The 288,358-nt window shown below is 40.7% G+C and overlaps 3 protein-coding genes across 12 annotated transcripts; 1 reads left to right on the forward strand and 2 right to left on the reverse strand.

The window, feature by feature from the left end:
• Window positions 1-19,773: 19,773 nt before the first annotated feature.
• MBD5 (methyl-CpG binding domain protein 5) lies at window positions 19,774-117,435 on the reverse strand. 5 transcript variants are annotated; one of them, XM_060279649.2, is made up of 13 exons: window positions 116,871-117,401; window positions 82,990-83,088; window positions 58,017-58,191; window positions 55,664-56,339; window positions 53,873-53,975; window positions 49,964-50,144; window positions 47,118-49,259; window positions 35,095-36,126; window positions 33,193-33,401; window positions 29,052-30,260; window positions 25,359-25,432; window positions 21,471-21,546; window positions 19,774-20,387 (listed from the first exon to the last, which is right to left on the reverse strand). In XM_060279649.2, exons 4-13 carry the CDS (start codon window positions 55,774-55,776, stop codon window positions 20,316-20,318), a joined length of 5,211 nt encoding a protein of 1,736 aa, XP_060135632.1. In that variant the 5' UTR covers window positions 55,777-56,339; window positions 58,017-58,191; window positions 82,990-83,088; window positions 116,871-117,401; the 3' UTR covers window positions 19,774-20,315. The 5 variants fall into 5 exon arrangements, with proteins under 5 accessions (XP_060135632.1, XP_060135629.1, XP_060135645.1 ...); XM_060279646.2 differs by having other exon boundaries at window positions 58,017-58,171; window positions 116,871-117,387; XM_060279662.2 differs by lacking the exon at window positions 58,017-58,191 and having other exon boundaries at window positions 35,800-36,126; window positions 116,871-117,435.
• Window positions 117,436-117,627: 192 nt separating this feature from the next.
• ORC4 (origin recognition complex subunit 4) lies at window positions 117,628-135,923 on the forward strand. Of its 6 annotated transcripts, none has more exons than XM_088661669.1 (14): window positions 117,628-117,744; window positions 121,305-121,376; window positions 123,121-123,197; window positions 124,168-124,258; window positions 125,573-125,648; window positions 126,573-126,658; window positions 127,691-127,739; window positions 128,585-128,736; window positions 129,406-129,579; window positions 130,642-130,728; window positions 132,298-132,406; window positions 134,379-134,474; window positions 134,563-134,630; window positions 135,590-135,923. In XM_088661669.1, exons 2-14 carry the CDS (start codon window positions 121,317-121,319, stop codon window positions 135,770-135,772), a joined length of 1,308 nt encoding a protein of 435 aa, XP_088517795.1. In that variant the 5' UTR covers window positions 117,628-117,744; window positions 121,305-121,316; the 3' UTR covers window positions 135,773-135,923. The 6 variants fall into 6 exon arrangements, with proteins under 6 accessions (XP_088517795.1, XP_088517809.1, XP_088517800.1 ...); XM_088661674.1 differs by lacking the exon at window positions 117,628-117,744 and adding an exon at window positions 117,777-117,961; XM_035131130.3 differs by lacking the exon at window positions 117,628-117,744 and adding an exon at window positions 117,777-117,916.
• A 3,694-nt stretch (window positions 135,924-139,617) lies between these two features.
• ACVR2A (activin A receptor type 2A) lies at window positions 139,618-194,424 on the reverse strand. The gene is made up of 11 exons (XM_035131116.3): window positions 192,316-194,424; window positions 165,163-165,370; window positions 162,287-162,396; window positions 161,025-161,179; window positions 152,257-152,400; window positions 150,678-150,821; window positions 149,558-149,703; window positions 146,337-146,451; window positions 145,590-145,728; window positions 144,472-144,602; window positions 139,618-143,406 (listed from the first exon to the last, which is right to left on the reverse strand). Exons 1-11 carry the CDS (start codon window positions 192,368-192,370, stop codon window positions 143,212-143,214), a joined length of 1,542 nt encoding a protein of 513 aa, XP_034987007.1. The 5' UTR covers window positions 192,371-194,424; the 3' UTR covers window positions 139,618-143,211.
• Window positions 194,425-288,358: the final 93,934 nt, after the last annotated feature.

The following is a 288,358-nucleotide window of genomic DNA, read 5'->3' on the forward strand; positions in this document are numbered from 1 at the left end:
GTCATAGTGTTTGTAGTATGTTGATTCTGTTGAACACTGGACTATCAGAATGTCAGCTGGTGCACTTGTTCAGGGCAAAGATGAAAAGTTTGTTCAACTTGGGTCCCATGGAATTTAGTGTGAAAAGCTGCTTGTGAAATTGTCAAGTCCCAGTGATTTCAATGGGAACCAAGTTCAAGTAACTTATTCTGGATCCAACCCAATGCAACTTTGGAATTATGGAACTGGTTTTTAATGGTTTTATATATGGAACATTTTTATTCATACTAGACCTTTAAGATGAGATACATAGAATTATTTTCATACTATATTCCATATATTTTCCTCTGATCTGTTCTTTCTTTGGTATATATTTTGGTCTGCTGATTAATAGATCTTGATTAATAAAAATGTTTAGAATATCATTTCACCCTGCTCCCCACTCCTACTGCAACCTGTTTTCAAAATGGTAACACACAACATACCGTATTTTTCCGTGTACAAGACTAGGTTTTTTTCTAAAAAATAATGTCAAAAATTAGGGGGTGTCTTATACACAGGGTCATCTTCCCCCATTTTCTTAAATCTGAGTCTCCCAAAATAAGGGGGTGTCTTATACATGGGGGCGGTTATAGATGGAAAAAAACACAGTACATTGTAATGAAATCTCTGCTTTAGAGGCTGGGGTACCGGAATGGTATCTGCATAATGATTCATTTGTTCAAAAGCCATAGAGGGAGAATTGTATTTGCAGAAAAAAATGTTTTTGTTCTGAATTATTATAAAACCAATGTGATCTAAAACCTAAACGTTGAGAAACTTTAGCACTTATGGGCCCATTTCTTAAAACACATTCTTACTATGCTTCAAGCCAGTTTCTGAAAACATAGGTGCATACCATCTTGTCAGCAAAATATGCCCTATTACTTTAGGAAAAAATACATTACAAGCATCTCCACTGCATGACATGTAATGGTACACAGGGCTCCGGTTTTGAACTCTTGTGCATCTGTAAGTCATCTAAAGCCACAAATCTTCCATGACACAGCACGTCTCTTCACAAAATGACCTGGGGAGAGCAAAGCATGTCTACTGTACATTTGCTCAGGAGGAGGAGAGATGGAAATCCACAGCAAAATATGTCTAAAACTAGGAGCTGCTGTTCCTACAATCTGATTACACTGGTACAATGACAAGCCTCAAACAAATATTCACTAGAAAAGTTGTCTGGGGGCAGGGGGAGAGAACGGCTTGTTGAAACTCCACTCAAACATAGATACATATGCCAGCTAGACTTAAATTAATCGAGCCAATTGATTTCAAAAATCATTCACCAAGTTGCAGTCATCAATGCAGCTCATGGATTATCCAGGAATCTCATCATAATGACCCAGCAAAGAACAGCCTAGATCTGTTCACAACTCTCTAAGCATCAGATGGGTGAACATGAACATATGTATAAGCTTTCTAACCTTACACCTATACTTTGGTAGAAGGAACATTACAATCCCAGTTCCTTCTCTCAGTGATTGCAATTAATCAATCAATTATGCATGAAACAACAACAACAACAATCTAACAACCTACCTCCTATTTGGGGTTTGTTCTAGGTAGCACAGGGATGGAAAACATGTGGCTCTCCAGATGTTGTCTGACTCAAACTCCCATCAGCCCCATCCAGCATGGCCAATGGTCTGGGATGATGGGAGTTGGAGTCCTAGTATCATCTGGAGGGCCATAGGTTCTCCATCCCTGTTTATGTTATAGAACATTATGGAGCTGTGATATATAGCACTTTTGGAACCTTGCGACAGGAAATTATTTCTTGTCCATTATCTCACAGGTCTCAGAAAGCTATGCACACCTTCTTCTGTGCTGCTGCATGTCTATGAAAGGGATAAAATTGCAGTCTACATCTTTATAAAATGTTTGTCACTAAATGGAAATCTTTTGGTTGGATTGTTGTGAGACAAAAGAAAATAATCCTATGCAAAATTCTTGCGGGGAAGGGGGAGCTCAGGATAAATATTTTTCAGAGTTATGTCCACATATTAGACTTTAAACAAAACTTTTATCTGCCATTTATGTTAATTCCTTTAGTTAATGGAACTTGGCTCAATCATGTATTTTATCATATATTTTTCAAGGACTGCTGACCACTGCCCCACGTGGTGAGCTGCATAAATGCAGCCGCTCAGGGAAGAACCATCCAGATCTAGCCTGGCTTCATCCACCCAGGCTCTCTATTGGCTTCCCCTTGGCTGTATGAAGTACTGTATATAAGGACTTCCTTTTCCAGCTGCACATTACTTTAGCAACAAGATCTACCTGAGCTGTAGCACGTACTGAATTTCTTGCATTGCATCTCTGTCTTGGCTTTTTTCCTGACTCTACATATTTGTTGCCCTTGTTTTCTGTTTCCTGAAACTCTCCAGACTGATGCCAATGGCCCAGCCCTGTGTGATACATGTAAATATACAAAATTCCTTTATTACGTTCGCTTATCTTTAGAACCAAAATCACCTTACAGTGAATGGAGAAGAGAGACATTGCCATTTTACAGAGTATGTTGAAACAGAGAGTAAGGAGTGTTTTTGGCTGCAGTCACATGGAGGAAACATAGGAGCTAGTGTGTCCACCAGCATGAACAGTGGAACACTATTTTTAAAATCTTCTGTCCGCATGCAAATAAGTGTTGGGAAGGTGTGGCCCTATCAGCTCAATACCATATAAAAAAACAAAGCTCACAGTAAAAAGAATCATGGCTTCTCTTGCTATCGCAGAAACAACCATTTGGATAATTCCCACCCAACCCTACCAGCTCTTTCAAAGGTCCAAGATAAGTGTCTATCACTGAAATGTGTCAAACTCAAGTCAATGTCTTGATTCAACATATTATCTACCAAGCAACATTTAGTTTGGTTTTTCAGAAAGAGGCTTGCTTTACTCTGCCCTTCTTCCTTCTCTTAAACTGCCTTGGATGTTTATCCGAAACATAAACAAAGTTCCAGTATTGAGATAAAAATGGTATTTGTGACCCATCCTTTCTCAGAGTGATGAACCCATTTAACCCTCACACAACCCAGTGAAGTTGATTAAGCTGAGTTTTAGTGACCGGCCGAAGGTCATGCAGAGAGATTTGTGACCTGGAGTGGGAATTTCTCTTACATCACAAATACTCTAGCTGCTAAACGTACTGACTTTAAAACACCAAAATGAACCCAGTTAATTCTGTGGGATTTTTTTTAAAAAAGAGAAAAGATGAGTTCAGGTTGAAATCTTCTGCATCCATATGTAAGGGGCAGCAAGTCCCATTAAGACATACCGGGATTGACTTCTGAGTAAGCATGCATGCATGCATGAGATTGTGTTGTACATAAAAAGGTTCCATAACTTAATCACAAACACATGCAACACCCTTAAGGAAAAAACCCTGAACCCCAATCACACAACCCAGTACTCAGTTGAAAGAAAGTATTATAACAGGATGTGGTGATAGCAGGAACTAGGCTGGTGGCAGGAAATCAAAATATTCTTAGAAGGCCACACCTCACTGCTAGGGGACCGTTCTTGAATGACTACAAAATGCAACTAATAAATGTACCTCTCTTTTAAAAAGCTGATTAGATTTAATATCTCTCTCACACACATGCCAAAGACTGAGGTGAATACTAATGATTAAGAAAGCAGTCAATTACTGCAGTTTTGCATGCAATCATTTGGCAAACTGGTCATCCGTTAACTTCTCACCAAGTAGCAAAGGCAATTTTACATAATTCCTGTTTCTCTGTATTTCTGATCTGAGGTGATATCCAATAATGTTGCTTGCTTGTGCAGGGAAAATCAGCTTGTACTGTACGATAGGACTTCCTTTTCTTCCCTTGCACCCCACCCAATTTGCCCCAGATGATTCCCCAAACTTCCAGAGTAGATTCTGGGGATGCACTGAGGTTGCAGGGTGCCATAACCCATGACAATGCACTGTATGGTATGTAAGGGACGAAATCAACTGAAGGGAAAGAAAACCAGAGAGAGAGAGAGGAGGAAGTCAAGTAGGGGAAAATGAGGTGAAGGGAAAAAAACAAAGAATAGGAAGAAAAATGCAATGATTTGAGATACAAGCCTAGGTTGACAACCGGTATGAAAGAATATTTTATTTGATAAATGTTACAATTGGATACCTGTGGCACTTTTTTCATTTATTTGCATGAAATAACTTTTTCTTCTTTTTTATGTGATTTGGTACTGTATATAGTTGTAAAATCAATAAAAAGTATATTTTAAAAGACAATGCACTGTATGATGGAAGACCGAGGAGGATAAGGCTTCAGCTCTATCCATTGGGGGGCAGGAACCGACGGGATCTTCTTCAGGACCTGCATGGCATGAGCACACTGTCCTGCTGCCTTCTTCTGATTCAGAGAAGTCTCTCACAATACTTGTGTTCCCAACCCCACAGACTGCAAAATAAGACAAGAGCCCTTTAACAGTCAACCAGCTCCTCTAGGAAGGTGGGGTTCACCACTACAGGGCCAGTTAACTGATATACAAGGCTTCTCATGGATCTAGGTATATATAGCTGTCTCAGCAAGATCCTGGGAGCTCTCCAATGTCCTGTTGGTGCTCTGGATTCTTAACTTGACCCCTTGATGGCTGGCACACAGCCAAGCTTCTCACATGAGCCTCAAGCTCTCACAGAGGAGGACATGGAGAGGGGAGGGGAATGAGAAGCCTTGCTCCACAGGTGGAGACCACAAGTGGACTCTCTCATGCAATAACTTTATCAAACCGACAAAGCACACACAACTTGACTTACAGCAGCCACCTCTCTCCCTTCTTGCCATCATCCTCTAACAAGGACAGATTCTTTTCCTTTGCTAACTCCCCACCCCCATTATCTGAGTACCAACCTAGGCTGATCGGGGTTAATAATTTCCAGGGTTGCCTAGTTAATGGAAAAGCCTTCTATTGAAAGTTGATTTCTTGACATTAAAGTTTTATAATGCAAAGCGGCATAATGGAATAGCCAAAAGGGATCTTGTTGCAGGCATCTGCCAGTGCTCAGGCACCATATAGCATTGCCAATACAGAAAGTTTGAAGCTTCTGAAAGTTATATAGGCTGTCAAAGTAAGGTACTTGGAAGCCCTTGGCACAGATGTGCATGTGAAGTGCCTTATTGGAATTACTTCTAGGGATGACGTGGGACCAACTCACATAACTATCATCTCATGATAGCTGCAACTATAATGATGTGTGCGCCTGGCTGAGTAAAATGGGCATCACAAATCAGTTCTGTGAAAGTTCCTTGTCAATGGTGGCTAGTGGGGGAGGCAATATGTTGACAGACAATCACTCCAAGCAAGAGTGTGTTAACTGGCCCAGAGGGGGGAAAGCAACAACTTAGGAACTTCTGATAAATCCAGAAAAAAAACATGTTACCCATTTTAAATCACTGGATTTCTCTATCCTTATTGCATGCATATCTATTTCCAGGTGTTATGTTTTTGCTTTTTCATATATGTTATTAGACAATATATTGATGTATTGTATAATCCCCTGCATTTTTATTACCTTGTGGTGTGTGTGTGTGTGTGTGTGTGTGTGTGTGACTTGGGGACCTTTGGGTGACAAGTGACTACTAAGTGAATACATAAAATAAAAATAAGGTGGCACTGGACTTCAGTTCCCATCAGCCCCAGCCAATGCTAAGGGATGATGTGAGTTGTAGTCCAACAACATGAGAAGGGCACCACCTTGTCTACCCCTCAGTGTTCCTACTAGAGCAGCAGGCTAGTAATAGGCAGAAAGTAGATGGGAATTTGCTTGTCAATTTCTGTGTGATCTGCAGTAGATCAACAAGGGTTTCTGACTCCCACATTTTTTTAAAAAGAAAAAGGCTCCTCCCTTCTCTTTTCTTAATTAGGCTGCTAGGATTCCAGAATTGTAGCCATGAATGCAGGTAATCCCAGTGGTGAAGTTAATAGCTCTGCACCCCTCAACAAGTATTTTGGCTCTGACTCTGGTTAGCACGAGTTGGGGTTCTAGTCCAAAACCAGATCTCACAAACTTGAAGGCTATCCACACCTGTTTAAAAAACAACACATTTCCAATTGCTTTCCCTTGACCAGCCCTTTAGCAAGCCAGTTTCCTGAGACGCCTAATAATTACTTGAGGGGAGAGCAGCTTGCAAAATATCCATTACTCCAGCTGTCCTGTGACTGATATATACACAAGCCAAGCTGCTGTTAATACACAAACATTTTAGTGCAGACACACAGGGAGTAAAGCATAAGAAGTAACATCTCTGATTAGCTGGAACCTATTTTTCCTGATGGCAATGACTCTTTACGTTTCAAACAAAGAGGCTTATAACATGAACTGGAATGGAACATGGGACATGAAAAGTTGTATTCCCACAAAATCATTCCATTCCAATATCTCTGTTTTGCTTAATAATGTCCTGCTGGGCATATTCCATAATTAATTGAAATCTACTTAATTAAAAACAGTCTGTAGGGGAGGAATGTGGCACGGCTATATTTGCACTGAAGTCAGGTAACAGTTGTTATCTGTTTTACAACCCTCAAGGTATTTGGATGCTATGCAAATAAATACTGCAAGATATAGGATTCCTCATGCTCTTGGTACAATCTTTATAGATAAAATGCTGGACTACATAAATAATATTCTTTGCTGACTTCTTTGATTATGCTTTCGATCCTCCCACTTAAAACTGGTGTCTTATTATGGCTGTGCAACTATGTAAAAGCAAAAAAAAACCATTAACAGTAGCAAGACCGTCTCTTGCTAATGGTGGGAAAAGACAATGGAGACAATAAAATAGATAAATAAAATCTGAGAGCTGAATCTGAAAAGCAATCAAAGCTGTAATCCTGCTAACCTGTGAGCAATCCCCTTTAAAAACATTTGCGCTGTAACAAACAAAAATCGACTCACCCAAAAAAATCTAGTGCGTATCTGTATCCAGGGCTTTTTTCAGCCAGAACTTGCTGGAGCTCAGTTCCGGCACCTCTCAAGTGGGTGCCATTGCCATTCTAATAGAACGAGGGAGGTGTTCATGGTGAGTTCTGGCACCTCTTTTTTGAGAAAAGTAACACTGTCTGTATCTGTACCTATATTATTATTTTTACATTTAACAATGGCTGTTTTTGAGATTCCTGATTTCTTTGTTGCAAGCCACTTTGAGCACAATATTTTTTTGTGTGGGAAAGTAGCATACAAATAAAATTATGAATGAATGTGTATCTATCTCAGAAGGGGTGGTGGTTGGAAAATCCAGAGTTTGGATGCTGGTTGTGACTTACAACAGTAATTCAACAGTAATTTGGGTTTTAATATAAACCAGTGGGTTTCTATAAAAAACAGCTTCCCATAACCAGTGAGAATGCTCAATCCTTGTTTGGCTTCTTTCTCTGTTTGGCTTCCTCCCCTTTCCTCTGTGATTTTTTTGTTGGCACGGGAACAATCCCAGGTACACTAAGCCCTTCAATTTCCTCTACTGATACCTACCGGTAAGGGCAGATTTGTCTTTCATCCAGAGGCATACCCAGGGTCCCTTGCACCCTTGCCAAGGAGCTGTATCAGTGCCCCCCCCCAAAAAAAATCACTTTACCATTTTACACATACTATTTTACACAACCAAGTACTCAAAGTGTACCGAGCGAGGGCAAGACGAGGAGGGTGGGGAAAAAATGCACTCCTTTGTGCTGCAGTGCCACACACATATACATCATATACTCCATAGTCTGATAGGTGATATTTGTGCCCCACTCTGGGCCTGCGCCTCTGGCAGGGGCTGGTTTCACCAATCCCTAGGTCGCTTCTGCTTTCATCTCCAGGGACACTGAAAAAATAGCTACTCAGTGTGAATTACCCTGCAATCTTTGGGTGAAGGGCAGTACAGTCATACCTCGGTTTAAGTACACCTTGGTTTGAGTATTTTCAGTTTAAGTACTCTGCGGACCCATCTGGAACGGATTAATTCACTTTCCATTACTTTCAATGAGAAAGTTCGCTTCAGGTTAAGTACGGACTTCCGGAACCAATTACACCCATACCTCAGGTTAAGTACGCTTCAGGTTGAGTGCTCCGCAGACCCGTCTGGAACAGATTAATCCACTTTCCATTACTTTCAATGGGAAAGTTCACTTCAGGTTAAGTACGCTTGTTTGAGTACCGGGACTCCATGGACCGTCTGGAACGGATTAATCCACTTTCCATTACTTTCAATGGGAAAGTACACTTCAGGTTAAGTACAGACTTCTGGAACCAATTGTGTTTGTAAACTGAGGTACCACTGTATACAAATTTAACAAATAAAAAGGAGGAGATTGGCCCTTTCTGACCTTTAATTATGTGTATCTGTCCTCTTGCTCAAGCCATTCCATTCTATGTCCTTACCTTCTACCTGATTCTCAGGGTTCTCTCCACTCTGCCCCCCCCCCCATGCCTGCATGACAAGTCCTATTTGGGCTTTTCATTTCTCTCATGTGATAACAATGATATAAAGCAGTGCTTACAAGCCCTGCCCTCACTGGTGCATCAATGATGCCTATTTTATTAGTCCTTCTTGAGCTTGTAGGGCATTCTTCTGAACTGAGTCTCTTTTACTTGTGTGCCCAATGATTTAGAACCCTGGTAAACTCAACAAGGGCTGTAAAGAAGGGGAAATGATGCACTGGAAGGGGTGGGGCTTGCCAGTGCAACCCTGTTCTCCCATACACAATTGAAAAATGAATGCCCAAAGTAGGGCTTCAGTTGTCTCAACATTACGTGCCACTGAGTTATTATGGGTCATTTGGAGTTCTGCCCCTCCTGCTGCTTAGGGAACTAGAGGCTACCTCATGGCTTCTCCAAGTCTGCCAACACTCATTCATTGTGTCAGTGGTGTGGTTTTGGTTACATAAACATGAAAATACCCAAATAAATATTAGTATACAGATTTAAACTCGTAAGCATTGTATTTCAGACATATTCCCCCTCCCAAATGTTGGTATACTGTTATTCACAGTGATTTTAACTTACCTATTCTGTATTTTTTTTTTTAAAAAAAGATATGTTTTCATACTCAGCTAAACAGAGACAATGCATTACTACAAGCCTGGGCCCATCTAGGTTAAAACCCTGCTTCACCAGACTCACTGCATAGCCATCAACATCTTCCAAAGATTTTGTTTGTTTTGTTTTTGTTTTGCTAAGAGTGAAAAAGAAAGTTTGTCAAGCAATTTCATACAGTGATATACAAATTGTGAAGCAATTTCATACAGCACTATACAAATGATATATAATGACTATATTCAGACAAAGTGTCTTTTAATTTATTCCCCATTACAGCATAATATCCCCCTATTGTTTACTCTGTTTATATGAAATAATACCCAACAGAGACACACACCAGAGATTATCACTTTTTATAGCCGAATTGTATTAACTATCTCCAAGGAGTTTTTCCTAAGGACATACAAGAGCTTAGGGAGAACTTTAATTTTAATTATGTTTACTTTGTGCTTGGAGAGTCGGGCTGGAGGGCTTCTCCCTTGGCAAGTTCTAGCACAATTTGCCAATTCATTGTTCTGTTAGTAAAAGCAATAAATATTAATGAGGAGGACAAACAACATGGGATGTAAACTATGTTAACATTGAAAATATACTTTAGAATCCTCATCCGTTTATAGACAATTTGCACAGCTATCTTGATAGAACGGGAGATGGATGGAAATGATCCATATTGCCAGTGCATTTTGCCTGGGGGGGGGGGGGAAGCCAAGATGTTCAAATTATGGACTGCTATCCGACTATCTCTTAGTTGATTAATTGGGCGAGATTTAGTTGATACTCCAGTTATACTAAATTATATCTACATATGGGTAAAAACAATAGTTCAAAATCAAGAGGCATGCCTTTCCTTTGTTTTTCAGATGATGTATCCATGCATCATAGCAGCCATCATATTCGAAGAGGCATCTCCCACATTCTGTCATGGAGGAAATGCCTCTTAAGACTATGCTTGCCATCCATAAATATAAATTTCTGAATGAATACACACAAACCATGAGTAATCAGGTCGCCATCTTTTTCTTTTTAAACTAGTCAATAAAAATAAAATAAACTTTTGAGCTATACTGAATGACATATCCATGCCACTGGGAGGCTGCCCACCGAAAGACATCATATCACCATATCCACTCCAACACGAAATTCTGGTGAAAGTCAGTTTCAAATTGTGCTGTCCCCATGTCTGTCTACATTTGTCCATGAATGCTTATGAAGATCTGTGCTTTGGATTCATAATTTTTTTGGGCACCGTAGCACTGCTGGCAGGCACTGGATCTGCTATTCTTACTGTGCTGTCCAAACAGCTTTGCTTCATACTTAGTTGTAGCATTGTCACAATGGACCTTTGCTCCTGCAATTGAAAGGGCAGTCCTTGGCTCATGGTTCAAAGGGTAGAAACAAGGATTTCCCTTTTTTTAAGTCCCAGCATTACAGCAGTTAAGAACACCTGAAGACAAGCAAAGCAACACTGCTACAGTAAGGAAAAGAGAAGGCAGGAACTCCTTCCCTTTGACTGAGGGGAAATGTAAAGCAAGCTTGGAGCAGGAGCAAAACACTGAAAGAAAAATAAAGTTAGAATATATGAAATAGTGCTTCATCTAGTCCAGGCATAGGCAACCTTGGCTCTCCAGATGTTTTGGAACTACAACTCCCATGATCCCTAGCTAACAGGGCCATTGTTCAGGGATCATGGGAGTTGTAGTTCCAAAACATCTGGAGAGCCAAGGTTGCCTATGCCTGATCTAGTCTTCTGTTGTTGATTGCCAGATCTTCCATATTCTGAAGAAAATGTGTTGCTTCCTGGGACCTGCAGAAGGCAGTATCTGAATTTGGACCTGCTGCATGCAAGCATCCTTTGGAAGAAAGGGTGGGATAAAAAAAGAAAACATACATACATACAGCTATAGTCCCTAAGAAAGGGAGGTGAGTTTAAGAAGCCAAATCTAAAAGATGCAACAATTTCTCAAGCTGTTTCCCCCCACCCCTGTGTGCACCTCAGAGCAAATGTAAAGAGCAAAGGAAGCAGGCGTAGCAGCCTCATCTTTACGTGCTGGCGGCAGGCCACCATTTGTCTCTCCCAATCTGGCTCTCCTATTCTTTTCCTTTTCCTTGTTTCTCTCTCCCTTTAGCAATGCTTTCTCTTAACAGGCAAGGGAAGCAGTAAAAGCTAAAGAAAGTGGCGGACCCCTGGAAAATGCTCCAAATTGATAGTATTGGTAGGGTTGCAATGCTAGCATTATATGCAGGGTTGCCATGGTGACTGTGCTTGTGGAACTCGAAGAGGCACTCTTTTATTTGTACTTTCAAAAAAACAAGCATCACCAAGTGCAAATTCTGCCACCTCAAATCTCCCCGAAAAGACAACTTCTTTCTCCTGGCTTCATGACTGGGCTTGCCTTTGGGGCTCCGCATTGCAACAAATATACCACCATGGAACTTGCAGTATCTGGGCTGCATTTTCCTAATTTGTGAGGAGCTCCTATCAAATCACAGTCTAAGAAGCTGCACACTCTAGCAATACAGGCACAATCTTTGGTGTTTATCAATTCATGGGGAATAAAGAAAAAAGCATTTGAAGCAATACTACTGCAATACTGAAAATATTACCGTATCTTCTACCTTCTCACGCTATGGAACGGCATACAACTTGCATATTGGGAAGGAGGAGAAAAAAAATGACCTTGCATGTAGAAGGCCAATTGCAAGACAAAATTAACTACTTTCTCTTTTATTAAGTAAAATTTCCTTTTTGAGTTAAATGCTGGATGTGGTCCCAGAGATTTCTGAGCCTAACCTGGAGCTGAATTGATTGGCTCATGATTTGGCACAAGCGTCATCTTACACCAAGTTACACCAGGCCAGTTAAAAGCACTATCACAACTTTCAAGAATAAATGAAATTATGAAATGGCAGCAACGGCTCCTTTGTCATCTAGGCCATTTCTTACAGCTTCAGATTGCAATTTCTAGCCATAAAAATAGCTGTCTTCTCATTGCCACACCCTTGTTCCTCTTTCAACTTGCCTTCTCATCTCCAGTGCCCTTTCAACAGCACAGCCTTGCCTTGTTATTCAATTGGGTAATTTCCTGTGACCTTGGATATTTATACTTGCAGTCACACAGTGTAAGCTCTAATAGTATCTGTTATACCGGCTTTGATATTGCTTAATGGCCATTGCTACCTGCAGAAAATACACACATAAAAATGGTTGGTAACTTAACATTCAAATTTCATGAAGGCCTCCATCTCCACTTGTGGCATTTTCTCAAAGCAATGCAAAATAAAAAATAAAAATAAAATAAAATATTGCAAAGACACAAACACACAGTTCATCACATTACAAGATAAATTAAAAGTAACAACATGAGATTTTTAAGTAGGACACACTTTTTGATGAAGATCATTAAGTTCTTGTACTTCCACTAAATGCTTTCTGGGGCAATCATCCCCAGCAATGTTTGTTGAATTGTTTTTATGAAAACTTGCTTAAAGAATCAGAGCCTAGGCTCCCACAACTGTCACTTCCCCAAACAATTGTGTGGAGATACATTTGGACAGCAAAACATCTCATGGATGTGCTTAGATATCCACTGAAGAGTTTTGCATGCAAGTTTCATTGAATTTTGCAAAAAATTAAAAAACTGTTATAGATGTTCCTTTTCTGAAAAAAAAAGTTGTATCATATAACCTCCATATTGATTTGAGCCGAATCAGGCTGATTTACAAAGTTCTTTTAATTGGTGCACACTGCTAGTAAACAGCTTACAGAGAGCAGCAGATAAAAGAACTGCTCCTGAAAATGGAATAAATGGACAGCAACATGTAATAAAAATTCACCAGAAATTCTGGTGATAGTGCTATTCTGTAAACTATTGTCCAAGAGCTAGTGGAGACATTGTGTGACTTTATGTGAATGACCGTGTATTGCTTTATGCAACCTAAAACACAACTCTGGATATCAGTTCTCTTTTTTCATACAGGGATTTTGTGCCAAAAGAGAAAAAGCCCTTCTCGATGGATCCAATCATAATATCTCTGAATGTTTGTTGGCCACAAATACATAAAGTATAGCTTAGTAGTGATTTCCAGTTGTTAATGGCCTTGAATAGATTCCATTCATATGCTTCCTTCGAAAATCTCTAATTTTGCCTAAACAATGCTCTTGCAAGGTTTAAATCCCCCAAACCTATTTTTATTCTGAAGGCAGCTTACATGATAAAAGGATAACAATTCAAAAATTTGTTTTTACTTCCTTCATACTACTTCCATATCTAGAGGTCCTCCCATTTAGATACAGAATTTTTTTTTTTAAAAAAAACATTATATCACTATTATCCTCCACCATCTCTCTCCATTAGTCAACAGTCTGCATCGGTGTCTCTGAGCCTTGTCATCTTATCTCAATATATCAATACTATGAAGTCTAACTGCAACATATCCTTAACTACCTGGAAAATTCCTATTAACGCACTCTGTCCTTCAAATATGTTAGTGAGCTGTTTTATTTATATTTAATGTGTCATAAAATGCATCTTCCGGCATACTCTCTCACATTCCATTTGAGTATCTGAAAGATAACACTGTGTGTTTCACTGACGGCAGACTGAATGTCCTCATTAGTCGTTTAATGTATTTTATTTCTAAAAAGTTTCTTCGCAAACTAACAGAGCACAAAGTAGTAAAAGACCCATTGAAATAAATGGGAGAGTTAAGCTCATGTTGAAATGTCTCCCGCTGAAACCAATGAGACTTCAAAATGATTACCTTTGGCTAGATCAGGAGTACCCAGTAACTGTAAAGAGGATTCCTTCCATAGATGCTCTAGGTGCATCTTTATAAGAAGCCATAGGCTCAGAGCTATAACACTCTCTCTACACTGTTCCTGTAATTGCTTTGTTCTCTAAAACTTATTTATTACTATCTTGAGATGTAATTTATTAATATATAAAATAAAACCTTGCTAATATTAAGGTACTAAAACTGAATGTACCATCAGAATAGCAACACAACCTGTAACCCACATGCACATTGACCAAGCACATAGTACATTGTATTTTGGCACTTACTAAAAGGCCCAGCTGCTGTTAAAAAGTATGCCACTGGGAGCTAGGCTGACGGGATACCATAAGACTCAGCTACGGCATTCCAGAGGGTCTGTGCTGAGTGCCTCTGATCAAAGTTGTCCCATGGAGTGGGTCTCAGGCCAAGTCAATCAATGCAATTGTTAAGGGGTCAATCACCCTGCATTCCCTATTATTTTGGTCATTAGGAATGGAACAGGAGTTCCAGCAACAATAAGGGTCCATGTAGCTTATAATCCTGATGCTGGAGGTTGGAACCCTTGCAATTAAGAACAAAGAGGCACGTCAAGTAGGCAATTAACCAACTAAGAAACTCTCTAGTCAAACAGAATTTTTGTTTATATAACCCTCAGATAACTTACCTGCAGTTATTTAGACACCATCCAGTAATGCCATGAAGCATCACGACAAGATTGAGTTGGAAGAGAATGAAGACATTTATCTTCTGCATTGCCAATTCACTCTGGTTCTGGAATCCCAGAACACCTGGATAAAAAGGAATCTTATGTACATACACGAGTAGTTCAAAAAGATCTGCAACTCCTTGTTGGGATATGAAATTCATTCCAGGAGACATTCAGCCCAATTCAAATCTATTGAGCTCTATGCTGAGTTCATTTGTTAGTACGGCTTTCTTCATTTACTTCATTATTGGGAAAGCACTGAATGTGAATTTCAAACAGTGAGATGTTCTCAACCTTAAAGTGAATGAGGAAGATTATGTCCATTTGTAGAGAGTGGAGGGATGAATTAGAACCAAAATATCTGGATAACGTGTATTGAAATATAATAGCACAGCTTAATTTTTTTCAGTCCTGTGGTGTCTATAATTGAGTGATATGAACTTGAGAATGAATCTTTGGCAAACTTGCACATTGCAGATTTCCTTTTATCCATTTTGTATTTATGACCTCTTCCTTTATTGCTTTCTTATCTAATAAGTTACACCATAAAGTCAAAACACAGCAGATTACTCTGTGGCTTATAAGAAAATTCACCTGATCCCCCCCCCCAATTAATTGACAGGAAAGGGGTAGCTAGATCTTACTTTCTTGTATTTTTCATTTGTACAATTGGAAAGCAAATCCATTTTAATTAGAGACATCAAAAGATTCATATGCTTTCCATGGATGTTTTAATGAGAAATAAATAACTTAGTGTTTTAGTTTTGCATTTAGAAGTCATCCTTTTTCTCAGTGAGTAATGACAATCTTTGTAGCCTGGCTGGTGCCAGTGTCTTGGGTAAGGATATATCCAGTATTATGGAGGCAACGGACATTGGGATAGGAGTTTCTGCTTATCCAAACTTTTTGATACATTATCAGGATTGGCAAAAATCTTTAAGGCTAGGTAGAATGGGGTTAGTCAACCATTTCAAAACTCAGATATATTAAACTAGCACAATTCTTTCCAATTCTAGAATGTGTCTCCCTGCCCCTACACAGCATCAAAATACTAGAATGAGGGGTCACTGAACAAAATGGATTAAGGACAAGCAAAATCTAAGTATTTCTTCAAGTAACACATAATTTGTTGCCAGAAGATGTGGTGCTGGCTTATATGCCTTTTTAAAAAGAGTATTAGACCAATTCATGGAGGATTTATTTTTCAATGGCTATAATTCTCCCCACCCCACCCCTAAAAAAAGCTTAAAAATGGAACATCAGAAGGTGAAACATGCTAGACCAGGGACAAACAGGACTTTCCATCAAGTCCTATGAGCTTCCTGTGAGGTCACTGTTGGTGCTAAATTAAATGGACCTTTTATCCAATCAAGTAAAATGTAACTACCACGCTTGCTGCACAGCTTCATTGATTGAGTATTAGCTGTCAAAGTAACAGGTTTTAAATATTGCCTAAAATGTGTAGGATGCAATGGATTGCAGATACAAAATAATGCACTTTGGGTTTTTTTATCAGTTTCAGGACAACTGTGATCTTCACAAATATACACCCAGTCGCGGGGGAATTAATTGAGAATTCTATGTTTTAACTACAGATGACCAGTGCAGAATATACAGCCATCATGCAATCTTATTTCTAAATGGACCTGCTGGGTACACTATTTCATGAGTCTTTATTAACATCTGGACACAACAGGAGAACTGAGTGCTGTGTCCCAGATTTTCTATCATAAGCAAATTATCTGAGGATTATATATTTAACTCTGTGTTAATTTTATGTGTGTTTTTTTAAAATAGTACAACATACACCCCATTTTAAGTCAGGGACATGTACCCCCCTCCCAGCCTGGTGTTGTGCAAACATGACCCCCTTCCGGAAGAGAACATAACAGTGAGGCTTTTTGTGTGATTTAATCATAATATTGACAATTTTATCAAATTTTTACAAAACTGATATTGTTTCTTTTTTAAAAAATCTAACTCTTAGTAAGACTAGAATGGGGTTCTTTTAAAATAGAAAAGCATTCTTATGCTACTGCTCTTCTGGAATATTCATATTAAAAACCCTATGTACCAAAATACAAACTGTAGCTAATAAAAGGTAATTCAGTCCACCATGATACTATATACCATTAATATTCAGGGAATCCACAGTAATATTGCGTAATTAGCAAGTTGTATGCACAATGGCATTGGTAAATTTAAATATAAAACTATAACTCAAAACCCCAAACTTAGGCTGTGGCCATAACTGATATGGGACATGTATTAACTTTCCCCTTTAGATATTATTTTCATAACTACTGTCAGCAATCACTTTCAGCCTAAATGATTGGTTTTAGGAACTAAACCCTTTTCATAAATATAAATAATTATATGGTGTTCATAAAGCTCCATGATAGAAAGAAGAATAATTCCTTTGATTTTTATATAATTTTATCACAACCCACCAAGAATAAATAAATAAATAGACACATGAGGATAGTTACCACTTTATATCCTCAAAACACCACACAAACATCCACTAATCGATCTAATGAGAGGCTAATTAATCTTATGGGGCCCAAGTTTAGTTTCCCACTTGTGATTTCTGTCACTGGGCCAAGTTGCAGAATTCAATTATTCCACTTTCCAAAATGAGGGTTATTTTCTCACTCTCTAAATATAGGAGGATCTCATCATAAGTTAGAAAGTTGGCAAAAAGAATTAAATGTTAAAATCTTTTGTTAGAAAAATATAGATTTGTTAAACAAAAAAATAAGCGTAGAAAGAAGGGTTGGGCCTCAATAAAAAAAGTAATTTATGCTTCAATGCAAAGAGAAAGAAATGGCTCTATGGGCAAAATTCAAGTACGAGTGACCAGCGTTTTAATTGTAAAGTAGGTGCAACATTTTTTTAAAATGTTACAACACTGCATGACCTGTAATGCTCACAATATTTACATTAACTGCTTACATAAAACCATAAAAACTCTGAAGAGGAAGAAAAATAATCTATATGGACTGAAACAAACTATTCCTAGCACCCACATCAATGCCAATATTAACCAATGAAATCAAGTGCACAAAAATACTTTACATAGTCTACTAATGTAAAGTATACATTGGTGAGAAAAGTACAAACCTAATTAGTTAAAAATGTCAAAATTCAGTTTTAGGGACAAAAAAAACTTGGGGGGGGGGAGAACTAAATATAAACATACATCCACACTCACCCAAACACACACATACACACACGCACGCACATGAGTATTCATGAATAGAAACATCTGTTTAGACGAGAGCAGAAAGCAGGCTGGTACGAAAAAATGGACATTAACTCTTTAAACATAACAAACACATCAACTCGTAACAAAAAAAATAAAAGAGTGCTAACTAAACTACACAAAAGATCACTTCACATGAGTTTTCATGTAGGATTATGGCAGGCTGCCCTGCCATTACACAAAAGACAAAATGAACCTACCCAGCAGAAGGAAGGGTTTCTGTCTCCAGGCCACTGTAGCTTAGAGTAGCTAATTGCATTCCATCGGGCTGGGGTGTAAAAAAAAGAGAGAAGGGCTGTGTCCACCTGCGATAAGAGCAAGCCTTCTAGCCCAGGGGTAGTGCTGTGTGCGTTGGCACAGGAGAGCTGACCATGGGACTGTTGCTCTCTCAGATCCCTCTGGAGCTAATGGTGCTCCTATCACATAGGAAAATGGAGCATGGCCCCGGAGAAGGTGACGTGGGCAGGGAATGAATACTCCTTGTGTAAGCACTAGATTTTGGTTACCGCTATCCTGGTGCTGTTACCAGCCATGGATGGTGCCGATTACCAGCAGTCTTTGCTAGGAGAGGTAACTAGGCCGTTATAAGGAACCAAGTTCCAGAATACAACACAATGGTGGCTCCCAGATGAAGAGGTAGAAGGTGGTCCTAAGGACTCCATCTTGGGCCCAGGCATGGCAAACAGAGAATACGTTTGGGGCCGCCTGGGGAAAAGGGGAGGGCCACTGCTGCCACATGGGGCACCAACACTGAAAGTGACACTGCGTTATGCTTTCTTTTAAAGATACTGGTATTTTGAGAATGCCTCACAGCTTTAGGTTTGTGTATGTGTAGTGTATGATCAGCTTTCTAACACACGTTTCACATTTCTTTCAAACTTAACATAACATAAATAATCTGGTTAATAGATTCAACCTGCACATTTCTGCCACATTTATATGTATAGATATATATATATAAATATATATATATAAATTCATATAAATTTATATATATATATATAAAAGAATCTGTTAATGGTATAAATAATTCTTATTAAATAAAATAAATCTGATATGTTACATAATACTGACAAAATCATTGGCTGGGATCCAAAGAGCTACCTTTGAGGTACATCCAAAGATTTGGCTGTGCCTAGTTGGATTCTTTTTGACACAAATATCCTTTTAACAAGAGACCCCATGCTGTATCATAAACTGTTTTTGTAAGTCCACTCAGGTTCTGAAGTGGTTTGTTACCCATATGGTTGGGAAGGAGATTTTCTGTTCAAGAAACACAGGCCCGTTGGGTGCACAGAACTAGTTGTGCAGTTCTTTGGATCCTGGCCAGTGCTGCTAGTAGTTTTGTAAGCCACCTTTCAGCTCTAGAATATTAATACTGGTCAGTGGGCATCCGTATCAGCAGCAGGGTGATTCAGTGACCACTTGTGCTCCATAAAAACACCCAGGCACAACTGGCCACGGAAAGTTCTTCTTTAATTTTAGGAACACTTTTTTTTCTGAACTGTAAGGTCTGGCATTTATCAAAATTAGCAATGAGCATGGTTCTTAAAACTGGGCTATTGCTCCCATACATTAAAATCAATCATGTCCCCTGTTTCAAAATATTGGGCTAGCCAATTTAGGCTATGAGGGGGTTCAAAAGGAATGGTGGTATAAGATGAACTTGATTTTAAAAACCGGTGGCTATGAAACTCTGTTAAAGCAATAGCAGACTAAAAATATTCTATCTAAATATTCTTAATAAAAAACCTACAGCATTCTACTTTAAAACTCAGGCAAATAATAATAAAAATGCAACCAGCAGTTGCAGTGTTTGACTTCTTAATTTGACCTGCAATCCCACATCCCTTTAGGAATCTGCAAAGTTGCACTCTCCTACAGAGACCTTAAATGGAGTACAGCACACTTCCAGGCAAGGTTCATTCCAAACAGACACTATAAATGAACACTCAGTGGCGAGAAGTGTTATGTCATAATTAAGGTATTACATAATCATGCCTTTTCAACTGCTGTTAAATACAAAAACAGCATCTTTTACATTATTATATAAAAGCATTTAGGCTGTATTTTTATTTATCACTTTACACTGGTAGTCTCTTGTATGTGTACTCAATAGAAACCAAAGAATTTTGTACACTATTTTTTTGTACAATAAAAGATAAAGTGTGCATTAGGTACGCTTGTACATGACAATATTGTACATTATTTACATTTGAGATATCGTCATGAAATTCTGTTTTATCTATATACACAATGAAAATTTTGCAGAAACATTTGGACTATTTCTTATAATCACAATTTAAGTATTATAGAAAAAGGGTTCTATACACACACTGTAATCTTTTGAAGATCTGGATTAACTTGTCCTTCTTTACCAATAAGAATACTGTACCACTGTTTTGTTTAGCACCCTGTGGTGATGAACTCTATCCATCCTGATATTATATATATATGTGCATGTTTTTTTTTTTAAATAAGTACTGGACCAGTAACAAAGACATTCAATGTTATCTAGAGATCTTCCTCCTCTTGGGTTTTGGAGGCTTCAGCTGTCTGTCTCCCTGTGGAATTTGGTGCACCTGAAAAAAGCACAAAGGTAACAATAACAATGAAAATGTTGGAAGCCAGTTAATAATAACGAAATACTTGTTATTTATAGAATATTTTTTTCATTGTGTTCAAAGCAGCCCATATACGTCATCTCCGTAATCCTTATAAACAACTATGTAAGGCTTTATTGTTGGGTTAGATCCTATAAACGACCTGCGTTCATGAAATGGGGCTTTCTGGCCTCCCCTTGCCAAGAATAGTGTTTCAGATTTTGGTAGTAGGGGGACTAAAGCTACAGATAGGAGGTCAGGAGAAATCAGCACCCACCCCAAGTTGGGAAACAGAAGCATTTTCATGCTTGTGCAGAGCACCATTAGACCCAAGTAATTATTCCCATAGTAGAGGTGGGGATACAGAATGACAGTGAGCTGCCTACAGTGATGCAGCTAGGTAACGTTAAGAGTCTGCCCTGAATGGTATTACCACCACGCTCCTTTCGACTGTAAATGTGTATCCCTTCCCAACTGTAGGAGTGATGAAGTCAAACAATTTGTATGCAAGCCAAGAGGAAGCGTGCTAGGCTGAGGCCCATTGATAATTTATTATGTATATTGCAAGTTGCAATTCTTTATTTACTTACCTAAGATTAAGCCTTATTGAACTCAAAGGAACTTCCTTCTTGATAGACATGCACTCAATTGCACTATAAGGGACCTTCAGCACGAGGCCTGTGGTTCCAGACTTAAGAGATGTCATTAAAAGGTCCCATTTTATTTATTTGCTTGCTTTCTTAACATTCATATATCCCACCTTTCTTCCATTTTGGAACTCAAGGTGGTGTATGTTAGGTTCCCATGAGGTTTCCCATCCAGGCACTGGGACAGATGCAAACCTGCTTGGCTTTAGAAAACTTCAACAAGTCTCATGTCTTCATATCATATGCTAGGAATAATCTATGGTAGCTTCTATTTCTCCGGGCTTGCTGAAATTATAATGGCTCTCTAATTGTAGGATTTAGCTTCAGTTGCAGAAACAGAACCATCATTTTGATAGAATCATCCCCGACCCCTGGCCGCTTTAAATAAGTTATATATTCTGCAGTTGATACTCACATTCCCAGACATTTTGTCAAGTTCACTCATGGCCTCATGTATAGCAGCTTCTAAATGATTATTTAGCTTCCCACTTCTAGGATAAAAAGAAAGGGGGGGAATTACAGCAGTGCCCATGACTTTTTGTAGTAGAATATGCCATTTAAAAACATGTAATTTAAATACATACACTGCAAACTGAAATAACATTCTACTCAGATTTTCAGCCATGGGAGACCACCCTTTACATACAATATAGCAGTTTAGATTAAATGCAACCTATGCCTCAAAAAGCATAAAAAAGCAAACTGTAACTTTAAAAAATTGCATACACTAAACACATAGGCATAAAATCAATCTTTTTTCTACATGAATTGCAAATTAACTTTATGAGGCAATCAGTATTTTAGTTTGCTTCTTTTAAAGGTGTTTCTTTTAAAATGACAAACCACACAACAAAGAACACGTTGCTCAAAAGCAGAGCATGGCATTATCACATTTTTACTAAAATGCTAAAGTGGATGTTTGAAGAAAGCATTGGTTGTTGTGGTGGTGGTGGTGGGGAGAGAGATAGACACACACACAAAGCAGCAGGTATCAAGAGGATAATGTATCTTTCTTCTTAACTTAGCTATGTGCAATCGGTATGCGTGCCAAAAAAAATTGCCTCTCACAAAGGCATGATTCAACTATTTAGGCTGCTTTAAAGAATCACTAGGCTGCTACAGAATTTAACAATGACTTGCTTTACCTGAGTCCCAAACTGAACAACACTGCATTTATTCCATAGCTGGAGAGTTCAATATGAAGAAAGCTTCTACAGAGTGTCTTCTACCTTCAGTCTAATTACAGAATATTCCATATGATCTATGGCTTTTATGGATCTTAGGGTTCCATATATGCTTATGTACTTTAGGGCGATTTGCACAATATTAATTTCTTATGTGCATATAGCATCCATAGGGGAAACTCCATTTACACTGTCTCAGGTGTGACAAAAACATACAAGTTCATTTTGCAGCCTGCACAAGCAGCAGATTCCCTTGGCTGTAAGCAACAGAGATTAAACAGACACATTATGGCATATGCAGAGTCTATTCAATTTTCTACATATATGTTGTATCCAGGAAGCAAATCAATCTTGTCTGTCTTGGCCCTTGGTTACTTAAAGAAACAGATAACACCATACAGTAATTAAGCTAACCAATGATTCCGGATGTTTTTCAGAATTTTTCAAATTGCTTAACATGCAACTTTGCATACTATACAAATGCCTTGTTTTAGTTTCATAGCTGTTGTGCTATATGTGTAATTTTCTTCAGCATTCACCCATCAACTGCACCGTGACCACATGGTGGCCAGAAGAAAACTGGCCTGCAAACATTTAATCTTGTCTTTTATCCAAAGTGATCTGCACACAAAAAGGATTGAAATGCTAAGGACTCTTCAGAGAAACCGGAGGAAGTGATAATATGATTAGATATTATAGGTGCTATGATCCATGGGGTCACGAAGAGTCGGACACGACTAAACGACTAAACAACAACAACATTATAGGTGCAGAATACACCTCTTTCTAGAATGGTCAAATTGAAGACTTACATGTTTGCATGAAATGACTGCATGTCTTTGTGGCAGAGAAAGTTTCAGACTCACTCAAACACAATTGGATTATGTGAATAAAATAAAATAGCAAGGAATATGGGATGTTCCCCTGCCCCCACTTGTTTTAGGTTAGATGTGTTTGGCTGGCTGTGGACATGTAACCATGGTCTGCCTTTGCCCAGGAAATACATTGGTCCCTTTGGGCCATAATGCCTTTGTGGGTGCACTGTCCAGGGAGAATCTTAAATAGAATCTCCTGAGCAGTTACAGGTGCCCCTACCAATCTTCTTTGTCTGCACCTCCAATTGATGATTCTAGAGAAAACTGCAATGAGATCAAAACTAAAAGCAAGGCATTGTTCATCTCTCCCTACAAGGAAAATATCTCACATCATGAGATAAGGTGCAGGCAAGAAGTGTGTGTGGCTGTATTTCTGTATGGCAGCACAGCCGCCAGAATAATAATGGCAGCTAAGTGGGAAACAAAAAAGGTCCCAACAAGAGTGGATATGCAAATTAAATGAGTATTTGTTAATGGCAAAGTTAACAGCAGTAATAAGAAATCAATCAAATCAAAAATTGAGGGACGAATGGAAATGCTATGAGGAATATATGGAGAAACATTGCTTGAAGAAAGAAGTGCTAACATGCTTAGATTAAGAGATATGAAGGGATATAAGATATATATTAGATGAAGAGTCAAAGGAATTAATAGGAAGGTACAGAGTAACAGAATGCACAATATTGATATAATATTTTATGATGGAAGTCGGAATAGTGACAGAGGAAAGTCAGAGGGGTGAAGGGTGGTGGGTTATGGTGATTGGATAAAAGGGAGAAATGTATAATATGAATGATAATATGTTATGAGAGAATGTATTGTTTGTGAAATAATTAATAAATTGTTTAATTTTTTTTTAAAAGAAGAAGAAGTAGTGTGTGTGGCTGGCGTAAAAGCATGGCCCAGTCAAAAAGCTCCTTCTGATATAGTTCAACAGCCCCTTCTGTTACCAGAATGCACAGTAAGCTTCCCTCTCCCTCCTGTGTGGGAGAGAACTATTTTCCTGTGGTGCAAGCCCTACCTGGCAATGGTTGCCTGTGAATGTGGGGAAGCGATTGCCTTGAATTTAATAGATATAAGAAAAGATTAGATGAAACAAAATTCAAATAGTGAATTTTATTTATAAAAGGCTTCCTAAGGTACCCTGGAGTTAACAAATATAAATCATTTTACTATAACGTTACAGTAACAGGCAAACAGTAATACTGACAGAAGTTAGAAGTGGTAGCAGTTATTCGGTTTTTTGTATTAGTGCAGATATAGTACTTTCCTTTGTGTCCTATACAATGTATGCAGAACTGATGCTAAAAGAGCCAAAACTAAAATTTGCTTCACTTCAAATATTATCCTTATACAAACAACATATTTGTGTGGCCTAAATTTTATTTTGGTGTACCTCTTGTCTAATTACTGCATGTGTTCAAATAAATGTCTCGGCTCTCTTCCCCCACCGCCTGCCTAGCTGCTTGTGTGGTGCTACATTTGAAAGGGGGTGTTTGTGCTTAGCTAAACTAAAAAGGGTGTTAATTGCTTCTCCTCTGACTGATGTGCCCTCTCTGCAGGCTGCTCACTTAATTGCTCACCTGCTCATTGCTTTTTAATCTGTTAAGGTGTATCGTTCCCCCCCCCCCACAAGATGCATAGTGGCTTTAAAGCTGTGGTCTATTTTTCAGTGTGGTAATTACTAACGGGATACACTAATCAGCTTGTTAGCTCATCAGGGAGCATGTTAATTTCATGATCTCTGGCAAGCTCTATGGATGGGCTTGGCTAATTGCCATTTTTGGGATTAGGAAGGAACTTCCCCAGCTCAGATTGGCTAGTGACTGAGTTGGGGGGTGGGGGAAGAGAAGATAAGGAAGATGGGCAAAGAGGCGATGACTTGTCTTCTTCCAAGCCCAACTGACTCCTAATTGGGGTGTGTGCATGCATATGGAAGCTGTAAGCACACCACAAACTACAATGCTTTTTTCAAATTAACTTCAGTCTTTGTAAAGAGAATCATTTAGCTCTAAGATAAAGTGAATCCATCCTATTAGTGCAAGAATTTCTGTTTGCGCAATAAGACTTGCCCTTTTCCGTCTCCCCACGTGTGACCTACACCCCCCTCCAAATCTGCTCTGGAGGTTGGGGAAAAACCTCTAGGACAGGATTAGTGGGTGCACTAGGTGGGAGAACATTTCATTCGGCACTGACTTAGTGCTATGCTGAAATCCACTCTTCATGTATATATAAAATACTTACTTTCTATTCCTCTTTCTGACATGGTTGTAGGCTTCTAGACCTTCTGTTAGTGTCTTCAACTTATCAGGCTCCACCTGAGTAAAGACATGAACACCAAGTCAGTCATTTTCAGGGTTTTCAGAGTTTTCTTACAACTTTGTATCATGGTTCTTAACTATATTTACCACTTGCTGGTCATTTGTGTGAGAGCAGGTGAAGATAACTATTCTTCACTCAGGCATCCAGTTATTAAATAATGATTTGCAGATAGACACACAGCCTTACAGTCTATGATCATATAGGTTTCCATCTCCATAACATTCACCTGCTTTTTAAACTCAGTTATTCAAGGCAACAACAGAGATACATTATACAAACAAAAATAATAAGCTTCAACTCTGACTAAAGTCCATGTGGCATGGATAGCAAGGAAGGCCTCATTCAGTAGAACATGAGACTCTTAATCTCAGGGTTGTGGGTTCGAGCCCCATGCTGGGCAAAAGGATTCCTGAATTGCATGGGACTGGACTAGATGACCCTTGTGATACCTTCCGACTCTACAATTCTATATAATACAATTCTATAGTTCTTCTGGGCTTCTTGAAGGAGAACAATACAGTCACAGTAAAAGTGTCCTTTACCAATGTTGCCCTATAGAATGCAAACCAAGTGGCACATATGCAAAAAACATTACTCACAGGTAATAAGTCACATATAAAACCCCTTGCATATCTATATTTACATATTAAGAATCTGTTCCGTATGTGGATGATTTCGCAATTTTTAAGTGCCAAATCTACACATGAACGTTTAAAAATTCATATTAGTAACAACATTTCTTTCATCTGGGTCCCGCACTACATAAGAGCCAAGGGCTAGCTCAAACACAAGAGAACATCTTGGCTTACAGCTCTTGTGATATATGTTACATTAGGGTAGTGGTGGCAGCAGGAATAGTAGCAACTGCCTAATTTTGTGCTGGTTTTTGGCAAAAAGTCCCAAAGTCACACAGGAAAATTATAAAAGGGCATTTTTCAAAGCAGGATGGAAGGAAAAGATTAACCATGGCACTTATTGCAACATCATCAAAGAGTTTAGGGTTAGCGCAACTGAAGTCCCAACTGCCTTGACTCAGTTTTAATGTTACTTTAACTTTAGTGGAAACAATCAAGGTTTGCACCGTATCTGCTAAAGTCCTGGATAAGATTTAGCTGTCTACACAATTTAAATAGCAAGTGAATGAGGTGGTTTGTAAAACAATTATGCTTAATCTTAGTATCATTGATTATTAAAGCAACACATTTTGTTTTGGTACCAATATTCCACTATACAATTTAGTCCACTGTAATTAACAACAAAAACTACAAATTGGGCAACACTAAAGAGAGTTCAGCTGTTGTGAAATAAGGAATAAAAATTATAGATTTCAGCACCAGATGGCTCAAGTCAATTCCGTTTCTAATTGAACTTTGTAAAAGCATGATTTCTTTGTTTTGTGCAGCCGTATGTACAAATGACATTACAATTATTATGTGTGGATAACTTTGTTTTTCAGATGGTATTAGAGAACTTCACAGTTCATTTCACCAACCCAATCAATGAAATTAACATTTAAAATCTGAAATAAATTCTATTATTTTATCTTCATTGTTGCATCTTTTGTGTTTTTTCTTTTAAACAAAACACATACACACACTTAAATAGACAATTATCTTTTTGTATCAATAATAGCTAATTTATACATTGTATGAATGCTTAAAGTCAACTGAACCATTACAACAACAAAACTCCTGCTATGAGCTTCATTGAGCATTAGGACTGAAACCTAAAGTCTTTATCCTGAACGTTTGCACTATAGAAGCACTTGGAGTGGCCGATTAACTTTACATCAGTATGTATCACAGCATTTGTGATATGGCAGTGGTAGAGCATTTGGTATTCCATATCCTTTTAAACTGATCTGAGGACTCCAAAAGGGTAAATATAGGCATTTGCTGATCAACACCATAATGCTGTCACTCTAGCAGTGCCCCCACTGTATGGAATCTATAACTGTGGATCCCATACTGATGTTAGTATTGCCTATCTGAAGTTAATCAGAGCAGATATAATATCAGCTATATTAAAGCTCAGCATAGAACGATCATACTGAAGAGATTATCTGAAGATATGAATCTGGGGTACTAATTCATTTTGCATTAAAGTAAAGTAAAGCAAAGCAAGTAAATCTTGAATTATGACAATTTTTGAATCCCTGAAAAAAGGTTCTTCAGAGCATAGTACTTATATCTAATCTCATATAGAGTTAAATAGTCCTTTGATGAGAAGTACAGGGATAGCAGCTTCTTGACTCAAGATCTAAAAGTTTCCAAAGATGCTCATAGCTGGCATAGAATCCCGTTTTCTTGCTCTGGAAATTAACTTACGACAGCCAATTTATAATTCACAAGTGATGTCATCATTTAATACAGGTCATCATGATGAACATACATGCAGCGAACTGTTCTAGAGTTCCTGGCCAATATTAAAATTATTTTATTTATTAATCTGAATTTGTATACTGCTTCATTGTAAATAAAAACTCAAGCAGTTTACAAAGAATATAAAATGTACGCTACAATTGTCAATGAAAGTCAAAGTTATCAATGGTGTTTTGTTTTTTTTAAGAAATTTCCTTAGCACTATCTCTAATAACATTTAGTTTTATTTCCCTTTACTAAAAATATGTTTATTGCATATTTCTATTGGAAAGACCTCCGGGATCTGAACTGATATGATTCTCCTCCAAAAAATTATTTGAAAAACAATAAATGCACAGAATGTCCTAAAATTACAATGAACTTCCTGGAATTACCTCTTGGTATAAAGGTATGCAGCCAGGAGCAGCGAGGAATGGAACGGCTTATATTCAGGCATTTTTGCTTAACCCCCCCCCCCTGCAGACCAGCAACAATAATAAAGTTGATAGTAACTACCTTTAAATCAAAAGGTAAAGGGACCCCTGTCTGTTAAGTCCAGTTGCGGACAACTCTGGGGTTATGGATCTCGCTTTACTGGCCGAGGGAGCCGGCGTTTGTCCGCAGACAGCTTCCGGGTGCTGTGGCCATCATGACAAAGCCGCTTCTGGCGAACCAGAGCAGCGCACGGAAACACCATTTAACTTCCCCCTGGAGCAGTACCTATTTATCTACTTGCAATTTGATGTGCTTTCGAACTGCTAGGTGGGCAAGAGCAGGGACCGAGCAATGGGAGCTCACCCCGTCACGGAGATTCGAACCGCTGACCTTCTGGTCGGTAAACCCTAGGCCCTATGGTTTAGACCACAGCGCCACCTGCGTCCCTACCTTTAAATTACCATGCATTATAATAAATGTGAATTGTCTACAATTTTTTACTACTTTGGGGGATTAAATAAATCTATTATAAATTCATATTTAAAAGGCATTGACAGTGTAAATTGTCAAAATACATTTTGTGTATTTTTTAAAAGTAAACTGGTCATTTCCCTAAGCTATCTGTAAGGTTCACAAGTAGGAGAGAAAAGCAACCCTGCGCCTTTACAATTGTAATCATAAAATAAGAATGAAAACTCTATCAGCACATTAAAAGGTATAAGCAATAATATATTTCCAAAAAGCAACAGAGACATTAAAATATTGTGTAAGAGACACATTTGTTACTAATAAGGTAAAATATATGCATGTATAAATATACCTTCCCATCCTCAGTGCTTTGTTGACATGAGTTGTGAATATCATCTTCTCTTACTAGTTTACCAGGCCATGAAGTCAGTCCTTTTATTTGGCCCCAGACCAAGTCCCCAACGTTAAACGTCCTTGGCCTGTAATGTAGCAACTCATTTGAAGAAGGGGATTCAGGATTCCTTAGGTCATCTTCACTACTAATGCTTTTAGCATCTGAAGGACTAGGCACACACCCATTAATGCTTTTGGCATTAAAGTCCCCATTATAATGGATGTAGTCTTTAACTAGAGAATTTTCAAAGCTATTGGAGGAACTTGGAGACTGCTCCTCCACTGCCAGGTCTTGTTTAGAAGCATTCAGCAACTCTCCAAAACCTCTGCTTTGTTGAGGCCTGTTTCCATTCATGTGTGCACATCGTTCCACAGTGTTCTCTAGTCTTTCTTTAAAACTCATCATAGTTCTTTTGTAATTGCTATACCTGAAGTTCTCCTCCATCATCTTATCACTTTGACAATTTCGCTGGGGTAACAGTATTGGATGCTGCTTGCCTTGAACTAATGGCAGTGTGGAGACATTATTAGGTCTTTCGTGGCAAGGGCTGCTGTGGATATGGGATGGATGGTCTAAAAATTCCTCACACTTCCATCTGTTCATTTCCCCTCCAGGGCTTTGCTCCCCTTCCCATTGTTTTTTGGGTGTGTTGCAACCTGTTGTTTTATAGTATTCCAAGCCCTCCCCCTCACTGGAATTTTTAAGATGTTCTGAATTCTTCAATATTCGTGCCCCCCTTGTGTTCCTTGCCCTACCTTCATGATCAGAAATGCCAACGTTTCTTCCGTGGATTACTGCACTGACCGCACTAGAAAGATTTAATGGGTCACCAATTGAGGCTGTGAAGGCACTCATGGCACTCAGAGCTGGAATGGGGCTCATTTGTGTCGTACTGTTCACTGCGGTGGTGATAACTACTTGCATCCCCTTGCTTGCAGCATCTACCACTGCTTTGTAGATAGCATCGACTGAACCATCTCCCGGGGTTGGTAGGCTGAGGCTGTCTTTTGCCTGGTGCCCTACAGACGGCTCTGTCCTTTGCTGCAAGTTGCACACTGTATCTTGAAATGGAGGAAGAGGGGTGTTGGAACTCTCGGGAACTGGTGGCATCCCCATTTGACTGATCATTCTTTTGTTCAGAAAAGCTGCCTCCTCTTGCATTCTCACCTTTAAAAATCAGAAGGAGGGAAAATAAGATCAGGTTTCTAAAAGCAATTTCAGGTCACTATGGTTTCATTCAAGACGAAAACTAAAAGCATGCGTGAAGAACTACTATATGTATCATACATATTGATGCAGATTCATTTTTCATGGTGTTAGACACACAGGGACAAAAATAAAATATAGTCTATACCTTTCCCTAATCAAGGTACTGCCCAGTCTCCAAATCCTGCAGCAAACCACAAACAGGAGCAGGTGTACCACAATATGTTACTGGGGAGCAAATAGTGCTAAACTGCTAGCCTTAAAAAGTTCTGTATTTTTATACCCTTGTTAGCAGATTACAACTACATGCCTCGGTAAGGCCTCCAATCCTACAGGCTCAACCTCAGTTTTTTCTATTCTTGATTCCTTACTTTGACTTGAATTACCCTGAAACACATTGCATATGAGGAAGTCACCCTTGCAGTCCCTGGGAAATGCTACAGCATGTACACTCCTTGGAATTCTGCTTGAACCTACCCATACTTTCAGATCTTCTTCAGAGGCCCTCTGCTGTCTGCGGTCCCTACTGGTTACCTGGGATAGGGCCTTTTTGGCAGCAGTGCCATAAGGAACTCTCTTCTTGGGAAACTCTCCTCCTTTCTCTTGGCACTTTTTCCAGAGAGCCTTTAGAACATGCTGAGCTTGAGGCAATGCTCTGCTTGTGTTCTGCTGTGCACGTCTGGCTTTATACTTTACAAGTAAGTTATTATTTTATGTTTCTGTTTTGCTCATGTAACTTCTGTTTTATTCCATGTTTTAATATGCTTTTGGATTTGTGAGTTTCCTTGGAGTTTATTTACTTATTTTTACTTTAAAAAGTGGGAGGACAATGATTATACTACTTCTGCTATTGTTGCTCCCCCCTGGGAGGGTGGGGAGTTGGCTTCTGCTATTTAAATTCAGTTTAAGTCTATAGGATCTAAAGTGCAAAATCTGCCCTCAAGATTGCAGCCTCAGTGAATACCTTGATGATGTTTTCCTGGTTCCCATGCATGGAGTTTATTGCATTTTCCACCAAATTGATCAATTTTCTCTTTATCTAACCATCCCTGCAAACGTTTCCTTTGAAGATCCTTTTATCATACACGTGCGAAGTTCACAATCTACTATCCAGTTGAACTCAAGCCCGTATAATCTATATGTATTATTGTAGGTATCACTCTCATGCTACCAAACATTTGTTTGGATATGTATTCATTTACATTATCTACCAAATGTCTTTCAGAATAAGCCATCCCAAGGCAGCGTAAAATAAAAAAATTAAAATAACGCAATAGAATATGAATAGCTAAACGGCAGCAAAAATTCAAACTGATAAAAGCCAGCAACAGACCAATCCAAAGATTAGAAAATCAAAGAGTCTTTAGGGCTTGTTTATAATTCTGAAGTGAGGGAGCCAAACAAAGTTAGCAGGAGAGGAAGTTCCAGACTAGCAAAAGGCTTTATCAGATTTCATCAACTCATTACAGTAAAGTAAAAGCATGTGCCGTGCAAATCAGTAAAGGGCAAAGCCTGGTGAGAGGGGGCATTTCCTGAGAGTAGCTAGAGAGGCCTGTAGAACCTGGTGTTTGGAGCCCTTTAAAATAAACTGTAAGGAGTTACAACCAGCACTTTGAATTGAGCTTGGAAGCAAAGGGACAACCAATGCAGCTGATGCAGGACAGCTATTACGTGCACAAAGCATGAGACTCCACAAGTGCCCTTCTGTACCTACTGAAGATTCCAAACTTTGTTCAACAGCAGTCTTATTTACAAAGCATTGCAGTAGGCTGGAAATAACCAGTCCATGCATGACTGTGGCCAGGATTACTTTCACCAGATAGGGTTGTAACTGTTGATCTAGCTGAAGTTGGTTGATACTGACACTACCTAAACCTGAGGAAGACCCAGGCAAACTTGGCTCTTCGAGGGAAGGGCATCCCCATCCAGGACCAGTTGCAATATTTTATCCAGTACAAGTGTCTTCTTAATTAATCATACCCCTATCTTGTGTGAATAAAATTTCTCCTTTTTTGCCTTCACTAAGCCTAAAAAATCTACATCATCTGTAGGCTGTACTATGATATTTTCACAATCTGCATCTAAGCTTCCCCCCGCCCCAGTATTATCTATCAAAGCCTGTATAGAAAAGCAGGCTAGCAATATTTGTCATGGCTACATTAAACAGTTACCAACATTAAATATATGCATGATTCATGTCTAACAAAGCAAAAAAACAAAACAAAACAAACAACAACAACAGAAAGTCACATAGCACAATGTGAAGAAGATAAAAAGCACCCTGAAGGCCATGATTTTTGCAAACACAGGGAAATATTTAGTTGTCTAGAATAACAAAATGATGTATTTTGCTATTATACTCAAAGAATAAAAGCTTTTCTTCTCTACCCTCTGCATTAATTTTCATCCAGCTTTTGAGTTTGGAAGTACTATAATGATGTTACTGCACAAGGTAGCTCTCTTTGATGATCTAGTAGCTGCTGATATTTTCTGTCATTTTCAAAGCTTAGCTAAACATATGCACGCAGATAGCCATGACAGGGAAAATATTTAAAAATGCATTTACAGGGATTTGTTTCAGAATACTTAAGACAATGCAAGTCTTCTAAACTTAAACACTGATAAATAAATATAACACCAGGTCCAAGAATTGCAGAGAAATACTTTTCCATTGCCATCCTGAAGAGCAGCACTAGAGTTTTCCCTTGTAACTTATGAGAAGTGAACAGTTCGCAATGTAACATAATCGTCGGATGTTAAAGTACTGAGATAATAAAATGGGATGATTTAACTTCATACAGACATTGCTTAAAATCCCCAATAAACTATTGAAGGAGTATAGGAATTTGTATTATTTTTCATGGAAAACTTGAAAGAACAAACCAACTTCTACCTGGAAATTCTGGAACAGACAAGCCATAGGGTTTGAGTTGTTAGGTGGCCCAGGAATGGGGGGCTGTCCTTGAAAGCCTTGGAGATTCTGATAGCCTTGAAGAAGCTGCTGTTGCTGATTGGATGGAAACATTTGATTGTTGTTGAACAGTGACTGTAGATGCGTCAGTTGATGATTATTAAGGGTAGTATTTATTGATGACATGTCACCTGCAATTCCAAACATATAGATATTTAAGTCAACAATTTTCTGAAGGTGTAACACATGGGTCATATTTTACCACTTAGTGACAAGATGTGGAATAAACCCCCTCCCCCATAACTCTTCAGTGAATCAATATTTCAGGGAACTAATATGCAAGGTATGGATTTCTTTCGCAGAAAGCAGTCTTGCTTACAGTGAAGTCTAACTCTGGATTTGCCTTGCATATACTAAATGCAACTTTCCTGGCGTTTCTTGAATAGCAACATATTCTACAGCTTATTAAACAATCATTTAAGTACTCTCGTTAACTTTTTAAAAAAATCCTATTTAAATGTTTAACATTCCTTGTTAACCAATAACGGCACAAATTATAGAGACTGTTTACATTTAAGTGACTTATTTTTTACAAGACCTTTGCAAATGAATGAAACTTTTACACTTCCTTTTTTAAAGCAGTAACCAGCTAAGGAAAACTAGAAGCTACAATCTCATAATACTTAGTTGAGGCAAGCAAGGTTAATTTTTATGAATGGGATCCAAAGGGCCCCCATACACACATACATTTGCATGAGGCTTGCTCCATTTACTTCTCTGACCACACTACTTTATACTGTGTCAAAAGCTACAATACAACAGAAATAGAGGACTACGTGGAGGTGAGAAAACCTGCTAGGTGTGTGGAAGCTCTGCGTGCAATCCTTTGCACACCAGCCTACTTTACAGGCACCTGTGAAATGCTACAGCATACACTTAGAAGACACAAGCAATTTGGCACAAAATGCACAAGTATTATGAATAAGCAACAAATCTGGCACAGAATTCATTTTTTATTGCAAGTTCTTAGTAAGTTAGGCCTGTGTTTATCAGAAAAATGCTTGTGCATAATACTTCTATGTTTTATTAGCAGCAATTCACTGAGCGCACGCACACACAAACACAACCAGGGAGGGATATTCATAAAGGAAGAACAAGAATTTGGCAGACTCTCAGGCCCAATTCACACATTTCTATCACTGTTGTACAGTCATGTTCCAATGAAGGGCTTCCCAATAAATGTGAAAATCTAGGATATTATTCTCTTAGATTTAAACATGTGAACTGGAATTAAGCTTTCCATTGATGTTTGTCAAGTTGTTTAGAAACCATTGGTTTCCTACCAAAAAATGAGCATCCAAGAAGCATGGGAACTTAAGTGTAGAGTGCTAGAAGGGCAGCCTATTGCCTTGAACTTGTGGAAGACTGTACTCTGAGTGCTTTATATATACTGTGTCGTCATAATCTAGGGATTGGACACATTGATATTTTTTTTTAATTCAGATGGACTTGGAAGCTTATCTATTGCACAGCTACTCATACTAACCCTGTGATGCCTTGAATATATACATATCTATATCTATATATTTTAAAATGTTGCATCCCAAAGACGCATCTACGAAATTTGAAAAAAGTAAAAGCCATTCCAATTGGTTGGTTGAATTTTGATGGCATCATATTATCTAAATAATAGGGTTTTAAAAATGCTGTTTGAAAATGTCTGTCAATTATATTTGCAGTCTTTCACTGGAATGGTTAAGCAAGTTAACATAGCATAAACGTTTTAGGGGGAAAGTGCAATGAAATGGAGTTTTGAAAAAAGAAGTTCCCACCCACCACCATTTTTTTTTCCTTTTTTAAAATCTGTGAAAATATTTAACTTACCAAGTAGACCTGTCCCCAGTAGAGGGTTAAGTAGCTGTGGCACCACAGAGTTACTGTTGAGTTTAGCTGAACCAGATGTACTCCCAGCATTATTAGATATGCTCAGCAATGTTTCTGCCATTGACACCACTGCTGTCCCACCAAGTGTTGAGACAGACAGTGCTGCCACTGCTGATGATGTAGTGGCTGTGGTAGTGGTAGCCTGGGAGGAGGTTGCTATGGAAACCTCTGGATGATTAGCAGGGTTGCCCGATGTAGAGTTCAGAACACCACCCAGCAGCTGGGGATTCAAGGGCATTAATCCTGAGGCCCCAGTGACAGCTGGAAGGAGCAGGGGGTTTGAAGTAGTGTCTGTGCCTGAAAAGCTTGGGAAAGGGTTTCCCAGGGAACTGGTTAACAGGGTATCAGCTCTGTTGGTATCTGACTGACTGCTAAGCAAGTGATCTGGTGGTGGGGCTGTCATCTGTGCTACTGAAGGTACAGGGTTGTGTTGCTGTTGCTGTAACAGATCTGAGATGGACAGATTGAAAGGTGCTAAGGGGAACATGGCAGCTGTTTGGGCTTGGTTCTGTAGAAGAGCTGCTAGCAGCTGGAAATGAACAGGTTGCAGCACCTGCCCATCCATATCACCAGAGAGCAAAGCTAAAGCAGCATTTACATTTGGGTTGAGAATACCTAAAGGATTGAGGGTGACCTCAGACTTGCCTTCTCCTGCTGAAGGCTGCAGTATATTTAATAGATTCTGGTTTAGGAGGTGCTGCTGATTCACTGGCAAAGAGATAGGAAGTGAACTAAAGAGGTTTGGATTCAAAGAGTGCGGAAGGTTGTTGTTTGAAGTGCTGTTCTGTGGAAAATGCAGAGCATGTTCATGACCAACAAAAGGAAAGTCATTCCCAAGGGGGAGCTGGCTATGTAGTGGGTTTCCGGCTGCAGTTGTGACGATGACACCATCTTGAAGAACGGATGTGGTCTTGGTGATGGCAGGTTGACTGGTGCCAGCTATAGCTGTCGATGATGGTGGTCCTGTCCTTCCTGCAAATGAGAAAGAAAGGAAAAAGTAATGCACATTGAAAGATAAATGCTATAATGAATCATAAATATCAGCTGGAGTTTGCAACACTCAGACAAGGAAGAGTTATCAACATATCTCCTGCCTTATTTACAGTGACTCACAAAACGGATAATTAAAAAACCACCAAAAGTACTAAATCGTGTTACAAGTATTCAAAGCAGTATTAAACTACCTGAAAACAACAAATTTGTGGAAACAGAAAGTTGGCTTTTCTTCAGATTTTATTTGTTACATTGAATGAATGCTGCACAATGCAATTTAATACTTACATTATTGTCAACCGCTTTCCGAACACTTTAGGTAGTATGTCAACTGAATACATAAATAAAAACAAGTGCTTCCATATTTTTCTAAAAGTCACGAGTGGGATGCACTGAAGAACATATTCTGCAACTTCAAGTCTACTACTGAGATAGCCTTGGGCCATCTCCTAGCATAAACAAGACTACCGCAGGGCTACTCTCTGTCCTTCAAAAGAGAACCACTGCATAGGGCAGGCATCCCAAACTGCGGCCCTCCAGATGTTTTGGCCTACAACTCCCATGTTCCCTAGCTAAGAGGACCAGTGGTCAGGAATGATGGGAATTGTAGTCCAAAACATCTGGAGGGCCGAAGTTTGGGGATGCCTGGCATAGGGCATCCTGGACCATTTTGTAGGAAGCTCATATTCAAGCCACCTGGGTTATTTAAATACAAAATTAGAACTTGTAATTAATTATTTCAAACGCTATAATGGTAAATATATGAGAAAGATTATATAAGAAACATTTTGCATTAAAGCATTACTTAAAAACTCAGCCTCAACAAGCCCATTTATTTATTTGTGGTTTTTGTGGGGTTTTTAATTGTCGTTTTTGTTCTTGGGCAAATATCAAGTACAGTGTCAGAGTATGAGGTAGGCTTAAATTCTAATAATAAGATTGTAGAAAGTTAAGGAAGACAGATTAGCAATCAGAACAAAATCCATTCTCAAGACTGCCACCATGTGGCTTTACATATCAAAAACATAATGGGAAATATACAGATAAAATACGCATGTATGCAAAAGCACGGCTCTTGAGAATGTGAGAAGAAAAAGACTAGGCAGACTAGAAGCTAAATCTAAAGCTTACTGACGGAGCATTCTGAAAGTCCCACTATTTACATGTTGTAAGTTCTGCACAGTACAGAAAATATTATAAACCTTTGTCACATTTATATCCTATCCTTCCTCCAATAAGATCAAGGCAGGGTAAATGGGCTTTTACCCGTTTTAATTCCACAGAAACTGAGGGTGGCGAGACTGAGAAGTAATCACTTGGTCAAGACTGTCAAGTAAGCCTCACAACTACCACATTTAAACTCAGATGTAAAGCTCTTCACACTTTAAGCAAAAATTGCAAAAACGCCTTAGGTCTTATTTACAGAATGCTGTTGGCAGACACATATGCGTTATATAGGCACTGCTGTCGTTTCCGTGTGAAACAGAATTTTTCATACTTTGTTTTTCAATATTTTTTGTATTTTGATTAATGAAGCCAGGATTCTGAAAATAAAAGTTCTTCTAGTGCTCTCAATCCAATAAAACAATGCAAAAGGCATGTGAAATATTATGTTATTATTGGACTCCTCCTGCAAAGCACATTTGTGGGCCTGCCTTGGAAGAGAATCTGGAAAGGGTTGGGCAGCTTCATCTCAGAAAGCAAGCAAACATGCACATACATCCATAGGATCTATAATACTTTTACGCATACCATGGTGGTAAAGCAGAAAATGTTTTGCCATCATGGAAGTTTTGTCTAAGCTCCATGGTGATTTAAGCACTGCAGTTAAGGCACCACCATTCATTAAGGCAGCCAGAGGAGGCTTGACCAAGTCAGTCAACAGTCAATGCCTCCATAGAGGAAGGTGTAGTCTCATCCAGTCTTAAGGTGGCTCTGGCTGAAGAAACCCTCTCTGGATTTCACGACACATTTTAGACCAAGCAGTCTAAAATGTTCAATCTCTGGGAAAAGTAGTTTTGGTGGTGACTCATTTTCCTAGGTTCTTGGATGAAATAGATTATTCATACCCATTTAAATCTGCCCCAGGCTCCGTTCTGACACAGACATGGTGTTAGGCACCCTGGTAGGCAGGAGAAATACATATTGTTGGATTTCTGAATGTGTTTCAATCACATCAGTCATGGTATCCTTTTTGGTCATCCCTAAACCTGATAATGGAATTATGGTTCCTAACCTATGGTAACCAACCCATCCTAACCCAGCTAACCCATTATGCTTGCACAACAGGACTTCACCCTGCGCCCAGTCCAAATCTTTTCCATAGGACTGGGGAAACCCCTAGAAAAGATGTGCGAGGGAAGCTGCGCTATTGTGGAAGCAGAAATCCTTCCACTGAAGGAACATTAAGGCATAGATGTTACTTTGGAGCAGTTGTTCTATTTTCACAGCCAAAAAACCATTTAGTGATTAGCATTCTATTTTGGCAACTAGGAACTCTTCTTCCCAGTGAAACCAGGGAACTAAAGCTCCTTGAGAGGGCCCAGGGATTTCTGATACAATATTTAAGAAATCCTTAAAAAACCCAAGTCCACAAGAGACTTTGGGATAGACAGGCCTAAAGGTATAAAAGTTTGAGTTTAATCCATATTTGTAGTGCAGTATTGATAGGAACCAAGTCTCCTGAGCAGAATATCTGACAACGGCTCTGACAAGATATACCAGAATTGCAAAAACAATTGCCTTTTGATGAAAGGGAACAGGAAACATTTTTTCCCCTAGGGAACAAAATAGTGTATTCTGTTTCACTTAAGAAGTTTCTGCTTGACTGCAATCAGGAGAGTCACTGACTGAACATGATACCAATGTGTAACCAAAAGTTAACTAAATACTAGTTTAATTATATCATTACCCTTGTAAGAAAAGCCAGTATCCTGCACGTGGATGTGCTAGATAACAAAACAAGGTCTCAGAGTATGTTCATGCATATTCAAGAGGTGATGGACTCCCACAATATGCTATGAAACCTTTCTTAAAAAATTGATGGAGTACAGGGGTTGTGCATCCATGCTATTCACAAGTGTGCTGGCAGTAGAGAGCAATGCATGCAAAACCCTCAGCTTGGGAGATATGCTGGAAAAAGAAAATGGAAAAAGGAAGTTGCCTGGTACTTGCTACCCCTCATTCCAGGGCCTAAAACAAAGGAATAATTAGGGTTGCAAGACCTTGAAACGGAATCCCCACCCCATCTAAATCCATTATATGGTGAGGTATAATACTCCTTAACAGCTTCAATTTAGTTACAGGTAGGTAGCCGTGTTGGTCTGCTGTAGTCGAAACAAACAAAAATCCTTCCAGTAGCACCTTAGAGACCAACTAAGTTTGTCATTGGTATGAGTTTTCGTGTGCATGCATGTATCTGAAGAAGTGTGCATGCAATACGAAAGCTCATACCAATGACAAAGTTAGTTGGTCTCTAAGGTGCTACTGGAAGGATTTTTTATTATTATTTAGCTTCAATTTAGTTACCTGGTCCCAGGCTGTAACTAAAGAGCTGGCCCATCATTAGAATGCAAACACAAAATGGGCTGGGTGGTTTCTTGTGATACTTGCATGAGTCAACTCTGCCAAGAGATCTTGGAGCGCTTCACTAGAGTGGGAGTTTGGTGGGATGGGATCAGAACAATACTCTGAGTTCTGTGTTGTTGTTGTTAAGCTTCAGTAGAGCAAAAATATTTCTCTGTCTTCTCTGGGGCAGGAAACAGCTTTATGAGGAAGCCTTTCTGTATTGAGGAAGTTATCAAGTTGATCACTTGGCCCAAAGGGAATGACTTCTAAATATCCTACTGACTACTGCTCCTCTTCCCTTAGTGAAACTCCAATGCTAGGGGATTCCCCTCGCACACAAAAAAAAATGCAGGAACTCATGGGGGGAGGAGATATATTCCTCCAGGAAGAGCTATATATTTAAGATATGTTTGGCTGTGCAGGTTATTGCAAATTAGAGCCGTGCACCAGATTCAATTCTGAACTGATCCGCACCCTGATCCAGATTGGGTCGAGGAAGTCTCCATCACCACAGAGTGGGTTGTGTCTTCCTGATTTGTACTGATCTGTAGTGCTTTTACTCTGCCAAACCTTTATTAGGAATTGCAAATATAGGCCATCATAAAACATCTATATATAAAAATTTAAAATATATACAAAAACAGCCATGTAAAATATGTAATAATGAGGATTTTCATTGGAGTTTCTTCCCGCTAAATAGTACCATTTGTTATTTGTAGTGCAAAACAGTCCCCCAGAAATCCAGACAGACCGTCTCTAAACTGTTGCAATGATGACATCACCATATAACAAAAACGCCAGGATAGGGAGAGGGGATCTGTAATCTTACCCCACCCAGCACTCCCCAATCAAAATTCTTGGGAGGAGGCAGAGTGAAGTCCTTAGAATGCATAACTATTTTGTAAGCTCTGTCTTTTGAGTTTTGTTTCCTTCACAGCACCCTATTCAGACGTATATTTTTCCTATCCTTTCCCAATTAATCCTAGTCCCATCCTTTTAAAAAAAAGAAAGTCTGTTTCCTCGTGTCTTAGTATTCCTGCCCCTCCACCCAAAACTGGTTCTAGCTCTTACATAAGTTTTATTTATAGAATGCTAGGTTTTCTGTATCTGTCTTTATCAATACATTGCAGTGTGTGTGTGTGTGTGTGTGTGTGTGTGTGTGTTGTGAGTACATTGTACACTCCAGTACACTGCGCACTGCCTGTGTACAAGCAAGACACACACAGTGCAATATTATATACATCAGCTCAGTAAAATCTTTTTTAAAAAAACTTTCTTGAAAAAGCTAACTTAAAACGTGCCTAGCATAAAAACCCTTTTGAGCTGTTTGCCAGAAATTTGGCAGGGTTAAGCCCCCTTGTAGTGGCTAGCATGTCTGAATATTTTATGTCTTTATGTGAAACTAGCAAACAAACAATAAAGTTATGGCCATTTTGGCTTCCAGTTCAAGTATATGGTATTTCTGAAGATTTGTTTCCTCCCCATCGACTTCAGAGCTTATTGGGTCCGAATCTGGTCCGCTCTGGATTTACAAGAAGAAATTTTATTATTATTAAAGATTGTGAAATATTTGAAAAACACATGTATGCAAATACGCTCATTAGCAGGTTTAACGTAAAACAAGCAGTTAAATATATTATTAAGAAAAACTAAAGAATAACTTAAAGATGGAGTAATGTGGAAAATGCAGTATGAAAATTAAAAAGGAACCACAAAAGGGGGGGCGGAAGTCAAATGTATGTGTATTAGAAATGCATGTGATTTGTGTTTTTGTAATTTGTATGTCCGTAAATTTTTTAAAGACCGAAAAAAGGTGTATATATATATATAAAATACAAATCAGCTGCACAATTTGGATAGAGCGGTCCATGCATTGTGAATAACTGTTTGAAAATAAAAGATGGGTGAAATATTTGGCAAAAGGTTGTTTTTGACAGGCAATGTGAAGAGCAATATGGGCAATATGGAATAAATTCATAATAAAAACCTCATTGATGAAACTCAAGCTCCTTTCATATACAAATATTCTATATTCATATATATAACTATGTGCTTGATTTCTCAAGTTTTCCTATTTTTAAAAAAGTTGAGAAGCTACGAGTCATTATAAATGCTACATAAAGTTCTGAGGTATTTAATTTTATTTAAACATATTAAAGAGCAAGATAAAAATAAGTAGCCTAGTTGTACTGAAATAAATATTTATGAGTTATTGCCAATTAAATACCCATCATATTTCTGTATGCCACAATAAATTAAAAAGTGAATGCTGATGCAGGAATATAGGACTGGGTTCTTTGCAAAACTTCACGTCATTACAATATAAAAGCTAAAATTACATTTTAAAAGCAATTCTACAAAGTTGAAAATGTTTACCTTCTGGTCTGTAAATACTGGCCAAGAGCAATTTCTAACAACACATCAGAATCCTGCAATCATGTCTGTTTTGATTTATTTCACTGTGCTGTGTTGAGTGTTTTTTTGGGGGGGGACGACAAAGTTGTTGAGCTTCGCCCCCTTTTTCCGGCAAAATCGCCCCCCAAAAATAAACATTTCTGATATGGGCTGCCATACATCCAGAGGTTTTCACAGACATTTGGGTTGCTTTTCAAAAATACTGCATGGACGTCATTTTCGATGGATGAATCCCAGCAATGTCCGGGAAATTCCAGGCGTATAGCCCTAGTAAATCTATCTTCTCATGGTATGCTGTCTCAACACGGATGAGGTGCTAGGACATCTGCTTTACATGCAGAAGGTCCCAGGTTCATTTCCCAGCATGTGCACATAGGGCTGGGAATGTCCCCTGTCTGAAACTCTGGAGAACTGCTGCCATTCAGTGTAGACAATTCTATGCTAGATGGACCTGGAAAGATCCAGTTCTGTGGAAGGCAGACTCTGTGTTCCTAACCACATAATCTCTCTCTCACACACACACTATAAAAGACCTTTCTTTTTGAGTCAGCATAGCTTAGATTACTATAAATCCATGTAGTTAACATTTAAAAACATGTTTTATGCCACTGTTAAGTTTTCAAGTGTCACCTTCACACAAGGTACTGTGTGACGCTACAGTCTCCTCTCCGCTACCGGTCAGCACCCTGTCCTTACCTTTCAGCAAAGTTATCCCGCTCAAAATGCATCAAGATGCTGCTGCTTTTTGCTTTTAAATTCTTAGTAAAGTAAAGGTAAAGGGATCCCTGACGATTAGGTCCAGTCGTGACTGACTCTGGGGTTGGGGCGCTCATCTCGCGTTATTGGCCGAGGGAGTGGGCGTACAGCTTCCAGGTCATGTGGCCAGCATGGCTAAGTCGCTTCTGGCAAACCAGAGCAGCACACGGAAACACCGTTTACCTTCCCGCTATAGCGGTACCTATTTATCTACTTGGACCTTGACATGCTTTCGAACTGCTAGGTTGGCAGGAGCAGGGACTGAGCAACGGGAGCTCACCCTGTTGCGGGGATTCGAACTGCCGACCTTCTGATTGGCAAGCCTTGGCTCTGTGGTTTAACCCACAGCGCCACCTGCGCTGTGTAATTGTAAGTACCAATTGTATAATTGTAATTGTACCAATTGTACAATTGTGTAATTGTAAGTACCAACTTACAATTGGGACCCAGGTGGCGCTGTGGGTTAAACCACAGGGTCTAGGGCTTGCTGATCAGAAGGTCGGCGGTTCGAATCCCGCTCCGGCGGGAAGGTAAACGGCGTTTTCGTGCGCTGCTCTGGTTCGCCAGAAGCAGCTTTGTCATGCTGGCCACATGACCCGGAAGCTGTCTGCGGACAAACGCCAGCTCCCCCGGCCTATAGAGCGAGATGAGCGCCGCAACCCCAGAGTCGGACACGACTGGACCTGATGGTCAGGGGGCCCTTTACCCTTTACTTAAGTACCAACTTACAATTCATCATTATGAGGGCTTTTGATTACTAAGTTTAAATTTTATTTTATTTTTGGGCTTTTCTCAACTGCCATATGACAAATTGCCACCTTATTTCTGTGTCACCTGTCAAGAGTCAGATATGATGGTTCCCTGGCATCACCAGAATTCACCAATAGTTTTTGCTAACTCTCCATCCAGAAATCCTCAAAACATTTGCCTACAGAGCATAGTCAAGAAGTAGTGCAGGGATGATCTTCTCACACCCGACTCTCCTTTTTGTTTTAGGTTTAGTTTCCTCTTGCCACCAACCTTTTATGGCTTAAATGCTTGCATTTCCTAGTCAAGAAAAAGGAAGCAGCTCAACACTGCTTTATTTACCCAATATGACAACTAGGTAGCTTTCTTTATTTTATTTTTAAAGATTATGGATGTACCTCTGTAATACTACTTCAAGGGCAACTATGGGCTGTTTCTCAATCTTTCTGCAATGGGCTCTCAGTGTGCAATGTAGAAAGAGTGCAAGCATTTTAACTCTTCTCGTATGCTTACAATGTAAGATGTGGTGCTACAGCTATGCCCATCCGTACATTTGCAAAATTTCCTCTTCAAGGAGGCTGGCTTCTTCATTACATACCTTTAGGCGGCAGGCAAAAATGTTCCTTGTCAATCTGATATCCTTTGTGGGAGACGAGTTTATAGGTTTGTGGGCTTTTTGTTCTTGTTATTATGTATTTTGTGTTTTTATCTTGCATTTTTATATTGTGAAGCGCCTCGAGATCTACAGACGAAGGGCAGTATGCAAACTGAATTAATAGTAATTAACAAATTGTGCTCATATATTCCTTATCGGATGTTACACTGGTGAGGATGCAGAATCATTCAGGCATCACCCACGAGCAAGATAGAACCTGTTGGGCAATTGTAAGGCAATCAGGTGATAGTTTAACTTTTCTATCTAATGATGCGAACCTGTTTATGTCAGTAGCATCACAATTATAGACAGTTCTTCCCATCTGCATTTCACTGCAAGAGTGTTTCACTCTGCTTTCTTCCAGTGCCAGACAGATATGACTGCTGCATCTTGTGCACTTATGTCATCTTTCACTTCTGTTGGTATTCTAGGTTTTCGTAGGATACCAATTTGTATCTCTGCTGATGGCTCTTTTGATCCAGTGGAAACTTCAGTTAGCAAAATGGGGTGAGGCAATTTCACTGCCCCACTTTCCTCCATAAATCTGCTCAGGTGGGATGGGGGCATTGTGTGGTAGGTAGCTTGGGGGACTGCAGGAGTAAGGGGCAATTCACAAAATTCACCTCCTCCTTTCAGCTTAATGAAGCCTGCTGGATCAAAGAGCCTTCCATCAGTGGAGAGCATCACTGGATTTTTAAAAATAGCTGTAGTTAGGCAATTTATACAAACTGCATAGCCAACAATAAGGAGCCTCTAGAAGTAATAACCCAGTGCTCAGAATCTGGCACAGAAGAGAACACATCTGTCCACTTTAGGTGATGATGATTTGAAGGTCTTTGACACAGAGCTGATTCATAAATACCTCTGGCAGAATGCTGTCTTCAGTTCTCCTTTATAGATCAGTTGTATTCATAATATAAACAATAGGGTTTTAGAAGTCAGAAGCCCCGCCTCCCCATGAAATTAGCTTCATCTCATAATCTCATAATCATAATCATAAAGGTATTGCAGAAGTGAATGAACATCATTTAGTACCACACTTTATTTTAGGTGATTCTAGTTCTTAGATGTGTGTATATAAGGTTTCTTCAGACTACAGTTTCTGGATTCTTCAGCAAAACCCTTCCAGACTCTGAAATTCATATGGCTGATATCAAAGCTTTAGTAGTTTTTCATAATCATGGAATCTTGTGAGTCAATCGTAACAAGCCTATGGGTAACATGCCACTAGAAACTAGTGCTTGCAGAGATTACATAATTTAGGGTCCAATGCAACCCCCTCCTGATCTACAATCTAGCCAGCAAAATGTTATCAAACTGCACTTCAATGCTTCAGTATTAAACACAACTACTATTTATATAACTTGGTTTTAGCTTTCCGGATTTGTCTCCCTAAGCAAGCATATGACAGGCCAAAAGCAAACAAAATGTGTGTAGAATATATTAGAAAAAAACTTCCATTTCCTGGCCTGAGCTACTTTATTTTTCAACTACAGATCTGAAAGGGGAAAAAATATAGATAAGTATCCTTCCAAAGATTAGTTTAGACACACTTGTCAGAAGCATCTTGCTCAAAAATCCTATTATGAAATAAAAAAATAGTATGCAAAGAGGCTAACAAAAAGTGTGCTTATTTGTAGATAAGACACTGTGATGCAACCTGCTGGCTTCTCCAAAAAGAGAAAATACAGAATTTCTCATTATAGGTTGTTATAAATGTGATTTCTAGAGCTTTGTTTGGGCATTAGTAAAGTTTCCAGAATTTTTAAAGCCATAGATAAAAAAAGATTGATTTACACACACTCCCCAAATAAATACTGTATATTCCTGCGTATAAGACTACTTTTTAACCCAGGAAAATCTTCTCAAAAGTCGGGGGTCGTCTTATACGCTGGGTCATCTTTCTTATACGGCGATTATTCAAATAGGTCTATCAAACCTAAACTTTAATAACATTTTAAATTCATCAAATTCATTGGTCTGAACCAGTTCTACCAGTGCAGACGTTCTAATAGATCTGGATACCGGTGCCTATTCCAAATTATCTCCATAATTCTTTTTTTTTTAGGGATACAGATCTCTTCCCCTCTCTGATCCTTCTCCCCTTCCTCAGGCTACTAAAACTGCTATGGGTTGGATCAGGCAAATTCTATTCAAATGATGTAGGAGGCCTCTGAGCATGTTCAGTCTATCAGGCCTCGTCTCATCCCTCCTCTCCTCCTAACCAATATTTTTCTGCATACCTGGTTCCAAACTCATGGTTTGGAACCATGGACTCATGGTTCAGCTCTTCCAAATCATGAGCTACAAACCTTACATTGTGGCTTATGGTTTGCCTCCTCTGTGGGAGCCCAGCTATTTTGCTTTGGCTTGGAGTTATATGCAAAGTTGGCCATTGTGTTTAGCCAATTATCTTAACATACTTCACCCTTCTGAACCATCTATCTATCACTATAAAATACTTAACTATACAAGAAAAACCAGCCATATCTTGCAATGTCCACTTTTAAAAGGAAACAGTATCTATAACATAGCTGTCAAGTTTCCCCTTTTCTTGCGAGGAAGCCTATTCAGCATAAGGGAATTTCCCTTTTAAAAAAGGGAGAACTTGACAGCTATGATCTATAACCAAGCTATAAGATGCTGTTCTTGCTTTCATTGGGGAAAAGCTTGGTAGAAGCATGAATAAATGAATAAATAAATAAATTGCATCTCAAAATAGAAACTTTCCATTTCTTTCTCTTGAAGGTGCTCAATGAAATATATATGTAAGAAGACACAGAAAAGATCATTCAAAAGTTTTAGATACCAGCTTTTAAAGGAAACATACCTGTTTCAGGACTTGTTCGACTGCAACTGCTCACAATGTTGTTTGGTATCACTTGATTGGAGGGTGCTCGGATTCGTGGCTGAGCTGGGTTCAGATGTAGTGAGTTTCCTAAAGCCATTCCAGGTTGACTGAGCACCCCACAATTTCCACTAGCTTGCATCTGATTGATTAAGCCTGCAAGATGGTTGTTTGGGCCAGGACTATTACCATGGCCAAAGTTAGTGTTTGAATTCTGGCAGTGCATACTTTCTCCTCTTAAAGGTAAATCTTGTGCCAGTGAATTATGAATAGTGCCAGAGTTCATATTAGTGTCTGTAAAATGCAGCTGGTTAGCAGAGCAAGGCAAAACAGTATTTGAGCTCCCACAACCAGAAGTACTATTGCTGCTCATATGAGAACTTTGACAGCTCATGGATTGAAGTAACTGGGACATAGACGTAATGGGAAATGAACCTTGATTCTGTTTTCTTATCAAGTCAGGCCCAGATTTAGGAACTCCAGAACTATCCAACTGAGACTGCCTAAGCAAACTCAACACTGTAGTGTTTGGTGGTTTTCTTTTCCTCAAAGGGTCTTTTTGTTGAGACATAAGCTTATCTCGTAGTGCTGCTCGACCACTTTGCCCTTCACTTGATGGTAGAAGCATGTTAGCAGTAGGAGGAAACATGGTGTTTAAAGTGCTATGTCCATCATTGTTGCCACCACTGGCAACAGTTCCAGAATTGCTACTGCTGTTGCTATTGTTACCAGCAAGTTTATTTTGATTTGCTAGCTGTGCTTTGGCTGCTGCTGAGAGTAAACTACTAGCTGGAAAGGAGGCAGCATTGTGCTGGTTCAAGATCTGATTTAAAGGCATTCCCAGCAAGCCAGGCTGACTTTTCATGGGCCCACTTCCAGCAGATGCAGATGGAAAAACTGCATTGTTTGGAGGATTCAATACATTACTCATTCCAGCAATCAATGGGTTAGGGATATCCTTATACTGATGGAGTCCATCAGTCTTTGTAGAAGGACTTGATGGCATGGATGGCCTAGGAGACCCTATTGTTGACCTTGGTGATCGAGGAGGAACTTTAATATTACTACAAGATGACTGTGGTCCTACTGGAGGCATCATGAAATTTCCATGATCAGATGATGTGGAAGATGAGCGTGATCTTTGGGGCGAAGCCTCAATCCTTCCAATTCCAGATCCCATCATATGAACCGGTGATGTTACTGGGGAGGGTGAGAGGGAGGTTGAAGCAGCATGCTGAACTCTTTGCACATGACTCCCATGGTTTGTGTGACCAGGCTTTACAGTTGGCAAAGGGAGATTACTTGGCAGAGGGACGACGGCTGGAGGCATGCTTACATTCATCACAGGTACCTGAGAGTGAACATTTGAGTGATAAGTACTTGGATTAATGAGAACAGGATTCTGATTTACCGGTTTGCTAGGAATGGGGTCAAGAATGCCAAGCGGATCCTTCTCTGAAGTTAATGGCTTTTTCTGAAGAGCACAGGAAGGTGGTGGTGGTGGAGGAGGTGGAGGGCCTTGAGGTGGTTTGTGATGAAACATTGCTCGTGGCATTTCCATACTAGCTGAAAAATTACACATGGGTTTTTTCATTACTGGACTTTTTGTGGTCAGGGTTGGGGAAAGAGGTATATTAGTCCTTCCAGCCATAGCACAAGATGACTGCACAGGAGAACCATGTAGCATTACTGAAGGTGGGGACAGAGGAGTTCTGTTCATGTGAACAGGACTAGAGTTGGGTGCTCCATGAAAACTGGAATTATTCCTTGTGAAAATATCTGGACTTCCAAGAGGGTCTGTCCTAGGAGAGATGGAACCATCTCCATATATTTGTGATCCTGATGAAGCTGGACTAGGCATTCCTCCATGGCCGCCACGATATGGAGATTTCTGTCCATGTTCATTACTGCCCAATCTCTGCCTGGGATAGACAGAATGAAGTTCTTGTTGTTGGTTTGCAGTTATCTCTTGCACATATAGCCTTCCCATGGCATTTGAGGACCCCATCATCAACTTGAAAGGAGTTTTACATTCTGGCATCACAGAATTGGTAATTCCTTCATGTGATTTATTCCTTATTGATCTTGGAGTTGCTGCTCGTGAAGGTACTATTGGAGTTGCACCTAAATAAAAAAACATGAGAGTTACTGTTGTGAAATGAAATGAAATATAACAAAAGAGAATAATTTTTCGCCTCTGGACAGAACTGCATCCAAGTACATTAAACACAAAATTTTGTAATGTGCCATGGTCTTGCACCAGGGATTCTGGTAGGAAACCCATGCCATTTATTCCTATTGCCAGTCTTCACTAACCTAGTGCTTTCCAGATGTTTTGGACTACAACTCTCATCAGTCCCAGCCAGCACTGTTTCTGTTCAATAATAATTTAGGGCAATGTACTTGTATCAAAATGTGACCTGCCGTGCCCTATCCAGGCCAGCAGCTGTATAACCATAACCCCCTGGTGCAACTATCAGTTTCCTGAGTTTACTTGGGGCTGCTTAAGACCTATCTGCCCCAAGAGAAGGCAAAAGTGCCCAGGGCAAGGACTTAATTTCATCAGCTCCTAATTTGACCCAAGAATATTTTGCAGCATTTACTTATTCTACTGATTTAGGATTAGTGGAGTAAAGTGGAATCACTCTGTAAGGTGCAAAAAGGATGTATGGTCCTCTAAAATAACCTCATAATATTTGATAGCTTAACATATCTATTATTATTTTTTGAATAAACAACTTTTGAAGATTAATTCCCCCTATTACATTACTTACTTCTGAACATTAACATTGAATTTCTTCCTCCCACTTGTGAAAAGCCAAACTTACTTGTTCCACCACCAGGACTAGTTAGAACCAATGAAGGATGAGGTGCTTCCATGCTCTTATGAAGTGTGGCCACTGCAATAATTTTCCTTTTATGGATGCATAGCTTAGTGACATCTTCATCTGCTTTAACATCTTCAGCTGTTCTTTGTGTCACAGCAACTCCAGGATCAAAATTAAATACCTTAAAAATAATGCCAAAAACACTATATTATGATTTTTTGGGTTAAGAGACTTAGCACCCCACCAAAAGCAAGCACCTCTCATTTTCTTCAAAATCTGATTATATAATGGGCATGTTAGAGGAATCAAAATTCACAAGATACAGTGGAGGATGATGACTGGAGAACAAACAGTTCTGCTCAAAGTTGTGGTAGGTAAAGGTAAAGGGACCCCTGACCATTAGGTCCAGTCGTGACCGACTCTGGGGTTGCGCGCTCATCTCGCATTATTGGCCGAGGGAGCCGGCGTACAGCTTCCAGGTCATGTGGCCAGCATGACAAAGCCGCTTCTGGCGAACCAGAGCAGCACACAGAAACGCCGTTTACCTTCCCGCTATTTTCCCGCTATTACCTTCCTACCTATTTATCTACTTGCACTTTGACGTGCTTTCGAACTGCTAGGTTGGCAGGAGCTAGGACTGAGCAACGGGAGCTCACCCTGTCGCAGGGATTCAAACCGCTGACCTTCTGATCGGCAAGCTCTAGGCTCTGTGGTTTAACCCACAGCGCCACCTGCGTCCCTCAAAGTTGTGGTACCTTGCTTTAAAAAAATCCCACTATTCCACCCCACTGAGATGTGAATTTGGATTACTCCAAGCAGACATATCTCACAACACCATACTTCTAGCTGTGTGGTATCATTGGTTATAGTATACAATCATACGAGCTGCAAAATTATATACGGGTGTGTGTGTGTCCTGCCCTCTTCCCTGATGCTCATTTCATAATAAGGGCCTACCAGCATCCTGAAAAGCTGTCTTTTGCTTTTATTCCCTTTGCTAGTTTTCTCTTGGTTAGCCCCTCTGCTGACACTAGTTGCCAAGTGTGCATGGTATCTGAAGAAGTGTGCATGCACACGAAAGCTCATACCAAAATAAAAACTTAGTTGGTCTTTAAGGTGCTACTGAAGGAATTTTTTTATTTTACTTCGATCCAGACCAACACGGCTACCTACCTGTAACTAGTTGCCAAGCTTTCAGTATGGCAGCCTCCAAAGCATCCAATATCCTTCTATCTTTAGTTGTGCAACCGGCAATACTTGTCCAATAAGGTGTTTATACTGCAGACCCAAATCATCTCATGCAAACTCTAATTTGATAACATTTCCCTGAGCACCTCCTCCCAAAACGTGTACAGCTTTGTATAGGTCCAGCACATTTGAAGGCCGGGACACCTAGCGACATACAGCCCCACCATCAGGTTCGGGGGGGGGCACTTTTTTAAAAAAACCAAACACATATTTTTTATTAAAGATTTCTTGGTTTACAAAAGTATGTGCAATGTCTCTTTTTTCAAGTTAGATTTTCTACAGATCAGTTTCATTTGTTGAGACATTAGTATTACATTAGGAAGAAAAGGTGAAAGAGGTGGAGGGGGCCATGGTGAGTGGGGGTGGGGTCAGGTGGCAATGTTTCTATTTTACTTAATGTATGTGTGGGGTTTTGTGTCAGCATTGCTTGTGCAGGTTCCCTTTGCTATTCGCTCGTCTTCCTTTGGTGGTGAGAGAGGTTGGGTTTGGCTTAAGGTATGGTTGTTTGTTTGTGATTGGCTGTGGTGAACTTTGTTTCATGTGTGAGTGGGGTGGGTGGGTGTTTTTGAATCAGGTTAGCCATATTGATTCGTATGCTGTTGGCGGATTCTTGTTGTCTTGTTAGGCTGTGTATGTGATAAAGGGGAGCCATACGGGGGTGAAGGCGTATTCTTCCATGGGGGGGGGGCAGCAGTTATGTGGGCCAAGTGGAGTGGAGCTAGACACCATTTTTATAGCATTTTCAATGCCATTTCCTTTATTCAAGATGATATGGGTTTAAAGGAAAACTTGTTCCACATGGCTGTCAAGTCAGCTTTGTCGGATATTTGACAGTCACAGATTCCTACAATTTGGGTGACCAGACCAATTATACAATTTGGGAGACCAGACCATGTTCCATTCATTCAAGAGGGCAACCGGATTACTGCAATGCGCTCTATGTGGGGCTTCACTCATGCTTGGTCTGGAAGCTGCTGTCAGGGTAGAATGCTGCAGTGTAGAATTGCTAACAGGAGTAAGGCCTTGTCAGCCCAAGTTCAAGATCTTACTGTTAGCATATAAAGCCCTTAACAACTTGGGACCAGTTTACCTACGAGATTACTGCACCCCCCCACACACACTCCTGACCGCTTCAATTGGCACTACTACAGGTGCCACATAATACACATTCCACATTTGTAAGAACTCAACCGTTTAGTGGCAGCACCTGCTCTTTGGAACTCCCTGCCCATTGAGATGAAGCAGGCGCCTTTCACTGTATTCTTTTGTGGTGCCTGATAAAAACATGTTTTTTTAGGCAAGCCTACCCAGATGCTTAGAAAGTTGATGTAATTTTAATCTTTTAGTCTCTTAACTTTTGTATGCTTTAAAGTATGGTTGTGATTCTTTCTTGATTTTCTTGTTTTATCTTTTTGTAGATAGCTTTATCTTATTTTGTGAATACGTAAGTTCCCTTAGGGCACCTTGCTTATTCTGCCTTGCTTTACATTCTACCTTGGGTCAATGCACACTCTTCCTTATCTACTATATCTGGCAAACTGAATTTCTAGGAGAGTTCACACAAACTGCTACTAGGGACGAAACATAGGAAAGAGCATCATTGCAAGAAAAAGAAAGCAATGGACACATTGTGGTTTCAAGGCCACTACAATTTTGCTGTCCACTACTCTACTGTATAGTATTGATTTGATATATAGCACATTGTTTTTAAATGTAACTGGTTATTTATTTTAATGGTTTGATTATTTCTGAATTTGTCATTATGTTAATTAGATGCTGCAAAGCACTCTGTGATCTGGTCGATGAAGATCACAGAATGATGAAGACAAACAAACAAGCAAAAAACAGAATCCCTGTGTACTGTAGACCACTGGCAGTAATAAGAACACAAATGTTGCAATGTGGAGTTAGCATGGACTGGTTGGGATGCAGAGGAATAGTGGGAGTCAGCTGGGGAACCAGAGCCCAGGGCATGGTGATGAGTAGTCAGAAGGAGAAGATTGGGAAGAGGAGGTGCCAGAAGTGGAGGCAGTAACAGGGCTTAGTGAGCTGGGAGAGTCTGTGGCAGAGAGAAGTCCAGAATCAGATGCAGAAGCTGAAGCAGGGGAAAAGCATGGGAGGAGGGAAGCAAAGAGGCAAAGGTAAGTCAGGCTGGAGGAAAGTCACAGGTGTCTCCCCTTCCTGCTGCGACAAGCTCCCCTCACCCCATGCCTCCCTGAACCAGAAGAGGCATGAAAAGTGCAGAAGAGACATTGGCTGCACACAGACACAGTCTCCGATTGGAAAGACTTGGAAAAAAACCCCTGAAGAGGCAGGGACTTAAGATGGCGGTGGGGAGGTAAGGACTTTCAGTTTCGGCAACTGATCCATGGGGCGAGACCTACTTTTATGTTGTGAACCACTCTGAGATCTATGGATGAAGGGTTTTATACAAATAAATTTACTTACTTACTTAGCCTACTAAATAAATAAATAATACACTGAGCATTCACCTTTAAACAACTGTTTAGATTAATTATGTGAACCATGCCAGTAAGTAATGCATCTTGTTTTTAAAACTGTTTTGTTTCTAATTAATGACTTTTAAAATGTTATAACAATATATTTAGTTCAACATATATTCATTTTTCCTTCAGTATGTCCACAGTTATCTGATTTTACCTTGGGAAGGATGAGAGGACATTCTAAACCACACTTGCATGTTCCATCAGTCAGCAGATACGTTTTAACCTGCTCCAAACAGGACAATAAAGACCCACTAGGACTGAAAGAATAAGAAAAATGTAAAATGTGCACATTAATGAATATTGCTAGAAAATACTTCACATACAATTGATGTATCAGTTTAGAACGCACGCACGCGTGCACACACAAACATAGAGTACAGCTTCACTGTTCTGCAAAAGTTTCCACAGAAAAGTTAATGTAATTTCTGTTCAGAACAATACATCAAACTTACTTTTCTCTAACCTACATTTTAACAAGAATTCAAGGCTAGGCATTTCAAAGTTGCTCCATTGTTCTCTTGGATGTTGCAGGGTACCAGCTTGTCTATTAATGTATAATGCACAGGATAACATATAATGCACAGAAGGATTGAGGAACTAGTACACACAGAGGATTAGCTTCACATTTCATACTGTTTAAAAGAGCCTACAATCTCAAGAAGTTCCTATTTCAAGTAGTAAAAGGTTTTCCTTCAAATAAATAAATAAATAAATAAATAAATAAATAAATAAATAAATAAATAAATAAATAAATAAAGTGTAAGCTTAGACAGGCTTTTTAAAGACAAGTTTATTCCAAATTAATAGCAGGACCCAAGTCCTACTGTGCAACAAACATTTCATAAATATAGGTCTGCCTAAAAAAACAGTCACAAAACCAGCCTGGGGAACTGATGTTTATCTGAAATGAGAGAGTTCTTTAGGGATATAAGAATATGTCTTTAAAGTGTTTCTGGGCAATGAGGTTGCTCCTCTGAGTAAATGTGTTGGTTAGATTGCATATAGGTAAAGGTAAAGGTACCGACTCTGGGGTTGCGGCGCTCATCTCGCTTTATTGGCTGAGGGAGCCGGCGTACAGCTTCCAGGTCATGTGGCCAGCATGACAAAGCCGCTTCTGGCGAACCAGAGCAGCGCACGGAAACGCTGCTTACCTTCCCGCCAGAGTGGTACCTATTTATCTACTCGCACTTTGGCGTGCTTTCGAACTGCTAGGTTGGCAGGAGCTGGGACTGAACAGGAGCTCACCGGCCTTCTGATCGGCAAGCCCTAGGCTCTGTGGTTTAACCCACAGCGCCACCCGCATCCCTTCATATTATCATCACTTCATATAGATTGCATATAGCTGATGGTAATTCAAGCTCTTACACAAGGAGCCGCCTCTAGAAAAAGTCAACCTTGGATAAATGCAAAGTAGGTAGAAATAGATAGATAGATAGATAAATTCCAAGGAAGAATTTGCTTAACTGGGAATGGAATGGGCTTTCACATTCTGCAATATCCTTCTGAGCTACAATTTTTTGGCCTGTATTAGCATCTAATCTTATGTTCCCCAGGAGCGTAGATAAGAGGCCACAGGATACAGTGGAAGTGCTTCTCAGCCCGTGGGGGAAGGGGTAGCGTGTGTGTGTGTGTGTGTGTGTTTTTAAGTTTAGAAAAGAGGCAAGTAAGAGGAGTTGTGCTAGAGATGTAAAAAATTATGGTGTGGAGAAAGTGAATAGAGAAAGGTTTTTCTTCCTCTTGCATAGCACAATAACTTGGAGACATCCAATGAAGGGGATGTTGGAAGATTCAGGGTGGTTTAAAAAGTTCTTCTATCCAGGGTTTGATGTCTGGTGAGGTAATGCATTCCAGAGTTGGAGAAAGAGAACTTTGGCTATTTAGTCACTTTTCATGGAAATACTTAAACAGAATAACCTCCTATTCCAACATGCATGTGAAGGCTTACCTAATATACAGAACTCCATTTTGATCTACCCGCCGTTGCCAACCGACTGGGACTTGTACTGCAGGCAGCCCTCCATCTTTGTCCCCACCGTCACACTCCTTGCCTCCATTCATTTTTTTTGATACTGCTTATGCCTCCTCAGAGATATCAACAATAAGATGATATCCTTAGTCTATATGTCTTCATGGCCTTCAGAAGGCAGCTGCACAGCACAGCGATTCCCAGTTTGTACAAAATGCATTGGGAAGCTCTGGCTCAGTCGATAAAATCTGCCATTTTTGTTGTTGACAAGTCAGTTGCCCATTCTGATCAATATTAAGTATGAAATGTTTTATTCCTTATGTAGTCATAAGGATATCCTAAATGGGTAAAAATGAATGTTTCCAACTTGGGAAAATCATAATCCATTAATGCTCTGTTACTGGCCAAGAAGAGAAAAACATTTACTTCTAGTTCAATAGCATGACTCCAAGCTTGATGACTCCCAAAGGTAATTTGTATTTTGAGAGAATAAGTCCCATTTTTGAAGATTTGTCACGGCCAAGGACTCCAGGTATTAAATCCTTTTTATATGCCACATTCTTTTTGTTTCCTTGTCTTCTTCCATTCATTGTCCAAGGAACTCCTGGACGCTTCTTGTGATTCTCTCATGATGATACAGCTCCAATATGAATACCTGATGGGGGAGGGAACACAAGCAGCTAAGTAATATTACCATTAAAATGAAAGTAATGTCTGTTATCTATTTGCTCTGACTGGTGCACTGCAGAAGACAACAGTGCAACTCTTAAATAAATTTTAGTAAAAACTTTCAGGAAGGTTGGACAGGGTCCAAAGCCTGCACAAAGTATTTGTGTCACACCCCCCCCCCACCTAGCACCTCCTCACGAACCAGAGTTGAGTTTCAAAAGCAGTTTGTGGTATCACATAATTCTAGTATTTAAAGGTAAGAAGTCAAACATGTATTCAAGCATGCCTACAGAAGCTGTTTGAATCTTGGCGAGAGAGAGAGAGAAAGAGAGATTAAAATTGAAACATGTGAGAATGCTTAAGAATTCAAGAGAAAAGACAGGAATAAAGATTATATTAGGCAGCTTGGATGAATATTGGCCTCTTCTTTTACACTTTCAAAGGGAATTCCTACATTTATTCATTGCTTTGCATAAAAGTATTTATGCAACTGCAACTTGGTGCGTTAACACATTGTAATCCTAATCTAATTAATTCTGCAACAATTTATTCCATTACAATCTTAAAATAGAAACACTAGTCTACAGAAACTTTGAGCATTAATTGAATTTCTGATTACGTACGTGAAAAACATCACACTTCTCCCTGTGCTGAAGCAACCAACAGGCCTTAAAGGACAGATAGCACAACTTGCGCACAGGCCTAAGTCTTTGCCAGAAATCAAATATAGTCAGCAAATAAGCAATTAGTTTTTAAGATATAAACACATGCACTGGATCATTTCAAGAGATCTAGTTTCTACAACAGATGCAGGTAAAACACATTAACCACAGCATGTAATTGATTTCAGGTTATGAGTGCTGATTATATTTTACCTTTTAAACCAGGGGTCAGCAACCTTTTTCAGCCATGGGCTGGTCCACCGTCCCTCAGACCATGTGGTGGGCCAGAATTTTTTTTTTTTGGAGGGGGGGAATGAACAAATTTCTATGCCCCACAAATAACCCAGAGATGCATTTTAAATAATGGTACACATTCTACTCATGTAAAAACACGCTGATTCCCGGACCGTCCAAGGGCCGGATTGAGAAGGCGATTGAGCTGCATCTGGCCCACGGGCCTTAGGTTGCCTACCCCTGCTTTAAACCTTGCTTTTTACCTCGCCCTACACAGGACTGGTACACTGAAGTACTAAGGAAGAAGGTGAAAAGTCCTGCAGTCCTGGAGGGAATGTGAGGAGGTGTCAAGGTCCTGAACCAGGAACCCTCAGTTGCAGAAGACTCCCAAAAAGCAGCTCTAGTCTCAGCAGTTCCACATACTCCCCGAACCCCAAGGAGAAACTTCTGCCATGGGGCTGAATGGACTGCAGACTCATTGGAGGATCAGGAAAGCCCCAACAAGCTCTCTTCAAAGTAGTGTGAAATCCCATTGCTTATATTAGAGGGGGGGGGGGAAGGTCACCAGCTGCAGGAAAAGGGAGTAATTCTTTAACTGGCTACATACAGGAATCAGAGACAGGGTTTCCACCGTGACTACCTAGTGCAATTACTCCAAGATGCACTGAAACAACTTGTATTTTGGGCCTCAGCTGTAGGACCACTGACCATAGTCCAGCCCCAGCCCCATGGTCTTTGTACAAAGGCCTGGCTGTTCCTTGCCTTACCTTCCTATCTTTTCCACAACTCTGGGCCTACCGATTTCCATCTTGCTTGGGCCATCACCATCCCTTGGGGTGGACATCACCATGGATCAGGATATAAGGACTTTGTAGCCAGGCAACTACCACTTCATTGTCAGCAACCAGGGGAATGAGAAGGGCTGAAAAGAGTCACAGGGACCTAATGAGAAGTGGGGAATTAAGGCTGGATAGGTCATCACAAAGGAATGTAAGCAGTTGAGATTCATTTATTATTATATGTAAGCTGTCTAGAAAACCTCTCTGGGTTGAAAGGTAGGGCAGAAATTGAAATAAAACAAAAGGACATGTTTAAGCATAAGTAGTGTGTCCTTCAACTATCTTCTAGAGCACACTCAAGATGTGTGCACAAGATGTTTTATTTATTTATTTTACAGACCAATGTCTGCTATGTGTGCTACATTTCACTTGGAAACAGAGTGCTGCCATATATATATATATATATATATATATATATATATATATAGAGAGAGAGAGAGAGAGAGAGAGAGAGAGAGAGAGAGAGAGAGAGAGAGAGAGAGAGAGAGAGAGAGAGAGGTGGCTTCCATCCTGTCAAGGTGGCTGAGAAAAGGGGGAACACTACACACAGAGACACACAGCATAGATACACAAACTACTACAGATTAGTCTCTGAATTGATGACAGCAAGGCACCAGGCACCAAACATCTCCCATTGTTTCAGGCCCAATTCACCAAGCCTAAGACAAAACAGGTGATGCTGCAGCACCTTAAACTGTATAGCTACAAACTCTTTCCCCACATCCCCAGGAGCGGAGAAGGCTCCTGGACTTGATACTGACTTTTTTTACTATCAAGTTTTACCAACTGGATGAATGGTGTGAGCCTGTTTCCTGAAGCACCGTTTGGGGCTCGAGACTTCTCTGTGGGAAAGGGGCTATATAGCTTAATGATAGAGCTCGTGCTTTGGATACACAAAATTCCAGGAAGAGCTGGGGAAAACTTCTGCCTGAAAATCTGGAGAGCTCCTGCCAGTCAATGTAGCCGGATAGACAAGAGTCAGATCACGGGTCCAAGGTAGCTCTTTATGTTCCCATCTTGGCTGTGAGTCCTGGCAGACCTGCTCCTGACCCTGCCCTGCAGGCCTTTCCCCACCTGGCCTGGTGGGGCCCTGACACTACAGCCACAAAAGCTGAGGCTGCTTCATGGACTCTTGGGGTGGGGGGTTGTTTTGTGGGGGTTGCTGCTGCTGTTGATATTGGTTCCTTTGTATCTATTTTAGATCTTGTGATTTATGTGGAAAATGTTCCGTTTGGTTGTCTATTTTTTAATGTTTTGTTGATGACTACGTTTCTTATGTTGTAGTTATATATATTTTTCATGTTGTAAGCTGCCTTGAGCATCGTTTGAAGTGTGGAAAGGCAGCATACGAATAAAATGATGTGCGTCCATATGTTGTCAGTGACGCTGGACAGCTATCTCTAAAGGCCAGAGTATATACAGTAATACACCACAGGAACTGGAAGAAAGGTGTCAATGGAATTGTATGTGCCAGGAATGTGCGAGGCTACATATGGCTGAAAGAGGCAATGCAAAGGACCTGTGCAAGCATTTCTAGCGTCTGTTTACTGATATTGCAGTAAGAAGCTTTGTTTCCAGATTAGTACTTTTTTAAAATTAAAAAAGCCCAATTTTATTTTAAATGCCAATGTTTAGATAAAATTTAAATAAAATAAATTACCAGGAGTTTCCGTCACATGTAGGTACTCCCTCCATATACCTAACTGCTTCTTGTGACAGGCATTTCACAGGAATTTAATAGTATTGAATAGAAATAAAGTTCAACCATCTTCTTACTATCTGTGACTTGTCAAATATGATAAACAGCAGAAGTAATTTGCATAATTGTCTGTGGAGATTTTACAAAGATTTTTTTTTTAGCTAGCACTGTTAGTAGGCACAAAGTGCTTGCTTCAGCTAAGAATGTCACTTTCAGACCAAGTCTACTTTCTGTCAAGCCTTTTAACCTTGAAAAGTGTTTGAAGTTGGACTGCAGACAGTAGTGTCAGGGTTTTAGCAATGTAAAAATAGGAGCATGTGTGTGCTTTTAAGCTTAAGCCACTTAGCATTAAAATTTCAATTTCTTTTCCTCCCTCCTCCAGGAATAAATGCTGCACAGAACATACAAGGGCCCAGAAGACAAACATCTTGAATAGTGCTAGCAACCGTAAAGGTAGTAAAAGAAAGTATTCATACTGCTCACAGAACATTTCAAAATAATAGCTTTCTATTCATGTATGACAATAATACACTTACACACAATGGGGAGGGGAATCCATTTAAACAAGTGTTGAAGACGGACAGCTTATTACTTTAATGCAACATAATTGGGCAGTATGAATTTGGCAATCTATACAAACAGAAATTATGAAAGCCTTTATATTGGATCTTTCCCCCCTTACCTATACAGTGGTACCTTGGAAGTCGAACGGAATCTGTTCGGGAAGTCCATTCGACTTCCGAAACGTTCAGAAACTAAGGCACGGCTTCCGATTGGTTACAGGAAGCCCCTGCAGCCAATCGGATGCTGCGGAAGCCCTGTTGGGATGTTCGGGTTCCAAAGAACGTTCACAAACCGGAACACTTACTTCTGGGTTTGCGGCGTTCAGGAGCCAAAATGTTTGAGTTGCAAGGTGTTCGGGATCCAGGGTATGACTGTACTATCTTCAGTGTACATAAGACTGAAATGATCAGTTGCCTGGGTCTTACCCTCTTCTGTTAGTTGGATCACTAACACCAGGTAGGTGTGGCTATTATTTATTTCCCACTAATCATTTGAGAAAGGTAGCCTAGGAAATGTAACTAATTACTGTACTGGTGCTCCCCTCTGACAACAACCAATAAGTTACTGGTTGTTTCTGACCCAATATTCTTGAAATTGTGTTTTATTAAACTAAACAGGTAATGAGAGACTTAAAGTGAGGTAATTGTGGTATTAGGCAAATGTAAGAGATGATCTTGTAGTCATTGATACGTGTTTGTTTTTTAGAACTTGGTTTGATTAGAGTCAGATGATTTCTTGCTTTCCAGAAACAAGCAGCTCGTTCTGGAGATTCAAATAATATTAAATGGCAGCAATGTCCTGGATATATGGTTTCTGTCTTCACTGTCTGGGAAAGATTTATAGAATTAAACTACATTCCGTAAAGACTCACTTTGAAAAGAAAATATTCTACATCTGACCGGGGGTTAGCAAAAAAAAAAAGCCCTATTTGTTTGTGTATGTGTGCATGTTTGCAAGTAAACACATTTGAATCCATACAAACATAGTGAGACAGAATGCCTACTGCAAAACAGTGCAAATAAGAAGCAGGAAATTACACATTCAGCATCTAAAAAGAAAGAACCCCTTAATGTATGTAATAAATATAGATTGAACAGTCACAGGGTTAAATGCTTCTCCTGCTTATTTTAGTTAGTTAAATTGACTCAGCAGAAAAGCAGAGACTGAAGAAATGAAACTGTAGTACAGATGACTATTCAGGTCATGTTTTGATTATGAATATACATTGAATTCATCTGCAATTTTAAAAGGAACAACACAGAAACCAAACTAATAATTCAAATGCATGGGTTAAGCATGCAAAATTTACTTGAAGACGTGCACAGCTTTTTTGTGGCATAGTTTTTAAAAGAACATATTTCTAGTAAATTCAGTTGCCAACAGTGAGTATAATCACATGTAAATTAGATGTGACTAAGTCTGTAATAGTAAATACATGTATTAAATAGCAAAGTCCAAGTAAGTATAGGATCAGGATACATATTACACTGAAGTAAGTGGAAGGGAAAGCAGTTCTTAAATTTCTAGAAAAAGAAATCCAAGGATTCAGATCTGTTAGGAATTAACAGCCTCTTAACTGGAAACTTCGTAATTTTGATGATACTGGGTCATTTTTCATATGTTCCAGGGTTGAACATAGAATCGAATACAGAGCTCTAATACAGGCATCCCCAAACTTCGGCCCTCCAGATGTTTTGGACTACAATTCCCATCATCTCTGACCACTGGTCCTCTTAGCTAGGGATCATGGGAGATGTAGGCCAAAACATCTGGAGGGCCGCAGTTTGGGGATGCCTGCTCTAATCCAATATTAAACCCTGAAAGCAAGAATTTGTCTGTGGTGTTTCATCTCTTTGGCTTCTGTAAGGGTGTTGCTGCGGCTACTCTTGAGTAAAGATGCCCAAGTGTGCTCTGTCTTTAAGAGTTTTATTGTGCATAGTATTTACAGTGCAAAGATAGCAGAAAACATGACCTCTCAGTCACTTGCTGAATCCGGGAGTGGATGTTTCCGGCTACGGGACCAGCATAAGAATTTGGGCACCCCGAAAGGCCTCCTCCCGACCTTATGTTTGGTGGTGCGCCTCAATTTGGGCGCCAGAAAGGGCTGCCTGCTCCCCTCCACCTCTTGGTCCTGGCGGCGCAGGGGCACTCCAACATCGCTGGGCCCTGACACCTCCGTCCCGCTCACTTCCTGATTCCCCTCACCTGACCCACTGCTGCTGCTCTCTTTAAGCAGAGGCTTGACAGGCATATGTCAAGAATGCTTTGATGGTGTTTCCTGCTCGGCAGGGTGTTGGACTGGATGGCCCTTGTGGTCTCTTCCAACTCTACGATTCTATGCTCTCACTGGGTGAAGTGCTGGTCAGCAAGAGGGGAGGAGGCTCCCTGTAGGAAGGCCCCCTGACAGCTTCAAAAGGGACTTACTTGTAACTAACTTTACTTAATACAAATATTTTATTGTGTTTATATACTAATATTAGTTCTATTAGTTCCAGTCTTATATTCAGGATGATGTAGCCAAAACTGAAACTCACCCATAAGAGAGGTACAAGCAGATTCACAGTAACCTTGAAGTTCAAAGCTTTGAGGTATGCACAAGTACTAAAAAACTACCAAAAAACACCAAAGAGGAGGACCCCCCTCCCCCCAAAATCAGGCTCATAATAATTCAATAGCACTGAATATTGAGAGACTGAAGGAGTGGGTGGAAGGAAAAAACTGATAACTGAGTGGAAGGAGTGGTTGGAATAGTCACACAAAGTGTAGAAAGGAACATTGCCTAGATAGGCCACTTCCTGGTTCAAATTGAGAAGTGATTTTTAGCTATACCTAAGTCACAGTACTGAGAGCAGCTCATATAAACCAATAGAGTAATCCAAGATGCTAATGTAGGTAAAGGACCCCTGGACGGTTAAGTCCAGCCAAAGACAACTATGGGGTACGGCGCTCATCTCGCTTCAGGCCAAGGGAGCTGGTGTTTACCACAGACAGCTTTCCGGGTCACATGGCCAGCATGACTAAACTGCATCTGGCACAATGGGACACTGTGACAGAAACCAGAGCGTGTGGAAATGCCATTTACCTTCCCACCACAACGGTACCTATTTATCTACTTGCACGGCTGTGCTTCCAAACTGCTAGGTTGGCAGAAGCTGGGACAGAGCAACAGGAGTTCATCCCGTCACACGGATTTGGTAGATGGGACTGAGCACCAGGGGTCCGCTCATGCTCACCACGCACTGAATAAGTACTGTGTTTTCCCTAAAATCATCTTATATTTCTTTTCCTCGGGGGGTGTCTTATTTTTATTAAGCAATCTACGGTACATTTGGACCTCTCCGAGCCCCCTCCATCTTTTTGCGAGGCAAGGCCGGGCCAGGCGAAGGCGAGGCTGCTGCTTGCCCCTGGAAGCCACGGAGGAGACCGGGCGGGGACAGCCGGAGCCCAGCCAGCCAGGCAGCAGCAGCGGGAGGACGAGGACGGCACTGCTGCTGGGTCCCATTGGCTCAGGGCGCTCGGTGCTCTCCTTCTGCGCAGCGCTGCTGCACGCTTTGTTGGCGCTGCTGCAGCAGCAACCAGTTCCAGGCACCTGCCTCCTCCTGCCACGGCCGGCGTTGCTGCTGCTGGGTCCTGCTGGCTCGGGGCGCTCCTATCACTATGTCTTATTTTGGGGGTATGGCTTATATTGCGCAAATGCTTAAAAATCCTGCTACGGCTTATTTTATGACGGCTTATTTTAGGGGAAACATGGTAGTAGCAAGGAGAACAGTTACTGCTCTTTATAAATCATTAGTGTAAAACACTTCAAAGTCAAAACCCTAACAAATATTCCAAAGCAATTGTAATTCATTGTCCCCATATGCAGGTTGGGAAGGGTTGTGACTGAAAAGAGTGAGTTATGACAACTCTGCATTGTAGCACACACTAAATATTTCAGGTCAGGTTCTTGGTGTTTTACAACAAACCTGCTGGGTTGTCCAGAGTTATTATATCCCTTTTGCTGAATTTCAGGTTGCACCAAAGCTGAGAGAGTAGTATACAACAAGCCTACAGTGTAGTTCTCTGTTACACACTATTGTAGGTTGGTGGGCTATGTTTTCAGCTGTCTTACAATGTAGTCACGGCAGTGTTATATTTCAGACAAGAGGTGTGGCTGTTCCCAGACAGATCAAGCACTCACTTTTATCTGGAAGCTTCATGCACCACTGACATGCATGCAGAATGGTCACATTTTTAAATGTTCAAAGCCAACAACTACTTGAAGTAAGGCCCAAAACAGAACAGGAAGTCCTATATTTGATGCCAGCATTTATTCTTCAACTCTCTCAGCCCACGGTTCAGATAACACAAACATAACACAAACAAACGGCAACATTTTGTTGCACAGCTCTGCTTGTCTATATACTATATACTGTACTAGTACTGATTTGAGTCTTCTGGCACTTTAGCCAAAACCATACCAATCATACACAAGAGAGAGAGAGAGAGAGAGAGAGAGAGAGAGAGAGAGAGAGAGAGAGAGAGAGAGAGAGAGAGCTTGGGATAATCCTGAGGGCACACTAGTACAAAAGATCTGCAGAAAAGAAGTTAAAGAAACAACCCCATAATTTCTGTAGGACTATAAAAGCAAAGCAGGCTCTGGCCTCTGCCATTGGCTAGGGAACCAAGCTTCCTTGAGATGTTGGATCCTCTCCCATAGAAGTCGGTGTTCCCAGGGATGGAAAAGAGATAAAATATTTAAATAGCTGGAATAGGGCACAACTGTCTCTCCGCCCCCCAAAAGAAAGCCCCTACCTCACGCATGCAAAATTCAGCGGACATGGCATACTGTCTGGTAGTGAACAACAGGTATGGCCTCACAGGGGCCATGTAGTCATGCATGTGCTGAAAGCACACAAATGGGGAGTTACCTGAATTTACCAAAAGCACTGAGCTACGTATTTTATAAGTACCTTAATATGAGGCAAGAACTTGAGATCAAATTTTCAAAAAATTTTTTTGATTTCAATTGTGACAGCTTTTCATTAAACCAGACACATGGACTCTCCCCTCCTCAACCCCATACCCTAGAAACAAACATGACTCCTCTTTACTTACATGTTTCTTAAACATCACCAGGCAACTGGATATACAGTCGCTGAATCTGATCAGCTACACTTAACACCAGCATCTTTTTTACATTCCTCATATATGCACTATAAAGAACATTTTTTTAAAAAAAAAATGTAGCCATGCAAGAAGAGTGAAAGGAATTAAATAGTATAAAATTACTTTAAATTGTCTTGCCTTGCAACTGGAGCACTAATAGTGCAGAGAAATAATAAGTCATTCAGATCAAGCCTCTGTGCAAGAAAATGTCAAAAATATAGTGGGATAGCAAATTAAGCCTGCAAATTATGCTTTTGTGCTGAAGCTATTTTTAGACAGAATGTTTTCCTGAAGTGCTGTTCTTAAAGTTGTTTACTGAAACATTCAGCAAAATAATCAACTATTTCATGAAAAGTCTGCAATGAAAGAGCACTTCTTGCATAATTGGCAATATATTAACACTAAATTAACTGTTTAGAACTTGGTTGATCCTCTACTATTGTGAGTTCATGGCATCTAACAACCTACCGTATCATTAAAATGTTTACCAGAGGATTTCAGTGGGACTTTCTTCGCACAGGCCACATTCGCACAGCCATGCCCTTCAATTGTCTCCCCTATAACACCACAGCATACCTCATGCCCTGTGCTTTCTACTACAATGTATTCTGCCTGAGACTGAACTCCCACCCAGCCCCAATGATTATGGATTAGTCTGAAACAGTTAAGTGAAGCCCAAATCTTTTACAGATGCAATACGTAAGCAACGTGAATCCATTTGATTTTATGTTTAATTACTGAGGTGGGAAAGATACGAGTTGAAAGCAAATGATCCAAAGCAAGAATAGTGACTGTCATTCGAGTAAATCAGAATCATGTGCAGCTATATACTACAAAAAAAGAAGCACCTTGATAATTATGAATCTAGACAATTGCTGGAGAAAGGACGGGGAAAGGACGGGGAACCATTCTTAGCCAGAGGGTTGCATTCTGTCAATATTCTAGGGTGCCACATGTCAGTGGTGGGTGTGGGCAAAAGCAGGTGAGGCAATGAATGCATAGAAACCATATGGTCTTATCTATGGCACAACAAATATGTAGCAATAAGGAAGGCTGATACCCTTCAAGACAGATTTTTTCACATCCTAGGTGATCAGGTGTGAAATAAACTACCAGATTATACAACTTAATTATACGAGATCCATGAGAGTGCACTGTAACCATGGTCAAGCTCACTTGGATAATGGGGGGAAAAGTGATCAAAAGACGTGGAAAAATTTGGTAAAACTTGGTTTTCACTATGTTCATTGCTCAGTCTTAAAAAAAAAAGCCAATTGCTGTGTGCTGTTCCATGCTCCCCTGCCACTAACTGCTGAAAATGTTGGGGTCATTTTTACCTCAGCGGCATGGAATGGGGAACTGAAAGTACTAGAGCGCTAGGGTCTCAAGGGCCCTCAAAATGATTTATTATTTTCCATGTCCATAGATGCATATATTTTATTTCCATTCGTTGTCAGAGAAGATTATATTTTGCTTGTTTATTTGTATTTTTGATTTTATGTTAGCAAAGAGTAACAAAACAAAAAATACTCCAATGACCTGGTCTATGAACATAATTTATTTTTATGAAAAAGGAGTTCAAACTTGCTGTTGCATTCCCTCCCCCCACTTCTGTATAACACTGCCCTTAGGACATAAAGAACTCCATACAAGAGAATAATACATAACATTAACACGTTTGGATTACCACCAACTTGGTTCATTACTCAAACTTAGATAAGGAAAAACACCTTCCTATTTTCTGAGAAATTATTTCATCCTTAGTGCTTTTTAACTGCACAAAAGAACTTCTTGTGACAACAGCCATTAAATCACTTTTAAAAATATCACATTACATATCACACTGCAGTATTTTTATCGAGTGATTAAATGCTGGGTTCATCAGGCACTTGGGGAGCATTTTTTCCAACAAACTGTTCTCTAGCTACTGTCCTTTTCAATACTAAAAATGACATAGCTGACAAGGAATAGATGCTTTCATTATCCATGATAATGGTATTATCGGTGGCTCACCAAATTGAGTTTAAAATTGTTTTATGCAAGGATTATGAGGAAATGCAAAGGTATCTTATATTCACTGATTTCTTTGTTACTGAGCAGCTCAGCGTTGCCGCGTTTTGAAGTATACCCTTTAACCACAGTATTACCAATGTGGTGTCTGCAGGCGCAATTGCACCAAAAATGACCTCTGGTGGCCATGAGACCTCTGGCTTTGCCTCTACCCTTACCCACTTTGGAAGTGGGGAGGGAAGCAAATGTAGCAAAAAAAGGGAAGGGTATCACTATTTCCTACTTTCTTATGAAGTTTTCCAGGCTGACTCTTAGCAGGAAGAGCCTAGCAGGAAGGGGGCTAAGCACCCTGAAAATATGTTCAAAAAGATAAGACAGGGGGGGAAAGCACACATACACTAAGTAGAATAGAAGCATTGCCACCCAACCCAACCCCATTCACCAATCCCTCCTCCACCTCTTTCCCCTTTTCCTTGAGCACTGTCTCAATAAATGAAACTGATCTGCAGAAAATGTAACTTGAAAATAGAGACATTGGACATACTTTTGTAAACCAAGAAATCTTTAATAAAAATGTATTTTTAAAAAAAGAAAGAAAAAAGCAAGCACAAATTCAAGAAAAAAGCAAGCACAAATTCTTCGTGCTTTGCAAAAAAAGTGCTGCGTGCGTGCTTTCCTCTCTGTGGTGGTCTCTGTCCCTCTCTGGGGTGGGACTATATTTCCTGAGATAGTGTGAGAGAGACTGACTGACCGACCAACCAACCAGGTCTGCTATGACAGCCATTTTGTGATGGCACCCTCTGATTCCAAATGTGCCCTTGGGTTGAAAGAGGTTGGCAACCCCCCTGCTTAGGTTCTTCACAAGAAGCTTCTCCCTAGATGTGACTGTGCAAAGCAAGGGCTTATGCAAGCAATGCAAAAGAAGCAAGTGGTTGTGTACACTTACTTTAAAACTGGAGTTGTTGCTTACCCTCACATCCTATATAGAGGATGCATGCAAATACTTCATTCCATATCTGATTTCCTTCTACACAAAAGCACCACAAGCTATCTTTAGGAATCTTTGGGAAAAGCAAACTTAAGGAACAGTAAAGACAGAGGTATAACTTAGTTGAATTTTATGAATTAAAGCAATGGTTTAAGAAGAACTAACAACCAACAGCAACAATTCTTCCAACACCCCAGGGCACCATGCGTTCACTTCCCCCAATGTTAGTTATCCTCATGGCAACTCTGTGAGGTAGGTTAGGCTGAGGGATGTTGACTGGCTCAAAGCTATCCTGGGAGATTATAGCAAAGTGTATAGTTTGAGTCTGCCCAGTACTTAACCATCATATAACACTGGCTCTCAAATGAGCAAGCCTTAAAATTAATGGATAGCACATATTTCATGGGATGCCAAGATTGGAGACCTACCCTCCTTACCATTCTGAACCATTTGTGAGTTAGTGAGACAGTAGCTGATATAGGTGCCCTTTTCCTTCATTGATGGGGGTGGCTCATTGGCGTAATGACTGCATCATTCTTTGGTTCAGTCTTTGTCTGCTTTTTAATGTAGCAACCATTTGTTATGCCACACATCTTGCAGCAGCCATTTTGTAACTAGCACTTCTCTTAAATTCTACATATGCCCACAGGCCCAAGGAGTTTGGTGACGTCTGAGGTAGTACATCATAGGCCACACGAAAACTGTGCAAGCTACGCATGGTGCCACACACTAACCCCCAGAAAAGAAATAGGGAACATTAGAGAAGATATATATATTGTTCTGTTGTTGTTGTTTTAATTCCTTGACCCTGCATTAGCAGCAATGACTCTGCTTTATTTTCACTCACTAAATTTGGAAGAAGATTCATCTCAATAAAGAAGCCTAAAGAGAAGATTAATCTCAACAGAGAAGCCTAATCTCACTAACATGCCTATGCAAAACCTGATCCTTTCAAACAAAGTCTGCTGTAGTTGTTTTTATCCAAAGATCTAACTCTACACTAAGGTTGCAATCCTAACTTACCTGGGAGTAAGCTCCACTGAGTGTTTCAGTAAGCCCCATGCTGTTTCAGTATAAACATGCACATAGGATTGCAGTAAGAAAATTCACAGCCAAATATTATGGCAAATCAAATTATGTTAGTTACAGAATTCTGTAAGATGTATACACATTCCCTTAATTGTGTGGCTTTGAACAATATTTAGCTTCTAACAAAGAATATGCAACTCATCTGTTGTTTCGTGTTAAGCAATGAACTTTGATCATAGTGGTAGATTAAATACATTACACATTTTACTAATAATTATGGAAACCAGCATGTGCAGGCTGTGTATTTTGCAAATGAATTTGGCATGCTTTATTTTGAACTCAGTAATTTGGCATTTGCATATGTTTAACTGGCCTTGAGATGTCAGTCAAATAGCAAGAATTAGGGTTTAGACCAGGAGCAAGCAAAGTTGTACTGTCCAGATTTTATTCAGCTCCATCCAACATGACCAATAGTCAAGGATGATGGTAGCTGGAGTCAAACACCCTTCTGGTTTAGACACAGTGAGGGAAAGTAGCTGGGGGCAATGAAGGAGGGATAGATACAGGCACAGCCTCAAAGCCCTTGAGGCTGCCTCTTTGTTCCTAAAACACATCCCTGCAAAAATGGAAGTTAGGATTCACAGAATTACACACAAAAGTTTGGGCTTCACCAAACTCGAAGACAAAGAAAGCCAAGGGTTTAAAATAATAAATCCAAAGGATGTTTCCAAACTACATAAGAACTATACCCACACAACACAGGTATGCCAATGAAGAATCACACAAGAGTGTCCAACTTGAGGCCTATTGCTCTAATCCAACAATGAATGCAGAAGCAGCCTTCACATATATAGCCAACATAAATCTATGGCTCAAATCCTATTCACATTTGCCTGAGAGTAAGTCCCAATGAACTCAATGGGGCTTACCTCTGAGTATAGGCTTTCACTGCACATCACATTTCCATCAACTTTCTCGCACATGCCCTCAGGTCTTGCTGAATTAACTAGATGCATCTTTTGTATGTACTGTATACAGGTGCCTATCTTCCTTCAGAGGGACCCAGGTGGCGCTGTGGTTAAACCACTGAGCCTAGGGCTTGCTGATCAGAAGGTCGGCAGTTCGAATCCCTGTGACGGGGTGAGCTCCCGTTGCTTGGTCCCAGCTCCTGCCAACCTAGCAGTTCGAAAGCACGTCAAAATTCAAGTAGATAAATAGGAACCGCTACAGCGGGAAGGTAAACGGTGTTTCCATGTGCTGCTCTGGTTTGCCAGAAGCTGCTTTGTCATGCTGGCCACATGACCTGGAAGCTATACGCCGGCTCCCTCGGCCAATAATGCGAGATGAGCGCGTAACCCCAGAGTCGGTCACGACTGGACCTAATGGTCAGGGGTCCCTTGACCTTTACCTTATCTTCCTTCAGAACCACTAATATTTGTCTGTATAAAATATATGTAAGATTATGAAAGTTTTGGTCAAGCGCATTCAATCAAATGAAAACAAAATAGTATTTTTCAGTGAAATTCAGAATTTTTTAACTCTGAAAACTGTCAGTCAAGAGTTCGGAAATGGCTGTCAAACACAAAGTAGGAAGTTCAACGTTTTTGTCTATATAAACTCAGAATTCTGTTTGATAATAGTACACCATCAGAAAATGCTGTGTAAATATACTCCTGATAGATCACTTGAGTGTTCAGTACATAACTATGCTATAGGTCAGGCATCCCCAAACTTCGTCCCCTCCAGATGTTTTGGACTACAATTCCCATCTTCCCCGACCACTGGTCCTTTTAGCTAGGGATCATGGGAGTTGTAGGCCAAAACATCTGGAGGGCCACAGTTTGGGGATGCCTGATATAGGTGAACACCCTATGTATAAGTCCATCTATACACCCACCATGTGTCTGAATAATTAACAAGAAAGCAACTGGTCATAGCACAGCATAGTCATGAAATTCTATGCTATATAACAAACTGCTATTGAAATAGAAAAAAATGATTTTCTTTATATATAGTTTGAATAAAAGCAATGATTACTCATATTCTTGGACATGCTGTTTTAGTTATGCTGCATTTATTAGTGCTGCAGAACTAATTTACTAGTAACAAAATAATTTCTATGGATTGAAAGGAAAACATCAGCAATGCAGCAGATTCCCACCTAGGTTTTCAAAAACTAGGTCATATAGGCAAAAATGAAAATAGGAGGTAGAAATAGGTCCTAATAAATCTATTCTGCAGCACAATATTTACTTAATCTTGATGTGCATATAGAGCAGGGATTTTACAGCGTGGAGTAATATAAATTCAAATTGTACCTTGCTATAATCTAACATTTAATACATAGAAATGGAAGTGTATGATGGATTTAATTTTCGAAAGTGAACCTTTCACCAAAAACATTACTCTGGGCTTCATAGTCATTGCACAACATGCTAGCTAAATGTTGGATCCTAAGAACTGCGGACAGCGCTCTGCATTTGCAGTAGGGCTTGCCAACCTCCTCCTTCCTGCAGTGGCCCCCACAAAAAACCTTGCTGAGACTCAGGGAACCCCTTCAAAATGTGATGTGATGTGGTGCAAGTACATGCAGTGTGCATGGGAGACTTGGTGGCAATGAAAGAGCCATCCACGAGTTCAAATGCTTTCCAACATGCAAGAAACAATTTGGACTGAAGCTATCTAGTTTAGAGACATGCTGTTTGATTTTTGCATAATCTAATACACAGTCCACCCGTGAGAGAGGTGTTATCAGATATACAGGCACAATAGCCCTCACACATTCTCCTCCTTTTAGAAATTGAATGTGTGTACTTCTTCACACGCAAGTGATGGTGGCTACAAATTTACTATACACATGGGCCAAGACATAGTGGAGTTAGTGACATTACTTACGTTACACAAAAGCAATGAACACATCTTAGCATCATAAATTGAAGAGATAATCTGTACTTGCTTGAATAGCTTTAATACGTGAGATCAGGAATGGAAAAACCTTTCAAAACTAGAGTTCCTATACTCTAGTTGCAAAGGGATAGAAAGTTACACCTGTCCAATTCCCTTTACTAACATAGGAGTCTTAAAGTTGAAAGACCACCCATGAACAAAAACTGTAGCCATTGCTGTCACTGGTCCTACCCTTCACCTAAACAGAGTCTCATTAATTTGTCTTAAAAGATGTGGCAAAATGAAAGGCAAATGCTGGAAGTATTTTCACAGCACTTCTACAATCCACTGTACAAATACAATTCAAATGAGAACCAATTGGACAGGTCAACGATTCAAATTGGCTGTACAATGAATTTGAAGCTAGATGCTTGATGAAGATCTCTGGATGGGTAGAATATATATTTCTATAGCCCTCAGCACAGGAAAGCAACATTATCTGCATTACCATGAAGGTACCGCCTGTTTTCTCAGAACAAAACCTCAAGTACTGATATGTAGATTATTGATACAGAGAGAAAATAAACATGACCCCTGAGTGGGTAGCTGAATCCCAGTACCATCTGGCTATTGATTCTCTGAGTACTATAAGACAAGTCTTGTTATTATCAGGCTTCTGGAACCACATTATTCCTATTGACATCATACATGATACCTGAGAGTATGGATAAAAACATTTATAGTTGCTACAAGAACAAAAAATGGATAAACTATTCTCAGTTGCAAATCGGTTCAATAATTCTTGATGAAGATATGTGCCCAGTCCCACTTAAATGCCATGACAAATGAAAATTACTCCTATAGCTAATGCTTCTGTGAGCTTAAGAAAACACAATATCAGAAAGCAGTATTTTTAAAATGCATTAAACTGAAATTAAGTTATTCAAAGAGTGAAGTGTACAAAGGAATTACTAGCACACTGCTTTAAAATTTAGCAGAGGCAGTCTACAGGCAACATTATTGCCTTTTGCTTTGATATAATAAAAAAGCAGGGTGGAAGGAAATGTTGTTTTTAAAATGTGCATGTATAAACAATCAGCGGACTTCAATTTAGTCAATAAAGTGAATGCCATTAAAACATCTTATAAGGAAGTGACAGGCTTTAATAATGCATTTTATGACGGAAAGCAGACATTTGTTTTCTAAATGAATCCTTCAATTGACAAGGAAGGTATATTTTATTTTTCTAAAAATGGCATACTTGCAATTCTTACTCAGTTTAAAAACAGAATTAAAATAATCTAATGACAAGCAAGTCAATACAACAGCACAAAATAGTAGAAAATTATTCATATATGCCACCTATGCTGAAAAAAGAGAAAGCACTTGTAAACTCCCTATGACTTCGCACTCACCCCTACGAACTGTTGGTTGCCATGGCAAGCATTTGTCTGTATATTGCATATTAACACTATAACACCATCCCCATTTCTCTCAAAGAATTAGTAACTGATGTTTGGACTCTCTACTTAAGAAAATTAAAGGTTTTTAAATTATGAGTCTCACAGAAGTATATTGCAACTGAAAAGGATTTCTTGTATGATTTAGGACATAAAGCAAACATGAAAGCTACCATTTATTTTTAGCTCCTTTTTTGCATGCATCTCTCTAGCCATATATTTCTACACCCAAAGTGAAGTAGTGCTAGTGAATTCAATATACAGTGTGTGTGTGTGTGTGTGTGTGTGTGTGTGTGTGTGTGTGTAGCAACAGCAATGTTACCTGCTGTTGTGAATCACAAACTGTTATTCTGATAGATAGTAGTTTTATTTCTTAGGTGATTTTTTTCTTAATGGTGACTAAGGGAGGTTCCATTTTTTTTTGTTGGCATACATCTGCCTTGAGAGACAATGGAGAGCACCTCCAGGAGTGAAGTCAAACCGCTTTGTTAGTAGCAACAAAGTGACCTCCCTGGGTGCAAGCCTGGGCAGTGTGTATGGAGGTCCTGGGCTGTCCAGAATGCAAGACCTACACATAATGAATGTGTAGTAAAACAAGCATCATTTAGTTAAAAGGCAAAAACATATCCAGAAAAAACACCAAGCAAGTGTTTAGGTTTCCCTACAATGACAAACTATGGAATCCTCTAAAGCAGGCATGGCCAAACTTGGCCCTACAGCTGTTTTGAGACTACAACTCCCATCATCCCTAACAGGACCAGTGGTCAGGGATGATGGGAATTGTAGTCCCAAGACAGCTGGAGGGCCAAGTTTGGCCATGCCTGCTCTAAAGCTTATGCCATCATTAAATTTAGTCTTCAAGGTGGCACAAAACACATTGTTTTTACTAAAATAGACTAACACGGCTGTCCTTATGGAAGTCTACACAAAATATGGATAGCTAATTTAGCAGAAATAATGGTTTGCATTTACTCCAGTTTTAATCCCACAGGGCTGATCTCTGTGTTTCATTTAATGCTGTTTGTATTGAATTTATTTTATATTTTGATAGTATGCCACTTTGAGTCTTGGGAAGGTGATATAATAAATAGAATGTAAAGGAAAGACCCAGCTTTTGCAGACCAATCTGAGTCATAATCATTGAATGTTAAATATATTCTCCCTTTTGTCAAATGGAATATTACAAGATTGCTTTGTAAATCAGATTCAAACTAAGAATTCTTTCAAGACTACACAAGGGCGGTGACCCACTTCTTAAAATATTACAGTATTTTAAAGCTTCTGGATTCAAGATAGAACTTTTAAACAAGGTCACACATACTATGTGTAAAAAATATCACTTGCATCTTAGGATGGTGCTAGTTTCTAAATACTAGCACAGGCATACTGGAAACAATATACAGTATATGCATAAGCCAAAAAAAAGCAGTAGGACAAGAAGCTATGCCAGCTTAACCATTGCAAATTAGAGAATGAAAGCATGTAAGGCAACTGGCCTTCAGAAAGAAATTGAAATGCTCTAAGAAACAATGATGCCAGAAACATACTATCTGAGGAAGTACACTAAAACACTGAGGACTCAGCTCCCAAGTGAAAGCTCCCAGAGTACACAATTGTTAACATTATTTGAACGATATCCAATGCTATTCATGCTCAGAGGATACCTATTCAAATAATTAAATCTAAGTCCGATTATTTCAAAGGGTCTATTACAAATATGACTTCACTGGGTCATCACATGTTGTAGTCACAGGCGTGATCTGTGCCTGCAGAAATGTATTCTCTTATAGAGAAGATGCTTCCTTCCTTCCCCTTCAAGTGCATTGCAGTGTGCTGTGACTGTGAATGCAAGGCTTAAGTACTCCTTGTATCCTTCCTTATTCAACCTACCTGCTACCTTGACACAAGTTAGGGTAACATGCATCCCACTCCCAAATCTACCTGCACACTCACCGCTGCACCCACACTGGGATGAATCACATTCTTAATATTCTGTGAAGACATGATGTTTAAGTGTAGTGGAAGAAAACCCTCTAAAGTCTTTATTTCATAAAGTAGTAAGATGAGGGACAAGAGTGAGTTTGTATTTGCTGGGATCTAAAGTATCCAGTCAATGAAAAGTGGAAAAGCAATTGCCAACATTAAATAAAGCCACTTCTCTAACCACCATAGTGGTTCTGATTCTGCATACCTTATTTTCATTCCTCTCATCTATCTTAAACCACTGAGCCTAGGGCTTGCCGATCAGAAGGTTGGCAGTTCGAATCCCCACGACGGGGTGAGCTCCCGTTGCTCGGTCCCAGCTCCTGCCAACCAAGCAATTTGAAAGCACGTCAAAGTGCAAGTAGATAAATAGGTATCGCTACAGTGGGAAGGTAAATGGCATTTCCGTGTGCTGCTCTGGTTCGCCAGAAGCGGCTTTGTCATGCTGGCGATATGACCTGGAAGCTGTACGCCGGCTCCCTCGGCCAATAATGCGAGATGAGCGCCGCAACCCCAGAGTCGGTCATGACTGGACCTAATGGTCAGGGGTCCCTTTACTAGTGTGGTATAGTGGTTAAGAGCGGTAGACTCGTAATCTGGGGAACCAGGTTCGCTTTCCCACTCCTCCACATGCAGCTGCTGGGTGACCTTGGGCTGGTCACACTTCTTTGAAGTCTCTCAGTCCCACTCACGTCACAGAGTGTTTGTTGTGGGGGAGGAAGGGAAAGAAGAATGTTAGCCGCTTTGAGACTCCTTCGGGTAGTGATAAAGCGGGATATCAAATCCAAACTCTTCTTCTTCTTCTCTACCTTTAAGGAAAGCTTAGAGTTGACTACTTCCTACAAAACGTGCCACTGCAATGCATGAACTCCACCCCATTCCCAAAATTTAAAAGATGGAGCTTGAAGTAGCCAAAAAAATTGCACTGAAATCACAGCACAGCATACATTTTAATCAGGAGGTAGATACAACAGGATGAGAAGTTATGCAAATTTCTCCTTAATCCCATCAAGAACATTTTGGTAATACAATTTACCTAGCTATAAAGAAGAAAAGGGCATGGAATTGATCCAGTCTACAGTCACAATTCACTGTGTTTCAACATATCCCCTATGGTCCCGAAACAGAGGTACTAGCTGCTGAAACTATGCTGCCATGCCAGACCTCAGGATTTTCCATACTCTTTCCTCTCTCTTCTCAACCTGTCTATTATTGGTTGAAATGCATGAAGATATATTATGTTTCTAAAACTGACGAGTTTTGACATCAAAATCAATACACTGAATACTTGAGTTTTTAGAACAAATTATTATGAGTGCATTATAAGTGCAAACGGGCAGAACATTATCAAAATTAGCACTTTCAAATTAGCTTGGCTACTCTGGGTCAGTATTTGTTAAGTTTTCATAATAAAAGTCTCAGCTGATACAATAAGTGCCCTCCAGGAAGATAGTACCAATATCCAATTCATAGATTTTGTAAGAGCATAGCTCTTCTAACACTCCTACTTAGCAGGTTGAAGGAGCAATCCAATAAACTTGTAAGTCTTGTCCAAAATTAAAAATATATATCTCTCTCCATAAACTTAGCTGTTGATATTCTGTGTTTAGCTACAGGAATGTTTACACGGCTTGGGCAAGTATAATATTATCTAATTTAATTTATTCAGCCAATGTAGCTGCCAAACTATGTGACTGTATACAGTAGCAAATAACAATACTAAGGATGTTGATCTGAGGTTGTGAAAATTTAGGTTACACAAACCGCTCTGATCAACTGCTTAAAAGAAGCAGCATAAACTGTTGAGTCATACAGTGAAACATTATATACCATGACTTTTGGTCATGGGATGGATGTGTTTAGTCACATTTGCTATAAAGTTTATTGCACGTTCCTTTTACAAAGTATATTTTAAATACAATGACAATCTGACTGCTTTCTAAGTAATCTGGACTTGTATTACCAAACTCCTGTTCAAATGCTAACAACCAATGAGCTTTAGATCAAATTTGTGGCTAGATCAGAAATGAGCACTTACATTTTAGAATACTTGATTAGAATCTACAAATAACTGAAGAGAGCAGACCTTTCATCATAAACAGCACAAAATCAGATTTCTCTGTAATTCAGTCTACCCCTCGTATAGATGTTTTTATTACTGGATCCTCTCTCTCTACCGCCTGAAATTTTCCACCAAAATCTCCTGGGAAGCCTGCTCCACAGTTTGAAAATCACTGAAATATTTGTCTGCTTGCACAATCTTGTTAGAGAGAATTTCATTCCCATATGATGAAATCAAGATATGCAAGTGCCTTTCTACTTGATAGTAAAATGCTCAAGGAAGCCAACAGAATAGAGTAAAAAATAAATAAATCTGAAAATGAAAACACAAAACACTGTTGCAAATTTCAGAAAAGCACAAAAAGTATGGAAGGATCAAGTATGTGTGTTTTTAAGAGTCACACTTAGACCATAAATGTATTCAAAAGGTGGCAGAAGGTTAACAAAGAGGAAGCAGATTGGAGCTCTTGGGGCAGAGAATTCTACATCTTGGGTGCGACAACCAGGGAGACCATTTCCCTTATTTCCATCATGTGTACTTCTAAAAGTGGTAGGATTCACAGAAGGGGGGCTCCCCTCCTGTCTGCAGTTGATACACAGATTTTCCCTTTGGTTATCCCTTTTCCAGGCCATTATGCAAAAATACAAGGTAAGTGCCCCCCCCCGCAAGCCACTATACATGTCACTTTGTGGTATTTCCGAACCAAAATCAATCACATTTCCCTTCGCAAGAAGAGCATTCCAAGACTTAGTTCATGTCATAATACAGCAGCTTGGATAGTATTATATAAACCAGGCATAGGCAAACACCGGCCCTCCAGATGTTTGGGACTACAATTCCCATCATCCCTAGCTAACAGGACCAGTGGTCAGGAATGATGGGAATTGTAGTCCCAAATATCTGGAGGGCCAGAGTTTGCCTGTGCCTGATATAAATAGTCCTATGATTTTGTGATTTAGGGTTCTCAAACAACTGCTCACACATCTCAATAGAGTAGCTAACATTTGTTGCCACTATGCTTGCCAGGCCTTTGATTAGCTAACTATACCTCTAGAGCAGGCATCCCCAAACTGCGGCCCTCCAGATGTTTTGGCCTACAACTCCCATGATCCCTAGCTAACAGGACCAATGGCCGGGGAAGATGGGAATTGTAGTCCAAAACATCTGGAGGGCCGAAGTTTGGGGATGCCTGCTCTAGAGCTTCATGTTCTGCTCAACCTCTTATAACATCTAAATCGTGTTTAAAGTATCATGATAGGAAAGTAAACCTACAGCACTTTTATTCTTCTAAAACACTTCATCAGCAAATATTCAAAGTGCCTGTATGACTGGGTATCACTGACAAAAGCAAGTTATTTCTTCTCAGACGAAATTTCAGCGCTTTTAGATGGTACTTCTGAAGGGCACACTTTGTGCCGAAACATTGGCCTTGATGCTCATTGAGATGAGTATCTGGACAAGCACTGGCATTGCAGGGTGTTGGTCATCAAATTCTAAACTTGTGCCAATCTTCACCTGGTGACCTTGTGAAAAGATCAATCAGAGAACCTGTGGAATTCTACAGGGAAGATTCCAACCAAAGAAAAAGTCACTTCTGTGACCTTTCTGATGGAAATTGCTCCAGAGCAGTCTCTTAAATCTGTGCTGTCCTGATTGGCTTTTGCCAGCCAGATGGGCATAAATCTAGCTCTAAAGTGTTTCCCTTTTATTCCTGTGCTCTGACCAATGGACGTTTCTCCTTTGGGCCTAACTAAAACAGATGGAAGTAAGTAGAACAAGAATGAGTCTTGAATAACTGACTCAGATTCTGCCTATGAAATGACAACCTGAACAACACTTTTTTAAAAAAGAATCATTTGTATTCCTGTACTGTGGAATTCATTTACGTACAATTTGGTGATGGCCACCAGCTTAATTGGATTTAAGAATGTATTAGATAAATTCATCAATGATTACTGGCCATGATGGTGATATATAGGTGGCACATTTTTGAATACTAGTTGCTGGGAAACAACATGCCCCTCATGTCCTGCTTTGAGGCTTCCCACAGACATCTTATTAGACATTTTGGGAAACAGAAGGCTGGACTAGATAGACATTGGAGTCTCATTCAGCAAGTCTTATGCCTTTAAATTGAATATACTTCTATTCTCCTTTTAAGGCCTTGAATTCTTCAGTTGTAAACTTTATTATTTGAATATCTCATCCCCTATATTCCAGTGTACTTTGCTTAACATATCAATAGATATGGGAAAATTTCTCCCTTTGGACAAGAGAGTTCTGTTCAAGGTATTTCATTCTTCAACAAATGTTTATTACAGTTAGCTACTGGCTAGTCAGCACTTTTGAAAAAATTCAACTGGTCACTTATAAAACTACAAAAGCTGCATTAATATTTTTTATTTTCTTTTTAAATCATAAAGGACTCAATCTTTATGAAGTCTGAAACTGAAAATTAAGCAATATTCTTGGTGCAATGAAATTAGACTGTGAATGATATTTATTTCCAAGTGAATGAGAATAGCCCATTAGGACTTAACTTTGCTGCCAAACTACTTATTGATTTCTTTTGCTTACTGAAGTAATACTGGGCAAAACAAAGACCCTTGACATCAGTAACTTTTTAAAAACACATATTATTCAAACACTATCCACCAAAAATGAAAGTTCAAACTCAGAATAATAGATCAAATATACTTCAACACAAGACTTACATGGTTTCAAAGGTTATTAACAAGAGAGATTTGTTCCCCAAAATGATAAAGTGTTCCCTAAAGAGGTCGTCAATAACTTGATGCACATCAAGGTTTTGTACATTTGTTCTGCTAAAATGCTGTTTAAGTTGTGGGCCTGCTTAAAATATACACTTCAGAGAGGATGGCAGTGCCAAGGAAGTTTGTACAATTATTTCAGTTTAGGGAAAAAAAGAACAACTCAACATGAAGATGAAGAAAGCAATAGGATAGTAGCAGCTGGACAAAGGAATAGTGAAATGAAATGAATGAAATCACATTTTTGTGCATTCGATAAATGACATCTATGTTCAAAGATATTTTGTTCAACAAGAATTCGAGTTATAGAGGTGTGTGAGAGCATGTAATTGTGTAGGAAATTGGTGTATCCCAAAAAATGGTTTCAGCACAAGTAAAAAAATATGTACAGACATTTTGTGGAGTTCTATGTTATCTTGAATGACTGAAAAAAATGTATGTACCTTTGGACTCCAGGCATAAAAATCATTTATTTTACAAACAAACTGGCTCCCCACTTATTCCTTACATCTTTACTTAATAGCAACCTGCCAAATTACTACTTCTCTCGCCCAGTTTGATCTTAAATAATTTCTTCATTTCATGCAGCATCATGGGATTGAGAACCAAAACTCCTCCTTTCTTCCACTGAAAAATTATCTCTGAAAAAATTGCCAGAATATTCTGTTAAGCTGAACCATTACCATCTTTATTCTCTTCCATTTCTAAATATTATATTGATTGAGACAAAATTGGGGTAGAGATGGGGAGTTGATGAAAAACTTTGTCTCTCCTCACAATTGTTTTCTTCACTCCTCTCGCCCCTTTCAATAATGGGCTAAAAACGCCAGGATGCAGCTCCATTCTCATATGTATTTGCCATTTTTGTCATTTAAAAATGTATTTATTTACTTATAAAATTTATATTCTGACTATCATCATAAGTGACGCCAGGGTGAGTTATAATGCTTAAAACAAAATAGAATAAAGAATTAAGCAAAATATACAATTAATAATACCCCCAAACTGACTGGTCCCCATACTGTACAGAGTAGGCCTATTTCCTAAAATATTCAAAAGGCCCGGAGGAAGAAGGTGGCTTACAGCTGGTGTTGAAATGTCAGTTGCATTAGGGGAGAAGGTATTCCACAGGCAGGGCACCATTGCTGAGATGGCTCTCTGGTGAACCACAGACCCGCTAAATGAATTACGCAATAGAATGACAAGAATGGCATCCCCAGCCAACCTCAAGCACAGACAAGACAATACAGGGAGAGCTGTTCCTTCAGATAACTAGGCCCTAAGTCATTCAGGGCTTTATATATCAAAACTAAAAACCTGAATTGGTCTCAGAACCACATGGGTAGGCAGCACAAATCTTTTAAGTACCAATGCTATACTCTTTGAGTCATCAAACCCATCAAAACTCAGGCAGCTCTGCACTAGTGTCAATCTCCAAACGGTCTTTAGGAGCAGCCCCATGCAGAGTGCATCCCTAGTTAAAGTTTTGAGAAGAAAACATGCTTTATACAATACTGCTTCCTACAACTCAAATCCAAAACGTTGGATTTCTGGTCTAGCTTGCTCTCAAATATGTTTGTTCAATAGATGATTGTACAGAAAGAATACACTGAGCTACAAATACTGATTTAAATCATGAGTTACATATTTCCCCAAGATGCTGGCACATATAGCCTGCCGACACACAATTTAAGAGAGAGTTTAATCCCATCTTCATTCCACTCATAACCTGCAAGTGGAACAGAAGTAGCTTCCTTCAAGCCCTGAACTTGGCATCATAATGTTATCCATTAATACCAGCAATTAAATCTTCTTAATGAAGTCAAGGACAGTAGATAGGAAATCATGGAAAGAGTGGAAGGGAAGTGAAAGTTAAGATATATAAGATTTAAATAATTTGGAGGAATATAGATCTGTTGTTATTATTATTATCATTTGTTCATGTCTTATATCTATACTATTTCTTTCTTATTACTTTACGTATGATTGTAACATAGTATGTGTTGACGATGAGATATAATAGAAAAGCAACTAATTTTTGAAAAATGAAATGTATTTGTACACACTGTCTCTACCAACAGAATGGCTTTCCACACACTGTGCAAACCAGAACATCTATACAATAAGGCAATCAAGACAACATTTATGTGAACATTAAGGAAGTACCACTGTAAAGTAAGGTAGGTAGACAGATAACTGACACTTACTTCAGGAGGTGTATGCTCTTTTCGCTCCACTTACAATATTAGCAAGAGATCAAAGTACTCTGAATACTTCAATTTAATGTTAACTTTTCCTTACCTTTACTGTATAAAATCCCAGATTTCAAAAGCCTTTTCTATAAAGAGGATCATCTTCAGCAATTATTAAATATATCCAAAATACGTTATTCATGATAACCTGAAAGAAAAACATTTCCAAATGAAGCTGGTTACAGCATATTACATCCTAGACGAACATTTATGAGCATTATTTCTTTTCAATTAATGCTAAGTTATTGTCCTACTATCTCTGTTTAAAGCAGGAACTGTTTGAAACCTTTTCAAACACCTTTGCCCATCTAAGGAAGACTTTTAATCCACTTTCCATTACTTTCAATGGGAAAGTTCGCTTCAGGTTAAGTACGCTTTAGTTTAAGTACAGACTTCTAGAACCAATTGTGTACTTAAACCGAGGACCCACTGTAATTTGCATTTAGTTCTTTCCCATGCATACTGCTTTCCATTGTTTCTTGCTGATTTTTCAGTCTGATTGGTTCGGCTTAAATGCATTTAAGTCGGGAGTGAGGAACCTGCAACCCTTGGCCCAATTTCATGTGGACAGTACAGAAGGGGAAATTGAGAGGTGAGGGAAGAAAGTGAGGGAAGAGATAGACCTACCCCAAAAGATTGCCAACCTCTATTTTAAGTTATATGGGTCATTCTCTATGGACATATTTTGTTCCCAAATGGGTCATACATCAATTTGTAGAGTATATCCATTTTCTCTTTCAAGTCATTTGTAAAGATATTGGCCAGCACAAGCCATGACTCTTTCAGAATGCCGCCGATAGGTATCGCAGGTGAAGAGTATAACAGAAGTCAAAGTACTTTTTATATTGCAACACAGAATCTCTTCCTATTACTAAGATGTGTTACAATATCTTACAAAAAAGGTTATTTTTACCTTAAATAACAGGAGTAATTATTATGTTATGCAAAAGAGTGAATAGTACTGCGACTAGAAAAATTTGTTACAGTAGTATAACACTTCACACTCTTTAAGATGAAACTGCTTCATGAAGGGGAAAGCTACAAATGCCTCAAGGAACAACCGTCTAGAGATTATTGCATTTAACACATTTGTGTCGTCTCACAAAACTGCCAGCTTCTTGGAAGAGATAGAATTCTGAATTAATGAGCTATAGACTAACAAGCCTACTCTTAACATTTTAACTTTTAAAGGTGACTGAATTATACCCATACTTTCTTTAAGTATAGGTGAATGGTGATTTCAAAGGAAAAACTAAAAATATTTATCATGTTAATTTGCAATATTTGTTTACATGTATGTAGGGAACAGGTCGTGTGAACATTATCTTGCAAAAGGTATTTCTTAAGTGCATGCTGCCATTTTGGAAGAGGAGTGTTTCACTGAACTGCCAGCAATTGGACAAACCATAATTGATATATTGTTAACAGCCATTATCTACATTATATCAGGATGACTTCCCAGAATACGGTAGACTTTATGTTTACAACTGTTGAGAAGTTCAATTTATTGAGCTGAGGTAATGATTCCCTTTAAGTGTTGACATACTACATTCAGATTTATTCTTTTAAGAGCAATATACATTTTGTAAGAATTACACTTCTACAACAGAATAATTTTTCTTACTATCTAGCTCCAATCCAATGAACTATGGAGAGATCTCTCATGAGAGTTAACTGCTTAATGAAGAGCTAGTCAACCAATTTTCATCTGTTCAAATACCTACTTCAGTATCTCATATGAAGAGAGGAATATTCCCTTGAGCAAAACATTTCAAATAATTAAAAAGCATATAGAATGCAAGTGGTGAAGTTACCTCCACTTCTACCTGATAATGGAAATACTGGATGAAAACACACATTCATCCATTTGAACAGAAAGAAAGAAAGAAAGAAAGAAAGAAAGAAAGAAAGAAAGAAAGAAAGAAAGAAAGAAAGAGAATATGAGATACAAGTCTATTCAATTACTTAAAATAATTTAAAATCTTATGGGGAGATGTAGACTAACTGTTTATGGCAAATATTTTGAGACATATTTTTATATTATAATAATAATTATTACTGATAAACACTAATCAGCACAATAATACCATAGAAGTATACAATAATGAAAACAAAAGTAAAAACAGATAAAACAGTCGTGAAAAAAACCATCAAATGCTGCCTGTGAGTTAATTAATTCTTCTGGAAATTTTATTTTTGGCACCCTACAAAATGAATACAGTGGCCTGGTACATGGTAAACCAAACTATGTCTTACTGGGACCATGCAAATGTGCAGACTTCTAGAGAGGAGGAGCTCATAACCATTTTGCTTCATGGTTAGCAAGAAGCTATCATAAGCCCAGGTTCAAATGACACGCTAAAAGCTAAACTTTGGTTTACGTCAGCATGGAAATAAAAAAGAATGGGGAGGAGCAAATTCTGACTTTCTATGGTGTTCCAGACAAATGTAAGAACCTGCCTAATTTCAATGGCCAGTGTGTTCCACTGGGCAGATGCATGGAAGGACCTAGTCTGAGCCTCTCTGGAATAAACCTCCAACACATGCAGCACCACAAGGAGGACACCACAGATGACTGCTATCAATGGGCAGATATGCAGGGAGTAAGGATCCCTGATCAATCCATGTCCAAGTGATTTAAGGCTTTATGTACCAATAAGAATCCTGCCAACCTAGCAGTTCGAAAGCACACAGTGCAAGTAGATAAATAGGTACCGCTCCAGCGGGAAGGTAAACGGTGTTGCCATGCGCTGCTCTGGTTCGCCAGAAGCGGCTTTGTAATGCTGGCCATATAACCTGGAAGCTGTACACCGGCTCCCTCGGCCAATAACACGAGATGAGCGCCGCAACCCCAGAGTCGTCCACGGCTGGACCTAACGGTCAAGGGTCCCTTTACCTTTACCAATAAGAAAACCTTAAATCTGGCCCAGTAGCCTACTAGCAACCAGTATTATTATCTATGCACTAGTGTTTTGTGCAGATGGATGGCAATTGTGGACATTCTGCACTAGCTGCCACTTCCAAACCAAATATAAAGGGCGGCCCCACATAAGAGTACATTGGGATATTCCAATTGTGAGGTTACCACTGTCAAGGAATGGCCAAAAGTGGCTGAAAATGCTCCTAGTCACCAAGGATCAAGGAGTCCTCCCAGACTATGCATCTGTTCCTTTAGAATCACAGTGCAGCTCCATCCAAAATAGGCAACTGGCCTGTATCCTGGACAGTCACAAGGCCTCTGTCTTACCTGGATTCAGTTTCACTTTATTCATCTTTATCCATCCTACCAGTATCCAGACAAATTAATATTTTAATGATTTGAATAATAACTTGTTTTTACCTCATCTAACAGCAAACTCAGCTGACAAATAAAGACAGAATTGTAACAAAAACAAGTCACTGAAAAGGAGCAGGGAGCTTTCATTATATGTAGGGGAACACTAAGGTTTGCAGCAGTCCAAAAAAATAAAAATAAAATAAAGTCTCTGACAGAAGTCCACAATATTTAGGGGGGAAATTAAGGGCGCAAAAACCCCTCATTGTTGATGAGCATTTTCAGGGGATAAAAAAATGGGACATTGGGGTTGGGGGAAGAGAAGAGAGAGAATGCAGTATCGTGAAGATGAAGCATTCTACACTGCAATTGCAACCCTTATAGTGAAATCAATATGTTATAAACTAACTGAGAAGGGTTACTTTCTTCCTCAAAGAATTATGATGTGGGCTGATTTTTTTCCCTAAGCTCTCCCACATACAGAACTTGATACCTGGCGCAAAATCTCAATTTACTGCAGTTATCAATCCTTTTGCCAATTATTCTCAAGGGTTCAGTGCTGGAACTGTCATACCTTGCTCTCCTTTGATGGATTTCTGTATTTTAGAATTTCTGTTTTTTTGGAAGCCGCCCAGAGTGGCTGGGGGAACCCGGCCAGATGGGCGGGGTATAAATAATAAATTATTATTATTATTATTCATGGCCTTGAGTTACCTTCCCACCAACACTGGCTGCTTGCAACAACATTTCAAGGAAGAAGAAGAAAAGAGTCCTGAATATAAACTTGCCTATTTTTATTCTACAATTATGCGACTAAATCTAATGGGCAATATCCAACCAAAACATACTCATAGGAGACATGCTGAAGTTAGTGATATTCACTGATTTTCCATAGGTCCTCTCTGCATATGACTAACCCTAGGTATCACCCAGTGAATCTTAGATTCCAAGCAATATCATGGGTATAAGAAGAGGAGATAGTTACAATGACATTTTCACAACATGTGTAAATCATTCAAGAATGAGGCCATAACACAGCAGCAGATACACTTATCCAACCAACAGACCCACTAACTTGCATATCAAAGCATGAATATACACAGCTTCTTGCAAAGCTGCTGAACGCCATATTGTGGTAACACAATGAGAAAATTGCATGTTCTTGTCTTTGAAGAGCAACTGTAAATGCAGCCTTTGGCAAGTTGGTAGACCACATGACAAGAACTATGTTGTACTAGCCTACAATTAGTGGATTTGGAGGCCCATTGCCTCGGGACTACATGTCATGATAACTTGAGGGCCCCAACGAGGAAGGATTAAATAAAAGGTTTCAGTAAGTTTAAGGCATACCCAGTCTCCATGCCTGAAACCAGCCAGAGATCCCCTTCACCTGTCACTTACATCCTCCAGACAGGATCCTGTTGGTGATAAAATATTGGTCCTCTGGGCATGGATAATGACTAGTTTGGGGACATGCTATAAGTAAAACATTAAATCAATTTAATCCTCAGCCGCACAGAGTGTATCACTGATTTGCCTTGTGGGCCTCTTGAGAGAAAAGGGAAATTCTTCCCACAAGGCAAATTAGTCAGCTCTTATGCCTGCATTTATATACCCTTTTTCTTTTGTGAACCATATTGGATACACAAGATGGACAACTGACAGGCCATGAGGCCCATGAATTACAACTGCATGTTCTGTTGTGTGTTTCCACAAGGGATTGAAAACTCACTCTCCTTTCAGTACCACAACTTGAAAAACAAAATGCTACTATATCTGTCCACATATATAATTTTTCAAAATATTAAGATTCACTTACAAGCTAAATAGAAGTTGTTCGGCAGTGATATGAATAGAACATACCAGGATTGTTTAAGTGTAAAAGAAATCCCACTCAGTGCCTAGTTCTATTGTTGCTATCAGTTGCCAATTGTGGTGGGAAGATTCAAGAGCAATCAAAGAAACATTTAAACATTTCATTTATGCTGATGAGGAAATAAGTGTTAGTTTGTCTCAAATTAGAGCTAATATAAATGAGATTACCCAGCAAAAGTAAGCTCACACTTCTCATTGTGTTTCTATACATACTTAAGGTGTATATGTATGAGGCTAGTTGATAATTACATTATGGGAATGATTCATTTTCTTATGTAGCTGCATTGTTTTATACTTTCTGGATGTCCCATGATCATATTATAAAGTAGTTGTGTTCTATGTTATAAATCAATCACTGCTAGGAGTTGTTTCTTATTGTTTTCCATGTATTTTTTATCAATTAAAAAATGTAACAACTCGTCCACCATCAAGGAGTATGAAAGCCTGAGAAATTCAAGATAAGACAGGAACAACACACAGTTAAGTAACTATGGAATTCAATACCACAAGATGTAGTAATGGCCATCAACTTGGATGGATTTAAAAGGGAATTGGAAAAATTAATGGAGGACACGGCTACCAATGGCTACTAGTCATTTACTACCTCCATTATAGGAGGCAGTATGCTTCTGAGTACCATTCGTTGGGGAACACAGGCAGGGAGAGTGCTATTGCACTCATGTCCTGCTTTGGGCTTCCCATTAGCATCTGGATGCCACTCTAAGAACAGGATGCTGGACTAGATAAATCTCTGGCCTGATCCAGCAGGAGTCTTCATTCAGAGTTTCCCCCATCTTTTCTTTCTCCCACTAGACAAGTTTCACATGCCTGCTAGTCACCCAGCCAGAGATTTCAATACTTCATGGCTCAGTCAGTGCAAAGCTGAGTTGTTTTACAGGCTGAACTTACAGTTGTTATGTAATACAATACATACCAAATGAAAGGGCAAATGATTCTAATCTAAAAATACTAATTTGGTGGCAACAGAAGGATTGCAAACTCACTGACCTTTGGAAGATGGCAGATGTATATCCACTGCATAAGCCATTGCTGCAGTTTATATATCTAAGCTGGTTCTGGACTTTCTACCTATCCATGAAGCAGATGGTAAAATAAAGCAGAGAAGCCTCTTGCTGGGTCTCATCCTGAGGATTCAGTTTTCGGGTGGAATATAGTTTAGGGCCAGGGCACTTGCTTTGTGTGTAGAACCTTCCAAGTTCAATGCCCAGCACTTTATAAAAGGTGATGGGAAAGACTGCTGAAAGACCAGCTGCCAGTCAGAGTGGGCAATGTAGTATATGTCAGCTTCTAATGCCATTTACTGCCATTTACTACACATAATACTACCAGGGTTTTTCTGTCACTACCTACAACCACAAATCTTGGTTCTAGAACTGCAACTGGATTAGCCTATAACAGCCAAAGAAGAAACTCCTGAAAGAAAGAGAAAAAAAGTAGGATGTAGTTTGTTTTGAGAGCGTATGGGATGAATAGCCCCATGGGCAACGAAATACAAAGATTTGTAGATTGATTGTGAAACATAAAATCAGCAAGCTCATATTTGCTTCTACAACACTTTGATGTCAAGATAGATGGGTGGAATATGAATAGCCAGACCCTCTGATCCTATTTGCAAAGCTTTAACACTTAAGTCAAAAGAGTTAAACCTATTCTGATTTTTTTCTAGTCTAAGAGAAGTCCACAAGATTTTAAAGAGGAACTTCTATGTACGGTAGGTTTTTAGGGAATAGCAAGAATAAGCATAAGTGCAAAAGCAAGGACAACAGTACAAAGACATTACTGTGACAGCACATAAATCTACCAATTCTTATCATTCTACATCATGAGCCAAATTGTTCACATATAATTTGTATATGCCATCATTTAGCTACAACTTATATGAATTATTGGATGTCAGGGTGTGCTTTGGTCGATATTTAATCGTTCTTTAGCAATGACATTGTACAATTTACGGCACCAGGCTAGATGTGGCAGCTCCTAAAGGCCAATTCACAGATTACAGTCTTAATGAGGAACACATGTAAGCCATCCCCCTCTGCTTGCATTAACATCCAGAAGAATGGAGAAATTTCTCTTCCCAGTGACAAATATGTACAGTAGTCACTGGAGAAGCAGCCTTCCCCGTTACTTTATCTCTTTGCATTATCTTGCTAGGTAGACATGGCAAGCAGTTTCCCAGGTGCTAAAGCCACCGCTCGTGTATAAAAAATCAGGGTGGATAAAAATCAATATTTTTTTATTTTAAAAATAAAAAACCAGATTTTTTTATTTAAATCGATTTTTTTTAAAAAATGGATTCTTAAAATAAAATGCTTTTGGAGGAAAAATCTTTCTAAAGATAGTTTTCTATTTAAGTTACACTATAGTCCAAAGGCTATTCATCAGAAAATAAGGATTTGTTTTAAGTTTTTCAAGTGTGCTAAAACTCAGTCTAATTTTTTTAAAAAAACCATTTAACCACATCAGTTAACAAACATGGATACATATGCTATAATGTTATTGTTTTAGTTAAATAAATTGTTTAAATTGTTATTAAAGAAATTATTATTTTTCTCCTTCCAATAAAGTACAGCAGAAAAGTTGTCCAAATATTAATAGTTAACTTATTAAATCTCACAACAATTTCATAATTATCTGTCTATGTATTTCTAATAGTATAACCAAATCAGTAATTTTTGATATACAGTAACTGTAAAAACTACTCTGAAAATTTATTATTCCAAAAATGAAACCTTCATCTGGTTGTAAATATGCAAGAATGAGTCTTTCTGTAATCAAGTCTTACTGACTAGTAATTTAAATTGTGATTTAAATCAATTTGATATAAATCAAATCCACCCTGTAAAAAATAAAAATAATGGAGTTAATGGAGATTTAATTACAGTATTAGACATTTTGATACTATGAAGTCTGAATATATGATGACCACTTCACAAATCACATAGTGACGAACCAAGTCATCAAGTATACATACAGCTGATTGGGAGCTACAGCCAACCAGGGGTTCCTAGTGGATGGTACCAAAATGATACAAGGATTTGCATGCACATGCTTGCCACTTTTACACTTTCAAGATGTAAGCATGCCTTAACACAGATACATGTAAGAAATACAATACATGAAATGGCCAAGATTTTCATTACATTCAATAGGTCAGATCTGAGGACTAACAGCCAGCAATGCGTAGCATGTACAGTGGTACCTCTACTTACGAATTTAATGCGTTCCGAACGCACATTCGTAAGTCGAAAAAAATTGTAAGTCGAATCCCATAGGACTGCATTGGGAGAAAAAAATTGTAAGTAGAAGCAACCCTATCAAAAAATTCGTGAGTAGAAAAAAATCCTATCTAAACCGCATCCAAGATGGCGGATGGAGCTCCATTCGTAAGTAGAAACATTCGTAAATAGAGGTACCACTGTACTTTGGATAATCTACAAAGACTCCCAGCCACCAAATCCCAAAGTCTGGCTCTATTGGACTCTACCATGCTGAAGTTTAAGGTGGTATACTTCTGTGTCATTACATGAATAATGATCTTATTTGCAAAAATGAGGGTATGCCTCATTGCTTTTACAAATATCGGAAACAAGCCACAGCAAAAAGACAAAGATGGTGAGATACATCACAATACACGAGACTCTCTTCTCCCTCCTATCTTTCTCATTTTCATCTGCTTAAAAGAATTCATCAAGCCGCCAAAAGTGAAACCATTTTTGGCATTTCTAATTCCACACATTTCTGGGCTATTCATGGCTTAATAACTATAGATGAATGGATTGTGTTCTGTTTTCATTAGAAAAATGTAAATTTCTGCTCAAATGGCTAATTAACTGCCTGCGTTTGTTCAAAAACTTCTGTATGGCTCTGAATGAGTATAAGGATTATATTGCTTTCTCAATATTGGTTGCCTACCATGTAATGGCAACCCTAAAATTACAAACTAACTTATAATGTTTCAATTATTCTTATCTTGACTAGAGAAAGAGTCACCTTAGGCCACAGGTATGAAATTATCAGACACAAATGTTACCATGTTCTAGAGCAGCTCAAGACATTCTTTCTGCTATAAAAAGCAACTTTCCTCCAAAATCCTAAAAGGGTCTAGTATATATTGTAGCCAATACGGTTGAGGCGAAGCACCACAGTGTACAGTAATTAAATTTAATACTACTAAATAAAAGAGAATGAAACAGTGACTCATTATATTATCACTGGGTTTTTTTTAATGATAAATACTTAAGAACTGTGAATTGTGTCAATAGGACCAGCTCCAAATTGTTATGAGTGTCCTGTTTTCACATGCAATAATTTACACAGACACTAAATCTGCACCAGTTCAAATTATCTTTCCTGGCTTTATAAATCAAGGTTTATGAAGCCAGGAATAAGTATCGGGTTTGCATTAGCTTCCCTTGTCTCCCCATATCACACACTGGCTTTGACAATCCATTCCTGGCTACTTTAAGCCAGAGGCCCCAGTTACATCTAAACTGGGAAATTCTTGTCCAATCTAAATTGACTGAGATAATAAGCCAGAATCACGAAGTTGGGAAAAAGTATCCAAATTCTGCCAATTTCTCTCACACATGTAAAAAACAACAACATGGTATTTTGTCCCTTTTGTGGGTGGGGGCAGCAGCAAAGGAACTTCTTCTGTAGAGCAGAACTGGTCAGTGTTTTGCTTCCTTCCTGTTCTCCTCTGGTGGTAGCAGTAAAAACATTTATGCCTACGCATCGTTGCAGGGGATATGGGACCATGTTGGTGCTCCTGAAAGATTCCTGTGAGTGGGTAAGTTATTGTTATCAAACAGTCTCCTAAGCTAGCAAACTGACCTGGCCACCGATTCCATTTGCCAGGTAGTGCAATGCTTCTCCCAACTGGCTGTTTTGGCATGCCTGGATTTTAAAAGGCCGCCTGCATTGTTGTGTCACACCCCACTTGCTGACTATTAGATGCGCAGACTCTTTTGAATATCATAGCAAGAACCTGCTGGATCATGCCAATAGCCTATCTGGTCCAGCATCCTGATGTCATTATGCGACAAAGCTCTTTGAACTGCACATGAGGCTCTACAAAGGCAGACCCAGCATAATTTTGGTGCCTCTGGTTAGTGATGAGCCCTGGAAATTGCTCAAGACTGCTGTCCTGCAAATGTCTCTGAACTGAAATATTAGTAATAGATTTTGTAAGGCAGACTGATTGATATGCTGCCAAAATAAACATAAAGTAGAAGTAGTCTGCAGAAACACTGAAAATAATAAAAATTATAGCCTATTATGGCACATATAATTCTTTAATTGGACAATACCATATTTACTTTAATGTAATGCACACCTTATTTGGCCAAATTACGTTGTGAAAATTAGGGTGCACATTATATTTGATGGCACATTAGATTTGTGTAAATATGGTATGCTATGCTGATTCCAGCTTTTGCTGTATCCACATAATGCCCTATGCTGACCAAACCATGACATCATACTGTAGGTAGGGGTGCATGGAAGGTAGGCTTTTTTCAAAACCTAATCTCATTACAAGGAGAAGGGGACGACAGAGGATGAGATGGTTGGAAAGTGTTCTCGAAGCTACAAATATGAGCCTACCAAACTGTGGGAGGCAGTGGAAGACAGGCATGCCTGGCGTGCTCTGGTCCATGGGGTCACAAAGAGTCGGACACGACTAAATGACTAAACAACAACAATCTCATCAGCAACCCTCAAGACATCATATCACTAATAAGGCTTGATGCAAGAATGAGGGCGCATTCTACCCCTACACCATACAGAAACATATAGAAACAACAACTTGATCTATGTGCTTGTCGGCAGCTCCTAACTCAAGCCAAAGTACTCACAGTAGTATGCCATCATTTGCTAAAAGAAAACATGGAATGTTGATTTTTGATGCATTTTTGCAGAAGGGGGCAGCAATGCTACCATACCTGTTTGGTGCACATGCCTCAAGACTTGTGAGTGTGTGTGGGAAAATCAAATAATTCTAGACAATGCAGCACTGAACAGGTTGACATACCTGACATGAAGAATAAAATAGGCTATGTTCCAAATGAAGGAAAAAAATATATGCAAGCAGAAAGAACCAAATATGCAGCTGGAATTTTGTTTGCTGCCTTACTTTACAGTGGAGCCTCGGGTTACGTTGCCTCCGGCTTACACCACCCTCGGCTTGCGACCGGCGCAATCCCGGAAGTACCAGAATGGGTTACTTCCGGGTTCGTGCCATTCGCGCACATGCAGAAGCGCTAAATCGCGTCTGTGCATGCACAGAAGTGGTAATCACGTCATGTGCGTGTGCAGACGCGACACTTTAGGCTGCATTGTTTTCGGGTTGTGGCGGGGCCTCCAGAACGGATCCCCGCCATAACCCGAGGTTCCATTGTACTTGCTTTCACCATTTCTCTTGCAAAAAAGCCAAATTGCAATTTTCAACTGGATTGTGGTTTGCCTCTTCAATTGAAGTAACTAGTATGGCAAAAGCAACCAGTTAGAATCCAGCTATGCCAGCAGTTCTTTTTCTTGGATTTCAGCCTTTATGTTGGATTCAGAATTCAACAAAGACAACAAGCATAAAAAACAGTATGTGGCTAGTCAGTGCTGTTTTGAGGTTAACAATCTTGAATAATAAAGTCCTCAGAAACAACCATAGACACATGCAACAGGTTTAACTTTGCACTTTCTGTTTTTAACAGGAGTCAGTATAATTTCAGATCTACATAGAAAGAAAATTTTGCTTCCAACTGCCTCTTCTCCAAAAACATCAATCTAAAGAATAAAAACACACATTTTGCCCTTGAAACGACAGATCAGTTTTGAATATAAAGGCTCTGAACATCTAGGGAAAGTTTCAACATTTCCCCCCAGAAACTAATTGTGAATGTCAATGTGCTTGGCCTAAAGAATGGGGAGGGGGGAAAGTGGATTGTCTTGGGGAAAACCAGTTGCAAATCTGTCCCTATTCTAAGTTGGGAGTAACAAAGCTGATTTTGGGGATAGCAAGGAGGACTGTAATGCAGTGAGAGTACAGCAAAGTGCTAGAATAAGTTAGAGTAAGGCTATCAAAAGTCTTATGCAAAATGGAGATAGTGATAATAAAAGGAAGAAATCTAATTTATATATAACACTACCAATGTGCAATACACTTTACAGAGCAGCATATGCAAATGACACAGGTTCCGGCTTCAAAGGGCTTATAAACTAAAATTACAATAGTGTCCGGAGGATAACAGAGGAAGAGATGGCATGTGATGAATGTGCACAAGTGCCGCCGTGTTTCATTTGGCTTTGTTTTAGCTGGAGGATGAGGACTAAGTGATTAAGCCAAAGAATTAATGGAGAAGATACATTTGAAGAATTTGAAGGTAGAAAAGGCAGCATTACCACATAGGTGTTCTAGGAAAGAGTTTCATGAATAAAAGGGCAAATGGGTGGAGAAGTTATTTCAGAGAGCAGATCGTGGTAGGGCAACTGAACATGGAAGAGCTGGAGGAGTGATGATGATTGGCAACAATATATCCAGGTAAATCTCCTAATAGATTCCACGCTACCTAATGTCACTAGCAACCGAGCTATCTGAAATTGATCTTTCTGAGGTTACTGATGAAGAACTGAAAAACCTACACCATAGAAACTAATTTGATATAAAATAGTATAAATTTAATAGGAAGATGCTGCATCACTTTTATACCAGAAAGCAGGTTATCTGGTGCCCTGTGACACCCCAGCTACAATAGGGAGGACACCCCTCTCTTCCCCCAACTTGGAATGCAGTGAGGAATTCAGGCATCTTTTGTTATGCACCATATTCAAATATCATTACTCACTAGACCCCAAGGGAGTTTTTACTGGCAGGACACAGAATGAAAAAGGCACAATAGATTTCTACCCTAACGGGGATCCACCTGACTCTCTGTTTGTACAGTCAATGTTCAATGTACAGTCAATGACTGTACTCAATCTGTCACATCCCCCACTAGGCAGAATGTTATTTTGGCAGCCAGAACCTAGTTGCTGGAAGAAGGGATTATCCTGCTAGGCAGGGGCTTCAACCAAGTGGTGCACAAATTCAGCCACCAGGGTGAAAGTTCTTTCCCTTTCTGATAAGCATGACCTCACCCCCAAACACTGAGCTTTCTCCTTTCATCCTATCACCAAGTGGTTCTTAGCATATGACTCTGGCATTTCTCAATGGCTGTGTACTCCTACTGCTGGTCAATAAGAATAATGCTCATGGCAGTTAGCATGTGGTGTGTACTGTCTACTGCCAAGTAGTATTGGTGAGGGGTGAGAAGCATGGCAACTCATGACTGATGCAACAGTGATGCTACGTTTATCAAAGGTGAGAAACAGAGAGGAATCAGCTGTGATGGCTAATACTTGACTTTTACATATTTTTTAGAACTGGAGAGAGAGAAATAAGGTGGGACAAGTGGAAGGCAATCAGTTTGCTTATTTATTTATTTAGGGTGTTTATGCATCACTTTTCATAAACAATCTGTTTCCAAAAAGATCCAAACAAAAATAAGCAATATAATATAAATGTAAAAAGCACAAACTAAAACTTAAAGGACAACATTAAAAACTCCATAGCTTAGTTCTGACAAAAGTTCTATTGTATCAGAGACAAGAAGAGGAAATATATAGGTGCATTAAAATATTATACTTTAGGACCAATGTGTTTTGGAAAAAAAAGTGTTCAACACTCTATAAACTCTTTTGCAAAGTGATTTTTCTTTTCTTCATAACATCTATCAGTTAAATGTAGCTTAATAGCACTCCGCTCTTTCCAAAAGGTTGCTTCCAGAGGATGCTTTGAGAACAGTTACACAGGTCATATTTGTCATCTGGTAAAACAGGTGCAGCAGTATGGGACAGAACATTAAGAGAAGGGGGGAAATTATTTGAAACTTACTACTCCCACTCCTACTGAGCGCCAGAAAAATATGAAAAATTTCAAGGTGTTAAAATTATTTATTGTGAGTCTGTGGCACAAATATTATATATTGGGAACAACCAGTAAGCAAGGGTTTTTAACTCCCAATTATTTATGATTAGCAAATAAAATTGCAAACAGCTTCAGCTTCCCCCACCTATATGTTATTACCATCATTTTTACATTTATTTATCACCCATCCAACAAACCTCTCTAGGCAGTTTACACAGATAATACAAAATACAATTTACAATAAAAAACAACTTTAAAGCCAAAAAAAATATCACTAAACCGAAACCTAACAAAATGCCAATTAAAACCAGCATAACGCACAGCATAAAAGGAAGCGTAAAAGTCAGGCTTTGGGAAGGGGGGGGGGGCGTAATGAAAAATTTGAAGCACCCAATAGGCAAGTATTATGTGACATAAGAGTATTAATTGGTTACTTCTTTAAAAAAAACAATTTTAGAACAAAACAAAGATAAGCAATAAAGTAGACAAATTTAAATAAAAGAGAAACAATAATTTGAATCAATTTGCTCACATGCACTCTAGATTTTTTTAATGAAAGTACATGATATTTGATATAAATATTGAAATATGCTTATCGCAGTTGTGGATAGCAGAGGAACCTGTGCTCCTTCGGATGCTGCAGAACTACAGCTTCTTTCATTCCTGGCCAGTAGCCATCCTGGCTCAGCTGATGTGAACTGGAGGAGCATCAGGAAGCCCATAGCTCAGTCACCCCACGTAGAGCTTTTATGCTATGTAAAATAATACACACTAACATTTCTTAACTATAAATTCTATAAAGTGCATTGTGCTACATTTGATTATATGCTTTGCCCTTTGTTTATAACTTGTCCCAACGGGCATTCGAGAAGCTGATTCTACACAAAACCCACAAATTCTACTTTTACGTAGACAACATAAATTTCGAGTTTGTTTTTCTGTATTTGGTGGGCGATATCCAGCTTTTTTGTTTCTTGAAATGCAACAAACAAACAAACAGGAGCTTCTGTTCACAGAATGAGGATTGTGACCATGGATAGGGGTTATGAATAGAAACTTTGTCCATGCAGCAAAAATATTATACCCCACCCCAACTCTTCATAAGGTGCAATACCCATAAATACCACATGAGCTGCATATTATCCTTTGATCTTGCTAGCTTCCAGAGAAATATGCTCCAGGAATGGGCAGACTTCAGTCTTGTGGAATCTACTTTGCTATTTGCTAGAGCAGGGGTTCCCAAACTGTGCTTCATGCTGCTGGTCCACGACATGTCCTGTGGTGAATGGTGGGAACAGCAGTGGCTCTGTTGCTGTATGTTGCCACATGCAGGTTGCACTGTATGTTGTTGTGACTTTCCAGCCTCCTTCCCCCACCACTGGCAGAGCAATCCGCATTGACTTGTCACATGCACACTCTTCCTTCTAAATTTACTCCAGTTTGGAGGTGCAGAAGACTACTGGGTGTGAAAAGACCGTATGAGGAGTGGAAGGGGTAGCAATTTACCCATCCCTCAAACCTAGGTGCAGTAGCTGCTGAAGGTGGATAGTCTGACATCCATTGTGGTGGCCCTTCCTGTTTTGTGTGTGCACACCAAGGAACTGGAAGTCATGAAGTTGGACAGACAAACTTGGGCTCTTCAAACAGTGTTCTTTGTTTGCTACCACAACTGCTGTTGTTCCCCATTTCCTTTCCCCCTCCCACTGTTTTGTGCCCCCCCTTAATGCACCATGGCACCACACACACCTTTGAAGTGAATACCTCATGCCTTTTGAACTGCCTTTTAAGATGTGCGGAATTATCTGCATTGTGAGACACCTGGTAAGGAGAGGTAAAACCAAGAGATTTTAAGGCTGCAAACTATGGTGCCTACTTGTAAGAGCCAAAGAACACAGTTCAGCTTCCTATTGTGCAAAGGTGCACAGGATCAAGCTTATAAGGCTGCGGTTACCTATTGTGTGCCATTAGCCCAAAACCAGGCTTATCAAAAGACTACTTTCGAGTTCCCATAGATCAGGAATTCTAACAGCCTTATTTATTGGACGAAAGACTGTTTGTTATTAATAATGCTAAGCAAATGGGAGTCAGAAAGTATTGCTGGTCTATTACAATTTTTCCAACTATCTACCCTCTATCAACCCTGCTATTTTTTTACATTATTAGCCCAAGTAGCTCTCAAAAGCAGCTTACAATATAATACAAAAATAAGAATATACCATATATTCCGGTGTATAGGACGACTGGGCGTATAAGACGACCCCCGACTTTTTGAGAATATTTTCCTGGGTTGAAAAGTAGTCTTATAAGTAATGTTCCTAATATAATTAAAACAATGTATACAGCCATCTTTGGTATGCCCAAAGGGACTTTACGGTCAGAATAAGAACCAAGACAAATAACGTCCCACACCCTCTGACAGTCTTTGGTGATCAGCATAGCCTGGAGAGGGGATCTTAAATACAGTTTGTAAATTTAACATCAACTTTAGGATTTCATCCTTCGCCTAGGGGCATTTGTAGAAGCAGATTCATCAGCAAGGTAATGCTTCAGTCAGTACTTTGATGTATATTCATGTGCTCTTAGTCTAAACTTCTAAAAGTTTTCGTCACTTTAGACTTCTATTAAGTACATCAAGTTAGGCTAGGTATTTATTTACAGTGCAGTCCCACTGAGTTCAGTGGGGCTTGTTCCTAGGCAGGTGTGCACAGGATTGCAGCCTTAGGTGTTAAATTTGTATCATGTCTTTCCAAAAAAGGGTGTTCAAGGGAGTTAACAGAAATAAATGAAAAGCAAGCGGCTTGATTATTTATCATTAATATTAGCAACAGGAAATAAGCAGTGAATATTAGCGATAGCTATGTGATAAAAAATTACACTGTGCCAGAAACAGTATACCACAGTAGCAAGCACTGATGCATTGTTCATGTTTGAAGTCAAACAAAGTGATAATCCATTGTGAGCTTTGAAGGGTATACTGTATTCAGATGACTCAGCTCCCCCCACACTCCAGTCACAACACTTGGGTGAGGGATATGACTCAGTGGCTAACATGTGATAATTTGTGAGAATGAGGCACCTTACTTTCTAGGATAGTAGAACTCTATAGGATTCCCACCATATACAACGGCTGCAAATGCTACTGCACAGTATAAAAACATATGTTGTCTGAATGCATCCATAGTCTTAATAGAATATAAAACCACGTTCATGTGCTTATTTTAAGATTAATTAGTTTATTATCTCACAGAGATTTTACTTTCTTGGGCTCCTTGATCACTGCAGATGGTGACAGCAGTCACGAAATTAAAAGATGCCTGCTTCTTGGGAGAAAAGCAATGACAAACCTAGGCAGCATCTTAAAAAGCAGAGACATCACCTTGCCTACAAAGGTCCATATAGTTAAAGCTATGGTTTTCCCAGTAGTGATGTATGGAAGTGAGAGCTGGACCATAAAGAAGGCTGGTCGCCAAAGAATTGATGCTTTTGAATTATGGTGCTGGAGGAGACTCTTGAGAGTCCCATGGACTGCTAGAAGATCAAACCTATCCATTCTTAAGGAAATCAGCCCTGAGTGCTCACTGGAAGGACAGATCGTGAAGCTGAGGCTCCAATACTTTGGCCACCTCATGAGAAGAGAAGAATCCTTGGAAAAGACCCTGATGTTGGGAAAGATTGAGGGCACTAGGAGAAGGGGACGACAGAGGACGAGATGGTTGGACAGTGTTCTCGAAGCTACAAACATGAGTTTGACCAAACTGCGGGAGGCAGTGCAAGATAAGAGTGCCTGGCGTGCTATGGTCCATGGGGTCACGAAGAGTCGGACATGACTAAACGACTAAACAACAACAATCTCACAGAACTGAACCTTAATTAGTTTATTGTCTTACAGAACTGACAATGTCTAACTTCACATTATCTGAAAACACAAGTCATCTTCCAGTACGTTTACGAGCACAATTCAAAGTGTTGGTGTTGACCAGGCATCCCCAAACTTCGGCCCTCCAGATGTTTTGGAATACATTTCCCATCTTCCCTGACCACTGGTCCTGTTAGCTAAGGATCGTTGGAGTTGTAGGCCAAAACATCTGGAGGGCCGCAGTTTGGGGATGCCTGGTGTTGACCTTTAAAGCCCTAAACGGCCTCAGTCCAGTATACCTGAAGGAACGTCTCCACCCCGATCTTTCTGCCCAGACACTGAGGTCCAGCGCCAAGGGCCTTCTGGTGATTCCCTCGCTGCGAGAAGCCAAGTTACAGGGAACCAGGCAGAGGGCCTTCTTGGAAATGGCACCCGTCCTGTGGAACGTCCTCTCACCAGATGTCAAAGAGAAAAACAACTACCAGATTTTTAGAAGACATCTGAAGGCAGCCCTGTTTAGAGAAGCTTTTAATGTGTAAGAGACTATTGTATTTTAATATTTTGTTGGAAGCCGCCCAGAGTGGCTGGGGAAACCCAGCCAGATGGACGGGGTATAAATAAAAAAATATTTTTATTATTATTTCTAGAGAACAGTAAGACTAGGCTGTATTTTCACTATATGTGTATGTTATGATATGCAAAACGGGATCTTTAAGTGGGCTATGGCTAATGTTTGCCAAAGAGAACACACTGGAGACCACAATGAATTGACGTAGCATCCTGTGTGCATGGTAGGAAAGCAGGCTTATGCCTGTCTGACTACTACATCTCATTAATAGTAAAGGTACTGAGGTGCATATATATACATTCTAAACTATACAAGTCCGGTTTGCACAATCTTCCCTAACCTGTCTCACTTAAGAGGTATCAAGCCAACACATCCCACAATGCTTAGGGGACATTTCCAGGTGGCTGATCCATGCCAATATATATATAAAAAAAACCAAACCAGTGCAGTTAGCTGGGTGGGGAGGAAGGACAATACATTTGTCTCACTCAAAAGTAAGCCTATCTAGACAGGTAGATGTTTTAATCTCTTTTAACCTTTGCTGCTGCTCTTAATTATATTAAAAAATAATTACTTGTTTTCAACTGTTTTAATTGATAATTTTAATATTTACAATGAATACTGTAAATAGAAGTTTTGTTACAAACAGGTGGGATACATTTTTTTTTAATAAAGTAAGCCCCATTGAATTAAATTGACCTTTCTCATAGAGAATAGAGGATACAGTCTTAATTCTTATATAGAGAATGTCTTGGTCCAAAATAAAAGAAACCTCTAATAATCAGAATTTTAATTTCAGTGCAAATAACTGCCAAGGAGTTTTAACTGTAGTTAAGAGCATGCTAAAAAATAAAGCTAATTGTTTCATAAATTTGTGGAAGAAGTTATTCTTATAGCTTTTGTAGAAAGGTTCTACCATTATCATTTTTATAATTACTGGCATGAATATTTTTTTCCTATTTCATAAGCTAAATACTGCAGCTCTAATTGAGGTCTGAATGTTATAAACAGTTAGATGTTTGGCTTTGTCCTGCATTCTAATATAGAGCAGAACAGACATGGGAAGTATAAACAGAACTTTTAACTAGATTATAATTTCTAATATGGCCAAGAAATCCTTCAACAATAACGCTTCTAGCACAAAATCTGGAAGGGAATACTTTGAAATAGAGCATACTAATATAAATGACTAACCTTTGCTAAAATAAGTTTTTGATCCAATTCCATGTTTCTGAAGGACAGGTTTTAAAACAAAGGTTATTTTCAATGAATGTGGAAAAGTGGTGGCTTGAACAGAAAACTCTGAAAGCAAATATAAAACTTTTCTTAAAAAAAACAAATGAACAAACACTGGATGGTAATCAGAGAAACTTGTGAGCATCTGATGGAGTTTCTGCCCATGAATGGACGCAATAAATCCTTCTGGCTTTAAGCCACTTTCTCACATTGAACATCCCTCTAGAGGCACAGGGCAAATCCAGCTTTTTGGCAGCAAGCCGGGTCTTTATTTAGCCCACACTTCACATCCTATATGACATCAGGTGTGTAGTAAGGGTTGCAAAAACAGCCTTGCAGGTCAAATTAGGATCACAGCTCTAGATGGTTGTTCAGGAGCCAATTTGGGCTCTGCGAGAGGCTGTGGTTCAAATGTGGGCCTGAAAATTCAAAGTGTATACAGGAACACCACATGCAGCCCCAGGGACCTTCTGTTAGAACAAATACATTTAAAATGTGTTTCTAACTAGTACCCAGTACTAAATTAAATATCTGAATATTTCTACACACAAGAGCCAGCACATGTTAAATGCACAACTGCAGCCAGTAGTGCAAACAACTTGTAAAATACACTGCTCAGGGGATTTTTATTTATTTTTAGTGCACAAGTTTCATGAATAAAGCAGCTTTCAATAGGAAGCAACCACTTGTTGTCCAACAACATGCAGATCACTTGACTGTGTATGTTAAAAATATGCTTATACTGTAATATGCACTTGCATGTCTTTAAGAGTTACAAATCACCTTAAAGTGTTGCTATTCCTTTCATGCTCAATTAAAAAATGTAATTCACAACTTCATGGTAAATATTTAACACTAAAATCTGGCAACTGTATAGTATATTGCATGGGTTCCATTTGTGTTTCACTGTCACAATACTTCTGGAATCAATGAACACATGTGAACTGTCTCTAAATGTTCAGGAGGAAGGAGTTAGGACACAAACGTACTGAGCAGCACAATCCTATGTATGTCAACACAGAAGTACCGTACGTCCCATTGAGCTCAAGTGTGAATAGAATTGCTATGGAGACAGTCATCAAGCCAGTAATATGTATCAGGTCCCTTTTGTTTGTGTGCCACTTAAGGCTACATACATTCCACTTACAATTCAACAATACCTTTTTACCAAACTGAAAAACTTATGAGTGAGAAAAATTCCTATTTGTTGACATTTTGATACTTTATGAATTCATCAGAAAAGATTGTGTATGCAGCGCTACTGTTTATTAGATAAGCAGTTTAAATTTAAGCAGAAATTCATAAAACATTGGCCAAGAAAAGTCAGTTAAGTATGAACACTTAATCCACAAAATCTTACTAACCCAGCTCTCCCTGGATAGAAAGGCTCCTTCTTCCATGGAAAGCTAACTGAGCTGCTCCCAAAACGTAAGGTCCACTTTAGAGATTGAGAGGACATAGTCTCAGACTATCTGTTAGAATGGCAATATTCCTCTCCGTCACTCCAAAAGAGAAAAATAGCAGACATTGGTGAAGGAGAAGACAGGATATAGTCTTCTGACTTACAGCTCTAGTTTCTAATCAGGGAGTCATGTTACCAGGTCTCTATTTTTTACTTCCAATCCAAATGTTGTTGAAAGGCATGTACAAAGAACTTAGAAGTTGGTGTCAACTGAGCAGAAAAGAAAGCTTCATAGCTTTTCCCATTCATTATAAAATCTCTAACCACTTGCCTTCCAATTCCCCCCCCCCAAATATGCTATTTTCATACAAATAACTCACAGCATCATGGGGAGGGGGCGACAGCAAAACTTTAAAGTCTGTCCTTTGCACAACATCCCCCTACACCCATTCGTCTAAAATTTGGCAGGCTACATTCATTCAGCAAGGGATACTGTGCTTGCCTGCTAATGTCATCCAATTCTGTCAAAAAGTAAAAATGCCACAGCAATTTGCTCATTTCTCCATCTAAATTATAAGGAGGCTTGGATTTTCTGAACCAAGGCTGATTTGGACGCAAGGTGAAGTGGGTCATCCCCCCAAATAGTCTGTCAAATCAATCTACTTTCTGAAGCAGGGTCCAAATTAAATATTGCCATCAGTGTAATAATAATAATAATAATTTTATTATTTATACCCCACCCATCTGGCTGGGTTTCCCCAGCCACTCTGGGCAGCTCCCAGTGGTAACCAGTTGGGGGCCTTCTCTCCCTCAACTGTCACCTAGTAGTGGCCATTCCAAGAAGCTGCCTTAGTAGGAGAGATGAGAAGGAGGGCTCATTCCACTGGGCATCTCCTGTCCTTGAAATGTTTCCAGCTGGTCATTATAAGAACTGCTATTTACCTTTTAACAACTGGCGCCTGAATTTGCCTTTGCCCACTCTATTCCGTGTTCCATTCTCCTTGTGTTTTTAGATTATAAGCCTGTGGGCAGGAACCGTTTTGTTTTAATTGACTGTATGTAAGCTGCTCTGGGAGTCTTTTTAGCTAAAGATACATACAACCAATGCTTGCAATACAGAAGTATTGGATATCACTGGCAACAATGAAGTTACTCCCATAATATTTGTGTGCAAAAGTTACGTTTTAATTTAAATGTAAGTTCAAGTAAGGCTGCCATATGTCCAGATTTTCCCGGTGCTTTGTCCTGGATCTTAGGCACAATTTTGGGGTCCTCCTAAAAAAAAAGCCAACAACATTTGGTGTGTTCTGGTTTTTACTTTTTGAAATATGGCAACCCTAGTTCAAGCATACACACTCAATCTAGTGTACGTCCATTGATTTCAATGGGTCTATTCTGACTGAATTAGTCAGAAGCAACCTCTTTCCCACTCTATTTTCCTTGTCCCTGTTACTAGTCCATTATTATTTGATAAAGATGTGTGACAAAATTAATGCACCTAAATTCTACCAATGCATCCATTTTATCCAGCAAGAGCATTTGCACAGATTGTTGACAGCTGCTCTGCTTTTGCCACCTGGGATTGTTTTTCACTTCTTAAGAATACAAGGGAAACTCTCAATCTGAAGTTGCAATTTTACTCCAAGCCAAAAGTAGCTTTATTCAGATAGCTGCATCAGTAAAAATGTAAGTGGTTTTAAAATGCAGTTTGAGGAGGTATTTGATACGGTAGTTTCCAAAAATCTCAGACATATTAATTACAATTCGTATCAATGGGATGGTGATTTAAAACTTCAGAACTTCCAAGCTTGTTATACATTAGAAAAGTCAGAATACATTTACTTAACTTATTTAAGTTTGGGCAACATCCAATAGAGCTACCCAGTGAGCTTCCATTATTGGAATGATATGTGCTCGTTGGAAGAGGTTCTTCTGCAAGAGGAGTATTATTTTGTTCACAAAGCAATGGGGTTGGATACCATACATTATCCCGCATATAAAACTTCCCTCTTCCCCCCTGATTATTCATTATCACAGGGTCAGACTGAACAGACGGAGAGCAGGAGTAATGAAGAGTTCTCACAAGGGAGGGATAAAGAATGTGGGGTTCCATAAGCATCTGTATTCAGACTTGTGCTTGTTAACTTGTTCATAAAATTATCTGGAGTTAGGGATGAGCAGTGAGTTTTTCTGATAACATGATCTATACTGGTACGGTAGTTAAAGCAAAAATCTCCACAAGAATCTCTCCAAGATGGGTGAATGGGCAGTAAAATGACAAATATAACCCCAAACGTATATGCTGAGCTTAAAGTGGCAAATAAAAAGAGATCTTAGGATTGTGATGCACAGCTAAATTAAAACGTCAACCTAGTGTGAAAACAGAAAAATTCATATTAGAGATCATTAAGAAAGGTATCAAAAATAAATCTACCTATATCATGTATTTCTGATAATAGCATCTCAAACAGGATACTGTAGACTTGGTCAATATGCAGGAAAAGGAAACAAAAATATTCAAGGAGCTGTGGACACTCTCCTATGAGGAAAGGTTACAACACTAGAGGCTTTTTAGTTTTGAAAAAAGTGAACGGGGTGGGGGGAAAACCTGTTAGTGGTGTATAAAATACTGCATGGTATGTAGAAAGTTGATTGTTTCTCTCTTTTCATAATATTAGAACCCAAGTCATACAACAAATGGAGGGATATTCAAGAAAGACAAAAGGAAGTACAGTATAACTTCAGACAGTGCATAGTTAACTACAATGGAATTTACTACCGGTAGCACAAGATGCAGTAATGGGCAATGTGGACGAGCAAAGCCAAGAGTGATGAGTTTTCAGGAGTGCTACAAACAATCTATTTAAAAGCCCATTGGAGGTCCAAGGGGAGCTGAAACCTATCTACATAGACACTTGCAGGTGTGCTTGGAAGATGAGCTTGGCATCTTTCAAGCACACTTGCAGATGCCTATGTGTTTGTGCATGTAGCTTTGTCATGCATCATGTCTTTTTTGCTGTTTTGAAGGTTTCCATGTTACAGCTACGCACTGAAAGAACACAGAGGCTTTAAAATTTTAACAAAATACCATAAAATAATGTACTGTAGTTATTTATCTGCTAGCGTTGACACAGCTAAAATAACCCAAGGTACTGTGACACTTACATGACCATATTCTATAGCAATCAAAGAGCTCTTCAGGCAAGCAGACACAAAATATTCTGATTTGAATGCTGGGAAAATGTGATATCACTGCAGCATTCCTGCAACAAAAGTGCTACACTGAAGGAATCCTTATTAATTCATTGCACATAATCCATATATACTGCACATTTATGATTTGCAAAATAATACTGAGGAAATGTTAAAAGATTTTAGGCTTTAGGCTGGGTGTGTCTGCATTCTAGGGGCACTAACCACCTGGGAGGATCTCAATGGAACTCAACAGAGCTCTACTTTGCCCTTTCAGCCATGCCTCTGCCAGGCGTGGGGAAACGCTCAGTCTGCATCCACCTCTCATGTGCCCACCTAACCAGCCCTCTTTAACCAATATAGCACCAAGCAGAACGGGAGGACTGAAGAGGAAATCCAATTGAAATAACGTATATTCCGGCATATAAGACAACTGGGCGTATAAGACGACCCCCCCCCAACTTTTCCAGTTAAAATATAGAGTTTGGGATATACTTGGCGTATAAGAAATACAACCCGGCGTATAAGACGACCCCTGACTTTAGAGAAGATTTTCCTGGGTTAAAAAGTAGTCTTATATGCAGGAATATACAGTACATGTGTACTTGCCTGTGCACAGGTGGTTAGAGAAGCTAAATGACAATCTACTGAGCTCTAACAAGATCCTCAATACACCAGGTGATGTGTTCCCTGAAACAGGGAATTGGTAGCAATAGCTGGCTACCTTAGTTCAGGCATAGGCAACCTTGACTCTCCAGATGTTTTGGAACTACAACGCCCATGATCCCTAGGTAACAGGGCCAGTGGTCATGGATGATGGGAGTTGTAGTCCCAAAACGTCTGGCGGGCAGAGTTTGCCTATGCTTGATTTAAAGTGTATATTTTAATAGGACTTTCTGAATCCTATTATAATGAATCCTATTCAGAAAGTCCTACTAAAATACACAATAAAGTTCATACAAATTTAAAGCATTACTTTACCAACCATCACCAGGACTAACATTGAAGCAATTCCCAAGCAAATTAATGCCGCAATCTTGTATTTGTCTATAGAGGGTCAGGAAGCGAAGCAGCCAACAAACATTCATTAACAACTGTTGAATTTAAAAGTGACAATAGTTTATACGTTGCAAGTTCTAATATTTCAAATGAGTACTTATTTGGAGATATATCTGGTGAAATGAATCAAAACACACAACTATTTGGAAGCTTGTGGTGTTATTTTTAAGTTGTAAACTTTTGTATGTAACATGCATGCCATAGTCTCTCACTTAACAAAATAAACTGATGCCATGCTTCTTCAAATAAATCCCATTTTCAGTTGATAAACTGTAAATGAGCAAAGGGTTTGGTGGCAGATTAAGTAAACAACAGAAATTTGACATGTTTTTAAAAAGTGGCTCATATTTCAGGCTGTGGCTGCCAAGGAAAGATCCTGGGATTGTGGAAGATAGCTCTCTGCAGGGAAAAATAATTAACCCACAGTAATGTGGAAATGAAAATCACAGATTATGTGCAAGGAATTATTAGGAAAGAGATAGGCTATAATACAGCAAGTACATAATGCCATATTTATTTATGATGTTGCTATGCACTTTGCAATACTGCACATAGTTTTGGTTGCCCCATTCTAAAAAGAATGTGGCAGAACCGAAAAAGAAACAGCATTGTAAAATGAAGGACTTGATGAGCCTACAAGAAAAGGCAAAAATATGTGAGGCTTTTTAGCTTACAAAATGACATTTCAGAGGTTTCATCACACATTGATTTTGTGACCGAAGTTTCAGAAAATTTAACTGCATGAAGCATGGCTAGAGGAAGCAACTTTGCCTTTCCCCCCGAATAATACTACTACAACATTTATCAAATTAAATATATTGGTAGTGAGTTGAGGAAGAACTGAAAGAAGTACTTATTTGCAAAGCACAAAATTATTGTGCGGAATTCACTATCAGAAAAAGGATGGCACTTTTTCCAATAGCTCTTTAAAAAGAGTAAGAATCTCTTGTGAATGATTTGGGGAGGGAGTGCTTTATTTGGGAGAGGACATGCTTGGGGGACATGCTACAAAGCACTCCTTAAAGGATCAGAGTGCATTCCTTCTAGATCCTTTTAGTGGTAAAAGATCACTTCAGTTTTTCGAGCTAGTCTCTTGCTTGTTTCATAAACTTTACTATGTTACCACGGATATCCTTCTGTAAACCCAAGAACAGGGTACATTCACATTCCTTGGCCCCCACCAGTTATTAGTATCCTGAAGGCTGATATTTTTCTGCAAGGATAAGGTAAGTTTACCTTTCCCCTCCTTAGGCTTCACAGGTGTCCAGATTTGGATGTCCTGGTTTTTATCTTGGATTATAGGATTAGACAAATACATGGAAGACAACCATTATAATATGCGAGTATAACCTGTGTATTGTGGAACCAGGATACTCCATTCCACCCAATTGATTCTTTCAAAAGGTTGGAACAATCAATATTCTAAGCCCACTAACTGTGCTCAGTCCTTACTTTATTTTTAGGGTTTTTCTCCTTTTTCTTCTTCTTTTTAATCCTACGAACTTTGGGGGTTTCCCAGACCTATTGACATTTTCCTCTTTTTTTGGGTCTGGGTACATAAGGATCCAGACTCGGACTCAGAGAATGAGTTTCTTTATAGTGTGCTTAGACCTGATATAATGGTATGCCCATTATAGAATTATGGGAGTTTTATATTGATTATTGTCCAGAGTCTTTACTTGTCCTTCATCATCTCTCAGACTGGTTGCAAATTCTAGACTTCATCTAATATGTTCCATAAATGGCCCAAAACTGCAATACCTCAAGGACCGCCTCTCTCCATATGAACCAACCTGGACTAAGGGATCGTCACCTGAGGACCTTATTTGTGTGACCCCTCCATCAGAGGTCCGGAGGATGGCTACACAAGAACAGCATTTTCTGCGGTGGCTCCTTTGTGGAATGCGTTTCTTAGGGAGGGTCGCCTGGCACCTTCATTACATATATTTAGGCACCAGGTGAAAATGTTCTCTATAACCAGCCCTTTGGTTGATTAAACATTCTATGGTCATTTAAATATGTTTGTGGAAGGTGGGGTTATTGGTTTGTTTTTCTTTTTGTTTGTTTTCCATTTCATATTTTTACGCTGTAAACCACCCTATAATCTTCAGATGGAGGGTGGTATACAAACTAACTAACTAATTCCATTAGTAATGACTATTTTCCATCTGTTTTCTATTCTCACTTTCAAGAGATTTTAAGACTGGGGTGGGGGTGGGGCGAGTACTAGAAAAATTTAAAAGAAAATGGGGTTCCTAGCCTTTTTCAATATCTTGGGGAGCACTAAGAAATTTCTATGATTTTTCCCCCTGTTAGAATATGTGAAATACTTTCAAAGATGTTTATGAGTAGCCTTCTCTAACCTGGCGTTCTTTGCATCCTTTTGTTCTACAACTCCCATGATGAGAATGGTGGGAATGATTGGTTGGGAAAGGCTGATCTACATAATTAGATAATGATAATGATAATGATAATTCTGGCGTGCTTTGGTCCATGGGGTCACAAAGAGTCGGACACGACTAAACGACAACAATTCTAAGACCCGCAAAAAGAAGTGGACTACAAATAAGAATATTCCTAATTTTGTACAAAACCAAGGTTATTAATTTCATATAAATGCTAAATAGTGTGATTTTCTATTCTACCTGAATTATAAATGATACATTTCCCATTGGTAAAGCAGTAAAGTTTAGGTTTGATGACAACCTATGTATATATTTCTACCTGGCTTTAAAATTTTAATAATTGTGTCCTTCTCTTCTCATGTTATATCTATATTTCTCTTATTGACATCAAAATGTTTCCATTATTTTGCTACCACTTAGCAATTATTTCCACTCTTTCTTCTCACTCTTCTAGCATTTTTTGCCCCACAAAGCCAAATTACGGTACATTCTCCATTCTGCTGACTTCCAGCTTTCTACCACCACATCTGTATATCCTAAAATCTACCTTGCTCATTTGGTGTATTTAAATAACATTCTTCATTTCATTTTGTACTATTATCTTTTCCTTAGCTTTAGCAAGCCAGGATTCAGAAAAAATAAATGTTTTAGTGAAACAGAACAAGGAAGATGTTGTGGCACTTGCTGCACTAGAATTCTAGAGAACCAGAGTTGCAAGGCCAGAAAAAGCCACTGCTACTACCTCCAACTTTTTGTCCATGGCCTTGTATAGGATCTTAGAATGGGGGGAAGGCATACAAAAGGTCTGAGGTTGCAGAGTCTAGCCCAGATATCTTGTGAAGAACCTTGCAAGTTGATGGTTCTCTGAGAAGGCAAAGAGATCCATACTTAGTATCCCTAATTACTGAATGATGCAATAATAGATTGCAGCAGAGCCTGACTACTCTGCTGGATACAGGTTGCTTTCAGGGATAGTAGTCACCTGATCTGTGCCCATCAATGGGCTCTCTGAAGAATAGCCATAGCACCACTGAAGACTTCTGAAAACATCTGTGAAAATCATACTCTGAACCTCATCACAATCTCTAGCTTGGTATTAAAAACAGATAAAACAGAAGAAAACACACATATAATTTTGCACCTGGAATGTCACTATAGTGCCCAAAGTTCAGTGTGCTCTAGGAAACATATCCACATATACAATCTACCTTTGTGTAGCAACTAGAAAAGGTTCAGCGCGCAGCCTTTCAGAAGAAAAGAATGTTAGAAGCCATGTGTCAAATTTAATGCCATTATGCATTGAAGACTGATATATCCGAAGGAGCTCTTTAGAAAATTGATCGGGAACCCTAAAGGCAACTGATCAGAGTGTCTAGATCTTCTGAGACTACTTAAGTAGGGGTGAGGATTAATAGCCTGAAAACACATGAGCTACTAAGGTTGCTAACAATTTTATGATTTTACATAGGCAAAGTGGAAGTATCTTCTGGAGCATGGTAGTATCAAAATAATAAACTACAGCTATACAAGGTTGATTCAAGTTAGGAAATCCCTGGTCCTGAACACTACAAGGGGTACTTGACAGTGAATAAGAATAAAATCAAAATATGTGATTGAGGAGACAGTACTGCTTGGATTTTGCTTCCTAGCTAAGGCAGGACAGAATGAGGATAGGAAGCCCTCTTCTCAGGTTTAACTTTCTGGTTCCTAGTTTCCATCCAGAAAAAGCTTAGGTGTACCTAAATGCTTCAGCATTTATTCCAATAGCTAGAGAATGCCCATTCAGCACTATATAAAAATTGCATTTAAAGAATAGATGTTATTTAACAAAGTTTTGAAAAGTAAGCCATGAATGATAAGAAACTACTTGATGTAATGACTGATGGACACTGTCAGCTGATGCAGACAGAACTATTTCTATGTAATAAAAAAAGGGGGGGGGGAGAGCAGTGGTCATGCTCAAGGAGTACAACTACACAAAGGAAACTGACGAGGCTTAATGCTAATAATTGCTCCTAATCAGACTGCAGCCTTGGTGAAGGATTCCTGAAAGTTTATAACAAAAAGATCAACTGGAGATCAAGTGAATGTATCAACAATATGGCTATACATGAAACTTCACATCATCAATAGTGGTAGTAGAAATGTTGGTGTTGTTCAAGCGATCCTATCAAACGTCTTGGGGGAATAACCATAGTTCAGAGGTAGAGCATCTAATTTGCATGCTCACAGTCCAAAGTTTAAACCCCAGCATCTCCAGATAGAGCTGTCTGAAACCCTGGACAGCTGCTGCAGTCAATGTGGGCAATACCAAGCTAGATGGGGCAATGGTCCGCCTCTGTAGAAGCCAGCTTCCTGTGTTCTTTAACAATACCAGATAAGCAGGGTATGTATAAATAAATAAATAAATAAATAAAAAACCCCACACACTGTTTCCTAAAGGCTACTAGCAAGATTTCATAGTATGACTGACAAAATAATGTTCAGAATATCATACTGTGTAATCTAGGGCAGTGTTTCCCAACCAGTGTGCCTCCAGATGTTTTGGGACTACAACTCCCATCATCCCTAGCTAGCAAGACCAGTGGTCAGGAATGATGGGAGTTGTAGTCCCAAAACATCTGGAGGCACACTGGTTGGGAAACACTGATCTAGGGGAACAACTAAGCAGCCAAAAAAAACCTAATAAGTTTTAGAAACTCCAAGCACTCACAGGAGCTTGAACTCTAAAGTGGCACTGGAGAATTTAGCTACACAATGCCTATCAGGACTGTCCTCTCCTCACTGGATTGGCCCAGAAAAAAGACTTTTTTCCACAAGGAAAATAGTTTTGGCCCACTCTCAATGTTTGCTGCAGTTGCACACAGAAACAACAGGTGGAATGAACTACCAGCAAAACCAGTGCAAATACCAATGTTTAAAGAACAAGGCTGAGCTGGTTCATAGCTTCATAACTGACATTTAAAAGCTGAAACATTATTTTTACAACACATAACCTAGAATGCGTGTATAATCCGAACAGCAAGTTCCTATCCATGTTTACTGAAACTTACTAATGTAAATGGATCTTACTTCTGAGTAAATATATATAGGATTCAACTGATCAAGTATTTTGGACGAGTTGGGAGAGATGCTTTGATTCAACTGGCCCTAGGTTTTTACCACAGCTTTCCCAGCTGTAAGAAATCTTAGTATAGATGCATTTTAAGAATTACAGATACTATTTTCAAAATATGTTTCCTACGAAGTCCTATTCATGACAAATTACTGTGTTGTATGATTTAAGGACTATCACCAGTGATATCCAATAAGCATTTCAAAGGCTATATGAAGATGTGTGGTGAGGAGTTGCTTAAGAAATTTTAATGATAAAACCAGGCAGATTTTACTGTGCCACTTTAGAGTGTTACCAAGTTCTCTCTGTTCATGCCCCCCATATGTTTTCTTCAATAGGTCTTGAACAAGCTAATTCCTTCCCCAAACAGATGTATAATACACAAATGTATAATAGCTTATTTTGTTTCCTAGCTCTACCTGAATATGCCAGGGATCGAACCTATAAACATTTTCATGCAATGAATGTGCTGTGTAACTCAGTTATGGTCCCTATATATACTCACTTTCTTGCCTCTACACATACTCCAGTTCTAAGACTCAGAGTCAAGGATCTGCCTACAAAAAATATTCTTCTCTATATATTTTACTATCTCAAAGAAACATATAACTAAGTAAAATTATTACTGGTTGTTTTTGGCAGGTTTTGTGATTGGGTTTAATTTGGGGATTATTTTATATCTGAAATAAAAATAATGAATAGTAAGTTTTGAAATTAGTAATGGTCAGGTTTTGCAAAGGCCTAGGCATATGTTGAAGTCTACTATTTAGTTTTCCTAACAGAGCAATTAATGTTAAATATGTATAATTGTTTGTAAAAGTCTATGAAAGTGATTCTATGAGTGTTTATTTCAGAGTAGGTTTTGCAACATTCAATGAGGCCAATTCTCATGTACGCATACACAGAATTGGAGAATCAGGTTCTGATCATAAATCTATTCACTTTGAATGAAGTCTAATGAAAAAAAAAGTTCCTGTGAATTCAAAGTACTGGTATGCTTAGGACTGAAAGTGTTAAGATCAGTTCATTGAAGGGATTCAGATTACTGCACTAAAAACATACCTTATTAAAGAATAAATAATCAAAGCTGTATCGTATTATTTATCAACACTTACAATTATTCCATCAGTAAAGAATTGAAAATAATTCCATATTTATGTTAATAATGTTCCACAGTCCAATTTGGATACCAACAAACCTTAAGTCAGAGCAGTACCTGAAGTTAAAGTGAACCAAACTCAGGTTTTTCTATGGGTGTGATGTACCATAACAGAAAAAACAGAACAATTAAAACCCATAGGCTGTCCCAGAACAAACTTTTAAGTGCCCAGCTTTTAATAAGATTAAAATTGTGTTTAAAAAACCAGTATCTATATAAATGGATCACTACTTCACATGTATCCATATAAAATACTTTCCCCCGCTCTTCAACAGAAAAGTTATCTTGCTTAGCACTCTGAATACTGAAGGCAAGCTGTCCTTCAGACGTACAGCTGAAGCTTTTCCGCTGACTTTTCCACATTTGTTTTTCACCAAACACCTGACCTGATCAAAATTACAAGTTTTATGTTGCCATCAAGATTAGAAAAGGTACTTTTTGCCAACAAATCATGTTATCAGAGAAAGTATTCAGAAGGCCAGAATCACTTGCTGACTTCAAATAGTAGGGAAGCATCACATACCAAGCTGCATGTTACTTTGGTCAGATTCCCTGGGCCTATTGAAATGCATAGGCCATCTGTGCACATTTCACAGTTCAAACACACATTGCAGCTTTAGTAAATACCCTTCTTTAAACTATTTCAGAATAAAAACACAAAGACAATAACTCCACAACAGAGCTGCCAAAGCTGTACCAAATATGACTTGCAATAATTACCATATTTTTCCAAGCTTCTATTCCACTTTTGCAAAGTGTGGAATTTAAACAGGGCAAATTGCACCCTTACAGCAAAGTATTACTCCAAATCAACGGGATATATAGGATTGGCTTTCATTTTTATGATCAGGTAAACACATGTCTCTTTAAATTGGAAAGTTTGATTCTTAAGTACTTAATAAAAACAAATGAGAGGTCTCACCAGAAACAGGTGACACTGTAAATGGTATTAAAAATATCTACTTCATATAATGTTATTCAAACCTGCATCATTTAATGGCTCACAAACATGCTAAATAGATGGGTTAGTTATTATTATGAGCAAGCATAAAAACCTTTGCAAAGCCAGGGTCTCAAAAGTGACATAACCTAAACAAATTAATTATACACAATCAGGTGCTTCTATTTCATACTGCCAATCTTAAATACAAAATATTCAAATACCATGTAGACGCTTCAGGGAAAAGCCTTTTCCAAGTCACCCTTTCAGTCAACATCTGTCTCTCTACATAGTAGAAAGTTCCCAAGACTACTACCAACAGTAAGTAGTTAAATATCTATATATCTACATTTAGATATAGATACATATAGATATCCCCACATATACTATATAAGAACAGCAGATTGGAAGACTTTTTATATATGCCCAGAAGCAAAGCATCAACGTGGAACAAAAAAACCAAAGCAATAAAACAAAAATCAATGACACTTGATTACATAGGAAGGAATAAATAAACACTAGACAAGAGCATGGAATGTGGCATTTTCCTTTACCCAACGAGTGAGCAAATTATAATATACAAATATCCTCTACTGGCCAAGATCAGAACACAATGCTAATACCTTTCACTCTGCATCTCTCTCTCTCTAAAAAAACCACCCAAGCAAACCCTCAAACCCAAATATAACCACCACTTTACCAACCAGGAAACAAACCGCTTCTTATAGTCAAAAGTAAAAAGAGAGAGAGAGAAACAAACCCCCCTCCCACCAGCAATCCAGATCTGCTTGCCTCAGAGTGAAATTGTGGAGCAGGGGAAGGCATTGCTCGCCTTACCTCCTTCTCCCATACCCAGATAGGCTTACCTTAGCTGCCCCCCACTTTTATTTCCTTTCCTGGAGCAGTGGAGAGAGAGACACACACAAAGGGTAATAAAGGGGGAGGAGGGGAGAGCAGGGGGATGGGTGGGGGGAGAGAGAGAGCTGGCTTCTGTTGCTGCTCCTGATGTGTGTGTGGTGAGGTGTCTCCAGCCAGGGCCAAAAAGCAGCAGCAGCAGCAGCAGCAATACGGTAGTAGTAAGAGGAGGAGAGGGGGGACTGTGTTGCTAAGAGGCTTTAGCTCTCTTCTCTCTCTCTCCTCTGACGGCCGAAGCGGGGGAAGAAACTCTCCTTCTCTCACTGTCTCTCTCTGGGATCCTCTAGCTAGGCTGCGGGTGGGGGAGAAACTCAAATCTCCTCAGGCCGAGCCCTCCCCGCAAACCAATTCAAGGTGGAATTAGTGCTCTGTCCCTTTAACAATATAAATAAAAGGTTCCCCAATCTCCCCCCCTTCCCTCTCTTCTTCATCATCAGCTGCTGCTGCTGCTGAGGCTCTGGTTCTGCTGAGAGAAAGATGGGAGGCTGTCACTGCGCATGCGCCCCAAGGGAGCTTGCTGGGTTGAAGGAGGGGGGAGGGAAAAAAGGTTGCCTCCCACAATGCCGCGCGCCGCAAGCGAACCCGGAAAAGGATTCCGCGAAGGTGGGAGGAGTGGGGGGAGGAGAAAAGGGGAGGTAAAAAAAGAAAAAGAGGGGAAACCGGAAATTGCGGGAGGGGAAATCAAGAGGGCAAAAGCGGAAGTAAGCCAATGGGCGGAGGCGGAGAGGAGTAGAGTCTGAGGAAGAGACACAGGAAACCCGTTGACTCGGAGCCGCTGCGCGTGTAAATAGATCGGCGCCCTCGCGCAGGGGTCACGTGATAGAGGTGCGCTCTCTCTCGCTCGCGCGGAGGTTGCCGGGAGGGCATTCATCAGAGCTTGGCGGCGGGCGCTCGGAGTAGCGGGCGGGAGCCGAGAGCGAGAGTGACGGGAGGGGGAGAAAGGGAGTTGCCCGTGAGCGTTGCTCGCTTGCTCGGGAGTTGCCCGTGAGCGTTGCAGGTAACGGTTGGTCCAGGACGTGGTTTTGAGGAGGCTGGGGGGAAGGTGTGCGCGCGGGAACTGCGTGGAGGAGGGCGGGGCTCTGTTTAAAATTCCTCACCTTGGCTTCGGTTTTTTGGTGGTGGTGGTTTTTTAAAACCGGACGGTGGTTCTGAAGCGGTTCAACGGCTCTTGCACCTGCCCTCTCGCCCTATAAGTAGAGAAGGCGTGTTGGGCTGCTCTTTTCCTCAAGGCGAAATAGTGGTGGGGTGGGGATGGGGGCTCTGAGCGGTTTTCTCGTCCCCACCTTTTTTTTTTAAAGGAATAAGGATCTGTAGGTGGGTTGTGAGAACGGAACACGGCCATGGTGTCATTAAGCCCAAGGCAGGATATTAGCAGGGGCGGTTGTTAAATATGCACAACGGCGGGAAGGCTGGACTCCCTGGTGGGATTCTGCAGGGCAGGCTAGTAACCCACTTGGTTATGATCTACTCTTGACTTTGACGACATCATGGCCATGGTGGGATTTGAGTTTAAGCCCTGTCAAAGTTACAGCAGCCATATAGCTTCTTCTCCCTGCCTCCAAACGGATAGAGAAACTGTTAAGTATTGAGGACCAATATAGGAATTAGAGGCTGGCTGAGTGTTGACGTACGTAAAGTGTATCTAGGTGGCATAAATTGCACATGCATCATTTCTGAAGTGTATTGACTTTGCTATATTTGACAGCACATCCTTCCGTTTTAGCCCTTGGTGCTACTTGACACGTGTTCTGTAAATTGCTCCTGCCAGGCTTCCAGTTGAAAATTATAGTGTGTAAGCCCGCTCAGGGTAGGGACCTGGTTTGCTGTTCTTTGTAAAGTACAGTATCCTGTCTGTTTGGTTAGAGCAATTGCATCCCCACTTCAACCAAAAGTGGTTCCCAGAGTGGCTTGCATACAATGAATTAAAACAAGACGGTCCCTGCCTAGAGGCTTACAGTCAAACAACAAATCAGCACACAAGGGACAGAGATGGAAAAGAGAAAGCAAACTCAGGCACCAATTTAAACAGTAGTTCCTATAGTGACTAGCTAGTATTGAAAGAGATTGCTTGGCATCAGAGATGTCTGATGGGGTTGGTCTTTCAGCAGAGCTGATGGGATGAGCCCTACTTCCATCTCTCCTTCTGAAATAGCCCGATGGAATCTCTGCTGCCAGGTGACAGTTGATGGCACTGTATAAATATAATACTGTGGTGATAAAATTATAAAGTTATAAACAAAGATCAGGATTGGAGGACTGTGATATATATAGCCAGCTGGTATGAGATGAGTAAACTGAAGTGGATTGGGTTTGAAATGGAGGTTAAAATTTGGTTGGAGACTGTCTTTGGTCTTTTATTGTATTCAGTTAAGTAAGGTACTGAAATTTGCATACTTCCCTTCCCAAAATAAGCTTTCAGTCACCACACATTAGAACCCTTGGAACTGGGAGATGATCCCATATGACTTGCCCTAGCTATGACTATATTCAACCATGGTATACTATTATGTGAACAAGATAGCTAATTATGTTATTCCATGTTTTCCACACCAACAAAATGTGGTTAGCAATAATTGTGGTTAGTTTTAAACAAACTAACTTTAAACTGTGGTTTTTGCAACTGTCCTTTTAAAACCACTGCTCTGAGCAAGATGACAAACTATGCTGAATTAGAAGTGACTACACAGGAGGAAAGGTTTGAGCCAAAGGCTAGGCATGGCTTGTCATTTATGCTAAACTGTGATTTGATGTAATGTTTGAACATAGCTACTGTGCCCATCTCAAGTTTATTTTTGCATAAGGTACTGTTCAAGCATGATGATCCTAGGCCAACATATGTAAGTAGGAAACTGGGGCTTTGCACCCTGAAGTCATATGCACCTGACATAAGCCCATCTCAGTGTTGTAGAGCCAGTGTGGTGTAGTGGTTAAGAGCAGTAGACTCCTAATCTGGGGAACCGGGTTCGCATCTCTGCTCCACATGCAGCTGCTGGGTGACCTTGGGCTAGTCACACTTCTCTGAAGTCTCTCAGCCCCTCCTACCTCACAGGGTGTCTGTTGTGGGGGAGGAAGGGAAAGGAGAATGTTAGCCGCTTTGAGACTCCTTTGCGTAGTGATAAAGCGGGATATCAAATCCAAACTCCTCCTCCTCCTCCTCCTCCTCTTCTTCTTCTTCTTCTTCTTCTTCTTCTTCTTCTTCTTCTTCTTCTGAGCCCAAAACTTATGAAAAGTTTTTATTCATGATGCACTTAATTATAGGCAAAATAGATACAAAGGCTTAGCTTTGGGTTGGCCCAGATCATACATATCCAGGAATCAAGACCCCTTTGAGATGCTTTAGTGTTGTGCCTAGCCCAACATTCTATATTTGCTTGAAATGTGTAGTGTGAATGTTGGGGTATATTGATTGGAGTCCATGTCTTGTTTCAGGGTGAGGATCTCACACTCCCTTATGCACCTGTATTTTCCAGAGAAATAATATAATTAGTGTCTGAGCATTACACTTCAGATCACTTTCACACAGATCATGGTTTGGGCAGATGCTGACATGTGTACTCTCTCTTGGTCTCTGAATGGTGACATGCAGTCAGTCAGGTGTTGTGAAGTGAGGCACTGGGTAAAGCTATGGTAAGGCTACAGAGCTGCTGCCCTGTTTTATTCCCAAAGTGTCTCTGAGCCCTGCTATGATGGGGCCCAGAGATATTCTGAGGAAATGAAGATGGCAGTAGCTGTTGTGAATGTTTTGCCCTGCACTTCTCTTCTCAGTGGTGGACTGAGTTCCACCACCTGCCCCTATTGCTGCTTGTCCAGCCTGGTAAGTTAATTCTGTCAGTGGGGAAAGCAGCACTGAACAGCATTGGACCACTGCAGAGATGATGGTGGAGCTTAACCTGGCACTGAGAAGAAAAGCACTGGGCAAAGCATCTACAGTCATACCTGTTACTTACGGGTTTGGCGTGTCTGTAACCTGCACACATGCGCAGAAGCGTCACATTGCGTCACGCGTGTGCAGATGCGGCGCTTCAGGATGCGGCCTTTTCATGTGAACGGGCCTCTGGAACGGATCCCGTTCGCAACAAGAGGTACCACTGTACACTGTCTTCATTTTTCAGGGATCACTGAGCATCTTACTCAGTGCCCCTTCCAACTTGGCACCAGCCCTGCCTACAAGAAAATGAAGTTTAAAACTAAACACAATTTTAAGACTTCTTGCAAAGAATAATTTTCCAGTGTCATGCATATGATTTGTAGTGGCTCATCGATTATTTCGGGATCACAGTTATGCACATTTCAGGCTTCTGTTGAATAAAGAACCATAAAATGATGCAATACCAGTCTTATGTGTAAGGAAGTTCTGCTGTAACATAAAATGTTTCTCTTTTAAGGCTTGAGTTACAATGAGCAAACGTAAGCTAAAGGAGGAGGATAGCTTCACAAATGGGGAATGCATATCAAAGGTTAGTATAATTGCTTGAATAGGAAAGATGAAGTTATAAATTGGGGGGGGGGTTGCTGACAAGTATGCATGTCCTACTTGCACATGAGATGTTTATTCTTTTGCGACTCATATGCACAAATTATGCATTTGTGGAGAGAGATGTGGATTCAGTCAGTCTCTCTTGTTAAGTGTGTATAAATCTCTCTCACACACACTCATTTGATAAATTCTACCAAAACCAATTCTGCTTACCACCTGATTGGATTTGCAAATGCAGCACCAATGTGATCGCTTACAGCTGCACATACAAACCCATTCATGTGTAAACCAGCAAGAACACCCTCAATTCCTGTCTGTGTGCTTAGCCCTTAATGCAGTAAATGAATCCATGTGTAGAAGCCCACTTCCACAATTGCATACCTATTACTAGATAATTTCTGGAGTGTATATGTGTCACGACTAACGTCACGGCTACTGCTTGTTATTGTTTAGCTGGGGTGGGGTCATAACTCAGTACCGTAGGTAGATCACATGATTTGCTCTGTTCACCAAACTTTAGCTCCGAATTTAGTCTCCAGCATCATCAGACAGGACTGGGAAAGATCCTTGTCTGAAATCCCAAAGAGACACTGCCAGTAAGAAAATAGATTGCTGAGATAGATGACCAATGGTCTGACTTGGTGTATGGCACTTGCAGTGTTCCTATGTAACTGCATCTCTACTATAAAGAATCCTGGATATTTGTACTATAGCAGGGTGGGGAACATTTTTCAGTCCGAGGGCGAAAGTGGACAGAAGAACAATGGAATGCAATAACTATCAAACTGGTGCTAACACTCCATTTTTGTGTAATGTGATGTAGAGGTTCATGGCGGAGCAACTGCAGGTGTTTCTAGATGAACTGATTATCTAGATCCAGTGCAATCTGGAATCAGACCTGAGTTTGGGACTGAATCAGCCTTGGTTCCACCAATGGATGGTGCTTTATGAACCATCCCGGACCCTGTAATCATTGAGGCCCTTCTTCAGTCTTCCCCTTCCACTGAAGATCTGGAGAGTTCAAGTCCATTTTTACTTAAGGGCCATGTCCAAAAGTAGCATTGGGAGACTGTTATTTGGGGCCATGGAAGTTACATTATAGGGTCCCCTCGGGTAATATTTTGTTCCCAGTACTATTTAATATCTATATGAAGCTGTTAAGAATGGTCAATAGGAGTCTGGGGGCATGGTCATTAGGAGTCTGGGGGGCAAGGTGTCATCAGTATGCTGATTATATCCATCTCTGTTACATCTGAACTGAGATGTTGTTAAAGACCTGGACAGTGCCTAGAAGCAGTTAGGCCAGTAAGCAGAGTCTGAATCCTGAATCCTGAAGATTGAGGTTTTGTGGGTGGGTGGTTCCTGGATATGGGAGATAGGCCGGTTGCCTGCCCTGTTTGAACCTGTACTTTATCAATTTTCAAGCAAGTACCATACATGATAAGTTGCTGACACCTGATTAAAACTATTTTATTCCATAAGGCATTTTCACCATGAATGCTTCTTTGATGTTTTAATCTATGATGTTTAATTTATGTTTTATATTCTCTGTTTGCATTTTGTAAGCTGTTTTGGGACCCAGAAGGAGAATGGCAAGATATAAATTGTGAAAATCAATCAATAACAAATTTGTAGCTTACTAACTTCCACAGGATAAGAGAAAATTGTTAAATGACAGCTGGTTGTGCTGTGCATATTTGATGTCTCTATAACTCAATATGCAGGTACAAAGAATATTGCGTGAAAGGTTCTGTCACCAGAGTCAAAATGGGAAGTTGTTTGGAATTGAGCTCCAATACAAGTAAGGAAACAGTGTATTTATGTTTGTTTCAGATAACCCCTTTACTGATCTTGTGGACTTTAAACTGCAAATTTTGTAGATATCAATATTTCAAATATTTGTTCCACAAATACTGGGTTCTTACCCATCCTCAAAGGGACTCTAAAAAGACTAAAACATATTCATAGGGAGGGAGGAAATGTTCCCAGTGGTTCTTATGGCATACCTCAAATGAAAGCTCTCTTTTCATTGGATCGTCACAGTAGTTATCACAGTGCCATTGCCCTCCCAACCTTAATGGATCATTTCACCGAAAGTGGTAGAAAAGCAACAGCCATACTTGTCCTGGAATCGTTTTCAGTAACATGGTCTCAAGTCAGCACTATAGCAGCTATTACATTAAGGAGGATGAGGGGTTCTAATCCTAACACATAATCACTTGACCTTACACGGGGCTCCATAAGAAGTGTGTAAGGTAGGTATCCATCAGTAAGTAATGTGTTGGTGAAGAGAAGACAGTGGAAACTCCTCCATCATTTTTTTTTAAAAAAACTTAATAGTTAATAACTATTAAAATATGAAATCAAGCATAAAGCTAGTCAAAATTACCCTACTAATTAAAATAAGTTTGTACTCAATCTTTTGAACTAGCTTAGAGATATATTTACAGAGACTATAAATCTAGGGTTAGAATTTGTCAGTAGAGATTACCGTAGTTTTAAAAATTAACTGTCCTTTTTTTCCTTCCAAGAAAAAAGCTAGCTTCTTGAGAATCAGAAAAGCATTTAAATAACAATTGCACAGACAAATGTGTTCAGTTCTGTTTCTTGGTGTGTTGTCATAATGTGTTTTCTAGATGGGTAAAGGGAGGTGGGCTGAGACTTTTTAAAAATAATGTGATTTTGTTTCTCTGAGATGAAATTTGATATCTGAAATTATTCCAGGTCTAAAGTTATTTGTCTTCCTCATTCTCTCTCCTTGTCTTACTCAGACAATTACTTGAGCTTCTGAAACGTACTGCTATCAATGGCGAAAGCAACTCTGTACTCATTATTGGACCTCGGGGATCAGGGAAGACTCTGGTAATATTTAATTCCATTTAGTTTTTATATATTGAGTCCCATGTGGAAAGTTGTAATTTAATGTACTGCATGAAAATTATCAGTGAAATTCATTTTCTTTTATATCAAATGCTGGCTTTGTGGTGAGAGGGAAGAAATTTGTTTCATAATGATGTTAAAGCGAATTCACCAGCCCATGCATTTTGGTACATAGAATGTGACTCTCAGAGCTTTTAACCTTGCTTCTTTGGAACATTTGAGATGCTTTAGCTTCTTAATGTGTTATTTTATTCGAGTTTCTACCTTTTATTCTACATCTTTTATTCTATATTGATCTTTTTAGGTCTCTTGACTAGAAAAATCTTTTCTAAACTTCATAAATAAAACTGTTTTCTAACTAAGCTTTACTTTCCAGTTTTGATAGGATTATGTCCTATGGTGCCCATCCAGTAAGGGGAGGCTCTGTGAACAAGTATGTTCTCCCCCATCCTTTCCACTGTTCTGAAGGATCCCCGTATCCTCTCGGGATTTGAGGAAGATGCAGGGGGATCAGGATACCATTGGATGCAAATTTCACTCTTTGGCATGCTTCCTGACTAATACCATCTAGGGAATTGATACTTTGAATCCCTTGCTTTTATTTATTATATTTATTTATATCCAATTTTAATGATACAAATCCTTATATGTAAAACCAAAAATAAAATCAAAACATATTTGTCAGGATCTTTCCCACAAGGCGCTTACTGGGAAGGCACAGACCACCTAGAATAGGAGCAAATCTCTACTATTTTTCCTTTGTCATGCCATTGTTTTTTTCATTTGTTGCAATTACGAAATAACTTTTAAAAGCTGCAACAAATGTTACATTCCACTTGGTGCATTTAAAAGATTGTGATTTTAACATGTTCTTTATTGGAAACCAGAAGTAGTCTTAAATCTAAATGAACAATTATTTGTTCAGGTTCAAATGAAACTTTCTATGCACAGAAAGGACTTAAATCCGTTGGAAATGCCACAGATAGAAGCAGGAAGATATTTCTGGCAGTTGCTTTCTACAGATTGCCGTTCTGTCCCAGAGGTTACCCCAGCCCACCAGTGCAGAATGTTAGCATCACGGGGGACAGTGGAATAATAAGTAGATCTTCTCAGCTCTCCCAACCACCACTCCCAAATCCTGTGCTGGAATCCAGTCCCTTCTATAAACAGATGTTCAATTTTTTCTGTTACAATAGTATAAATCATGCCCATAAAAACTTGTTTCAGTTTTAAATCCTGATACTATGTAGTAAGCATATGGCATAAGAAATTATGTTTTGTTTTATTTCTTCCTAGTTAACATGTCATGTCTTAAAGAAGCTCATGGAAGTAAAGGAAGTAAGAGAAAACATCTTACAAGTTCATTTAAATGGTATGTAATTTGGTCACGTCAGCTGAATTTCCTTGAAGATAGTGCTAATTGAGCCTTGTAATTCTGTACTGATCTATTTCAATTAACAATTTCAAGGAATTGTACTTATTGTAGCCATAGTATGTACTGGCAGCAGAGATAGAATTGTACATAAAAGCTCTATAAAAAGCTGTGTTAACATAAACATGTTAGCATCATGTGAGCAGACATCCACATGTGCAATGGAATTTCTATTATCCATCCTGCACCCCTGTTGCAAGTCTGCTGCAGATGATCCCCTAACTACCCAGGGTAGATTGCCAGGAGCAGGCTACAGAGGGAGGAGAGAAAAGGAAAGTCATGGTGCATAAGTGGAAGTTCATCCTGTTCACACATGGAAGTTGGATACCACCATATATTATCAGTTTTAACAATGGGTTGCTTTAAAGGGTTGAGAATATGCCATGTGATCAAGACTCAACAACTTACTGTTTAGCAAAAACCATAGTTTGTTGTCAACCTGAACAGGCAAACAGGTTTGCACTTTCCTTCCAAGAATTGCAAACCCTGCCGTAGTCTGTAGGTCTTGTTCAAGGGGCATTTACAAACCACGGCTATGGGTTTTTTTTCTAGACAGGATCTGAATGTGTGAGGTGAAGGAGTTGGAGAAGGGAGTATGCAAGCTCAAGGCTCACTCATATAATACCAAACAAGGCTTTGTTGCACTTGAACTGCCTAGCTTTCATCTTCCTGAAACTAAGGATCCAATGCAACTTTGAGAGAAATGAGCATGTGATCCTTGGATACTTAATGACATTTCTAAAATTTGCTTTGGCTGCTACTATTTTTTGAAATATAAAATGCATTCTTTTTTCTGTCTTTCTGGTGGGGTTTATAGAATTTCCAAATCTAGAATATTATTGTGTATTTGCGATTGTCTTCTAGGGTTATTACAGACCAATGATAAAATTGCTCTTAAGGAGATTACAAGACAGCTAAATCTAGAAAATGTGGTTGGAGATAAAGTTTTTGTAAGTAAAACATTTAGCTGTGCTTAAATATATATAGTCCACATTGTTGTACTCTTTCACGTGTAACTATATCCATATGCTGCAAAATCATAAAACCATGTAAGGGGCATTGCAAACGCAGCTTTCCCTTTGAGATTTCTTAGACTGCAACACAACCAACTGGGTTATTATTATTTAATTGTTTATTTAATTGTTTATTGCTATGCTCCCACTTACCTGAAGGCATAAAAAATGCCATCATTCCTATGTTGTCCCTTCCCTTTAGTGATATTTTTTTTCCTGTCCTTGCTTGAAGCAGGTCTTTATATAGCTTGTGCTCTTCTGGCTTTATTTTACTACTTTTTGTGTGCATATGTGTTTCCCAGTAGTTTTTACTGTGGTTTGTTCCTTAGGTGTTCATTTTAGGTTAGGTTTTTACTCCGATTTCCATTTGTTTCTTCTATTGCCTTTTCTATGATGTTTTAACACCTGCTTCTTTACTGCTAATTGGTTTCATATTCAATTACTTCTTCTGGTTAATCTTCCTCTGTTTTAACCATTTTATTATTTATATATATATATATATATATATATATATATATATATATATATGCCGCCCAGCTGACTGAGTTGCCCCACTTTGGATGATTCCCAACAAAATAATAAAAGCACTATAAAACAGCCATTAAAAACTTCCCCGTAGAGGGGTGCCTTCATATGTCTTCTAAAAGTCATATAGTTATTTATCTGTTTATCCCCTGCAACTGATTATTCCACTCTGATTACACTTTTTGCAATAGCATACAGTTCTACAAAATACAATGGATGGGATTCCGGGGGTGTTGTTTTGGGGGTTCCCACCACCACCAAAGAAAAACCAATTTCACTTGGTGCAATGGTGGCTGGAGGAGAGGGGGAAAGCCCTGCTGCACAAATGGGAATGTTTGTGCATGGGTTCTGCTGATAGGCACTCGTTTGGTGAATCCTGCTACATGTTTTTATTTTAAAGCTTAATATCTACCAGATAATCATTCAGATGTTGTTATCTTTTAGGGTAGTTTTGCAGAAAACCTCACATTTCTTCTTGAAGCATTAAAGAGAGGTAAACATATTTTCTTGGTGATTAATAACACATTATTGGGGCTTAATGACAAACACTATGACCAACTCCATCCAGATTACTAACTGGTATCCATTAGCATTTCTACAATCCCTGTTTTAAATCAGCTACACTGGTTGGTTGCACTGGTTGCCAGTTTGTTTGCAGGCACAGTTCAAGCTGCACACTTTGGTACCTAAAGCGCTAAGCAGCTTAGGCCCCAAATATCTGACAGCCTGGCTCCTTCTCTACTGTCTCCTTCTCCTCTCAGACAATTGGGATCAGCAGAGGAGCCCCTCTTGGTATTTCTGTGTCCCTCAGAGGTTTGCAATTGACCACTAGGGAGTAGGTATTCTCTGTGGTAGCCGCTAAATTATGGAATTCTCTCCCCATTGAGGTGCATCTATCATCCTTGTGGTACATTTTTTTACCGTAATGCTGAAGACGTGCCTCTTTACCCTGATCTTTGTAACTTTGTAACTTTATTCTCTTTGTAACTTTATTCTCTGTTTTTGTTTTGTTTTTAATATTGTAGTTCCGTTGTTGCATATTAGTATCATTCTATTTTAAATTGTATCATTGTTTTGTTATAACCCTCCCTGGGACATTATGGTGAAGGGTGGGTAAGAAAATCTGTAACTTAAATACTGCAGTAAAGGAACTCAAGTGAAATGTTAGGTGGCTTTGCCTTCTTACAATGAACTGGAAGTTCTTGCTAAATTGCAAGTTATGTTACAGTTCTTTCAGTTGTTTGCAAAGAGATACCTGTTGAGCTAGTGGAAGTCTTTGTGCAGAACCACTTAGTTGAATTGGGCCCCTAATAGTTACCCGTTTGTTTTATGTATTAGGTGACCGTGCTCACAGTTGCCCGGTGCTGTTCATCCTAGATGAGTTTGATCTGTTTGTTCATCATAAGAACCAGACGTTGCTGTATAACCTCTTTGATGTGTCCCAGTCAGCACAGACACCTATAGCTGTTGTTGGTCTGACTTGTAGACTGGTAAAATAAATTTAGTTTTCTCTTAATATATGTCGCCACCAGTGCATGTAAATTCAGATGATGACTAGTAAAGATGCTTCTCTTTAATTGGCTAGAGACCCTGTGCAGGGAAAAGTAAGAGACTTTTAGGGATTGTGAATCATTTTCATTACTAAATAAAGAATGCTACTTTAACCACACTTAGTAGAACTTCCTGTGTGTGCTACTGGAGTTGAAATAGCTTAGTCAAGTAATACTGCTAATAGTATTCATGTTGGCTGAAAAGATTCTGTTCCTCTTCTAATGAGGGTTGATTGAGAAATCGTAACGTGAAATACCTGTTCAAATAATCATTTTTAATAGATAATACAATTCAGATAAAGATAATTTAAATAAGTTGCCAACACTAGTATGCCCAATAAACTGAAAACTAATCTAGATATTTGATAGTAACTGAGATCTCTAAAATTTTCTGTTGCAAGCATTTAACCTATGTATACAGAATTTCAAATAAACTGTTTTATAACGTATGTATTGAAGTTGTCATTCTGCAGAGCTGGCAAATGCTCAAGCATAATTCCGAGGTCAGTTTGCATCCTTAAAAAGTTTTTTTAAAAAAGTTAACTAGCAATTGATATTTTTTTCTCGTAGATTTCTTAGGTTTCTGTCCTGTTTGCAATTTTTCACTAGGACATTCTAGAACTCATGGAGAAGAGAGTGAAGTCAAGATTTTCACACCGGCAAATATACTTAATGAATTCATTTGATTTTAAAAAATATCTGAATATTTGTAAAGAACAGTTATCCCTGCCTGCAGAATTTCCAGAAAAGTCCTTTATTCAGAAATGGAATAAGAATGTACAGGTAATTGAAATGATAATAAGCAATCAATTGAAATTTCTTGCTGAAGTCCTTCAAACTAACTGCTGGGTAACAGTGCTTATACAACTTGAAAAGGAATGCATTGGAATGTACTTATTCTAGTAGAAATTAGGATCCAAGTTATGTTCTGTTAGTGTACAGATTTCCACTTGTGAAATGGAAATTTTCCCTCCTCTCCCTTGCAAACGCCCCTTTGGTGCCCTCAAAATCAGCTCTGGATAGTTTGTGGACCCCTGGAGCAGATTTTGGAGTTGCATGGGAGGAGAGGAAAGGGAAGTCTTGTTGTGTGAGGAGAGTTCTGTGTATAAGCTATCATTTTTAATTTTATATCAAGTATTACTTGAAGGTACTTTATTGCTTCCCTACCTTCTGTTTTCAAAACCAGCCACCAAGTATATCTAGCACTGGTATCTGCCTCTGTAATTAAAAATTTGTTTGAAAATTGCAATGCTAGATTGTAGAGTAAAGGTCTCAAACACTATTACAAAGAGCAACTATGGTAAAATTATTGCATTTATCACTTTTTTAATACAAGACCCCTTTCAAACAGGTACATAAAAATTCCCCACCCACCCCAGAAAAGTGAGATAAATTAGTACATAATGACATCATCCTATAAACTTAATTTTACTAAAGTTTCAACTGGGCAGAAGAAAACAGTTTTTATTAGTATTTTAGTACTTGCTTTGAAAGGTGATTGAGAGCAAAGTTTTCATCCAACTTTTCCAATCAAATCCAAATAACTGGTCATTGGCCATGACAAATCTGAATCAAAAATAAATACAAGCAAAAGGGATGCCACAGCACAAATAATAGTCTCTATTTAGATCTCTGCGTCTCCCTTACAGTTCAATGCCATATGGTCCAGCATATTCTTTCTGATCTTTTTGTTAAAGCCAACCACATGGTTTGCTTTTGATAAATTATAACAGATTATATTTTTGTGATCAACTGTGTTATCCTACCAACTGTATAAAAATGTTTTAGTTGTATTAAGACGAGTAGATTGCTTAAAAATTATTGATTTTGAAAATAATGTTTTAGTCTCTCTTAGAAGACCAAAAGGTACAAGATGTACTGCAGAATCAATTCCATTGTAGTAAAGATCTGCGGTCTCTCTTCATGTTGTTGGTAAGATCTTGGCACGTTTATTTCTGCCTCACATTTTACTGCTATTCATGGAAATAAACTGATACTTCTAGTTACAAATGGAGTTAATACAACTACTACCGTGTATATAAAAGAAAACTAATATGTAAAGGAAAATGTTCTGATACAGCATGCTGGCTTAGCCCTTTTCTAGTGATAAATGCTTTTCTGAGGATGGGATCCAGAGTTCACTCTTGCCACCAGCAGTATTCCCTGAGCAGAGTTTCACTCAGGAGATGCACTTAAGGGCAGGTGGTGATTACCCCTCCTGTAATCATAGCAACCCTTCCCCGTGGAGCAGTGTGGAAAGTCTGTGCCTTTTAAGTTCTAATAAAATTCTGCAAGTCCAAGGCTTCCTGTTGACTATCATGACATTTATTATGTTTGGTGTGTCTTACTGTCTTAAGAGCCCCCTCCAGACCACTGGAAGGACCCATATACAGTTAGGAATGTTAAATATTTCCCCTTTATTCTGTTTTATATATTCTGATTGCAGGATTTGGGTTCAGAAACTATGTAGAGAAACAAGTTTATTAAGGTTCTATCTCTGGCCTGGTTTGAATATAACATTCCAGGCTCTATAAACCATTTCTTAGGAAGCCAGGGACCCATGTCATGCACCCATGCTTGTCCTTTCCCCCTCTTCTTTGCCTGCGTACTAGCTTTAGTGAGGATATATTGGTTCTTCTAAACAAGAAATATTTGTTAAGTCTGAAAGAGGAAATTCTGCTTGAAAACCAGATTTACTGTTTGGTGTGGGCAGCATCCAAAGTGGGTTTACTCCTGCTTGCTCATAAGGCATAGAATCGTGTGACTTGGCTTTTTGTACTGTTCCCTCTCCAAAGGAATTCTTCTCCATTTCTTCCCTACCTTCAAAAGGAGCAAATGTGGCATTCCTCTCTCCAAACGAAACCCCTGCCCCAAGACCCACCACTTTGTTTTCCTCAGGTAAATTTCTATCATGGGGAGAGCTCTATGGCATGATCCTTCATCATGGTACAGTGACTTCACCCACTGAAGGTCTTGCATAGCTTTTACATATTATACCTTAGATATCTTCAACACTACAGAAGTCATGGAGTGTTGGTACTGTGCAAGTTTTTTATGGTTGGTGTGTGGAAGTATTCAAGACCATACCTTTACTAAAATGTGCATATTTTCAACCAGAAGCCCTCACCCCTATGGGTGGTCTTCACCTCTTCAATTCCTCCATCACAACCCACTATTCCCTTAACTTCCTTCTATAACTGTATTTTTCTGCTACAGTATTGGCCATGGCCTCAAACTTGGGAAGGACCTTCAGAGGTCCTTCATAGTGCCAAAAAGCCCTGTCACATGATTCTCTGCCTACTTAAAAAATAGGAGTTCACAGACCAACCAGAAAGAACCTTCACTTGTAAGTACCAATTTTCCAATCTCCACGCTGCAAACGTTAAAAATTTTAAGAGTAGTCCTCTTTATAATGCAGCCAAATTGGACTTAAATCCATCTAAGTTGTTCTTGATCTGGTAAAACATTGTATTACATTTTCTGATTGCCTTTTGTCTTTAGATGCTTGCTTCAAGTAGTATAACTGTCTCACACCCGTATATCAACGCGTCAAACCTTCTTGAAGCAGGCAAACACTGCAGAATGGACTCTAAAGCAAATATTGTACATGGTAAGATGACAATGTGTACTTACTATCTTAAATTATGTGAGCACTTTATGTACTTTCTTTGTTTCAATTGGATCATCACACCCCAAATAATGCTTTGAAGCATGCTCTGCAATTGGGTGTTTCTCCCTCTCCTCACTTGCTCTTCGTCCTTTGTGGATCTCCAGATTCTCAGGGATGACTGAAGTGGGCACTAAATGCACGGTTTGTTGAGGATAGTCTTGACACTGCCACATAGCATCAGACATGTCTCAGTGGTAGATCATAAATATTGGGGAGGTGGAATAAGGCAATCTTTTAAATATGCTGTCACCAGTGAGTTTATGGCTTTATATTTAATAATAGTAAGACCTTAGGAGAGGGCTGGCAACCTGTGCAGCTCCTGCAACACAGGTGCTATACCAGACGTGGGTACCAGTGGCCAGTAGCGACTGGGTTGCAAAATTCGGCACCAACTGCAGCTTCCAAACCTCCATGGTCACACAACAAAGAATGCGTTACAGTGCTTCATCTTTTCAGGTTACTCCTGCTTCAGCCACCAAAGTCAAGCTATCCCAATCCAGGAATGGTTACAACAGATGTTGGTAAAAGGCTTTCTGAGCCACAGAAGTAACATGAGCCTCAAGCAATAAGCCTAGATCCAGAGTAACCCCTCCCCACAAAAAAGACCGCATAGTAATAATAATAATAATAATATAATAATTTATTATTTGTACCCCAGCCACTCTGGGCGGCTTCCAACAAAGATTTAAATACATTAAAATGTCACACATTGAAAGCTTCCCTAAACAGGGCTGCCTTCAGGTAGTTGTTTATCTCTTTGACATCTGATGGGAGGGCGTTCCACAGGGCGGGCGCCACTACTGAGAAGGCCCTCTGCCTGGTTCCCTGTAGCTTTGCTTCTCACAGTGAGGGAACCGCCAGAAGGCCCTTGGCGCTGGACCTCAGTGTCTGGGCAGAATGATGGGGGTGGAGACGCTCCTTCAGGTATACTGGACAGAGGCCATTTAGGGCTTTAAAGGTCAGCACCAACACTTTGAATTGTGCTCGGAAATGTACTGGGAGCCAATGTAGGTCTTTCAGGACTGGTGTTATATGGTCTCGGTGGCTGCTCCCAATCACCAGTCTAGCTGCCGCATTCTGGATTAGTTGTAGTTTCCGGGTCACCCACGTAGAGCGCACTGCAGTAGTCCAAGCGGGAGATAACTAAGGCATGCACCACTCTGGCGAGACAGTCTGCAGGCAGGTAGGGTCTCAGCCTGCGTACCAGATGGAGCTGATAGAAAGCTGCCCAGGACACAGAATTGACCTGCGCCTCCATGGACAGCTGTGAGTCCAAAATGACTCCCAGGCACAGTTATCCCATTCAGGACCAGGGAGTCCTCCACACCTGCCCGCCTCCTGTTCCCCACAAACAGTACTTCTGTCTTGTCAGGATTCAACCTCAATCTGTTACCCACCATCCATCCTCCAACCTCCAAAGCTGCTCCTTTAGAAGGGAGTGCAGGCTGCTGACAGCTCCAGACAATTGAACCACTCAACCACAGTGCTTCTGTTTTGCTAGAATTTAAGCTCAGTTTATTGGCCCTCATCAATCCCACACTGCATCCAGGAAGTGGTCCAGAATTTGCACAGCCTCAGCTGTCTGCTATTAGTCAGAAGTCTCTGAACCATCTGGGAAAGCTTCACTGGCCAACAACTACAGGATACAACATACCCAGAGGGTGGGGCAGGTCCTACCCAACAAGTTGTCACCTTGGGGTAAAACCATGTTAGGCTTAGTGTTATAATTGACCAAGTAGACTTCCTTTCCTTTATCGGATTTTTGAAATTTAAAGTCAGCTTTCCTCTTGAAAGCTTGAAGGAAGAAATAATAAAAATAGTTTCAAATAGCTGTTAACATTTTAGATTAGGCATTTAAAAAGCTATACTACCATGAAAATGGCTATTAAGAATTGTCTTCTTTCTCTAATAGGTCTGTCTGTGTTGGAACTCTGCCTCATAATAGCCATGAAACATTTAAATGATACTTATGAAGGAGAACCATTTAATTTTCAGATGGTTTATAATGGTAAGGTGACATCAGATTTGTAACAAAATGTGTAGTTTATTACCTCTAAAACAAAAGTGTAATATAATTTGTATTTGCTTTAATGTAGAGTACCAGAGGTTTCTACAGAGGAAAGCACACACAGTGTACAGTTTTGAGAAACCTGTTGTTATGAAGGTATGTACTTTATTACATTCTTTTGAAAGCTTCTGTCCACAGGAGCCAAATAGTTTGAAATAAGATTGATAGAAGAACTGGAACTATAAGATTTAGCTCCCATTTTTTATTTTTAAAAAAGATACAGTGGTACCTCTACTTACGAATTTAATGCGTTCTGAACACACATTTGTAAGTCGAAAAAAATTGTAAGTCGACTCCCATAGGAATGCATTGGGAGAAAAAATTCGTAAGTAGAAGCAACCCTATCTAAAAATTCGTAAGTAGAAAAAATCCTATCTAAACCGCATCCAAGATGGCGGACGGAGCTCCATTCATAAGTAGAAACATTCATAAGTAGAGTTATTCGTAAGTAGAGGTACCTCTGTATTCTAAAATGTTTTAGGGTTGTATGCTTTACATAGGTGTCATAGTCTTTTCATTACTGTATTTGGTACTCTGCTGCCCTCTAGTGAACATTGTATGCATACATGTAGCTTTGATGCTGCAAATGAGTTTTTTGTGTGATGGAGATTCTGTTTTAGAAAATAAAACTAAACAGCCTAAAATACAGTAGAACCTTGGTTTATGAACACCTCAGTTTACGAATTTTCAGTTTACGAACGCCGCGGACCCATCTGGAACGGATTAATCCACTTTCCATTACTTTCAATGGGAAGGTTTGCTTCAGTTTATGAATGCTTCAGTTTAAGTACTCCGCGGACCGTCTGGAACAGATTAACCCACTTTCCATTACTTTCAATGCTTAAGTTCGCTTCAATTTATGAACAGACTTCCGGAACCAATTGTGTTCATAAACCGAGGTACCACTGTAGAGGCAAGATTTTTGCTGCATCTTAATTCTTATTCAGTAGCAAACTCTAATCTAAAATATCTGTAACTGCAAATTATGTTGAGTTTCTCCGTGGATGATGGGGAAAGATTCTAATGATGATTCGTTTGTATTTTTTAATTTTTAGGCTTACGAACACTTGCTGCATCTTGAATTGATAAAACCTGTAGAAGGACCATCTATGTGCACACAAAGAGAATACTTGCTAATGAATCTTCTTTTGGACAACCACCAAATTATGGAAGCTCTGCAGGTTTACCCAAATTGCCCAACTGATGTAAAGGAATGGGCTACATCTTCAGTAAATTGATTGTAGATTTGAGATATTTGATAAGATTCTGGAGTGTGGTACTTGGTTACAAATAATCCAGATGAAAAATCAGTGTTATCTACTGAAAGATGACCTTTAAAAATGTTCTTCAACTGCCCAATGTACTTGATTAAAAAGTGTGTCCCTCTTTTCTTTGGTTTATTTGTTAGTATTTCCAAAGAAGGGGATTTTGATCTGCAACAGAAATCCCATTTTCTGGGTGATACCCAAATTGGAGTGAATTCATTCACTTGAGCACGACTTAGTCTATTGCAGTGGATCTACTCTGTATATGACTAGCATTTACATTTTTCTTTTGGTTGTTGTCTAACAAGTGTATAAAGGGAAATGTTGCTATTTTATTACAGCTGGGGAAAATATTCTGTTTGCGTCAGTCTCTCTTCTGGTAGTTTACCAGTTGTGCTTAGTTAAACTCTTATACTGAAATTTTTCTTACTTCTTTAGGAGGTTGATGGCAAATTATTTTGGATGCTGTAATAGTTAATACAGAGAAGACAGTTCTATGAAAGTCCTGATTGAAATTGTAGTAGGACAACTGGCTGGCTTTGCTTTTCCTTCAAGTGTAGGTATTTTCCATCTAACCACCTAGCAGTATTGGAGACTATAATTAGCAAAAAAAAATCAATGTAAATACGTATATGTGGATATATATGTGAACCTATGGGGCAATTTAAATTGGAAGTTTAGAATGGGGCAGTAATGGAGTGTGGAGCTTCGGTCTTCATGGAAGGCAGCTCCTAACCTGCACTACTCAGAGCAAGAGAAGTCAGCTTTAATAATAGTCTTGAATATCCCCACAAACCAACTGCTTTCCTAATGCCAAAGAAGCCTTGTTTCAAAGCCTTTGGGCTACACTGTTGCATAGCTAAATGGTGGCTGTTAGCAGTTGTAGTTCAGCAACACACCTGTATATCACCTTTGTCTAATGGCTGTGTCCACAGGACCCAAGGTTCCTCATTCCAGCTGTACAGGGTCAATTGCTCATGTGGTTTTTTCATAAAAGTTTGGGGAGTGTTTCTAGCTCCTGGTTTGGAGGTTACTTCTCCAGTGGGGGTCCTCTAGATGATGATGTACTCTTAACATCCCCAAGCAGAATTGCCAGGAATGATAGTAGTTGTGTAGTTCAACAGCACTTGGGGGAATCGGGCTGGAGAAGGCTGCCCGCTTTAGTATGAGGAAACACTGTGCTGTGCTGCGGCTGTAAAATGTTTTTTTTTTTAAATAATACTGCTTCTTAGCCTTCCCTTCCCTCAAACCCAGCTGTCTACCTTTTGTTCTCTTTCCCCTATCGCTTCTCATCTGATGTAGGACCTCTCTGTAGTCTTTACTGCTATATTAAACTGGTTCCTTATAAAAAAATTCCCTTTAATTCCTAGAAGTTTCAAGAGCAGCAGATAACTCATGATTCCTTGGAGCTAGTTTTTAGTGTTGGATCTATATTATTAAAGCAGCTACTGGGCATTGGTATGTTTGTGCAAATTTAACTTTGTTGCCTTGTTAGTACTTATTTCGAAACTACCTCATGTCTCTTTGCCATATATGCATGCTCTATTTTCTTTTGTTGCTGCTTTTAAAATTCTGAAATAGCTACACACCTGTATATAAATCTTAAACTTGAAAGGAGAGTGAATAATGGGTGGAGGAGAGAAAACTGTATTTGTGTTTTCAACTCTTTGATTGGATGCAATACGTTATCAGTGCACCTTTTTGCACATTGTCATGGTAAACGATAAACTGCTGTTAAATAATGTATGGCATTTACCTATTTTCCTTATGAGACAGGGCCAGAGCACGCACACAATAGTGACTTCAGAAATGAGGAAATGTCATTCTCAGTTGACTGTATTTTATCAGGCTATTGTAAAACTGTTTGTAGTTATTTGGCTTATTCAGCAGTACAAAACCTTGATGAAAACTAGTTGTATAAGTAGATTTAAAATTGTGGCCCATTATGCACCAGAAAGAACTGTCTTGTGTCAGTAATATTTATGGCTGTGGGTTAAACCACAGAGCCTAGGGCTTGCTGATCAGAAGGTCAGCGGTTCGAATCCCTGCGACGGGGTGAGCTCCCGTTGCTCGGTCCCAGCTCCTGCCAACCTACGGTAGCAGTTCGAAAACATGTCAAAGTGCAAGTAGATAAACAGGTACTGCCACAGTGGGAAGGTAAACAACGTTTCTGTGTGCTGTTCTGGTTCGCCAGAAGCGGCTTTGTCATGCTGGCCACATGACCTGGAAGCTGTACGCCGGCTCCCTTGGCCAATAATGCGAGACGAGAGCCGCAACCCCAGTAGGTCACGACTGGACCTAATGGTCAGGGGTCCCTTTACCTTTATTACCAGTAGAAGGAACCCGTGTGTGTGTGTGTACGTGTACACACACACACACCTGCAAGTGCCCCAAATGACTATGTAAGAAAAAAACTCCCCATGCTAGGATTACTATGACAGCAGCAGCAGATACAATTTAAGATCGCAGATCTCTGCAGGTCTGTGTGATGCGCTTCCCTGCAGTCCATTACCAAAGTCCTCCTTCCCAGTTGTAATCTGGTAGAAGTAGTAAGCCTGGGTGAAGGGAAAGTATCATGGAGAGAGCTTCACCTTTGGGAAGAAGCATGTATGAATATCTGCTGCCACTTTAATTTGCAGTCCCAGTTGTGTTAGATGTGTTAGTGTCTTACACACACTCGGAAGACGGGGTTGCCACCATAGTTCACAGTGCAGAATCAGACGATACTGTATAGGGTTTTTGGGGTGTGTGTGTGTGTGTGTTTTCAGTCAAGCCTGCTATGCAAACAGTCAGGTATTCATTCACACAAGAGCAGTTGAAGAGAGTATGGAGCAGCTTTTGCTATCCCTTCTTTAACACTGGTATTGCTTTGGTAGTTAAGTACTGTATCAGACTTTCTCTTCTTCCCTCAGCTCACTTGAGCTGCAACAAAAGAGCAGACAAGATTTCTTTATTGGTTATTTGTTTACTAATATCAGGCAAATGTAACAGCTTATAGAGGGAGAGTTCAGTAGCTCTTGGTCCATTTGTTGTATCCAGACAATCTGTAATCACAGGAGTGAAAGGAAGTGTAGTTGCATCAACAGCCAGAATTCATATTGGTAGACAAATTCTGAATGAGCCTTCAGTTTTTCTCACTTGGTAAGAAGTAGGGTTTATGTAAATACACTGTTCTTCAAATTTAGGAGCCCTGTTTGCACAAACACAAGGTTCCAAAAGCCATTGTACAGCCGTTTTGTTAGTTCAGGCCCTCGCTCCAATATATGGAAAGTGGCAGGGATGAGAACTGAGTGCAGTTGTGCTCTCCCCCTCTCATACCCTTGCAATTGTATGAGGGTGAATACCAAAATAGTGCCATGACAACATCCAGAAAGGCTTCACACACTAATTTAAAACATGTATAGAAAGACAGTGTCTTTTTATTCTAATCTTGAACACAACTGTTTACACTGGTGGTGGTGGGAGAAATCCAGTTGCAGTTGTCAGCTTAGCAAGGGCTGTTTAAGGATGTATAAAGTAGTTCGGATCATCCCTTTTTTCAACTACTTTTGAATGACAGAGCAAGAGAGTATAAACAAACTGGCCAATATACATATATGTTGCTACCGAATTCTGCAGTGGTCTTCTGCTTGCACAACAGGACTTCCCTTCTAGACACCCCCCTCCCATCAGTTCCAGAAAGCTGGGGACACTCTGGAATAAATATTGCAGAGAAAGCAGAAGTCTTGGGAACGTGTAATATGTTGAAAGCCATCCAGCATACATAAATTCAAAGAATTAAAATTAAAATGGGGTGGGGGAGAAAGACTATGCCAATCTTAGTAGTCACTTAAATTTTTATTCATCTTTGTGGGAATAAGGAAAGAGCGCATACATTTTATTTATACAATATTTCACAATCACTTATCCAGAATGGGAGTTATTTTCTTTTTAAATACTTGCCAAAAAATAGCAAGAGCAATTTGACAGTAGTACAACCACCTGTGCCAAGAACACTGACAAGTACAGAGTAAAGCTAAAATACTTGCTTACCAATATCTTGAGAGGTAACATCTTATATGGACTGAGTGTGCATTTAAAAAAAACCAAAATGTACTGCTGGTTGAGTATCTTGAGGTAAATGGTGTTCCAACAAGGATACTATCATTGTTTGCTCATAATCCTGTACATAGCTTTCTGCATCTTATACCAAATATTCCTAATAAAAATGCATTAAAAAGGTTAAAAAGAGAAAACTGGAAAAAGGTCAACCAATCAAGTCACCTCACTTTGTTAAACTACAATCAGCAATTTATTCTGTAGAACTGTAGTATGAACAATATTTATTACTACTACATCTGATTACACCTTAGTTATGCAAGAGCTACTCCACATGGATTTTGCTATCAAAGAAGGTATAATGTTGTGTATTTTAATCCAGACTCATTTTCAGAATACCACCATGAATGAGAACGCTAGGTCAAAGAACTCCAACAATTACGAGGCACAATCTGTTCCAAAATGCTAAGTTATATTTAGTAGGAACTGTACAAAGAGTAGTCATGCATCATGTGATATAAGTTCTTAGCATCTAACACAAACTGAAAAGGTATTGCAGGGTTTAGACTTCTGAGTTGATCACAAAACTGGCTAATCAGTTAAATTCTGTGGCAATTATATGGCAGCCAACTAAGTAGATACAGGCAAACCAAAGACAACTGAAAGCTTGAGCCGTAGCCCTAGCTTTTCTTCACAAGTCAAAAATACAAGGTAAACCACCCGAGCTGGCCAGATCCACACACGCTGTATGGTTCAAATACAAAAAGCAACAATGGTCACAATATCTGCCAGAAAGCAGAGCATCCTAGCTCAGCCTTTCTCTCTCTCTTAATATGTGGCTTTATTTGTGGGTCTTGGCTTAAGCATTTTAAAACTTGCCCGCCTCTACATTTTCCGCATACGTAAGTTGGAAACAAAGATGTTGAGGTTTTCTGCAATATCTTAAATATGGATCTACAGTTTGGTGAATTTTAGCAATTTCACAGATTCTACCAAAATAGTTTTTAAAAATTAAGATATTTTTTCCTGAACAATTAATTCATGATAATTCTCTAAAAAATCTGAATAAAGGTACTTATTGGGGGGTTTCAAAACTCATTCTTTTTAATAATAAAAAAAGGATGGAGACATTACCCCATTTGATTGTCAAGTTCTGATGATTTTCCCTATATGACCTGCAAACGGAAATGCATTAGCAAAAATACATAAGAGAAAAGTTGCCACCTGGCTCAGGGATCATATTGGTGGAAATTAGTGTTTGATGGAAAGCTGCTCTATTAAAAATTGGAGTAGATTCTCCAAAACAAACATGGCACCTGTGTTTTAAAACTGTTATTGTATTTACATGTTTCTGGATAATCACCAATACACAGTTCCTACATTATTCTAATATCTGTCCATTTGGATATTTTCAGGCAAGACTTCTTGAGTTGTTATATCAAGCTCTAAAATCAGAAGCAAGCACATAATTTACCTTAGTCCAAATAACAATAATAATTCAAAGTCCCTCTGTCAACAAAGAAAAATAGCAATTGTGCCCAACAGTATTTTTAACCCAATTAGACCATGGATTTCTTATGGCTACAAAAAAAAGGATAGATGAAAAAAACCTCTGGGTTGTATGCCAGTTATACAGAAAACAACTCTGCTATTACTGCTCTTCCTAGCAAGTTTGGTGATCAAAATTTTGTTAATAAATAATTATTTGTTCCCAGAGATTTGGTACATAAGAATACACTGTGGCTTAAATAAATAACTGTTACAAGAACATTCACAGTGAACTTCTGATTGTGACATTAAAAAACACTATTTAAAAGTAATGCACCTGACCAGAATCTCGTAACACTGGCTACTGTTGGTTCTGTACTTTAGTTTTAGACAGTTAACTTACTTTGGCCTGTGTACATGTAGCTGATCAAATAACTCTAGTGTATTATTACTTTTGAGAAGTACTTTGGCACCTGTCTACCTGCTGCCCAGTTACTAGAGTTTTCTTTTTTTTATTGTAAGGCTTAACTTATTAAATGCCTATAATTCTTGAATACCGTAATTTAAATTTAAAGTTGTATGGTTGTTTTTTTCTAGACTGTGCTACATTGTAATCTCTACAGAAATAACTGCATTTGATGGCAAGCATATTTTGAGAGTGAATGTGTGACTTATTTTTAATTTAGTGACCACAGGGCAAACCTATGCATCACAGAAAAAAATTACTCTGACAAGTCGGCACCAAAAATCAAGTGTTGTGAAGCTGCAAAAGGCAACACATGAAGAGTGAGGAGTTCTGGGTAATGAAGCTTCCTGAGCTGATCCTGAAACAGTGATACAGAAGGTGCTGTATCCTGTTTAGTGAAACAGAAAATACACTAGGCAGAACATTAACAAACATAGATTGGAAAAAAAAATCTTCCTTGAAAAGAATTAAAATTAAGAGCTTTCCAGTGCCATAGCTCACATAATTTTTTTTTAAAAGTCATGCTTAAATCTTTAAAATATTGTCACACAGCAAACCTAAATAATATTTAGTAAAATAAATGTATGCAATATTTTGGGAAGTGGAGGTAAAATAAAGCTTTAAACTAAAAACCGGGGAATTTTGCCATTTCAAACAATACTTTTTTTATACACAAGCTAGAACACAGAAAGCCTAATACCACTGTTTTAGGAATGGCCATTGTCTTGGCATGAAGCACAGCTTACCATCTTTTTATTTAAAAAAACACTGTGAATCTGTAATACATATTTTACAAAATTCAAATCAATTATTTCAGTTTTGTTAGTGTTGTCAATTTAGCATAGGTGGAACTGAGGTATACCTTGTTGAGGGAGGTTAAGTAATGCTTGGAAGCCTTTTTGCTAGATCCCACGTTGATTACATAGAACAGCAGCACACTAAACATTCACAAGCTGTGTCATATTGGCATTACAATAGTCATTTATATAAACACAACAGCAAATGCAATAAAAACAAGTTACCCTTTTTTCTTAAATCTGAAATGAAATGTTTGATTTAAAAAAAATAGCAGTAGTTCATTTTAAGGAATTAGTCTCTCTGACATATTAAGAAATACAATGTCAGCTTTTAAAATATTTCACTAGCCAGGATAGGTCCAATGTTCTTCAAATAAGTTCCTGAAACATCACCTTGCCGTATTCTCAGTCCCACGTCCTTCTGGCATATGCAAGGAATGCAGTAAGTCTCCTGGATTCATGTCTGGAGTAGGGCAAGGAGGCGTCTTCCTACTCACACTCCAAAGACAAACTTACCATTCCATAATTTCACGCAGAGAAAACTGTTGAGCAGAAACAGGCCCGTTAGCTTAGCAGCTCCAGTTCAGAGTCTGATGGGTAAAGATGTGTGACCATTGTAGCTATCATAGACTGGATTCTTTGGGAGGAAAGTCTACATTTGTCACCATGGTGACCACAGTCACAATGTCCTCTGTTGTTATAATGTTTGTTAGTCTTTGCATCTGAATAATCCTTTCCTCTACACAGCCTGCTGATAATCGAGCTTCTGCGTCATGATCCCAACACTCTTCTATTGTTTCACAGAGCATTGCCATTCCCTAAAAAGGAAGGCGTATAAATTACATTAAACACAAAGTAATCATCATCAACAACATAATTAGAATGGAAACATTCAATTTTTGACGTAAGCTGTCAAACGTGATAATCTTAGAAGAAACTTGAATCCCTCTTATAGTAACACACACTCATTTAAAAACAGTTGATAACCTTCCATTTGGAGAACGCTAAACATTCTGTACATGAGGCTGCTCTTGAAGATGGCTTGGAAACTGCCCGATTCTGCAGCTAGCATTTGGATTGGGGCTGCAGAAAATGTATTACAGGTACACCTGTTCTGCCTTATGTGCATGCACTTGCTCCCATTAACCAGGTGTCCACTTCAAGATCATGGTTATCAACTTTTAACAATCCTGTGAAACCATTATCTAGAAACATTACTACTAGTATTAACAGCAACTTGCAAAGAAGTAACACTGCAAGCCAATTTTCATTCAATAAACTTTCTTGCAAACAGTGGCTGAGCCACAAGTTTTTGTACTCTATGAGACAGTTTTTTTACAATTTTAAACACCTGAAGTATACAGTACTACAAAATGTTTCACATTTTTTAAAATGATCGTTCTTACAGGCTCTTTTATAAATCTATGATTTCTACTACACAGAGAGAGCAAGACCAACAGTTGTGGTTGCTTCTGCATAACATAGGTTACCTTTGCATCACACCAGTTTGAAACACCAATAGGATCTGGCAGAAGATAGTCACAATGTAATCCCATAGAAATCAACTGGATCTAAGTTAATTGTGACAAAGCCCATTCACTACTTTTACAATGTTCAATTTATGCTCAATTGTGCCCATGATTTCCCCCCTGAACTTCAAGAAACATGTTAATCAGCTGAATATGTTACTGCCTTCAAATAAACATCTGATAGTAAAACTTTTTAAACATCCCTTGGTTTAAACTTCTCCAAAAATATAGTCCGGTGCCCTGAATCTTAGTTTCACTGTAGATTTTTAAAAACAACGTTTCTGCAGGTGAAATTTCATTTAATTACAAATGGAAACTTCAATATTACTATGCAAGTTTGAGCATATTACTTACTGCATGCTTCTGCCAACACTCTCGCAAAACAGGCCTCTTCTTTTTATGTACTACAACCTCCTGCATATCTTCAAGGGAGGGATGCTGACCCACCTCTTCCTCAAAAGGCAACATGTACTCATCCACAGGTCCTGTATTTTAAAAAAGATAAACTGTTAGGTAAATCACATTTAAACATCTTTCTTACATGCTGCTTAGGGCAGAACACTAGGCTAAAAGTTGGCAACATGCCCATGGCTCATGTACCTATCTTCTACAGAATTTGGGGTTCAATTCACAATTTCAGTTAAGCTTCTATTAGCAGTAAAATATTGACAGGCAAGAAGTTCCATCCAAATGCTTGCATGTGGGAACTTAAAAATTGTGGTATGGGGAAATCTCCATATTCCAGAAGCACATCTTGTGCAGCAACTTGAGGTCAGTGGTTCTGTAAGGTTGTCCTTTTAGGGCATTGCACTTCAGTACACAATGTCCCCAAAGAACAGTCAGTTTTCTCTCCACGCATTAAAAACTGCAAAGAGTAACATGCCATGCCAGGATGTTTCTATAAGGATAACAACTCACTCCAATGTTCGGTTGAAGTTAGTTACAACCCCAACTACATTTTATTCTTGCCTTGATATGTTTGATCAGTTTGGGTTGATGGCTTAGGCCTTACTCAGAGTTCATTCACACACGTTCAGATAGCCATATTAATGAATAGGTGGCCATCTCAACACTGCTTTTGCGAGGTATCTACAAATACCCTTTGGAAAACCACTTTTGCTCCCTTCTGTAAGGTGAATTCACCTTGCTTCACCCCTGCGTTCTGTTATTGTATGTAAGATTATCTGCTCCACTCCCACATTGCTGAAAGACTGCAGAAAAGAGTAGAAACAGATTGCACTACAATCTGCTTCAACAGTGAGAATTTGATTAAGCTATTACTTGCTCCTGGTAACCTCCTACATGGGTAGATTTCAAGATGAGTGGGCTGTTTGCTGACTCCGGTCAGATGCTGTTTTCTGGGTTCTGTACCAACACTCATGGACAGTTTTGCTTTAATTTTTCTTTATATGTATCCAACGGAAAGAATATGAGCTTAGAACATTTCATGTGTGCACATGCATTTTACTTACCGTCTGATGCAGTACATCGCGATGCTAGTTCCCACAGGACTAGTCCCATGGCATACATGTCTATTCTCAAAAATGCATCTCGCTGGAAGTTTATGGCACCTTCTAACACTTCTGGAGCCATATATCTTCGGGTTCCAACCTTGAAAATAAATAATCACTAGATGTTAGGGTCACAACCGTATGTAATTCAGGTTTCAAAATCTCGTAACATCCAGCATGTGTTCTAGAGGAATTTTAAAACATCGTTAATTGCCATTCGAATGGAAATTACGTAAAGGTCTGAAGTCTTTCATTTTACTTTGGAATAGCTCACATTCTAAACCAAAAGAACATTTCTTAACAAGTAAGCTGTCCAGGATATTGCATACTAAAAGTGTATTATTATTTTTTTATGTTTCAGTAGCCATCAGACTTCTTTCAAAATGGCTAATAAAGGAATTAAGAGATACGAGAACTGTTGACAATGGTGTGTGCTCCATCCTGCCCCAAAAGTTACATATGTTTTAGATCTCTTTCAGGCTTCATAAGGGGAAGGAGAACCATGTCTGAAAGCAAACTAACAGTTTAAATTTGCCTACTTGGTATTAGTTTCTCCGCAGTGTTAAAACATTCAAAACTGATGTAATAGACATATTTTGATTCATAACAACAATTCTACAAGCCTCCTCCCTCATGGAAAACTCCAGAAAATATGGCAACTTATTTCAATCACAAAAAGAATCACAATTCTTTAAACGTTAAACTTACCTGACCATGTGTGTCACCTGCAGACTTCCCAGCCTCAAATTTTAAAGCAAGGCCGAAGTCAGCAATACAAGCTGTCAGATTATTTTTCAACAACACATTCTTGCTTTTGATGTCCCTTGAAAAAAAGAAAACACACACCAATATAAAAATTGCTACACAATCATAAAGCTTAAAAATACCTTTCTGAACAACATCTGCATATGTTTGAACCTCAGCTTAGATTTATTCATTAAGTGTAATATCATCTCATCAGGGGCTCACAAATGTTGGCTTTTACAAAGCTGTAAGCAGTGATCACCAGCAACCCTTGGCCTTCTGAGTCCTGTACAGAGAAGGAAGGCTGTTTGCTCTTAAGATGCATCTCTCTGCTGCAGCCCATTCAAAATCTTAATGGGAAGGGAGACAAATCATTCCACCATTCCACTATAGAGAATTAAGTAGAGGGCAGAAGGGAGAGTCAGTTTCTCTCCTAACCATTTAAAAGGATAAAAATATGAATTGGGGAGAGGATCCTGAACTCACACTCATTTCATGCCATTATTGCGGTTTGTTCTTTTTAAATGATTGCTTTCATTGGGCCAAGTGAAGGAATAGTAATGGTGTAAGGTAAAGGTAAAGGGACCCCTGACCATTAGGTCCAGTCGTGACCGACTCTGGGGTTGCGGTGCTCATCTCGCGTTATTGGCCAAGGGAGTTGGTGTATAGCACGGGTGTCAAACACAAGGCCCGGGGGCCAAATCCGGCCCGCCAGACCTCGTCATGTGGCCCGCCGAGCGCCTCAGCCAGCAGGACCCAGCAGTGGGACCTTGCTGCTGAAGCGCTGCGCCAACAAAGCGCCGACAAACAGCTGGGGCCGGGGAAATGCTTTTTGCCCCTGGGTCCCTTCGCGCTCTTTTCTGGCGCTGAATCAAGGCGGCAACCCCCCCCTTCCCTTTCTTTCTTCCTCTCTCTCATTCTTATTCTTTCTTTCCCTCTCCTTCCTTCCTTCTTTATCTCTGTCTTCTCTCCCTCTTTCTTTTTCTTTCCTTCTTTATTCCTTCTTTCCTACTCTTCTTTCTCTCACCTCTTTCCTTCCTCTCTCCCTCCTGCTCCCTCCTTCCTTCCTTCCTTCCTTCCTTCCTTCCTTCCTTCCTTCCTTCCGTCCTTCCCAACTTTCTTCCTCTCCCTCATTCTTATTCTTTCTTTCCCTCTACTTCCTTCCTTCTTTCTCCCTTTCCGTCTTCTCTCCCTCTTTCTTTTTCTTTCCTTCTTTATTCTCTTCCTTATTTCCTACTCTTCTTTCTCTCCCCTCTTTCCTTCCTTCCTCCCCTCCCCTCCCCTCCCTCTCCCTCTCCTCAGAAACATAGGATGCTGCTTTATACTTCTGGCCCTTAAACCCTGGAACCAGGAGAGCAGCTTCAGTGAGTCAACCTCAGCCAGTCCCTTTGGTGAAGGGTGGTGGCTCACTGGCAGAACATCTGCCCTGCATGCAGAAGGACCCCAGCATCTCCAGGTACTAGTAGCTCTGCAAAGGTCCTGCATGAAACCCTAGCGAGCCTCCACCACCCAGTGCAGTTACCAAAAATCATTTTTCAATAAATTGTACAATAATTGTGCATTTGAATATCTACTTGCCATTATTCTGACTATGTTTCTGCTTTCAGAGCTAGTTATTACTTACATTATTTCAAAAAAACAGTAATAATTGAATGCAGTGTCAATAATTTATGATAATAAAGAGTGGACACATAGTCCTACAGATACAACCGGCCCTTTGAGGGTGACCAAACTGCTGATGCGGCCCCCGATGAATTTGAGTTTGACACCCCTGGTGTATAGCTTCCAGGTCATGTGGCCAGCATGACAAAGCCACTTCTGGCGAACCAGAGCAGCGCACGGAAACGCCGTTTACCTTCCCGCCAGAGTGGTACCTATTTATCTACTTGCAGTTTGACGTGCTTTCGAACTGCTATGTTGGCAGGCGCAGGGTCCGAGCAACGGAGCTCACCCCGTTGCGGGGATTCGAACCACCGACCTTCTGATTGGCAAGCCCTAGGCTCTGTGGTTTAACCTACAGCGCCACCCGCGTCCCCGAACTAACATAAGCCACTTCAGAGAGGTTTTTCAGTTTGCTAACCTTACTTCACAAGCTTAAATCTGGGGGGGAAAGCTGGAGTTTTCAGACCTTTTCTGTATTTGTGATCCTGCAAGGAGGCATGGGAAAACTAAAACCTGAACTCTGCTTGCTGTTCACAACTCAACACAGGTAAACAATTATTTTGTATTCTTCCTAAGGCCTAGTCGTAAAGTGAAGGGGTGAAGGCACCTGCTGTTTTTAGCAGTAAAATGTGCAGTCATATAATGAAAGAGTAACAAGTTTTCTTGCCCTTCAATGCCACAAGCATCTCCATGAGAGATACATTCATCCATCAAAACTAATATTGGTGTCTAGTGTATTGTTCCACTGCTTATGTAATGGAAAAGTGGCTTTTCATAGTGTAAGTATCACTATAATCATATTTAAGAGAAAGAAATGTGTCAGATGGCACTTTCAAACTCACTTTTTAGAGGGGTGTGTGTGTGTGTGTGTCGCTTTTAGCCAGTGGGCTTCATTCCCTCAGATCCACACACTTCCCCATCCAGGCAAGCAAGAGGCATCACCAAGGTTCATAGACATGTTCTAGCCTGGCAAAAGCACTCCAGGAGGGCACGGTGAAGGCCCAGTGAGAGAGATGAGCTTAGGAGAATCCTGTGGACCAGATAAAGCAGTGGGGGGAGGGGCACATTTGGGTCCTGGGCCTGAGGTTCTTCTCCTGTTTCAGAAGCATTTCTATAAAGTGGTCTGAAGTTTTTTTTATGTGAAACCCTACTCCATCAGATGTGGCTGGAATTAGGTAAGTGAGATGGAAATTATACTATTTTAATAGTTTTTATTTTAATTATTTTATTTTCATGAAGATTTTATCATTTTAACTTGTTTTTTTTATTTTCACCGTAATGAGTATTTTGCACACTACCATTGTAAATAAATGATACATAAACTGTCAAAATAAATATAATCAATTAAATTTGGCAACCAACACACAAAAGTTGCTTTTCGTAACTCTACACAGGATATACTTACAGTCATGCAATCACATAAAATAATACAACTACTGGACCTCTGAAGGAGTGTGAAGTTAATTTATTCTATTTACATTTAAGATGTAGTGACAGTTCAGCTAGTATGTGAGATCTCTTACCTATGGGATATAGCTGGTTTGTGTCCATCTTTTAGACCAGGGATGTCTTCATGAAGGTACGCCAAACCTCTAGCCATACTTTCCGCAATGTGACATAGCTCATTCCATGAGACTACATTAGCCTTCAAGAAGTCAGTAAGTGAACCCTGAACAGAGAATTTTTAAAAATTACATCTTATAGGTTTTTAACATAGTCCCCCCCCAAAAAAAACCCCGACTATAACCAACAACTAGTACAAGTGTTCCAGCTGCAGATCTTTGCAAGTGCTCCAATGTACACAAAGATGTTTTTGACTAGCATAGGCTTCTCCTTATTCACTACAATATCAAGACAGAGCCAAACAATTTCCAATACTGCTGCAAGAAGGAAGTTTGCATACACATTTAGAATGCAGCTCTGATAAGTGCCTTGACTAGGATGCATGCCTGTTAAGAGATGACATGGTAACTGTTTGATTTCTAATGTGACAATTATCCTGAACTCCCTTTTGTCTAATTCTGTCAGATTTACTCATAAGGGAAAAAATAGCCACTGGTAAGCTAGCACAGGCTTTAGAACTGGAAAGATGCATGGAAATTTCCAAGGAACATAGAGAATAGGACACACATTTAGGCACCCATCCTAATTACAGCCACAGTTCTAAAACCATGGATACCCAAGATACTCTGTGCCTAAGATCATAGGGTAGAGAACTCAGTGGGAATACAGAGATGGTCTCACACCACAAGGTCTGCTCAACAGAACTGAAAGTAAAATTAAAAGTCATTAGCTCTATGGATATAAACCACACTGCATATTTGTTTGTTTTAAAGAATGGGAGGATAAACAATATATATAGGGCGGGGGGGGGGGAGAGAGTTTGTGCTGAGCTTTTCCACCTCCAAGATCCATAATACAATTTAACATTAGTCTAAATATGGCAGAAGCAAGAATGCATTTTTCTCCCCTGCAATAAACACTCATTGTGTGAGGGCCAGAACTACTTTTAATAGCCTGCTGAAGTACATATGCTTTAGAACCATACCCCAAATCCATTTTCTTACAGCAAACATTTTTTCAGAGACGGTGGGCAGTGGGGGACTGTTATGAAAACTGTAGTACTTGACAAAGACAACAAACCTTTTCATGAAACGCTGTTATTAGCCACAAATCAACATCAATGTTGGTGCCTCGTTTCTCAGCACCAATAAACTGTAGTATGTTTTCATGCTTCATTCCAGGCAAGCTGTATACTTCATATTCATTTTGCCATGACTGTTTGTCCTTAAAAAGAAAAAAATATATATTCAAAATGTCAATAAAAAATCTCTTCTGCACTTTCATAACAGTTTCCCCAATTCACTGTCAAAAGAAAACCAGACTTATATATATATTCATCCAATTAAGTATTGCTAATCTTTACATTTTAGGAGACCTGGAAAATATGGACCTGTGTCCATTTAGGCACAATGGGTTGGATCCAGACTAGGAATGGTATCCAAATTACTTGTTCTATCAGGACAAGGATTTCTGTTTGTGCAATGGAACTTCTCTCCCTCTGCTGGGTACCCCCAGAACAGATTTAGTGGGTGTAGAGGCAGAAGGACAGGAAATTCCACTGTGCAAGTAGAAATCCTTGGACTGATGGAACAAGTTAGGATTGCAGTCTATGGGTTAGATGTCTAGCTAACCCTACTACATGGGAGTAAATACTGTTGATTTCATTGGGGCTTGCTTCTGAATAGGCAGGGTTAGGATTACAGCCCAAATTCGTTTCAATGAATTCAAAGGGGCTTACTCCCAGGTAAGTGAGGCTAGGGCTGCAAACTTAGTTATAAGTGAAATCAATGGAAATTAGCAAAAACTGTAACACTAACATCAAGGTGCCAGACCCTTAATGTGTGTCACATATGATAAATAACTTCATTTAAATCCCAGACAAACAAGCTGTTTTTCAAGTCTTTTTAAATTATTCTTATTATTACCCTGCCCATCTGGCTGGATTTCCCCACCCACTCTGGGCAGCTCCCATTTCCTCAGTTAGCTTTGCATGGGGGGCATGCACTTTGGAAAACTAAAATATCCAAACCACTCCGAAGTTTAGAGAGTCTCTGATGCAGCTCAATATGATGCCTTATTAACAATAAAATCCAACTTAAATAAAATAGAATTATTCAAAACGCCCTGATTTGTCTCATAATTCATGGTGCCCACAGAGCTGCTGCACCCTAGATAGGTAGATAGATACTCATAAAGGTAAGATAGATTACTCATTAGGTCCAATCACGGACTCTGGGGTTGCGGCGCTTATCTCGCTTTACTGGCCAGCCAGCGTACAGCTTCCGGGTCATGTGGCCAGCATGACTAAGCCGCTTCTGGCGAGCCAGAGCAGTGAACAGAAACACAATTTACCTTCCTGCCAGAGCGGTACCTATTTATCTACTTGCACTTTGACGTGCTTTCAAACTGCTAGGTTGGCAGGAGCAAGGACCGAGCAATGGTAGCTCACCCCGTCATGGGGATTTGAACCATCAACCTTCTGATTGGCAAGCCACAGTGCCACCCGCGTCCCATAGATACTCATAGAATGCTGTAATTTTACTCTTTTCAGAACAGTGTAAGGAAGAAGTTCCTGCATTTCTCTCGATTGTACATGTAACAATTTGCAAAGAAGTTGTAACTCACAGCAGTGTAGCACTTAATAAGGATGTTTATATACCTGTATTGGGAATATTTTCACAGCTACATATTCATTTAACAACTGAGCTTTCCAGACACAGCCAAATCTTCCCCTAGCTTTGATCTCTAGTAATTGCAGTGGCTTCAGGCCCATCAGTGGCGATGGAGGTGGTGGTCCAGGATCCTAGAAACAACAGATAAACCCATTAAACTCTAGTTTTCTGTACTACAACCTTCTAGCATGGAGAAGGGGAAACATACACATTTGGGGGGGCTCAAGTTCTGCCAAGAAAATTTACAGCAGAAGGCAAACTGGGCTTTTAATACAGCAGTGTCCCAAACCTTACCAAGATTGTATTTGTTGAGATAGTTGAATGGCTGTACCTGTGTCTTCTTGAAAAAAATATTTTTCAAAACACATTACAATAAGCAGTCATACACCAGGCACCAAGTATTTCCTAGGGCACAGCTGAAACTATGACCCAAGAGAACTATTGAACTGAGGCCCTTTAAGCTGTGTGTATCAGGTTCTGTAACATTCAGCATACAGGTTGTGACTACTCCTGCCAGGTGTAATTGCAGGGCTAGATGAGATGGCAAGACCACTTTTTAGGCAAGCATACCATTTCATTTAGCACTAGAAAAACCTACAATGCCTATTTTAGACATTTCCTATCTAAACAAACACCGGCTTCCCTCTTCTACGAGGCAGCTTTGCTTGACAATGAATAGGTATCAGAAAAGATTTAGCCACACAAGAACAAATATATGGAACAAATTTTCCAAATGATAACCAAGTTATGCAAATACATAAAGAGCAGTTTGTTTATCTATATGGACCCCCACTTCTGCTGTGTATATAACAGATATGTCACCTGGATTCCTCATCCCACTTTGCTGTATACATTGAGGGGGGAACAAGCCTTGGGCACCCTTTGGACTCAGCCAGAGGGATAGCGGTTGTTCAAATTGTATTCCTTCTTTCCTTTACAAAAGAGCTCCTTCTCAAACAGCCAAATTCTACCTTTAATATGCAATTTCCTACCTAGCTTGCCTCACCCTTACTCCAAAGGTGGGGAACCTCCAGCCCAAACTTGGGCCACCAGCCTTCCTCATTTGGCCTGAGAGGCTGTTTTGGGGAAGCCACACCAACCCAACCTACACAAATCAGGTGTGGGGTCACTAATGGCAGGCTTTCAAAGGACAATTGGGAGATTAATGTAGGCTCCCAGCTGTTCTTTTACTGGAGCAAGGTGCACTCCTCACCACCCATCAGGGCCTTGCTCAAGGAAGGGGATACGGTTTCCATGGAATAAAAACCACTTCTCAATGTGTTTATCCTTTTCACGTCAAACATTGAGGGGCAGACCCCAGGTCAGTTCTCTGTTCCCCCTCCCCAGCCTGTTGCTGCAGGAAGTGAGAAAGAAGTACTGTATGCTTCCTACTCTCACTTCTTGGTCAGGCTGGGTGGAGACACCAAAGGGAAGCAAGGCTTTCTCCCATATGTTCCTACCCCTCTACAGCTGTCACTGTGCAAATTTGTCAGTACCTTGAACACACCCTCCATTCAATTCCAAACTCTGATCTTTGCAGCACAGCACAGCAAATGTTAAAACTGGCAAGAGGTTAAACTAACGAATTGCTGTTTCTGTAGCTCTCTTAACTAGCCCCTGTATAAAAGGTTACAAAAGGGCAACTTTCAAATATATTGTGGGGTTCTGCTTTCTGACTTTAGCAAACTGAATCAAGCCATTAATTTATTTTCTTTAGCAATTATATGAATTACAGTCATAGTCAAACTACTACTTGCATTTATTTCACATTTTCTGGATATTTTCTTCTAGCAACATGCCGTAGCTATAAAAATAGGAGTTACTAATAACTAATAAATCCTCATTGAAAACAAGAAGCAATGAAGTGTCAATGAAGATTAGTATAGATGGATAATAACTGATTACAGTCATACCTCGGGTTGCGAACATGATCTGTGTGGGAGGCACGTTTGCAACCTGCAGCGCTGTGCCTTCTGCGCATGACATCATTTTGTGCTTCTGCGCATGCACCGAAACCCGGAAGTAACCCGTTCCAGTACTTCCGGGTTTGGCACAGAATGCAACCCGAAAACACACAACCCGCAGTGTTCGCAACCTGAGGTATGACTGTAATACAGAATATGCAGAACCTTTAAATACAGATTCAGTTAAATAAGTTCTCTATGTAATAAACAACTCATCTGCCTTCAGATATATTTCATGGAAGGGGAAGCATGAATATGCATTCAGATAAGAGGTGTACAAAATGCAAATGTTACGTAAGCCTATTTCATTTCCAAATCCCAATCATGACAACCGTATTTAATGCAAAATATACAATTGAACAAATTCAGTGGTCATGATTGAAATGACTGCTTGACTAGCTTTACATACTCAAAGGTCCTTGGTCTTGTGTTTTCCAAATTCATGCTACATGTCAAAACTTATCAATGTAATACAGTTTTCTCTTATTGTCTCCACTTTGCCAAAAGCACCCATAAAAGTTGTAAAGAACAGCATATATGTCAATATAAAATTTGACCCCCAGAGAATATAAATTCCATGTTGATTGCAGTTGGCACAATATTAAGATTATTCTACTTAAAACACTGGGGTATGCCACCACAAGCCATAGCTAGATAGTGTGATACAGAAATGAAGAACAATTTGTAGGAACGAAATCTATCTGTACTTTCTAGAATTCCCGTATGTGAATTTCTTTAGCTCAAACATTTATAAATGCCCAGGTTCTGCCCCAGTCTACAACTCCACATATGAATAAAACTCCGCTATGAATAAAACAATGCCTCTTACCTCTATCATTATATGAAAGGCGTGCTTGTAAAGAAGAACACACAGGCAAAAGAATATTACTTCATACAGCAAAAATTAAGTGCAAGAACAGCTTAAGAAAAGTGATAAAAGGAAAGCACTTAAAAATTACTGCTAAATTTTTGTATAGATCTCTTTAAGAAAAATCAAGAACTAAAATCACCCAAGAATTTATATTAATTCTCCTTTGATTGTAAGAGATGCAGCAATAGTTACAGTATGACACAAATGAAATTTCAGTATTTAGTATCATGTATTTATCAAAATGTTCAAATTGATATTTTATAAAGTTTCCACAAAATAACCAATGTGAAATAAATCCGAGCATGCTGCCATTGTCGCAGAATCTCAGTGAAGAAGTAGAATGCAGTCGCAGCACTAGTGAGTTCAATTCAGTGTTAGAAACTGATATATGAAAGCTGAGCTATGGCCACAACAATGGAATGTCTAGGCACACTTTTTTTAATATAACAAGAATACAAAGCTGAAAATGAATGAACTGCAGCTAAAATATTATGTTCATTTTTCACATGGTCTAGTCCTTCCCCTGCTCACCCCCTAATATTCTTAAGAGGGTCTCTTCTCCAGTCTTCAGAGAGTGGCTGGAATTTGGGAGGCAGAAAAAGGTCCTCCTTTCCTTCCACTTTGCAGTTTTAATCTGAAATCTTAGGCGCAGTACTGTGCCCAGAGCTCAGAAACTGCTTGTACTAATGAAATTCCTTGTCGCAAAACATGCCTAAGACAATGGGAGTTTCGAACACGGCTTCAATCACCAATTAAACAGATGATTTTATAGACATTACTATGAACTTTTCAACTTTTCTAAGTAATATGCAAGCATGAAGAATTTGATAGGTTTCTACATTACACCAGAGGGCAGTATTGCATCATCTAATGGTAGCTTAAAACATTCTGAAGCAAGATCCAAAAATAATAAGAAAAACAAAAACACAACTCTATTTTAAATTTCTTATTAAAGTGAACTATTACTTTAAGTTTTATGCTGCCAATGACTGTACAAACTCCAGAGCTTCTGAAACAAAATCCAGAAGGCCTAAGGTATATATATTTTAAAAAACCTTAAAAACATTTATGTCCTATTTATCGATTCTTACTTATTTTTGAAAGAGCATTTGTATTTAGTTCACTTTTACTTGAGCACCAATGGGAATGAGCAATTTATTTTTAAAGATATATATATATATAAAAGAAGGAAATAAAAAGGTGGCTACAACCCACATTAACCACCTACAACATGCTACTAAATTTTGTTGGTATTACTAAATACCAACAAAAAATAAAAAATTAGTAAAAGACCAACAGTATTCAGAAGCAGAATATGGTAGTTTTTACAAATATGAACAAAAAGGCCTAGATCCTGCTGACAAGAGAAGTGGGATATAATATACAAAAGAGGACATCCTCCTCCTCCTTCATCTCCAGATGGAAAAGAAATATAAGGGTTCACTGGAAAGAGTGGAGCTGCAGAGAAAAGCTAAAAAAGAATCCAGACAGAGAAGAGGATGGGAAAGGAAAGGAACATGTAACTCTAGGAACAGAATCACAATACCAAAAAGCTTTGTTCAGAAGATAAACTGTTCAACACCAAAATCTATCAGTACAGCAAGGAATAATGTGCAGAACAACACCATTTCTGAAAAGCTGCAACTACCTCTATTTGCAATGCCGATGCATTTACACATTTTAGATATACTCCAACACATCTGCTAAGTTCAGGGCATTATTATAGTGATATTTTTGTACTGCATACGTATGTATTTTTATATTATACATTAGCAATATGTATAATATAGGCAGCCTTGAGAATGTAATATTTTAAGTAAAATAAATATTAAGTTAGTAATAAATTGAAATTTTATGTTGAGAGAATGAAAGGAGGCATCAGTTTAGAGTGAGGAAGGAGTTTACAAAGTCTAAAAAGCCCCAAGTCTCCTTGCTTAAGCTGTTTTTAATTGTTTTAAGGATTTTTGTTGTTTTAATTTTACTGATTTTCTTTTTTTAATGTCATGTTGTAATCTGATAATGACAAGGATGAAAAGCGGGGTATACCTTAAAAAAAAAAAAACAACTGTCAATACGTACAACAGTTAAGTACTAAGAATAATTTTTTTAAAAAAAATTTAATGTCATGCCACAAAAGTAGAAAGAAAGAAAGAAAGAAAGAAAGAAAGACCTTTTAACCCATTCCACAGCAGCATTAGACGACAGGCTTTGAGACTTGCCCTATCCCTCCACTTTGCACTTTCTAACTGTTAGGACACTCCTGAAACATGGAAATACTCCAAGTTTCCTAGTGACTGTTGCTTATACTGTCATAGAAAGACCAACTTCATTTCACCACTTTCATTTTTAATCAGACCCATGCTTTTAAGTGTTTGCAACACAAGCTTGGTTTAACAATAAACTAAGAGAAAGATGAGCCACTTTTAAAGGAACCAGAACAGTAAATAAACCCCGCTTAGCTACTAAGAATGATTTTGCATATTCAATTTAAGTAATAGCCACCATGAAGCAGCATATGCAGGTTAGCCTTATGAAACCCAGTATCCTCACATTAACTAGCTCCCGCAAAACTGTTTTATGACAAGATTTATTCATCAAATTACATATGTAAACTTTTAAACACAGCTGGTTCATAGAAAACAGAAGCTTATAAGGTTATCTTTACACCATCAGCTACTATTGCAAAATTCAAAACTTTCCTGAACTGAGCTGCATTTTTGAACTGCTGAAAACAGCAGCTGAAACATATACTGTAATAGAGACAAATCTATGAGGAAACTAGGTGTAGTGAAAAGAAGGTCTCTGAAACCTTCCCAAAATTAAGCAGCCTATTTAAACCAACATGAAGGAGGATTCTGGTGTGGATGTACATTTTAAAATAATTTCTCCAGTGTGCTCTCTCAACCTGCACGCTTCTGAGAAATACTGTACCACCTGAACATGCTTAAAATAGCCCTCAAACTAAAAGAGATCACTGTGCAACAGCAAACACTGACAGCAATTTAGTTCTCAACAGAGTTTACACAAAATGATTCTAAATTGGTCAGGTAAGAGAGATACTTCATAAAAAGGAGGTAGTGCTCCTCTCCAAGGGAAACCATTTGAGCTTTAGGCTTCTATAGGTGTATATAAAAATGTAGGCATTGCGCACGCGGATGAAACAGCCTTTCTCCATAACCGCTGAACCGAATTGAAACAAATTTGGGCAGAACATACCTTGCCCATCAGGGAGGGATATAGCATTAAAAAATTCTCAAAAAAACACACCTTTCACACCTAAAATAATGATTAAACACAAAAAGTGGCGCCCAAATTAGACGTCACCACCAGAAGCTCTGAAGACTCCAGCAGCTGCGCTGCCAGATGACATCACAAAATTCCACAGCAACCAAACTAAAAACAGTCCTTTTGCAGCAACACGGCCCAGCTTTTTCAATAGGCCGCAGCATTGCCAAGCAGGGAAAAACAAACAGAATAGAGCCTTTCACAACCGGGGGGCGGGGGAACAGGGATGAGGCACAACAAAGGGGGGGACACATAGCCATGGGGGGGGAGGACCCTGAGTCAGCCAAAGCAGCGGGGGGTGGGTTGGGACAGAGGGAAATGAGTAGGCCGACCGCCAAAACGGCCATTCCACCTCTAAAGCCCGAGCCCAAAGCCTCTCCCGGCAGCTGCATTAATAAACGCCTGGCAGCATTAGGCAGTCGTTCATCATTTCCCCTAACACACACTTGGGGGCACGGCGAGGGATTTTTGCTTTTTAATTTAGTGGGCGTTGTCACATGCGAGGCTACGGTGGCCATTTTAAGTAAGGGCAGTCGTGCCCCTTTTAACCTAGGCTTTATACTATGACTGATTGCCAGCCTCTGCATCTTTAAAAACAACAACAACCAGGCACTTTCTTTCCCCAGTTTAAGTCCTCAAACCAACACCACATCCTACATTCAAAACACCTACTCCAAAATTAGAAAATCCAAATAACCAAAACAAAACAAACCACACAACGCCCAAATCATACAATACCCACCAAAATAAATGACAACTGCAAAAATAAAAACAAACAATAGTAACTTCTGCTTCTTATGTTCTTATATATATATGTGTGTGTGTGTGTGTGTGTGTGTGTGTGTGTGTGTGTGTGTGTGTGTTCATGATGCGTGCGCAGTAGCCAATGTATGGAGATACAGGGGGGAGGGGGCTCAATAGCTCATGAGTCAGGACAGGGTGGGGCCAGTCACAGGGATGTGCCGGAGGGGTGGGGGGAGGAGGGGGCTCAATAGCTCATGGGTCGGGACAGGGTGGGGGCAGTCACAGGGATGAACCAGGGGTTGGGGGGAGGAAGGGGCAGGATAAGTCATGTGTCCGGACAGAGTGGAGGGAATCACAGGAAAGAACCACAGCAACGCATGGCTGGGCCAGCTAGTTTAATATAAAAAAGACCAGTATATCATGAACAATTCCTTTTCCATTGCAATAATCCTAAACATATGGGCACCCTCCTTACACCTGGTGTAAATGTGTCAATATCCTCATCTGTATTCTTGCATTAATATCCAAAACTCTACATCTAGCCAAATTGCTGCAACAAAAATGCTAATAAGAATCTGTATATTATTACCAATAATATTTTATAGGATCGAGTCCATTGTAGGATTCAATCCTATAAAATCTGTATCATAGAAACAATTCTTTTTAAAAAATCAGATCATGTTTATTTTCTGATTTATAAACACAATAGGTGGTAATCAATGCCAGTCCAACTCAGACTAGACCCACTCAAGTTAATGACTAACTTAAGTGCATTGATGTGTTTGTTTGTGTGTGTGTGTGTGTGTGTGCGCGCGCATGCATGCATGCATGCATGCATGCAAATGTGTACATGCAAACATACAACAACAACAACAACAACAACAAGGGCATGGAAGAGTAGAGACAGAAAGGACGTAAAGGCAAAAGGGAAGTTAATTTTAAAAACAGGTGATTCCAGAGAAACCAAGATAATATATATCAGCACTGAATAATGCACTAGTTGAAACAAGCTCAAGTGGTAATCACAGCTTCACCAAAAGCATCACCTCCCTTGTCACAGATTGTATCCACTTCTAGCTATCTGACACGGCATCCACAGCTTCCTGGTTGCATGCACAGCCAATAGACTTGTTTTTATCTCAGCTTATTAAACAACACGACTAATGCCTGAATACAATCAAATTATTCACTACCATGTGTAAAGCCTTTACGACACATAAAGCAGACCGCCTCACTTTTAATTGTTGTTGTTGTTTAGATGTTTAGTCGTGTCTGACTCTAACAGTGGAAGTGGAACATAGCCTTATATTCCACGAATTTGTCTCATCCTCTTTTAAAGCTATTCAAGCTGGTGGGCCACTACTGTGGGGCCATCCTGTGGGAGTGAGTTCCATAGTTCTAACTATGCAGGGCGTGAAGAAGTACTTTCTTCTAGAGTAACATTTCTTAAGATGCTGCTAGAGATTTTAATGTTTAATACTTCCAAGATCAAAACCTACAAGTTTGTTTTTTAAGTCTAAAATCTCTGTACTTTTCTATTGAATGAATCCCAAAAGACAGAGATGAAGTTTACAATGGATTAGTTATGCAGAACATTCAACCACCATCCTGACAGTCACTTCAGGGAACAGAGGACACCTTCATTCATGCAAGGGCTGGGGAAGAAGCTCCCAATTTCCACAAACTCCTTTCTCTAGCTGAAGACTTCCACACCACATGCTGACACTTCCAAGACTCTCAACAGAGCAAGACGTCGCAGTGAAAATAAGAAGCTAGGGAAGAAGGCCCCACTGAAGGAGAACTCCACTCATACTGATCCTAGTCATTAGATCCAGTCACTCACCATCATTTTTCTGAAACAAATGAATTCAGATCAAAATAACTGGCTTACCTGGGTTGGTACAAGTACTGGAGGATATGCTAATTTGTGGTGTCGGTACATCCAAAATGAAACCAGTATGATCACTGCAATTCCCATTATAGGCACAAGAGAATAAAGCAAGGTACTGAAAAGGGGTGGTTTAGATGCAACAGGATTGGAAGTAGCTGCAGGGGAGAAAGTTCCCAATTAGTCTTCTGACAGTGTAATACCAAGCAGAAAAGAACCAATTCTTAAAAACTGAGAAAAGTAAAATGGACTTCATATGAAACAGAGCATCATGATATCAATGGATTAAATGAGATCAAAGGTAAAACATTGAAAGGTTTAAGCTTGCAATTCAACTTTCATTTAAGATGCTTTCATTGTGCCCATTTATTTATTTATACTTGACATATGTTATGAGACTTGAAAGCTTGTGTTATATCTCATCTGCAGTATTTGCTCCAGAAAGCAGTATCACTTTATCTCCCATGTGTCAGACACATAACTACTTTAAGACCCTCTAAGGATACTTAAAAATAGTTCCCAAGTTTAAGAATGATCAAAATGCTTAAATTCTTGCTGAGAAGTTATTTTAAGTATGAATCAATGACAAAGTGAATGTTAAAAATAATTTTACTCTTTGTGCTTTAAGCAGCCTACTAAATTTAGCAAAACGTTATATAAAGTAGCTGTTTAGTGTTTGCCAGTTCATATTTACCACTTGCATTCAGTGAAAAGTTTATTGATTTTGCAGGACTATCTTTGAATTTGATTCACACTATTTACAGTACGCACATCTAATTTAGTCCTTTAAGCCACAATGCTAAACCATAGTTTAGTGTTATGGGAATGAGCCTCACACCTGCTCACTTCCCAGTCCTCCTCTGGTATAGCCAAGAGACTTGAAGAATCTCCTCTTCCAGGTTTCAATTAACTGATGTTGGTTACATCTGAACAGGAAACTTTGGTCTGTATGTCCAAACTGAACCACTCGTATCACTGTGTATAGACATCTATTATGATCAGTGACCAAGACATGCAATTGTTACAAAGGATATTTCTGGACTGAAGACCGTTGGAAACACACCTATTTACAAGCACCGTAGCTTTTAAATGTTAAAAAGTCCTTCTGAAATTGGATAACAGATTTCATTTGAATGATTATAAAAGTTATTATTAACAGAAGTTCTCTTAAGATCAACACAAATAAGTGAGGGAAAATAACATTTCTCAATGTTGCAGAAATTGAACTGTGACTAACAGTGACTAACTAGAAAAACTGAACTTACGTTGTGTGACCTCCATTTCTGGAAAGTAGAAAAAATGTTGATTGCACATGTTGCCTTCACAGCAGCAGAAAAACACATCAGGACTGTCCTTCTTTTCTATACAGTCAGTTCTGAAAGGGTTTAAAACCAGTTACTCATCTTCATTTTACAATAAATACACAGACACGACTCTCCAGCAACTAATGCAAAGCAATAAAATATCTGTTTTTAAAACATTGCGTCATGAATCTACATTTGAATATTCTTGTTGCAGATGTTTAAAGCAGGTCTGTACCAACTTTTCATTTGGCTCATTTATTGTGATGTAAAGTGATGTTACAGAATGCATGACATTTCCCCCCCAAGCAGCAGGTTACCTTTCACTACAAAACTGTGATCCATTCACTACTCTTAGCAAATCACACTGCCCATTGCTTCCCTTTTAATGCTGCTGCAGATCATGCTGTGCATATTGCTGTGGACCTTTAAAGTCCTAGGAGCCACTTTAAAAGACACAAGCTACTCAATATATATAGAGGCTGATCTGCCTCCATCTCTGCCAAGAAAGAAGAACTGTGTGTACTACAGAATGCCTCCTTTCAAGTGGCAGGTGCAAAATATTTTGTTAAAAGGAACTTCCATTTCAGCTGAAACTTAATTTAAAGTATGAATCAAAGTAGCTTATTTTCAGACTAATTTTAGCATGTCAGCCTTCCCCAACCTGACACCCCCTGGATGTTTTTGGAAAGTTGACAGGAGCTTTCATGGGCTGAAAACTATGGAACTTGCACCAATTAAGACTGAAAATATGCTACTGTGATTTCACACTTTACTACATCTCTTCTCTTGTTTTAATTTAGTTTAACATGTTAACTGCTCCACTGTTATGATTTTATATAGAGGAATCAGAACATATTCACCCAGGATACTGTCACCCCCCCCCCATACTAGGAAATTCATCCACCTTTTAATATCACTAATTAATTATCTACCTACCTACATTTTAAAATTACTGTATATTCTCATCTCATCCCACTTATATAAAAGACCCCAACCAGCTCCTACAAACTACTTAGAAGTAGATCTACATACGTTACAGGGTTCAATCTTGATCAAGGATGGTGCCTCAACCCAATTTTCAGGGACTCTGCACCCACCTCCCCTTTCTCAGCTCTCTACCACCACAGCCCGCCATATTCAGCAGAGTATATCCTTCAAGAGAGGATCTGCGGGACTTGGGAGAGGAAGACGTGATAACAGCTTCTGCTAGCCCTTCCCTAAGTGTTTCTTTTGAACCAACCCTGTGGATATAGCAGTGAAAGCCTCGATTTGAAAAGCTGACATGGTTTATCTCCAGGTATTGGGGGAGGGGGAAAACCCTCAGTGCTTGCGCTTTTTCACTCCCACCTCTAACAGCACAATAAGTCTTGATGTGATGGCTTCTGAAGCGAATATATTCCAAAGGGAATCTATTCCTTCTGCCGTCCCCAAAGGTAACCCCCTCCCAGTTTTTAAAAACTACAGCCAACAGACAGAGCAAAAAATAATAATCACCATCCTTGTGTATCTTGTCTGGCACAACTTAAAATTCTGGTACTAAATATGAGTAGAAAGTAATTTTAATATATCTGTCCACCAAAACTAGAATGAGTCAACTTCTAAATTAATTGTTTCATTCAAACAGCCGCTATCTGTTGATGAACAACAAGGAATCTTGTAGCACAGGGGTCAGCAAACTTTTTCAGCAGGGGGCCGGTCCACTGTCCTTCAGGCCTTGTGTGGGGGGGGGGCGGACTATATTTTGGGGGGGAAATGGACGCATTCCTATGCCCCACAAATAACCCAGAGATGCATTTTAAATAAAAGGACACATTCTACTCATGTAAAAACATGCTGATTCCCGGACCGTCCACGGGCCGGATTTAGGAGGTGATTGGGCCGCATCCGGCCCCTGGGCCTTACTTTGGGGACCCCTGTTGTAGCACCTTAAAGATCAGAATTTGTGCAGTAAACATTTGTCCCTGCATACTGAGTAGACAACATGCTTTCTGTTCCTTTAACAGCTATGGTATTTATTTTCAATTACATTAATAAAATATAATAATAATAATAATAATAATAATAATAATAATAATAATAATAGCAACAACAACAACAACAATTTATTTATATCCCACCCATCTGGCTGGGGCTGGGTTTCCCCAGCCACTCTGGGCGGCTTGCAGCATATCTAAAAACATAAAATATCAAGCGTCAAAAACCTCCCAATATACAAAGAAAGTGTAAGTGCTATAAAAATATTGTAAAATATTGCTGTCTAGAAAAAAACGGTATTTCAACTGAAAACCAACTTTATCAGTGTTTTTCTAACCCCATTTAAAAATCTGCAAGAAAGCTGTCCTTGGTTAGAGAACTGTCTCCAAACAACATTACATGGCTTATGCCAACCTACTGGCACTCACTTGACGTTTCTTCAACCATTTGTTTATGAAAAACTGTGGGGTGATTTACTACCCCAATCTGCTAACACTGACTAAGGTAATAAATGAATCCCAATGACATAATCCAATGCATTTCTTTTTGTTTCCAGACAATAAACAGCAAGTGATAACTGGTTGAAATTTGTGGGCGCTGTACAGGTGGTGGTTTGTGACAACGCCAACTTCTGCATGTTTGAATGTATGTTTGCCAGCACCCTAAAGTTACAAAAGGCAAGTGCTGAGATAGTGACACTCAAAAAATTGGGTTGGCATTACGTTAAAAGGCTCTGTAAGATCAAGAAGGTCTGCATTTGAAGCAGCCCAATTGAACTATAAACTGTGCAGACTTTAATTCAAGCATTACTTTTTAAACACATACATGAATAACAAATGAAAAAGTAGTATTAGTTAGCTTGCCTGTCGTAACAGTTAATATCGTCCAGCCAGCAACCCTTTTTCACAATTTCAACAGTTCCAGAAATATTCTTCCATGTTGCAAAGCAATGTCGTCTTTTATCTTTATCACCGTAACACAGTTCAATGCCACTGCGATTTGTTTTATCAGTTTCCCAATTAGCATTGTAGAAGATGCACTCCTGTGTCTCTGATCTGCCTAGTATGGCACCTACATGGGGAAAGCAATTACAAACCAAGTCATTGAATAAGGTTGCAACATGTTTTGGGTGTTCAGAACAAAACAGCATTCAATTTATCAATACTATATACTGTATATTCTTCACCATTTATTTATTTAACAAACGTGTTTATCTATGGCTATGTCATATTTTTTTAAAAATCAGATGGTTAGAGCAATTAAACATAAAACCATACAATAAAAACCATATAAGTTAAGACATCAATTAACAATTGGGGAAGAATGGATTCTTAATTCCCTGCATAGGCTTTGCAGAATAGAAACGTTTTCAGCAGGCGTTTAAAGGTTAGCACAGAAGATGCCTGCTGAATCTCTATTCCACAGGAGTGGGGTGATGACATTAAAGACTTGATTTCTTGTTGTCAAATGAGCCTCACCAACCTGGGGAACAGCTAATGACACTCCTGCAGATGATCTCATTGGTCAAGTTGAGATACAAGGGACTGGCAAATCCTGAGATACCCTGGACCTAAGGTGTTCAGGTAGTTTAGGTTCTGTTCCCAGTACTTATGATTTTACCTCAACTTGGCATGCATCTCAAACTGTTTTTAAAGCAAATAAATAAAAAAGTAGCAGAATAATTGTCATTTTGAACTATGGTCATTTGACATTTGTCGTTTGACAAACTACAAACACTAATAGCAAAATAAAGTTTCTTGCTGAAATGTTTTTATAACAGAAGTGACATTTATGCAACTGTAGCCCTCTTAAGAAATAGACTATAAAAGAACATATTTCAAAATATGTAATTGTCTCGCATATCCAGCTGGAGCCCTCTGCTATAGGGAATGGATCTGATGTTGTTGGAAACTTGTGGTGTTAAATAGAAATGTCACCAATGAGCCTTTTCGGCATGACACTGAAGCTCTCTAATTATTTAAAATGAAAGGTATCCAAAATATTTGAATTTTTCTCATCATCTGAAACTTAATACAGACAGCAACCATTTTAGGCTTGTTTGATATGTGTGTGATCACATACATGCACATTGTGCTGAACCCTGAAGTCACCCCAAAAAATCACAAAAATGGGTGGAGGCAGAACAAGGGTGTTTGCAAGCTTTTCCAATGGGTCTTCCAATGCGCCTTGGAATGTATCCCCCACATAAATTGGTCACTGTCTGTACATATTCTAACAATCCCACCAATCAGTGGGATCCATCATCTATAAATGTAGCAAAAACCTAAAGCAATCTGGTTTCGTTAGTACTGAATTATGTTTACATAATCGGTGCTACAATACATTTCAATTTACTTTAATCTTGCAGAAAAGGGGCAATTCACCCAGTGACATTGAGATTCTTTAGTCAATAATTCTTTTATCTCTAAATAAAACCATAGACAAAATGGCAAAGCTAACATGAAGGACCTGTTTTTACAGAGCCCCACTAGAAAGCAGAGTCATCTGAAATAATCAATGGAGAAATCTACACATTTTTCCAGAATGTGGAAAAAATGAAGATTTTGTAAAGTGGACTAACAGCTGAGAGATCAGTATTAAAATCACAACTTAGTCATGAAGCTCACACTGTGACCTTGGGACAGCTACTCTCCAGCAGCCTAACCTACCTCAACAGTTTTTTCTAAGGATAAAGGGGGGGGGAAGTATATTCATGAATGCCACCTTGAACTTCTAGGAGGAAAGAATGGATAAATTGAACACTGTTAAAAGAATACTGCAAATAAAATGTTTTTCTCCAGCCTGCTTGTTCCTAATCTTGAATTTGGGTAGGAGGATAGGTTTGGAAACATGAAAAACTCCTAAAAATAAAAAAGAGGTCTGAGACATATTTAGGCCCACAGATTGGGCTTTACATGAAGATCCTGAGCAAATCTGCTGGGAGAGGCTTGACTAGTTGAGTTGCACAGGCAGGGTGAGATCCATGTTCCCATATAATATGTATTTGCTTTGCACAATGAGGTCTCAACTGAACCATTCAAAAATAAGCTCAAATGATTAAGTAAAAAATAGTGTAGAAAGACTCACACTGTGTCCACTATTGCTGTCTCTTAACAAGACTTGATCAAAAACAACATGCCTGAACTAGCAACCACACCTTTCCCCTGGCTAGCTACAAAGAATGTACTTTTAGTTGTGTGGAGGTGTGGCCTTGCTCAGCATGCTCAGAACAGAAGTACTGAGTTCCCAGGTCTAACAAAAGGGTAGACCTGCTAAGGTTATATACATCATACAGTTGCCATCATGACAAGAGAGAGCAGGAAACTTCACTACCAGGACCAAGAACCAGTAGCTCTGATAAGATACAAATTCATTACCAAGGTTTTTTCTGCCTAGAACAGTTGAGTGGGTCCTTCACGACCACAGCAATAATTTTGGGTTGAGATTGTTGAGTGGTACAGAGACTAGATTGGCCAGAAATGTCTTTAGGAGGAGCCTGTCAAATTTCAAATGGATTGTGGAATGGTGTACAGAATAAAGAGTATGGCCTTTGAGATTTGAGGAAATTCTTTAAAAACTGAAGAACATTTCAGTAAGTAGGGCTAAGGCCTGGTTGCCCTGCTGGACCAGCATCCACTCTTACTAGTGATGATAAAAATAAAAAATGAAAACACACAAAAAATAAGGAAAGGGAGGAGTGGGAATAATTTAACTACTTCCCAAATGCTTTTAAGCATATGACAAAATTTTTACCAGTTAAGCAAAATGTTTTGTCTTTTACTAAATCACAAATCTAATCTGTTTAAATTTGCAGCTCTAATTTGGCCCAACAGGCATAAAACCAAGTTGGAAAACTCACCAAATCCAAAACCACAACCACCGAACAATAAGCCTCCACAACCCCACAAGTGTCTAATTATAATGTGTCCTTTGAGCTTGAGGTCATGGGCCAAATGCTTTCCTGCCCCCCTCCCAAAATTGAATCTGCATGGTGAAAGTCATCTATGCATGCAAAACAGCTTAAGTTGTGTTTTGGGTTGTATCCAACGATGACTTTCTTTCTGCTTGTGTTAGCCAGATTTCACCCACCTTTCCTACCTATTGCAGTGTATCCCACAGACTGCAGGGGGGTGGGGTTGAGATCAGATACAAATCCAGTGCAGATAGCTGCCCTCAGAGGAGGTACAATGTTGAGGTGTTGTACTCATTAGTCACTCCTGTCAACCTAGCAGTTCAAAAGCATGTCAAAGTACAAGTAGATAAATAGGTACCGCTCCAGCGGGAAGGTAAACGGCGTTTCCGTGCGCTGCTCTGGTTCGCCAGAAGCGGCTTTGTCATGCTGGCCACATGACCTGGAAGCTGTCTGCAGACAAATGCCGGCTCCCTCGGTCTACAGAGCGAGATGAGCGCCGCAACCCCAGAGTCATCCGCGACTGGACCTAACGGTCAGGGGTACCTTTACCTTTACTCATAAGTCAAGTCAAATTCTTGATCTTATCCCATTGGTAGATTTTCTCTATTTTGCCATCATTTGAAGTCTCCACTGCCATATCCCTTCTATACCATCTTATCTCAATGCTTCTTTATTATTTTTCTTACTGACAGTTATGTCGTTAGTTTTTGGCTCCCTTCCAAACCATCTCTTATATCCATTCAGACATTCTTATTCACCTTCTTGTTTCTGCTCTAAACATTCTTGATCAACTCTTGCCCTTTGCTACACATCTTGAATTATCTTGTGTTTTTATATCAGTATACAAGTTTGTTTACATTGCAGCCTAGTTTAATTTCAACATAATTTCTGTTTAATGACTCTTTAGTCTTGAGAACCTCCACATATATTTGCCTGCTTAATAGGGGACTTTGAGAATGTTAAAAATGGCTAGATGGAAGGGCTATTGTAACACAATTCAAGTAATCTCCCCTGTGTTACCATGGATGTTGAGAATTTCCCCCCATATTTTCTTTTTCCTTCAATATCTTCCCAAGACGCCTTCAGAAGGGGGAAGCAAGTTGAGGAGTTACATACATCAAGCTGTATGGTTGTTTATAAAACATATGCTTAAATCTGGATATTTCAAGAATTGTTATAAATCTATTCCCAGGGGTTAGGGATCAGAGTACCAACCCTAGAAGTATAAGATTGGGCCAAACACATCAAGCCAAGATGCACATCAACAGCAGCTATCTGCAAACCCAATTTGGATCTTGAGTGCAGAATGGGAAATGTTCCCCAGAAAATGATGAAGTTAATATAAATAATGACAACTTTGGCAACAAAACAAGTAATGGCAATTTTTCTACAAAATAGTACTGAAAAGGTTAAGTAGTCTTTGCACTGCAGATTTAAAAAGATTCAAGGGGTTATATTTAAGAGAGAGAAAAGTTAACAAGCCAACCAGGTCTTGAATGAAAGCTATTAAATACCCATTAAGTCAATTAATATAAGCAAGCATCAAATTTATGTATGATGTTTTGAGATATTTAGCCCAACTCAAAGATGATTGCTTTTTATTTCTTATCCCTATAAAAGCAATTAATACAGCAGGATTACCATATGTTTGTTCTCTTGATAAAGAATGTATTTATGAATGCTGTAAAAGCAGTGTTGCTGGGTTTTTTTCTTTTTCTTTTTTTACACTATGGCAGATTTTAACAGCTGTGTGCATTTCTATTACTAAAAATAGATGCAAATAAAAGTTTTAGAATTTGAGTAAAGAGCACATTGTCAAATGTAATTGAAAAATATCCATCTACAGGCAGCGACCAATTGTGTGTGGGTTACATTCCAGACCCCACCCACACAAGTCAGTGGGGCCTGCATAAGCCTGTCCCACCCCATTCTGCCCCTTTTTGTGACTTTCCTATGACTTTTCAGGGTACTTTTGGGTTCAGTGTGGTCCCACACATATTGGATCTGCCTTAAACAGCCGCTGCCTATGCCACCAAGCATGCTTCATCTCATGCATAAAACGTCACCTTCCTTCTCTCTACAGCACTCTCCCCCCCCCCCAAAAAAGATCTAGAGCAGATGTGGAAGGGTGTGCGGGCTGCAGAAGAGGAAGCTGCAATGCATATGGTTGCACAAAGTAGGAGACCGCACAGTTTTAATGAATAATCAAACCTATATTTTTCTTAGACTGGCATACTTCAGAAAAAGCTCCTGGAACAGAAAACATCTGCAACGCACATTAATCCCCTTTAGTTCACAATGTATTGCCATCAAAGCCAATGGAAACAACATTAAGTTAAAATAGATGTATGTCATCAATATAAACTAAAAAGGGAAACTACAAATGCCAGCTAGTACACTCTATAACTGATTATTTATAATGAAGTTCTTTTAAAAGCACGCTACTCAAATGAACATAAATATAACATGAATACAACAAAATAACACTTCTCAAATGATGTAGGAATAAAGATTGGCTTAGGCAGCTCTAACATTATGATAATTACCACCCAAACACACACACTTTAGGCACAATCCTATTCTTGAGTGCTGGTTGAGAGGCTCTTGGGATCTGATGGAAGCCCTGCTTCATCAGCAGAATACGAGAAACACTGCAGGCATGACAGATACTCCCAACTCCCAATATGCCAGAACAACACTTTTCTGGAGGATCAATTCCATTGGTGAAGATACCACAACACTATTTTGGTGCATCATGGTTTTACTATTCATATAAACACAAAGGGTGTTCAAAATATTTTGTAACTTTACAGAGAATGAATACAATGCAACAAGTATAAGCTATTGTTCAGCTTAAAATGAGCATAACAGGTATGTAAATAAAATTATTGAAATACCATTTTTAGACTAAGGGTGGAATTCAATGTCACACTATTATAAACATTCCACCTGTGCAAGCATTTAAGCTTGCCAGACAGAATGAACCCCTGCCTCTCCGTGTACACTGTCCTGGGGGTCCGCTCAGCACCACCCCGAGCCAATCAGGGGGCACATGAGGAAAGAAAGATGAAGGTGAATTATTCATGGAATGGTGAACAGTGGCCTTTGAAGGTCATAATCCTAAACAAATACCAGTAGATGAAGGGCTAAATTGGTGTACTCATTGTGTATCCCATAATAAACAATGTTTCAAGAGTTTAAGCACGGCTGAAATTCTCTTGGTGACCCAGGATATAGCCAACCCCAACTGCAATCAATCCTGAAACAACTGGTGCTATTACAAATTATCCCTAGTTGTCTAAAAAAGATGGCAAAACTCTGAAGGGGGGGGTTCATTTGTAAGCATTCATTATTTTCATACAAAAGATGACTGCAAGATGGGTTCCCTAGAACTTCACACGAGAAAGAATTGATTAATCAAAGAAGTTTTTGGAACAGTTCCATTCATGTTTTTCTAACACTGCATTCTGTTTCCAGAAGTTAAATTCAACTCAAGGCAGTTCTTCCCAATAACTGGCTCACAGCCATCACCTCAGGAGATCCTTGGAGACTGTTTGGCTCTACCTTGACAACACACACATGCACACCTCACTATTAAAGGGTGAGGCCTTGAGCATGCATCTTATAATCCCTTTATAGCCCTTAGCAATTACTACCTATTTTGATATTTTAAATCCCAGGTATGAAGACAATTTGCTGACAATGAAGCACAGACAAGACAGCAGTAGATTGGGCTCATAATCAAACACTTAAATTTGGAAGGCATTACCAGCTTGAAAGGACCCAGGTGGCGCTGTGGTTAAACCACTGAGCCTAGGGCTTGCTGATCAGAAGGTCGGCGGTTCGAATCCCTGTGACGGGGTGAGCTCCCGTTGCTTGGTCCCAGCTCCTGCCAACCTAGCAGTTCGAAAGCACGTCAAAATGCAAGTAGATAAATAGGAACCGCTACAGCGGGAAGGTAAACGGTGTTTCCATGTGCTGCTCTGGTTTGCCAGAAGCGGCTTTGTCATGCTGGCCACATGACCTGGAAGCTATACGCCGGCTCCCTTGGCCAATAATGCAAGATGAGCGCGCAACCCCAGAGTCGGTCACGACTGGACCTAATGGTCAGGGGTCCCTTTACCCTTTACCAGCTTGAAAGACAAGCAGAATAAATGCACTGAAATTTATGGCAATTAAACAAATTTTATTTTGTCAATTTCTTAATGAATAGCAAAGCATTCTGAATGCCCCTAGTATAATGTTCTCTCTATTACAGGCAACTCCCCACTTGCACCCAAACTACTTGCATGCGGGGCCCTGGAATGCAACTCCCACATAAGTGAGGAGTCGCAAGTACTAATACAAAGTTATAGCTTACTGGATAGTTTGTGGATCACACAAAGATGATTCTAACATGTTCTTTTAAAAATGAGAATACTTGTTTGAAGAGAGTTTATACTTAAAACATGCACCTAAACTCTTTGTATTTTCCACACTAACTGTAATACATTATATAGAGTAGATAGCTTAGAATAAATATGGTCAGTATGTGTCATTTTGGTTTCTTTTTAAATATAATGAAGTAATCCAGGAGGAAGGCTGCAACACACAAAACACAATTTAAAAGGAGAGTAGAAATGTGTATGTACCGGTATTAGCTAAAAGCATATAAACTTCATGTTACATTTGAACAGCAAGGGTCTCGCTCATCCTTACTCATGTAAGGAAAGGGCTACAGGTATGCTATAGCTACAAGTTCACTGGCAAGTTTGAAGGAAGGGTGAATTCTCTGAAGAGCAATAATAAAGAGAGCTGCCTGGTGTATAATGGGAGGGGCATGAAGATGATAGTAAAGAAAGTGAAAACAGACTAGAATCGGCTTAGTTGCAGAAAACAATTTGCATGCAACAAGGACCCAGGTTCAATCCCTGGTATCACACAGAAAGACCTGAAATATTGGAGAGTCACTGCCGGACAGTATACAATGGGAGCGATCAGGATTAATGGTCTGATTTGGTGCAAAGAAACTATGATAGGAGATAGCTTGTTCCTCATAAAAACAGGGTAAACAACAAAACCCACATCTTTCCTTATACACTGGGATAATTAGAGCAAGAATACACTTTATTTTATTCACACCAATGGTATTCCTGAAACCCAACCAGATGTTATATGGGAGATATGCAACAGGATTTCTTGTCTGAAAGGTTTAAGCTTAAAATGGCAGGAGGGATGGGTATATTATAGATGCTTTCCAGCAATAGGAATACTGTATATTACTAATTGTGGCCCTCCAGATGTTGTTGGACTACATCTCCCATCACAATCCCTGCCCACTGGTAATACTGTCAAGGGCTAAAGGGAGATAGTATCCCATAAAAGTCACAAATTCCCCAGCCCTGGTATAGGAAGGTCTCTCTCATCAGCATGTGATGCTCAAGAGCGTTCTAGACAATATTTTATGCTGCCTAAATGGTCTCTGACAGAAACCCACATTTTGCAGTGGAGATTACTCAGTATTGGCACTGGTACTAACAATTGATTTGTAGTGAAGATCACTGGGGTGAATATAAAGTACACTATGACAATGCAAGGAGTTCATCTTTAAAGAGGAATATTAATCTTTTCAGATTATCTATAAAGCAATACTATAAACACATCGAGCTCAAGGACCCTTTGCCATTTTTTGGTCTACATTTTGATAGTGCATATTTGTACAAAGATTGGAAAAGATTGAGGGCACAAGGAGAAGGGGACGACAGAGGACGAGATGGTTGGACAGTGTTCTCGAAGCAACAAACATGAGTTTGACCAAACTGCGGGAGGCAGTGGAAGACAGGAGTGCCTGGCGTGCTATGGTCCATGGGGTCACGAAGAGTCGGACACGACTAAACAACAACAACAACAATTTGTACAAAACATTTAACAGCATTTGCAGAACCTGGTAACTATTTTTTCCAGATATCCTTCAAATTAATTAAAATATTATAGACAGTAATAATCCTGGGAGTAACGAATAATATACTGTATCACCAAACCTATTGATCATTTTGGATGTATTGGTTCCAAGCCCCTAAGGACTCTAAAAGGGAACAAACAATAGTCTAAATAGAGCTCAGCAAGAAACTTGGAGACAAGGTGATATAGGATCAGATTTTGATTTTTTAAAAAGGTAGGCAACTGTCAAAACTCGTAAGTCATCATAAGGTTTCTAACTAGGTCTAAGTGTGCCTAGCTGAGTACACTTCAGTAATCCAACCCAGGAGTAACCAAAGCATATATAACATACTTTCAGTCTGCCTACTACTCTAAGACAAATCTGAAGCTTGTATAGACAGAACTGGGCAGAAATTCTGTGAGTCACCAATAGTATCCTCTCAACCTAGTTTACCCTCACAATGTTCTTAGGAAAGCATGATTACCCATGTTTGCTGCACTGAACTTTTATCAAAAGGTGGGATAAAACCATCACTATCTCCCTAACCCCTCTGCTTATAAACCATCACAGCCAAAGGACAACAAAATTGTTCATCTATATAAGATTATGAATAATCTAGTTCTCCAGTATTACTTAATCAGCACTATTTCAAAGCAGAGGCACACCTTGGCATCTCTCCTACAAACAATGAAACGTTATTGGTATTGGTTCCATAATACTCTTCAGCTCACCAATGGTTTAAAAACTGAAGAGGAATGAAATAAGGCCGTACTAGTTCTCAACATGGATAAATTACTTCTACAAACATCCCGATACCAGTGTTAGAAACTGGGATAGAAAAGCTACGAGCCAAATGACTTCTGGGACCTGGGTTGTGGGAGCCAAAACAGAATGTCTAGTTGCCATGGGGGGGGGGGGGTTGGCAACACTTTTTATTTATTAGTTTGATAAGTATGAACTAGTGTGCAATTGACATATGAGACACATTGTTAATATCACGTTTTTAAGCATAAATTGTTACTACATTTTTAATTTGGTGTTTACAATAAAAATATTGGTACCATACTTGAGTTTTCAAAACACTCTACTCTTTATTGTGAAACTCCTTAACATACTATCCTTAAAAGATACTTTGAGGTTTCATTGCACATACATTTCAGTAATCCTTGGGTGTCAGCCAGGTGCAAAAAATGGCACCCAGATTTTCCGAGGTGCTTGCAAATGGATAATATTTAGGCACATAATGCACCTGGCGCCCTGCTAATTTTGAACCCTGAACTGAAATCAATAGAAGTTTGAAAGTTAGTTTTTAAGGTCTTTTTAAAAAACAACTAAAGACAATATCATGAGTTTCAATGGAGAAGGGTTTGGGAAAATATTATGTTTTGATTGGCAGGCATGGGTTTTAATCACAGTGATTATTTTCCCAGGGCACTCCAATCATAGTGAAGGGATGTTGGACTCCTTCCCAATCACTTGCCATTTCCTAACAATTAAAAATCCATACTTCAACAATCAATTTGTTTTCAAAACCACTGTTTGTTCTTCCCTCCCCATATGTCTTTGCTTAGATATTCTGAAAACTTAAAGAGGGCTCACATTATATGGTCTTTGCATATTCTCTCTCCCTTAGTTCAATTGTTGGACAAGTTATATTATTTATTTGTTCCTCTTTATTCAAATCCTTCATTTTTTCCAGCAAACACCTACTATATTTTTTTTGCTTTTCATTCTGTTCTATTCTTTTTCCTTGTTTGTGCAAACTTCTCAGAGTCCACCCACCACCCTGCTGATACATGTTTGGTTTTTTCCCCCATTGCAAATTGTTCCCCTGCCCTGGTTTTACATTGCTTGTTCAAAGTTTCTAAACATTCCTACGTTCTCCCTCTCAGACTTCGACTTCCCCCTTAAATCAGCTAAACCTGCTTGTCCCTTCCAGGAGCTCCCAGTTGTGTTGCTTATTGGTAAACTACTACCATGCACTTACCCAAGGGCACCTACCTCATGTTACCACTTCTCAGACTGATTGTCCGCAGAACATATAGGGAGGTGAAGTGTTTTCTACTTTATTCATCTTCCAAAAAGAAGAAGAAGTCTTTCCTTGCAAAGAATCACTTCAGCTAACATTCTGAAAGCTGGTAAGTTTCACTACCTCAGAAGGGACAACCATGCCTGAAAATTGCACCCAATTCTGACAGAAGATAGAAGATAAAAAAGCTAGATATTTTAAAAACTTTAAAGTTTTAAGCAAAGAGCTCTGGGGGGATCTGCCTGCAATTTGGCAGTCTTAATGTATTCAAGAGGGGGTCATTTTGCCTTTAAATATCATCTCTCTAAATATGGAGTATCATAGATCAGAGATGGGTGGTACCCTGAGGATCATCTAGTCCAAACCTCCTTCAATGCAGGAATATGCAGCTGTCCCTTATGGGGATTGAACCTGCGACCTTGATGTTATCAGCACCACGCTCTAACCAACTAAGCTATATTATGCTTCTTATATAGCCACTTTTGATTCCCAATTATGGGGGGGGGCACACACAGAAAAGAGGCAGAGCTCTGGATTTAATCAATTCTTCCTACCCTGAGATAGAAGGCTCACTTCAACTGCGACACTAATGCAGGCCTCAGCCAAGATGGCACTGCCTTCAAAAGATGCCTCTTTCTTGCTGGAGAAAGAAAATGGTAACAATATCTGAGGAGATGAACTTGCAGCAGAAGTAGTAATAAAGCTTATTAAAATACTTAGAATAAACTAATGCTTCCACTGGAAACAAAACTGACAGAATTTAACATGTGGCTTGATTGTTTAACAGAAACAACTACAGCAACAAAATAATTAAGACAAATCTAAGAGAAGATCAAACAATTACAAAAAGAAAATGAAGATACATTCAACATTTTCATTTTTTTGTAGAGAGAGTAGAATAGAATGATCTTGCACAATATTTGCCTCATGCTTAAATCACTGCTTCCAGACCTCATAACCACTGCTGATTATTTTGAACTGGAACACAGAGCACTTGGACAAACTGAGGGAGAGAACCCCCCCTCCCCCTGCTTTGCCTGATACAGAAAGGAGAAGGAAGCATGGAAAAAAACAAGGAACCTAATATCCATAACTTATATCACTGGAGCTTCCTCTAACATCTTACCACCATGAGAGGATCAACACACCTCACATCAACAAATAGACTGCAAGCAACAGATCTCCGCAACACTCTTGGAATCAACCTACTTCTGGAATGACAACAAGAAGAGGCAATGGAAGAAGAGCATGCTGAATTTTCTGATGGATGGTGGGAGGATGCAAACCGGAGCAAAAGATCCAGAAAACATCTCACACGTAACAACAGAGGAGACCACTAAAAACACACCAAGCAGCTACATCCTAGATCCTCCGGATATTGTTGACAAGACTTAACTTGTGACTTTAACCAAATCTCAAGGAGAATGGTATCCTGGTTACAGGTTAATCTTTAACACTAGAAACAGTAACAGTGAACATGAGGGGAATTAGTGATCCTATAAAAAAGAAATGCCTAGACATACAAGCCACAAATTGCCTTTGTATCTCTTGTTAAAACCCCCTAGGGAAAGTAAAATCTTCAGTGGTAATTGGTTTCAACACCAAGTGACAGCACCAGGTTCAAGTAAAGGACAGGGTGGTAGCAGTCATTTTTGGAAAATGAATAAACTTTAAAATCCATTCAATACTGAAATACAAGAATGTTTTTTTAACCATTCATTGTCCCTTTAATAATAATGTAAACTGTTGGATCCCTATACTGTATGCACCAAACGCGAAGTGACTTGACTTTATTTGAAAAGTTTAATGTAAATTAAATAAATTTGCTGACGGAAAAGCCATACTACAGTATGGGGCAACTTCAACCTTAATGTAGGGGGAGTCTCTCTAAAAGATTTGAGCAAGGTAGACACCAGGAAGAACTTTTTAAAAGATAAAGAAATTGGCCTATTACAGTCAGAACCAGGTTTGCAAACGATGTCACATTATCACGATGCAATGTCTAAATGAATAGACTGCAGGTTATAGCCATCACTCCAACTCCAGAAGCTACTGCACTTGGAGGTGCAGGGAGCAAACTTACAAAGCTGAATGCATGGAAGAAGAAAGTTGACAAAACAGTTCCATTTTATATTTGGAAGTTTAAACCATGATTTGGCCTGACGTCGCAACCAAGTTAAGGGTTTGAAAAAATGGTCATTGGCTTTTAAAGAATATGGTTTTCTAGTTATGGCAGTAAGATTTAAAGTTACTTGTCAAACTGCTGATGGCACACTACCGCAACGTAACAGATCCAATAAGCTGCTGAAAACAGATGCATGAAGTACACAGAAAACCAACACCTGAGGAATATAAACAGAACTGCCTTACAGTGTTGTTTGCAGATATTCAGTAGCACACTGCTAAGGGAAAAGGTTAGGAGGTTGCGATCCCTTAGCAGTGTCCAAACTTCCCACATCCCCAAGGGTACTCTAGCCATTCCTCGCACTGAATCCTTGGAACCTCCAGCTAGACAACAGAATCTGCTAGAAGATCAGAGTGGACTGAGTTAAATCAATGCAATTTCAAATGCATCCTGAAGCTGTAGCAGCCAACTGAAATCACTGATTTAATCATTTCCCATTGGTGCTTTTTATTTTCCAATACAAATAAGTGATTCACCACTTCTGATTTAAATGGATTGCAAGTCTAATCCAGCCCACCAATACTTTTTTTGCTGGTCCAGCAGAACCTAGCCCAGAGCCAACAACACTGAACAAAATACCTCCTATCTGCCACTGATCAAAGTAGATCAGAGTGTTCCATTATGTTCTGATGTTTTCCCAAGTGCTTGCGAAACATTGGAATGCTCAATATGCATAATAGCAGAATGGAACACTCCAGAAACAGGAAGGAGCATTCCAATCAATAGCAAGTAGAGGTTCAGCACCACCCAAATCAGCAATGGTAAAAGGGGTCATGTAACACTATATCACTGGATGGAGTGGTTTAAACATCTGCTGCATGTCTCATGTGCATGAATGTGAGTGGCCATACCCATCACCAGACTTCACATTGTGCCAAATATCTCTCCCGCTCTCTCTGTTCAAGTGCACAGCACACTTGAGCAAACATACATCACATACAAATGCCTGCCATTCTCCCATCCCTTCAAAATATCTAAAAAATATGCATAGGCCATCAATCACGTGTTGGTGATCCCCAACCTAAATGTTACTAAGAACCAGCATCTTAACATACTAAACCAGCTCATAATCTCAGAGAAAACAGCACCCTTAAAGAGTCAGAAAAGCCACGCTGTAACCAGTGTTAGAAACTGGGATAGAAAAGCTAAGAGACAAGTGGCTCTTGGAACCTGGGTTGTGGGTGCCAAAACAGAATGTCTAGTCACATTTGGGGAGCGGGTATCAGCAACACTTTATTCATTTTTTGATAAGCATGCATTAATATGCAATTCACATAAGTGGCACATCGTTACTATTTTAATAGAATTGTTAAGAGATGTATAATTTTGTGTTTACAATGAAAATATTGGTACCATACTTCAGTTTTCAAAACACTCTACTCTTATTTTTAAACTCCTTAATGTATTGTCTGTCCTTAACATATATTTTGAGGCTTCAAAGCACACACATTTCAGTAATCCTTGTGATAAGGCAGACCAGTATCACAGTGATTGTTAATACTGATTTTTTTTGTATTGTATTTTCCTGCTATGTAATCAACCATGAGCAAGCTATGCCTCAAAAGGTGGCCTATGCAAATTTTTCTTGATAATTATATACTCAAGGCCATGTTTACACTTTTGTGGCATAATGATCCATGATCTTTGCCAAGAAAAACTGAATTTGAAACTGCTTTGGTAGTCACAGGCAGGAGCAATGAGTTACACAAAAGGATGTAACCTTGCTCACTACAATTCCTAAGCACCCTCCTGCTTGGTTTCACAATCGTTACACACACACACACACACACACACACACGAAACTAGAAGCTTGATTTAAAAAGCTACGTGCATTATTTGCTTTGGACTGAAATATATATTATCTTCTGTACAGTATTTGTGCAGCACACACAATGCTGGCAAAACCAGTGGAAAACAGCATATAGATAACTAATTACACCTTTTAACTGTGCAATTAACAGTAGATGCACTCCTGCTGCTGCTTTGTGGGGCAAGGGGGTCTTTGGAGCCATGACACCAACACCAAAGTGCGGCAGCTGTTGGAACCGTTTTAAAAGTTGGAGCAGCCAAATGAACAGCTCCGCATTTGCAGTGCTGATGGGGCTCCAAGCAGCAGCCCCAAACAGTTCCTCTCCTCTGCAGCATCCCCAGCGGCAACCGCCACCAGGGCTTGATAGTCATCGCCTCAGATGTTTCCACAGCACCAAAAGATGTGTGTCTACTGGTGCCGCACTACCCCGCCAATCAGGTGATTTGCAGGGAAGTACAACAGCAAAAGGGGGTGTGGGTGGCGCTGTGGGTTAAACCACAGAGCCTAAAGCTTGCCGATCAGAAGGTCGGGGGTTTGAATCCCCACAACAGGGTGAGCTCCCGTTGCTTGGTTCCTGCTCCTGCCAACCTAGCAGTTCAAAAGCACAAAGTGCAAGTAGATAAATAGGTACTGCTCTGGCGGGAAGGTGAATGGCGTTTCCGTGCACTGCTCTGGTTCGCCAGAAGTGGCTTAGTCATGCTGTACGCCGGCTTCCTCGGCCAAGTAAAGCAAGATGAGCACCGCAACCCCAGAGTCGTCCGCGACTGGACATAATGGTCATGGGTCCCTTTACCTTTACAACAGCAAAGAGGTGCCTTTTGGTGCCCTGCTGCCCCACAGACCAACTGACTGGAGTTGCATTGCAGCCACGTGGAGATGTTAGATGCCCAACAATGGCACCTGGACATCTGCACTGCCTCACAAAAGGCCTGTTGCCAGTCCTGCACAGCAGGAAGCAAGTGTATCTCATTCGGGAATGTTCCATAATTGTGAAGCCACCACTGATAAGATATTTTATTCTCAGGTCTGTGAACCTAAATTGATCTTACTGGCAATCATGCAACAGAGGCAGTGGTTTTCAACCAGTGTGCTGTGGCACCCTGGGATGCCTTGAATGATGATCAAGGGTGCTGTGGGCAACAATGGCCTCTGTCCCTCTTTCCTGCCTTCCATTCCTCCTCTGATGCCCTCTCGGGTCTCTGCCTCTCAAAGGGCTTGCACAGCTGTTTATTGCAGCAGCCCTGGCTATAAGCTCTGCAGGTGAATGGTGCCTCTGGGAAGCACCTCTCTTTTGAGTGGGGGTAGGGACTCAGAGACCAGAGACAGTAGCAGCAGCTGCCCGGAGAGCTCCCAAGGAGAGGAGAGAGGAGAGGAGGCCAAGGGAACATTCTACAAGGGAGGGCAGCTCTGCAGGCAAGGGGTAACATAACTGGGCTCCTGAGCCCCACAGGGGTGCCACAGAAATAATGTAGTTGGTCAAGGGAGCCATGGGGAGAGAGAGGGGGGGATTTCCCTAGTGAGCACAATGGATGAAATTCCTAGTGACATAAAGGGTGGATAAGAACAGAAAGGAGCCCTGCTGAATTAGAATAATGGTCTACCTAGTTCAGGGCTAGCCAATTTCAAATGCATGGCTATGGGAAGCCTATAAGCAGGACATGAGCATGCTAGCACTCTCCAGCTGTTCCCCAGCAGCTGGTATACAAAGGTATGCCAGCTCCAGCCTTAGAAGTAGTATAGTCATCACCACAAGTTACCACTGAGAAGCTTATCCTCCATGTATTTGTCTAATTCCACTGTCTTACGTTTGTGGTCATCAGCACATCTTGCAGTACAGAATTCCACAGCATCACTGTGAACTATGTAGCAAGATTGGTTTTCTGGATAGTTTGCATCACAACACATTGTGTAATGCAAACTGAAAGTTTTATAATTTAACAAGTTTCTTACTAGCAAACAAGGCTAAAAAAATACCCCTGTTGGGACAGTTTCTAAAGCTTCTTAAATGTTTCCTCATTCTTGCTGCATTGTTAGCATACTCCTGCCTGCAATATTTACATCTACCTCTTCCCTTCAGTGGTTTCATTAGAAATTATGCCAAATGCTAGTGACTTTTTTCTGATTAGGCAATATTATGATTCAAAGTAATCAAATGCAGTACCAAAACAGATTTTAAACAAGCAATTCCAAATTCCCCAGGTCCAGAAATGAAACAAGACACCACCCTGAAGTCTGTGTTTGCAGCAAGGAAAATAAAAATTAGTAAGTTTCGCTTTAGCTTGCAGCCTCACACTCAATAAATAAGAATGTTACCTTTTCTATTGATTTGACCTGCACAGCAAAGACATTAATTCAATTGTTTTACTTGATTACTGGCTTGATTATTTATTTATTTGGTTATAGATGTTGTTTCTCTAAATATGTTCAAGGTGTAAAACAGTAGAACTTGTAAAGCCATTAAGAACCTGTATGATAATCATTCCTGATAAACTGATCTAAAAGTTTTGTATGCACTGTTTTATTACTCCTGACCCAAGTTACAAATACAAATCAATGACATATGGATTCCCTCGCATACTTGCAAGTGGTAATCACATTTATTTTAACTTTGAAACTGCCAAGTTTGCCTAATAGATTATTTGCAATTAGCATCCCACTGAAATCAAAGGGAAACCCAGTATGCCAAATGTATAACGTCATTAAGATATTAGTGATTTTTTATTTTCAAACCCTTTCCTGCGGGTCACAAGCTTATTTTATTCATTCATTATATGTTTATACTTTGTGATCATATAAAACTATGTCGTGTACAGAATACAATGCATTAGGGCAAACACAAAATAAAACAAAGCAAGTCACTATGAAAACAAAATACCGTGTAAGCCACATAAGTTCACAAAGCGTACAATGTGTGTCACATTCAGGAAAATGCTTGCTAGAACAAGTTTAAAACTGCTGCCTAAACACACCTGGAGCCAAAAACACTGATGATACCTGCCTAATCTCACTGGGCAAGGAGTTCCATAAACCTGGTGCCACCACACTGAATGCACTGCTTCTTGCTGAATTTGCCTTGTTACTTTGGTGTGGTTCAGACCGTATATTAAACCATAGTTTTAAAAATGGTTTAATATGTATGAGTTAGCATGTTGATGCACTGCTGAAAAGTCTGCACTCCGCTCCTCTGCCACTCCTGCTGTACTAAGGTGAATATTCTGTTAGTACAAGGTTTCTCCTGGTTTTACAGAATCTTCTTCTGCTCTCCTCTCCCTACATGCCTCCTAAACCTACTCTGGGGTTCTCCCAACCATACAGAGCAGATTTGGGTATAGTGCGGGACACACATGTTGGAGTGGGGAGTCCAACTGTGCCAGAGGGAATCACTGAAGTACAACAGGTTAGTTGAATTCCACCCCTGGTTTGTTTTTCTTCAAACCATGAGGAGTAGACAATATTTCTTCTTGGCTTACTGCTGATAGTTTGTTTGGCAGAAACAAACCACAAGCCTGGGTTCACATACAGCAAGGCAGACTCTGGTTTGTTTCCTCCCCAGTGCAGCAGCTGGGAAACGAAGCACAGATTTTAAAGCAGAAGCTATGGTTTATTGTGATACGTGAGCCAGACCATTGTGCCAATGTTTTCATTAAGCTACCCATCACCCCTCTCCCAACTCCAAGCAAGAAAGGAGAATAGCATTCTGCTCATGACTTTCACCAGAGTGCAACTGGTCACCTTCCACGTCAAAGAGGGTATGAATGGAATCCAAGGTTATTTATAATAGTTGATCAAAAAGATGGCAGCATAGCCTGCTCCTGCTGAACTTTTTCTTAATTTTCCTTTTCCTTACTCAACACCAATCCACTCTACGGTAGCTGTTCTCCACCTCCCACAGCCATCTACCACCTTCCCTGTGGGAAGAGATACCAATGAGCTTTAAAGTATATTAACATGATGAGCCTTTTATTTAAGCATTAGCCTTGCAACCACAGACATCTAGGAATTGTATTAAGGCAGGTGCATGGACTTCCATGCAGACTAGTGAGCAGGCTGGCAAAGGACAAATGGAGAGCTCATTCCCTCCTCCATGTCCAGCATGGAAAGTAAGCACATAGGTATAGGAAGGAATTCCTCTCTTCCATGCCAAGCACCAAACCACTCTTCTCCCAATTCCAAGTAGGCTTGGTAAAACAATGCAAGCTTTTGTTGACTTATTTACACTGGTACTGCCGACTGCAGTTTTAAAAAATGTATTTTAGTATTACTTGCAAGCTTCACTGGAAGTATTTGTTTCTTTAAATAAATGATGCAAGTAAATAAATAAATATTTAGGCAGAAAAAGCAGCTTTTAACTTGTATTTAATAGACAGTTAAACATTTGACAAGACAGATTGCATTTATACATGATCTAAACAAAGTTTCATTTTTAAGGGGAAATTCATTTTAAAACATTTTAAATAAAAATCAAAGGGCCACTTCTTTAAAAAATTCATTTTACCCACCCTGTACAGCTTAAGGTTCCCTCCCCACAAAACTTTACTAAAAGCACAATAAGAGGCTAACAATACTTGTATATCCCAAACTTATCTTTAGAAAAAGAACTAAGGTTTGCTAACACAATAAACAAACAAGTTAAACAGAATGATCAACACAAAATTGAGACATTGTGAGACAAGCAGAATTCAAACTAAATGTAAAAGGTCTTCCCTCAAATACCTTAAAATGAACCACATTTCTAGTAGGCCTACTTTGCAGAAGTCCAAATGGTAGACCCCTTTGGGCCTGTCAACAAATGCAGTTTCACGATCAAGAAACACCTAAACATTGTATATTGGATTTCTAGTTTTGACCTAAGCGTTGGGACAGGTGATGTGATTGGACACTGTCCTCAATATAATTTGCTTCCCAGTCTGTTTAGGGCCTTAAAAAGGTCAGCACCAGCACTATTAATTAGGCCACAAACAAAGTGGTAATCAATGCAAATAGTATAATACCAATGGAATACTGTATGCAAAATATCACAGCAGCCCCATGAACAGTATCTTACAGTTGTCTTATATAGATGTTATCAAGGCATGAATCCAGAAAGGGTGTTTTATTATTACTATCATCCAGGAAGACCTAGAGCTAGGACACCGTAACATACTTAAGCAGCTTCCTCAAGTAGGGAACATATGAAACTGGGCAAAAATCTTCCAAATCTGGTAATTGCTTATTTACAAAGCAACTCAAAGTATGTTGGTTGTGCAGTTGGGATCCTAACTTCATTCAGCAATGCATTAATAATCCCTCACACACAGTCAGTCAAAGCTACTCTAATTGATCTAGTGAGCCAGGAAGGGAAAGTTTAAAGCACTGTACAAGTAGTAAGTCACACTTCTCCAAGATCCTTTCCATAACCTTAGGCTACATAAACTGGTAAGAATCTATTTTTTATAATAATAATAAAAAACTTGTAAGAAGGAATGAAAGATACAGTAAGCACCAACTCTGTATGAGTAGAACCCATGTCAAAAAAGATGCAAGCAATTTATCTGCAAAGTGTTTTAAGAGTGGTCATAATACGCCAAGATTTCTTCAAAACGCTGCCTTGGAATCAAGCTGAAGATGACCCCACACACTATTTGGAAGAGTTTCAATGGATACTTAACAGTGATTAAAAGCAAGATTTCTTTAATACCCTCTGCTTTAAAATTGCTTTAGCTATTTTAGATTTCTATTGTTGATTGTTTTCTATTTTTTCTTTTTTTTATGTAAACTTCCTAGACAACTTAGTAGGATGGGTGGTATACAAATGCAATGAAACACTAAGATGTAGGGCTAAATACCAAAACATTACCAAGCAGCGCTCTGAAAGTTGTGCAATGTCAGCAAAATTTGCTGCAAACTGCAGATTCATGCCTGGATACTCTGGTTCTCAGAAGCACTAGTGGCTATAATAGCTTTTTTCAACAAGTACTCCGGACACTCAACGAAAGGAACGCTCGACATAGAGCAGCTCTGCACATGCGCGAAGCACGTTTTAGTGCTTCTGTGCATGCACAAAGCGTGCTTCTGCGCGTGCAGCAAACCCAGAAGTAACCCGTTCTGGTACTTCCGGGTTTACCATGGACATTCGATGAAATGGGCCCTAAATGGGGCAGACTCAAAACAAGGTACGACTGTACATGGCCTATGTGAGATATATACATATTCCTAGAATCATAGAGTTGGAAGAGACCACAAGGGCCATCCAGTCCTGAAGTGTTTAAATAACTCCAAAATGTGATTGAAGAAGAAAACTTTAATTTCTATGAATGAGAAATAAAGAGGAATTAATAGTGGCTGAAGTTTCTACTGCAGCATGGTCAAAGTTAAAATTCAACCTTGTACCTCTGAAACAAAAATACAGGCATACTGTACTTTTTTGTCATAATATTTGTCTCATGTAGACTCCATTAAGACATAAAGCCACAAATGCAATAGCATAAGCTAAAGTACTTTGATTAATTTAAAATTAAAAAATTCCTAAAGACCAACTAAATAGTTATAATTTAGAACAGCCTTCCCCAACCTTGGAACCTTTGGATGTTTTTGATTGCAGCTCCCATCATCTCTGTCCATTTTGGCCAAGCTGGCTGAGGCTGATGCACAAGCTGGAGTCTGATACATCTGAATGACAGAAGGTTGGGGAAGGCTGCTCTATAAAGTCAGTATAAATTAACCTCCTAAAATTTATATTTAAGATTGATAATTATAACTGTAATTGCTCAGTGTTAATAAGAAAACGGTAAGAGAATTTTTAATTTTCATTTAGTAAGTATGAGAAATTAGTGTTCATTCTATGCAAGTATTATGCTATTCAACCCAATTGCTCAACACCTTCAAAAATTCCCCTTCAAAAATTAGATTGGTTCAAATCATAGTTGAAAGCACAGAAAGTTTGGCTTTCTTTATATCTGTCTTGCTATTTTGAAGTCACTAAGTTACAGTACCACAAAAAAGGTATTGTAATTTTTTGTCATAGTAAACATCACTAAAACAGTGCAATTCTACACACACTTACTGGTACTCAGAAATAATCCCACAATATTCAATGTGGCTTACTGTCAGCTAAGTGCCCATAAAATATCAGCTTAAAAAAAAAAGAGCAATCCTAACCCCCAGCCAGGAACAGTGGCACTGAATGGAGCAACATTGCAACCACAGCAGCCCAACTCTGCCGCTCACACCAGCAGCCAGGTGGACGGTGAGGAAGTCACTAATGCTGCTCATTTTGAGCCAGCTCCAGTTTGGTACAACAAAGAGGCCTAGATAGGGCCCACCACCAGTAGGAAGACAAGCATAGGATCTAGCAGGTCCCTGGCTGGTTCAGCTCTATCCCCTCTCACCCCCCAGAAACATCCAACTTGAGGCAGGAGGGTGTGTTGGCTGCAACTGGCATGGACACCACAATGGGGACTTCAATGGTGGCAGGAGCTCCCTGCCAGTGAAGTCTGCTAAAGTTGTACCCAAACCCTCTGTTGTATCCAAGCTCACTTTGACAGTGGATCAGTGGTTTGGCTTGCTCTGTACACCAAGAATAGGAACAGTTTGAAGTTTACAACCAAATAATGTTGCAATGCCTAGCAATTCCCTGGGAGGGGGACCTTACGGAGGCAAACTTGTCAAATTTACGAACAGCCCCAGTAAACTATTTGGAATGGCAATCAGCACATGAGATAGAACATGTAGCTTCCTATATATTCCACCCAGGACTAGCATATTTTATGTCTTTGATGGTACCAGTATACAATGAGGGATCTGTGAAGATCTTGAGCTTCCTTGGAGAACTACCGATTCCTTCCTAGGGTAATTCTTCATACCAAAACTTAATTTGCAGTTTTCCCAGAAACCATGACAACTGAAAGTATAACAGAGAAATGTGGACTCTACTAGACATCTGCCACAAAGCCCCTATTTCTAGTACCTTAGGAAAAGATTTTCACAATCCTTTTACCTCAGTAAAATACCCATGTAAAGCATTTTAGAACAACCAAGAAAAGGGGCACACTTGCTGATCAACAGATCTGTAAACAGATACAGATTTATGAATTTGTGTGCTAGAAAACCCCAAATGTTTCTATGGAAATTTGCAAAGCTAAGGTTACGTTTTTAGTTAGAATTGTTTAGCAAGCATAATGAACAAGGACAATTGTTTCAGTTACTCAAGCAATTTAAACAAACTGAAATCTGAATCCCAAAGCTGTTAAAACAAATCTCCTATCATGGTGGTTTCCCTTACAGCTGCAGTACAGTCATGTAGTAACCTCATTAAAAAAAACAACCAAAACTTCAATGTTTGTTGACAGACACAAAAGAGCAAAAGTTACACCAGTTATGAACACTCAAGGTTTGACAGTTCAGCAGCAACTATGAAACCTGGGTGCTTTGAGCACTATTATAAAAACAACAATTTACAAAAATACTTTCAGTATACAAGTGATGCATTAGGCATTATTTGAGAACAACTGAATGTTTTGTGGTATTTGGCTGGGATTGTGAAGTGTTATCAAAACTGTACTATTTGCTCTTCCTTGATGTACATAACAATTCAGTTTTATTAGATGCACATTAGCCAGTGCTTGAACTAAATAGCTAGGAATTTTTATGATAATCTACTAGTACTGTAATAGACAGTTACACAAGTATTCTTATAGAAACAATTTAATGATAGCCACATTTATGCTATATCACTGTTGATACCTTAATTATTTTTCAGGTATGGAAAAAACAAGTTGCTTCATTTTCTATATTCTAATTAAATATCCTGACTCATTTTTTTGGCTCTAGCTTGACTCTAAAGATGTGTTTTAAAATTCAAATTTCTGTAATACCGTACATGAAAAAAATTCTTTAAAATACATATACACTGTGTTAAGAGACTATGCAATACAGTAGAAGAAAGCAATTTCTCCCTAACTTCATCTTGCATCCTCGCTGGACAAAAGGTATTCTCAAGAACTTTCCTCATCACTGGCTGGGGTTGCATGTCACTCTAAATCAAACCATGGTGTACTAGAAACATGCAAGCTTCTGTAAAGGAATTCACAGACACTATGTGCATCCCTGGTCATTCAGTTTCTGCTGCTGAGCTGAGCTATGATTTGGCTTAGTGTCATCTTAATCCAGACTCGTGGTTAGGTCTCTCCAGGCCACAACTAGGAACTGTAACCACGATTTGCACTAGGATTTACAGCTTGTGGTTTGTTCATGAAAGCTAAACAGTGAGCTAGCTAAACCAGGCTCAGAGGCACACTGAGCCAAACCATGGCTTATAACAGCAGCAGAACAACCAGGAAGAAGCTGAGTTTTCACAATCTCCTCCCCAAGAGCCCACAGATTCATACCAAGTCTTAATTCGGATTAGCATGGTGTGTATACCAGGACACTTTCTTTGTTGAAGTTTACATGTGTAAACTGGTTACATGTCCTGGTGATGGGTAACCTATAAAACAGGAAGGCCAAAGCTCTTATAAGCGACCTTCTGTTAAACAACAACAAACCTAGAAAACTATTTTTAAGTTTTGCCTCCTACAAAATTTTGACTAGGCACCTAGTACAAATGCCTTATAAAAATTCAATCTACAATAAGCACACACAGTAGTCCTAACTTTTTCAGACCCAGGACCCAAACATGCATTTGGGGCTAAATTTCATAATTTTTCACCATATATTTGTATGGCAGTAGAGCTGCTGCTACAACATACCTAAGATCTTCTGAATGAATTTACAGATATTCACAACACTTCAACTACAAGATAGGCACTCTTCCACATCATTACGAATACTGTTACTAGCTAAGAGGCTAAGATTGCTGAAGTCATTCTCTAAACATTAATCTTCCAGAGATGTCTCTTCTATGGAGGCATGAGATGCCAATATACTTTTACTACTTTCTCAACTCTGTGGTTATGTTTTAAAACAGATGTAAACTGCATTAAACATTATTTAGAATGTAAAAGAGAAGGCCACTAGTTTTACATTGAGTAATGACTGTATTCTTAAGATGAGGTTGTCAGCTCACCCCTTTGCATTCTCAAAATTGCATTTACTCAGAAGTAAACCACAGCATGTTTCACGAAAATAACTTTCCACCACTGCTTTAATTATATTGTAAATGCAACTTTTCATTTGGTGCAAAAGAAAAAACCATTCCATATTAACTATATTTATTAAAAGGCAGTAACTTGTTTCTTCAGAGAACAGCACCATATCCAACAAGGGGGGGTGGGGTGGGGTTACAAATATATGAAAGGTGCTTTTTCTAAACCAGTATAAATTTCTACAAGCTATATCCTTACAAGAAAAATTAAAAGCCCCAGCAGTAAAGGACTAGGTGTTTGGGGCAACACTAGTCAATATGTTTGAAGATAGCAAAAAGGCAGAGTAGGCCATCCATTCAGATGTAGTGGCTTTTTAGTAATATTCAATAGTTTCCTCAACTTTGTGTTTGAGTAAATTATATTCGCTCATGCCTATCCTTCATAGAAAAACAAACATGAAAAACAGTCCATTGTGTTGTGAGCCTATTTAAATGGCCAGTCTAAATGTTTTTCTACAGTGAGACACATCCATAATTTCAGTTACAGAAGTTAAATCTGTTGCACTTCTTGCTTTAAAATGAGTGCATTAATGTGAGCTTCTAGGTACATTGAATAGCTTATACCCTGCACACATCTTTTAGAAATGCCTCCCAAAAACCATTTTTCTGCATGGTAACTGCTATGTACAGTGTTCTGTGAGCTAAAGTCACTTAGGGAGCCTTTTGAATAAAATGTTTCTCTGACTTAGGTAGGTCTAAGCAACCAAGAATCTAGAACCTGCTTTCAGGTAAAGGTAAGCAGAATCAGTTCAAAATGTGAGGTTATCTAAGAGCATCCCGTGCTTCCCCTTGGAATGATGTTAAACCATTTATAGAAGAGAAAAAAGCAGACCTTTATTATAGCTGATAAAATGCAAATTAGAGCAAGAAAATATAAATAGATTCTATCTGAAGTATTGTATCTGTAAGCAAAATGTTAAGAAACTGAATATTCTAAGCAACATTTTCATATGGAATTTCAGAAATGTTTACAACACAGTTTACCCAATAAGGGCATCTCTTCTTTAAAATGTATTGCAACTTTTCATTTCATGGAACTGTTTATGCCAAACTATTTTTCATTTAGTTATTTTGCCTTTACATAAAAATCACAATCTCTTCAATCTCTAGCACTGATCGCCATTTCACAGCACAGTCAGCCCACACGGAACAGATCAATAACATTACAGACACAAGACTAGACTGTATCCATTTAATAACCACAAGAAAGTGTACCATTCAGCAAAATCTCACACACATTACAAAACTGCTGGAGAGCAAGAGCTAGATAACAATGTAAATCAAAGTAAAATCATAACCAAATGTCAATTATAAAATCTATTTCTCTTTTCAACACTGAATGCATGTACCTAGGAATCTTAAGTACAACTATAGCATGCACATTTAGTGAAGAGAAAACCAAGAATAGCCATCCAATCCATTACTAACTAGTCAAAGTGCTGTGCATGAAGCAATTCTTTCAACCACTGCTTGCTACCCAGTAAAAGGCATTGTCCTGTGAGCATAACCTGTTCAAACTTATTTCTTATAATGAAAAGATTTTGTTGCAAAAGTTGAGGTTTACCATTTACTTTAGCACACACTACTTACTAGGTGGATATTAAAGGATTAAGAAAACCTAAAACCTACTGTGTGAAAAGTATTTTAAAGCTTATACCTCTCATCTAAGATCATTCAACACAACTTTCCAATTCTATATTTTTCATATTTGTATAGGAAGTTACTAATAAATTTTCAAAAGAGAAAGCTGTGAATATTAAAACCAAGTTACTGATAAGTTACTATAATGTTGACAAACATGAAAGAATGGCTAACACTCCAAATTATTAGCTTGCACACAGGTAGTCTGCAAAACATCAGTAGCAGCAAAGCACAGTTGTGGTATTCCAAACAATACACACACTGTAGTGTCACTGCTGTTGACAAAAAAGTACAAAAAAAATTAGTCCATTTTTTAATTTAATAAATGCAACGTAATGTTAAGGATATTAGAATATTGAAGGCTAAGTTGAGAAGAAAACTATATACTGTACACTTACCTGAAGAACAAGAGATAAGAAAAACAGCAAACACCAACTTTGTAGCAGCTCCCATTTTCCAAAGAGTTAGAAATGATATGAAGTTATTCTATATATCCAGCTTCCCAGGTCCTCCAATTATGAAAATCCCTCTTTCACTTTATTAAAATTTTCTGTAGGAACATATTTGGAAAGTAGTGTCCATAAGAGTAAAATCAGATTTTAATACTAGTCTATCTAGGTCTTCCTCAGTAGATCCTCCAGTAAAGGGATGTATGTATTTGGGAACATACACGTCATTTGGCTTCTGTACAAACAGTGGTAAAATTCAATTCATAAGAACATATTAAGGACCCAGTTTAAAAGGTCAACAGTAAAGCAATTGACTACTAAGCAAATTGCCTTGGAGCATTGTTTTCTTCACTTTAAAATCTGTAAAATATCCCCCAGGAGTACTGGAATCAGGCAAGTCGCACAGATATTAGTAAACAATACTTTCTTCTTCACGCCTCTTTAACAGTATGTAGTGTCTGGGTGAGAAATAGTTCCACATAAGTTTCAAGTGTCAGCACAAACCTGTTTTCAACGGAATGGGCAATAGTAAATTAATCCATTAATAAAAAAAGGAATTTGTGAAACACTGATGTTTCCTATTAATAATGCTGAGACCAAATAACAGGGACAGGGCAGAAACCAGAGCTTATCTGTCCTCCACAGCACCACAAATGTTTCTCTGATCTTTCTTTACCTAGTTTATGCTCATTTCCACTTTCCACTTTTTACATTCAGTCTTTTGTCCATGCCCGCTCAAGAGGAGTAGATGGTATAATTTGACACTCGATTTGCCTTCGAAGGAAAAAAAATAAAAGCCTTAAGGAAACTCCCCCAGTCCATATGACTCCCTCCCTCAGTTTATGCTTAAAATGTCCTTATATTCGGGGTTTAAAAACCACACAAATGTGGTGGAGGGAAGAGGGAGGGCAATGCGGCTTCCAGCTATTTGGAGGGTGGAGTTGGAGGGTAGTAGAGAAGCGCAGAAAAATTACTTTCTTCACTGTTCTAAAAAAACAAATCTTTAAACAACGACGACGATCGAAAGAGGCTTGGGAGCGATCTTTCCCGAAGCAGCGGTGCAAGAGAAGGTCTCAAAAATGGATGAAGCAGGTGAAGCGATGCTTTTTTATAACCATGGTGATCCGATGTGAGCAAATCGGTCTTCTCGAGTGGCCAGGCTGGTGGGGGCAAGGTATGCACGATCTCCTTTCTTTCTCTCCCCCTCCTTGCTTTGCAGTAGATGCTCTTCCAAGCTGGATGTATGTGCAGGCGTCTAGTCCTTTCTCTCTCTTTTTTTCCTTTTCCCCTTCCCTGCAACACTTCACGGGATCACCATTTCCCACAGAGTCCTCCTCTTCGGTCGCTGTCGAGGCAGGACCCTCCGTGCACTACTTAGCTTTTGTTTTGTTTCTCTCACACACACTCACTCTCTCACACACACCCTCCTCTTCTTTTCCTCCTCCTCCTCCTTCCTGCCTTCCTCCGTTCACAACCGCAGCGAGTAGACGAGAGAGAACGAGGGTGGCGGGCGAGGAGGTCACGGAGCCTGGTCAATCCTCGCTCTCGCCCTTCGGCTCGCCCCCTTGTGCCTCCCACACAACGGGCGGAGAAGAAGATGAGAGAGGGGCGACCACCACGACGGCGGCTCGACGCCTCTCTCTCTCTCCCGAGCCCCGCCGCCCCCTTTTCTCCTAGCTCTTCCTCCCCGGCTGCGAAGAAGAACCTGCTGCTCCGGCGTCCGGCCCGGCGGCGAGAAGGCGGCTGAGCCCAACTTTGCGCCCGCGGTGATGAAGTTGAAGAGCTGAGGAGCGGCAGGAGGAAGGGCCGAGTCGAGCAGCTTCTTCTCCTTCAGGACGGCGCCGGAAGGGGAACGGCGAGCGGAGGAGGGCGAAAGAACCGGCTTTATCGTCCCCCAGATCCGGCTGGCAGCGCTGAGTGGCCCTCCCTACCTTGCTGCGCCCCTGTGGTAATTTCATAGCTACCCATTCACTTGCGTGGTGTCGAGAAAAGACCCAAGATGGCGGCGCCCGGGCGATTGTTTTTGTTTCCTCTCCACCTCGGTTTTTTTTCTCTCTCTCTCTTTAACTCCCTCCCTCCCACCAACACCCTGCTCGCGCACGCACGCGCGCTCATCTACCCAGCTCGGCCGGCCCCAACAGCTGCTATTTTATGGGCGCGCGCGCGTGTGTATTTGTGTGTGTGCGCGCGCGTGCGCCGTGATAGTGGCGGTGTGGAGGAGGAAGAGAGATACGGGGTGGGGGGAGATGGGGGCTCGCCTCCATTTGATTGGCAGTCCGAGCTAGCCACTGAGCAAAAAAGAGTAAGGGGCGGGAAAGGTTCAGCCTGAACGTAGGCGGGTTCTGCTCCCGCCCCTGGATTCGACTCCACCCCTCAGCTGGGCGGGGTTCGGCCGCCGTGTTCCATGTCTTGGCATTTCTGGCAGGCGCTGAGGAAGGTGAGGCGCTGCTCGAAGCCCGGCAAGAAAGCGGGGCTACGTTGCCTGCTTCCCAGGCTTATACAGGAAACGCCAGAATCATTTAGTTCATTTTACTGGGGAACTCAGGGCTGCATACCTAAGTGGGTCGTGCAGCCCCTAACCTAGTGCCCTGTTGACTCGGAAGTAAGCCCCGCGGAGTTCGGCAGCTGTGCTTACTTCTGAGGCAGCGTGCGCACATAGGATGACAGCCTTTGCGTGGGTCCATTAAGGCGGCAGTCCTTTCAACACCCTTTTTTCAGTGGGACTTCCTAGCAAAAACGTGTAAAGGCAGTTTTCAGGGGACGGGTGCGGTGTTTGAGAAGACTCTTTCCCCTCTTTCCTTTCTTTGTATGTGCGCTTTTCCCATGCAGGTAAATTATGGGCAGTTGAGCTGTTCATTATGGATAAAACAAATGACCTATTAAGGCTGCAATGATGTACCCATTTGCCTAGAAGTAAAAACTCAGTTGAACCCAGTCCTGCCTGCATCTGAGCATACATGTATAGGATTTCATGGCATGGGACATCAATCATGGATGTCCAGCTGAATGTTAATTATTAAATACAGATTATTATTTTTAAGTGATGAGGTTGTGGGCGTGGGTGTTTATTTTGTGCTCATCATGGCCCATTACTTATATTTGAATGGGGCAAGTGTATTTGTCTTGCCTGGATATGTGAGCTCTTTAAGAACATAAGACAAGCATGCTGGATCAGACCATTGGCCCATCTAGTCCAGCATCCTGTTCTCACAGTGGCCAACAAGATGCCTTTGGGAAACCTGCAAGCTGGACGTGAGCACAGCTCAAGTGAGAACTACCCATAAAAAAATAATGGGGGAAACTAGGATTTTAGTGTAGCTGTAATGGTGCACCGATGGGACGCAGGTAGCGCTGTGGGTTAAACCACTGAGCCCTAGGGCTTGCCGATCAGAAGGTCAGCGGTTCGAATCCCCGCTACAGGGTGAGCCCCCGTTGCTCAGTCCCGGCTCTTGCCAAGCCAGCAGTTCGAAAGCATGTCAAAGTGCAAGTAGATAAATAGGTACCGCTCTGGCGGGAAGGTAAATGGCGTTTCCGTGCACTGCTCTGGTTTGCCAGAAGCGGCTTAGTCATGTTGGCCACATGACCCGGAAGTTGTACGCCGGCTCCCTCGGCCAGTAAAGCGAGATGAGCGCCGCAACCCCAGAGACGTCTGCAACTGGACCCAATGGTCACGGGGGCCTTTACCTTTACCTAATGGTGCACCAGTGTATTAATCCACCAAATGAAAGGCGGCAGGAGGGACAGGAGTCCCTGTCTTTTGTATGAATGGCTCAACCCATAATTTATTTGTTGTGTGTGTTTGCGTCTCACTGAGCTATATATTAGCAGCAGTGACTGATGTTGCACAACAGGCAGGAAGAAGCTGCTGCTAATGACCCAAAAGTGAGGGTGAATTGAGCCTATGGAAAATGCAGAATGGCATGATTGAAACGTTCCTGGAAATTATCTACTTAAGTAACCACTGTTACTTGATAATTTCAATAATTTATATCCCACATTATCTTGTGGCATATTATTCAAAGCAGCTTAAAAAAACATTGAAACAAGCACCACATAAATACACTACAAACTAATATGGCAGTAAGGAAATTTTATTGTAATTGCAATAAAATCCCTTCTGGTAGAAAATAAATACTAATGACCGCAGCATAAGAACATCAATGGTTGACAAAGAAGCCAATCCAAACAGAAAAATCACTGAGCATGTTCAGTCATATTTAGGCTATTCAAGGGAGCATGTCCCTTTAGGTTTGTTTTTCTTTTGGTTCTGCATATCTCAGGGTTTCCCCAAGTATGCCGATACCTCAACTCTTGTTTATCTTGCCTACATGGCTAGTAGGATTCAGCACCTGAATTCTCTATTCCAGGGCATGATAATATTTATACCGCAGAAGATTTTAAAACACATTCCAGGTGGCACAGGTGGGAGTTGGTGTTCAGATGTAACACATTCAAGCTAGACAAAACTCTTGAGGCGAGGGCGTGGAGCATGTCCAGTTAGGGGCTTGGGGTGTCAAGGGGGAAATGGCCTTGTGAGAGCCGCAAGGCCAGAGTAAGAGGCCTGGAGGGCTGTAATTGGGTCCTAAGCCTTAGATTCCCTATCCGTTTTAACCCAGCCTTCATGAGGAAGACTACCATAGTCACAATTACCGGTAATAGTTTTGCAGTTGCAGTTCTCAAACCATGGGTGGCTATTCCACCTAGCCAGCATCATTTGCTTGTGCATAGGGTCCTTTGAAACGTCCAAAGGTGCAATCACTTAAACATTCAGTTAAATTCTCATGCAAAAGAAAAGCCAAAAAAATTGACTGAATAGTATCAAATTCTCCATGAGTGGTTGTAACTCTTTCCCAAGGCTTAATGTAGTAGGCGGATCTGCAGTTTTTATACATAATGATGAGGAGAAACATTAAAATATGAAGGTAAAGCAAATATGGTAAAAACGATGTACAGTACAGTTCAATCCTATGCATGTCTATGCAGAAGTTCATCCCACTGAGTTCACTTTTTCCCAGGTAAGCGTGTATTGGATAGCTAAAATCAATGCAGTTGATACCTTGTTAAATTTGAAAAGAAAAGAAATTTCAAAAGAAAATGCATTCATTTTAAATAAACAATTTTAAAAAAAACCATCACTACTGATTCTTAAAGAGTGGTTTATCTGAGTGGCTATGGGAACTTCAGTTGTTCACTATCATATGTGCTAGATCAGCCTTCCAGATGTTGTTGGACTGCAACTTTCATCACCAAAGGTTAGGGATGATGAGAGTTGTCTAATATTTGTAAGGTACTAGATTGGGAAAGGGTGTCCTAGATCAGGGGTTCCCAAACTGTTATGTAGGCCACCAGAAAACAATCCATAGGCTTTTCTTCCTCAGCATTTCATGGTGTTGGAATGAGCTAGTACAGTAATAGGACTCAGTAAAACTTCCATCTTCCTGAAGTATTCATAGCTTTCTATTTCACAAGCACTGGCATGGTATAATAGTGTACTTTTTAATCCAAGATCATGCTCCAAACAATGGGTGCTAAACAGTAGGCAATAGATTTTGAAGAAAACTTGCAACCCAGTAAGTTTATCATGTACTGGAAACTATGTCTCCTTCCCCAATCCCAACTGCACCTGAATAGTTAATGTTTACCTTTATGCAGGATTATGCAGTTCTGGAAATAACAGGGTATATTGGAGCAAATTGGGTGCTACCATTTCTGCTGAGGAACTTGGAATGAATGACAAATATTAATTAAATCTTGCAACACCCTGTTTAACCTGTAGTTTTAATATTCTTCTATCCCAACACTGAAACTCAACTTGTTCTACAAGTTTATACTACAGCCCCATCAGGCTCAGCAGCTTCAGAATCATTACCTTGATGGAGTAGAAAATTACAGACACAGATTTATCATGTTTACCATCAATCCCATACATTATATGCCATATATCACTGAACCTCTTCATTCCGGGCTGTTTCCTTTCTTCTTTTTAATGTAAGCAAATTAAGGAGGGGTATGTGTGTGTGTGTGTGTGTTGTGTATTCTAGAATCTTGTTCTTGAACTTGAACCAAAATATAGACTGTCCTCGCTCTTCTTGGGCCCCTAACCATTAGGAAAGTGAGCATGGCTTTCCCCATAAGCCATCTCTGCTGATCAAGCTGTAAGTGTGTGATGATCACCAATGTGCTACACAAGCTAGCAAGACAAAAGAAAAGGCAACACTAGTATTTAGGCTTGCCATGGATGTCTCTGGAGCTTGTTCATCAATAAATAGGAAGAGGTATTTTGGGCTAAACTACAAAGCAGTCAGTTCCTAAAGGCATAATTTGCTTTACTGAAATTTGCCTACTTCTCACATTGTGGCTATGCAGAATGGCAATTAGTAGTGTCTCACAATTCACCTGTTTCAAGAGGCATAAGCTAAAGCTGCAATCCAATACACCACTTGGGAGTATGCCCCATTAAACTAAATGGGACTTACATATAAGTAGACTTGTATACGATTGCACTGTAATGTTGATCTGTGTTTCATAAACAGTACAGTGGTACCTCGGTTTATGAACACAATTGGTTCCGGAAGTCTGTTCATAAACTGAAGCGTTCATAAACTGAAGCGAACTTTCCCATTGAAAGTAATGGAACGTGGATTAATCCGTTCCAGACGGTCCGCGGAGTAACCGTTCATAAACTGAAGCGAACTTTTCCATTGAAAGTAATGGAAAGTGGATTAATCCGTTCCAGACGGGTCCGTGAAGTACTTAAACTGAAGCGTTCATAAACTGAAACATGGGTGTAATTGGTTCCGGAAGTCTGTTCATAAACTGAAGCGTTCATAAACTGAAGCGAACTTTCCCATTAAAAGTAATGGAAAGTGAATTAATCCGTTCCGGATGGGTCTGCGGTGTTCATAAACCGAAAATTCATAAACCGAGGTGTTCATAAACCGAGGTTCCACTGTAATGGCAACAAATTCCTTGCCTTCCACACATATAGGATTATAATGCAGGACTGCCCTTTTCTTTGTCTCCACTGATGATTGCAGTGAACATATTTGTCTGCCCTACCCATTTTTTTTTGGCCACATTACCATCCAAATTATTTACCATTTTCAAGAACTTATTTATTTGAAAGATTAAAAAAATACTTGAAATACAAAGCATATAGCCAGCTCTCACAGACACAAAAAAGAAAAGGAGAATAGGTGTATGTTCTCTCCGCAGGTGGTGCTGTGGGTTAAACCACAGAGCCTAGGGCTTGCCGATCAGAAGGTCGGCGGTTCGAATTCCTGCGACGGCGTGAGCTCCCGTTGCTTGGTCCCAGCTCCTGCCAACCTAGCAGTTTGAAAGCATGTCAAAGTGCAAGTAGATAAATAGGTACCGCTACAGCGGGAAAGTAAACGGCGTTTCCGTGCACTGCTCTGGTTCGCCAGAAGCAGCTTTGTCATGCTGGCCATGTGACCTGGAAGCTGTACGCTGGCTCCCTCGGCCAATAACGAGATGAGCGCCGCAACCCCAGAGTCGGTCACGACTGGATCTAATGGTCAGGGGTCCCTTTACCTTTACCTCTCTATTATTTTGCCCATTTCCACTGTGTGACATAAGACATCATTTCCCACTAATCCAAGAAGTGAGAAGAATTAAATGGGCAGCATCTTATTTTACTTTTTTCAAAAACCGTTGTGGAATTTGTTTACCTATTTCTCTAACTGAGTTATACCTGTCATACATCTTGAGAGTCCCATGGACTGCAAGAAGGTCAAACCTATCCATTCTGAAGGAAATCAGCCCTGAGTACTCACTGGAAGGACAGATCCTGAAGCTGAGGCTCCAATACTTTGGCCACCTCATGAGAAGAGAAGACTCCCTGGAAAAGACCCTGATGTTGGGAAAGATTGAGGGCACTAGGAGAAGGGGAAGACAGAGGACGAGATGGTTGGACAGTGTTCTCGAAGCTATGAACATGAGTTTGACCAAACTGCGGGAGGCAGTGGAAGACAGGAGTGCCTGGCGTGCTATGGTCCATGGGGTCACGAAGAGTTGGACACGACTAAACGACTAAACAACAACTTCAGATTCACTTAAATTAAGAAAGCAGAACTTTCTATTTTAAAACAAATCTGACAAAGTTTACATTTTGAAATTTGGATTTTAAACTTTGACTTTGAATTTAATGGATCAAATTTTACACCATTTAATAAATGAGGGAATGCAATACTGCAGTAAATTGTTTTGCAAAATCCCTGTGACATATTGTCAAATATTGACTGCTGCTGCATATCCCATGTCAGATACTGTCAAATGTTTATGGCTGCCATGGACCACCTCTCAGATACTGGCTACTTCTGCATGTCATTTGGTAGATCATGTTAAATACTTATTACTGCTGTAGGTTAGCCACCAAATATCTCTCTCACTTCTGCAAATCAGATTCCTTCCCCTCCCTACCCCCCATCACTTTCTGCATGTCACCTGTCAAACAGTGAATTGTACTATAAGATCATGGTGATGAAGAACAGTTGCCAAATAGTAATACATCCAGAGAATATCCAGATAACATTTCACCACTAAACTCTGCAGAGGATCCTTTTAAGGACAATTGTTTAAAGCAAAGCAGTATCAACTTTTAAATAAATGTAACTTGCAAAGGGCATAAATCCCGTTTCACACATTACTTTCAGCCCAACCCTAATGATATTTTCAGTGGGGTTTACTTTCAGGTGTCCATCCTTTTTATATCACAGTCTTTGTCTGCAGATAATTGGAAACATGAGTCACATTTTGGCAAGTCACGCAAAGAAAGGGAAGTGTGGACAGGTCTCTGGTTAGGATCAACTATTTTAGTATGTGCTTGTGAAATTTCTGTACTTAACTGCTTCCCCATATGTGTGTCATATGGGGATGACATTACTTTTGTCATATATGGACTTGTCCCAAATTTTCACCACAATCCACAGGCCAGAAATAATATTTAGGGAATGGGGCCTAATGTTTGCATTGGCCATAAGCTTGAACTACATTCTCTATGAACAAAAGATGTCACCTCACAATTAAGTAATGTCAGATAACAACTATATAAAATAATAATAATAATAATAATAATAATAATAATAATAATAATAATGTATTATTTATACCCCACCCATCTGGCTATGTTTCCCCAGCCATTCTGGGCGGCTCCCAATCAAGTGTTGAAAACAATACAGCATTCAATATTAAAAATTTCCCTAAACACAGCTTCTTTCAGATGTCTTTTAAAAATAGGATAGCTGCTTATTTCCTTGACATCTGATGGGAGGGCGTTCCACAGGGCGGGCGCCACTACCGAGAAGGCCCTCTGTTTGGTTCCCTGTAACCTCACTTCTCGCTAGATCTCAGTGTCCGGGCTGAATGATGGGGGTGGAGACGCTACTTCAGGTATACAGGACCGAGGCCATTTAGGGCTTTAAAGGTCAGTACCAACACTTTGAATTGTGCTCAGAAACGTACTGGGAGCCAATGCAGATCTCTCAGGGCCAGTGTTATGTGGTCGCGGTGGCCACTCCTGGTCACCAGTCAAGCTGCCGCATTCTGGATTAATTACAGTTTCCGGGTCACCTTCAAAGGTAGCCCCACATAGAGTGCATTGCAGTAGTCCAAGTGAGAGATAACTAGAGCATGCACCACTCTGGCGAGACAGTCTGCGGGCAGCTAGGGTCTCAGCCTGCATACCAGATGGAGCTGGTAGATAGCTGCCCTGGCCACAGAATTGACCTGCGCCTCCATGGACAGCTGTGAGTCCAAAATGACTCCCAGGCTGTGCACCTGGTCCTTCAGGGGCACAGTGACCCCATTCAGGACCAGGGAGCCCCACCCACCCTCCCATGCCCTGTCCCCGCAAAGCAGTAATTCTGTCTTGTCAGGATTCAACCTCAATGAGATAGCCCCTTTAACTATTATAATAATTAGCTATATCATTATTCAAAATATTCTTGATTTGGAATTCTGCATGATGTAAGAGTCCAATTGTAGAGTAAACCTCCCCACACATACATTTTGCTTAAAATTAGATGTGGTCCCAGGGTATGATCTGAGGGTATCTTAATGCCAACACCTTTCTGAAGTTAGGCAGGTCTGAGTCTAATCAGTGTCTAGATGGGTGGTCACCTGTGAACCACACATGCAATATGTTGGGTTCCATGAGGCAAGAAAGATGGGATATAAATAAAGTGTGATTGAAGGCAAAGTAGATGGGGGAAAGAACAAGAAAAAGGGTATAATCAACTACACAATAAGAATGAAAAGGCAGAAAAGACTTTCCAAATAGAGAGGAGTGATTGGGTCTCATCTGTAGATTGAAACAAATACAGTATATCAAACTGACATACATAGGTGAGCTAGATGTTTGGCCTCAATGGAAAATTTCAGTTAGGTAGCTAGTCTCCTGTTGCAAGGGTTTGAAATGCATAAAACAAGAAAGTATCTTGTATAAAACAGAAATTTCAGTAAACTTAACAATATGCTAAACCCAAGCCTTCAAGGGCACTGCTAAAAGCCACTAGAGACTAAAATACAATCCTATCATGCCATTTGAAAAATGCTCAGGCTCTGGAAAACCTCCAGAAAGGGATGATTACACAATTGAAACTATGTGTAATAATGTCCTTTTAATATGTTGCACAGACAGGTGCATTCAAACAGTGTTCTTAGTCATCTAATTTCACAGATAATTAGTCTGCCAACCATGGCTGCTGTGCAAATGGTCCCAGGGCATGGTTGGAAGGCAAATAGCAAACCTTGATGAACCTTAGTCAGCGCCTAGATGGGAGATACCAACTTGAGTTATATGGAAGAAAGGTGGGGTAGACCTTATTTATTCATTTCAATTATTTATTGAACTCTTCGTTGTTTGCACAATCCCAGCTCAAGCAATAACATTAAAACACAATAAAAGTATATTTATTTTAGGTATAGTAAAGGTAAGGGGACCCCTGACCATTAGGTCCAGTCGTGACCGACTCTGGGGTTGCGGCGCTCATCTCGCGTTATTGGCTGAGGAAGCCGGCATACAGCTTCCAGGTCATGTGGCCAGCATGACAAAGCCGCTTCTGATGAACCAGAGCAGCACACGGAAACGTCGTTTACCTTCCCACCAGAGCGGTACCTATTTACCTACTTGCACTGTGATGTGCTTTCGAACTGCTAGGTTGGCAGGAGCTGGGACCGAGCAACGGGAGCTCACCCTGTCACGGGGACCACTGACCTTCTGATCGGCAAGCCCTAGACTCTGCGGTTTAACCCACAGCGGCATCATATAAAAGCAAACAATATACAGTGGTACCTCTACTTACGAACACGTTCCATTTCGGGGTGCCGTTTGCACCTTGAAAAGTCCATAAGTAGAGTGCTGCTACTGTGCGTGCGCAAAGTGCGATAGAGTGCTTCTCACATGTACAAAGTGTGCAGATCGCGTGCACACCTGGCGAAACCCGGAAGTATCCGAAACTCCGCAACATTCAGATATGTGTTTCTGTTTGTGCAAAGTGTAACATCGCAACAGATCTTCAGTTAGCTCTCTTTACAATAGTTTATTCACTAAATTTTTATCCTTCTTTTCAGAAGAATATTCTCACAAAGCAAAATAAATAAATACACCCAACAACATGCAGTAATATAAAATGCAATGCAGTAATAATATAAAAAGCAGAATTCAGACCAATAATATTGAAATAGCTAACACACCTCGCTGAGCAGGACCATTGCCAGATTTTCTTCCACTCACATCTCTCTAGATCCAACTCAGAAGGTTGGACCCAGATTTCACCTTCCACATATGAAAAACTCTTCTGCCTATGGAAGGCTTTTTATCCATTGGAAGAATCCCACTGATGGTGATATTGATGGGAAGAGATTTCTGCTGATTCGTCCTCTCCCTGCAGCCCCCAGCATCACGTCCCGCACCAGAGTCCCTGAACCTTCCAGAATAGTGTGAGATGTGGCCCTGAAGTACTGCAGACGGTATCAGGAAAAGTCACACACCCCTCTGCCAATAAGAGCAAAGTCTACAAAAGCACCTGTGAGCACATTGGGTTTCATCTCCAGAATGGGGAGGGAATAAGTTTCCAGCACTATCCTCCCTGGCAGTACCCTCCTAAATCTGTTCCAGAGGGTTGAGAGATCCTCTGAAGCAGATTTAGGGAGCACAGGGGGGGGGCTGCACAAGTGAAGGGAATTGCTGAAGATTGTTTTTCTCCCCGTTTCATTGTCAGAAGCATTTCCATTAGCTGAGCAATGCCATCAAATAAAACCCCACGTGTTTACAGATGGATGTTTTTGTAGGCCATTATAGATATCACACTACTGGGGGGAATAGAACTGGACTAAGTATCAGAAGGCATACACGATTCTTTAAAAACACACACACACACACACACACACACACACACACACACAACTTTATGAACCCCATGTGAAATTTTACATTAGTATATCAGAGAAGTTAAATGGTAATCGAGTATTATGGCATTAAATCCTTGGAAAAGCTCACATTGTTAACTGTTTAAAAGGTGCCCAGTTTAAAGGGGATTAGGATTTTGAAAATGAGCCCACTTTATCACAATTTTGTCTTTCCTCTCACAGAAAACAACAAAAATCGATGTACCATAAAGTTAGAAACCATGGGTTGGCAAACTAAGGCCCAATAGCTTTCTAAATCCAGCCCGTGGGCAGTCTGGGAATCAGCGTGTTTTTACATGAGTAGAATGTGTCCTTTTATTTAAAATGCATCTCTGGGTTATTTGTGGGGCATAGGAATTCGTTCATTTTCTTCTTCCAAAATATAGTCCAGCCCCCCACAAGGTCTGAGGGACGGTGCTGAAAAAGTTTGCTGACCCCTGTTAGAAACACTGTCTGAATGAAACTCATGAAAGGATCGACATGCTGAAATTACCTTCTTATTTGCAGGTGCCGTGGCATGCGAAGGACGAAATCCAGTTTACTTTAATCACATGAATAATCCCATTTACTTCAGGTGGGCAGGATTTAACTGTATCACATAGTGTTACCTAGGGTTGCCATGTTGCAACCCAAAGAAGCTTTCTGTACGTCTGTAACAGGGATGAGGGACCTGTGGTCCTACAGGTGCTGTTCTACTTCAGTTCCCATCAGTCCCAGATAGCAAGGTCAGTGGTCAGGAATAATGGGAGTTGTTCCTTTCCATCCTTGCTCCTCTCAGCTGCTTTCCTTCCCCAAAGAGGTGGATTTAGTGCAGGGCGAGCAGTGCAGTTGCACCAGGCTCACAGCTGAGGAGGGTACTTTCTCAAAGCCTGGTTGTTGTTGTTGTTGGCACTTGTCCAGCTTTGGGAAGGAGGCATGAGGGCTCTGAGAGGGTCCTAGAGTCCTCCTGTTCCTTCCCAAAGCCAGACAAGTGCTTACCATAGCTGCCAAGTTTTCCCTTTTCTCGCAAGGAAGCCTATTCAGCATAAGGGAAAATCCCTGTAAAAAAGGGATAACTTGGCAGCTATGGTGCTTACCAGGGTTTCAGAAGAAGGTTGGAGGACTCTAGGACCCTGCCAGAGTTGAGGGCTGGGGGGAGGGCATCTTGCACAGGGTAGTATATTGCTAAGGTATAATACCCTGTTCCATAGCTGCCAAGTTTTCCCTTTTCTCGCGAGGAAGCCTATTCAGCATAAGGGAAAATCCCTTAAAAAAAGGGATAACTTGGCAGCTATGCCCTGTTCCCCACCTGCTGTAAGGTGCACTTGGTATCCTGCTTGCTACAGAAGCCAAGGACTTGTGGAGGAATGAGGCAAGAAAAGCTACAGCTCTATTATTTCCTGCAGCTTCACAGTACTGTTCACTACATGCCTACTCAAAAATAAGCCCCGTTGGTGCTTACTTCCAGGTAAGTGAGTTTAACGTTGCAGCCACAGTACCTTTGAAAATTGCATGTGAAATTCCTGGATTGAAACGAGCAACTTTAGTGTCAAATCATTTCTAGAAACTCATGAAGCTGTGGCTGGCCTGGTTAAGAATAATTCGACCATAGGATTACAATTTCCACACACCCGGGTTGCTCTGTGATGGGCTTGGTTCCTTTCAGCCCCAAAGAGGCACGTATATATTTGCATATTTGAACACTGGCAAATTATTTTCTTCAAAATGCTCTGCTTTCACCTCCTTTTGTTCCAGGCATCTGAAGGGATCTTCAATAATTTCTAATCCGGACTCTTATTTTAACATGATTACTCTATTCCACTCAAGAGTTTTGTTACATGGTTATACAGTGTATTAACGCCAGAGATTTACTGTATATTCCTGCGTATGAGTCTACTTTTTAACTCAGGATAATCTTCTCAAAATTCCGGGGTCGTCTTATACACCGGGTCATATTTCTTATATGGAAAATATATCCCAAACTCTATATTTTAACTGGAAAAGTTGGGGGTCGTCTTATACGCCCAGCCATCTTATACGCCGGAATATACGGGTACTTTGTTTTCAGGTTCAGTACTACACCTTCAATTTGCTGGTTATCGAATAGTGTAAAATGTTTTGCATCACCTAATAAATACACAATTTTAAATGCATTGTGGAAGAACTTCTAGCAGTGGCGCTGTTCTGTGAGTTGCTGTGTAAAAGCTAACAAAGGCTCTGGCCACATTCATGCCATGCATTTAAAGCACTATGATACCACTTTAAACAGTCATGGTTCAGAGTTCCTCAGACTCCAGGGCTCTTACTCCACTCCCAGAGCTACAATTCCCAGAGTTCCCTGCGAAGAAAGATTGACTGTTAAACCAATATTGACTTCTCATCTGTGCTTCTGCCTCTCACACAAAAATAAGCTGCTGAAGAATAAACCCAAGCTAGAATAGAAAAATGAATGAAGTGATCATTCTTTGGCGATGAAGCCAATTTGCGTGCATGTAGTGTTGTTTTAAGTTAATTACACAAGAAAGCACTAAAGCAGCCCTAAGGTACAAACTCAAATTGTGATAGGAAATAGTTGTTTTATAATGATTAGTACCAGACACTTAAGGCTAGTCATGTTGGACACCTGTGATTTGCGTGTGATTTCACTGAATTAGACAACATTTTTATTGTGAAAAAAGGGCGTGAAAGGAGTGCGTACTCATTTTGCATAAGCATTTGCACACACAGGTCTTAGTTCTCATCAAAAAAAATGTCAGGGGGGAGGGTATGCAAGCCTGAGACTTTTTCCTTTAATGCATGTGAACCAAACCTTTGTTAACTGAGAAACAAACATTTTATGTGCCTTTATCACAAAATCTAATGCATGGAGAATTGATGTGCTTGGCTCTTTTTTTCTGCTTAATTTCACAACCTGAATTGTTAATTATAATTCAGGAGGGGTTAAAGTAATATTGAGAAAGAAACAGGGTGGGCATGACAAGTAAAAATGAAGAGTTTTTTTATTTTAAAAAATGGCATAATAAGCCTTATGGGCAAATAAGTGACTCATGCAAGTGAGGGAAGCATATATGGTAATCTCCATCAAAAAACAAGATGATCCAGTGTGTGAATAATGCATGTCTTATCTACAATATCTGAATGAATAGAATAAAATATTGATCATGCAAAAGACTGGAAAGTACAAAGACTTTTACTGCAATGCTGGAATGTAATCAGCAAAATGTGAATTTATGATGAAGCTGAAATATCTCTGAAGGACAAACAACATCTCCACTACAGTATATAACAATACTTTAGAACAGGCATCCCCAAACTGTGGCCCTCCAGATGTTTTGGCCTACAACTCCCATGATCCCTAGCTAAGAGGACCAGTGGTCAGGGATGATGGGAATTGTAGTCCAAAACATCTGGAGGGCCAAAGTTTGGGGATGCCTGCTTTAGAATATTGTCAGCTGCATGTTGAAGGTTAAAGTTGGCATGGAAGAGTCTGGATTAGGATTCTTGTTGGGAATATGGTGATGGGTTATACTTTAATCCTAGATGTCCAGGTCCAGTGTAGCACACACTGTAGATTGCTATTGATATCAAATGGTAATCAAAGACTTACACTGGTGGCTTACAGCCATGAACCCAAAGTCAAGTGATAAGCTTTAGTGCTCAAGATGTTTCCTTTCATTGACAGTACTATGTTAAATATGATAGTTAGCCTATTCATAAAAGGTGGTTTGCCAAATTCTACCTCTTCCCCATCCTTCCCTGAGTTTCAAGCAACTAGCATCTCCCAACTTGACTCCCAGGAACAGTTCACACAACCACAGATTTGTTTCCAGCCAGTGATAACTGCATAATGCAAGTGTGTCAAGTTGCTATTAGGTTGGAAACAATCAATTATTTACAAGTGTTGGCTCACATCCATGGCTCAGAATTAGGGCCTAGTACTGAAGGTCAGCATTGTGGCTTATTAACATGAACTCCATAACATGTGCCAGCCACTGCTCCAACCTGGGAAACTGCAGTTGTCCTATCGGCCAGCCGTTGGGTCTCGGACTGCTGCTGCAGAATGAAAGGTCGACTCTTAGTAAGACTTCTGTCATCCACTGCCCCCTTTTTTCAGGGGACACTCAAGGGTACGCAGTACCGGCACCCTTTTTTTCCTAGAAGAAAAGCACTGCTGTCATCCATGATCTGATTATGGATGAGAAGGCCAACCTGGTCTGCATCGCTGAGACCGGGGTGGATGAGCAGGGTAGTGCTGGTCTAACCCAGCTGTGCCCACCTGGGTACTCAGTGCAGCATTAGGGAAGATTTGAGGGTCAGGGAGGTGGAGTTGCTGTTGTATTCCCCTTTTCACTTTCTCCCTCTCCCTCCCTCTCTCTCCTCCCTCTCTCTCCCCAGGCTTTCCCTCCAGTTGAGGGAGGGCGGAATCTAGAGTGTATGTTATTGACACTGGACAAATGGGACAGATTAAGGACTCTACTGCCTTACTGCCTGCCTTGCTACCCAGCTATCTCCCTGACAGAACTGGTCTCAGAGCTGACATTGAGGACTCCCGGACTGCTGGTATGGGGGTAATTCAACATCCATGCTGAAGCAGCTGGCTCTGGGATAGGTCAGGACTTCATGGCTGCCATGACAACCACGGGTTTTCTCTACATGTCACTGGCCCAACACTTGTGGCAGGCCACACTCTGGACCTTGTTTCTTTGACTGGGCAGGAAGAGGGTGATCTGAAAGTGGGGGATATTGACATCAGTCCCTTGTTATGGTCAGATCACTTTCTGTTGAGATTTAGGCTCTTGGCACCTTTCCCCCCTCCAAAGAGGCTGCCTCTATTGCATCCTCATTGTGTGGTCCAGCAGAATTTTTTCTGGGCAGTGCAGGGCCTCTTGTGGTGTGTCCCAAAGGAGGTGACAGGTCACTGTTACTTGTTTCAAAGCATTTTGAGGATAAAATCGCTTGCACCCACCGGGATCTTGACTCCGCTGTTATAGTAGATAAATCTCAAGGGGTGTCCAGAGCACTGACTAATCCTGTTGTGTTGGATGAGTTTCAGTTAGTAAGGCTTGAGGATGTGGACATGATGCTTGGATTGGTCAGGGCATCTGTGCTCTGGACCTTTGACCCTCTTGGATTCTAAAACCTAGCAGGGAGGCAGAGACGCCAGGTTTGAGGGGGCCCATCACACAACACACAATGTGCATCACATCCTCTGGAGGAGGCCAAGTGCTTTGTCAGAGCCAGGCACTGGAACTGTGATGTGCAATGTGGGTTGTGTGTGATGTCATAGCGCACCAGGTCCCCTCAAAATGGAGGGGTTGGGCCACCTTCAAATACCAAGGGGGCCAGACTCCTTAGCTCCCTGGAGTTGGCATGTCTGCAGGGAGGGGACAGCTGGCTGGCCCAGGCAAGTGCTTAATAATAATGAAATAAACCCACAATTTAAAGCCCAACTTTGTAAAAATCCAAACAGAATATCCTACAATGTAGTTCCACCCTTTGACTACAATACTGGGCACACATCCATGGATTCCCTGTAAATTATAAAATACTACTTCTGCTAGACATAAATTGGCTATCTTGTTTTGTGCTGTGGAATGATACCATTTCTCCCTCACCCTCAAGCTAAGGATAGACTTTCACTCGCATCAAGAAGTTCCTTCCGTTTCAATCAGTCCAAATGTAGCAACAAACTCTACTTGGGTAATGTGCTACATAGCTTGATGAGATTTATCCGAAGAGAACAGAAGCACTCAGCCCTTTAAAACAACTATTTGTCTTATTTGGCAATCAGAAGGAGGGTGCCAGAATGTCTAGTGTTTCAATATCAAGGTGGATTAAAGAGTATTAGAGAAGCTTATGCAGCTCTCAGGAGGGAGATTCCCATAGTTTGAAGAGTTCATTCCATCTAAGCAGTTGCTCACTTGCAATTTGGGCTGAGCGAATAGGGTGACCCTGCTAAAAATTTGCAGGGTGGCAACCTGGCCTATGTTCTTCTTTCACTCTTTGGCCTAAGTGGTCAAGCTTTGATGCATACCTTATTTGTCAGAAATATCATGTGACAGTCCACTGCTACCCAGCAGCTGTTTGACGCAGGATGTGGGACCCCACCCCCAGCAGTGCCTCTGCCTTATCAGGATTCAGTTTTAGTTTATCCACTCCATCAACAGAAGCAAATGAGAATTACAGATTACTTTTATAAGTGATTCCTGTCTTAAGAAGCAATAAAGATGTATTCACAGATGCAGCCAATAAACCAACGAAACCTTTCACAAACATGTATTTCATGCTTTCCTCCCTTTGGGGGGTTTTGTTGTATGATCCTCATTTGAAAATTTCAGTTTGTGAAATATCTCATTCTGTAAAACTAGGTTACTTATATTCTGGTTTAGAATTATGACATTGGCATGGCAGCTTTGTCTGCCAACAATTTAAAAGGTACTCTGTTACTTCAAAAGAAAGAAAGAAGCAAGGCTAACGTTTTAGAAAACTTAACTTTCACGTGATCTGCTCACCTACAATATATTCCTGCGTATAAGACTACTTTTTAACCCAGGAAAATCTTCTCAAAAGTCTAATAAACTTACAGACACTGTTATATAAAAACATTAAAATATTGGGAGAATTGTATTTGGAAATAAGCAAGGAAAGCTTTTGTTTCACCTTATGTGATGGGAAATATGTAGAACTAACAAAACAGCTTCACAGCTTTAAACATTACAATAAAATATGAGTTTCTTCTCTCCGATAGTTCAGAGAGAACTGAGTTAAGTTTCTCAAGTTAAATATGAAGGGCTTTCCATATGTTCATCCTGTTCATGTTTGTGTGAGTGTCCTCACAGTATATGTGCTCCATGTAGAACTGGGTTCTCTGGGGTCAGTCACACAATTACCTCATGTGCCACCATATTTCTACCACCTGCAACTTTTTGGAAAGGACAGTTGCACATTAACTGTTCTGATTGGTGCCCCACAAGGAGAGGAAGGAACAATATACTGCTACTGAACACAAGTTCTCATACTTCCGGGAATATCCTGGTTTAAATACATTCATACCTCAGTTTAAGTACGTTTTGGTTTAAGTACTTTCAGTTTAAGTACTCCGCGGACTTTCAATGGGAAAGTTTGCTTCAGGTTAAGTACGCTTCAGGTTAAGTACGGACTTCCAGAACCAATTACACTCATACTTCGGGTTAAGTATGCTTCAGGTTTAGTACTCCGCAGACTCATCTGGGACGGATTAATCCACTTTCCATTACTTTCAATGGGAAAGTTCGCTTCAGGTTAAGTATGCTTCAGGTTAAGTACAGACTTCCGGAACCAATTGTGTACTTAACCCGAGATACCACTGTATTTTCATTTTTGCTTAGTGAAATGGAGCAAGCCACTGATTTTATTAAGGCTTGCTTGCTTAACTATCAGGATTTGGTGCTTAGTTTTTTTTAAAAAAACAACCCAACAGTTTTTGTTTTTTTACATTACATTATTTGGAGCTTTACATAAAGAATTAGGAATGGAAGACTTTTCCAGCCTGCTTTTGCTAAAGTTTGTCTCCTCCCCATGATAATTAAAAAACTGAAAACATTCTGTTTTTAATTTTATTTTCATGTTGTCTGAAGCAAACATACACACACAAAACCAAAACAGTCCACCTATCCATTAACAGCACTTCTGATATCCACTCCACTTTAAAAAGCACATTACATACCCTTGCATTGAAATTGTATTATTGACGTTTCCAGAAGGCAGTGAGGAAAGATTCGCTCAAGATGTGCAATATCACATCCTTTCCAAAGGGTTAGTTACTAATTAGTATTCAGGTGATGCCCAGAAGCAATACATGAAATTAAATGCTAATGCACCTTCATTGCTATCTTATGAACATTATTATGATTTACCGTGTAGTCCATCACGAGAATTACTGTCACTATATGACAAGTTGCTGTATCTGTGCTGTATGATTATATACTTTCTTCCATATTGTTAACTTTCCCATACGTTCTTGCCTCAGAGCAAGGTTGAAGGTCATTATAAAGGAGAAAGGGAATGAAGTAGTACATTAAACAGATATTCCAGTTACTTTCCATGTACAGAGATGTCTGCAATTTTTCTCTTCATGCTCCTTCTCTTTCAATGAATTATGAGTGAAGCAGAAATTCTCATCATCACTGGTTGTACTGCCCATTTCACATTTCTACATCCGTCCAGGATTGAAGCACATTCTATTATCTATAATACTGGCGTGTGTTTTAACTGTTGCTTTCAATCCTGTTGTATAATTCGTTCACCTACTTAAAACAGTTGTGTATTGCTTTCTCACAAAAATGCACAAAATTGTCTACAATAATAAGATCAACAGGAACATTTGTCACATTGATATTATGGTACAAGGCTTTCTCAAATTCTGTCACAGACCTATCATTATAGATAATCTTTGTGTATAAAACCCATAATAGCCCTCTCCACAAATTGTCCTCCGCATGTGTGGAGGGGTAGAACACCGACCTAACATTGCTCACTCAGATGGGTCCACTCATAAAAGCAGATTAGGGTGTGATTCTTCCAGCAGGAAAACACTGTAAAGGTGATGAAATCCTTGCCAGTGTTCTCCTTTAAATTTCGGCCTCAGTGTCCAGTCTTGGCCATGTGCAGAAGTCCATGGGACATGATGGACAGGTAAGGCCAAGCTGCCATCATTGGGTAGGCAGTCACTAAGGAAGTCCCATGTCCTTAGCAGTGGTGGAAGAAATGTGGTAGCTGGGAGGCAACAACCTTGACTTTGAATAGCTGCTGATTGACTAGAGAACACATTTCAAAGGTGTAGGCCAGGCATCCCCAAACTGTGGCCCTCCAGATGTTTTGGACTACAGTTCCCATCATCCACTGGTCCTCTTAGCTAGAGATCATGGGAGTTGTAGGCCAAAACATCTGGAGGGCCGCAGTTTGGGGATACCTGGTGTAGGCACTGGCGGAGGAAGAGGAGTGGGGGGGAGCGCACCGCCCCCGGCAGCATGATCCCAGTAGGGTGTCATCGCGGCTGCCCCCCCCTGCTGAGCACCATGCCCCCAGGACGCTCACCAGCCCCGCCCCACCTGCTCTCTGCCCCCCGGTGCCAGAGCATGAAGCTCATCCACTGGGTGTAGGCACTAAAACCAACAGTCCATGCTGGGCACACCTTCTGTCTTGAACCCCAGGCCTAGCTGGGAGCAAGTCAGTATGCCAAGTCTGGGGGTCAAGCCACACAAGCAAAGTCCAGGGTCAAGCCAAGTAGTCAGGTCTGAAGTCCCACAGTCAGGAAACTGTCCAGAGTCAAACCCAAAGCACAGTCCTGTAGAGAGGCAAGGTCCATCAACATCAGGCACCCCCAAACTCGGCCCTCCAGATGTTTTGGGACTACAATTCCCATCATCCCTGACCACTGGTCCTGTTAGCTAGGGACGATGGGAGTTGTAGTCCCAAAACATCTGGAGGGCCAAGTTTGGGGATGCCTGATCAACATAGTCATAGGCAGTTGAGTAGACGCAGTATCTCTGCTCTGCTTCCCTTTTGTAGCTTGCATGTTGATTGCAGCATCTAGGCTTGAGGAGTCATGTGACACTCACCTGTTCTATGCCTACTCAAGCACTTCCTCCCAGAGCTGGCGAGCTCTACCTGGCCAGCTAGGGAGTTGGGCTGTGGGCCCTTGCCTGCCTCAGCCTCTTAGAGTGCACCTCCCACTGCTCCCTACACCTCAAAGCCCACCGTGTTCATGAGGACAGGGGCCCCTCTGGCTCTGACGATGGGTCCTGCTGTTCTGGTTCCTGTGCATTAACTTTCATCCCCTCGCCATGCTCCATCACCTTGTGAGTACTTCCTTCCCCATCTCCTGCTTGTCCTAGTGTGTCCCAGTCCGGGCTACACCACTCATTGGCATCCTCTTCCTCCTCCTCCCTGTCGTCCTGTCAGTTCATTACATCTTCATAAGTCAGCACCATCTCTCATCTCCTGTTGGTAAGGACACATGTGTCCCCTCTTTTGGGGGACCATTCAATGGTGGCAGGCAATTCCTGCCCATTGTACTGCCCCACCAGCTGCTGTTGGGCAAGTAAAGCAGAGACAGAAAGAAATCAAGGGATGAGGATAGAGATGGGTGGGGGAAATGGACTATGAGGAAGTGGGTCTGGGGGAAACCTGAGATTCTGTTGTTCTCCTTGGCATTTAATATTTTGGAGTATCATGAGAGACACAGCACAAAAAATACTTTAAAATTAGGCTGACTGCATGCTGTTACATCTGTGAACACATAAAAAAATTCTTTTGTGTTAAATTTGCCAAAGTTGATGTGTTAAGAAGTAACATGCTTTTTAAGTTAGTTAGATGTCTCTTTCCTGGAGAAAATTACCAGAATAGTTACTTTTGCTAAAATGCAATTACTGTCACTGTAACAATCAATCATATTTTCCTCATAGAAAGAGCGTTACCTACTCATGAGAGCATTAAAGAGTGTGAGAACTAGTGGCTGAGTACCAATTTCGGAGGCAGAAATTGCATTCCTTTTCGTAAAAGTGAGTGAAAAATAATGTTGTCCTTCCGGTCATTACGGTGCATTTTCAAACACCCCTTTTTAAGTGTCAGCAACAGTGTCTTGTAAAAGAATGAGCTTTTAAAAAAAATTGTATGGCACGGCAAGAGGTAGAATAGATTTACCTCAGAACTGTAGTCACAGATATTGCATAACACAATCTGACATAACAGGGAGATAGTTGAATGCAAATGTGTAATACAGTGGGAGCTGTAATTTTTTACGGGTGCTGGGAAATGTAGCTCTGGGACAGGTAAACCTCCACATGACGCTGTGTTACGGCTCCCATCACCCAGGACCATGTTGACTGGTTCCTAATAGAACATCTGGCTATTCCCAGTGTAAGGAATCCAAAGCAGATTTTCAGGCTAGTTTCTCCTTGAAAGATAATAGGGCCTTACTCACTAGTAACAATAGGGGCCTTGGACCCTGCAATGAGCCATCGCAGCCCTTTCCTATCTACATGTTCTCTTACTGACGGTTGATCTGGGGAACCGGGTTCGTGTCTCTGCTCCTCCACATGCAGTGACCTTGGGCTAGTCACACTTCTTTGAAGTCTCTCAGCCCGCACCTCACAGAGTGTTTGTTGTGGGGGAGGAAGGGAACGGAGAATGTTAGCCGCTTTGAGACTCCTTTGGGTAGTGGTAAAGCGGGATATAGATAATGACCCCTTTCAGGATATTCTTGTCTTCCCTAATGCCAAAAATTCCATCGTCACTTGATCCAATCATGGAACACACCCCTGCAACAGAGACTCTTGGGAAATGGTTTGAACTGAATGCTTTGTGGCTGCTGCTTTTCTGTGTAGGGTATGAACACGTCTTGAGCGAACCCATTTTATAAGTTGACATGATATACTAAGAAATCAGTCTCAGAAGATCAGTCTCCGGGAGAAGAGGCAGCAGCAGAGAGGAAAAGAAATAGCAGGGGAAAATATGTCAAAGATACACTACGGGATATTTGCCACAGTGCAAAGAGATGAACATAGTGTCCTGCCTGAGGCATTTCAGATTCCACTGCATCTGCTTATATCCCTGAAAACCAACTCCTGAAATTCCTGAGAGCTTCCTGATGGGCTTTCAAAGTTGCATGAGGGGCTATAACTGGAAGGGGAGATCAGCAACTTCTCCATGCAGAGTGGGAAGCCTTAGGCTGCAATCCTGAACCAATGTAAAAGGTAAAAAGTTAAATGATCCCTGGACGGTTAAGTTCAGTCAATGCCATTTACTTTCCCGCCGCAGCGGTACCTATTTATCTACTTGCACTAGTGTGCTGCTTTCGAACTGCTAGGTGGGCAGGAGCTGGGGCGGAGCAACAGGAGCTCACCCTGTCGTTCGGATTTGAACTGCTGACCTTCCGATCAGCAAACACAAGAGGCTCAGTGGTTTAGACCACAGTGCCACCCGCATCCTGCTACACCAATATAGCTGCTAGCAAGCCCCATTGAACTCAGTAGATTGCTTTCCAAGCAGTGCTACATGAACATTCCATTAGCACATGATGCAACAGGACATTTTCTCCTCTCCCTATGTGCTCCTCGATGCTTGCCATGGGGTTTTCCACAACCCTCTAGAGCAGAAGTGTGGATGGTGGAGGGAGGCACATTGTGCAAGTAGAAATCCTTGCACCAAGGAGACGAGTTAGTTGAAAGCTGCCCATTGGGCCTTACTTTGGCCTAGAAATGGTTAGGGTGCCATCACTGAACATGTGCAAGAGGCTCTTTGAATCCAGGCCATTGCCTCCACCATTGCGCTTTAAGTCGCAATCCTCTACATACAAACTTTAGATAAAATCCCATTGAAATCTGATTTACTTCAGAGTAGACAATTTAATGTTACCAGTAGCAATGATGCTTTTAAAAAGAATTAATATCTAATATCAGTCAGAATTATTGTGAAGTAAAATCCTGGCTTTGTCAAAAGTCAGTAACAAACCACAGCCTCCATTGTAGGGTGAAAATTTGAATTCACACTTGTTATTTACTAGTGTCCATTAAATCTGCTATTTGCCCTTCGTGTTTGATTATATGGAATAACAGTCTTCCAACCTTTTGCTCCGGTCCATCTCCATTTTCAGATCACAGAGAATGTGATGCCCAGTATGATAGAAGACCTCTTTTCATTTGTCATTTTTGTTCTATGCCAACAAATTGAAAGTCTGTGTCTGTTTCTTTCTTACACTGTGCATTGATGTGATCACTCACCTACAATTGTACTAAAGTAACATAATCTTGGAGTTATTTATGACAACATGGTGGCAAAGAAACACTTCTTAAGAGCCTGTGAATTCCACCAGTAAATCATTGTTAGCTATGAATGTAAATCATTAATTCTGTTTTGGTTACTTGTTATTTGTTGCTATCTTTTCTTATGGATGAATTTTTTATCTTGTATGATAATCCAAAAAACTTTGTGTTAACATGTTTCACAATGTTTATAATTTTTCAGTGTTGCCATTGTGAAACATATGCAGAAAGAAATTAATTATGTTGCTCATGTAGAAAGAAAAATAATCACGTCCCTGGCCTATTAGGAAAATGGAAACCTCACCACAATTACATTATTCTAATTAGAATTTAGAAAATCCATCGAGGAACTGTTGATTTGCTGGCTCTCGATCTAATCTCATTATGTTCTTTTTAACTATGAAGAGAGTGGGTTTATAGATCTCCAGCAGAGAACATGAGATAAGGAACTTGTAAAGGAGCTTAAAGAGACAGAAAAGTATAGGCCCTTTAAACACAAATTAAGTCTTTTAACCTGTTTACAGAGTCAGTTGCCCAGGAATAAATACGTGTGGAGTCAGTTCAATTTTTTTATTTGCTCGTTTAATGTAATTAATGCACAGTCAAGAAACACAGAGATTGAAGTGAGTTGTAGGTTGCAAGCCTATGTTCACTCATCTGTCCCTGAGCAGATCATGCATTCTGCATGTTAAAGCAGGGATGGTGAACCTGTGGCACTGCAGTTATTTTGGACTACAACTCCCATCATCCCTGACTTTAGGCCATACTGGCTAGGGCTGATGGAAGCTGGAATCCAGCAAAAACGGGAGGGTGGGGTGGGGGTTTACAGGTTCCCCATCCTTGTGTTCAAGATTCAACAACCTCTGGCAAGTTAAGGGGCTATTGACTAGTTCACAGACACATAACTCCAAGCACGCCACCTTTCCCTCATGATTAAGGGGACCAGCGCCATGCAACAGGCACGAGTGACGTCCTTCTAATAATTCAAATTTAAAATGCTGCAGGATACTGTCAGCGCTTTGTCTACATTTATGGGCCCAAATTGTCACTGGAGTAATAGTACAGAATTTGGACACGGTACAAAAATAACTCAGTTTTTATGGCACTCACTGAATGTAAAGCTAGCGTCCTTGAAGAAACACATGATATTCTAAATCTTTTCGGGATCATGCTAACTAACCTATCCTCGCTACCTCTGACAGGGAAACATTTTCAGCGGCTTCGGTGCACCATTGTGAAAGCGTCAAGATCCACAACATGGCTCAAAGGCCTGTTGTTGCTTTTAAAATTGTTATTCAGTATACAAATTGTTTTTTTAAGTGTATTTTAAGAACCAGTCGTGGTTACTTACTCTCGCCCCCGCCTCACTTTTTCTTTCGTAACTCAGAAATAGGTGCTCCTATATAATGTTGATGTAAAACACAGGGTTGGGGGTGGCTAAATGGTGCCAATGTATGATCTAGCCCAGGGTTCAGCAAACTTTTTTGGGGGGGCCGGACTATATTTTGAAAAAAAAAAATGAACGAATTCCTTTGCCCCACAAAGAACCCAGAGATGCATTTTAAATAAAAGGACACATGTAAAAACACCAGGCAGGCCCCACAAATAACCCAGAGATGCATTTTAAATAAAAGGACACATTCTACTCATGTAAAAACATGCTGATTCCTGGACTGTCCGCAGGCCGGATTTAGAAGGCGATTGGGAAGTAGAGCCTGTGGGATAGCAGGTAAACACTGGGACTTGTGTTGCCAGAGACGCATGTTAGCCGGCGAATGAAACTGGAGCAACGGTGAGTAGCTCCTGCAGCTATTCTAGTGCTGATCCTAAGTAGTGACTGAAATCTCCATCCTGATTAGCTTATCTCCGCTATTTAGCATTCTGGGTCAAGCAGTGTGACCTCCCTGACGTGAGCAACCAACTCTTACTGTCCTCTTGTTCTTGCCTTACTTTATCTCACACCTTGACTTGCTACCTTGTTATGACTTGCCCTGACATGATCTCTCCATTGCTATGGATAAAATCTTTCAGCTACAGTATTAAAACTAGCAGACTCGGGTCAGAGCTATGCCTCAGCAGACCCACATCCTCCAAGCGCTGGTCCTTTGTTTTTCCAGGCAAACACCTGAAACATTATGGAGTCTTAAGTTCTACCCTCTCTGTCACTAAAAATGCCAAGTTGGGTGTTGTGTATTTGAGTCAAAGGATTTTATATCTGTATTACTATTGTATGTATTTGCATTAGGGTAAAGTAACTGCCTTTTGGTTCCAGAAGGTACAGCTACTACAGTGGTACCTCGGTTTAAAAACACAATTGGCTCCGGAAGTCTGTACTTAACTGAAGCGTACTTAACCTGAAGCAAACTTTCCCATTGAAAGTAATGGAAAGTGGATTAATCTGTTCCAGATGGTCCGCAGAGTACTTAAACTGAAGCGTACTTAACCTGAAGTGAACTTTCCCATTGAAAGTAATGGAAAGTGGATTAATCCATTCCAGATAGGTCCGCGGAGTGCTTAAACTGAAAATACTCAAACCAAGGCATACTTAAACCAAGGTATGACTGTATTGGTTCATTTAAGCTGCTGTATTTGGATCCTCTGTCTTATTGGTTTCCTCCAAAAGGCAGCACTGTGATTGCCTGATATTGTTCCTTCCAAAATGTATCTCTTTCTAGCTAGTTCCCCGTCCCTATAAATGTAGCTTTCCTCTCCTCAGAGCTTAGTCTTGTTTGCTTTAATAAAGAAGTGTTACTAGAGAACTGTCTTCAGCATATTATGTCAAGAGAGCTGAAATCACGAACCCCACCTCACAACAACTGGCGGCGAAGGTGGGATCCGGAATGCTGAGGAGCGGTTAAACGCAGCCCTGCCTCAGAGTCCGGATTGCAGCTGAGAACAAGACTCACTGGCCAGCTGAGAAGACGACCCTGCCCACTAGGAGAATGGAGAGTCCAAGGGTATTGGAGCCCTTCCAGCCATCAGAGCCCCACACATGGGGAGACTACGTGTGAAAAGGATCTAGGAGTCCTGGTAGACCACAAACTTGACATGAGTCAACAGTGTGATGCAGCAGCTAAAAAAGCCAATGCAATTCTGGGCTGCATCAATAGGAGTATAGCGTCTAGATCAAGGGAAGTAATAGTACCACTGTATTCTGCTCTGGTCAGACCTCACCTGGAGTACTGTGTCCAGTTCTGGGCACCACAGTTCAAGAAGGATACTGACAAGCTGGAACGTGTCCAGAGGAGGGCAACCAAAATGGTCAAAGGCCTGGAAACAATGCCTTTGAGGAACGGCTTAGGGAGCTGGGTATGTTTAGCCTGGAGAAGAGAAGGTTAAGGGGTGATATGATAGCCATATTCAAATATATAAAAGGATGTCATATAGAGGAAGGTGAAAGGTTGTTTTCTGCTGCTCCAAAGTAGCGGACACGGAGCAATGGATTCAAACTACAAGAAAGAAGATTCCACCTAAACATTAGGAAGAACTTCCTGACAGTAAGAGCTGTTCGACAGTGGAATTTGCTGCCAAGAAGTGTGGTGGAGTCTCCTTCTGTGGAGGTCTTTAAGCAGAGGCTTGACAGCCATCTGTCAGGAATGCTTTGATGGTGTTTCCTGCTTGGCAGGGGGTTGGACTGGATGGCCCTTGTGGTCTCTTCCAACTCTATGATTCTATGAACGCTTCAAGTTCTTCGCAGTGGCTCAAGGGATCACCGATGCCAGCAATTAGCAAGCGTCTAATCTTGAGTCTTTTGTGCTTCCCAACTAACCATGGAGAATACTGAGCTGAGGCTGCTTTTCTTAAAATGCAAAGGTTGGCATAGGATTTCAGTCGCAGTCTGGCAAACGACAACTTCCTGGGGAGGTTCCGCTCGCTCCCAGGCATCTTCTCATGTGAGAAACTGCTTAATAGGAGTAAATGAAAACCACAATATGCCCATCAATTAATTTTCCTCAGGTTCACACACACACAGAATGCCTGAGGACTAAACAAGGCTAAACAGCTTTATTCCCAGTTTTACTTGCATCTGCCGACATGACAAGTCATACTTAAAGGAAGGGATGGCGGCAGGTTCACTGTTTTGTCAACCATTTCCTGGCAAGGGTGGTTTCCTCCGAGGCTGCTGGGGTCGCATCCACATCGTAAATGTAAAAGCCCTTTTAAAGCACATTTCCTCCCACAAAGAATCCTGGGAACTACAGTTTGCTAAGGGTGCTGGGAATTGTAGTTTTGTGAAGAGGTAAACTACAGTTCCCAGGATGCTCAAGGGGAAGCTGAGGGCTTTAAATGTATGGTGCGGCTCTGACTTGTGTCCCAGAGAATTAAAAAGAGTGGCAGCTAGAATATCTGAGGTCGGGGGCAGGGATGAGGAACATAAATACACACTGTTACCCACCCCCTTGGAACTCTTGCCTGTTTCCTCATGTTTTATATATAATTTAACCCCCCCCCACCAATAACTCCCATAAATAAACTGGGTATACATTCCCAAAACAGATAGCATAATGCTAGAGATATGGTTAAACCCCCTAGAAACTGAAAAATGACACAAACGCTCCTGAGATTTGAGTGAAGGTTCGGATTTCTGTGCACTGTAGGCCCTAAATTCCATATATACCATTTGTAGCAACAGAGTGGTTTCAAATTCCCTGATGTTTAGGTGTTGTCAGAGGTTGTTGCGGCTACTCTAGAGTAACGACTCTCCACATGCTTGTCTTTTAACAGTCTTTATTGGTGCACTCTATTTACAGTGTAACGGGGTGTTGGAAACATGTCTGCTCATTCCGATCCAGAATCTGGCACTGCCCCCCTGCGCAACTTCCCCAACATAAGAGTCGCGGGACAGTGAATCTCCTCCCCTTTCTTCCCCTCCGTAATTCCGGAACTGGGGGAAAAGGTCTACGCTCCGTGCTTTCCCTCCCCCCCTTTCCGCTTCTCTCTCTTCCCGCCTGTGGAGCCGGGGCTCTCCCATGCTGCTAGAGACCTGGCACTCTCTCTCCGTTTCCTGACTAGCCTCTTCAGAGCCCGCACTTCCATCGCTGCTTGGGGAGGAGCTGCTTCTGATGAGAGGGGGAGGTTCTCTATACTCTCTTCCCCTTACAGGTGTAATGAGGAATTATAGTTAAATCAGTTAGTTCTAGATCTCACTGTGTCAGGACAGGCAAGAGTTTTCCATACCCACTGCATTGAGAAGAAAAACCCACTAAGTGGTCAATGTATCTTGGAACTCAAGGGAAAGAGAGAGGCTGAGTTGTGAGTTTTGTTTCAGTTTCCACTTCCGTGCTTACTGCTGTTGTAACAGGTATTGGTTGATCATCTTAAATAAAGGGTGTGCCTGTTTAAACCTTTCTGCAGTGACTGTTTCCCTTGGGATAACTGTTTTCCTTGGGAAGCGGAGAGAACCCTCTCTGCAACAACATGCTTGACTTCTACAGTCGTCTGAATGAAGAAAGTAAAGACATTTTTAGAAACACAGTTGACCATCCCAGCAGGCTTAAAACACCCAATGTGCAAAACTGTTTTCTTCCTCAGTCTGATTGGTCAAAGTGAGTTTCTTGCAGACAAACATTCAGGAACTGGATGGGAAGAGGCAACATGTTTATGTTTTAACGAAGAGAAAGGAAAAGAAAAGAGAGGAGCTAGCAGCACAAAGATTTAGCTGTATCTTAAACCTTCTTCGCAGTTCTAGCACTAAGCAGTACTCTGCTTAGTCATTTGTTACTGGAGACATTTGGTAGCATTTTCTCTGAAGGTTTTATGACCCGAGGGCCTTTTGTGAAGCGGCAATAATGGAAGCCCATCATTTAGAGACATTCCCAAAGGTGCTCTAATAACTGAGGTTTGTCTGGGATTGTCCTCTTCTATAAATCCCATATCCATTCTAGAACCAACCTAGTGCCAACAACCCAGCAACTCATTCCATGTGCTGTCAGACATTTCCAAGCGTACAATGCCATTTGATATTGCCTTATAATTGCTGTGTCTTCGTGTGCTAGGTAGATAATTTTTAAGTTTTACTTTTAACCTCCTGAAAAACGTGTGTGAGATGATTGCTAGGGGTACCAAATGTGAAAATAGCTCTTGTTCTGAATGCAATAATTTATCTTAAAAGTCTGATGTAAAATGATGGCACAAAGACATATATGCTCACTATAATAAAAAAGTTGTATGCGTGTGGCTGTGGCTCATCATGAATAAATAAATGCAAGCCCAAACTCTCTCTCTCTCTCTCTCTCTCTCTCTCTCTCTCTCTCTCTCTCTCTCTCTCCCCCCCCCCCCAATAGCTAGCAATGTATGACAGATCTTTACTGTGCTGGCAAAATATCCCTCCCCGGTTCATAGCTATAATAAAAGCAAAAGATTTTTAAATGGATTTATATTTCCTCATGTTTTAACTCTGCCTATTAAGATGTTGCAGAAACATTTTTAAAAGCCCACTGTTAGGCTTCATGATGTTTAATTCGCTCCTCAGTTATGAAAAAAGACTTTCCATTTATCTTCATCTTTGTTTGTTGCTTGAGACGGCCGCTTTGCAGGCTGACTTTAAATCTGGATATGTGTGTGTGTATGTATGTATGTATGTATGTATGCATGCATGCATGCATAATGTACAATATTTGATGCTTAATCACAGAAGAAGAAGGGCCCCCAAACGCTGAAGTAGGATTGTGAGATCTATCTATCTATCTATCTATCTATCTATCTATCTATCTATCTATCTATCTATCTATCATCTCTCTCTCTCTCTCTCTCTCTCTCTCTCTCTCTCTCTCTCTCTCTCTCTCTCTCTCATTTATCTGTCTGTCTGTCTGTCTGTCTGTCTGTCTGTCTGTCTAATCATCTATCATCTATCTATCTATCTATCTATCTATCTATCTATCTATCTATCCATCTATCATAAATCTTTCTTTCTGCTCTTCTTGCTTTGCTTCCACTACCTTTCACATTTGGTGTTTCACATTTCATATTTCTCTCTCCTATGTTATTGCACATTCCCCCCCCCCAAGTGACTTATCTGAATAGCTATTACTGTGTGTGCACTCTACTTGCCATCTGACAGCATGCTGCTTTTTTTCTACATAAACAGCTTGCTGCATTGCTAATGCCCTGTTGATCTATAGTAAATGAACCCACACAAAAGGTGTTTTGTCTCTCCACGCTGCTTGGCAGTGGCATGCATGGGAAAGCACATCTATCTTCCCTTCACCAAAGGCATCTCCCCCCCCTCTCCCTGAGCTTCTATTTGTATTCTGGCTCCCTTCTTCTCCCTGGGGAAGGCTTAAAAGGGGGGGGGAGTATTCAGCTCAGCCTCTGCTTCCTCTATGCACATCACATCATTATCTTCATCCGATTTGTCTGCTGGTTTGTTTGCACTGGAATACCAGGCAGAACTTCAAATTTCATTGTCCACCTACTCGCTTTCCTCTCAGAGAATAAAACAGAGTAGGAGTTTCATATTAAATGATCTTCCACTTAAATTCCACCCTCCCCCCCCCGGCTAAAATTACTTAAACTTTCCATGCTGCCTAGCCTAGTTTTATGCTCCTACGGTTTTCATGTGACCGCCACTACAGTTATTGGGCCCTTTGAAAGCAACACCCCCTGTAATTGTTGTACAGTACAGAGATTTCTGTGCCATTTGAATGTAAAGTCAACTTAAACAAATTTTAGGTTACATCCTTAACACACTTACTATGGAATAAGCTCATGACTGCAGGGGATTTCATACCTAGGATTGCATTAAATCCCCCCCCTTTCTGGTGTTAGGTTGTTTCAATTACTGTAGGGTTGCCAAATGTCTGGAATTTAATGGACACAGCCAGTATTTGGCCCTCTTAAACAGCATCCAAGTGGAAATCGCTGAAATGACACTTGGCTTGAGAGCAGTACATGTGAAAAGGATCTAGGAGTCTTGGTAGACCACAAACTTGACATGAGTCAGCAGTGTGATGCAGCAGCTAAAAAAGCCAATGCAATTCTGGGCTGCATCAATAGGAGTATAGCATCTAGATCAGGGGAAGTAATAGTACCACTGTATTCTGCTCTGGTCAGACCTCACCTGGAGTACTGTGTCCAGTTCTGGGCACCACAGTTCAAGAAGGATACTGACAAGCTGGAACGTGTCCAGAGGAGGGCAACCAAAATGGTCAAAGGCCTGGAAACGATGCCTTATTAGGAATGGCTTAGGGTGCTGGGCATGTTTAGCCTGGAGAAGAGGAGGTTAAGGGGTGATATGATAGCCATGTTCAAATATATTAAAGGATGCCTTATAGAGGAGGGAGAAAGGTTGTTTTCTGCTGCTCCAGAGTAGCGGACACGGAGCAATGGATTCAAACTACAAGAAAGAAGATTCCACCTAAACATTAGGAAGAACTTCCTGACAGTAAGAGCTGTTCGACAGTGGAATTTGCTGCCAAGAAGTGTGGTGGAGTCTCCTTCTGTGGAGGTCTTTAAGCAGAGGCTTGACAGCCATCTGTCCGGAATGCTTTGATGGTGTTTCCTGCTTGGCAGGGGGTTGGACTGGATGGCCTTGTGGTCTCTTCCAATTCTATGATTGGGAAATCTGGATGTATGGCAGCCCATGCAGGAAGTGTAGATTTTGGTGAATTTCATTAAAAATAGTTCAAAAATTAAAACTGTCTTGAGATTTCCCAAAAATAGCTCAACAACTTTTGGGTCTGGATTTTCACTTTTTGAAATATGGCAAACCTAGATGACTGAAATGATGGAAATATTTCATTATTTTACTATGTATGTACTTAATGCAGAATAATTCCTGGAACCCTCTAGTAGGACAGGCAGGGGGAGTTTGCTGTAATTCCTTAGTTTTTTTGGGAGGGGGGCACTTCCAGACTGTCACTATTTTGCAGGCAGAATTTAGCTGCATATCAGCAAATTCAAGTTGTGCAGTTAAAGTAGATTTGGCGTGCTTGTGCATCAGACCTTGTTCACAAGCCATACTTTGTAATTGATAACAAAACTTTCCCCCCTCCCTGGGTGTGTTTTTCTATGCATCATGCATTCTTTTCTGTTGTCTTTGCTTCTGAAAACATTTCTCCCATCGCCTGTGAAGAACTTTGCAAAGAGGAAGCCCTTAGAGCCTACATTTCTGAGCTGGGTTCCTTTCATGAGCAGAGTCATGAGAGCGCAAATCTGACATGACAGTGCAGTTGAAACTTGGACTCTGGCTCTGGTCCTACTCTGTTCCCTTCTGCACCAGTTTGTGGCAACAGCATTGTGTGGCGTCTCGTAATGTCAACATTCCTGTACTTCATAGCAGCATAATATAATGACTTCAGGCTTGGGTAGGCTTGTTTTGATTGAGCTCGCCAGCAGGCCAACTCTAGTGAAATATGTGCTTAAATCAGACTCTTATGCCTCTGTTGCCAAAAATAACAAAACCAACAGGTGTTAGCAGGCTGGGCTATGTAGCCAAATATTTGACAGTCCTGCTTTTTCTTTTTTTGGTTCGGGGGAATGTTTTCATTCATATAGCCAATTTCAGTGTTGGAAGAAAACGATACTGTAAGTGGCATTTTATATTAGCACTCTGCTGAAAAGGTTTTACAAACCTACAAGCTGCAGAGCTGCCTCCCTTACTGTTGACGATACCACTGGAACTCATACCGGTAGCTACCCGGTATCCAACAGCCTGTTCGTAATTCCTGTATGTATAATGAGCCCTGAATCGGATGTGCTAAAATTGTAAATGTTTGTAATCTGATGCGCTAAAATTGTAATATGCTTGTAACAAAGAGCAATAATTGCTATGAGCTACTTTTGTTTTCTCTCCCCAGCACATACCTGTGTATTCAGCACAGTTGGAATGACTAAGCAGCCACAGTCTAGTAGTGGTTTCTGCCATCACATGTTTAGATGTTGTTTAATCTTTTAGTTACTCCATATTTGTCTACTAGACACTGGAATGGGCTGGATGCGGGAAAATAAAGGCTTAATCCTGACAAGATTGAGGCTTTATGGGTTGGTGGTTGCCATCTCTGGGAGTTAGGTAGATGGCCCGCTCTAGATGACATCATATTCCCACTGAAGGAGGAAGTATGCATTTTGAGAGTACTCTTTGATCCATTCCTTGTCACTGGAGACCCAAGTGGCTCTGGTGGCTTCGAGTGCTTTTAGCCAGCTTCAGTTGGTCCACCAAGGGTGTCTGTTCCTGAGCAGAGATAGCCTTGCCAAAGTTTCCTATCCTCTGGTAACCTCTCAACTGGAATCCTGCAATGTGCTTGATGTGAGGTTGCCCTAAAAGACAATACAGATTTTGCAGCTGGTGTCAAATGTGGCTAGGCAGATAGTAGAATGTCTTCTAGGACCCATAACATGGGTTCTGAAAGAATTGTGCTTCCGATCCAATTTCAACTTGTTAGTTATGATATATAAGGCTTAGGACCTAGATACACAAAGAAGCATCAGCTCCCATATTGGTCATGCTCCAACATGATTATCTACTTGCAGGTGGGTGAGAGGGAACTCTCCTCTGTGTCTCCTCATGGGGAGCTATGCATTACATGGACGCATGGTACTGTACATTTCCATTGGACAAAAGTATTTCAATAGAATAGATTCCATAGGTATGAGTCCCCTGCTCTACTTGCATGGTTCTTAGGATGATTTATAACTTATGTCAACTCATGACTTGTACATGTTCTGCAGGTGACACTTCTCATAAGGGCCTTTCCTCCCTCTTAAATTAGTACTGGCCATGTAACAAAGTGCTCTAAACTCAACTCGATCATAAAGCCCACTGGCAGGTCCTTTGGCCTGCCATCGCCTCTCAGCTTATCCTACCTCACAGATGTTGTGAGGATAAAATGGAGCAGTGGAGAAGTGTGCCTTCCACTTTGAGCTCTTGGGAGAAAAGGTGGGACTTTGCCCTGTCCATAAAAACCACTGACCCACAACTGGGTGGTTTTCAGTGGTCTATATCAGGTATCCCCAAACTTTGGCCCTCCAGATGTTTTGAACTACAATTCCCATCTTCCCCAACCACTGGTCCTGTTAGCTAGGGATCATGGGAGTTGTAGGTCAAAACATCTGGAGGGCCGCAGTTTGGGGGTGCCTGGTCTATATTCTAGTGATGAGTTTGCAAAGATTCGTCCTTTGTTTTATCTGTTGAAACTTGATTTCTCAGGGGAAAAGTGCACTTTGAAAGCAACAAATATTAAACAGATACTAATTTTGGAATTGATTCTAACCCCCATTTCCAAAGAGAGAGAGAGAGAGCTCACATTCAATTGGGAATGCAGCAGTCTCACTTCTTTGATTTTCTGCTATATCTTAATGATTAAATGAGCTATCTAGTTTTGGCATAGATGGATGAAGTAATTAATCAAAAGCATCCTAAAATACAGATTCAGATCCACCCCCACCCCCACAACCTCTGAATAAACCAACACTAAATGAATGAACTTTCCCTTCCCAACTACCTACTGACCAACAGGGAAGGCTCCATGAGAAACCATGTTCTCTTACAGTGGAATATCCATGCTTTTCAGAGGTTAGTCTTATTGAGTTTGAGAGAACGTATTCCCGGGTAAGTACAGTATATATAGGATTAAACTGAACCCTTATGCTCCTGCACCCAGTGCCAGATTTACATATAAGCTAAACAAGCTATAGCTTAGGGCCCCACTCTCTTGGGCCCCCAAAAAAAATTTAAAGAAAAAAACCCCCTGGATGTACATTTCCAAAATATAAGATAAAAAGCAAATAAAATAAAACCTATATACAGCAACAGTGTTTTGTGTTGTGTAGGCTCCTATTTGTTATGTACAAATTGCTATTAGATTCATAAATTACCATATAGCATATATTCAACACACAAAAACAGTGGCAATTTGTTGTTGACAAAGGACAGCTGGACATATAAAGGGACCCATTACCTTCAGTAGCTTAGGGACTGATCAAACCTAAATCTGGCCCTGACTGCACCCCCCAATACATGATCAAACTTTTAAAATCACAACCAACATGTTTAAAATGCCATTTCAACACTTTACAAGGTGAGATCCTTATGGTGAGACAGAGAAGAGTACGGTAAATCTAAGCACCAATACACATGGTGAGCAATGATTTTGGGTGCCAGGTAAAGTTTAACTGCGGAGGTATATCAATTTGTGGATTAGTAGAACCACACAAGTTTGCTCTGGATACCTTTTGGGATTCAGTTAATATAATCAAAGCATTGTGAATGTGCACCTCTGTCTCTCTCCCTCTGAAATCAAATGGAGATTTCCCACTGTTGGTAGGGAATCCATTACCATAACAGAGAAGGAGGAAATGTTTGCAATCCCTTCTTCCCATCACAGTGCTATGCGCTCCACCGAAAATTGCTCCAGGGGGTTGGGGGGCAATATATCCATATATTCTAAAATCTTAAACTATACCTAGCACTTCTCCCTCCAAGATCCCTTATGGTAGCTAAACCTAAATCCACTCCCTCACTGGTCTTTATGGTACAGACATGCTTGTTTGCTGATCAATGAGGAGTTATCATGAAAGCCATCTTAATTCTGCCTCCATTTCTCAGCAGTAGGATGCTCTGCACAGAGAAAGGGATTATTGTTTATTGTTATTTTCTGAGTCCATATGAAACATGCTGTAGCGGCACAACCCAGGAGAAAATGTGGGAGATACAGGTGTTCTGCATCCTGCCACACACCCAAGAAGCAATGAGGAAAAGACTGGCCGCGCCTTCAGAATAAGCTTTCTGTGTATGCATGTTTGGCGTATGCTCTATTTAAGATACGGCTTGGAGCGCAACATCAGAAACCTGAAATGTGGGACCTGGATGGGCCTTGCCACTTGCTCCCTGTGATATGATTTCACTTCAAAAGCAGAGATGGCCATTTATAAAAGAAGAGCATTCCTTTCTAGACAGCTAGCCAATCATGTGAGCATAGCTGCAGCCAAAATAGTCCTCATGCTCCTTTCCCCCTCTACTACAGTATGTGTCTCGAAATGAAGCATGAGATCATAGCAGCGTTTTGGCGATTGGTTCAGTTTCCTGTTTCTTCCCGGATCTTTTTAAAGCGTGTACTGTCCTTACAGAAATGACCTCTTAGCTTACAGTGTATAATCATGTGACCAGTTGTTTACTGCATTTTGCTGGTGTCCTAGTTTGAATCCTTTAACCTAAGAGGACATTTTAAACTGCGTAGTTTAGGGGAGGGGTCCGCACTATGCTATTTATTTCATAAGTGCAACCAAAATCTCCCTAGATGGAGTGAAAGAATGACAGCAGGCGGCTGATCAGCTGAGCATCATTATCACTAAGAAGAGATTTGATAGCTAATTATTAGGAGGGTGCAGAGGCAGTGAACTAACAGTGCTGTCTGTCTGTCTGTCTGTCTGTCTGTCTGTCTATCTATCTATGATAACAGTTTTAGTGCAAAATGCTTAATGTGTGCACATTCACAGAAAACTACGGCAGCTGCTATGTTACTTTGTGCCAACGAATTGTATAGGGAAGGCCACCTGCTCTGCAATGGAATAAATGTATCTTTTTTCCACAGCAGAGTTATTTCAGTGTCTTTCAAGTGTCTACATCTCCTATGTGGCTGCTGGCGGTAGGCTCTTACAAAAGAAACAAGCAACTTTCTAAGTGAAGCTACTGGAAGCATTCGCCCAGACTCATTGCATACAGCTGAAAACAGTGCAGACCATGAAGTCTCGGCTGCTCCAACAAGACTACTAAAAAGCTCTGTCCTTTCTATGTTTAATACTTTGTTAGTATCTCTGTATTTGTTAGCTAGTCACCCTTATTACAAGCATTATCCAAATCAAGATATTCCTCAGAGGCATAGCTGTCAACTTTTCCCTTTTTAAAAGGGAAATTCCCTTATCCCTAATAGGATTCCTCGCAAGAAAAGGGAAAAGTTGACAGCTATGCTCAGAGGCTTGAAGTGTGCTTATGGTGCGTGAATGGAGATAATATTAATTTTTGTGTGTGGCCATTTTCTTGAGCAGCTAAAGTTTCCTTCGGATGACCTGGATAGCAGCAGGTTTGTCATGAATTTTAAAAATAATTTAGCATACTGCTGCGATGACAAACTTTCCTTTGGGAATCTATATTTGTACACAACCCCCAACAGGAACAAGAAAAGGCTGCTCCATGAGTTATTTTTAAGTGGCTGGAAATAGTATCTCCATTATTTCGGGACATTAATGAATGCAATCTTTGTTAGCAAACATTGGGCCTTTGTTGACTGCAACGTGTCAGACTGTGTTCCTTATTATCTTAAGTTTTTACAAAAAGTGTCAGACCTGGAAAGAAATATGTTTGCCACCTGCTTCATATTTGAAAATTTGAGGCCAGATCTATGTGAATCTGGAATGAAAGCCATAGGATGCTGCTACCTGTATATGTCAAGTATGACTATTTGTCTATGAGACCAGCATTGCCTACTCTGACTGGCAGCAGCTCTGACTGTGGTCTCTTGCAAAACTTGAACTGGAGATACCAGAGCTTGAACCTGGGACCTTTTTCACATAAAACATATGCTCTATCACCAAGCTATAGTCATTCCATAGGGACTATAGAAACACAAGGCTTTGACTTAGGCAAATAATAATGGATTGGGTTTTTTCTTCAGAGGGTACAAGCCACCAAGCAGATGAAACCTAAAAGTATGTTGCAGTACACATGTTGCATGACTTCACAGCTTTCTAATATCAGGGACCACCTCTACATCCACAGCTTAATGGGATGGAATGCCAATCCACCTCATTTGCCCATATGCAGACATTTGGAAGCAAACGCAGACGGATTCTGCATCTCTTAGATGATAATTTGACTGATATCATTAAGGCCTGTCTCGTTACTTTTCTAATAATTAAGAAGCAATTAACAGAGCAAGCATGCAGCAATAATCCAAAAGAGATGGCACTTCCTAACTTTAAGTTTTTATTTACAGGAAGAGTATGGCTTGAAAATAATCAATGATAGCAATAAATATGCAGCCCTTTGCCCAAATTCTTTATGAGTATACCAAGTCAAAAGCTGAGATCATTAAGACGCGCAAGCCATCAAGACACCATTACGGCATAACATCTATCCATCCCATTATTTATTTATTTAGGGAATGTATTAAAGCATTTGACAAGATCATGGTGGTATATCTATAACTAAATAAACGCAATACTGTACTTTTCCATGGATAAGACTATATTTTTTCTTGAGAAATCATGCTAAAAAATTGGGGTCGTCTTATAAATGGGTAGTGAATAGGGTGGACGTTTGAATGGTTCCTGGTGCGTCTGTTAGCAGCTATTGTGCATGTGATTGGTTGCTGTGTCAATGGGTGATGTTGATTGGCTGCCGCTGCGGCAGTTGGGTGGGCAATCGGCAGCTTCTGCCAGCGAGGGGACAGATGGGAGGTGGGTTTTGTGATGCGTGCAGGTGAGCGATTTACGGCAATCCCCTCCCCCAAAATCTCAACAACCCTGTGTAATCTCCCATTTTCTGAATTTTGAGTCCCCCAAAATAGGAGGCATCTTATCCATGGGGGCGTCTCATAGATGGAAAAGTACGGTAAATGAAAATACATTGAAACCACCTGTTAAAAAAACAACAACACATGAACAATATCTGACAATGCTACGCTGAAAATGTCTGACAGAATAAATGAGTGGGGACCTGAAAAAGAAAAATGGTTCACACCATTCCACTTTCCAGGGGAAATGTATGGCTTTTGCCATGCTAAAAGCTGTGAATGCATTGTTCTCTGAGATACAGGGCATTAACTGATGAAGCAAGAACATCCCTGGCAGCCCTTGCGCAGATGGTCACAAATCACAACATGTGGAAGAGCAGTAGTGGCGGATGTGATTTGGTGGAGTCATGGAGCTGCCCTCCTGAGACCACAGACATCATTACTGCTTGTTTGAATGGAGGGAGGATGTGGCTGGGGCTGCATTGTTGCACCAGTGAGAATGCTAGACTGGCAGTGGTGGTCTCACCGATGCAACGGCACAGCTCGGACCTCGCCATTGCCCATCCTTGTCCTGTTGGCATTCATAACCAGGGCCGTCTCTAGGCCCAGGCCAGGTAATGCAAGGCGCCAGGGCGCCTGGCCACCAGGGGTGTGGAAGGGGCACCGAACGGCTGTTGTCTGGGAGCAGCTGCTGCCGGCGCCCCCCCCTTGAGCTTCCTCTCCTCTCCTCCTTGTGAAGCAGAATCAGCAAGACTCCTGCTGTGCTGTGGGGCGGGGAAGCGCTCCCAGCTCAGGGGGTCCTGAGGCCGCCACCATCCTCTGCCTCTGCGGCGCCCGGTGGCCACGACGCCGCGCCCACCCTGGGCAGCAGTGGCAGCAGCGGTTCCCCCAGCGGTGAGGCAGCACGGAGCAGCAATGCCTGGAGGGCACCTCCACCATGCCACGCCGGGCAAAGTGCTGCTCAGTAAAGGTCAGTAACTCTGGGAAACGGGGGGGGGGGGGCGCCGGAGGGACCTTTGCACCACGGCTTAAGACAGCCCTGTTCGTAACACTGGTGTTGACAGGACAGCTCTGAAGCTTTGCCCCATGATACACACTGCTGCTGACCCACATGCATACAACTTGTGTCCCCCCCCCCGACTAAAGATCACACCTTTGGAGCCTACATAAACAGAGGTGGAAGCATGTAGAGGTCCATGCAGATGTCAGCTGCAATAAGAGTGGGGACAGTGTTCATTGTCCTGAACCCACCTGTGCAAACTTTTGTGTGTGTGGTGGAGCGCTGTCTTCCATAATGTGGCAGATTTCATGTTTCAGATTTTAACCATAAGATGCAAAGATGCCCATTTTCATGCTGTTCTTTGGTAATTAGAGGGTCTTCGACTAGCTTTTTGCGGGTGTGGGAATTCTTTGTTCCCTCCTGAGAGAGTAAAGGAATCAGCTCAGATATCCATACACCTGCCCATAAAAATATTAAAATGTAAAATCCACTGTGTACTTTGAAATAGCGTATAGATAATTTAAAAAATATCGAAAGTATTGACAGTAAAGAAAACACTTATGCTGTTTCCTCTCATTGTTTTTAATGGGTATGTTTCCCGCAAACATTTTTTTTAAAAAAATCTGAATTTCTTTATGATCAAATTTGAGGTTATAAGTATCTTTTAATGCTGAATTTTTGGGAAAGATTCTTGTGACACCCCCCCCCCCCCCCGGATTTCAACACAATCTTCAGCAACGTGGGGTTTTTTTGTTTTTTGTTTGAACCCTAGTAATTAAATTAATTTCCTCCCTATTATGTAGACAAAGTTAATTACTTGTGTGGCAGCTAGTGACATATGTTGTGGAATTACACTGCGTCTGAAAACTTTGGGAGAAGAAACTATGTTGACCTGTATGTGCAAAAATCCCAGCCTTCAAAGCAGCAAGTTGAACAGCTAGCCCTCTCAGCATTTCTTGTTGTTACCAAACTGTAGCACAGCAAATCCTTACAAAGCAATGCCATACATTCAATACATGCCCCATAATTCTTTTTGGAGACAGTGCACAGCTGCTCTTGTTCAGTATTAGCCGCTTCTTATGGGCTGGTATCTCCTTTCAATAAAAACCACAGATGGTAGGGTGTCTTTCACACCAAGATGGTAAATATGAGCTTGGATCAGGTGAAGGGGTGATGTAAGTACATGTAATTCGAAGAAGAAGAAGAAGAAGAAGAAGAAGAAGAAGAAGAAGAAGAACAACAACAACAACAACAACAACAACAACAAAGTTAGGGTTGCCAGACTCAATAGAGGACAGGACTTTTGTGCCTTTAATTGCCCTGCTCTCTTTTGAGTCTGGAAACCTTAAAGAGAAACCAGCAGACCCTGTGCTTGGAAATTAAACAAAGGGTCTGCTGGTTTCTCTTTAAGGTTTCCAGACTCAAAAGAGAACAGGGCAATTAAAGGCACAGATGTCCTGTCCTCTATTGAGTCTGGCAAGCCTAAACAATGTTCACCAGAAGTGAATATACTGCATTTAAACAATGCCCTCATGGAGCAATTTATTTATTATTATTACGGTCGAGGACCAGTTCAGCCCTCATGGAGCATAAACCTCTTTGAATAAAAGAAGCAATGAATTAAGCAAAGAGGGGAAATGCTGATAATGAAAGACAATAATTAAAAATTGAAATCATAACAGGTGTGTTTGAGAATTTATTCAGTAAATATGGCATGTTAGGGCCCAGACGTCGCAGGAGTAGCCCAAGGAATTTTCTTGCTTGAGGTGGAACAGCAAATGGTACCTGCCCCGCTGTCATCCCCCGGTCCCAGCAATCAATTTCTATCACACCCAAGGCTGGCAAAAAAATTTGTTTCTTTATTTATCATTCCATTTATTAATTGGTTCCTATGAAGCATCTCAAAGTGATTCCATAATACAGTGATTTAGATATATCCATTGCATAGAATCATAGAATGGTAGAGTGGGAAGGGACCAGAAGGGTCTTCTGGTCCAAACCCCAGCAATGCAGGAATAATTTGCCCAATGGACTCAAACCCATGACCATGAGACTCTGACTCTCTGATTGAGCTATGCTGACTGGTTGTATTATATAGAAAACAATTTTAAACCCAATACTGGGTATCGACTATGATGATTTAAAAAAAAAAATCTCCACTTGGAATGCTTGTTGAAAGAGAAATGTCTTCCAACAGGTGCTGAAAAGATGATACGCTGCATTGAGCTCCTCCTTTAATTGAACAGAGAGACAAGCTACAGAGTGGATGACTTAGTTTTAAACCAAATTACAACAAAGCAGGATGGGGGTGTAGGTGCTTCCCACATGGCCTCCTAGGTGGCCAGCCAGGTCTAGGTTCTAGCAGCCTCTGTTGCCCCCAATATCCATCTTTTTTGTCAAAATTTTAAAATTTGTGTGGAGGGAGAGAGGAGAGACAAAGTAATCAATTCAAATAGGACAATATCAAATATTAAATGAACACTGGAAAAAATTCAGTGTCACAAAGAAATAACCTAGATTTGCTTCCTAACCTTCGTTTTTCCCTGTCGATAACAGACAACAAATATAGTTCAGAAGAGGTGGGGTCATCTCACCAGGCTGGATGATTTACAGCTGGCTCCTTCGTTTTGCCTCCATCCTAGCCAAACAGATGTAGTGTGGGAGATCTGTGATTGGATTTCTTGATTTTATTTTATTTTTACTTTGGAGCAGCTGCAGGAGACTGTTAATTTGATCAGAATTAGAAGCCTTGAGGAAAGGGGATACTGAGCCCTCTTCCCTGCACTGTTTCCTAATCTAAATCATGCTTCAGTCAACCCTATGTCAAGCCTTCAGTCAAGTCTATGTCAATGGCAGCTTGGAAGGAAGTGGTTTAGACTGGGGAAGTGGTGTGGGAAGAGAAAGGATTTAACACCCCCCTCACCCAGTTTCATTTCTCCATGACTCTTTTCTCATAAAGAAAAATAATAGGTAGATCTATTAATGGATTTGCCACAATCATGACAATATTGGCTCTAAGTAATTTTTTTAAAACGGTACTATGGTCATTATCTATGCTGCACTGTCAAATTTCACAAGGTTTACTCACTCTTCAACCAAAAAGTCATTTTTGCGCAACAATGTGACGGGATAATTAGCTAGTTAGCTCAATGGTAGGGTCAGTACTGTCCATGTCTCATGAAACCTCTCTTGAAATACCACCACATCGACACACAGGATTACCATCTGTGAAATGTGATTGTTGCAATAACTTCTTATGAAACAAGTTACGAAACTCGCATGGAAGTAACTCGTCCCAATTTCAAAAGAACTTACAAGTAACATCCTGAACTTAAGCATGCTGAAGTGGAAATGAGTCCCACTGGTTAAAAAGACAGTTACTTTTAAATCGTTATTAGAAGTGCATCCAAAATATGCTTGGGTTGCATGAACATTCCTTTCACTAAAGCTAATAAGATATTTCTTATTTACTGTATAGTGAAATCAGAGAAATTGACCCAACTCTGGGTTCTTAGAGGGGAAGCAATCTTGATGGACTTTGTGACTGTCTGGTGGTTTTTTGTAGCTTATTTAACAAGACAGTCATATGGATGGCAAATTCTACCCAAGGATGATTTCATCTGGCGCTATTTTTGATTATGAGTTTTTGATCTGCTGTTTGTGTCTTATCTTTGAATACTTTCGCATTGCCTCTTTTGTACAAATTTCTTTTAATATTTTCTTTGTATCCTCCATTTCCTTACCATATACCTAACCACACTCAATTGTTTTCTTCTATTGTTGAATTGGTGGAATATTCTGTTAGTCTTGTTTGCTATACTACGTGCGAACACACGAACGCACGCACACACGCCTGCGCGTGCACACACACACATCTAATAGAGCTTCATTTTACATAATATTTCTGGGGAGATCCCCTGTGTTGCATGCAGAAAGTTGCCTTTTTAATCCCATACATCTCATTGATAACTTGTCCATCCATAGTTTCAACAGTCTCTTTGAGTGGGTATCCACTAGGATAGAAAATCAGGTGATGGGAAAGACCTCCACCTGAAACCTTAAAGCTTTTGTCAGTCAGAGTAGACAAAACTTGGCTAGCTGGACAAACAGAATAGTCTGATAAGACAACTTTCTGTATTCCTATCCATCTTGTATGACTGCAAGTTTGACCTCTCAACTCATTGTTGCCCGAAGCAAAGATATGTGAATAACTCTTGTAAACTTACAATGCAAAACGGAGGAATATTCCTTACCTATGTTAATGTTTGTTCTTGTCAGAAATCATATAACTGGAACGAATGCATTTCCATCTCTCTTCTTGCCATGCAATTTATTTTCTTAACGAAATGTTGCAAAGCCACACCATTAACAAAGAGTCTTAGAAATGGAAAATACATTTAGAACACAGTGTATCCATGGGCAACAGAAGAACAGCAACTTTATCCAAACTATGTTTTCCCTTGTAGCATCTTTCTTAATGCATAGTTGTTGGTATTATTGTAACTGATGTATCATATTACTGCTATATTTTAAACATTAATATTTATATACTATGCATTCCGTTTTGTAATTAATTACTCATTATTCCTTCCCTAGCATCTCCCCCTACCCTGCCCAAGGCCGTTTGAATACTACAAGTTACAGGTAGGTAGCCATGTTGGTCTGCTGTACTCAAAACAAAAATTTAAAAAATCCTTCCAGTAGCACCTTAGAGACCAACTAAGTTTGTTATTGGTATGAGCTTTCGTGTGCATGCACACTTCTTCAGATACCTGGATACTATAAGAGAGGGTTAATGTCAGCAATCATCTCATGGTCCTTAAAGCACTTAGAGACTGATGAATGCCCAACTAAGCAGATATACTTTGATTTAATATAGTTTATTCCTGTTGAATTCAATGGGAAAAACTGTTGTGCTGTGATTCACAACCCAATTACCAATGGAGTGAAAATGGCCAAGATGTAAAGTGGTTTGTTTATTATAATTTACATGGTGTAAGTAGGCTTTTCAATATAACCATTCACAATTTAACAATACCAGAAGCTGCAATGGATTTAATGAAAACTCATGATCGATGCGAACAAAATAATCTTTATTCATGGGCACTGTACCCAATTAATTCAGCTATTGTAGACAAAGGGTCAAACTATATGTTGCGATAATCATGTGTTTCAGGTAGCATGATTAGCACAGGGCATCTCCTTTTCTTCAATAAAAGCAGCAAGAGCAGGTGGACTGGTCCATACTGGTACTGTGATGTGTGGGGGAGGGGTGTTTAACTCTTTCCCCTTTGTTCTTGTTCCTTTAAAAAGAAAAACTCTCCCCACCCCCAGCTGCTATTTCTCTTGAAATGGCAAATGGCAAAATTGGGTGGGTGGAGGAGGGTTTTTTTAAATGGGAAAGAAAGGGTTAACTCTGTCTATGTGTGTCATGGTCCCAATCTTGATTAGGAACCTCCTCACAGATGTTTGCCTGAAGGCTGCTCTTATGTGTGATTGTGTCATTGTTCCATATTACTTATCACCCTTTTTAATACGATGAAGATATCCAAACCAACTGCACACATTTCCTGAAGGTTCTTCTTTGCTCCAGCTGTGGAAGTTGCTTTGGCTTCTGAAGCCACTCCCATGCCTGGTCTGGGTCAACGTAGAATCTTCTGCCCATGCAGGCTCTGTTCTGTAGTGCATAGCATGCCAGGCACGTGGCACACACTTCTCAAGGGGCTAGGCCAGGCACCCCCAAACTTTGGCCCTCCAGATGTTTTGGACTACAATTCCCATCATCCCTGACCACTGGTCCTGTTAGCTAGGGATCATGGGAGTTGTAGGCCAAAACATCTGGAGGGCCGCAGTTTGGGGATGGCTGGGCTAGGCAATGCTTGCATGGTACACTAAAATCCACATGAGAAATGTTGTGGGCAAGACAAATTCAAACTGGCACAGTGGCAAAAATGCCAGTTGAGGTATGTGTAAAGGAGATGTAAAGACACAACAGGATGTTAGGATGGAAACACGGGGCTTCCCACTATGGCTTCACAATATTCATGTGGAGGTGAAAGGTATTTGCAGAGGAGAGTCGTCAGGCAAGAGGAGGAGGATTGCATTCCCGTGCTGATTCTTTGGAGATGCTCCCTAGATGATGATGATGATAATTTAAAAACCACCCCAAGTTGGACTCTAAAACCAGAAAATGCAAAGACCATGGGGGGAACATACAATAATATTTTAATAAGAACAATTGTGTGCACTTTACTTACAAGTGGTGCTATTTTCCTAGAACAAGAGGTGCCGGAATTCACCGTGAACGCTTCCCTTATTCTCTTATATATAATGACAATGGCACCCACCTGAGAGGTGCTGGAACTCAGTTCCAGTGAGTTCTGGCTGAATAAAGCCCTGCCTACAAGAGCACAAAACATTAAGCAGTCATGTTTTTAGCCAAACTCTGAGTACACTTATGTCTGCAAATATTATTCCTCTAAGAAAGGCCTGCACTGGAAATGCCAACATTTATCCACACCAAGCACACCAACACAAACCACAAATTGTTGCATCTCTTTCTTCTTCATCCATTTAGCTGTTTGGCAGCAACTTTGGATGGGTGAAATCATTTTCCTGATTGCCTGCTGCCTCCTGCTGAGAGTCATGTGGGGCAGAGAAGAGCTTATTAGTATTCCTGCTAATAGAGCCCAAAGGTATTAATACTAACTCCATGGGAATTCTTAATTAAAATGGAAAGAAACCTATTGTTAGATATAATTCAGCCAATATAATAGAATTAGTACTCAATGTATATTACAATAAATAATGTACCTAGGAAGATTAAAAATAATAATAAAAAGGGATTGCTTTAAATTATTATTGGAAGAAAAGATGGGTTGTTTTATAAAATTACAGACAAAACCTGCAGGCTGGAATCTTTGTTTGAACACATTTTGAAAGTGGAATGGAAAAATGGATTTGCAGCTAATAATTGAGTATAAGGCAAGGGCTCTTAATTTTTAATAAATCTTTCCTCTCATCATAGATTAAGAAAAGGCACATCCTTCTTAACACAGAGTACCATCAGAACATTATCCATGAAATATAAGCATCTAGAACTAATCCAAACTCCTCCAAAACCCAGTCCAACCCAAGAACTTCAGAGGATGTTAGTTTTGGCCTAAACCTCTAATTTAGGTGGTAAATTAGTGACTAGATGGTTTGATGAGGTACATATTTCCTCAGAACACAGTGAATGCCTGCCATTGTTTCATGGGTGTTCATTTGTAAGAAAGATTCACAAGTGAATGACACCGTCTGCTATATCTGAGCTTTTCAGTCCCATTTAAAACAGTGATGAGGATCGGTTCCGGTTTCCGCCTGCAGGAATGGCGGACCTGTTTTCCATCTCTCTGACCTTTGTAAGGAATTTGGCGGTTGCTAGGGGAGTAAATGGCAACCCCCTACCCTCTCCGGGGGTTACGGAGAGGGGCCGCTGGCCCGCGATGCCCCCAGACCCACTCCGACTGTTTTTGGAGTGGGGGGAGCTTGGGCTGAGCACTTACAAGGGCCAGGACTCCCGGACGCTAATCTGCATGGCGGGGATTTCCATGGTTAAAGAAGATAATTAGGCTTAAATCTATGGACATACTTCAGAAGGAGGGAAAGAAGCGCTGTTTACTGCTGAGAAATTTATGCTGCCGAGTGAGAGGAGTCAAAGATTGTACTGCATCTGGAAGAAGGATTGATGGGGACGGAGCGATAAGGGGAGTGAGTTTTTATTTTATTTTTTTTCTTCATATTGTTGCCTCGTACCTTCCCGGACGCGATGTCCTGGCTTGTTTGGAGTGAAAGAGAAGCAAAAGACTGTGTGAGTTGAACCTTATAACTGTTGTTACTGAGCATATTTTTTTAAAGATGTGGAGTTGCCGATGAGAAAAGCCCCCCCCTAGTCGGACGGAAGGAGTTCTGAATGCGTTCGGAGGATTTATGAGCTGTGACGCACTTTAAATTGGAGCAGCGACCTGAAGCTAAGTTCAGCTATAGGGCAAGGAGATCCATTAATTTACCAAGAGTCTATGGTTTGATGTTTGGATCTCCTGCCTGGAAAAGCTGTAAATTCTATAATGATCGTAAATTTTCATGCCCATGAGAGGAAAGCGAAAGTGATTTGAGCTTTTTAAGATGGCGCTACTTCGAATTGCTTCAACGCAACAGGAGCTCCATTAAGAAGATTTATGGGGAGGCTGGACTGATTAACTCACACAGGAGAAAGAACATCTGTGAGACTTTGTTTGATATTTATATCAGCAGCTGGGAAACAATCGTGAAAGTGGAAAACATCTTTGTGACTGTAAGGGGAAGATCTGGATTATTATGAACTTGAAGGACGATTTGAACTTTAGAAAAAAGACGGCAGTGGACAGTTGCGAGGAATTCCCAATTTCTTGAAGCATGGGAACCCAAATAAAAAATTCTTTAGATGATTTGGCATAACATTCGGTCTGATTGATATATATATGTGTATAATTTGAAATATTGAATGTGATATAATTGGTTTTAATTGGAAAATTAATAAAAATATTTAAAAAATAAAAAAAATAAAACAGTGATGAGGAATGGCCTGTGCAGACTGTGACAAAGTGATGAGATGAACCATTATTTTGATCTTCTGTTTGGATATTGGTTCTGCTTTAGCACACGGCCAACCCACAACTATAAATCAGACAGGTTGCATATAGCTAAAGGAATTCTGATGTCTCACCTGTGTGAAAATATCCTTCTCACTTACTTACTAGGTGAACATCAGAACATATATAAAAACATTAGCTTGACCAAGGATCCATCTAGTCCAGTGTCCTGTTTCCAATAGTAACCATCTAGGTGACTCTGGAAAGTCTATAAGTTCGGCATGAAGCCAACAGCCCTCCCCGCTACTTGTCCAATAGCAATAGTAATTGGTCTCCAGATATGCACCAGCTTTTTCTGTCCTGTCCATAGCTGGTACACAAGATGCAGCTGTGTGGCAGGTACAACAGGCCAATGATTTCAGCACTAAGGACAGCTCCTAAGGAGCCACTTGCTCCAAGGAGAGTTGGAAGTTGACTGAGACCTTATGAGCTTCTGCCTGCAGCTCACCATTAAGTCCTGCCTACCTTCTTTCTTGAAAGATGGAAATTCTTAAAGGGCCAACAACCTGGCACACAGGTGAGCACTTTTCTGGTCTGTAGACTTCATCCTGGTATGTGCTCCTTGCACGGTTGGGCAAGGATGACAGTGAGGATAGAGCCCCCTTGGCTCATCGGAAGGTGCTTGTGAGAGTCTTGGCTCAGGACCTATAGGCCTGCAAACCCAGATTCAGAAGCCTACCAACTTCAAGCTCAGTGTCAGGAGACCAGTCCAAGCCTCCATCTGGTTGGCACCACAGTCTTGGACTGAACTGGCTTGTCCTATTCCTGAGACGCCAAACTCAAGACCGGAGCCATGACACCTCTGAACCTGGAAGCTTCATTCTGCTCTCACAACTAATAGCCTTTGACAGACCTATCCTACATGAATTTGTCTAATCCCCTTATGAGTGATTAAGCGATGAGTGACTGGTGCCAAGTTGCAGTTTTGATCCCACTGCAGTTTCAACTATAGTCTTCAGTGAAGTTAGGATTGGAGTGTGAGATTATTAATTCACTCATTTCCATACAGTAGCTTCCCCATATTTCAATGGATTATTTAAATAAATCAATTTATACACACAGAACGTATTTCAGTAAAACCTAAGTCATTCCTCCTCTCAAGCTACATTCATCATCAAGTAATAGTTTTCCTCAAAATGAAAGAATTAAACAGAAAACAAATGCCTCTATAACAAGAGCCTTGCCTGTTCAGTCCAACAAAAATATTAGATAGACCCTTACAGATTCTTGGTGACTGTGCTGCGTGTACAAATGTCTTCTTATGAATATACATTTTCAGAATGTTGTCCTACTTTGGACTCTAATCTAATTACAGTTTGGCTCTATTTGACCTGTGGTGCATCCTGACTAGTAAGCAGCAGGAAGCTGTTCACACATAAGCATATTAAAATGTAATTCAATTCATTGGTTGCTAAAGATGTGTGTCAAACAAAGTTTATCTTAATGCATGGATTGTTTCAGCATCAACAGCCAATCCAAACATTCAGAAAAAAACGTGGGAAACTTTTCCGGACTCTATCTCTCCTTTGAATCAAGCAAACTCCTCTTCCTTGCTCATTGACAATTTTCAAAATCAGAGAAAAGGTGCTTGGCATACACCAGCTTTTTCATGTGCAAGGCACTTTTGACCTGGGGCAGTGCTGGTCAATAGGAAGGTTCAGCCCCAGACATAGCCTAAGGCCTGATTCATACACTGCTTCCATATCATTGATGAGGACCCACCTTTTCTAATTTGGTGCTCAGAGGAGCATCAGGAAGCTCCCTTCCATCCATCAACATGCAGAACACTCAGGAAGCTGGGAGAGTCTTAAATTACTGGCAGACTGTTCAGTAATCTCTCACAAAGGAAGATGTCAGACCATGTTAACCAATCCTCCTGGCTAGGCAAAAGTGGTTGCTGCTGTAGCAAATGAATAAACAACGAGCAATTCTAACTTGTGATGTGATGAGGAATTTCTTGGCTTTCCTTAATTTTTTAAAAAGTGCTCATTAAAAAAAAATCTCTTAGTCAGTTGTCACTAGTATCACATGGTGTTCTTTTCCATATTCGAAACTGGGATATCCACGGCTCTCTCTATTGCCACATGTTCCATAAAACCAGTTGCATTACACCCTAGGAAGCTTATATCTACAAAGCAAGGACGGGGAACCTTTTTCAGCCAGACTTGTGCTGCCTCTGAGGGCTGCGTGTCAGTGATAGGCAGGGCCAGAAGTGAGTAAAGCAACAAATGTAATTTTTTTAAATCTTTGTACAGTATGCTAGTTTCCCACTCTTTCTTTATCTTCCATCCAGAAAAGTTGAAGAACACATTCCAGGCCAGGTGAAAAGGGGCACAGCTGGGCCAGTGTGGGGGTGTGGCTTGCTTGGGCAGCCTTTTCAGGCCTGGGGGCTGCGTTCCCCATCCCTGCTATAGAGCCTAGTTATATCAGTGAAGCTGCAGCGGAATTTTTTCTCACCTCACTATACAAGAGACCATAATATGAATCTCCATTTGGAATTAACACTCACAGTAGGAGGAAAAGCAAATACATCTTGATGGAAGCCAAATATATTAAAAGTGCAATGCAACCTAAAAACTGAAAATCTATACATTCTGCCCACTTTACTCCTTGATCTTTTACCTTCCACTATTCATTTCTGGAGACAAATGCAAAGCGACATTTATAGGAAGAGTACTATTACGAGCACTTGGTACTTAACTCAGTGACCTGGCATGGCATTGCTGACCTCAGAAACATCTGACTGCTTAGCTAGTTCAGTGTATCTCTCTCTCTCTCTCTGTTTAGTTTTCTGCTTGCTCTGGATTTAGCTGTTGTGTGTTCGCACACCTTGCAGCCCCTCAAATTAAAATTAAAGCAATCTGCTAACCTGTCTGGCAGTGAGAAGCTGAAAAAACTCTCACCTCCTGCAGGCATCAGACAGTGTTTTGTGTTGGTGTGTATTTTCGGTGAGTAGGAGAAATTAGTACAGGAATGCTGAGGAGGCAGGATATATTTACGACTTCCTCCTCTTCTTTTTTTGTAAAGTTTGTACTTTGGGGGAAGAAGTCACCTGGAAATGCTAAGGCTCTGTTTAAAAAACATGGTGGGTGCATGCATATTTATGCTCTGTGTCGATACCCACATGATCAGAAACTGTAAACGCAGAAGTGACCAGGCCATCTAGTTGTTAAAATGGGACATATGGCCCAGTTAATTAAATCAGGCACTTTCCAGTAACGAAGGAAGCAACTTCCTTTTTAAAGCTTGCCCTACAATTGAGCTCATAGTTATCTTATGCCAACAGCTTTAAAAGCTGTCTGGATAATTCATTTCTGTATGTTTAGGGTCAAAGGGGAAAAAAATCTATCTTGACCCATGTAAGAGTTTTTATCTTTGTAGAAGCATGCTGACTCCTGGCATTTCCAGTTGCAAATGTAGCCTGCTAACTGGAATCATCTCACAACAGCTTGCTGGTGAATGCACTGGCTTGAGCCTATGGATGGAAGGGGAAGGAGCATGAAACGGCACACCAGAAACTATTTGCTAAGTGCAAAAACAATTGATACGGCTTCCTGGAGAAACCAGGATTTATCTTCCATTGCTGTTTTGTTTTGCTGCTTTTCCTTACGTGAGGAAACACTGACGTCACCCAGCTTTGCCCTGCTCTCCCTTAATTTTGATAATCTTTCTTTACAAGTAGACCCTTAAGGCGGGGGTTTTCAACCCATGTGCCTTGAAGGATGGTCAGGCAACACTGGCCTCTGTCCCTCTTTCCTTCCCTCCCTCCTCTGACACCCTCTTGTGTCTCTGCCTCCCAAAGGCTTGCACAGCTGTTTGTTAGGGTTGCCAGACTCAATAGAGGACAGGACTTCTGTGCCTTTAATTGCCCTGCTCTCCCTTTGAAATTAAACAAAGGGTCTGCTGGTTTCTCTTTAAGGCTTCCAGACTCAAAAGAAAGCAGGGCAATTAAAGGCACAGAAGTCCTGTCCTCTGTTGAGTCTGACAGCCCTACTGTTTGTTGTAGCATCCCTGGCTACAAGCTCCACAGGTGAATGGTGCCTCTGGGGCTGGTCAGGGGTTGCTGGTTGCCAGGAGCTGAGGCAGTCTCTGAGCAAGCAAGCAGGTGAGGGAGCCCAGCCAGTCAGCATGCCCTTGCTGTTGGGAATGAACAGGCAAGTCCTAGGCCCCTGTGGCGCAGTGTGAGGAGGCACCTCTCTTTGGGACAGGGGGGCAGCTCAGAGACCAGGAGCAGAAGCTGCAGCTGCCGGGAGGACTCCCAAGGAGAGGGGAGAGGAGATGAGGCTGAGGGAATACAGTCATACCTCAGGTTGTGAACGTGATCCGTGCGGGAGGCACGTTTGCAACCCACAGCATTCGTGTGATGTCATTTTGCTTTTCTGTGCTCTTCTTTGCTCTTCTGTGCAGAAGTAACCCGGTCCAGTACTTCTGGGTTCGGTGCAGAGCAAAACCTGAAAATGCGCAACCCGCAGCATACGCAACCCAAGGTATGACTGTACTCCACGAGGGGGGTGTTTGAAAAAGGGCGAGAGGCTGCCAGCTCTGCAGGCAAGGGGTGATATAACTGGGCTCCTGAGCCCCACAGGGGTGCTGCAGAAAGAATGTAGTTGGTCAAGGGAGCTATGGACTCAAAAAGGTTGAAAATCTCTGTCTGAAGTGAAGGAGAGTATCTTTTATACTGCTTTAGGCCCCTGGGCCCATCTGGACTGTTCTGGTCACTTCCGTTTCCTCCTCCCCTCTGGATCCACATCCCGTGAAAGACAGAAAGAGAAAAAGTTCTCTCTCTCTCTCTCTCTCTCTCTCTCTCTCTCTCTCTCTCTCTCTCTCTCTCTCACACACACACACACACACACACACACACACACACACACACACTTTTCCAAGGGTTGTGGGTGAAAGTTGGACCCAGAAGAATTAACCAGTGTCTTGAAAAGCACCTAAGAGCTGAAAGAGGAAGTGAAAAAGAGCATTACTCTTCAAACTTCCTTTTTCAGCTCTTTGTTTTTTTCAAGGGGGAATAAAAGAAGCACGCCACCACCTCATGACTAAGGGAGCAGTGAATTGGGAGGGGGTTCAGAGGCTTCACAGATATCAGGGGAAGACCTATAGGGTGCCCACAGGTGCATACAATGGGTACAATCTAGCCCAAGTGAAACATGTTTTACATTAAATACAGTATATGCTTCTGAATGTACAGTAATTCTTTATCCAGCAGACTCAGTAGGATATTGAATTGTGCTGCAGCCCTCTTCCACTGAAATCAAAGGGAGATGAAATCCTGCTTATTCTGAAAACCAGCATTTTCATTACTTCAACACATTGCATTCTACAGACACACTAACTATATCAAATGGTTTATAGGAAACACAAACTGCTAACCATTTTCAGAAGCTGGCCAGTGAGGACTATGATTTTCTCCTTTCTTCTTCTACACTGGCATAAATGGCGTCTGTCAGGGGATTGTTGTGGTTACTCTTGAGCCAGTCTGCTCTGTCTTTAAGAGCTTTATTGTGCCTATTATTTACAGTGCAGAGATATCAGAAAACATGACTGCCTAGTCCGACTCAGAACCTGGCAATGGCGCTTGTCTGCTTTTGTGCCAGCATAATAGTCTGGGGACCCCAAAACGCCACCCCCTTGCCCTACGTCTGGGTGCATGACCCAACGTGGGCACCGGAAGGGGCTGCGTGCCTTCTCCCGTCCTTTGGCTGCAGCGTTGCAGAGACTCCGACACCTCACTGTGCTGTCCTTCCTCCTTTGGCCAGCTGGGTCAGTGCCGAGGCTCTGACACGTCTGAGAGCCCCCTCTTCACTCCGCTCCATTCCTCACTCCCTCCTCCTGACCCACTGCTAGCGCTGTCACTGGGCGAAGTGCTGGTCAGGATGACTGGAGGAGGGTCCCTGTAAGGAGTCCCCCTGACAGCATCCTTTCTGCCTGACAAAACACATAGCCAGGATTGGAAGGAGGCCTTGCCACCATTAGCAGCAGAAGTGTCTAGCCAAGAGCACAAGGGACAGAGGGCACCAATACATCTCCTTGCCAAGGGTGCCTAGGTATGCCTCTACGAAAGTCTTCAGCACTTACATTCTTTACCAGGCTTGGCCCTCAAACATTCCATCAACTTTAGCTTTGCATTTATACCCAGACAGCATTTTCTTCTTCTTAAAGGAAAATTATGACTAGCAGTAAAACATTTCAAGGCAGCAGCAAGCCTTTTGTGAAAAGCCTCAGTCATGCCCTAAGCTATTAAGGATAATGGCTGCATCTTGGATAAGCGAGGAAAATTTCTTCTCTTTGGGACCATCAAGATTGAGACAGTTCTTCACTTGATAGAGTCCAGATTTTCCTCAAAGTCTTCCATTTCAAAACAGATTAGGGATATAGGCAGCAATCTTTGGAAAACCCTGAAATTGGTGGGGAACACTTGTTAGTTACTCATTTAATATGGATGGGTAAGTCCAGTGGACTTTTTTCACCTGCAACCTATGCTGGTTTTCAACTGAAGATCCAGAGGTCCTTGTCACCATGTATAGCAGCTATTTTATTTATGCTTGCAGAAACCATGCAACCATGGGGGGGGGGGACGAGGACCAAGTGGCACCCCGAGAATCTGTCCCACATCTTGAAATGCAGGTGCACATTACAAACACAATTTGTGCATCCACCTAATTAACTTTGCAAGCAGCGATTGAGCTACTCATCAGCCTTTCTGAGTTGGGCAGTGTCCCTGTTGCAAAAGGAAAGGTTCTTTCCATTCCTAGAAGGAACTGAGATCAATGGAAGTTCTCATTGGAGGAAGAAGGCTGTCTCCTCATTCTCCAGTGCCGCTTCTCACACTGTTCCAGGGGGATCTCCCAGCACCCAAGAACAGCTTTTCTTGGGGCTGGAGGAGAAAGGAGGAATTGGCGAAATCACCTTCCTTCTCTTCTCCCAGTGGGAGCATCCAATGAGTTCTGCTCATGGGGACTCCGGATCCAAGCCATTGCAATATAAATTAATTGGATGCCACACTCTAAAGCCCCTTCATGGATCAATGCCTTGTCGTGGCGAAGGGGCTTGAATAACTCAGAGAAGCTATGAGCTATGCTATGCAGGGCCACCCAAGATGGACAGGTCATAGTGGAGAGTTTTGACTAAACGCGATCCAGCTGGAGAAGGAACTGGCAAGCCACTCCAGTATCCCTGCCAATAAAACCAAGATTATGGCCACTGGTCCCATCACCTCCTGGCAAATAGAAGGGGAAGAAATGGAGGCAGTGAGAGATTTTACTTTCTTGGGCTCCTTGATCACTGCAGATGGTGACGGCAGTCACGAAATTAAAAGACGCCTGCTTCTTGGGAGAAAAGCAATGACAAACCTAGACAACATCTTAAAAAGCAGAGACATCACCTTGCCGACAAAGGTCCGTATAGTTAAAGCTATGGTTTTCCCAGTAAAATAAAAAAATTCCTTCAGTAGCACCTTAAAGACCAACTAAGTTTATATTTTGGTATGACACTTTTTGGTATGAGCATTCGTGTGCATGCACACTTCTTCAGATACACCAGTAGTGATGTATGGAAGTGAGAGCTGGACCATAAAGGGGGCTGATCGCCGAAGAATTGATGCTTTTGAATTATGGTGCTGGAGGAGACTCTTGAGAGTCCCATGGACTGCAAGAAGATCAAACCTGTCCATTCTGAAGGAAATCAGCCCTGAGTGCTCACTGGAAGGACAGATCGTGAAGCTGAGGCTCCAGTACTTTGGCCACCTCATGAGAAGAGAAGACTCCCTGGAAAATACCCTGATGTTGGGAAAGATGGAGGGCACAAGGAGAAGGGGACGACAGAGAACGAGATGGCTGGACAGTGTTCTTGAAGCTACGAACATGAGTTTGACCAAACTGCGGGAGGCAGTGCAAGACAGGAGTGCCTGGCGTGCTATGGGCCATGGGGTCACAAAGAGTTGGACATGACTAAACGACTAAACAACAACAACACTCTAAAGTCTCATCCATTTCAGTCATTTAGTATTCCTCCTCTACCTATGCAGAGCACCTAGCTTGAGGACTCTTTGATTCCAAACTCCATTGTTTATATTGCCAAGGGCATTTTGTGGGCAGTGGTGGGATGGCTGGTCTTTGTTTGATGCTGTATTTCATCTGGAGTGGCTTTTATTTAGGAAAAGTCTGGCCTTGCATCAATCATTTCCATGCCAACCCCTCTTCATTGTGCATTTTATAACTATGAGCTTTCATTGAGCATACGGACTGAAAAAGACCCTGCCTCCTGCTTGGGAAGATAACTTTGTACAAAAGTGAACGACCTACATTCTTGTTGTTTGTGCATACCAGCAGAAATAATAGCAGCAAATAATATGAGCAGTCCTGTTCATCCCCACCCCCACCCCACCCACGCCAGTCTATGGCCAAATTATAGCAATCTAAATGTCAACGGAGCTATTCAACTGCTGATCATTTTAAAGAGAGGAACCCAGCTAACATGCTTGCCTAGCTTGGTTGGCTATTTCATTTATCCAAAGTACATTCCACAGGAATAAGGCTGTGGGTTTTAAATTGGGGGAGGCTTAGTCTTCTAAGCATCAGGTTGGATTTCCTAGACAGAACTCTAGACACACTGGAACCACAGGTTAGAGCCCTGGCAAGCTGTTCCGCCAAGTGTCATACTTTTCATTTGACACTCATTTGCTTCCCAGTATTTGTTTCCCCCTCTTGCAGCATTGCTGAGCTTTCACACATTTAGCTTTGCAAACAGGGGGGTGTAGGGGCACCCAGTTCCCCCTCTTTGCTTGTGCGCATCTCCCCATTGTGTGGACATGCATGAATTTGTAAATATATTTATGGAGATGCTGAGGTTCTCTCTTCACTTTTATTTTCTCTTGCTCTTTTTATTTCCATCCAAAAGCACTGGAACGCCATTGCTCCAAAGATGTATAACCCTTTCCATGCTGGAGTAATTTTGTTTGGGGCTATAGTCCTCCCCTGAAAGACAAAAGATACACACCTTGGCTTGGGTCCAAGTTATCTGAAATACCATACTGCAGCAGCCTGGGTTCTGAGATCCTAAGGGCAGGTCTTTCTCTCGGTCCTGCCACCCTCACAGGCATGCTTGCTGGGAACATGGGAAAGGGCCTTCTCTGTGGCTGCTCCCAGACTCCGAAACTCCCTCCTTGGAGAAACCAGACTGGATACCTCTTTGTTGTCCTTCTGCCAGCAGGTGAAGACCTCCTTGTTCCAACAGGACAGGGTTTTGGGAACTGGCTACTTTTAATGAAAAGGCTGGTGCTGTGCTGTTTTATTGTAATTATTTGTACGTTTTATACAGATTATATGTATTATATATTTTTGAGTCTGTTAAGGTTGAATTGCTTTTTAATGATGCCCCCCCTATGTTTTTAGCAATTTTTGTTTTTTTTATCTGTAAGCTGCTTTGAATCCCATCAGGGAAAAAGGTGGGATATAAATAAATATTTAATGATATAATAATGATAAAAATAATAATTGGAAGTATCAACAGCATCAGTCTGGCTGTCCCTAACCCCCAAATACCCCCAGCGCCTTCATTCTAAAGTTTAAACCTCTGTAGATGAGAGCCTTGTGCAGTTGGAACAATTCTGAGAGAACCAGTATAATGGATTGAATTATACTTCAATTCATTATAATGGATTCAGTATAATGGATGAGTTCTGAGTGTGTGGCCCTCTGGAGAAGGTATGGAAAAGCGATGGTCAGGGGCGTCTTGCCCATAGAGGCAAGTGGTGTGGGGCACCAGGGTGCCAAGTTCGTGCCGAGTTCTGTAGGGCGCCTGGCTGGAGGCGGAGGCTGGACGCGGTGCCTCCCGGCATCAGCTCACAGCCCTCACCTGCCGCACTGAAGCAGCGCCACACCCGGAGCCTCCACCTGCCATGGCCACTGTGGCACGAGCACCAGGGAAGAGGCGGAAGCTGGGCACAGTGCCCTTGCCCGCTGTGCTGAAGCAGCTCAGCGCCCGGAGCCTCTGCCTCTTCCCCGCTGGAGGAACCGCCCTCCTGCCAGTGCCCATCTCCTCCAGCCCCGCAAAGCTGCCGGCAGCGCTGTAAAAAGGTCAGCAACTCTGGGTAACGGGGGAGGGGGGCGCCAGAGGGATCTTTGACCCACGGCGCTGAATAGGCTTAAGACGGCCCTGGAGGTGGTTCCTCAGATGTCGTAGGACTTTTGACTCCTTTCACCCCTGACCACTGGACTACATGTTGGCTAAGGCTGACGTGGCTTGTAGAGTGTAACAACATTTGGAGTGCCACAGATTGGCCACCACTGATCTGCAGACTGCTCAGGGCATCTTTGAAGCGTCCAGGTTCTCTGCTGCAAAACATACGGTAGGAACCGATACTTGGGATGTTTAAAAGGAAGTGCTATCATTATTACCTGTTTCTGCAAAGCCGTCTAGCGCTCTTTGTGTGGTGAGAAGTATTACTCACCGTGAAATAAGTGGAAATGAAACTGTTTTTAGCATGTCTGTTAGTAATAGCTGCTGCAGCTGCCACAGTAGCAGCAGCAGCCATAGTCATATTGCTGACATAAACAATCTGACAAGCCCGGCGTAGTTTTCTGCTGGCCTCTTTTATCATTTTAAATGCTTGTGTACGCAGACACCATTAGGAGGTTCCCCCCCTCTGCCGAAGAGCCTGATGCCTTCTGGGTAAAGCTATTAAAGACAAATCCTCTTAGACCCCATCCTAACAGTGTGATGGCTGAGGGTGGGCCTGCCATAACAGTTTTGCAAACAGCGTTAACCTAAACCACATAAAACTGGGATTAAGGAGCAAACACAGTTTTCCCCTTGTGAAGCCGTGTCTGGGGTATTAGCCATGCAGCCTGTCTCCTGGATATGTAATTAAGGCCACCAATCTTTTTATTCATTTATTTCTTACTCCAAAACTTGGACTAATCAGCAAGACAAACAGGCTCTCTATAAAATAGGGGTTATACATCATGCGCGGACCAGTGAGTTTGTTTTTGTTGCATGTTGGAATAACAATAACAGCAAAATCAAGAATGAGATTCTGGACCAAAGGAATATTGTACTAATTTGACTATTAGCTGAAAGAGGTCAGAATGGGCCCTCTAATAATGTCAGATGTGTGAATGTTTATAACCCAAGGCAAGTGAAATGCTAGGGAATGAGTCTATTAGAAAACACTTCACTTTTTACAGGATATTAGCTTGAACTGCAAACAAACAGAAGTATAGACGAGCCCTGTATGTTTGAAATGCTGATAGATTGTATTATGCCTTTAACATTTCTAACATCCATGTACGTACTATAGAATAATAATGCTTAGAAGCAGGAGTAGTAGAAGCTCTTGTTTGCTTTGATAGCCTTGTGTTCAGAGTCTCCAGTAACTTGTTGAACTTCAAGAAAGCCAGCAAAAATCAGGCTTTCACATACTCTTTCCCCTCCTTCAGAAATGATTGAGCAGCAAATAATCTACATGGGAAGAATTTGGCCACCTGAAGTTGCACAGCTTCTGAAACCAACCTATAAGTTGCTGGATTGCTAGGTGTGTCAACATCGTGTATCAAGGCATTCGTTCCCCCATCCCCTTAATCAGTGGGTGATTCCTCTGAGAGTGTGTTTTCCTAGGGTATGGGGTCAGGGGCGTAGGAAGATAGGGGCGGTGGGGGCGGGCCGCCCTGAGCGGCGCGATCCTAGGGGCACCATCGCAGCTGCCCGCCCCGCCCCCAAAATGCGCGCCCCACCCCCAAATGTGTGTCACGCCCCTGCGCACGATGCGCCCCGCCCCCAAAATGGCGCCCTGCCCCCAGAACACGCGCCACGTCCCTGGGGGCAGCGCACCTGTTCTCCGCCCCTGGTGGCAGAGCATAAAGCTCTGCCGCCGTATGGGGTATTTTTTATCTTTCTGGCTAGGCAGGTAAGTTCAAACTTTTACAGTGTTGCTGCCCTCTGCTCTGCTGAGATGTCTTCCAACTGATGGAAAAAGTCACTTGCGAACTGCAAATGCTTACAGTTAAAAAGGAGGGTCATTCCTTCTCTCCCTTTCCACAGCACTAACACTCCCAGATTCTGGGTGACCACTTGAGGTCAAAGGCACTTGTCCTTTCAGTATCGGTTCTTAGATCATCAGCTGTGCATGGCTCTTCTAGTACAGGAGATGGTGGCTCTGATCCAGTGAGTGATGACCTTAACTGGGGCTTTCGCATTGTTGGCTACAGAATTATCTGCATGGGCAGTGGGAGCTGGATGTGCATATGGGTCCCCTTGCGCCCGCTGGCCCTATTGAACTATGATCTGAGTGAGAAAAAATGTGTGGTAGCTGACAACTGGGGACCTGGTCAGGAGCCAGGCTTGAGATCAATCTCATTTCATCCTAAAGGCTGTGGCAGGTCACAGTATGGCATATGTAAGAAGATATATGATAGGGAAAAGAAGGATGACATGAATCTTGGCTGACAGACTGTTTCCTATTAAGCAGGGCAAGGGGTTTCTATTGGCTTTGTTAATGTGCTATTTATGTAACAATATTACAACATGAGTTTGACCAAACTGCGGGAGGCAGTGGAAGACAGGAGTGCCTGGCGTGCTATGGTCCATGGGGTCACGAAGAGTCAGACACGACTAAACGACTAAACAACAATTACAAGCTTGTTTGTTTGGACCCAGAGGCTGAGAAGAAGGGTGTGTTAGAAGGAAATGTGTATGTGTGTGTAACTTCGTATTAATGTAACATTATTTATATGTAACTGCGTATTTTTCTAATATTTTATTTAGGTTATCTGTTATTTTTTTCAGCTTTTTGTACACTACATACTTAGAGATATTTTAAATATATTAAGCGCTATACAAATTACATAATCAATATTTACCTTGCAGTGTCTATATCTCTTCTCATTTCACTAAGAGCTCGGAGTTGGGGGGAAGGGGATAAACCATTTTTTTCTTTGCCAAATGCAAAGTGCTTTCCAATTCAGATATTATGCAAAGTGAGGGAAGCAATACAAATGGGTCTGGAGGTAATTTGCAGAGCACCGTCTCCACATGTTGCAGAAGGAGCTGGAAAAATTAGAATCATTGACAGCACAATCCTATCTATGCATGTTCACTCAAAAGTAAGTCCCATTGAATTCATTGAGACTTACATCCAGTTGAGTGTGCATAGGACTGCAGTCTAAATCACCGTAGGTTGTGTTGCTGGACCCAGCAGAAAGTGGGGAGGAATTTTGCTGTTTACCTATGCAGCCCATTTAATTTCCCTCAAACTCTACTTAAGCTGGTTTAGGCAGCACGTTATAACAGAATGGCAAGTGCCCATCAGTCCGATTTGAGCTTACGGAAGTCTTCATTGAATCAGTGAGCCTTCTGTCAGCAAAGAGACAATACTGAATACAACCTTAAATTTGCTTCTGTTACCCTTTCCGTTCCAACCTTCGAACTGGTTCTTGTTTATTCTTGCAACTATCTGGTGATTTAGTCATCATGTTTTGCATCAAGGAAATGGGTGCAAGGCAAATGAGATTTGCCAAAGGCCACCAGCATAGCAATGGTGTCTCAAGCACAGGGTCATAAGAACCTTGGTCCTTGCACTTCTCTGGCAACTTGCAGGCCAATAGTTACTGGTCTGATCTCTAATGCAGTACAACGTGACCATCATAGATGGATGGAAGATGGAAGACTGCAGCTGTCAGCTCATTGGGGCTCATGTGACACATTGTTCATATAGTCCAATAATGCTGCTGAACTGTGGCTTGCCCCTTTGGTCTAAGCAAATAAGGACAGGTATAGACAGAGCTGCTTCTAGACAAGCTCTTCCTACTGGACAATCAACAGAACCACCTGTTTGTCTTCAGGCCACCAGTCCTGACCTCTGCAAGAGCATTAGTGGCTGGGCAGGAATGTGAACACAGATGTGTCTTTCTGGTCTAAAAGCACAACCCTGGCCGCTAGATTGCATAGTTGTGATATATAGAAATATGAGCTATAGATGACATTCTTCTATGATGGGGCAGAACAATTGGGCGTTACGTCATTGCTTTCCAGGTGCTAGTAATTGTAAACATCCTATGTTTTCAGTTCCTTGTCTACCTAATCCTATTAGGAGAATATCAGACTTTAAATCGTCTAAGCAGGATTAGAGTGTGTGTTCATCCACAACATGCAAGGATTCTGGTTATTGGACAGCACGCCTTATGTAAAAGCTAAGAAATAGGAGCCGAAAACCAAAATTTGCTACAGTCGTGTTGTTGAGTTGAAGGCTGTGAATTTGAATATCAATACGTCAACTTGGGTTGACAGGATGAATTATAGGGAGAGGAAAATGATTAATAATGATAATTTGATACATCAGCAAATGTCAGTGAGGGAAAAAATCAATTAGATTGAAAGCCTTGTATTCAAAATAAAGTGTCACAATTCTTGATCATCATCACAGACACACACCACTGTGCATGGCACATTGTAGGTCAGGTAACCTTTGGCACTCCAGATGTTGTTGGATTCCCAAATCCTACCAGCTCCACCCAGCATGGCCATGGGCACTGTAGTCCATGATGAGAATTTTAGTCCATCTCGAAGGCCACAGTTTCCTTCCCCTTATAAGGTATAGGTTACTGCCCTGAGAACCTTACAATTTAAAGTTTGAAAAATCGGAATCAATGTTGCTTTTACACATTGGATGTTGTTGTTGTTGTTGTTGTTGTTATTGTTATTATTATTATTTGCCCACCCTTCACCCTAAGGACCCTGGGCAGGTTACAACATTAAAAATGATGACTTACATCCATACAAATAATGTAAATTATATATCGGAGTATCTGCATCCACCCTATTATGTGTCATCAATTTGCTCTCATTTCAAGAGGTTTAGGGCTGACTGCAAAAGTTTTGAGATACAACCCAGGTTCCCCAACAATGGAGACTAGAGTTCTTGTGGCAGATGGCCCCCCTTCCCTCATCCCACTTGTACTTCAGTTGCCAATACCTTGTGTTGGCTCCTGTCCCCTCTGATTCATAGAGCTGGGTCCTGATTGTTGTTATTACTATGTAAGCTGACTAGTTTGTATTTTGTTTCAGGGTGGAATTTTTCATACTGCCCAGCATTTCTCTGCTGAAAATAGGGACCCTTGTGTAGTGCTTCTAGCCTTACATAAACCTTGTGTCCGGAACACCCTTTCTTCTACTATCACATAATTAAGACGGCTTTATTTGCATGCAGAAATTTACATTCATTTATTCATCAGTAACCTATCCCATATCAGCTTCTTAAGCAGAATGTGTTAGTATATATACTCACATAACACTTCATGATTATTTTTTTGAAAGCATAATGTTTCATCTCACAATGGAACTGGCTCTATGCAGTACAGTATATTGTAGGGTGCTTCCCATTTGCTGCTATTTTGAGTGCAGTATTCAACTGCATACTGGCAAATTTGGTTTGCATACAAAATGGATTTGGCAGCCACCGCATTTCCATTTTGGGGCGACCTTTTGCAGTAAGAGAAGTGACGGTGAAATGCAATGAAAAAGCTGGGAATGCAATTGTCTGGTGCACAAGATCATATAAACTTTCCACAAATAACCCCAAACGAAGGCCCAGTCCATAGTGGAAGTCATGTGTACCCAATAAATAGCAGGAGTTGTGCAAGCAAATCAGGATGAATGCTCAATAAGCAGGTCACCTGGAAATGACCATAGGGTGTCTCAAACCCAACCAGCAACATTTATTATCTGGACATGTGGTTATGGGAGTGAGAAAGGGAAATAAAGGCAGATTTGTTAAGGATCTTTGTGCACAGATTTATGAGGCCTTTTGCAATAAGGAAAGTGATGGGCAATGCACTAGAAATTGTGGAATAACAATTGATTGCTAGGTATAACCACCACACAAGCAAATTGGAATACATGCTCAGTAAATAGCGCATATTATATAATCTCTGCATAGGTTCTGTGCACATGTGTCTGGATGAGTGCTCAATAAACAGGTAGTCTGGAAGCATCCTGAATGACATGCTAGCTCTCTGCTGAAAATGTCACTTTAGAGCACAAACTTCCCCTTTGTTAGGAAGGCAGATTAAGAAAAGTGTGCTTTGCTGCACTTAATTATGTTCCAAATCCTCATTCCTAATGCTGAATCTTATTACTTCTCTTTTGTGTCTCTTTCTGAATACTGTATGTCTAAAATAGCAGCTAACCTTCTCTGCCTGCTCCAAAGGCACTCTTCTTTCTTTCAGATAATCTGGGCCACTGTGAATTGCTGACTTGTCTACCGCAAGTGCTGTGAAACCTTGTTTAAAGATTTGAGGCCACTTTTAATCTCATCTGTGATGAGACAACCCCTTTGCTGAAACCCCGGAGGAAAGGGTCCATCTGTCTTGTGCCATATGTGTGTAAACTGCAACATTGGTAAATACGGCAGAGTATGCTGACAGTGATGGGTTTTCTTTCGTCATAAATTAAAGATGAAACACACAATGGGTGGCTGTGGACGTCTCACGTACCTGAGAGGACATGGAAAAAAGTGCCAGTTTTAATGCAAAATGCAGAAAACCATAAGAAGAGGTTCAAGGTAAACAAACTTTCAGATGGAAATGTCACTGAAAAAACACACCCACACCCAGTTTTCCATACATGGGATGTGGCTTCTGCATTTGTATTGAATCTTCTGAATAGACTTGCCAGATGTCAGTGTTTGTCCCATTTTTCTCACTATGACTGTCTGTCAGTCAAAGAGAACCTAGCGACATCTGGCAAGTTTAATGCTGAGGTCAGTGTAAGAACTCCTAACAAGGGCTGCAGGTTTCCGATGGTTTCATTTGCCTTCATCTGTCTGGAGAACATACCGTAGCTGTCAAGTTCTCCCTTTTTTAAAAGGGAAATTCCCTTATGCTGAATAGGCTTCCTCGCGAGGAAAGGGACAACTTGACAGCTATGCTGGAGAATGGGGGCGGGGGCGAACACTGCATGCTGCCAAAAAACTGTGTTTTGCTTTCTTTTCAAATAAAAATATTTGAAATGTTATATTCAAACAGGCACCTAAACACAATTGACATGCAACGGTCGGTTAGAAGCTTCCCTCCTCAACATTTCAAGATGCAAACTCTTCTGGAACGTTTCAAGTAGTGCCTTTCTTTGCCAAAAGAGGGAAGCATGCCAGGCAAAGTCACATGTCTAGGTGGAAAGGGGGATGTGGACTTGTCCTTGCCTTCCAACCAAAGTTGTGAAGAAAGAAAAGAGATGAAGGGCCCTTTCGGAGTGTTGCTATTTTCAGGTTGGATTCGGTTACATGCTAGCAAATTCTGCTTGTGTGCAGTTGAAGCTGTTTGGGATCTCTTGCACAACAAACCCACTCCCCATCCCAGCCAGATTGGACTATTATTTGGAATAAGGAAAGTGACAGGGTGGGAGAAACACCCAGGAAATTGTGGAATGATGTGCTTTAGGCAAAGTCATCTAATCTCTTCACAAACAAATCGGGATAAACAAGCTCAAGAGCTGAGTTCCCCAGAAGGAATGGAAGAACCAGGCAAAATTACCAATTTTTTTTTGTTTCCTTTGTGTGAGCTGCAGCTTGCTAACAGTGAAAGTCGAGACAGCAGCTTTTGAGGTTTCTGATTTATTGCTAACACTATGAACTTAAAACACAGAAGGTGGTCATTGTAAGTTAGTTATGCAGGCTGCAGGGCTGGTGCTGGTATTTGTTTCATCTTGTTAGGGATAGGGGAGACATCAATGCATTGCTTCCACCTCCTTGTGTGGGGATGTGAGAGTCATGAAGAGACTTTCTGGAACCTATTGAAATCACAGCATAGATGTGTACTTAATGACCATGGGAACAGTATCCGCTCAGAAATTTTTCCATTTAAATGAATGGCAACTATGCAATTTAATTCAATTCTTATGCCCCACTTTCTTTTGCTCAAAGCACCAAGGTTTCAATCTTATGCACGTGTACTTGGGAAAGCAGCACCAAACTCAGTGGGACTTATTCTCAATGAATTGCACAGGAATCAAGCTGCACAATGGCAGCTTACTATTCATGTAGCTTGTTATACTTTTGCACAGCTCCCTTACATCTAATTTTAAGCCCTTCCTGGTGGATTGTGTTAACAGACAATTCTGTTTGGGCCAGTAGGCTCGTTAGGTGCAATATCCACATTTGATTTCAGCTTTATTTCTGTAACATGCTGGTGTGTATGTGTCTTGAAGAAGGTCCTCCAGCGGCAAAGATTCAGAGGCCTGGACCTTTGACCTGCCAGCCAGAACAAGCTCCACAGAGTAAGGGTGCCTTCTGCAATACTGGCCTGAATGTGGCCAGTTGAACTTGTAGCCCAGTGGAGAGGCACTAAGTCCTACAAAACCATTTATTATGAGCTTCTTTGTCCGTCTGAGCAGCTTGTTCCATCAGGTAACAACAGAGTCTCATGTGTGCCTTGCCTTATACCATTCCTGCCCAGCTTCACCTTAGCTCAGGGGTCAGCAAACTTTTTCAGCAGGGGACCTGTCCACTGTCCCTCAGACCTTGTGGGGAGCCGGACGATTATTTTTTTTGGGGGGGGGAATGAACAAATTCTTATGCCCCACAAATATCCCAGAGATGCATTTAAAATAAAAGCACGCGTTCTACTCATGTAAAAACACGCCCGTGGTCCGGATTTAGAAGGCAATTGGGCCGGATCTGGCCCCTGGGCCTTAGTTTGCCTACCCATGCCTTAGCTGCATTCATCAGCACTTCATTCCGTTTTAAAATGTTTTCTTATCGGGCAATTTCTGGATTATATGTGATCTTTCACACAACGTAAAAGTCACTTCTGGAAATCTAGCAGAATCTAGCAGAAGTTTAGCACTCACTTCTGCACCGACTGTTTCCAGAAAAAAATCTGTTTGCAATACAGTAACCCAGAAATTTGTGGGAGCTTCATGCTGTAGTTTTCCTGTGGTTTTCATATATCACACTGTTGGGGGGGGGGAATTGAGGCAGTATTCTGGCATAGAGTTCTTTCCTGCCTTTTTCATGGGTGAATCCGGGGAAAAAGAAGCACATGTGTGCATAGAGGGTGATGACATGACCAAAGGCATCCTCTGTTGTGTCACACCATACCCACTGGTGTGAATGTAATTTAGCGTGACATGACAGTGTATTGATTAAAAAAGAAGAAGAAGCCATAGTTCCACAATGCAACAGGAAGCACAAAGTTAAATCGACATTAGAACTCGGGACAGAAGATCCCTTGTCAATCGAACCCAGTATTGGCTCTCATCCAGCTTTGTCCATGAATACATCTCCTGACTCTGACCCTCAGCTCCTATTTACCTGACCACCCTCAAGCCCCCAGCCACTGCCCCCAGACTCCAGACTTCTTGCCTAAGGTCTGGCTGCCCATTGCCCCATGTCCACGGCAACCTGTCGCAAACTCCAAGCCCGACACCTCTCAGAAAGTGATAGAAAATACTTGCTACATTGTAGGCAAGGCAATATAATTTGCTTTACATTGTATTTAGGTAAGACAAATGCAACACAGTTTTAGGAAGTTCAGAGCTCTGAAACTCTCCCAGTGTTCATGAGTAAAGATATCACTACCCGATAATATGTATAGTGTTAGGAAATCTCACTAGAACTGAACGTCATAGTTATGAAATACCATACCAAAATTCCTGGTACAGAATGCCAAAAAAGAGAAGTCTGGTGCTGCAGAGGAAGTAGGTGGAGTAGCTCAGAGATGTAAGAAACTGCAGGAAAATGATCTAGTAAGAACCTTAGAATTGCCTTGCTGGATACTATCTAGTCCAGCATTCTGTTCTGTTCTCATGGTGGTCAACTGGATTATTTGTTATTATTCATTAATGACATGCCAAAATGCCTTCCTGTGGGAAGATACCTATGGGAAGCCCACAAGCATGTCTTGAGTCCAGTAGCACTTCCCCACTTTGTAATAGCTTAGGAAAATGGATTGCATAAAGGGATGTTTCCTACATATGCCATCGGGATGGACTCAGACACATTCTAAAGTGGGTGAAGCCAACATGATGCCCTCCACATGTTGCTGAGCTACAGCTTCTGTCACCCCTGTCATTGGCTGTGACTAAAGGGAGATGGAACCCAACAACAATGTCACTGTGTTGCCCACCCCTGTCTCAGGTGTGATGGTAGTGGCACGGACAAACATCCATGTCTACTCAAAAGTGAATCCTATTCAATTCCATGGGTTTTTCTCTCAGGTGGGGTTCGATTTGCGGCCCAGGTTATGTAAAAAAAAAAAAAGCAAATACAGTAAATAGCAAGCAGGGGGCCTTGAAAAACTGTTTGCTGATCAAGTATGTCTGCCCAGATTGAAGAAGAGCTAAGCCATTTCCAAGATATACAGCCGGCATGTCCAACAGGTTGATTGCGATCTACCAGTCGATCGCGGGGGTGTCCCAGGTTGATCACAGTAGTTTAGTAAGTGATCTCCCTGTTGCTCTAAAGTGATTGTGACACACCCCGCCCCCAGCGCTATGTTCCCTTGCTGCTGGCAGTGCTGCTTTGATAGGTTTATTTTCGTGCGTCGGTAGCAGAGTTTGGTAAGTCAGGAGGTGAGCTGACTGTTGAGCGATTGATTTAATGCACCCCTTCTCCTAAAACCAACCTTGCAAATCCTAAAAAAGCTCCACAACTTTGCCTCATCCCAAAAAGGCTCAACTACTGGCAAGGACAATGGGTAGATCACAGCCAGTCTTTTTATACTTTGAGTAGATCGCAGTTTCTTGCGAGTGGGACATGCCTGGTATATAGGTATAAATATGCATAGGGCTCTAGACCAACTCCTTGTTCCCAACTGCAAGGAGAGCCCTGTTTGTGTACCAAGGCCTTTCTAATTAACATTGTACAGTGTGTGTGTGTGTGTGTGTGTGTGTCTCAGTGGACATATCAACATCAGAGTGTGGTGTTGCCAGCAAGTTCATTCCTACTATTCCCCACTCATTTCTTGAATATGTTTGGGGACTGAACAGTCCTTGTGTTAAAAGTTTTTTCATTCCGCAATGGCTCCACTTTATAGAATTTAAACAACCAATATTACGCTAACCATTTATTTCAGGTATGTTGAGAGAGGCACCTCATTTAAAGTTTGCTTTTAAAATGTGTGGGAAGATACCAATTCTAGGATTGCCTTCATTCCTTTTCCTTTCTTTTCTGATTGATTTCTGAAATGTTGGCCCTGTTAAAGCCTTCTTTTTGTCCTTTCAGACAAGGTACATTTCTTGCCCAAGGGATGATGATGTTAATAATAACAATAATATGACAGAATTAGTTCTGAATAATCCACACATTTTTCCTATAGGACATTGGACGGAATCCAAGCATTGATGTACACTTTGCCTAGCATCGTTCAGTCATAAATTTTGAAGGTGTTTTGGTGACACATCCTTGAAGAATTAAAATGGGGGGGGGGATGTTTTGGAGGACTGAAACATGTAGCTGAAAGTTTGGCACTGTACAGATAGACTGTGGATACGTAAGAAACCTAGTTGGTGTACGTGTGTGTATGTACATGAGAGAGGGAGAGGCCCTATTTGCACTATACAGTTAAAAAACCAATATTGAGGCATATGGGGTGTTAGGGAGGGTGGGAGACATGCTGTGCTCCTTCTAGGGTAACCTGTCCACCTTTGGTCCCCACCCTGCACTCAGATTTCATCTGTGGCTCCTAGAAGCTGCCAGCATGCTACAACTGTATGTGTGTATGCATTGTTAGAGTTGTAATATGTGAAGTGGGATTGAGTTAAGCTCTTCTGCAGGCCTCTCCTACCAGCATTTGAACATTCTGACATTACAAAGATGATTATTTGAAGGCATGTTCTAGCTGGGTTTTCAAAATACAGTGGAACCTCGGTTTACGAACACCTCAGTTTACGAATTTTCGGTTTACGAACGCCGCGGACCCATCTGGAACGGATTAATTCACTTTCCATTACTTTCAATGGGAAAGTTTGCTTCAGTTTATGAACACTTCAGTTCATGAACAGACTTCTGGAACCAATTACACCCATGCTTTGGGTTAAGTATGCTTCAGGTTGAGTACTCCGTGGACCCATCTGGAACGGATTCATCCACTTTCCATTACTTTCAATGGGAAAGTTTGCTTCAGTTTATGAACGCTTCAGTTTATGAACAGACTTCCGGAACCAATTGTGTTCATAAACCGAGGTACCACTGTAGGGAGAGATACTATCAGAAGTAGGCCTCAGGGAATCTCGGTTCTTAACAGCGCAATCTATACATTCCTACACAGAAGCCCTACTGAGTTCCAAGGTAAGCCTGTATAGGATTGTAGCCTATAGGTTGTGCATAGCTCTGAATTTCTCCTGTAGAAATATCTTGGCTGCATAAAGTATAATTTGTTGTGATTTTGTTTGACCTCCTTTAGATAACTAAAACGTACAGGAAATACACCCCCCTCCCCAATTTGATCAACTTTCCCCTCCCTTTTTTTCGCCTAAGAAGTATGGAAACAGGATGCTTAATTTGATCTAGTGATATTACTGTATGTTTTAGCTAAGGCTAATAAAAAGAAAATTCAATAGATACATTAAAATGTCTGAGATCGTGGCTAAATACCGCTAGCGAGTTAGACCATTGACCCTGCCTGCACTTAAAGGAGTCTTAGAGTCAGACTTTTGACGCCAGAAGACAGCAAAACTGAACAGTTGTGTGTGTGTGTATGTGTGTGTGTGTGTGTGTGTGTGTGTGTGTGTGTGTGTGTAACTGTCTATTTGCAGAATTTGGAATTACAGTATGTCTGTTGCACCAAATCTTTTTTTGGGTCTTCTGGAGCAGTGAAATCATTTCAAGCAGTGCTTAAAACACAATCCATTAACACTGCGACAGTATGAAGAAGGAAAAATTAGGTGATTCTTCTTCTCGTTCTCCTGAAGGCTTCTTCTCTTAAAATATTGCTCATCAATATTTAAGTATTCATTGTCAGTCAGTGTATGTTACCATTATCTAGGTGATTATAGAAAATCCATGCAAATTTAAATCCAAATATGAGATCACGCAAAAATCCCACTCCACCACTCTGTCTGTCTATCACACCAATTCTTTTAAAGTTACTATAGACTTTTGTTCCAATTCTGACCTGTCTGGAAGTGGCAAATGCTACATATGGCAAATTCTCTCCTTTTTTAAAGCATTTTATGCTTAGGATATTTCCCTGGGTGAAGTTAAGTCTATAGTCAGTTTTTTTAAAAAAAAAAGTATGATGCATTCTGGTTTTTCATAGCCATCAGCCGTTCAGAATTATGGTATTTTCAGTACTTCAAAACAAAGCTGCAATTTCCTCTCTGGGTTGAACAAGTGCAGTCATTTCTCTTTATTTAATCTGAAGTATGCATGGGGATTACCATGAGGGACACTGAAGAATTGTGGAATGCAGTGTACACAAGGATGTGTTGAATATCCTCAAATATAGTAATTAAACCGTGGAGCCCTACCGGTACTTTTGCCTGTCAGCCCTCCATATAATGCTCCTTTGCTCCTTAGTTGGCCTCAGTATCAGAGTGAAACCTGCACATTCAGAAATATGGCAAAGTACATGATGCCCTGGGCTGCACCACTTTCAGCCCCTGAAAACTGTCATCACCTTTTACTACCACACAGATCATGTAGACATGATCCATATCAGTGTGTTTTCGAAACAACCACAAAGTATGTTATGGTTTCACCACCTGCTATGCTGCTTGATGGGGGCCTTCTTGCCCTCTTATCAGGTATGTTTTTTTTTCATCCTTATCATCAACTCAAGTGCCAAGGTCTTGCTCTGCATGTCATTTTACTTCAGCAAAAGTCCTGCTAGCTTGCACAGAGCTGGGCTTTTTCATTGCTGGCATCCATTATAGTCCATCATGGCTGCTGTTTGCTAAATCCAGTGGTTTCATCGGCCTAGCAGGGCTGCATTAACACAGAAGAAGGCTGAAAAAAGCTCCCTGCCCATAGAAGACTAGTGTATCAGATGGAAGGTTAAACTGGAATCCTTCTCCATTGACAGGCCAGCTTTTCACATGCAGATAATTTCTGACATGGTGACTATTCAGACATTCAGTCACATCTGCCTTTGCTTAGCATTATCAACCAAGAGTACTGTGAAACCGTAAAAGAATAACAGCATCATGATGCCATAAGTTCTTGTGGAGTAGACCCCACAAGTGTCATCTTCACTATATAAAAATAATGCAATCAATTATGATCCAGCCACAAGGGAGAGAAAAAGTCCACAATGGCAGGTAGCCTGGCCTGTGAAATGGTCCTCTAACACACATCTCTCTGAGATCCTGGAGGGTAGTGTTAGATTGTGAGGCCCCCCATAGAGGGCCTCACAATCCTCCAAGGAGGATTGCCCACCCCTTCCTGTCATGGTGGCAGCTGCCTCTCTCCACAAGTCTGCCCTGTTGCGGAGAGGAACACTGGACTGTGAGAACTAATGAAGTCTGTTGTGATGTTTAAGTAGACACAAGTTCACAAATGTTTGTGTCACAAGCACAATAAATGTTTGTCTTCTAAGGTGACTTTTTCTGGACCAGACTAACAGTCCCGCTGCTCTGTAAGGTTATTGTTCATTGCCTCAAACCCTCTGCCCCATTTCCTAATTAAATAATAATACATAATAATAATAATAATAATAATAATAATAATAATAATAATAATAATTTATTTATACCCCGTCTAACTGGCTGGGTTCCCTCAGCCACTCTGGGCGGCTTCCAACAAAACATTAAAATACAGATATCCATCAAGCCAACTGGCTCTTAAAAGCAGTGTTTCCCAAACATTTTGAATTCAGAACCCCTTCTTGTTATCTACTGAGGCCCTGCAACCCAGTTAGCTGTTCCAGAACTGAATATGTACACAGTCATGGGCTTGTAGTCTGCTGCTGTGTAGAAGGTCTTATGGATTAGGATAGTAATGCTACAGTGGCATTAGAAAAAGAACAATTTATGGTATTTCTCTTCTAATGCCCATCCCACTAGCCCAGACTAAAATAGGATCTTTCTAAGCACCCTACCTTCATATTACACACAGGGAAGTATACAAACAGAACAACACCTCTTTCTCAACTTTTTTCTTCCCAAGCCATAATAGGATGGCGAGAGATGAAGGTTGCAATCACTGTTAATGGATGTACATGGGTTTATGGGACTTTTCCCGTGGTGACACTGATGCTATGGAATGCATTCTCTCTATAGTCTGGCTTTTGAAGATGCAGGGATTCCATTGGTATATTGGATGTATTTTTTTTAATTACTCAGCTGTTTTAAATTTTATTGCTTGGATTGTGTCTTTTATGTATGTATATTTACATTTTAATACATGTGTAATTGGATTTTGTACTTGTAAACTGCTTAGAAGCCTATTTTGGAATTAAGCTCTCTCTCTCTCTCAACACATATTCATTTAAAATGAAACTATATAGGGAGCATCAAATCTACCCTAGTCTTGCCTAATAGAGTTGGAAGGCTGAACCTGACTCAGGAGAATGTTGCAATCCCTGCCCTGTAAGGCTTCCTCAAATGAGATTGTGGCATCCATCTGACTTGTCTAATTACAAATATATCTCCTGGCTTTAGAAACCAAAACTAACTGTTGTAATCATTAGTGCAATAATAATTATTTTTTTAAAAAGAAAATTTGTTATTTTAACACTAACTTTCTTATTAAGGGGTGAAGGAGGAACAAATTGCAAGAGAAATAAGGAAATTGTGACATGCAAAGCTTTGCCTGGTTCCTCACTGCTATCAATGTCTGCTTGTTTATCATGAAACTCTCCCAAATGAAACATACAAAAGAATTCAAGGAACTTCTGGAAAATAGTGACATTTTGGGTCCTTGGTGTTTTTTCAACATTATCTGCATGAATTTGCCCTGGTTAGAAATGGTAAAACACAATAACAAAGGAAAAGAAGATAACGACTGTTAAGACAACTGTGTTTTAGTGGTGCATTCCTGAAGCATTTGCAAGAGGAAATCTAGGGGAAATTCATTTCTGCTGCTTGAAGAATAATCCACATAACACCAAACCCTTTTGCATAGTTCCGGGAACACCCTATCACAGGTTTGCCAGTTGGCTAATACCAAATAATCACTAGAAGACCACAAGGGCAGGGGTAGGGATTTGGGATGGCTTTTGCGTGAAACATTGTAATGGACATTCAGTCTCTACTCAAAAGTACTTGTGACTTTAGAACTACCCTGCCTGTTAACTCAGAAGTTCCTCTGGCTCTGCCCACCCTGGCAAGGGGTCCTTAGAAAGTTGCCTAGAAGGGAATGTGACCCTCCAGCCCATTTCACTAACTATATCAGAATGCATTTCTTTCCCTCAGTTTCTTCACCTGTAGATAATTTGCTTTAGGTGAGGTTATGTGACAAGCCATTCCTCATAAGGCATCGTTTCCAGGCCTTTGACCATTTGGGTTGCCCTCTTCTGGACACATTCCAGCTAGTCAGTATCCATCTTGAACGGTGGTGCCCAGAACTGGACACAGTAATCCAGGTGAGGTCTGACCAGAGCAGAATACAGTGGTACTATTACTTCCCTTGATCTAGATGCTATACTCCTATTGATGCAGCCCAGAATTGCATTGGCTTTTTTAGCTGCTGCATCACACTGTTGACTCATGTCAAGTTTGTGGTCTACCAAGACTCCTAGATCCTTTTCACATGTACTGCTCTCAAGCCAGGGGTCACCCATCCTGTATTTGTGCCTTTCAAATACAGGAGTGGGTGGCAGAAAAAGATCCCCTTTTCCTTCCACTCTGCAGTTTTAATCTGAAATCTTAGGCACAGTACTGCACCCAGAGCTCAGAAACTGCTTGAAATTCCCTGTCGCAAAATGTGCCTAGAACAATGGGAGTTTCGAACACTGCTTACCAATGCACTTTTACTGCCTGTCAGATCTACATTTACTAAAAACAGCAGTTCTGAAATGGCAAGGGAAGCACATCTCTTCTACAAGGACAAGTCTACTCTGTTCCCTGGTCCCTTACACTAACAGGGCTTGCATGGGGGCAGAGTGCCATCACATCAGCGCTTATATTGGGCAGTGGGGGCCATCTCTTGTAGCGCTGCTGTTGCTTTGCTGCCAAAAGGGTTGTTGTTGTTTAGTCGTTTAGTCGTGTCCGACTCTTCGTGACCCCATGGACCATAGCACGCCAGGCACTCCTGTCTTGCACTGCCTCCCGCAGTTTGGTCAAACTCATGTTCGTAGCTTCGAGAACACTGTCCAACCATCTTGTCCTCTGTCGTCCCCTTCTCCTAGTGCCCTCAATCTTTCCCAACATCAGGGTCTTTTCCAAGGATTCTTCTCTTCTCATGAGGTGGCCAAAGTATTGGAGCCTCAGCTTCACGATCTGTCCTTCCAGGGAGCACTCAGGGCTGATTTCCTTAAGAATGGATAGGTTTGATCTTCTAGCAGTCCATGGGACTCTCAAGAGTCTCCTCCAGCACCATAATTCAAAAGCATCAATTCTTCGACGATCAGCCTTCTTTATGGTCCAGCTCTCACTTCCATACATCACTACTGGGAAAACCATAGCTTTAACTATACGGACCTTTGTCGGCAAAGTGATGTCTCTGCTTTTTAAGATGCTGTCTAGGTTTGTCATTGCTTTTCTCCCAAGAAGCAGGCGTCTTTTAATTTCATGACTGCTGTCACCATCTGCAGTGATCAAGGAGCCCAAGAAAGTAAAATCTCTCACTGCCTCCATTTCTTCCCCTTCTATTTGCCAGGAGGTGATGGGACCAGTGGCCATGATCTTGGTTTTTTTGATGTTGAGTTTCAGACCATATTTTGCGCTCTCCTCTTTCACCCTCATTAAAAGGTTCTCATTAAAAGGGTAATATAATTAAAAGGGTAATATAATCTAAATTCTGGAATCCATTTTGATTACCTAAAAGTTCCTCCTACAGGGACACTAAAGCGTTCTATGGCCTCATGAATTTCTATGTTCTCTATCCCACCTTAATTTGTTCCCCAGCCAGCTAAGCACAAAGGGGAACAGTAAATGGATGAAGTCTGTGCCTTCCTTCACCTTCCTTATAGTTACAGGGTTGTTGTTGTTGTTGTTTTTTTGCCTTGGGGAGGGTACTGTGATCGAGTTTGAGAAGCCCTGTGTTAACCATTTATTTATGCATATCTAAACTTGCATCCCTGTTTCTTCTTCAGCAAGAATTCTCTTGCCCTCTCCCCACACACCCTCCCCTTTTGAACCTTTAAAATTCTTTCCTCTTGTGTAAAAAGTCCTGCACAATATTTAAGCTTCTCTAAGCACCCCTGTGGGGATATCTGTAGAGAAAAGAGGCTTGGGCACAAGCCAAGAGAGTTTCCCCTGGCTGCTGTTTGCAGTTGCCTACTGCTCAGTCAGCAGGGTGCTCAGATTTATGGGGTGCGAAGTTGCTCATTATGGTTTTTACCTTTAGAAGCCTTTTATCAAAGGATGACTATATATGGGTGCCTGCTAAACAAAAACAAAGCAAGAGACTTGATTTCAGAGGCTGACAAGATTCTTCAGGAGAAAAAATGCAGACAAAGGTAAAAGAAAGAAAGCAAGCAAGAAAGAAAAAGAGGTCCCGACAAAGATAATACTTTAATGAAGTTTACCGATAGGAAGTGAAGAGTTTTATTCAAATGTGACCTTTTTTAGAAATCAAAGCCTCAGCAAAGAAGACTTAAATGGCACTTTATTACCCTGGTCCCCTCTAGTGTCGCCATATTTTAGGGTCTGTCAGCAGTTCCATTACAAACCTTCAGGGATTTGTAATTTAGCTCAACTATAAAAAATCTTGTTCAGGGTTGGAATATATAACCTACAAGGCTCCATCTTTAGATCACTGTATTCATTAAAGTAGCATAGCTGATTCTTTTTTTCACTCCCTTCAACTCTTGCCCCAAGGACTAAGTTTGAAAATTTGAAAACAAAACAATTGCCTTTGAATTTTATTCAAACCAGAATTATTAAACTACATTGCACTTGCTCTCATTGTGAAACTTCAATGAAAACATTCTTTTTTTAATCACATCCGGGCTGATCTTAAATTGGTAGCATAGAGACGTGGTGGTGGAAGAATTAAGGGTATTCCAGACAGATTTTAAAATACAGCTCCTGTGTCTTTAAATATTACTTCACACTGACTGTAATTGAAAGTTTTATAAAGAGAGGCTTCCTAGGAGTAGCACCCTGACTCTTGAATGCCTTCCCATATCAACACTGATGGGAATTCCCACAACAGGTAAAAGCATGCTTTTCTACCCAAACATTTGACCACAGTGATGATTGATGTATTGTTGTCAGTATATAGTCTGTTTTTAGATTCAAACTGTATTTTAAAATAATATTGTTCCATAGTGTTTTAATCTTGCATCGATCTCTACAGCCATAGCAGGCATTGCAACCTTCCAAGAGTTTGACCTCACTCACAAAGGCACACTTCTCCATCATCCCCTGAAAATGATGGATGCCAACAAGTGACAGAAGGCTGTAAGATAGCCATCTTCACATTTATAAAGGGCTGTCACACAGAGGATGGAGTACCTAAGCTTGTTTTCTCCTGCTCTGGATGCTAGGACCCAAACCAATGGGTCAAGTTATGAAGAAGGGAGATTCTGACTAAACATTAGGAAGAACATTCTGACAGTAAGAGCTGGTCGACAGTGGAACAGACTCCCACTAGATGTGGTGGACTCCCCTTCCTTGGAGGTTTTTAAGCAGAGGTTAGCCATCTGTCATGCATGATCTAGTTGAGATTCCTGTATTGCAGGGGGTTGGACTAGATGATGCCCAGGTCCCTTCCAACTCTACAATTCCATGATTCTATGAAGAGCAGGTTATAAAGGATTTCAAAAGGAAAACAAATTAATGGAAATTTCCCTCTGCAAGGAGGCAGGTGTTATCAAGATTTTGTTTTGTTGGTAGAAAAACTTTATTTCTATATATTGCATAATTTTAAGGTATCCTTCCAAACCTGTCTAAAGTGCTGGCGTGATTAACTCCAGAATTTACCACACCATCACTGTGCACCAAATATATGAAAGACTCATATAAGCCATTTATAGACTCACTATTTTTCAAGCGCACCAGAAAATTCAGGTTGCTCAATGAGAGTTGAGGGCTGGGGGAATCCCCAGAGCCAATCTCTCTGTGTGTGCACACACGGTGGGCACAGGAAGTTCCTTGCCATGGGAAAAAAGTTCTGCAAGTTCAGTGACTTTGTTGACTGGAACCCTGAAAGTGAATTAGGTGCTCTTGTTCAATAAGCCCACTCCCCCTGCCTAAAGGTTAGATTTTTAGCAGTCAGGAAAGTGATAGAAAAATGCACCGCAAAGTGTGGGATAACCACCAGCTGCCCATAGAAGGTTTTGAAGGGAAGTAAGAAAGGAGAGGAACTAAAACTGAATATAAGAAAACGATAACCCAATCTACGCTTCTCCATGTGAAGCTTGCATGGCAATGTAAACCCAATGCTCCTAATTTCAAACAGATTTTGCAAGGCAAAAATAAACTGTAAAGAGCTGGGTGCTGTGAAAAATGCTCTGAAAATTATTCATTGGAATAAAATAAATCACCATATGAAGCTGATTGGTTTTCTTATCCTAATGAGTCTGTTTCACACAAGCCTTGGAGTCTACCATCTGTATATGCCTCTGCCACATTTGGTCCCCAAACAAGTTCTATATCAAATTATCTAGAAAACGAAAATACGTTCAAATGAAATGAAACTGCATCTGGCCCCACTGATGCCAAAGGTGTTTAGTGCACCAACACTTTTCATCCCTTAGCAGCCTGAACTACATGCTGTTTGTGGCCCAAATTTACAGAAGCACATTGTCCATATGAAGAAGGTTTTGTTTTAATTCCTTTTAATGGTCAGGCTATGTGGTCTGGCACATACATTACACAATTTCTAACCTTTCTGATCTGCGTGTTTTATAATAGCAGGCCCAGATGACAAGACACCCCCTCTCAGCTTCACTAACATGGTCCAAAAGAAAACATAGCAATACATTTGGCACCAGCTTGGCTGCAGGAGTTGCCAGAAAGAAGCCTCCAAGGTGCCACCCAACTATCTTAGGGTCTCCACTCCGGATTCGTCCAGGGGCTTCTCCTGAAGGTGTCCCACAAAGCAGCAGAGGTTTAGGATCAGAGTTTTCCTTCTCTTAGATGGGATACCTTCCCAGGCTGACAAGCTACACCTACCCCTCACATCCCTCTACAGCACATGCAGAAACCGCCTTCTTGACCATTGGACCCACTATTGGTCTTATCCGCTCAATCCACATCCTTCACTAGGGGACCCTTCACCCCCCCCCCTGGACTCTCTCAGAGATTTGCATCTGAATGCCATTAAGAACAGGATGGAACAATCTTTAAAATGACTGGCTGCTGGCTAGTCATGCCTTATTAAATGGTTTAACATATGGTAGTGGTGATGAACTTGTGACCCTGCAGATGTTGCTGGACTGTGGCTCCCATTATTTCTTCCCATGGCCATGCTTATGTTGGAGTTGGAATCCAACAAGTATCTGGAGGGCCACAGACTCCCCCCTCCCAGTTTGATGGATTCAGATAGTAGTTGGTCAAAAGCCATTTGGGTTGCTAATTTGCTCCATGAATGACAGCCTGGTGCAGTGAGAAATGGTAGTAGAGTTGGCCTTGTCTTTCCGTGGTAATAAGAAAATCTCAGTTATGTTTATTTGCTAATATAGGAAAATTAGAAACCAGTTAATTTATTTGTAAGGTGTCTGTTGTGCAGCGGTGAAAACAAGTTTATGTGAGATAACTTATTTATAGCAAGCTGGGGAACAAAACAGTCATCCCCACCCCACCAAAGTCACAAAACAACAAGTGTGCCAGCCTTTCCGTTCTTCTTAGAAAAAATTGTAGAGCCAACGAGAGCTAAATATGTAAACACATCTGAACTAAATATTGCTTGCTTCACTTTCATCACTATAAGTTGTGAAATTTCCTTTTTTAAAGCAGCAAGTCTGCATGTGCTTACAGGATCAGTCCTTCAAGGGCCCATGCATCTCCTTACATCATACTGAAAGCCAATAAAAATAAGCCTTTACTATCAATCATGTTTCGTGTATTCATTTTTACCAACAACTTTGAATAATTTTGCAGCTTCTTCTGGTGCAAACGTTTTTGTTTAAGCTAGCACTCTTCTATTGTGTTAAGAAATGTACTTGTGAAACTGAAAGTATCTTGTGTTGCTACGGCAGATCAGATGCGCTGACATTGTTGCCACTTACCACTCCGTACGAACCTGACTTCTGCAGCAAGTATTCCAAAATAATAAATATTTGGGGAATGGGGTTGGGGACTGGAATTTGGCTTGTGATGATACTAAGCGTGTTGGATGAAAGGTTATATGACGGAGATGAGCAATTAAAAAAAGGTGACCTAATGAGTATTTTGAACTGTCAAAGGGGAAAACAGTCCAAACAATCATTTCCAGTGCAGCTTTTAAAATTGGGGCAGGCGGGCGGGCTGTGGCCCTCCAGATATTTTTGCCCCCAACTCCCATCAGCTCCAGTTAGCATGGCCAGTGGTCAAAGATGATGGGAGTTGGAGTACACAGCAGCATCCGGAGGACCCTTTTTCACCCACTAAAAGCCACATAAGCAGGACATTTGTGGTCCAGTGCTGAGGAAGATCAAAGAAGTGGGGGAAAATTTTCCCCTGCAGATGAGTAGGAGCCACCCAGTTCTACAGAGGAAAAACAGATACACTTGCACAGGTGAAACGTGTGTTAAAGCACAACATTGAATTGAGAACTTGGGGTCTCAGATTTCAATGGCACCCTGTGCAATGCCAAAATTTTGTGCCCCACCACTTATTGCCTTTCATTCTACACCATAGTTGCAGCACACACACACAAGCTCCATGGCCAGTGCAACCGAACCGGTCACGCTCGCTTAAATCTGCCTCCGATTCCATTCCTAGTTCCTATCTCATACACTAGGGTCACATATTATTAGCATGACATGCAGCCAAGTTAAATATAAAAGTAAAGGTAAAGGACCCCTGACAGTTAAGTCCAGTTGTGAACGACCCTGGGGTTGCGGTGCTCATCTCACTTTACTGGCCGAGGGAGCTGACGTTTGTCCACAGACAGTTTTTCCAGGTCATGTGGCCAGCATGACTAAGCCGCTTCCGGCAAACCCAGAGCAGGGCACCTTCCCGCCGGAGTGGTACCTATTTATCTACTTGCACTTTGACGTGCTTTTGAACTACACTTTGCGAAATTATGCAAGCTTCTGAGAGTGCAGCTTGAAGTTCAGGTGGCAGGAATGAGAGAGGCACAAACATGCATGCAAAGAATATAGGAAAGTAAGTAGGTGTGTTATGCAGAGTGAGATCCTTGCTCCATCTAGCTCAGTATTGTTTACACTGATTGGCAGCAGCTTTCTGATGCCTGCCTTTCCCATTGCTACCTGGAGATTGAATCTGGGATCATATGCATGCAGATAAGGTAGTACTCTACCCATAAGCTACAGCACTTCCCCAAGAGATGGGGGTAGGGGAGTCAGAAAGAGAAAAGAGTTACAAAACAGCTGTAAAGAACCTTGGTTCACTGATAGAACTAAACAGCTGATAGCAGCTGGTGAGACATGACACAAGATTTTAAGGTTCAACTGCTTTTATTACTGCTGTAAAAGTATTTTGAGCACCACAGCAAATTACAAAATGCATAAATCATCAGATTATTCTAGTTTGAGGAAAACAAGCTTTTTTTAAGCTTCCATTTTGCAAAAAAATGTACCAAATAACATATGAGTAGGCAAATCAATGTTTCTCCCAATTTTTGTGGAAGGCATAAAAAAAGAAATAGCAGGATTTTTTTTTAAAAAAAACCCTCAATTAGTTGTTAATATGGCCCCTGCATATGTTTATCCTGATTTTCAGCCAGTCACTGGCTCAGAGCAATGATGAATACAAAACAACATGCGACTTCTCTGCTGGAGCTGGGTTCAAGCAAGATGGGAGGTGCCTGGCTGTTTTCTTCCCTCCCTCCCTCCCTCCCTCCCTCCCTCCCTCTAACGGCCTTGGCAGTGGCAGAATATAACTTCAACTGGCTTCATCGCAACCCAGGATTGATTTGCACTTATTTAGGGGCATAGCAGGATCAAAATGCACAGTGCCTCTTGTATCACAGTGACTTATCTCTCCCTTAATGGAAGGAAACAGTTTTTCTGTCTCTGATGTTGCAATGTTTTAGGTTGCTCAACCCAGGGTGCTTTTATGAATATGCATTTCTGAGAAACAATGCGTCTCACTCTGTCAACTGGTTCTGATTAACAGACAGACAAAGGACAGGAACTTGACGAATGGAGGCATCATGAAAGAGCCAGGGGTAGGTCAACACTGCTAGGGTTGTTCCACTCACTTTCCAGAAGTCTCAGATAAACTTACATTCCATTTCCACACACTCATCAGACGTTCTCCCTCATTCCCTTACATACTGTTCCACGCTTCTCCAGAAGTGTTGAGAAATCCCAGGAGCAGTGCAAAAGGGTTAACGTTCCCTTGACAGAGAGAGAATTGGGACTAGCTGCCATTTGGTGGTTCTTCCTTTCCTAGAATTGCTTCCATCATCAGCCATCCCACCTCGCTGCACCAGAAGGTCAGCTGAAGTAGCACAGCCCCCACAATTGCTTTGACTGAGAACCAGTTGACACTGGCCACAGGAAGCTGCCTCACATGATGCCAGAACACTGACTAGCTCACTCTAGTCAACACTGACCAGTGTTTCAGGCGGGATACTTTTCCAGCCCTACCTAGAGACACCTGGGATTCAACCTGGAACCTTTTCCATTCAAGGCACATGACCTCACCTGGAATACTGTGTCCAGTTCTGGGCACCACAGTTCAAGAAGGATACTGACAAGCTGGAATGTGTCCAGAGGAGGGCAACCAAAATGGTCAAAGGCCTAGAAACAATGCCTTATGAGGAATGGCTTAGGGAGCTGGGTATGTTGAGCCTGGAGAAGAGAAGGTTAAGGGGTGATATGATAGCTATGTTCAAATATATAAAAGGATGTCATATGGAAGAGGGTGAAAGGTTGTTTTCTGCTGCTCCAGAGAAGCGGACACGGAGCAATAGATTCAAGCTACAAGAAAGAAGATTCCACCTAAACATTAGGAAGAACTTCCTGACAGTAAGAGCTGTTTGACAGTGGAATTTGCTGCCAAGGAGTGTGGTGGAGTCTCCTTCTTTGGAGGTCTTTAAGCGGAGGCTTGACAGCCATCTGTCAGGAATGCTTTGATGGTGTTTCCTGCTTGGCAGGGGGTTGGACTGGATGGCCCTTGTGGTCTCTTCCAACTCTATGATTCTATGACCTGTCACTGGGCTTCAGCCCTTCCCAAAGATTTCCTCCTCTCCTGGAACCATCTCATCCATGACATTCTACCTGGTGTTCTGTAAATGGAAAGTTTTGGTACTGAATCTGCTTGTTTTCTTCCCTCTCTGTACTGTCTTTCTTTTAGACTGCAAGCCTGAGAGCAGGGATCTTGCTCTTTTCTCTCTGAAAAGGGTGGAATTCATATGGGTGAGAATATTTTTTGTTGCTCACAAACAGGAAAGCAAAATGTGGCCCAGTATTCCTCTTTAAAGAGTAGTTCCCTTTTCTCAGATTTCCCTTTTACTTGCAAAAACATCTTTTGAGCTGAAACGTCCTGGGAGATGTCGCTGAGGATGCTGTGCATGAAGGGAAAGCTGGAATTTTGCAGTGGTCAGAAAGTAAATAGCAAAAAGGGCAGAGAATCATTCTAGTGTGCATACATTCCAACCATTTCTTCACCCACCATTCTCTTGTTTCATGGCATAAAATAAGAGAAGGCAAAGGAATGCAGCAACTTTAGAAAAGGCCAGGGGATCGAAACAATGCCCATTGAATGATTAGTGTGCTCCCAGACCCCCACAATTTTCGGGTGGGAGTCAATTGCATACTGTACTGGCAAATACAGGTTGTGACATTAGGGTTGAGTGGGAGGTCCAACAAACTCTCTTTCCCCGAAGACTGGGCATTTTGCAATAAGAAAAGTGACAGAGAAACACACTGGAAATGGTGGGCTAATGCTTGCTTTGATGCAACATTGCCTAACCCCCCTGCAAGCAAATCAGAGTGAATGCTCAATAAACAGGTCATCTGGAAGAGCCCTTAGAGTCCCTAGCATTAGTGGGCAAAGGACTTTGGGCATAATATTGAATATGAAGCGTGGTTGAAATTATGGAATCAAACTTTAAGATTTTTAGCATGTACTACCCTGAAGGAAAATATATATAAGATGATGTATAGATGGTATTTAACACCAGTAAAATTAGCTAAAATGTATAGAATGAGTGATAAAGCATGCTGGAAATGTAAAGAGAGAGATGGTGAGTTTTATCATATGTGGTGGACATGCGACAAGGTAAAAAGATTTTGGGAGATGTTATATAATGAGTTGAAAAAGATGTTTAAATATACTTTTCCAAAAAAACCGGAAGCATTTTTGTTAGGTATAATAGGAGGAGAGATTAGAAAAGAAGATCAAGTATTGTTTATGTATGCGACAACCGCGGCTAGGACATTGTTAGCCCAAAAATGGAAACTTCAGGAATTACCAAAAATTGAAGAGTGGCAGAAGAAAATGATGGATTATGCTGAACTAGCTAGACTGACTTGCAAGATCCGAGACCAAGGAGAGACGAGGTTTCAAAAGGACTGGAGTAAATATGTGGACTATATGGAGAAAAACTGTAGAGCTTTAAAAACACTTGCAGGATTGAAATAAATCCTACGAATTGACCAAAAAAGACAAAAAGGAACTGCAAAAAATGGAGTTAACAAGAAACCCGCATGAAGGGAGGGGGGGGAGTCATAGCTCGGCAGAGCAAGATATAAGAGGAAAACACAAGATGCTTTGTATAAAGATTGTTTTTTTTTAATTTTTGTTATTTGTTAATTGGAAAACTGAATAAAATTTATTTTCAAGGGGAAAAAAATAGAGTCCCTAGCATTAGGTCCCATTCATCCAGACCACCCTTACTTCTCGCACTCTGGTCTTTGTCACTGTTGGAATCTGATTCTAAGTTGTGGGGTGGAGTGCAGCAGGAAACCGTCCTTTTGCTTCCGAAGTTCTAAACATGATGTACATTGGCAGCCCTTTATAAATAAACAGCAAAGTCACTAATGTTGCAAAGGATTCTATGCTATGCCTTTTTTTGGAAGCTAGACCAATTCCATCTTCATTTTTGGAAACAAAACAGGAGCTTTGTTTTTAATTGAGATTATTAATATTATCATTTTTAAAATTACATTTATATACTGTCCTTCAGCCAAGGATCACGGGGCAGTTTACAGTAATAAAAACCACCAGATTTATGTCCAGTTTTGCTATTTGCAGTTTTGACTTCCAAAGAAATGTTTACTATTCTGCAGGATATCTCTGCCTGCTCACAGAAGATGCTGCACACACACTGTATATTCAAAGCACATCTCCACCCACCAAGAATAAGATGTGTTGAGCACACTGTTCTCTGGTAGTGAGATGTGGGCAACTTACGCCAGTCAGGAGCATTGCTCAATGCCTTCCGCATGCACTGTGTCAGGATGGCATGGCAGAGTCTCAAGCAAAGATGTGCTCTCCCAAGCCCACATTCCCAGTGTGTTCACATTCTTGCCTTAGGGATGTCTACTGTGACTTGGTCTGGTCATGTCCACAGAATGGAAGATGGCAGGATGCCCAAGGATGTGCTCTATGGGAAGCAGGTTTCAGCTACCAGGCCCATTGGCAAACCAACTCTCTGTGACGAAGATGTCTGCAAACATGACAGAAAGCCTGGCAACATGAACCCTGCTGTGTGAGAATCCCACAGCACCTGGAAGCAGGTTGTGCAGCTACAGCAGTGAGCAAAGGAAGAATGCTAGAAGGAACTCCTGACAGCTAGGAGGAACACAGAAAGAAGAAGCGCCATGGTCCACAACCAGACACCTTCATCTGCCCCAGCTGTAGCAAATATGCCTCTTCCACATTGGTCTCTACAGCTACAGCAGGTGTTGTAAGTCCAAAGGCTTGGCTTCACTTTGGAAGGCTCACTCTTCCATTGGTTCCCAAGACAAATGGATGCCAAGCAAGCAAGCACCCAAGCACCCAAGCACCCAAACACCCACCCAACCAGTAGTTTGTTAAGAGTTGCTGGGAAATGTAATCCTATGAAGGGTAAACTACAATGCCCAGAATTCTTTCAGGGGGGCAGAATATGCTTCTAATGTCTTATAAAAGTATAACCTCCGAATATTCTTGTATTTTCTGGGACCTGAAGGGAATAAAAGTCAGTAGCACTAATGGAGTCCAGCCTTTTAAGTCTAGTCACAGTCTTTGGGTGTTTATTCACTGATGTGCCCTAATGTATTTATTTTATTTACACCTCTCTAATTTGTCAATGCCTCTTTCCTTTAGAAATCTGGCACCAAGCGCAAAGGCTGCTGAAGCATTGTGGAGGGGGGGAAATGGAAAAGGAAAATGTTTAACAATAAAATTCAAATGTTGTTTTTGTGGTCAGCCATATTATGATGCAATGGTTAATGCATCCAGATGACTCCTAACTAAATGGTGTATTTGGCAGAGGCCAACGTGTAACAACAACATACTTAAGGTTTCTGGCATAGCAGGATACACTGAACACTTCTCTTGATACTCAGTTGCAGATGCCTCTACTGCTTGCAGTGGTATCAATACTTTTCCAGCAAATAGTGGTGGAATATGTTAGGGCTGGAGTGGATCTACAGGCAGATCTCTGGCTAATTTACAGTACAGTCATACCTCAGTTTAATTACTCCTCGGTTTGAGTATTTTCAGTTTAAGTACTCCATGGACCCGTCTGGAACGGATTAATCCACTTTCCATTACTTTCAATGGGAAAGTTCGCTTCAGGTTAAGTACGCTTCGGGTTAAGTACAGACTTCCGGAACCAATTGTGTTTGTAAACTGAGGTACCACTGTAGGTCCACAGGGAATCCTGATTTCCAATTGCTTATCTATTAGCAACAGCAAAATGATCCTGGCCTTCCAAATTAGACTGCTGAAATTGAGAATGTTTGGGGTAAGCAGGAATGGATTTTTCTGTGCATGAACTACAAGCTTGGCTCACTTCTGATACTCAAATCCATGGCCTTAGCAGCTGCTCAGAAGAAGCACCCTTTCCTGTCATTTTAAGTGTATGCATTTTGCAGCTGGCCCTAGTTTGCAGAGAATCTCTGGAGATGCTGGTCTGCCCTCTTTTGACATGCCTCCCCTGGTTGGGTTTCTCAGCATTTCAGGAGCCCAACTCCAACCCCCATGACAAACCTTTCCCCCTGTATTTGGTGTATGTACACATGGATGGTAGAATAACTTTTGGTTTTGAGCCTGAGCCTGAGCCTGAAAATGTGCCTCAGAATAGTAAAAGAAGAAGATGAGAACAAGGAGCCTATTCTCAAATCAGATAATAGTATCATCATCATCATCATCGGTTATTGCTGTACCTATGCACTGGAACAAAAAATAGTGTGTATATGTGCTCATGACAGTTGGAGGCATTAGTGCCTGTTATTTGCACCTTAATAATGGATTTACATAATAGCAGTTGTATGTTCCAAGACATTGTATTTTGGTTCACTGGATTACTGCTGGCATTTTGTTATACCCATTCATGAACAAGCCCTTCTTTGAGTGCTCCCTTCTGTGTCCAGACATTGCATGTAGGGTTGCCACCTTTGTTCTGGCAAAATACAGGGTGAGGTGGTTGAGGGCAAACCCCACCCCACCCCCAATCTGGTGTTGAAGTGACTTCAAAGCAATCCATTACAATCTATTGCAGAATCTGTAAATCTGTCTGTGCTTGACTATCCAGGGCTTAAATACTTGGCCTTTCACACACCCTTTCAAACACATGCATTTGGAGAGAATCCCTAACTTGGCAGAGAGAGAGAAGACCTGAAATACAGGACAAAACTGTAGCAATACAGGATGTAGCATTTTACATTGAAATATGGGACAATCCTGTGTTATACAGGGCAGGTGGCAACCCTACCGTAATTCCATGTGATGTTTCTAGGGAAGTTAGCATGCTTTTTTTTTTTTGCAGAGAAAACCAGAAAACAGACACATGGCAGGGACAATTAATGGGTCAATTTCAGGATGAGGTGTAAATTGCACCAGCTGTTTACTCTAGGTTCTGGAGCTTACCATGTGAAAAACAGCTGGTGTGAACATTCTCTTTGTAATGCTTTTTTGGACAATCCTGGAAAATACTTTCTAGTGGTGTTCATAAGCTGAGCTATCAGTAGCTAAAAGCATTTTGTTCTCTCATATTCCCAGATGCCATTCTGCTAATCTAAACAGATGTTGTCACTAACTACAGCTATTGGCAATTATTTTATGGCTCTCTATGAATTGGTCTTTAGCTACCAAGCTTTGGGTAGTTTAGACAATTTAATGCTTCATATATAAACAGGGTACATATTCCCTCCACCACCAGCACCTCACCTCACCTCTTTTATTTGCATGGCCTGTCAAAAAGATTGGGATAATTGGAAGTTTGGATACACAGCAGCAACATTGACACATACACACAGCACTTCATTTACTCCATCAGGGCACTCAAATCCTTTTACGATCAATGCCATTGTAGAATCTAATCTCTACCCCCCCCCCACAAAACCCCCCACCTTGCTTAGGCAGATGACACTGTGTCTTCCATGCTCATGTAATTGTACATGAATGAATTACTCAGGAAGGATAAACAAGGTAGAAGACAAAAGTGATGGCCCCATGGCATTAAAACCACAGCCGGTTTGAATACTGAATGTTCATCAGAATGAGGACGATTTGATAATTCTGTTCTACGATTTGATAATTTGTTCTGCTTAGGTCCCAGTTGCCTATGAATTTGCTTGATAGAGTGAGAATTGCACATGTGTGAACAAGGCATCACAGAGCACATATATAGTGTAGTACTCAACTACGTTTTACCCAGTGCAGAACAATTGAGATTAATGAATGTGACTAAGTTATCACAGAATCATAGATCCGTAGTGTTAGAAGGAACACCAGTGGTTCATCAAGTTCAATCCTCAGCACTGCAGGCATAACTGCTAAAAGATCTCTCTCTGTCAGATGGCCATCTGTTTAAAAAACTGAAGGGATGCGGGTGACGCTGTGGTCTAAACCACTGAGCCAGCTTCTGCCAACCTAGCAGCTCAAAAGCATGCCATTGCAAGTAGATAAATAGGTATTGCTGCAGCAGGAAGGGAAATGACGTTTCCATGCCATGGTGTTCCATTGCGCCAGAAGCAGTTTAGTCCTGCTGGCCACATGACCCGGAAAGCTGTCTGTGGACAAACACTGGCTCCCTTGACCTGAAAGCGTGATGAGCAGCACACCCCTTAGTCGCCTTTGACTGGATTTAGGGGGTCCTTCACCTTACCTGTTTACCTCCAATGAAGTGAGCCCACCACCTTCCATTAGACCCATTAATTTAAATGGGTTTACACTAACAGTTGAATATCACCCCAAATGTCATAAGAAGATCCTGCTGGATCAGGTCAATGGCCCAACTAGTCAAGCTTCTCACAGTGGTTAGCCAGATGCCTGTGGAAAACCCACAAACAGTACCAGTACTCAACAAAAGACCTCTCTCCCTGCTTGCAGTTTCCAGCAACTGGTGTTCTGAAGCATACTGCCTCCAACCATGCAAGCAGAGCACAGCCATCATGGTTAGTAGCAACTTGATAGCGTTAGCCTCCGTGGAATTGTCTAATTCTCTTAAAATGCCCTACAAGTTGGTGGCTCTTCTTTTCAGGCAGGGATGGAGAGCCTTCCAGGTGTGGCAGATTCCAGCTCCTAACATCCCTGCTGACCATTGGCCATGCTGGCTGAGGCTGATGGGTATTGGGAATCCACCAACAGCTGGAGGGCCAAAAGCTCCCCACCCCAGTGGAATTTCTCCATTGCTTCACCTCAGGGAGAAACGAGCTAAGAGGAAGGCACGTTTGGCAAACCCTCACTGTGATCAACTCCCCATGTCCCCACTGTGGAAGGGTGGGTGGATTCAGAATTGGCCTCCACAGTCACTTATGGACTCACTGTTAACACCGTGTTCATGGAAGACAATTTTACTCGGCTATGAGTGATTGCTGAAGAAGAAGAAGAAGAAGAAGAAGAAGAAGAAGAAGAAGAAGAAGAAGAAGAAGCATCAAATGTGGCCTTCTGAGGAGGGCTGAAAGAAGCTGGGCAGTCACCCTGTCAAAAACAGACCTTCCTCTATTGTATTTCCATGAAAAGTACTGCCATCTAAAATATTAATATATCTTTTGTGTGTACAGTATATGAGTGTCCTGATGGCAGAAGAGAGGAGGAGGCGCTTCCTAGAGTGAGACAAAAGCTTGTTTGCTTAGCAATATGTATTGGGTTGACCCAAGATATGTTACTGCCTGAGGCAAAACAGCAAACAGTGCCCCCTCCAAGTCACCTCTCCCATCACCCCAGGCCATTGACCATGGCTCTTTAGGGTTGACGGGAGTTGTAATTCAGCAACATCTTGAGGGCCAAAGGTTCCTCACATCTAGTTTTAAGAGAATATTTCATTTCAGATGACCAAAATGGGCAAACACAACCCACATTGCTATGTAGCTTGACTCCTTGTCCCATAAAGCCAAATATTTGCCCCACCAAACCCAAGGAACTGAGGTGGGACCAGATATCAACCTTAGCTACAGCGTATCCTATGGCTGTATACATGCTTAACCCGCTCACACTTTTTTCCTGCATTTACCCATTGGAATTAACTGAGCAGCCTATTCCTATCCTTGCTTACTCAGAACTTGTGTAACATCACTGACATCCTGATTTTGGTTTGTGGCACATTTATATTCTGAATTCTGTACCGTACATGCTTAGGGACACCTTCTGTATGATCACTTATGCTGGGACTCTAGTGCTGAAATCATATTTTGGGGTTAGGGCTTCTGAGATTTCCCTCTCTATTGTGAGTCGAGACAAACACATTTCTCGATTTTACAAAACAAATGCATACTCTTGCACCCAAGGAGGTAAAATCAGAATTTGACAATGAGAATCTACCTCCCTTTAAATCAGACACTCATTTCAGTGATTTCATTTCATTTTTTAAATTTGGTTAAGCGGGAAATATTTATATTTGCATGCTTTGGTTTGCCCAAGCCTATAAAATAGTTTGTTTTGCCACAGCATTTTTGTTGAATTATTACAAATTAATTCTGCCCTCCAAGGGAGCTAAAATTAAATCCACTTCTCCAAACAGATAATTGGAGAAAAGAATCAAGATACTGTTCACATTTTCACACACAACTGGGAAAACACTACCATTTAGTGTGGCAGAACCTACACTGTGGAACTCCCTGCCTATTGACACTGGGCAGACACCTTTGCTGTATTCTTTTTCTCACTTGCTTAAAGCACTTTTGTTTAGGCAAGCCTATCCAGACATGTAGAATGCTGAAATGTGTTCTAATACCTTTTTGCTTGCTTAAAATACCTGCTTTTAACTTTCTTTTATTGATAATTTTGTTTTAATGTGATTTTTAAAAAATAAACTGCTTAGAGGTTTTATTACAATCAAGTGGTATATAAAGTTGTGAAAAGAAATAAAGATTAGAAACAGCTAATCAAGAAATTAAGTGCGGTAAACATATACACTATCTATTAAACAACTGGCTTTGGGAAGGAGGAAGAAACCAAAGCTATGTAGTTGTGCAATTCCTTCCCTTCCGAAATTGCTTCCAATGATTGAAAAACTGCAGGCTGCCTTTTAGCTCTCCCTTCCCTTTGACACAACTATAATCAGATGTACTTTGTGTAAGACTGATGAGGGCTTTGAAGAAGAACAGGAACCAGGGTGAGGCAGAGTAAAAAGTTGGGAGAGCATATGGTTAAGAAGGTGAAGAGGTAGAAGAGATGAGAATAATAAGAAAGTTAGAATGAGAAAATGGACAATTAGCCCAGATTGGTTGAAGCCAATGCACATACTCCAAAACAGCAGTAATATTAATAATGGAACCAAAGCACACATATGTACTAATTACATGTGCAGCTGGCTTGCAAATCTCTTTCTCCCACCCAGTTTTGTGTGCTTGTGTTGTAAAATAAAACAAAAGGACTAAACAGGCAGAGAGAGATTGGCATTGGCAGCAAAGAGCAGCCCTGATGGTCCCGCCCCCTCCATAGCTGCCAAGTTTTCCCTTTTCTCGCGAGGAAGCCTATTCAGCAATTCAGCATAAGGGAAAATCCCTGTAAAAAAGGGATAACTTGGCAGCTATGGCCCCCTCTACTCTACCCTTGGTCACTGTACTAATCACCTTGCATTTGAACATTAGCATTTCAGAACTAATCAGTTTGCTTTATGTCTGCCTCTGAAAGGAGATGATGTGGTCCCTGGCTCCCCCCACCCCTGCCCTGCCCTGCCCTGCCCTAAAGCTCTGATAAATTTGTTTGAACAAAGAGCTCCGCAGTCTCCACTCAACCTATTGGGGCAGATCGGGTCCTCCCTAACAAGAGGGCATGTGTTCCGGTGTGACCTGGCAACCAGACCTGTGTTGTGGGTGGGTATGATTGGATGGGGACCCAGGTGGCGCTGTGGGTTAAACCACAGAGTCTAGGGCTTGCTGATCAGAAGGTCGGCGGTTTGAATCCCTGCGAAGGGGTGAGCTCCCGTTGCTCAGTCCCAGCTCCTGCCCACCTAGCAGTTTGAAAGCACATCAAAGTGCAAGTAGATAAATAGGGACCGCTACGGTGGGAAGGTAAACGGCGTTTCCGTGCGCTGCTCTGGTTCGCCAGAAGCAGCTTTGTCATGCTGGCCACATGACCCGGAAGCTGTCTGGGGACAAATGCCAGCTCCCTCGGCCTATAGAGCGAGATGAGCGCCGCAACCCCAGAGTCGGACACGACTGGACCTGATGGTCAGGGGCCCTTTACCCTTTATGATTGGATAGCCACAACACCCAATTGGTAGGTCCCTTGATTGTTCAATCAGGCCAATGGGATGCAGGCTAAACGGATTGAGGGACCTATATATACCTATGCACGTGACCCAGAGCTTTCTCTTTCGGTGCATGCATCAGAACACCCACCCACCTCTCCTTATATTTAGGGCTTGCACGCATGACCTTGCTATGCCATCGTGTGTCATCTGTTGTTTGGACAGGGGCATGGCAGGAATTTTCCCCACTTGGCTGGTGCCATTTAGGTTTTGCCTGCCGTGTAGCAAATTGTCACAACTTGTAAGGTTGCGGATATGCTCTGGTTCAGGTGATAGGGGTGGCAGAACGGTCTGGCCATCCCTATGTGATGAGTATTCTGTTAAAGGAATCCTGGGACTCTTGGTTGGTCTTCCCTGAGAGGGGTTGTGCCCGGAGCCAGAGTCCAGGGGGGCATCTGGCAGGTGGACTGGCTTGGCCCCGCCTTCCACTGTGCTGGGTGTTCACCCAAGGCTGACCTATGTTGGTGCCCTGGGTCAGCGCTGCCTGCAAGGGTGCAGGGAGCTAGTCAAACCAGAGCCTATGCAACCACTCACTTGATTGTAATCAATAAAGTTGTGGCCTAAAATCTGCCAAAAACCAAACCAAAAATTTGAGTCACGTT

The sequence above is a fragment of the Zootoca vivipara genome, chromosome 1 (assembly GCF_965207765.1).
Source record: "Zootoca vivipara chromosome 1, rZooViv2.hap1.1, whole genome shotgun sequence".
NCBI lineage: Eukaryota > Metazoa > Chordata > Lepidosauria > Squamata > Lacertidae > Zootoca > Zootoca vivipara.

Coding starts and splice junctions, on each gene's coding strand:
- MBD5 (XM_060279641.2), bottom strand. CDS start 55,776: ATGAATGGAGGCAAGGAGTGTGACGGTGGGGACAAAGATGGAGGGCTG. Junction 53,976..55,663: donor AATGGAGTTCTGTATATTAG/GTAAGCCTTCAC, acceptor TTATTCTTTCAG/TCCTAGTGGGTCTTTATTGT. Junction 36,127..47,117: donor TCGAACAAGTCCTGAAACAG/GTATGTTTCCTT, acceptor TCTCATTTGCAG/GAAGGACAGGACCACCATCA.
- ORC4 (XM_088661669.1), top strand. CDS start 121,317: ATGAGCAAACGTAAGCTAAAGGAGGAGGATAGCTTCACAAATGGGGAA. Junction 124,259..125,572: donor GGGGATCAGGGAAGACTCTG/GTAATATTTAAT, acceptor ATTTCTTCCTAG/TTAACATGTCATGTCTTAAA. Junction 134,631..135,589: donor AGAAACCTGTTGTTATGAAG/GTATGTACTTTA, acceptor TTTAATTTTTAG/GCTTACGAACACTTGCTGCA.
- ACVR2A (XM_035131116.3), bottom strand. CDS start 192,370: ATGGGAGCTGCTACAAAGTTGGTGTTTGCTGTTTTTCTTATCTCTTGT. Junction 144,603..145,589: donor GCGATGTACTGCATCAGACG/GTAAGTAAAATG, acceptor TTTAAAATACAG/GACCTGTGGATGAGTACATG. Junction 143,407..144,471: donor AGTGTTGGCAGAAGCATGCA/GTAAGTAATATG, acceptor CTTCCTTTTTAG/GGAATGGCAATGCTCTGTGA.